The sequence below is a fragment of the Tursiops truncatus genome, chromosome 6, assembly GCF_011762595.2.
Source record: "Tursiops truncatus isolate mTurTru1 chromosome 6, mTurTru1.mat.Y, whole genome shotgun sequence".
Classification (NCBI taxonomy): Eukaryota; Metazoa; Chordata; class Mammalia; order Artiodactyla; family Delphinidae; genus Tursiops; species Tursiops truncatus.
In genome coordinates, this window is record NC_047039.1 from 31,974,464 (window position 1) to 32,262,821 (window position 288,358).

Consider the following 288,358-nt stretch of genomic DNA (forward strand, 5'->3'; position numbering starts at 1 on the left):
GTCCTTCAAGAGGTGAATAGTTAAACAAACTGTGATACATCTGTACTGCAGAATACAACTCAGCAATAAAAAGCAATGAACTATTGATACATGCAACAATGTGGACGAACCTCCAGAGAATTGTGTTGAATGGAAATAAGTCAAAATAGTTACATACCATATGACTCCATTTATATAAAATTTTTAATTTAATTAATTAATTTATTTTTTATTTTTGGCTGCGTTGGGTCTTCGTTGCTGCGTGTGGGCTTTCTCTAGTTGTGGTGAGCGGGGGCCACTCTTCGTTGCGGTGCACAGGTCTCTCATTGCGGTGGCCTCTCCTGCAGCAGAGCACGGGCTCTAGGCACACGTGCGGGCTTCAGTAGTCATGGCACGTGGGCTCTAGAGCACAGTCTCAGCAGCTGCGGTGCACAGGCTCAGTTGCTCCAAGGCATGTGGGATCTTCCCAGATCAGGGCTTGAACCCGTGTCCCCTGATTTGGCAGGCAGACTCCCAACCACTAAGCCACCAGGGAAGCCCTATATAACATGTTTGAAATGACAAAATTATAGGAAAGGAGGACAGAATAGTGGTTGCCCAGGGTCGAGAATGGGGTGAGGGCTGGAGGGAAGCGGCTGTGACTTTCAAAGTGCAACATGGTGCTGGAACTGTTCTGTATCTTGACTACATCAATGTCAATATCCCAATTGGGATATTGCATTGATATTTGCAAGATGTTTCCATTAGGGTAAAGGGTTCATGAGACCTCTATTTTTTCCTACAACTGCATGTGAATCTACAGTTATCTAAAAAAGTTCATTAAAACACACACAACAGACATAATTTATCTTCTCTGTCCCTTAAAATGTTACCTTTAGAAAATTTCCTGGCAACCTAAGAATCCTCACTATTTACTTCAATTTACTGTTATTCCAAGATCTCAAAGCCAGTTAGAACGTATAATCTAAGTTGACATTAAATCATTCAATCACTGCTAATATTAAGAACATATCAGAAAAATAAAACACCTTAAAACATCACCCGGATAGTGTAAATGGAAAATCTCTGTAGGTCCACATAATTCAGCAGTGTTGGAAATTTACCAGAGCCAGTTGTATAACAATGGTTTTAAAAATTCGGTTTAATTGAATCCATGTTTTCTTTTATATAGTACTTTTAAATAATGGTGTAAAGAATAAATGTAACAAATTTAGGAAGTTACAGTTAATTAGACTTTTGCCAAAAACAAATTCAAACTTTGCATAAACTACAATGTTATGTTTGCATTTCATTTTTGCACTGTGATAAAAGTCAGGGTGAAGATGTCTATCCATCCTTTTACTCAAATTCATAAAAATAAATTTGTTTAGGAGCTTTTCAGTATTAGAAGATATAAGTAAATTTCACTAATGCTCAAAACAAAATTCTTCAAACTAATTTTATGGTCTAGTATTAAAGCCCTGTAAATTATAGTACAAGATCCTAGTACAAGGAAAAGTTCTTTAAAGAATTTTTACAGCTACTGATTGTCCAATGCCAAGGGCGCCAATTTGTATCTCTTTGGTCCTAATCTTATAATTCTGTAGCAGGGGTACTGAGGAATAATTTAATAAACCAAAGTTACATTTTTATTTGGTAAAGACAATATTTACCTTTAAGCAAAGGTTTCATAACTCAACTGGGTAATTGATTTTCACTTGGAAAAGAAAAGGAATATATTCCAAGTATAAAACAATTATAAAATTTAGGTCTCTAAAGACCCATCTCTTTAATCTATTTCAAAGTATTTGGGCAGGTTATAGCATATAATTTATTGCTTGGTTGTTTCATGAAGTCCACACTTTTATTTCTATCATCCTGAAAAGTTTTTCTCAAACTTACGCTCATATAAAGCATACATATTTTGACTTCATTTGTTTTATTTACTTTTGTTTTCTGGGAGTCTTTGACACCTCTTATTTTAGATTTAGTGTGTACTTGGTAGTGTCTAGAACCAATCAAAATAAGAACTCCACTGAATTTGAGACTATACAACTTTACTTGCTAATTCTCTGTTAAGGTGGGCCATCCTATCTTATTCAAAGATAGCTTTCAAGGGAAACATATTTCCTTTACCAAAAGTGTGACATAGCCCTTCCAACCCTGGAGGAACAGATTCCTTACCAAAGTGGGGAAAAACATTTACATAGCAGAGGCATCCTATCAAACTCTGACTTTAAAGAGGCCTTCCTTTGAGGCCAGGAGTCTCTTCCCCTAAGTCTGGGAGAATGATCCTTGAGTGGGGATCTTAGCAAGGGTGATATTAAAAATGTTTGACTATGTAAATGGCAGATGCCTGAACATTCAGGTACATGCCAAACCAGCATACAACAGCTGCACATCAGAGCTGGATCCTTGCCTGGTACAGGTCTCTGACTCAGGGAATTCTTAAGTGAGCAGTTTATAATGGAACTTATTGCTCTCTATTTCATTATGCACTTAAAAAAAGAAGATGAATTTGACCAATTAGATAGTGGGAGAGCCAGGTCCTAATGTGAAGATTTCAAAGCCCCACAGCAAAGCCTTGGAGCTAGCACTCAAAGCTCTTCCCTCACAGTTTGACTTGGCTCATTATTATATTTCCGTTTTAATCCTGGTTGCTTGGGTAGAGTTTAGGAAGGAAAAGGCTTTGTGCCTATGCACCATTTCACCTGAAATTTTAAAACGTAAGAGCATGCATTCACACAGCTGTCTGAGCTTCCCGGGAATTGGATTTGCACTCTGGTGTTCATCCTCCAGGTGGCAGCAGTCCCTCTCACCAAAGAATGGCAATTTTGTTAGCTCTGGTTTTGCGTCTGTCTGCGTGTCTCTCCATGGTATGCATCCTAGTTTCAGCAGTGGAAGCAAACTCACAGTCCCAGACTCAAATCTTACAAAGTGAAAGGCTCACCTAAATCCTAATATGAATAACTCTCAAACCTAGAAAATAGTCTCCCAAATCACTGTAATTGTCTGACGTGATGGAACTACTAGGTATTCAGAGAGAATGCATTTCCCGTCCTAAATGGCACGGTTAGACTACATTTCCCAGCCTGCCTCGGGCTAGATGTGATTACGTGACTGAATTTAGCTGGTGGCTTAGGAGTGGAATTAACTCTACAGAAACAAGTGTATGTATGCCTTCTGTCCCCTTTTCCCACTTCCACTCTCTGGTTACAGACACTGAGCGCAGTCTCGATAGACTGGGAGCTAGAAGAGGGCGGTTGTCGAGGGCCGAAGCCCATGGAACTGCCGGGAGAAAGCCGGTGCTCTCAGTGGAGAAGTTACAAAAGGTTCCGATTATCTTGATCCCACGTGGGTGAGAGACCAGCCCGTAGTTCGGGTCAGGAGCCAACTCTACTGTTTTCACCAGCCTAATGGGATAATAATCCCTTAGGTGTTTCCAAACAGTCCGGTTCCATATCCACTCGGAACGCCTTCCGCCTTGGTGAGGTGCGTCCCGGTCCAGGAATAACCATACCAAGTAGAGAACAGAGAAACACCAGAGCGGCGTGAAGAGGAGGAAGAGGAGGAGAAGGGAAAAGAAAGGGCCCATGAAGGGGAAAGTGAGCACGTACTGGTAGACGCTCAGTACTTCTAGCCGCTGTGTCTGCAGGGTTTTCATGCTGCGGGAGGGCGGCGGGGCTGTGGAGACTCCCAGTCGCTCCCCTTCTGCCAGCAGGGCTCCAGGGCCCGGAGAACAAACGACCAAGGTTTCGATATGAGCCCGGGAATCCTTTCTTGTCTGAGCGGCCAAGGCCTTGGGGCCCCCCGGGATTGCTTCTAGGGGGCTTTGTGAATGAGGAGACCCGTGGATCCGGAGCCCCAGAGGTCGCTCCTTCTCACCAACAGTTTCTCATTTCAACACCTTCCGGTTCTCAGAGGTATCGCTTTGACTACACTGTGTCAGTCATACTCCTGCGTGCACTTGAAAGTGAATTGAAACTGGTTAAAGACAAATACTGTATGATATTACTTATATGTGGAACCTAAAAAATACAACAAGCTAGCGAATAAAACAAAAAAGAAGCAGACTCACGGATACAGAGAACAAATTAGTGGTTGGGGGGGACAATATAGGGGTGGAAGAGTGGGAGGTACAAACTATTAGATGTAAGATAGGCTCAAGGATGTATTGTACAACACAGGGAATAGAGCCAATATTTTGTAATAACTGTAAATGGAAAATAACCCTTAAAATGGTATTAACATTTTTAAATTTTAAAAAATTTACATAGAAATAAAAGATCCCAATATCGCAAAGGCACTAGAAGAATAGGTAGGAAGGACTTGCTCTATCAGCTATGACGATACTGCTATTTCTACTGCAATTAAGACACTGATATTGTCACAAGAATTAGAAAATAGATCAAAAGAAATAAAAGTCCAGGGGAAAAAAACCAAACAAACTGGTTTTACTAACCGTCAGGGCTAACCATGGATGGCTCTCTCCAGCTATTAGATTATGGTCTAGTAGGTGCAGCTGTTCAGTAACAATTTCAGAAAAGCTCCCTGGTGGACAGCAGGAAATCCTAAAAGCAGAGTTAAATTTCACTCTTGACTTTGGTAAGGCTAGTAAACCATTTAAATGAATATTTTATCTTTTTTATAAGGACTGTGATCATTATGGCAGGATTTCATGGTCAACAAAACAGGTTCTATATTTTCAATGATCATTTCATAGCTCATGTCTTCCCATCCTATGTGAGCACATGAATTTGTATACAATTTATTGCTCAGATCCTTTGAGGCCTACCTAATTCATGCCCCAATGCACATAATCTTAATGTCAGGGAATGGAGGAATATATTTTTCTAACCAAGAAGAGCTTTTCTTCTTTGTTGTCCATGCTAGATTTACTTGCCAAATGACTAACAGCTCTTTGCTGTTCTGAACAAAAACAGAACAGATTATAAATAGATATTAATGAGATACATTTTTAACATTCTTATTTTCCCAATGCTACACAGTGGAGATCTAGCTTACTGCGTGAATCTAAATTATATGAATTCAACTACATGTACTTGACAAAATAAGAAAATTGATTACAACGATATACATATAATATATCTTACTGATGTTTTAAAGGATTTTAAAGAGGAATTTGCATTAACCTCAGTTTTGGTCTTGTATATTAGAACTTAACTTTCATGTATGGAACAATTCTACTATACCTAATTTTTTGAAATACGATTGCTGAAAGAAAACTGAAGCTTGACAGCTTTCTGTAAGGTATAAACTAACTTGGATAATATATATATTTTTAAGTTTGCATGTGATAACTGTCGTTAGCTTTACAGTCTTTACAAGATAATTTTAGATTTACTGAAAATAAAGTCTTTTAGCTGTCTTAAAGGTTAAATACTTATTACCTAAACAACTATGGACTTATTTCAGCTGAATCATCCTTTTTCCCCAAACTGTGAGAACATTTTCCTTTGTTGCGTAGAGAAATTTCCAGCCAACAGTCACTGTTTTCATTTTTGTCTTTTCAAATGTTTTTTGATTAATGCTTGATTTCATGACACAGTACTTAATTTTTGAGATACTATTCTCATTCTATCGCTAGTATATTTTAAACCGATATTTTCAATTCAAGGAGCAATCACCAACTACTTTTCTGTGAATCACTTTGCTTGGGGAAAAAGATCGGAGATAACCCCATCTCTGCCATTATACTAAATAACTGTTGCAGGGGAACAAAATTTGTTGTTGCCCTACAACAATTAATAATAATTAATTGTCATTAAGTCATTAATTAATAACAATTAATTATTTCAAACTGAAAACAGTCAAGGTCCAAAAGAACCTTTGACTTTCCCCCTAACTGCCTAGAAGAATGTAGATACGGGACCAGAAGGGTGGTATCACCATAGATATAACTACAGTGTGAATTAGGTGTGTAGACAAGGCGGAACCTAGCACACAGTCTGTTTGTTAAAATTCCTTTCTGTGTCCCATTGTCTCTGCATTGCCTGCAAACATTTGTTTACCAAACGTTTGCTTTTTCATTTCCATTGAATTGCCTTCCTCCCCTTGAAGTCCCAAACCACTACCCCCAACATCCTCTTTTGTTTTTAGCTGAAGATGGTATTTAAAGTGAGGGTTTCAGCCAGTTGGAAGAGTTACTTCAGTTTCCCTGGGTCCCTCCCTTGTATATATGTTATTAAATGATTGTTTGATTTCCTCGTATTAATCTGTCTCATGTCAACTTAATTCTTAGACCAGCCAGAAGATCCTAGAGGGGTAGAGGAAAATTCTTCCTCCCTAACACAGATGCATGAAATGTGTGGAATATATACTAAAATGAGTTTTACAAGAAACATGATGTCTTAGTCAGCTTGGGCTGCTATAACAAAATACCATCAATTCGATGATGTTTCAACAACAGAAATTTGTTTCTCATAGTACTTGAGGTTGGAAGCCCCAGATTATGGTGCCAGCTTGGTCAAGTTCTGGTGAGGATCCTCTTCTGGGTTGCAGGTGGCTGACTTCTCATTTTATCCTCACATGGCTGAAAAAGGGGCAAGCTGCGTTCTCTGGCCTCTTCTTATAAGGACACTAATCCCATTCATGTGGGCCTCACCCTCATAACTTAATTACCTCCAAATACCATCACATTGGGGGTTAGATTTCAACATATGGATTTGGGGGGGGACACAAACATTCAGTCCCTAACATATGAGAGATGAGTTTTCAAGAATAGTTAATCCCAACCATGGAAATATGTGGAAAGACTTTGGGGAGGAGGGCGTGTTTGAATCGGACAGTAAAGAGTAAAAGTGAGTGTGGATTTCTCAAGTCATAACATCTGGTGTATAAAAATGGAACGTTTTTTCCCCCAAAACTGAACTTTTATCTCAAGCCCCCCTTTCTGCCTGATTTCAGAAAATTTAATCTAGACACTTCCAGATAAACTCAGACAAATGTAGAGAGTTCTTATGAATTTCCATTGCAATTCAGTCAAACACAGCTTGTCAAGGTGTAGTCCATGGACTTTTTTTTCTGTGGGAAATGCAGACTCTTGGCCCCAACCCCAGATCTTCTGAATCAGAATCAAGATTTTATCAGTAGTCCCTAATTCAGAATCAGCAGTTTAAAAGATTCTCAGGTGATTTGTATGCACATTAAAATTTGAGAAATCCTGAAATACAGTGTTTGTTTCTCCCTTCCTATCATGTGCATTGTCAAAGTCAGCTGCTGAATGTTCTGCAGGCGGCCAACCAGCCTGCCTCCTCAGATGGTTGAGCCCCCCCATTGTGGTCAACCTCAGTTGAGATGAACGCTGATCTCCATCTGAGCTCTGGCCTAACTTTCCTCTTCTCTCATGGTTTTCCCTTGTCCTAGTGGCAAGGCCTTTAAGGATCTTCTACATTCTCTCTTTCTACTAATCTCACCTTTCTCTGGCTTTTGGAAAATTCCTCCATTTTCCAAGAGTCTTTCTGGCTAGCGTGATCTTTGTGGAATCCCATTAGCCCAGACATCTGATGTTCAGGTAGTCAATTACCACAGGTGCAGTGGCTTTCTTGTGGTTGGGGGGTATGCTGTACAGGTTGTGTTTGACTATACATTGCTGAGTTCATAACATAATAAATACTGAGTAGAAGTAAAATGTAAAAGGTGCTGAGTGTAGAGTCACAAATTCTTCAAGTTTCTTTATTGATTCAGACTCTACTGATTTAGAATACATGATAGTCCAGGAAAGGTTTGGGATGATGATTATTTATCTGAAAGATGCCCTGACTCATAAAGTTCTTTCTAACATCAAGATCATCCATCCAACCTCCTAATGAACATTTATTGAGTAGCCAATATATGTCAGATTGGACTAAGAATTAGGATTGAAAAGATTATAGTCCCCACTTCAAGGAAATTAGGAGGAGATATATAACATTAATTATGCATAAGGGAAATAATGGGAGCAGGCTGTAGGCCATATTTTAACCCATCGGTGGTCGGGGAGAGAAACAGAGGCAAACTTGTTATCCTAATACAAAGAATGTTAGGCATATATTAGTAAGAATATTGCTTTCATACAGTTTTCAAATTACACATATTGTACTATGTTTGATAATTCATATCTATTAGTGAAAAGCAATTCCTTTATTAGTCAATGAGAACTTTATTAGTCAGTGCAAACTTGACCATTAATTTCATAACTCTACATATGTGAAAGTAATGAAACTATTTTAAATACCTAATTCAGAGTTTTTCTTATTTCAAATTGGATCTTGCAAATGGGCAAGATTTTATTGCTTATGCAGTAAAATGACATGGAGAATAAAAAGGCATAGAGAAGACAATCAGATGCTAAAACAGCACCTGAATCCTCTTACTTAAAAGAGTAAGGCTATCAATGAAATGCTTTTCTTTTCTAGAATAAGAATATCCATAAAAATAATATCCTCAAACTAAATATAATCTTACTATATGATCCTGCAATGACACTAGTAGATATTTACCTACTTGTGTTGAAGACCTATGAGCACACAAAAACAACTATGCTACATCCATACAATAAAATATTATTTAGCTACAAAAAGATATGAATTACTTAGCCACAACAAGACATGGAGGAATCTTTTTTTTTATATATAAATTTATTTATTTTTGGCTGCGTTAGGTCTTCATTGTGGTGCGCGGGCTTCTCATTGCCGTGGCTTCTCTTGTTGCAGATCATGGGCTCTAGGCACGCGGGCTTCGGTAGCTGTGGCACACGGGCTTAGTTGCTCCGCGGCATGTGGGATCTTCCCAGACCAGGGCTCGAACCCGTGTCCCCTGCATTGGCAGGCGGATTCTTAACCACTGTGCCACCAGGGAAGCCCGACATGGAGGAATCTTAAATGCATATTGCTAAGTGAAAGAAGCCAATTTGAAAAGATTATATACTGTAGGATTCCAACTATATGACATTCTGGAGAAGGCAAAACTATAGAGATAGCAGTAAAAAAATCAGTGGTTTCCAGGGGTTTGGGGAGGGAAGGGATTTTTAGAGCAATGAAACTATTCTCATAATACTGTAATGGTGCATACATGACATCGTATATTTATCAAAACCTACAGAATCTTACAACACAAAGAATAAACTGTAATATATGCACATTTTTTTTTTTTTAATTTGGGAGGTCAGGGTATATCATGAAATGCAGACTAATGCAGATTCAAGAGAATCTGACTGTATTACAAATGTATGAAACAACCTCACTGAAGGAATTGGGGGGAAAGTTGCTGACTTAAAGAACTTTGGAAATGAATGCAGTCTGTAAGATGAAGGGCAAAAGGAACTGCACATGGTACCGTATTCTGGTTGATAAAGCTGTTCCCTTTGGGAGAATCAGAATTGTGATACTGTTCTACGTGTATACTGGACTTGAACAGTTTAATGAGTTGATGACAGATGAGAGAGCCAGGTTTCTTACCATTGAAGTGGGAATTTACAAATCAGCAGGGGTAGGAGGCTAGAATGACCCATGTAATGGATTAGAGTTGGAGACATCAGTAAGAACTCATGTTTAGCTTAATGTAGATACACGTGATAGAAATATACACCTATGTATATACATAGGTGTTTTAGTTTGCTGTGGCTGTGTAACAATGACCACAACCGGGTTGCTTAAAGCAAGCAAAATTCTGGGCTCCAGAAGTCTAAAATCAACATGTCAGCAGGGCTGCCCTCTTTCTGGAGGCTCTAGGGGAGAGTCTGTTCCTTGCATCTTCCAGCTTCTGGTGGCTTCCCGTGTTCCTTGGCTTGTGGCTGCATCAGTCCAATCTCACCTCCATGATCACATCGCCTCCTCCTCTTTGTATGTCTCTCCTCTTTGTGTCTCTTACATAAGGATACACGTGATGACATTTAGGGCCCACGCAGATAATCCAGGATTATCTCCACATCACAAGACCCTTAATCACAATTGCAAAGATCATTTTCCCAAATAATGTACATTAACAGGTTCAAGGGATTTAAGGCAAATATCTTTTTATGGGAAGGGGGAACAATTTTGGCCTACCACACACAGATTAGTATTTACACACATATAATATTTCTTGTCTCTGTCAGCTGAGAGGGCCTAAGCAAACAACACCTGGTAGCAACAAGTATATTCATTGCCCAAACTTCGGTTTCTAATACCCTTATCCAGTAGAATTAACGGGCTCTTTGGAACCATGGCTGATTCTAGGACTGGGGTAGGATATCTAAAAGCCTGGGACATATTGTAGCACCATAAAGTAAGGAGGTTCTTAAAAACAATAACAACAAGACATTTATGGGAGTATTTAAAAGTGGCAAAGGAGACAACTGAAAGAGTTCTCAATGGCCAAAGCTGGAAAAATTTGAGTAAGAAAATAAAGTAATATTGAATTATAACCCAAAGTATAAAATAACTATCCATGAGTTCATATTGATATAAATAAATGATTGAGTAAATTCATAAGCAGGGACAAATCTCCTATGAAGAAAAATTACAAATAATTTGTGTAGATACTACACCCTAAAGGAGGAGAATGTGACGACTCATCCCTTACGTGTGGGCTGTGCAGAGTGACTTCTTTCCAAAGAGTGCAGTAGCAGTATGGAAAAGGGGAAAAAGAGGGTCGTTCTACGCTGGAGAAACCTGACAAATACTGCTTCGACTAGGTGATGAGGCCAGCACCAATGATTACAACTCATGATGATCGTCCAGACTGCTGAGATGATGTGATGAAAATGACACTTCCCCTCTGTAGTATTCTTCCCAGAACCCAGAACCCTCGTTATCATGATAAAAACATCAGGCAAATTCAAATTGAGGGGCGTTCTACAAAAACACTTCACCAGTACTCCTCAAAACGTCAAGGTCTCCGAAAACAAGGAAAGTCTGAGAAGCTGTCACAGCCAGGAGGCGCCTAAGGAGGCATGACAATTAGATGTAGTGTCTTAGATGAGATCCTGGAACAGAAAATGAACGTTAGGGAAAAACTAAAGAAATCTGAATAGAATATGGGCTTAAGTTAATAATAATGCATCAATATTGGCTCATTAATTGTCACAAATGTACCACACCAATGTAAAATGTCACTAAATAGAAGTCGTGTGTGCAGAGGTCGGGGGTAATATATTGGTACTCTTCATACTATATGCTCAATTTTTTCTGTAAATCTAAAACTGTCTCAAAATAAAGCCTGTTGATAATAATAATATCGCCATAGCTATTTTACTATCTTCAGAGTCAGATTTGTTTTGTTTCTGTTTTACAGTGTAAAGAGCTGAGCTTCCTAAGCAGCCCACCCCAATGAGCAGAAGTATTATACTTGTAGGTGGGTTTTGGAGCGAGGTGCAGATCCCACCTCCCTCAGTGATCTTTGAAGATGTGATGAGTTTCACTTTAGTTGCCTTGTGGGCATAATAACAACATGTCTCGTAATTTCATGGAGGTAATAATAATATTGTACCTTTTCCCCTAGAATTGTTGTGAGGTTTAAATGAGATAGTAAGATAGTATCTTGGCGGTAAAGTCCATGAGGCAAGGGATCTTCTCTTTTATGACACATCAGTGTATCCTTCACCCTTATTCTGCCCGGTACAGGGCTTGGTTAAGCTTTCTGTAAAGATCCAGGTACAAAACATCTTAAGCTTTGAGACCTATAGCGTCTCTGCTGTTGCAGCATATAAGCAGACTTAGGCAATATGTAAATGAATTGGTGTGGTAAAGTTCCAATTAAACTTTATTTATGGATGCTGAGATTTAAATTTCATATATAGTTTTCATGTGCCACAAAATATTACTCTTCCCAATCATTTCAAAATATATAGCCATTCTTAGGCAGGAACTGAAGCTCACTCCAGACCCCGTGCATGTCTACTTCTACACATCAAAGTCAGCTAGCCAGAAAGTTAAGCTCTTTAAACTGCCACAGAAGAAAAAGAACTGAACAGATTATGAAGAAACTGAAATAGTAATGAGGATAGTATTTTTTAAGATTCTAAATCCAGACAGTGATCTGGACTTAGCCTACAGGCCATAGCTTGTTGATTCCTGGTCTAGTACAAGGTTAGTATTCACTAAAAGTGAATGTTTATAAAATCATGCAATCTAGATTGATAATTTCAATTGTATATTTGCATTGAATCTGCCTGCCAAGACAGGGGACACGGGTTCGAGCCCTGGTCCGGGAAGATCCCACATGCTGCGGAGTGACTAAACCTGTGCGCCACAAGTACTGAGCCTGTGCTCTAGAGCACGCGAGCCACAACTGCTGAGCCCACGTGCCTAGAGCCCGTGCTCCACAACAAGAGAAGCCACCGCAGTGAGAAGCCCGCGCACTGCAATGAAGAGTAGCCCCCACTTGCCGCAACTAGAGAAAGCTCGGGCGCAGCAACAAAGACCTAACGCAGCCAAACATAAATAAAGTTAAATTTTAAAAAAAATCCACTTGATTCCTAGCTTCTGGAGTCAGGCACTGGGCCTTCCTTGTCTTTTTGGTTGTATCTCCACTGTACCTAGCGACCACCTTCCAAATTGTATGTGCTGCATTGTGGAAGTGAATTACAATTTCTTATTCATCTGATATAGCTGTTGGAGTGGAACCAAGAGAGGAGCCTGAGTCAAATAACACTTGGAAAAAAGGTTTGTTAACCTATGGTACATCATTTTTCAGAGGGCTCATTTTGATATGCTGGCATGCATACCTCTATGTGATGACTTGGATCCAAAAAGTACAAATTGCCTAAGTCTATAATTCTCAGGAGAGGAGAATGTGTGTCTTTTAGGAGCACATCGCACTAGAGAGTAGGTCCATAAAGAGACTTAATGGTACATTGTCTTCTGGAAGCCCTGTACACATGCAATCATGGATCAAAGAAGACTTCTGTAAACTGAAGTTCTAGGCAAATGTAATTAACAAAATTACTCTAATTACCCAATGAAATAATTTATTTAAAATTGCTTAGTGAAGTGATTTAGAAGTAACAATGAAATGGCAGGACAAATCATTAAATTAAAAAAATAGTTTACCTGTAAGCTGAGGTCAGAGAAACAAGTTAGATTTTTTCAAATACATTTTGTTCATATATTTGATTTTGGAACCATGTAAATGTTTCCACATAATCATAATATAAAATTAAGTGTAAAAATTAAAATATAAACAAATCAACTAAAAAAGAGATCCAGTTATTAGTATTAACTACAGACAGAGACATTATTCCAAATGTCTTTAAAATATAGTAATTTGCACATACCTAAAGTATATACCCTAGGGACAAAAAGAACTATTAACATAATCCTAAACTGTTTTCAATAGTCATATTGTTGGAGGTTGTTGTAGACATGCAGAAGTGCTGCCCAGATTCTCCTTGAGAGCAGGGAGTATGGTCAGTGGCCAGCCTTGGGCTATCAACTCTTTCGGGGTTAACCTCAAGTTCAGAGCCGCCCTGCCTGGTGCATGCCCTTCCTGGTGCAGCCCACATCTGGTGACCAAGCAGGACAGGAATATAAAGTTCTGGCAAGTTCAGTCCAATATGAGACATATGTGATGGGCATTATCCATCCCATATTTCCTGTGGATTAGCCAAGGTTTGGAGGGACTTGATCACATCATGTCACATTGATCTGGCTTCTGACCAATTCTGTTTCCTCCCCCTTCCTTTCTCATGTTGTATCCTAAACTCCATCTCAGTATCTGCTTCCAGAAAACCCAACCTGTGACAGAGGTAGCATTAGTACAGTTGGTCCTTAGTATCTACAGGTTTTGCATTCGTGGATTCAACTGCAGTTAGTTGAATCTGCAGATGCAAACCCTGCGGTTATGGAGGACCAACTGTATTCATTGTACTACGTCATTTTATATAAGGGATATAAGTATCTGTGGATTTTGGCATCCATGGGGGCTCCTGGAACCAATCCAATCCCTCAGGGATACCAAGGGATGACTGTACTATTGTTCTGAGACCTTTCATCAGAAAATCTACAAACAACAAATGCTGGAGAGGGTGTGGAGAAAAGGGAACCCTCTTGCACTGTTGGTAGGAATGTAAATTGATACAGCCACTATGGAGAACAGTATGGAGCTTCCTTAAAAAACTAAATATAGAATTACCATATGATCCAGCAATCGCACTACTGGGCATATACCCAGTGAAAACCATAATTCAAAAAGACACATGCACCCCAATGTTCATTGAAGCACTGTTTACAATAGCCATGTCACAGAAGCAACCTAAATGCCCATCGACAGATGAATGGTTAAAGAAGATGTGGTACATATATACAATGGAGTATTACCCAGCCATAAAAAGGAACGAAATTGGGTCATTTTTTGAGACGTGGAGGGATCTAGAGACTGTCATACAGAGTGAAGTAAGTCAGAAAGAAAAAAACAAATATCGTATATTAACGCATATATGTGGAATCTAGAAAAATGGTACAGATGAACCAGTTTGCAGGGCAGAAATAGAGACATAGATGTAGAGAACAAACATATGGACACCAAGGGGGGAAAGCAGCGGGGTGGTGGTGGTGGTGGTGGGATGAATTGGGCGATTGGGATTGACATGTATACACTGATGTGTATAAAATGGATGACTAATAAGGGCCTGCTGTATAAAATAATAAATAAAATTCAAAAATTCAAAAAAACCATAATTTTCTTTGATGAAGAATTTTTAAATTTTATTGTAATCTAATTTGTCTATTTTCACTTTTTTTTTTGCTTTTAGTGTAAAACTGTTATTTTTTAAAATTGATCGATTTATTTTGTTAATCTTCTGTTAAGGAATACTCTGCACCTGTATTCATGTGTGAAACTGGCCTGTTATTTGCCTTTCTTGTATTTTCCCTTCCTGGTTTTGTATCAAAATTATACCAGCCTCATAGAATGAGTTGAATAGTGAAAAAAGAATAAAGAAAGGAAAACACTAACTTGAAAAGATATATGCAACCCTATGCATATATCTTTGCAGTATTATTTACAATAGCCAAGATATAGAAACCTAATTGTCTGTTGATAGATGAAAGGATAAAGAAGATATTGGTGTATATATACAATAGAATATTATTCAGCCATAAGAAAAGAAACCTTGCCATTTGCAAGAACGTGGATGGACCTGGAGTTTATTATGCTAAGTGAAATAAGTCAGATAGAGAAAGACAATTACCATATGATTTCACATATATGTGGAATCCAAAAAACAAAACAAACAATACAAAACCAGACTCATAGAGAACAAACATCTGGCTCAGTGGTTGCCAGATGGGAGGGTGTTGGGGGGCAGCCGAAACAGATGAAAAGGATTAAGAGGTACAAACTTTGAGTTATAAAAATATTAAATCACAGAGACGCAATGTACGGCACAGGGAATATATTCAATAACACTGTATTAAGTTTGTATGGTCTCAGATGGTAATTAGACATCGATTTGACCATTTCAAACTGTATGTAAATATCAAATCACTATGATGTACACTTGAAACTAATATGATATTGTATGTCAATTACACTTCAATAAAAAATACTCATACATAAAGACAACGTTAGGAAGATGAGGGCAGTAATAAGTGTCAACTGGGAAAAATGAAGAGGGATATATACCTATTACAAGGAGAAAAAACATAAGAAGGAAGTGCAGCAGTACTGACACTTGATTTGAAGGTTTCTGTCATATTTGACTTCCTTCCCCTTTTCTGTGGTCTATTTTCTTTATTCTCTCAAGAGAATCTTCTCTTATATTTGTCCTAGTTGTTCTCCATTTGACCATACAGATCAATTCTCTTGCCTTTCTCCATGTTCCTGGAGGCTGCCTCTAGGGATCGTGTCACCCAGGCTCCTTTATAGACTGACTTCTGGTTAGGTTTTGCCAGGGTTGCAAGGAGGAAGTAGAGGTCAGGGTATTAATTCCACCATTTCTTCCCTCCTGGGGCACTGTTGTTTTGACAGTGGCAACTTTCCTCCACAGTTCTAGCTCTTGTACCACAGCCCTTCCTCCCTAGTTCTGCTCTCCCTAAGCTTTAATGACAGTATTTCCTTCCCTTGTCCCCTTCAGCCCTAGGCATGGTAATGGATTCTCACTGTTGCAAGCTCTAGATGCCCCCAATTTCTCTTGCGTGGTCCTTTCATGAAGGGACTCTTTAAATAATCCCATCATTAAAGCCTCCTCAGTTAAAATATCTGGACCTAATTTCCTGCCAGTACCTGAATGAATACAGCTTACCCTAGTTACATACTATTTTCAATACTATAATTTTCTTCGGTAGTGTAATTTACACTACTCAGAGTTGGAGCTGAATAAATTATTTAAGTCAACAAATAATTTTTGAGCACTTACTATGTGCCAGGCACTGTGCCAATATCAGCTTATACAGTGGTGACTGAGACAGATAAGGTCTCCGCCCGCATGGAACGTACAGTCTACTGGGGGAGTTAGACAATACAAGATCCTTTAAGTTGCAAATGATAGAAAAGCTGAACCCAAACTGACTCATGCAAAAAGGGGAATTTATTGGCTCATTAAAAAAAAAAAAATCCAGAAATTGGGCTTGCTACTGCGAATTAAAAAAAAATATCACCTGCGGTGTCAGTGAACAAAGGATGTTGCAGCTATCAAGCCATTACATTACAGCCGCCCCAACGGTGAGCCCTGAGGGAACTCAGGATATGAATGGAATGGCATCTAGCAGTCAGCCGCTGCCGCCATCCCCCCACCCCACCCGACAGCGCACCCTGAGGAGACTCAGGATGAGAAACCACAGGGAGTTTGAAAAACAATAGATACGTGTATAACTGAATCTCTTACCTGTACACCTGAAATAACACAACGTTGTTAATCAACTATACTCCAATATAAAAAAAAATTAAAAAGAAACCCAACCAACTCAAGTAGGCCATTAGTAAAACAAAAAAATAAAAGAAAAAGGAAAAGAAAGCACAGGATACTGGTGCCAGATCGCTGAGGTTCATGTCAAAGGAATGATTTCAGTGAGCCCAGACTCTTGCATCTTCCCATACACAGAAAAGCGCTAAATTCCTTAACTTGAGATGTCTGGTTTTCTTTAATTAACAGTAATCTTTTATTTATTTATTTTGATGTGGACCATTTTTAAAGTCTTTATTGAATTTGATATTGCTTCTGTTTTTTTTTTTTTTTTTTTATGTTTTGGTTTTTTGGCTGTGAGGCATGTGGGATCTTAGCTCCCTGACCAGGGATCAAACCTGAACCCCCTGCATTGGCAGGCGAAGTCTTAACCACTGCACCACCAGGGAAGTCCCCCAACAGTAAACTTTTGATGTTCTGACTACCTGGTCTTTGTTGCAAAAACTCCTGTGTATCCTTGCTCCTCCTTTACCTCTTCGGAAAAGTCTCTCAGAGTCTCTATGAGATGCTGTGTCCTGGGCTTAAGTCTTCAGTTTTGTCCACGGAATAAAACATAATTCTCAAATTTTAGATTGTGTATTTTTTCAGTTGACACTACCTATGAAGTTTTATCTAGGACCTCAAGCAATGTCACCAAAACCTATTTCTCTTACACCCCTGGTTCTGCTTTTTGTGTGTGGGCTCAGTCCTTAAACTAGTTCTCCCCTCAGTGCAGCAAATGTGTTACAACTGAGAGTCCTAGAATATATTTAATTGCTTCTCATTGGCTGATTGGGAAATGATGCTCTGATTGGCTCAGCAGGAGCCTCCTAGCCACTATTATTATTATTATTATTTGCTGCAAAAAGCTTTATTATTTCCATTTGGTCCAGGGCTTGGGTTAGGGCTCCAGGGTGGTTCAAAAGCAGCCTAGTGGCTGCAGAGAGAGAGGCTTCAGGCAGAAGCCCTGACACCAGAGGGGCTCCTCAAAGGCTGCTGGGCTCCAGAGGTTCCTAGTCGTGCTTGAGGGTGAACCTTTCGAAGAGATACACGTCCAGCCCAGACTCGGGGCCCCCAGCCTGTGGAGGTTAGTCAGGTAGTTGCCATCTTCTTGATGAGTTTCACGTGCTCCTGTAGGAAGTGGCTCTCCAGGAAGTCACAGAGATGGGGGTCTACTCAGGCAGAACCCAACACATGTAGATCCAAAAGGGCCTGGGTCAGGTTTTTCTCCATGAGCACGGTGGCTTCCGTAGCTGCCTGGGTTTTACCCCACTCATCTTGGGACGGCTTCTGCAGGTCCTGGAAGAGGGTGAGGCCACTGCTGGTGTTGCATCTTCAAGAGGCACTCAGCACCCTTGGGATTCTCCTCCACCAATTTGTGGGAAAAGTGGCCCACGACCTGCAGAGACACATCGTAGCCAAGGTCAAAATAGAAGCCCAGAGAGAGTTAGTATAAGCAGATAGGGTAGGGGGTCCCCAGAGAAAGAACCAATCATGGTTTTCTTGACATAAATAAGCCATTTCTGGCCTAAGCCATTTTGTGATCTAAGCCTGGCCACAATGCTAGCCCTTGAACAGATTTCAGTAATTAATGATCTTAAGAGAGCAAAAGAATGCAGAAACAAACGACTATTGTCAAGTAAGAGAAGTAACAATAGCAAATATACCAGTTGTAAAAACTCCCAGTTCTCTTTCAATGGTAAAGATTAACCTGAAGCTCTTAACCACCAGATCAACTGGAACCTAAGGGAGGATGATGTTAACGTTTTCTGGACCCCTGTGACTTCCATCAACTAAAGCTTGGAGTCTTTTGACCACCCAAGTCCCTTCATGAAAATGCATGTACCCTTAGCTTCCTCAATTTTACTGTTTAGGGAGACACTGCTCTGGGAAAGATCCCCAGTGTTCTCCTTACTTGCTGCAAGTAATAAATCCTTCCTTTTCTTGATCTTTGGTTTGGTTGTGTCAACTGAAAAAAATGGCACAATCTAAAAGTTGAGAATTTCAGCAGACTTTCTGAGGACTTAAGACCAGAAGACAGCCTCCCAGATAGCTCTGTGGGACTGCTCCAAAGAGGTAAGGGAGGAACCAGGATACAAAAGAGTTCTTGCAACAAAACCCAGGTAGTTGGAACATCAAAAGATTACTGTTAATTAAAAAAAAAAACAGACATCTTGGGTTACTTTACTACTTTTTTATGTATGGGAAGATGCAAGAGTCTGGGCTCTTTGAAATCATTCCTTAACTGTCTAGGGCCTCCATACTGAATCAGATGCACAGTCGGGGCAGCTGCAGTGGCTGAGGGATTGATGGCTGCAACATCCTTTGTTTACTGATACAGCGGGTGACGTTCTTCCACAGTTGTATCTTTTAACTCGACATCCACCAAGAGGCAAACCCAGTTTTTCGGGTAACAGTAGGTGTAGGAGGCCCGCAGATGCACGCAGACCGGGCGGTTGATGACAGCCTCTATCTCCGTGGAATAATTTTGACAAATCTGGGAGCTCATCGTTGATTGGCATTAAGGAGCTAAGCTCAGAAAATGATGTTGGCTGGTCCCCGAGACCAAGGAGAGCTGAGTGGTTGGTCCAAAGGTTGCAAGTGATAAATAGGTTGGAGGGTGGATGGGGGCTGGAAGAAGGGGCGTCTCTGGGTCTTTTCTGTCCAAACACTATTGAAGCAAGAGACACATCCACTAGACTGCGGAGCACACTGCTTCCTGGACATTATTAGAACGAGGAGTGGACTCTACTTTTGAAGCCTAATAGCTGTCAATAGAGAAGTGGCTTTCCTAGAGGAAAACTGCAGTACTGTTTCCAGAAGAAAGAAGCCCCCAAACATTAGATGCTCATGAACAAAGATAAACAATGATATATCCTGATAATTAAACTAAAGCTGATCAATATTGTTAGGCAAAATGCTTTAGTGGCAGCCTAATGAGCAAAGCCTCATGGGTGTTAACCTGCATTCGATTTGCACTGCACCTGTAGGGGTCAGTTCTCCTGCTTGTGGACAGCATCCCACGACTAATTCTGCCTCAGGGCTTTCTTGGCAGAATTTCTTTGGGAGCTTGCTCTGCCAGGTACAGGGTAAACTGGAAGTATTCACCAGGGGCAACCGTTAACCAAAAACGGAGAGAAGTTGGTGGATAAAGGCCCCAGACTCTGACCATTTTAGAGAACAATTCTGACGCACATTCTACATGATGTAGCAGAGGGCTCCTAGGGGGAGGGAGCCCCAGTAGTCCATAACCGTACCCAGTCAATAAGTGGGTCCTTTATTGGATTTTCCTCCTTCCTTGTCTCATTCTTCTCCACTCTCTCTCTAAGGAATCCCTTCCTAAATCCTAATCTCAGTCTCTGCCCAGGAGATATCAAAGTGAAACCCAGCTGAGACCCAAAGGCTGGACAGAGCTACCCATGCAGAGAGCAAGGGGAAAACTGTGGTTTTGAAAAGGAGAGTAGAACTCCCCCATCAAATAGGAAAAACAGGTTAATTTTAGGCCACAGGGGAGAGCAATGAAAGATAAAAATGAAAGTGCATTTAATGAAGGTAAAACTGAATTGTTTCTACAGTTTTATATTAAGAAGCATTCTTAGAATTATTTCCATATTAATAAGCATAATTAATTTTGTAATGTGTATAATTATTAAAGTTGATTAGCTTTGCTCCCCCCATGTACTGCAAATATTTTGAAAGCAGGGATTTCTTGAAGCTGGTATCTCTAAATTAAATTAAACTCAGCAAATTTGCATTGAGTATATACCATATCCAAAGTACTTTGCTAAGTGCTGTAAGACAAATTGTCCTTGCTTAAGGGGCCCTCAGAGTCTAGTAGAGGCAACAGATATACGTATCTGGCAAGCTTGAGACTAACCAAGGGAGCTATGGGATTACAGGTATAATCCTAGTACTGTACCTTGTGGCTTCTTAGTAAAGGTGATGTATTCATTCATCTTTTACCGAGCATATACCTTATACCAGATCTGTATGAAGGACCGCCTTTTAATTATCATTGTTATTATTAATCAGGTGCAAAAATATTAATGTGTCTCCAAAGGCCAACTCTTCTTACAACTACCGGCAAATTCTCTAGCTTTGCTGTGAGCATTTTCCTGTCTTTTTGAGACGCTCCAAAGAAAACCCTCATCTGATCTTTTTCATGGCCTCCCAGGCATATTCCCTGAGGGTTTTGGAAGCTCTCCCTCTGGGAAATGCAAATGCCACATTTACAGATTCACAGAATGTTAGCTCTGAAAGGGATCTTAATGTTTTCTAGTGTTTTCCATAGAAATCTATATATATACTGCATACCAAAAGGGATTGGGAGGTTTGCATCTGTAAGTGGCAGACTCAGGGGCTCCAGCTGTCCTAAAGGCCAAGGGGTTCAATACCTCTCCATGCTAGTGTAGCTAGACAGGGGCAAGCAGATGACTGTCAGCTTGCCCGTAAGCTGTTCCGGCCACATTTATGTTAGCTGGCACACTTGTTTGGAATAATACCTTAGAGATTGTTTAGTCCAGCCCTGCAGTTCGTGTGCTTTCCAGAACTTCAGTTTTAGAAAAGAGGGAACCAAGGCCCAGAGAGGTGGCATGGTTTACCCAAGGGCACACAGTGAATTGGAGTTTCTCCTCATAGCTCCATTTAGAGACGGCTCCTCTTCCGCAACTTAAGGTCCTTTCACAATGCTCTTATCCAATTTAGGGAGAAGGGAGCTTACGGTGGGAAGCCGGGGAGAGATGGGTGTAGGGAGCAGTAGTAAAGTTCAAGGAAAGCTACATGCAGAAACACAGGATGTGAGACAGAGCATTCCTTTGAGTTTCAGGGAGCGTATCCTGGATGCGTTTAGTGCTGAAGCAAGCGAATTATGATGATCTCCCAAAATAACTTTGCTTTAGAGCTAAAGATATCCAGCCAGGCTCAAGGTTGCACAAGCCTTTTCCCCACAGCTCTTCGCTAATTGAATTAAACCCTTCTTGGCAATAGGGGAGTCTCCCAAAAACTGAACAGAAGGATTGATTTTGCACATGTAATGACTTGGCTTTCCAGTTGCTTCAGGCTGCCTGCCTCAGCTCAAATTCCTCCTTTAGCTACTGTATGCTTTCATCTTCCTGTAGTCGTTAGTGATACCTGATCCCATTACACTCTGGGGGCCTTCCAGGCATACTCTGTTAACTAATACTCATGATTGCTGCTAATTCATAGAGGGAAGAGCTCTGTACCGGCTGGTACATCTTCATGGTGTTCTTATCCACTTTTCAATTTCAGATGCAATGCCAAGGGAACTGAAGGTACTTCCATTAGAAAAGGGAATACTGCATTTTGTTTTCCAGAATCACGTACGTGCTAGAATCAAAGCCAGCAAGAGAGGACAAGAAAAGTCACAGAATTATAGTCTGTCTTCGAGTCATTCACCTCCCATCACTGTGGACTTCTACTCACTTTCAAAGCTCATTGTGTTTTGCTCTGCCCAGAGCCCACACATAGCATTCTTCCAAGCTCTGAACCTTTTGCCCATTCCTTCATGGTAATCTGTCTTTCGTGGCCTATGTTCTTTTCATTAAACTCATATCTAAAAATTATATTTCTAAATGCTAAGGCATCTCCTTCCTAAATTAAATATTTCATAGCTCTAAGTTCCTTTGGAGAATTAGAATTTGCCTCAAAGGAGTGACTCCCAGACTGAGAATTTCAGGGAACTTGATGAACCTGTAGTCGGAAATATTTGGGGTAGGCATTTATTTTAAGTTTTCTTTATTTCACATCAGCCACTCAGGTTAGTGTGAATGACAAATGTTCCCTGCCATATCAGTAAACAAAGGATGTTGCAGCCGTCAAGCCATCACATTACAGCCTCCCTGACTGTGAGCCCTGCAGGAACTCGGGATGGAGACAAACAGGCTGCCCACTGCCAAGCCCTGAGCCACTGCAGTCACCCCCAACTGTGCACCCTGAGGTGATTCAGGATGGAGAAAAGCAGAACACTGACCCCAGACAGCTGAGGTGCATATCAAAGGAATGATTTCATTGAGCCCAGACCCTTGCATCTTCCTATACATAGAAAAGCACTACATTCCTTAACTTGAGATATCTGGTTTTCTTTAATTAACAGTAATCTTTTGATGTTCCCACTACCTGGTCTTTGTTACAAAAGCTCCTATACATCCTGGCATCCCCCCTTGCCTCTTCAGAGCAGTCCAGAGAGATCTGAGAGTCCTGTCTCCCAGGTTTAAGTCGAATGTCTGTCGAATAAAACATAACTCTCAACTTTTAGGTTGTGCTTTTTTTTTTTTTCCAGTCAACACTAGCTAACATTGCCTAGGAGGTGAATAGAAATATTTTACAGCGTTTATGGTTCTGTGCAAGATGGTAATCTGCAAGAAACTAAATCAGGAGCGACCTTATCCTGGAAAGCAGAACTGGTCATGCAGGCCCTCAGTAAGAAACCAGAACGTATGGATAATAACTAGTAAGAGAGACTAACTCAATTATTTGTTCAGGTCCAATTCTTCTGTGGCTGTATGAACACAGCATTTATTAAAAATTGTCCATTTCACTTCCAGGAATAAACAGAAGCATGATTCGTAAGGGAGGAAAAGGCCTGTAAGGTATGAAATCATCACCAGACCAAAGAGGTGGCTACAGTTTGTCAGAATCACTGCTGTCAATAAATAGTGAAACTTTCAGAATTTGGTTGCCCTCTGAATAAAACCAGAAAGAATGAACACATGACAAGTAGATTTACCTTTGGCAGAAACAATCCAGAGATGGTTTGTAGGTGTGTGACTATTAGAGATTCAGGAAACCTCTAAATTTTATATAGCTGACCTACATAAATCATCAAGACAAGGAATATTAGCAAAGAAAGCTGTAGCCTCCTAAACTGTGTTTTGCATGGAGCACACATATAGCAGTGTTCCACTGGAGTTGGCAGTACGGGTTTCACAGAATTGATTGTTAAATATTCAGGTAAATTCTGTTGGTCCCTTGAAATCAGCCACAGTGGGAATGTTTATACCATAGAAATTGGCAGTTGCTATAGACCATGGATTTTTGTTTGCTAGTTTTGTTTAGTTTTCAGAGAGTTGGTTTACCAGTCCACCACTGTCCAGCACTGCTAGAAGCAAAGAGAGCCTATCTGTCAGGAAAATGTACATTCCTATCTCTCAGAGAGGCATGTGTTGTATGGACCTGGGAGAACTCACCAGACATTTCCCAGAACCCCTGGATGGAGTAGTCCTCCAAGTCTCCTTCCTTCAGGTCTATGCTCAACTAAGCAACCTTCTGCTTATTTATTTGGTACCAGTAGATGAATTGGTGTCAGATGGTATTCCTTCAAGTCCTGGGGCTTCTAAGGAACTGTTCTGGAGGATGTCTGGGGAAAGAGGAGAAGATCACACCAGGCTGAGCAGCCCTTTCCTCTGTCTTCAACAGGAGCAGCTTCATTTTCTCTGTTTTACATATTGGTCTCACACACACACACACACACACACACACACACACACAACCCAAAACAAAACAGTTGCTTGGAGAAAGCATAACACCGCTAAAAAAAACTTTCAAAAATAGTAGGCCAGAGATTTTGTTTGCCAGAAAAGCACATCCCTTATTAAAGTTAACAGTTTATTTTTCTGGGTATAATTCGGCCACTTGTGAGTTTAGTTAACTTCAATCAGCTTCCTATTAACTGATAAAGTTGCGATGCACCGACTGAAAATTCAAATATCTTGACTTCCCATGTTGAAGACTAGACTCATCAGTGAGGAACTGCCCTTCTGAGATTTCGATCAGGGTGGTCAGTACACTTTCCTCTCTGATAGCTCTCTCTTACATGGAGCAACTGGGAAACTTTCTCTTTGCTACAAGGAAACTGGAAAATGTAGTCCGTCAGGTGAGCTGAGCTCAAGTCATGGGATGTTTCTGTCTATTAAAATGGTTCTTCTTCTAATTAGAAAAGTGACCTGATGTCTCTTAAAATTTTTAGAAAATTAGAAAAGCAAAAAGAAGAAAATGGAAATCACTTTATCCACCACCCAAAGACAGTCACTATTACTTCTGGCGTATAGTCTAGCCATTTATAGAAACACACATGTTCATCCACATACATATGACTTTTTTTTCCTTCCACATGACTTTTTTTTTTAAGAGGAGGTTCTAAAGTTTGAGTTTGCAATGTAATGACATTTGACTGGTTCTCATCACAGTTTCTGTATCTGTAATACCTGGGTACAGGTTGATCTCTACACGAAAGGCCTTTTCTCTATATAAAATTCTAAGTAAAAGGTAATGTAAAAGCTTCAAATTAAAAAAAAATCAATTAGTTATTTTACTAGATACTACATGCCTACAGTATAATCTAAAAGCATAATATGGTGTTCAATAAACGTAAGTCTCTCTGCCACAGTCTACCAGTTCTCCCCAGAGGCAACCACTGTTATCAGTTCCTTGTTTGTTTTTCAGAGACACTCTGAGCCTATGCAAGCATATGTGTAAAGTGTAACAGCTAATTTAAAGAGAAGATGTTTGGTTTATATATGGAATTAGAGCTCAAACATTTTCCTTCTATTAAAATATTCTTAAAAAGTCTTTCGTTGTTGTTTTGTTTTTATGCATTATTTTCCTTTATGGCTAGAGAAAGCTTCTCATCTATGGTCATTACTATTGTCATAATCATCAGCAAACATGAATTAAGTCCCAGTGTATGCAGGTTACTGTAAGAATACCTTCATTTAGAGAATGAACTATCCTGACTTTGGGGGTGAAGGTTGGGGGTTGGTAAGATGATAATTGCATAATAATGAGACTTCCTCCAATTCAGAAGTAAGAAACATATCTACATTTTCTGTCTGGAAAGTTCAAAAGAAAAAAACCCCAGCATAATCACATTTAGAATTGAGTAGGTTATGTGTGTTTAAGAAGTAGACAGAGTAGTTCCCATTACTTATGGATAATCAACATGGAGGTGGTATTAGTTTTCTATTGCTGCTGTAACAAATTACCATAATCACAGTGGCTTAGAATAACACACATTAATTATATTATAGTTCTATAGATTAGAAGTCCAATAGAGGTCTTACTGGGCTAAAATTAAAACTTTGACAGGCGTGCATTCCTTTCTAGTGTCTGGGGAGATTCCCTTTCCTTTCCTTTTTCAGCTTCTGGAGGCCACTACATTTCTTGGCTTATGGCCTCCTCTCTCCACCTTCAAAGCCAGCAATGTTGCACCTGTCTGATCTGTCCTCTATAGTCACATTTTCCTCTGACCACAGCCAGGAAAGACTTTCTGCTTTTAAGGTCTCATGTGATTAGATTGGGCCCAGATAATTCAGAATAATCCAGATAATCCAGAATAATCTTCCTATCTTAAGGTGCTTGATTTAATAAAATCTGAAAAGTCTCTTTGCCATGTAAAGTAATATATTCATAGATTCTGGGGATTAGGATGTGGGTATCTTTGGGGAGGGGGCATGATTCTGCCTTCTACAGGGATCAAGAGAAATGAATTTCCAGAAAAATAAAGCATTCCTTCTATGCTGTTCTGTGTTGTGGAAGATTCTTGGAAAAATCCCCAAATGGAGCCTGAAATGGCTGGCTCTAGCCAAGTAGCAATTTTTCATTTCTTATAGAACAATATACTAGCATATCGTGACCATTGTTCATAAGCAATGCAGGCCAGAGCCACTGAGTCTTTCCCTGTTTGATATTTTCATGTCTTTTTGAGCAATATCCACTAATCCTTTGGTTAAAATCCCTCTTATTTATGAATCCTGTTTTCTTACTTTTTTGACATGCATTTGTTTCTAAATAGTTAAGGCATAAGCCTGTCACTTTGAATTTTAAACAATGCAAAAGGAAGTAGTAAAAGTATTTTTACCAGTGTCCCAGAATTAAAGCTCATTAAGTCTCAGTTTCTCAGGGAGGAATCACAGGTCTAGAGTCCTTTGGCAAATCAAAGATTCCCACCTAGAAGGAAGACTGAAAGCACTACAGATAATACCTAGATATTTTGGGGGACACTGTATATATGACCAGCTGTCTGAGGAAGAAAAAAATCAAACTTGGTTTACTGATGGGTCTGTAAACATGCTGGCACCATACAAAAGTAGACGGCTGCAGCATTACAGCTCACACAGGGGTGACCCTGAAGGACAACAGTGAAGGAAAATCCTTCCAATGGGCAGAATTTTGATCAATAGGTATGGATCTACGCTGCTTCTTGGGCAGTTGCCAATTGTTGGGCTGGTGAGTTAGGGACTTGAAAGAAATGGGATTGAGAGATTGGTGACAAGGAAGTTTGCAAAGGAGGTTATGTGGATGGACCTCTCTGAATGGGCACAAACCGTGAAAATATTTGTGCTCCACATGGAAGCCCACCTAAGGGCATCTACTGCAGGGAAGCTTAATTGCCAGATGGACGAAATGATGCTCTCTGAGGTGTCAGTCACTTTCCCCAGCCACCGCAGTGTTTGCTCAGTGGACCCCTGAGCAAAGTGGCTGCAGTGCTTGGGATAGAGGCTATGCATGGGCTCAGCAACGTGGCTCATGCTTACTAAGGCTGACTTAGCTGACGCTACTTCTGAGTGCCTAACCTGCAAACAGTGAAGACCAACATTAAGTCCCAATCGGTGACTTCTCCAATGCATGGCACCAGTAGCCAGCAGCTGGCACCCCTTCAGGCAGTTTCATAGTGGAGTGTCTCGGTGGGATGCCTCCCCATGAATAGCTTTCCCCAGCATCCTAGATGATGGAGTTCTAGTAAGTTCCAAAGGACAGATTTCCAGCAAGTTCTGCCAGCACAGTACCACAGAGACTTTACCATCATCTCTGTGAGTCACTGCTGTGCTCTCTCCAAGATCTGGATCTTGAACCTGGGGACTGATACAGATAGAGAACAAAAAATTTGATTATTGTCCTGGAATTTCCATCTCATTGTGATGAGAGGAATCAAAGTCCGGTCTAGCCCTAAGAGTATAAAGGTATGCCCAAATTTCACATATCTAAAAATAGGAAATAATGTTTCTTCAGTAATTCATAAAAAATTATTTCTTATTTTGAAGCTGAAGATAATTCTGCATGACTTCTCTTTGTAGTTAAAAAAAAAAATCCAAATCTTTCATATTTGCATTAACCCTTGTTTTAAAAGGTGTTGTCCACAAAGTCGATTGTGATAGAAGAGAGTGATGTATAAATGAGACTTCCCAATGGTTGCCTTTGGTTTCAGGCTAATGCAGTCTATTGGTGCCCATGTTCCGTGGCTACTTTAAAGCCAGGAAAACAATAATTAACCTTTGTAGGGACCTTATGATTTACAACCTGCTTTTACATATACTATACCTTTTTTTAAAAAATTTATTTTTGGCTGCACTGGGTCTTCATTGCTGCATGCGAGCTTTCTCTAGTTGCGGCGAGCAGGGCTTACTCTTTGTTGCAGTGCACAAACTTCTCATTGCGGTGGCTTCTCTTGTTGCGGAGCATGAGTTCTAGGCACGTGGGCTCAGTAGTTGTGGTGCACGGGCTTAGTTGCTCTGCTGCATGTGGGATCTCACCCGACCAGGGCTCGAACCCATGTCCCCTGCATTGGCAGGCGGATTCTTAACCACTGCACCACCAGGGAAGCCTACATATACTATAACTTCTAATCTGCTCAACAACTTTCAAAATTAGTTATGATAACTTAAATAATGTAATCTTTTTGTTAAAATCTCATATCTGTTTGTTTGTTTTGTTTTGTTTTGTGGAACGCGGGCCTCTCACTGTTGTGGCCTCTTCCGTTGTGGAGCACAGGCTCCGGACGTGCAGGTTCAATGGCCATGGCTCATGGGCCTAGCCGCTCCGCGGCATGTGGGATCTTCCCGGACCGGGGCACGAACCCGTGTCCCCTGCATCGGCAGGCAGACTCTCAACCACTGCACCACCAGGGAAGCCCAAAATATCATATTTTTATTGCAGAAAGTTTAATAACCATTGAGAAATAAAAAGAATAATTTTTAAATGATCTATAATTCCATTATCAAGTGATAACTGTTGTTAAAACTTTAATGTTCCAGTCTTGTTTTTATACATATAAAGACATATGTTTTTATAAAAATGGAATCATGTTGCAGGTAATCTGCTAACTTACAAAACAATGTATCATGAATATGTTTATGTGTCATTAAGTGTATTCCTCTTAAACCATGATCTTAATCCTTTTGTAATTGGACCTCTTTAAGAATCTAATGAAAGCTATACTCCCTAAGCCCCAAAAGAAGCAACTATGCAATTACACAATTAAAATTTATCAGTTAATAAATAGAGGAGGATCCAGGATTTATGGGATTTGAAGTTTATATGATTTTGAAGACCCTATTTTATTTTTTTGTTTTCAACTTTATTTTTTCTTATGTTGCATGCTTACTTTTAAAACATTTAAACAATGCAAAATTTATAAAATGGCAGTGCCTATCCCAACCTGGCCCCAAGTAATTCTTGTAAGTAGAATGGTATTTTCCCTTCTAGAACCCTATTTATGAAACTATAAATGCATAATAATTTCTGTAGTATTGATTTTTAAAAAATACAAATTTCTTCGTACAATCCATACAGTTCAACAACTTGCTTTTCTCATTTAACAATATATCAGACACTGAAGAATTTCTTAAATATGAGAAAGTGAATTTAATTTTGACTCCCCATTTCTAAATTTCAATCTAATTAATGATTAGCTGGTATGAAACTATTTCTTTAATGTTTTCAAATCAGTTAATTATTAGTCGTTTGGAAATGCTAAACAGTTTTATTACATAGAAATAAAGAGTACTTTTAGTGTTTGTGATTTCTGTTAAAAATTTATTATTTTGGTTATTAAGAACAAAACAAAACAAAACACTTGTCTAGATTGTAGGATTGAGAAACTGACATGAAAATGATGGGAAATTCCCTCCTTCTCACACTGTGGGGAGCCCTCTAAAAGGAAAAACACAAAATTATATATAAATGTATTTATTTAGAATGAGAAATTACAATATCTTGCTGGAGGCTTGGAGATTCAGGTGTTTTTTATTTTATTTTATTTTTTTTTTGCAGTACGCGGGCCTCTTACTGTTGTGGCCTCTGCCGTTTCGGAGCACAGGCTCGGGACGCACAGGCTCAGCGGCCATGGCTCACGGGCCCAGCCGCTCCGCGGCATGTGGGATCTTCCCGGACCGGGGCACGAACCTGTGTCCCCTGCATCGGCAGGCAGACCCTCAACCACTGCGCCACCAGGGAAGCCCCGGAAGCCCCCTCAGGTGTTTTTTAAATGAGATCTGTTTAGGAATTTACCAGAAGTGCTACGTAGATATCCTTCTTGATTGCAACTTGGCTTCCCCTTCATGCCTAGAAAATTCTTTAACTCTCAGCAATTCAGCACTCACAGGCGCCTGCACAAGTGGGGGGCTATGAGAGCTCTCTTCACTGCTCACTCCATTAGCCCCAAGGTAAATCCACAGCTGTTCATGAATGAAACCTTTTGGGTCCCAGGTTCAAAACTCCTTCTCCTACAACATCATTTTTTTTTTTTTTTTTTTTTGCGGTACGCGGGCCTCTCACTGCTGTGGCCTCTGCCGTTTCGGAGCACAGGCTCCGGACGCGCAGGCCCAGCGGCCATGGCTCACGGGCCCAGCCGCTCGGCGGCACGTGGGATCCTCCCGGACCGGGGCACGAACCCGCATCCCCTGCATCGGCAGGTGGACCCTCAACCACTGCGCCACCAGGGAAGCCCTACCACATCATTTTTAATGGCTTCCTAGTCATCTACTGCATGGATGTACAATAATATGTTTATCCAGGAGCCTTCTCTTGAACACTTAAGATGGTTTATAATACCACTCTGGGATAATCATTCTTTTAGCTAAATCTCTGCCACTTCCCTGGTTATTTCCTTAGGATAAATTTCATTAAGTGGATCAAAGGGTATGTCAAATTTTCAAATGTTAGATTTGGCAGGAATATTTAAGTTCATTTCACAAATGAAGAAAGTGAGAGTATACTGGTTTACAGATAATGGATCGTTAAACTCAGTTTTTCTGACCCTGAATCATATATCATTTGATCTACCACCTGACCACTGGAAACCATTTGCCACTGTAAAAGGGTTTTGCCCCCAGAACCACACCATTGTGTGAAATGCTGGGGGTTGCTTCCCAGCCTTGTCATGTTTGTTTAGGTTCAGCTCAGGTTGTTCTTGCTGCACTTCTGCTCTGTTTTTTTATGGGAAACCTTTTAGTTTGACACATAACAGCTGTTAGGTATTTTGTTGAGCATTATCATTTGTTTAACTCCTCAGAAGATTTCGGAGGATTGTGTCCGGCACATAGGAGGTGCTCAATAAATTGATGATTGTTACAGCTCCAGAAGATTGGATATGTATCAGAAATTTCATGATTGAGCTTGTGCCTCTAACATTTATAGTTCCAGATGGAAATGACTGTAGACTTTGAGAGGACCACTATTATTCTAAACGTTATGGCTATAAAGTTTCGTGATAAAGTTTGTGGCATTTTGTATATTTCTCTAATAAAGGTATGGAGGTAAGGAAATCACCAAAAGAGGAGAAAGAGATAGTTGGGCTACAACGCTCACCTTTCTCTCCCAGTCTAGTCCAAAGTTAAAATAATCTAACATTTATTGAATACTTACAAGGTATGGGCTAGACTGATTTGAAGAATCCCAGTTAAATGAGTATCATTGTATGGTCAGACTCTGGTCTACATCATACAATTATTTACAATGATTTTTATGTATCATAAGAGGGTGTGCTGACAAAGCTGAGGGAACAACAGGGATTGGTTCTGCATTTTACTTAGTTGTGTAGGTTAATCTACTGGGTCTGTGTCTGGACCATTGAACCACACTAACAATGCTTATTGAACCACACTAACAATGGTTTGTTAAAGTTGAATGCAAATTGTGCAAAAACACACATTCACATTTTTATCTATATTTCTACATTGCAGGTTAATTCATTTAGGAAGATGCTCTTTGAATAAAGTTTCATGTATATTACCTACATTTAATTTCTGTAAATTGTTAAATATTTAGATAATTAGGTGTTCTCAGATAGTGCTTTTCAGCCTGGGTGGTTTGGGGTGGTAGTTGTTTTAAAATTATTTAAAATACTGTATCCTGCCTTTTGGTGCTCACAGTCAAGGAAACTGTGGCATTTACAAAATGGCAGTCTCTTGTTTATTGGAGTAAAGACATCTGCCAAGGGCAAACTGCAGCAAGCACACGTGCTGCACCTCAGGTTACCTTTTGAATGACCTTCACACCTGCTTAATTTCTTTTAAACTTGATAAGAAAACAAAACTAAAACCTCACAGCTCTCAATTTATTTCCCTAACTGGTTGTAATAATTTTACATTCCTTAACAGCTACTATAAACAGCAGCAAACATGATCCATGCTCTTGAAAAAAAGTAAATGGCAGTATTCATTAAGAATATATTTATAGTGCGTTTACATGCAGTCAAAACAGAAGGGGGTGTATCAGTATTTTACCTTTCTGACACATTACTTTGGCTCAGATAAAACATTCCGTCTCTGCCTTCAGTAGCCCGTTTAGCATTACCATTTTTGTGACTATATGTACGCACATTACAAAAAAAGCAAGAAATAAATTAGCATGCTATTTTGTTCGCTGCAGCACTAGGTATCTGATTTACTGAGGCAGGGCCACAAAGCGGAATTTCGTTGTGTTCTGGGAGCCCAGCTGTGATAGCTGCTTGTCTTCACCTTCTTATTATGGACTCTCCTTGAGGTGAGGAAAAGGCTTTTTACCGCGGTCCCCAGGGTCCAGTGCCACCCCGGTACCACGTGGGTCGGAGGTACCGGGGTGGCATGGTGCTGGTCCTGTGCTGCTGAAAGCCTCCTAAGAGGGGGGGCGTGGGCTCCGGCTTAGTTCTGGGAAAAGGTGTTGTCTCTAACTGGGAGCTTACAGGAAGGTGACCTGCGGGACATAGGCAGCCGCCCAAAGAACCATTTGGTTGGGTAGGCTGACAGCTGTAGGGGACCACAGCCGTCATCGCGCACAAGCCCTTCTCCAGACTCTGGGCCCGGCCTTCCCACCCCCAAACAACGGCGCGTGCGCCCCGCCCTCCCCCCTGCGCGCGCTCCCTCCTTCTCCACGCGCACTCCCCAACCCCGCTCCTGCCCGCGCGCGCCCCGCCCTCCCCGCGGCGCGCGCCCCGCCCTCCCCCGCGGCGCGCGCCCGGCCCGGCCCGCGCGCACGCGTGCCCCGCCCTCCCTCCCGCCCGGCGCGCGCGAGCCGGCTGGCCGAGGAGTGCGGTGGGCGGGGCGCCGCGCTGACGTTGCCCGGGATGCGGGCAGGGTCCGCCGCCGCCTCCTCTTCTGCCACCGGGGTTTGTATGAAAACACCCGGCGGCGGGCGGTGAGGCATCCGCCGGGCCCCCGGAGAGCATCGGCCCGCGCTGCCGACGCTGAGCCGGGTGCTGCACCTTTACCCAGTCCCTGCCAGCGCCCCATCCTGAGCCGGTGAGCGCCCTGCCGCCGTCAGCGCGACCGGGCCGGCAGCCCCTCGGCTGCGGTTAGCCCGCCCGCCCGCCACCCCTCCTATCTTCTCATCCGCGGCATCCTGGGGGCTGGGGAGGCCGGGGAGGAGCGACCCCGGGCCCGCCCCGGTCTGCGTCCTGCGATCCCTCCGCCCCTTACCTGTCAGGTTGTGTAACCCGTGTCTTTCGGGGGGTGGACCGGGTCTTGAGGGGAACCCCTGATGGGTGGGGCCTTTGGCCGGTTTCTGGAAAACGCCCCGCCCCCACCCATGGAGGCTCGGTCGTCCCTGCTCCAGTCCCCGCGGAGGGTGCCCGGCGCGGTCTCCGGGCAGAGACGGCCCCCTGCCCTGCTCTCCCTTTCCCTCGGCGGTGACCGCGCGGGTGGCTGCGGTACAGCGCGGAGCGGAGCCGAGGGGCGGCGGGCAGGGGCCGGGCGCGCACCCCGCCTCCCCAGCCGCCCCAGCTCCCAGCCCCTAGGTGCGCCGCGCTTCAGGGTGGGCTGTGGTGTGACGTCGGCGATGGCTGGGCTTGCTCCCTCTCAGTGGGTAGCTTGGCCTGAAGTGTGTTCTCTGCTTACAACTTGGCGCCCTGTGGGTTTGATTTGAACCTGAATCAGATCGCCCTAGATGACAGTGCAGAGTTTCCCTCCAGCCTTCCTTCCTGAGTTGGGGGTTCTTCATGCAAGTGTTCAGGGACTCCTACAACCCAACGCAAAGGCTTGCTGGGCTCAATGGTTGTTTCCCTCCTGTGCCTTTAAGCCTTTTAAAGTACCAGTGCAGTTTTGAATTGGTTCGTTTCCTTTCCTGGGCATTTACTCATCACAGAATAGAGTTTTACACATCGTTGTGAATGTTGATAACTTAAAGCCCATTTCTCATTTTAAGATAGCTTCCTCAAGTGCTTGCAGGTCTAGCACTGCCGATGACCTAATATGTTGTAAGACTCAGTCGAAATTTTCTTTGGCAATATTAATTCTGTGTGGTTTTTTTTTCAGGTATTCAAAATTGTAGCAGTGTTTATGATGTACGACAGTTTGTAGGTAGAAGGGACTTTAATAGTCTTCTGGATCACTCATTTTCACTTACCATTTATGTTCTTGTTGGAATCTTTTTTTTTTTTTTTTTTTTCGGTACGCGGGCCTCTCCCTGTTGTGGCCTCTCCTGCTGCGGAGCACGGGCTCCGGACGCACAGGCTCAGCGGCCATGGCTCACGGGCCCAGCCGCTCCGCGGCATGTGGGATCTTCCCGGACTGGGGCACGAACCCGTGTCCCCTGCATCGGCAGGTGGACTCTCAGCCACTGCGCCACCAGGGAAGCCCCCGTGTTGGAATCTTTATGTAAATCAGGTTATCTCTTTCTTTGTTAACCTCTGAATTCGTTCTATAAATTGTCTTTTTTTCCCCCTGAGAAAACCAGAAAGTGGTTTTTGTAATTGTATTGTGGAATGTTTTCAGTTCAGCAGGCCAAAAAAGTAGTAGTTTATTTAAGGCACTTTATATGGTACATATTTTAAAACGTGTGCCAAATGTTAAAATCAAACAAAACCCTGAAAGATCTGTAAGCATTTTCTTATGTAATTACTGTGAGATAGTTAGCAGTGCCTTATCCACTCCTTATTTCTCATCCTTAAGGATGAGTTGTAACATGACTTGTTCTGTTTCCCATTCCACTTTGCTTGAATTAATTTCTACAGTGAAGTTATAGGTTCATTTTTTAAAAAATTTATTTATTTTATTTATTTTATTTTTGGCTGCACTGTGTCTTTGTTGCTGTGCGAGGGCTTTCTCTAGTTGCGGTGAGCGGGGGCTACTCTTCGTTGCGGTGCGAGGGCTTCTCATTGCGGTGGCTTCTCTTGTTGCAGAGCACGGGCTCTAGGTGCGGGCTTCAGTAGTTGTGGCGGATTCTTAACCACTGTGCCACCAGGGAAGCCCTAGGTTCATTTTTAATGACCTCAAAACTCTGCCTTGAATTGCTTCAACACATACTTAGAACTGCAGTCTCACTCTGAACACTGAAATGAAAAGTATAGACATAGAGCTACCCTTGTAATTAGCCACATTGCAAAACATTTAAATGTATAGTGTAATCTGAACTTTTGTAAATGCAGTTTTTATAAAGCTTTTTTAGTTGACTTGAATTGAGGCATTATTCTCTTTGGAATAGTCTAGCTAGATTCTTATATAATAACGGTTTTATTTTCAATAGTTGAAGAAAAAGAGGTCCAAGACGTGTGAAATCATCTAATTTGTATCATATTCTATATCTTGGACAAAAAAAAAAATCTCTTCCACAGTTTCACCTTCCAAAATCTACTTTTCTTGCTTGAAGCCCCTTAATACCTGGAAGTTGAACAGTGCATGGGTAGTAATGGATGACCTGTCAGAGGGCTTTCTGCAAATTGGGAGCTTCTCTTAGGCAGTAGGTCTCAGTGTAAACAACAGAAATTGTCAACAGTGGACACTGAATTTAAACTTTATATATTATTGTTGGTTACTGTGCCTCTGTGTACTACAGTGTAGTGGCTAAGGGGCTGGCCCTCAGAGCCAGACAGGCTGGAATTGAATCCTGGCTTTGCTTTGAGCAAGTTATTTATCTTCTTTGTGCTTCAATTTTCTCAACTCCAAAAATGGAGCTAATTATGGTGTATACTCTTAAGATGATCTTGAATATTAAATGAGTTAACACATCTAAAGTGCTTAGCCCACAATGCCTGGCACATAGTAAATGCTCAGTAAATATTGCTAGTGTTTTTCCTCAGTGCAAGGGATCTAGTAAGCCGAAAAGGGGCTTTGGGCTGATCGAGCACTGTTATTCCAGATTAATTCCACGATGACCCATTTGCTCTGTTGGGGCTAAGTGAGAGCTTAGTGTTACTGTCCTGGCTTGGAAGCATGTAATTTATTTAGTTTAGAACAGCTAGACCCTGAGCTGGGTGCCCTGAGATGCTGCCGGAGAGTGGCTGTAGTATCCCTGTTTGTCCCTTCTGACAGAACCTTGGATTGTCTCCCTCATGGTGGTGGTGGCTGCTATTTTAATCACCTGTTTTTGAGTTTGTGATTGCATGTTTCTTTGGCTGTCATGTGCAGCTATCAAAAATATTATCTATCAAACTATTAATGGATATATTTATGTGTTTATCTGATCAACATATTGCATGTTTCCAGGATATACAAAATCACTTTCATCTAAGCATTCTTTTTTTTTTTAAATTCTGTATTGATGTTACTTAGAATGAGGGGTTAATTTTGATTTGCCATTGTGTTCCTTTTCAGTTTTCATGTAATTTTCCTAGGAAAACTAAAAAAAAGTTTTTTAAATGTACTTCTTGTTCTTTTTGGTTTGCAGGGATCTGATATTAATACTCTGTTCTTTACATCAGGTGCTTTCAAATGTTTGGTCTCAGGACCCTTTTATACTCTTAAAAAATTATTGAGCACCACAAAAAGCTTTTGTGGATTATATATTATAAATTAAAGCAAAGATGCAAAATTTTTATTAATTCACTTAAAATGATCATTATAAACCCATTACATGTTAATATAAACATTTTTTTTAGTGAAAGATGACTATTTTTCAAGAATAAATAAAGGAGTGAGAAGACTGGCATTCTAGATTTTGTAAATCTCTAATGTCTGGTTTAATAGAAACAGCGGGATTCTCATATCTGCTTCTGCATTCAGTCTATTGCAATATATTGTTTGGGTTGAAGTATATATACAGAGAGAAATCCAGCCTTACACAGTTAATGGCTGAAAAAGGAAGGGATATTTTGATAGCCTCCAGATAATTATGGATATACTTGTTTGGTACTACATCAAAACTCAGCATATGACAGTTTTTAGTGAGTTATATAAAGGTTTGGAATGAACCTCCCCAAAATGTGCCACTTTTGAGTGTGGATTATTTTGAGCTAAATGCAATTGGGAAACTGCCTGTTCAAGGGAAACTACTGCCCCTTCCTTAACTACCTAGAAGAATTTAAATTGGGGATTTTTCCCAGAAAAAGAGTTATTACCAGCGATAAATTTTATCCTAGTGGCCCCATCTATATGGCAGACAAACATCGTATTGTCAAACATCTGCTCTTCTTATTGTCCTGTGAATGACCTTAGTTCTTGGAAGCCCCAGTCCCCTATGCCATTCTGTAGCTCAGGATGACATACACACTTCATTTTACCTTTCTGTCTTTGAAACTCTGATGTATGTAGGGTCTGTCACCCTTCATGTGGTTGGGATTCCCATACATATGAATTAAATTTGCTTTTCTCCTGTTAATCTGTCTCATGCCAATTTAATTCTTAGAGCAGCCAGAATAACCTAGAAGAAGGGTAGAGGAAAGTTTTCTCCCTCCCTGACAGTTGCAGTATGGAATCTGAAATCATAACATTGGACTTTTTAATAATGTTATGTTAAAATCTGTTGGTCTGAACTTAGAGTGGACCTAACGCCCATGCCTGAATTTATAACATCATGCCCTGGTCATTTGTAAATATTGGTTCAGTGAGTTACTTTTCATTACAAAATATTAAAAAAACCATGTTTGTTAATATCAATATCACCACCTATTCCATCAGAAACAAGTTATTGGGAAGCTGTCCCAGTTGTGACATGATGGTGGTTATGAGTTTTCCAAAAATCTGATTTTTGCTTGAAAGCTCAAATTTTATCATTGGCAACAAATATGATTGTCAGCTGTTTCCTGTAAGTGACAAATAGACTTCAGTAATTTCTGAGCAAACCTCTGCCAAAATACCTAAGTCATTCTTTTAAGTAAAGGTGGTGTTTAACGAAAAAGGCTAATTCAAGCTCTCAATTCAGTTACAGAAGCACTTTTCCTTGAGACAGCTGTCAAGCATTATAATTTACTATATAGCAAGAAAGGCTTCATGCATACTTAACCACTTTTTCACATAGAACATTGAAAGAATATGTATGCAAGGGCCAAGATTTAATAAAATTAATATCTTTTTTACTATTTCAGGGACATTCTTAAGTGAAACAGACTTTTTTATAATTGCTGGTGCTTGATGGTGAAAATACAATCACTAATAACAGTACAGTTTGGTGCCACCATTATAATTTGTTCCAAGGTGCCAGAAATTTTACAAACCATTGCTTTTGCACTATTAGTGTAAATGCTAATATAGTTAAAAAGGCTAATAATGTTTTAGTATTATTATAAAAATAGCTTTGACCTCGTGGACCCCCTAAAAGGGTGTTGGGACCCCAGGGTTTCACAGAGCACACTTTGAGGACTTAGAGTATAAATCATAGGGGATTTCTACCAAACTTTGATTAGGAAGGAAAGTGGTAGTAACTATTTCTAGTCTATTTTTGCTTCAGACTTTTGGGTCCCTGTAAAGGCCTTCTTTAAAAAAAAACATTTAAGCAGAGTAAAGGTTATTCATAGAAAGTTGAGAGGTTTCTTAGGGTTTTAGTCAAGTGCTGATACAAGGGGGCTATATTATTAGTATTCTGAAATTACACTATCTTAAGATTTGGTTGTACATTTCCACATAAATGTTCAAATCTAATTTTTTTTGGATTTTACATATTAGACAAATATAGTGAAGGCACAGTATGGAAAACTCGCTTGACACCCAGCTCATAAGCTGGAAAAAAAAAAGACAAACTACTTAGCTCCCTTCATTTTTCATTTAATTCATGCTGAGGATGAACCATCCTAAGGAGAGGTGACCAGTACTTGCTGTCTTTGTGTCACATGTTTTCCCTATGGGGAAAATGATTTACGATTATGATTATAAGGGTATAGGTTACGTTGGGAATAATAATAATAATGTCAATGAAGGATTTATGGTAGAATAATAGTAATAAAAATGTTAACACTGTCCACATATAATAGAGTTTAATGAATTGAAAAGAATGCTATTTTTTTTTTTGCGGTACGCGGGCCTCTCACTGTTGTGGCCTCTCCCGTTGCGGAGCACAGGCTCCGGACGCGCAGGCTCAGCGGTCATGGCTCACGGGCCCAGCCACTCCGCGGCATGTGGGATCTTCCCGGACCGGGGCACGAACCCGTGTCCCCTGCATCGGCAGGCGGACTCTCAACCACTGCGCCACCAGGGAAGCCCCAAAAGAATGCTATTTTTGACAAAAACTCCAGATTTGTGGTAGGCACAGCTTCTTGTTGAATGTAGCAGAACTGACTGATGATAGTTGATGCAAGACAGCTAACTTCCCTGAGGAGCTTCTCTCCTAATTTAGAGTGAAAGAATTTGACTTCCACAAGGTCTTTGAAGCCTGCTACAATTCTGGGGTTCTGGGATTTTTTCTTTGTCTTGAAAATGTCTCTTTCATCTGTTAATTTCATCTCATCAGTTTTAATTTTTTTTAAATTAAATTAAATTTAATTTTTTTTCCTCTTTAACAGATTTATTTTTTGGTCCAGATTTTCTTTTATTTCTTTATACAGCAGGTTCTTATTAGTCTTCCATTTTTTTTTTTTTTTTCCCTTACGCGGGCCTCTCGCTGTTGTGGCCTCTCCCGTTGCGGAGCACAGGCTCTGGACACACAGGCTCAGCGGCCATGGCTCACGGGTCCGGCCGCTCCGCGGCATGTGGGATCTTCCCGGTCCGGGGCACGAACCCGTGTTCCCTGCATCAGCAGGCGGGCTCTCAACCACTGCGCCACCAGGGAAGCCCTAGTCTTCCATTTTATACACATCAGTGTATAAATGTCAATCCCAATCGCCCAATTCATCACACTACCACCCCCACCCCCTGCCGCTTTCCCCTCTTGGTATCCATACGTTTGTTCTCTACATCTGTGTCTCCACTTCTGTCCTGCAAATTGGTTCATCTGTACAGTTTTTCTAGGTTCCACATATATGCGTTAATACACGATATTTGTTTTTCTCCTTCTGACTTACTTCACTCTGTGACAGCCTCTAGATCCATCCATATTCTCTACAAATCACCCAATTTCGTTCCTTTTTATGGCTGAGTAATACTCCATTGTATATATGTACCACATCTTCTTTATCCATTCGTCTGTTGATGGGCATTTAGGTTGCTTCCATGACCTGGCTATTGTAAATAGTGCTGCAGTGAACATTGGGGTGCATGTGTCTTTGAATTATGGTTTTCTCTGGGTATATGCCCAGTAGTGGGATTGCTGGATCGTATGGTAATTCTATTTTTAGTTTCTTAAGGAAGCTCCATACTGTTCTCCATAGTGGCTGTATCAATTTACATTCCCACCAAGAGTGCAAGAGGGTTCCCTTTTCTCCACACCCTCTCCAGCATTTGTTGTTTGTAGGTTTTCTGATGATGCCCATTCTAACTGGTGTGAGGTGATACCTCATTGTAGTTTTGATTTGCATTTCTCTAATAATTACTGATGTTGAGCAGGTTTTCATGTGCTTCTTGGCCATCTGTATGTCTTCTTTGGAGAAATGTCTATTTAGGTCTTCTGCCCATTTTTGGATTGGGTTGTTTGTTTTTTTTTAATATTGAGCTGCATGAGCTGTTTATATATTTGGGAGATTAATCCTTTGTCCATTGACTCATTTGGAAATATTTTCTCCCATTCTGAGGGTTGTCTTTTCGTCTTGTTTATGGTTTCCTTTGCTGTGCAAAAGCTTTTAAGTTTCGTTAGGTCCCATTTGCTTATTTTTGTTTTTCTTTCCATTACTCTAGGAGGTGGATCAAAAAAGATCTTGCTTTGATTTATGTCAAAGAGTGTTCTTCCTATGTTTTCCTCTAAGAGTTTTATAGTGTCCGGTCTTACATTTAGGTCTATAATCCATTTTGAGTTTATTTTTGTGTATGGTGTTATGGAGTGTTCTAATTTCATTCTTTTACATGCAGCTGTCCAGTTTTCCCAGCACCACTTATTGAAGAGACTGTCTTTTCTCCATTGTATATCCTTGCCTCCTTTGTCATAGATTAGTTGACCATAGGTGCATGCGTTTATCTCTGGGCTTTCTATCTTGTTCCATTGATCTATATTTCTGTTTTTGTGCCAGTACCATATTATCTTGATTACTGTAGCTCTGTAGTATAGTCTGAAGTCAGGGAGTCTGATTCCTCCAGCTCCATTTATTCCTTCAAGACTCCTTTGGCTATTCGGGGTCTTTTGTGTCTCCATACAAATTTTAAGATTTTTTGTTCTAGTTCTGTAAAAAATGCCATTGGTAATTCGATAGGGATTGCATTGAATCTGTAGATTGCTTTGGGTAGTATAGTCATTTTCACAATATTGATTCTTCCAATCCAAGAACATGGTATATCTCTCCATCTGTTGGTATTGTCTTTAATTTGTTTCATCAGTGTCTTATAGTTTTCTGCATGCAGTTCTTTTGTCTCCCTAGGTAGGTTTATTCCTAGGTATTTGCAATGGTAAATGGGAATGTTTCCTTAATTTCTCTTTCAGATTTTTCCTCATTAGTGTATAGGAATGCAAGAGATTTCTGTCTATTAATTTTGTATCCTGCTACATTACCAAATTCATTGATTAGGTCTAGTAGTTTTCTGGTGGCATCTTTAGGATTCTCTATGTATAGTATCATGTCATCTGCAAACAGTGACAGTTTTACTTCTTTTCCAATTTGTATTCCTTTTATTTCTTTTTCTTCTCTGATTGCCATGGCTAGGACTTCCAAAATAATGTTGAATGATAGTGGTGACAGTGGACATCCTTGTCTTGTTCCTGATCTTAGAGGAAATGCTTTCAGTTTTTCACCATTGAGAATGATGTTTGCTGTGGGTTTGTCGTATATGGCCTTTGTTATGTTGAGGTAGGTTCCCTCTATGCCCATTTTCTGGAGAGTTTTTATCATAAATGGGTGTTGAATTTTGTCAAAAGCTTTTTCTGCATCTATTGAGATGATCATATGGTTTTTATTCAATTTGTTAGTATGGTGTATCACATTGATTGATTTGCATATATTGAAGAATCCTTGCATCTCTGGGATAAATCCCACTTGATCGTGGTGTATGATCATTTTAATGTGTTGTTGGATTCTGTTTGCTAGTATTTTGTTGAGGGTTTTTGCATCTATATTCATTAGTGATATTGGTCTTTAATTTTCTTTTCTTGTAGTTTCTTTGTCTGGTTTTGGTATCAGAGTGCTGGTGGTCTCATAGAATGTTTGGGAGTGTTCCTTCCTCTGTAATGTTTTGGAAGAGTTTGAGAAAGATGGGTGTTAGCTCTTCTTTAAATGTTTGATAGAATTCACCTGTGAGGCCATCTGGTACTGGACTTTTGTTTGTTGGAAGATTTTTAGTCACAGTTTAAATTTCATTACTTGTGATTGGTCTGTTCATATTTTCTATTTCTTCCTGGTTCAGTCTTGGAAGGTTATACCTTTCTAAGAATTTGTCCATTTCTTCCAGGTTGTCCATTTTATTGGCATAGATTTGCTTGTAGTAGTCTCTTAGGATGCTTTGTATTTTTGAGGTTTCTGTTGGAACTTCTCCTTTTTCATTTCTAATTTTATTGATTTGAGTCCTCTCCCTGTTTTTCTTGATGAGTCTGGCTAATGGTTTATCAATTTTATTTATCTTCTTGAAGAACCAGCTTTTAGTTTTATTGATCTTTGCTATTGTTTTCTTTGTTTCTATTTCATTTATTTCTGCTCTGATCTTTATGATTTCTTTCCTTCTGCTACCTTTGGGTTTTGTTTGTTCTTCTTTCTCTAGTTCCTTTAGGTGTAAGGTTAGATTGTTTATTTGAGATTTTTTTTGTTTTTTGAGATAGGCTTGTACTGCTATAAACTTCCCTCTTAGAACTGCTTTTGCTGCATCCCATATGTTTTGGATTGTCATGTTTTCATTGTCATTTGTCTCTTGGTATTTTTTAAAATTTCCTCCTTGATTTCTTCAGTGATCTCTTGGTTATTTAGTAACGTATTGTTTAGCCTGCATGTGTTTGTGTTTTTTACATTTTTTTCCCTGTAATTCACTTCTAATCTCATAGCACTGTGGTCAAAAAAGATGCTTGATATGATTTCAGTTTTCTTAAATTTACTGAGGCTTGATTTGTGGCCCAAGATGTGATCTATCCTGGAGAATGTTCCATGTGCACTTGAGAAGAAAGTGTAATCTGCTGTTTTTGGATGGAATGTCCTATAAATATCAATTAAATCTACCTGGTCTATTGTGTCATTTAAAGCTTGTGTTTCCTTATTAATTTTCTGTTTGGATGATCTGTCCATTGGTGTAAGTGAGATGTTAAAGTCCCCCAGTATTATTGTGTTACTGTCAATTTCCTCTTTTATAGCTGTTAGCAGTTGCCTTATGTATTGAGGTGCTCCTATGTTGGGTGCATATATATTTATAATTGTTATATCTTCTTTGGGGATTGATCCGTTGATCATTATGTAGTGTCCTTCCTAGTCTCTTGTAACATTCTTTATTTTAAAGTCTATTTTATCTGATATGAGTATTGGTACTCTAGCTTTCTTTTTGTGCGTGTGTGCGTGTGTGTGTGTGTGTGTGTGTGTGTGTGTGTGTGGTACGCGAGCCTCTCACTGTTGTGGCCTCTCCCGTTGCGGAGCACAGGCTCCGGACGCGCAGGCTCAGTGGCCATGGCTCACGGGCCCACTCGGGATCATCTCGGACCGGGGCACGAACCCGTGTCCCCTTCATCGGCAGGCAGACTCTCAACCACTGCGCCACCAGGGAAGCCCTCTAGCTTTCTTTTGATTTCCATTTGCATGGAATATCTTTTTCCGTCCCCTCATTTTCAGTCTGTATGTGTCCCTAGGTCTGAAGTGGGTCTCTTGTAGACAGCATATATATGGGTCTTGTTTTTGTATCCATTCAGCCAGTCTATGTCTTTTGGTTGGAGCATTTAATCCATTCACGTTTAAGGTAGTTATCGATATATATGTTCCTATTACCATTTTCTTAGTTGTTATGGGTTTGTTTTTGTAGGTCCTTTTCTTCTCTTGTGTTTCCTAATTAGAGAAGTTCCTTTAGCATTTGTTGTAGAGCTGGTTTGGTGGTGCTGAATTCTCTTAGCTTTTGCTTGTCTGTAAAGCTTTTGATTTCTTCATCAAATCTGAATGAGATCCTTGCCGGGTAGAGTAATCTTGGTTGTGGTTTATTCCCTTTCATCACTTTAAATATGTCCTGCCACTCCCTTCTGGTTTGTAGAGTTTCTGCTGAGAAATCAGCTGTTAAGCTTATGGGAGTTCCCTTGTATGTTGTCATTTTTCCCTTGCTGCTTTCAGTAATTTTTCTTTGTCTTTAATTTTTGCCAATTTGATTTTTATGTGTCTCGGCATGTTTCTCCTTGGGTTTATCCTGTATGGGACTCTCTGCACTTCTTGGACTTTGGTGGCTATTTCCTTTCCCACGTTAGGGAAGTTTTTGACTGTAATCTCTCAAATATATTCTGGGGTCCTTTCTCTCTGTCTCCTTCTGGGGCGGCTATAATGCGAATGTTGTTGTGTTTGATGTTGTCTCAGAGGTCTCTTAGGCTGTCTTCATTTCTTTTCATTCTTTTCTCTCTATTCTGTTCCACGGCAGTGAATTCCACCAGTCTGTCTTCCAGGTCACTTATTCGTTCTTCTGCCTCAGTTATTCTGCTATTGATTCCTTCTAGTGTAGTTTTCATTTCAGTTATTGTATTGTTATCTCTGTTTGTTCTTTAATTCTTCTAGATCTTTGTTAAACATTTCTTGCATTTTCTCGATCTTTGCCTCCATTCTTTTTCCGAGGTCCTGGATCATCTTCCCTATCATTTTTCTGAATTCTTTTTCTGGAAGGTTGCCTATCTCCACTTCATTTAGTTGTTTTTCTGGGGTTTTATCTTGTCCCTTCATCTGGTACATAGCCCTCTGCCTTTTCATCTCCTTTATCTTTCTGTGAATGTGGTTTTTGTTCCATAGCCTGCAGGATTGTAGTTTTTCTTGCTTCTGCTGTCTGCCCTCTGATGGATGAGCCTATCTAAGAGGCTTGTACAAGTTTCCTGATGGGAGAGACTGGTGGTGGGTAGAGCTGGGTGTTGCTCTGGTGGGCAGAACTGAGTAAAACTTTAATCTGCTTGTCTGCTGATGGGTGGGGCTGGGTTCCCTCTTTGTTAGTTGTTTGGCCTGGGGTGACCCAACATTGGAGCTTATCCGTGCTCTTTGGTGGTGCTAATGTCGGACTCTGGGAAGGCTCTCGCCCAGGAGTACTTCCCAGAACTTCTGCTGCCTGTGTCCTTGTCCTCACAGTGAGCCACAGCCACCCCCCACCTCTGCAGAAGACCCTCCAACACTAACAGGTAAGTCTGGTTCAATCTCCTATGGGGTCACTGCTCCTTCCCCTGGGTCCCAGTGCACACACTACTTTGTGTGTGCCCTCCAAGAGTGGAGTCTCTGTTTCCCCCAGTCCTGTCGAAGTCCTGCAGTCAAATCCCGCTGGCCTTCAAAGTTTGATTCTCTAGGAATTCCTCCTCCCCTTGCCGGACCCCCAGGTTGGGAAGCCTGACATGGGGCTCAGAACCTTCACTCCAGTGGGTGGACTTCTGTGGTATTAGTGTTCTCCAGTTTGTGAGTCACCCACCGAGCAGTTGTGGGATTTGATTTTATTGTGATTGCGCCCCTCTTACCATCTCATCGTGGCTTCTCCTTTGTGTTTGGATGTGGAGTATCTCTTTTGGTGAGTTCCAGTGTCTTCCTGTTGATGATTGTTCAGCAGTTAATTGTGATTCTGGTGTTCTCAGAAGAGGGAGTGAGAGCATGTCCTTCTACTCCACCATCTAACCAGTCCCCCCCAGTTTTAATTTTGTGTTTACATTTGAAACTTATTTTTTCCAATTTTTAACATATTGACTCATTCATATTTTTGGTCCATATTTTGATTTAAAAATTCATTTTTAGAAATTATGGTAAAATATATATAACATAAAATTTAGCATTTTAATCTCTTTTTAAAATAAATGATTTTATTATTTTTTGGCTGCGTTGGGCCTTCGTTGCTGCATGTGGGCTTTCCTCTGGTTGTGGTGAGCGGGGTCTATTCTTCATTGTGGTGCGCAGGCTTCTTATTGTGGTGGCTTTTCTTGTTTGGAACATGGGCTCTAGGCGCGCGGGCTTCAGTAGTTGTGGCACGCAGGCTCAGTAGTTGTGGCTTGTGGACTCTAGAGCACAGGCTCAGTAGTTGTGGTGCCCGGGTTTAGTTGCTCTGCGGCACGTGGGATCTTCCCGGACCAGGGCTCGAACCCATGTCCCCTGAATTGGCAGGCGGATTCTTAACCACTGCGCCACCAGGGAAGCCCTTAACCATTTTTAATATACAGTTCAGTGGCATTAAGTAATTCACATTGTTTTGCAACCATTATTACCACCCATCTCTAGAACTTTTCATCTTGCAAAACTAAAACTCTTGATCCATTAAACAATAGCTGCCCATTTCTTCCGCTTCCACCTGCCCCTGGCAACTACCATTTTGTTTTTTCTCTCTCTGAATTAGACTACTTTATCTACATTATATGAATGGAATCATACAGTATTTGTTCTTTTGTGATTGGCTTATTTCTTTTAGTATGGTATCTTCAAGTTTCATCTACACTGTAGCATGTGTCAGAATTTCCTTCCTTTTTAAGGCTAACATTCCATTGTATGTATATACCATGTTTGTTCTTTTTTTTTTTTTTTTTATCCATTGATAGTTACTTGGGTTGCTTCTACCTTTTGGCTGTTGTGAATAATGCTGCTGCTGTGTACATGGGTGTGCACATATTTCTTTGAGACCCTGCTTTTAGTTCTTTTGGGTACATACTCAGAGTGGAATTGCTGGGTCATATGGTAATTCTATTTTTAATTTTTTGAGGAATGACCATACTGTTTCCATCACGGCTGCATCATTTTACATTCATACCAGCACCAACATTGAACAAGCGTTCCAATTTCTTTACATCCTTGTCAACACTTGTTATTTCCTATGTGTGGGGTTTTTTTGTTTTTTTGTTTTTTTGGATACTAGCCATCCTGATGGGTGTTAGGTGATATCTCATTGTGCTTTTGATTTGCATTTATGCTGCTGAATTCAGTTTGCTGGTATTTTGTGGGGGATTTTTTGGATCTGTGTTCAAAGGGGTATTGGTCTGTAGTTTTCTTGTAATGTCTTTGTGTGGCTTTGGTATCAGGGCGATGCCTCACAGAATGAGTTAGGAAGTGTTCCCTCCACTTCAGTTTTTTGAAGAATTTGAGAAGCATTGATATTCTTTAAATGTTTGGTAGAGTTCACTAGTGAAGCCATCAGGTTTGGGGCTTTTCTTTGTTGGGAGCATTTTGATTACTGGCTCAATCTCCTTAATAATTATGGGTCTATTCAGATTTTCTATTTCTTTGTGACATAATAGGTTTCTAGAAATCTGTCAGTTTTACCTAGGTTATCCACTTTGTTGGTGCACAGTTGTTCACAGTACTCTCATAAAATCTTTTTTATTTTTGTGGAATCAGTAATGTCTGCACTTTCTGATTAGTAATTTGCTTCTTTTTTCTTAATCTTGCTAAAGTTTCATCAATTTTGTTAATTTTTTGAAGAATCAACTTTTGCTTTTGTTGATTTTTCTGTATTATTTTTCTATTCGCTGTTTCATTTATCTCTGCCCTAGTCTTTATTATTTTCTTCTTTCTGCTAGCTTTGGGTTTCAGCTTTTTCTAGTTCCTTAAATTGTAAAGTTAAGTTGTTGATTTGAGATCTTTCTTATTTTTTAATACGTGTTTATAGCTATAAATTTCCCCCTTAGCATTACTTTCACTGCATCTAATAAATTTTGGTATGTTGTATTTTTTGTTTTCATTTGTCTTTTAAGTATTTCTAATTTCCCTTAGGATTTCTACTTTGACCCAGTGGTTGTTTAAGAGCATATTGTTTAATTTCCACAAATTTGTGAATTTTCTAATTTTTCTTTTACTGATTTCAAAATTCATTCTGTTGTAGTTAGGAAAAATACTTTGTATGATTATCTGTCTTTAAAAATCTATTGAGACATAATTTGTGGCCTGATATATCGTGTATTCTGCAGAATGTCCCACTTGTACTTGAGAAGAATGTATAATCTGTTGTTAGGTAGAATGTTCTATATATGTCTGTTATCTCTAGTTGGTTAATTGTGTTGTTCAAGTCCTCTATCTCCTTAACTTATCTTCCGTCTGGTTGTTCTATCCATTATTGAGAGTAGGGTGTTGAAACTGCCAACTGTTATTATAGAACTGTCTATTTTCCCCTTTAATTCTGTCAGTTTTTGCTTCATATATTTTGATAGTCTGTTATTAGGTGAATGTTTATAATTGCTATATCTTCTTGCTCTCTTGAGCCTTTTATTAATATATAGTGTTCTTCTTTGTATTTTATAACCTCCTTTGATTTAAAGTCTATTTTGTCTGGAATTAGTACAGCCACCCGTGATCTCTTTTGGTTACTATTTGCATGTCATATCTTTTTCCATCCTTTCACTTTCTACCCATTTGTACCTTTGTATCTAAAGTAAGTCTCTTGTAGAGAACATATAGTTGGATCATGTTTTTAAAATCCATTTTTGGCAATGTCTATTGGAGAGTTTAATCCATTTACATCTAAAGTAATTATTCATAAGGAGGAACTTTTGTCATTTTGCTATTAGTTTCTTATATGCCTGATAGCTTTTTGAGTTCCTCATGTCCTGTATATTTTGATTCCTATTGTGATATTAGTGGCAGGTGACTTAGGGCTGTGGTACTTTCCTTAAAACAAACAAAGAAACAAATAAACAAAACTTAAACCATTTTAATGGGTTAGAGTCATAGGTTAGAGGCAAGGAAAATATGTGTTTCAAGGTAAGAATTTTAATTTCTTCCATCACCTATATGGATTTAGGAATTTTGGCATTTGTTTAAGTATAAAAATAGTCAGTTGGAATCAGTGTTGGGTGGAAGAGTTATTTTAAATAAACTAATTGAAGTGTAGTTGGATTCTGCTCCTCCAACAATAAGACCCTATTATTTGTAGTATAATTAAAACATCACATAGCAGAACAAATTAGACCTTTGTAAATGTCAGAGCATCTTTTGTGGAGTAGTGTGTGAACCATCCAAACTCTTGTGTTTTTAATGAGGCTGCATAATGAAGAAAGGTGAAAGGTATAACCTTCTTATAGGTTTACTGTTATCCACATTTTCTGATAAAATTAATGACAGTAATATAGTGAAATAAATTTGCCTGTTTGCAGATCAGCTTAAAACATTAGTAAACTAATCATAAAATGTCATATGTTTAAGGTAACTAGATGAAAATGTATACCTTAATATTGTAATTTAGAGTAAGTTAATAAACACAGATCATGTCCAGAGTATACATTTCTCTCTTAATTTAAATGATAATAATCTCTGTCTGCCTATTGCTGGGAATGTTACTCTTCTTTCCTTTAGATGATAGATATTACTTACCTCCTTCCTTTAAAGTTTCTTTTTCCTTTAATAAGGGAAAGGGGTATGAGCGTATTCTTTGGGATCTTCCTTATTAAATAATCAGGATTTACAATTTTCCATCACATTGACATAGCTGGTGTGGGGGAATAGTAGCTCACTTATATTCTTGAAAAGTGGTTTCTTCCTTTTAGATGATGAAACAATAAGGGAGAGCTGAAAAAAGCTCTTTTCAGCATACTTCCCCATGGTAGGACCAGCTACCCGGATTTTCTTTTCTTTCTTTCTTTTTTTTTTCCCTGTACGCGGGCCTCTCACTGTTGTGGCCTCTCCCGTTGCAGGGACATGCAGGCTCAGCGGCCATGTGGGATCTTCCTGGACCCGGGCACGTACCTGTGTCCCCTGCATCGGCAGGCAGACTCTCAACCACTGCGCCACCAGGGAAGCCCTCAAACGTTTTTAAATAGTGGAAGTTTTTTGTCTAATGATACCTTGTGGGGAGACCTGTTAGTAAACAGATGAGAGTAAATTAGTGAAGTTGTTCTGGCTGAATGGGAACTGGACCAAGTTGTTTAAGCAAGTCAAGTCAAAGGGAATCATTTCCTCAGATTGTTTTTAAAAGATTTAGATGGGGCTTTGGAGTGTGAACAGTATATGGTTCTTGGCGTTTTTTCTTTTTTAGCAGTTTGACTTGAAATAAATGTAAAACCACATGTGTTTGAAGTCTTTATCTATTTAGAATATACAGCTTTACCTTTGCTGTGTGTCAGAATTTCTTCTGTGGCTTGTTTGTGGAATGAAAGTTAGGACCGCTTACATGTATGAAATACTGATGCCTTATGTGTGTGCCTGTTTATTGACTTGGCCGATGAGCTTGATTCCAGGCTTAAGCCAGTGAGAACTGAGAGTTTCAGTTTTTAGGTTCTCTAGGCTCTGGAACTAGTTCTAGTTGAGAGCAAAAGATCAGGAAAATCTCGAAAATTCAGAAGATCCAAACCTTTGTACTTTTGAGCTAGAATATGCAAAACTGTTTACTTTTCCTTATGTGTGGGCTAGCTTGAGCAAGTTTATTTGCTTGTATGATTTTCTGCTAAGGCCAGATTTCCACATTTAATTCTAGTGTAAGCCACATTTAAATATATAAAAATCAATTTTTACAGACTCTTCCCCCAACTGAGGGAGGTGTATACTGTGGATTTTTATGTGACAGCATAGTGTAGCCTTTTTTCCCCCCCAAACCTCTTTTGGGTAAGTAACTCAGAATACATATTCCCAAGAGCCAGGTGGGTCTGTAGTTTTCTTGTTTTTTTTTTTTTTGCAGTACGCGGGCCTCTCACTGTTGTGGCCTCTCCCGTTGTGGACCACAGGCTCCAGACGCGCAGGCTCAGCGGCCATGGCTCACGGGCCCAGCCTTTCCGCGGCATGTGGGATCTTCCCGGACCGGGGCACGAACCCGTGTCCCCTGCATCGGCAGGCGGACTCTCAACCACTGCGCCACGAGGGAAGCCCTGTAGTTTTGCTTTTGTGTAAAGGATATTGTATTCCATCATGAGAAGCAGGCACTGAGGTACAGAGGGATTTAAGTCTCTAATCCTAATTTAGGAATTGTTGAATTATGAAAGTACCTGCAGAGATTAAGCTTTTTTTTCAAATAGTTGTATTGAGATATAACTCACATACCGTATAATTTCACCGGTTAAAGTATGCAATTCAGTGGATTTTAGTACATTCACAGAATTGTGCAGACATCACTACAGTCAGTTTTAGACCATTTTCATTACCCCTCGGAGAAGCCCCACACCCTTTTAGCCTCTTCCCGCACATCCATCCCCATCTCTCCTAGTCCTAGGTGACCACTAAATCTACTTTCTGTCTCTATAGATTTAACTATCCTGGATATTTCATATAAATGGAGTTATATAATTATGTGGTCCTTCTTGACTGGCTTCTTCCACTTAATATAATATTTTTAAGGTTTATCCAGGTAGCACATATAAGTACTTTGTTTCTTTTTGTCACCGAATAATATTACATTGTATGGATATACCACATTTTATCCATTCGTCAGTTGATGGGCATTTGGGTTGTTTCCAGTTCTTGGTTTTTATGAATGATGCTGCTATAAACATTTGTGTACAGGTTTTTGTATGGATATAACTTTTCATTTTTGGGGGTATGTACCAAGAGATGGAATAGCTGAGTCATTATGGCCACTTTATGTTTAGCCTTTTGAGGAACTGCTAGACTGTTTTCAAAGCAGCTGTATCATTTTACTTTCCCATCAGCAATGTATAAGTGTTCTAGTTTCTCCACATCCTTGTTAAGACTTGTCATTATCTGTGTTTTTTATTGTAGATATTTTAGTAGGTGTGAAGTGGTATCTCACTGTAGACTAATTTTTTAAAATGTGGTTAGGCATTACAGGAATGATAGTACTCTAAGATGAAGTTAATATTACAATTAAAGTATTTAATAGCCTGACCTGGGAATATAATCTTCAGTAGCCATTCTTAACCCTGGCCATGTATAATTAGTATCACTTCCTAATTTAAAAAAAATGGTGTTATGAATATTGTAAAATCCTTCCACCTCCCACCCCCCAAAATTCTTTATTCAAAGAGAAAACAGTGAATATTTAGTTATAGAGAACAGAATCCACTTGATGTAATTTAAGCAGAGAGGATTTATTTACCATGGGGTACTAAATAGCTTAAAAAATTGTTGGGATATATCAGTCTGGGTCTGATCAGGAGATAGAAGCCACACAGTAATTTAACAGGAAAAGAGTAGTATAAAGAATTATTGACTACACTTGATCGTAGCCAAAAGGCTGAGAAGTGGTGCTGGGAAAACTGGACAGCTACATTAAAAAAAAAATAAAATTAGAACATTCTCTAATACCATACACAAAAATAAACTCGAAATGGATCAAAGACATAAGTGTAAGGGCAGACACTAAAACTCTTCGAGGAAAACATAGGCAGAGCACTCTTTGACATAAATCACAGCGGTATCTTTTTTGATCTGATCAGGGTCAGCTAGTAGCTATCTTGTACAATTTAGGACAGGCAATTCCTCCTAGAGAAATGAAAAATAAAAACAAAAATAAACAAATGGGACCTAATTAAACTTAAAAGTGTCTGCACAGCAAAGGAAACCATAAACAAAATGAAAAGACAAGCCACAGAATGGGAGAAAATATTTGCAAATGAAGTGACCGATAAGAGATTAGTCTCCAAAATATACAAACAGCTCATGTAGCCCTATGTCAAAAAAAAACCCCGAAAGCAAAAAACAAAACAAAACAAAACAATCAAAAAATGGGAAGAAGATCTGAATAGATATTTCTCCAAAGAAAACATACAGATGGCCAAAAAGCACATGAAAAATGCTTAACATCACTAATTATCAGAGAAATGCAAATCAAAACTACAATGAGGTATCACCTCACACTGGTCAGAATGGCCATCATCAAAAAGTCTACAAACAGTAATTGCTGGAGAGGGTGTGGAGGAAAGGCAACTCTCCTGCACTGTTGGTGGGAATGTAAATTGGTTCAACCACTATGGAGAACAGTATGGAGGTTCATTAAAAAGCTAAAAATAGAACTACCATATGATCTAGCAATCCCACTTCTGGGCATATATCTGGAGAAAACCATAATCTGAAAGGATACATGCACCCCAATGTTCATTGCAGCACTATTTACAATAGCCAAGACATGGAAGCAACCTAAATGTCCATCGATAGAGGATTGGATAAAGAAGATGTGGTACATATATATAATGGAATATTACTCAGACATAAAAAAGAATGAAATAATGCCATTTACAGCAACATGGGTGGACCTAGAGATTATCATACTAGGTGAAGTAGGTCAGACAAAGACAAATATCATATGATATTGCTTATATGTGGAATCTAAAAAAAGTACAAATGAACTTATTTACAAAACAGAAATAGAGTCACAGATGTAGAAAACAAATTTATGGTTACTGGGGGGAAAAGGAGGGAGGGATAAATTGGGAGATTGGGATTGACATATGTACACTACTATATATAAAATAGATAACTAATAAGGACCTACTGTATAGCACAGGGAATTCTACTCAATACTCTGTAATGACCTATATGGGAAAAGAATCTAAAAAAGAATGGATATATTTATATGTATAACTGATTCACTTTGCCATACAGCAGAAAGTAACACAACATTGTAAATCAACTATACTCCAACAAAAATTAAAAAAAAAAAAGAATTATTGACTGTAACAGGGGATTGGAGCAATATGGGATTTACCAGTAAGAAGTCAAGGTAACGCTAAAGAATATAAGAATAGCTGATATAAAGAGCAGTTTCTAACCCCAGGGCTCACTGACATCTATCCTTGGTTAGGTAGGGCACGTTCAAGTCAAGTAGGTAAGGTGTGGCAGTAGGAGAATTTGCTGGATATGTGCCCTCTTGGGTACCAGGGAAAGTGTTCCTGGGGAGGTGACTCAGCAGCATCACTCTGCTACGAAACTGCCTAACCTCCTGTTGGAGAAGCTGCACTGCTGCAGGAATCTGGTGCTGGAGAAGCCATCCTTGTCGGGGTGCGTCCTGGAGCCTTGCCTGCTGCAGCCAAGTGAGCCCATTGGAACCATGAAACAGAATCCTTTTCCCCTACAGTGTCTTTCCAGTGCTCTCTTGACAAAGCTTAATATCATGTCAATTGGCAAAGAAATTGGTATTTTAAGTGCATAAATCCATTTTCACAGTACAGGCAAAAAGGGTGAATTTGGAGAGGAGGGGGAATGAATCAATATCTAGCACAGGTATTAAGTGGTTTCCAGAATTGTTTAGACATCTAAAGAAAGAGACTCTTGATTGAGCTTCAAAGGAACAACCTCCAAAACCTCTGCACAGAACTGAGAAACACAGGGAGTTATTGTCTTTTTTTGACTAAGAGGCCTCCTGTCTAATTGTGAAATTGCCTCTAGATCTTTACTGCTGTTTTAAAATCAGGAAAATGTTGTGGTCAGGAGGCCATGGTGATCAGGAATCTCCTGCTGTACTTAACCAGCTCTAGAACCGCACTGGACCTGTTCTGGTCTGTACCAGCCCTGCCTACAAGAGACTAGAATAGCCTTTCTCAATTTTTATACCCTGGAGGATCCGTGAAATAATTTTCAGGTCTCAGGTTACAGGTGTGATATTAGTGTAAACAGAAAGTTTAGATATAGTAATTGTCTGACCACCTCCTGTTCACCTTCCTTCATTTGATTGGTGAAAGAGAGAGCTCCTATCCTAAATTGTACAGGATGGGTACTACCTGCCCCTGATCAGATGAGACAGCAATTTTTTTTTTTTTTTTTTTTGCGGTATGCGGGCCTCTTACTGCTGTGGCCTCTCCCGTTGCGGAGCACGGGCTCCGGACGCGCAGGCTCAGCGGCCATGGCTCATGGGCCCAGCCACTCCGCGGCATGTGGGATCTTCCCGGACCGGGACACGAACTCGTGTCCCCTGCATCGGCAGGCGGACTCTCAACCACGGCGCCACCAGGGAAGCCCGAGACAGCAATTTTTTAGTTACATGTACTCACAACCTATGGGAATGGTACTTGGGAGTAGAGTAAACTAGCCAAATTGTCTATGGGAGATTGGCTTTGGAGTTACAAAAGGATGAAGTACTCCCTGCAACTCTCCACCCCCGTGGGAGGATGTGATTAGTTTGTTTGAATAATTCTGAGGACTGGCAGGGAACTGAAGCTAGTTCCGTTGAGGACTGAGTGGAGTGCAATTGGTTCAGCTGATAGTGGACCTAGCTGGGTGAGGAGTCTTTCCTGTTGGCTATGGTGAGGGTGGGAGAACTCTCATTAGGCCTCTGGGGCCCTGTGGGGCTCATAGTTGTCAGAACAGCACTTGAAATTTTAGGCCTTACAATACAGTACTCCAGTAATGATTGCTAATGCTTTTTTGATAGAGAATGATATTTTTCTGTGCCTCTATTTATTTTGGCCATCTAATTAGTCTATTCTTTTGTATGGATTTCCATCCCCACACAGGATATAAACCCTTATGTGAGTTAGTAATGTAGGTAGAAAAAATAGCTTTTCCTTTTCCTAAATTTCCCACTGTATTTTTGTACTTTATCCAAGTAGGCCTAGGAGTCTTACAGATTTTTACTATACAAGATATCAATAGTATGGCTTGTGGCATATGGCTTGTACAAGAGTAATTTTATTTTTCTTTATTTATGCAAATAAAGACTTTAACCAACCTTACTTGAAAAATAACCAGGTAGTTAAACTTAGATTGCTCTTCTGGAGACTAATCTCTTTCCTTTTTATGATTTTTAAAAACACATATGGTGAGGGCTTCCCTGGTGGCGTAGTGGTTGAGAGTCCGCCTGCCGATGCAGGGGACACGGGTTCGTGCCCTGGTCGGGGAAGATCCCACATGCCTCGGAGCGGCTGGGCCCGTGAGCCGTGGCCGCTGAGCCTGCACGTCTGGAGCCTGTGCTCCGCAACGGGAGAGGCCACAACAGTGAGAGGCCCATGTACCGCAAAAAAACAAAACAAAACACATATGGTGATAATAATAAATTTCTGTTAAATAACTGGCTTAAGCTAGAATGGGATTCAATTTTTTTGAAAAGTAGGCTTGGTAGACTTAGTTTAAAAAAATACTGTAAGCTGATTTTTAAAAAAATGATCTTTTTATTGTGGTAAAATATATTTAACCTACAATTTGCCATTTTCACCATTTTTAAGCTTATAATTCAGTAGCATTACTTACTTTCACGATGTTATACAACAGTCATCACTGTCTAATTTCCAAAATTTGTCATCACCCCAGATACTCTGCAACCATTAAGCAGTGACTCCCCATTCACCCTTGCCACTAGCCCCCAGTAAACTAATCTACTTTTTATCTCTATGAATTTGCCTGTTATAGATATTTTATATAAGTGGAAGTATAAAATATTTGTTGTTTTGTTTCTGACTTATTTCACTTAGCATAATGTTTTCAAGGTTAATTCACATACTGTAGCATGTGTTAGAACTTTATTCCTTTTAATGGCTAAATAACATTCCATTGTATGTATATACCACATTTTGTACATTCATCTTTCAGTAGACACTTAGGTTGTTTTTGTGTTTTTGTGTTGTGAAGAATGCTATGTACGTTGACGTACAATTATCTGTTTGAGTCTCTGTTTTCAATTCTTGTGGGTATATACCTATGAGTAGAATTGCAGGGTCATATGGTAATTCTTTTTGAGGATCCGCCGAACTATTTTCCATAGTGGTTGTGCCATTTTACATTCCCACCAGCAATGTATGAGGGTTTCAATTTATCCACATTCTTTTATTTTTAAAATTTATTTATTTATTTACTTACTTTTGGCTGCACTGGGTCTTCATTGCTGCACCCGGGCTTTCTCTAGTTGTGGCAAGCGGGGGCTACTCTTTGTTGCGGTGCACGGGCTTCTCATTGCAGTGGCTTCTCTTGTTGCGGAGCATGGGCTGTAGGTGTGCAGGCTTCAGTAGTTGTGGCTTGCTGGCTTCAGTAGTTGTGGCATGCGGGCTCAGTATTTGTGGTGCGCCAGCTTCAGTAGTTGTGGCACGTGGGGTCTAGAGCGCAGGCTCAGTAGTTGTGGCACACGGGCTTAGTTGCTCCGTGGCATGTGGGATCTTCCCGGACCAGGGATCGAACCCGTGTCCCCTGCATTGGCAGGTAGACTCTCAACCACTGCGCCACCAGGGAAGTCCCTGGATATTAAACCCTTATGAGATGTCTGATTTGCAAATATGTTCTCCCATTCTGTATGTTGTCTTTTCACCTTCTCGACGATGTCCTTACATGCACAGAAGTTTTTAATTTTGAAGTTCAATTTATTTATTTATTTTTTGTTCCTAATGCTTTTGTTGCCATAACTTAGAATCCATTGCCAAATTCAGGGTCGTACAGATTTACTCCCATGTTTTCTTTTAAGAGTTTTAGTGCTTATATTTAGGTCGTTGATTCATTTTGAGTTAATTTTTATCTATGGTGTGAGTGGGTGTTCAAATTCATTCCTTTGCGTGTGGAAATCCAGTTGTCCCAGCAATAGAAGAGACTGTGCTTTCATTATGGAATGGACTTGACACCCTTGTCAATAATCAATAGGCCATAAATGTGTGTGTTTATTTCTAGACTTGCAGTTCTATTCCATTTGTCTCTTTGTCTATCTTCTTGTCAGTACCACTGTAAACTGATTTTAACTAGCATTTACTACAAACGTGAAAATTATTGACAGTGCAGATATTTGCTATCTAAAAACTATAAGCCAAAGTAATATTAATAAAAATATAGCCCATTAGAATTTATACCAGAATTCGAAAAAAACAAACTCTTTTTTTCCTGACTGACATGATGAGGCTCAAATATAGGTCCAGGAATTACAAATGAGTATATATATGTGTGTTGATCACTTGATATTTTATGAAAAGGTTTTATACAATAAACTTATTAGTTTTTAAAACTAAAAATAAAGAGTAAAGTTTATGTTTTTCATATGAAACTTGTTTTTGTTTTCTTTGGTTGACCATTCACAGATTTCATTTTCAACTGACATAAGATGATTTCCTCCTTGCTCTTGATGCTTATTAAACAAAAAATTCCATACACATATAATGAAATTGAAAGCTGGCAGCAAAATGTTCATTACCCTCTTATGATTTGCAGGACACTACCCTTTGATAGAAATCCAGCACTTTTTAGGGGCAGATCAGTAAATACCATCTTGATTTCATAGTCAGACCGCAGTGCACAAAATTCTTTCTCTTCAAAGTCAAGTTCTCAGCCTGCACAGATGATTCAGAGAAAGGGTCTCTCATTTCAGCCTTACACTTGTTTGAAAACAAAGGGAAAATACTGTTCTATTTTATTTTTAAATTTTGTTCCCCTAGGTCAGCAAGACTTGAGATTTGCAGATATATCCTTTTTCACTCTTAAGTCCAAGCAGCAATAAGAGCATCTTTTGATATCCTTTTGTCACTTGATCTTTTCCCCAAGAATCTTGTCACTTGAAGTCAAAATGCTTTCTTTAAGGTCTTGCAGAGAGTGGTTCATTTGTTTCACGTGATAACAAATCTTTGCTATGTTGGCTAGTTTCAGCAGCCATTCTTCATCCTCTAAGCACTTAGCAGAATTTGGCCTACTGTGTTTGCGAACGTACCCCTGCAGCTCACCATTCGGCTCGGATGTCCTGTGAGAACTCTTCATCTGCTAAGCCCCTGGACTTCTGCATGGAGCAGGAGATTTATGTGCTCTTTGTCCAGGTTTTCACACAGCTCTTTAAACATTTTTGAGTAAACAGGTTTTTGTTTAATAAAGTCAATCATTTTTTGTAGCTTCAAATAGAACTTTTTCATTTCATCTTCCAGAGCTTTTGACACTAGCAATTCTCTGTGAAGAAAACACTGTGTTGAGAAGTCAGGCTTTTGTTTTTTGGGGTTTTTTTTGGCGTGTGGGGGGAGTTTAAACAATAGTGGCACATCTTCACATGGAGCCAGCTATTGGTGGGACATTTTCAGCACAGATGCCAACATAGTTCCTCCAAGATGGACCTTTTGTTTCGAGACAGAGGACAAAACATTAAATATCCTGTCCTCTGCTGGCTTTGGGCAGCACTCTGTAGCAAAAAAAAGTTTTCTTGATTTCACCATTTTCAAATCTTATAAAATCTATAAATATATAATGTAATCTTATAAATATTACAGATGATGATCTCTGTTGGCTCATCCATCTGGTTAGAGAAACTTGTTTTCCTGTTATCACGTAGGTCTTTAACATCACATGACATGTCAATACATTGACTTACCGTACTGTTATTGTACTGTAGAACTTTAAAAATTTCTCTTACTTCATCTCATGTAAACATTTCACTCAGCATAATTTTACATTCTGGCTGTATTAGGTTCTCAGCAATTGGGGTGGCTTTCCTTTTTCTGGTCAATAAGATCTGCTACTATATAACTTGCTACCTCAGCCTTTTCATTATATGTTATTTTTTAAAGCAAAAGCTTCATTATGCTTATTTTGAGGTCCCATTAATATCTTTAATGTGTCAAATGACTATAATTTGCAGCTATGTCTTTTGAATATTGCTGGAGCCATTGCTGCACTTGAAACGTTGTTTTCCACAGACAACACAAAATGGAATAGGATATTCCATTGTATAAATCCATTGATAAGTAGTTTTCATTAGAAGGATATGTTTTTTGTGTGTCTCTTGTTGCATTAACTTAGTGAAATGACTTGCAAGATACAACTCTTCATTACTAATCTTACCAGAATTGTCCACTGACCTTCCTTTCACACCTCAGCCTCAAAAATTGCCACATTGGATTATCAGGCATATTTGTAAATTACAAATGTTAATGTGTGAGACATGAGGGCATATCAAACAATTAACTGAGAAAATCACAAAAAGTCCAAACATTTCGCAGTAGAAGTCCCTGGTAATTTATTTAGTCCACATTTTGGAATGTTCAGACCAATAGCAAAGCGTTAGGAATGGGGGCAACTGGGTATAAAGTTTTTTTCATTAAAATTAGAATTTCCCTCCAGTTTTTCATTACACTTGTAGAGTTTGTTTGCTCCTATAAGGTAGTTAGCAGTGCACAAGGGGAGATTAGGGGACGCAATTTGAGAGGGAGAGGCTGATAGTCATTAGCCTATTATCTTCTCCCTGTGTCCTGCAGTCTTCAATTATCAAGGCCAACTCTAACCAAATGAACATGGTCCTACTGTGCACTATCACACACAGCTGATTTGTAACAAAATCATTAATTATGCTGCCACTGCTTGGTGCACAAAAGTAAAAGAGAAGGAAAAAAGAACCCCATGCCCCCCATCATGAGCTCTCAAAGAATTCAGTTTGTGGACCCCACTTTGAGAAACCCTGGACTAGACTTTGGGACCTCTCCATACACTGCTGTAGAAGAACTAAGCACGTTTAAGTTGGTACTTACCTGTGGGATCAAGTGGCCTTTTTCTGACTTTCAGTCTAATAAATTTCATAAATGATGAAATTGAGGAAAACATCTGGAACCCTAGCTGCAGGAGAGTCTAGGAAATACATTTTTTTTTGGGAAAGCTTTCACATTCCTGTAGTACAGGAAGGCACACTGGAGAGAAATTGGGCTAGATATTGCATGCCAATATATCTACCATATTGTTGGATTTTTAAAAATGAAGATTTCTTATTTGTGTAGTAAAATTTTCTCAAAATTTTGTTCATTCAGAAATTTATTTACCACCTGCAATGTGCTGGCACTGTTCTAGGTACTTGGGAGACTGAGCAAAACAAAGATTTCTGCCCTTATGGAACTTTAATTCCAGTGGAGAGAAATAGATAATAAATAGTACACAGAGTTAAATTGTCTAGTTTACAAGGTGATTAAAAAGAGTCAAGTAAGTGACCACCAAGATATTAGATATTAAACTACATGACTTATGTGATTATATCAAGAACCTTGGGTTGCTGCTGCTTTCCTCAAAACCTTCAGGAAATGAAGGAACCCATTGTGGTTCTTTTGTAGTCACCAGTGGTGATAAGCTGCTGAGAGTCTGGGATGAATTAGAGTACAGGATTGATGTATGTGGTGTGATAGGGCCATATATTGAGCATTTATAAGTACATGGAAATAAACTGTTCCCCTAAAAATTTGTTTTGACACCTGTTCAATTATAATCAGTTATTATTGAGTAGTACAGTTTTCAATGTGTTCTGATACTTTTGAACCATCCTGTCATAGAAGGCGGTAAGTGCTCTGGGAAAAGACAAAGTAAACTGAGGCAAGGGGCAGTGGGTATGCCAGGGTCTGGAAGTGATTTAAAGTATTAAATAGGATGGTTGGGATAGGCTTTATTGAAAAGGTGATACTTGGGCAAGGGAAGTTTGGGAGTTGGTTGGTCATTGGGATATCTGGTAGAACATTCTGGGCAAAGGAAACAGGTTGGGCCAAGGCGAGAGTGAGCCTGGCATGTTGGTGGAAAGCAAGGAAGCCCAGCCAGTGTGTCTAGAGCAGTGTGAGGGAGAAGAGTTGTAGGTAGGAGATGAGGTTAGTGAGGGAAGGGCTGGGGTATTCCCTTAGGGTCCCTAATGTCATTGAAATGGGCAGCATTGCTGGGCTTTGAGCAGAGTGCTGATAAGATTTATCTGCGGTTTTTTTTTTTTTTTTTCTCTTTTCTCCAAGTTTTTAGAAGAATCAGTCAGGATGTTGTGTTGAGAATAGAGTGAAAGGAGACTGATAAGGGCAGTGGCCCAATCATGGTAGTAGATGTGGAGAAGTGATCGGAGTCTGGATATATTTTGAAAGCAGAATTATCAGGACTTCCTCATGGGTTGGATGTGGGGTGTAAAATAAAACAGGAGTCAAGAAGGACGCTAAGGTTCTAGACTCAGCAACTGGAGGGAGAGAATTGTCTCTAACTACAGTTGGGGGAAAGCTGAGGTTAGAGCACATTGGGAAGGGAAGGGAAAGTCAGATTAGTTTTATATATGTTGAGTTTGTGATATTATTAGAGAGCCAAGTGGAGATGTGGAGTAGTCATGAGACTGGATGAGATCACCAAGGAAGACACTGGAGTTGAAAAGGACAAGAACTGAGCCCTGGGGCATTCTAGTAAAGGAAACTTAAGAAGGGGTGGCAGTGAGGTAGGCAGAAAACAAAATATGGCCATATAAATAAAGTATTTGCAAGAAGAGAGAGTGATCAGCTACATCAAATGCTCCTTCTTGGAAGTACTTTCTTTGGCCATACGCAGTGGAAACTATGTAGCCATTAATGTTTGTTAAACGAATGAATTTCGAGATTACAGTGATTTTCATCATCTTTTTAAAGTTAATTATTCAAGTAAATCCATGCTTTCTAATATTTTAAAAATATAGCAAAACATGGTAGTTACATAAATTACACATGCAATAAAATGACATAGAACTAGAGAAACATGTTGTATGAATATCAAATTCCTGGCTTTGATACTGTGCTAGAGTTAGCGGAAAATGTCATATAACTGTTGGGTGAAACGGAGAGGGAACACGGGACCTCTCTCTACTATCTTTGCAACTTCCTGTGACTTTATAGTAATTTCAAAATAAGAAGGTAAAACAGTATGGCGAAACATAAGAAATCAAAGATCTTTTTTCCACTATCACCTTGCTTTCCAGCCCCCTCTTCCAGTCACCCCCATGCCCAGAGGTAACGTTACCACTGTTAAGCTCTGTTAAAGTGTCCATTTTTCCTAACCTCCTGAAATATTTTAAAATAAATATGAGGTAGGTCAGATCATAAAAGTGATTCAGATAGTGCCACAGACTGAATGTTGTGTCCCTAAAAATTTGTTTTTTGAAAACTAATGCCCAGTGCAGTAGTGTTTGGAGGTGGGCCTTTGGTAGGTGATTAGGTCATGAGGGTGGAGCTCTCATGAATGGAATTAGTGTTCCTATAAGACACCTAAGAGGACCCCCGGCCCCTTCCCCCATGCCACAACACAGTGAGAAGATGGGGGTCTATGAACCACGTAGCCAGTTCTCACCAGTCACTATAACTGCCAGCACCTTGATCTTGGACTTTCCAGCCTCCCTTGCATACGGTCTCAGCTTCTTTGTCCCTTTCTTGCTTTGTCACGCTTGGTTGGCAAAGCCACAAAACTTTGTGGGATGCAACACTTCTGCTTCTAGGTTCCTGTTCTTTCTGTTACACCATACTGTAATGAACACAAACTGTCAAAGCAAAAAGAAGGCTTTTCTTTTTCTCTGAAGTACTGTGGCATCAGACTTCAGCAAGAAAAACTGACTGTAAGGGACATATTGGCTTAGTGAAATGCACTTTTTTTTCTTCTTTTGTATTTTCTTTGTATTTCTCTTCAGTAGTTGCTTGACCTAACATCCTTCTGTTGGCTCTATACAATGAAAATACAAACTAAATGACAATAGAAAAAAATAATTAAAGCATTAAATTGTACAAATTACGAATCTGTTCCAAATATACTCACATTAAATACAATGCACATTTCAGTAGAGATCTACAGTGAATGACTCTATACATTCTGGGAAGCTTCATGACATCTAGGAAAGGGCTAAGAATTTACATCCAATCACAGTTTGTAACAGATTTCTTATCACCAGTCTGCAAGCTACGCTGAGCACATCGTTAGCATCACTTGTACAGGGAACCGATTTTGTCTGGGAAAAAGGGAAGAAGCAAGCTCTAGGCTCAATTCTGAGTTCATTACAACTTCTCAGGAATCTCAGCAGAGGCCTATTTAGTACAGTTTCAAAAAAGTAAATATGTTAAGGTAAGGAGGCAACCCTTTAGAACTTCAAACACTTTTTCTTGCTGTATTTATGTAGAACTCTCCATATACAATGGGCAGTTGTGAAGAGGTTCTTCCTCAGGACAACATGGTCACAGGACTTGGCCAATCAGTGGGACTGAGAGGGAGCTTCATGACTGGGGAGGAGGGCTTCCTTTTAAATTGGAGACAGACGTGTAACACACAGCCTATGAGCCCTGCAGCCTTCTCCTCCTATCATCTGGCGTAACGCTTCGTGTAGTCTTCAACTTTATTCCCCAAGTCCTCCTTGTCCCACAGACGATGTTCTGCAGCTTCATGATTCAGTGGAACATCGGAATTGAGAGGATCAGTAAACAGAGTTTAATCCCGAAACAACATCCTTCCGTGTCCTCATGGGAGCCCAGCCGGTGCCATCAACCGAATGTTCTCTCAGTAAAAACTTCGACATATTTTACCAGTGATCCTGGTCAAGCATTTCACTTTGGGAGGTTGGAGTTACAGTTTGCTGAAAGCAGTGAAGCTTGTTTGGATCAGAAAAGTGCACTTTACATGTGCAACGTATTATAAATTAGCTTCATGGCCTGCAACCTCTTTAATAAGCAGCATGTCTCTCATAGAAGCCCTCTGAGCAGAGTTGGAGGCTATGGCTGATGTCCGGGACCCTTTGAGACCCATCATCTCGCTTCTTTATGCTTGCCAACGTCAGCATTACTGCTCTCTGTACCCTGGGCACCCGAGACAGGCGAGATGTGGCCCCTCACCTCCTGAGGTGGGCTTGCTGTTAATGTAGTTTTAGAGAAAGTCATACTGCTCAACGAGTAGAAGTAGCTTAATTAACTTCTGTTTATGGTAGCAACAGCACTTTTGAAGACACACAAGATCCCCCCCCTTAATTAATTTGGAAATTGGAAAAAGTTACTTTGACTTGGTAGTCATTAAAAAAGTCAACTAAAAGAAAAAACAGCATTTAAAAATTTCTTATCTACCTTAAAAACAGCCTATGTAATTTTTGTACATAACCCTGAATACATGTTTCCTCTTTCATAATTGAGTTAATTAGAAAAATGAAAAAAAGTCATGTTTATTTTGTTAATGTAAAAGTTCTTTGTTGTTGAAGAACTACATCCAGAATATCTATATCTTCTTTTTTTTTTTTGCGGTACGTGGGCCTCTCACTGCTGTGGCCCCTCCCGCTGTGGAGCACAGGCTCCGGACGCGCAGGCTCCGCGGCCATGGCTCACGGGCCCAGCCGCTCCGCGGCATGTGGGATCCTCCCGGACCGGGGCACGAACCCATGTCCCCTGCATCGGCAGGAGGACTCTCAACCACTGCGCCACCAGGGGAGCCCTATATCTTCTAAATCTATTATATTAAACAATTTGAAGTCTCTTTTTTTGCATGTTTGTTTTCTTTTAAATGTAGCATTACTAAATATTGCATAAGAATGTAACTTGTTGAATTGGCAGTAATTTTTAAACTTCTTGTGATGCCACAAAATTCTCCTTCATTAATAAGCACTGCTATGTAAAATTAAAAGATATCTAGGGTTTTTTTTTTGGGGGGGGTGAATAGTTGTAAAATAAATCTGAAAAATTATAAAAATTGTGTGAATTGAGATTTAGGGTTTTAAACCCCTTCTCCCTCTTGTCCTTGCAGCCCAGGGTGGTAACTGCTTCCTGCAACTCTTTATCTTGAGCCTCCCTAGGTTTCCTCTTTTGCTTGCTAGCCTTTGACCAATTCCTATATTAGGTTCCTTCTATTTAAAAAAAAAGATTTAAGGTTTTAAATGCGTAATATGCACTTTCTAAAGATGAAACCTGTATTGATTGAGGGAAAATATGCATAAGTATATTAAATGAGATGATGTTTTAGAAGGTTTTTGCTCTGTTGTCTAAACAATTTGTTTTTGATTAAGGTGTTTTCATATAGAAATAATCATACATATTTACCAGTATTGCACTGCTGTATGAATGGTGGACAATACACTAATCCCATGATGCTGTGATTGGTTTGAGTATTTTAAGGTGGAGTATTAGAACAGGAAGGATAATTTGAATTATCTAAAAAAGAAATCTTGGTACTATATCATAAATTGTGTTATGTTAAATTTTTGCATTTTTGTAGCACTAGGATTTTTGATAACATTTTACTGGCTGATTTTAGGTAATTTAATAGTCACACATTGCACATTGAAGTGACCTGCCAGAAGCACATAAAACTCAAACATTCTCCTGTGGTTTCCAGTCTTATGTTGCCCATGATAAAAACTTTCAGTTGTATGGCTTTTATGACATCTAATATATAGAAAACAGAATTGTGTGTTTAATATCATTAACTTTTTTTTTCTTTTCAGATTATCTGCAATGGTGAAATGAAGTAATTCAAGATGAGCAAGTTAAAAGTGATACCAGAGAAAAGGTACTGCAATTTTATTTTTATTTATTTATTTATGGCTGAGTTGGGTCTTTGTTGCTGCTTGTGGTCTTTCTCTGGTTGCAGCGAGTGGGGGTACTCTTCATTGCTGTGCGTGGGCCTCTCATTGTGGTGGCTTCTCTTGTTGCAGAGCATGGGCTCTAGGTGTGTGGGCTTCAGTATTTGTGGCGCACGGGCTTAGTTGTTTCGCAGCATGTGGGATATTCCGGACCAGGGCTCAAACCCGTGTCCCCTGCATTGGCAGGTGGATTCTTAACCACTGTGCCACCAGGGAAGCCCTGGTTCTGCAATTTTAAATACCAGTATGTATAAATTACAGAAATAATGCATGAAGTGATCATTTGAAACTTTTTACTTTAAGAAATATTTGTTTAAATATAGTGTGTTGTATTTATGTTATTTTATTAATATTTATTAATGTTTAACTTTTCAGTTAAAGCAGGAGTCAGCAAACTAGGACACATGGGTCAAATCTGGCCTACTTCTTATTTTTGTGTGGCCTATGAGCTAAGATTGGTTTTTACGTTTCTAAATGGTTGGGAATAAAAATAAAAAGAAGAATAATATTTTCTGACATATGAAGATTATATGAAATTCAAATTTCAGTGTACGTAAATAAGGTTTTACTGGAATACGGCTGTGCTCACTTATTTACATATTGTCTGGCCACTGAATTTTTTTCCTTACATAAGACTTGATCAAAGCACATCCATTTCCACAGAAAACTTATTATATTCTTTCTGTCTTTAAAGGCTTCTATAGATGCTCTTTTTAGTTTATTTTTTTGCCCCTTTTAGATTTACTTCTCAACTGTGAGATATCTATTAAACACTTTCATGTACCTAACCCAGCACTGAATCTTTGAGAGTAGAAAAGAAACATAAATATAACACTTAACACAGTGCTTTGCAGAAAATGGGTGTTGAGTATGTTCTGAAGAATTGAGCCCTATTCTCTTTTTACACGAAGCTTATAACTTCATGAAAACACCTGAACAAATGCAGTATAGTGGTTTAACCAGTATAGTGGTTTAACCAGTATAGTGGTTTAACCAGATCCTCATAAATAGGTGTTTATTGTGTGATATGGACTTGAAGAGGCAGGGCTGGCTTGAGACTTTCTTACTTTTTAGCATATCTGGAGGATTGAGTAGAATATTGATACTTGCTGAGTTTAGGCAAGGACTGTAATTGGATGGATTAGTTTGGCAGATTTAAAGACCATGTGAGTGGGTGGTGAGAAATCAAGTAATGAAAATTTTATAAGATACAAGAAGCAGAATTTTTCTCTACTCCCTACTCTACATCATCATGTTCATGCCCTAAATGTTATCACCAGCAAAACTCTCCTTTCAAAGCACTAATTCAGACTTTTCATTTTCCAAGAAAAATCTTTTACCTTTCTAGCTCACTTGTTCAAATGGCTGTAATGCAAAGAGTTCTGCCTTATCCAGAGCTCTGAGCTATTGACTTTTATCATCTCTTCCTCTCTTACCTAGTGTAGAATCCATTGTTCATCATTACACTCTTGTAATACCTGAAATGTTTTTACCTCACTTTGTATTATTTCATCACACATACCTGACAAAGTCCTTTCCCTGGGTAGACCTTTACTGAGCAGCTGAATGATATTGGAGGATGAACTAACTTGGAAGATATTGCTAAAAATTATGGATCATTATTGATCAGTAATCTTACTACCGTGGTTCTCTAGAAAGCTCATTTTCTCAATTTTTTTAATGACTGTTTTACACTTTCTTCCTATCTTTCAAATCTTTGAAATCTTCAGATGTATCATATACATACCCTCAGCAGTTGACCTTCTCTGTGATATCATAGAGATAAAACAGTTTATTATCCTTATATTCCTTACACAAAATTTACATACTCCCCTTTACTTGATTCTATCCTCTGTTTACCCTCCTGTTATTTACTGCAACAGAGGATGTGTCTGATTTTTTGTTAAAGACTAATACTGTCACCTGTGTTCTAGATTTCACCTCTCTCTTTCCTTCTCAGGGTCTTTTAATCATTAGTATTGTTCTGTATTGAATCTTTAACTCCTCCATTCCTTATCATTTAAACATGATCTAGGCTTTCCAATATTTAGACTCTGCTCTTCTGTTACTACTCAATTTATTTGATTTCCTCAAAAGACAAAAATTTTGAAATAGCCTATAAATGAAATCTACATCTCATTTCACACTCTCTAAGCACTCTTCTTTAGTTTCTGCCTTATCCACTACACCAACAGTACCTATCAATTTTTAAACAGCTTTATTGAGACATAATCATCTTACAACAAGCTGTACATAGAGAGTACAGTTTGGTAAGTGTGGCCTATGTATAACTGGAATTATCCTCTCAATCAAAATACTGAAAATATTTATCATGCTCAAATGTCTCCTGGTGCCCCTCTCCCACCCCATCCCTCACTCCAGACAACCATTGATCTGCTTTCTGTCACTACAGACGTGTTGGCTTTTTTAGAACTTAATATAAATGGGACCATACAGTATGTCTTTTTTGGGGGTGGGGGTGGAGGTAGAAGGTAGGGGTGTGGGTATGCCTTCTTTGATTCAGCGCAATTATTTTTGAGAATCATCTCTTGCAATCATACCTTTTTTGATTAGTAAGTAGTATTCCATTGTGTTGATATACCACAATTTGTTTATCCATTCAACTTTTGGACATTTGGGTTGTTTCCAGTTTTTGGTTGTTACATGAGCATTTTTGGACTTATACTTTATTTTCTATTAGCTAAATACGTAGGACTGGAATGGCTGAAGCATATGGTAGGTCTGTGTTTCTTTTTATGAAACTGCCGACAATCTGTTTTACAAAGACATTAATACCATCTTCTGTTCCCTGCAGCAGTGTATGAAAGTTCTAGTTCTACATTCTCACCAACACTTGGTATGGTCATTCTTTTTAAATTCTTAAGTTCTTATGATCATTCTCTTAAAATTGTAGCCATTGTAATAGGGGTGTATTGGTATCTCATTGTGATTTTAATTTGCGTTTCTCTAATGACATGATGTTGAGCATCTTTTCATGCACTTATTCGGTGAAATATCTTTCCAAATCTTCCAATTTTTGAAATTGCAGTGTTTCTTAATAGTTGAGTTTTAGAATTTTTTAATATATTATGGATACAAGTCCTTTATCAGATATTTGAATTGCAAACATTTTCTTCCAGTCTTGTCTTTTCATATTCTGTGCAGTATCTTTTAAGATCAGAAGTTTCAAATTTAGATGATTTCCATTTGCTTATTTGTTCTTTTATGGATTATGCTTTTAGAGTTGCATCTAAGAAATATTTGCATAACCCATATTACCAATGTTTTCTCTTATGTTTCTTCTAGAAGTTTTTATAGTTTTAGATTTTACATTTAGGACTATGGTCCTTTCTGAGTTAATTTTTATATATGGTGCAAGGTATGGATAGAAGTTCTTTTTTTTTGTGCGTATGGATATCTGGTTGTTCAGCACCATTTTTAGAAAGACTATCCTTTCTTCACTGAGTTTCCTTTGTACCTTTATCAAAAATCAGTTATTTGTGGATGTGTAGGTCTATTCTTATACTCTGTTTTGTTCCGTTGATCAACATGTCTATCTTAATGCCTATACCTCACTGCTTGGATAATTGTTGCTTTATAACTGGTCTCAAGATTTAGATAGTGTTGGTCTGCCAACCTTTTCTTTTTTCTAAAGTTTGGCCTATTTTAGGTTCTTTGCATTTCCATATGAATTTAGCATCAGTCTGACAATTTCTACATGACAGCCTGTTGGTATTTTGATTGGGATTGCCTTGATTCTGTAGATCATTTTGGGGAGAATTGATACCTTAACACTATTGTCTTCTTACTCTTGAACATGATATATCTCTCTTTTATTTATGATTTTCTTTAACTTCTCTCACTAGTATTTTGTAGTTTTCAGTGCACTGGTTTTTCAGGTTTATCCCTATTTCCCATACAAATAACAACTCTTTGAGGGGTGTCCCTAATAATTTTTAAGAGTATAAAGTGAGGCTGAGAAATGTGGTTTTAACAGAGTTGGAATAGGCCTGGCTAAAACTCTTGTTACTATAAAAGAGAGAACAAATATTGGGGGAAAGTTAAAGTTAGAAGTTAGCCATATGCACTTACCTAAAATCCCACTAGAACATGACTGGAGAAGTTTTTAAAAATAATGAATATAAAATAATTAGCATTTAGTTAACTTTGGTGAAGAAATTTAAGGTATAACTTTAATTATTGTTGACACTGGTATAAATTCAGGTTATTTAAATTTTTAACAAACTTTTATTGGTTTTCTTTAACAAATCCCTTGATACTATTGAGCTACATTTATTGTTAAAGAAGCCTTTATTGTGTTTAATTTTTATCTTAGAAGTAGTTAGAGAAGTATTGTTCTCTTCCATTTAGAATATTATTTTCCAAACTTATATATTTAAATATTTAACTATTTCTGTAAAGGAATGGTAGTGAAATTTCTATTTTTCATTGTCCTTTGCTGTACGATAAAGAAAAATAAAGATTTGTGATCAGTATTTGGAGAGAAACAATAAAAATATGATTAAAGCAAAAGTAATAGAAATAAAGAGTTATAAATGAGGAACAACCATTTCTGAAAGATAATGTGCATATTTTGGACATAAAACTATATTGTTTGAAATTAAATCTTAATCACTATGAGTCTTGGTTAAGTCTAAAACTTTGATATATTTTAATGAATTTTTTGCTGTCAGATGTTTATATCTTGTTTATGAAGACGTTTACTATCTGTATTCAATTTACATTTTAAGATGAAAAGGTAATAAAATTTATTTATAATGTGAAGATAGGTTCTTTAGCCCTTGCACTTCCTTGGGAAATTATTTGTTGCAAGGTAATATCTATACACCATTGAGACTTTTGTAACATACAAAAAAATTATGTTTTTAGGGAAATAGCTGTAAGGCTGAATGTAAACTCAGAGAATCAAAAGCAGTAGGAGACCACTACAGTGAAACAAATATTTGAGTGATAGTTTAAAATATACATTGGAAAGTTAACTCGATTTGATGTATTTCACATTGATCATATTTTCAATTCCATGATTTTTTTACTATAAAGTAATTAACATTAGCAGTTATAAATGGAACCTCCCGGGGTTGGTCTTGGTCTCATTTTGATTTATCTAAAAATAGGGCAAGGCAGGGAAGATAAATCCTTGTCTGAGCCTCTTTATTTAACAATTTTCTGCTCTGCTGTGTAGCTCAGATCGCTCATTGAATAAGCTGTATAGCTTTTGTTTTTACCTTTATCCTTGGATTTTCCAAAGTCTAAAAATCGTTCAGTAGGTAGAGGTGCCCTCTGGTGTTCACCCTGCAGTTCTCTCAACATTAGTGTCAGCAGCCTTAAATTTTTAGAGCTGAGTTGGGGGTGGCTTGGAATATTTCGTTCAGTTTTTATTCTGTCAATGAGAAAAGTAAAAATAGGGAAATAAACTTGCCTACGTTCTTAATTTCCATTTGTTTGCCGTCCTTCAAAAAATTCATGCATCTATCCATCTATAATTTGTAAGAGCATGATTCTTAGAAAGAAATCACTTAGTTGCAAGTTGTTTTACTTTGATAGTGGTGTAATTTAATTTAAAATTCAAACTCTTACTTTGGAATGGAACAGAGCATGTGTTATGATCAGTGTGTTTTGTATGTTTTTGAATATTTTTAATAGTAGATGTTTTATTAGCTACTGAAAAATGCTAACAGATGGCCTTTAAGAGAAAAATAACTGGAGAAAACTAAACAAAAAAATCCACTCAATTATTAAATTTCAGAATCCTGGTTTCCATAATGCAAATTTTTCTTAAATCTAGGTTACAGAATTGTTTTTAAAGATGTATTTGCTCTCTAGTATGCAGGCTGTGGTGTCTTAATACCATTTCTTACCAAAAAGAACCAGGGCTTTTTGGAGAAAGGGTCGATTCCAGATCAGAGCACAAAATGTGCAAGATAAGTTGAGAACAACAGTTCTCAAACTTTTTGTCTAAGAACCCCCTTGTGCTCTTAAATTAATGACTCGTAAAAGCTTTTGTTGAATGTGCATTATTTTTAATCTATTGATATTTACCATATTATAAATTAAAACTGAGAAATTAAAAAAATTTTATTAACTTCATTTAAAAATAACAGTAATAAACCCATTGCATAATAACAGTAATATTTTATATTAAAATAACTAAATTATCAAAAATATTTAGAAGGTGGCATGATTTATTAAATTTTTGCAAATCTCTTTAATGTCTGGTTTAATGGAAGACAGCTAGATTCTCTTATCTGCTTCTGAGTTCAAACTGTCATACATACATCAGTATACATATTGTTTATAGTACACACATATGTTATACGTACGTACATATATGTTTTTATGAGTATTCATGTTGTTAAAGTATATGGCTACAATATGGGCTCACATAGGTATATATTTAGAAAAGGAAGGAATAGTTGAATAAAAGGCCTTTTCAGATAATTGTGGCTAATTGTCCTTTGATTTATGATGGAGGAAAATAAAGTTGTGTGTTCAGTATTTGGAGAGAAACAGTAAAAATGTGATTAAAGCAAGAGTGATAATTATAGGTGAGGAATAAACATTTCTGAATGATAACAATGTACTTTAGAAAGAAAGCCATATTGTTTGAAATTCAAATTGAAGTGGATGTTCTTTGATATTACACTAAAACTTGATAAGTGGTAGTTTCTTAAAGGTTAGTTGCACTGTGGAATCAGAAACCACATATGTGAACTTTTTATTTTCTTTTACATTAAAATCCATTGGTCTCTATTGCATATTGACTGGTTCTTTTTCCCATGTCTGAATTTGTAACATCACACATTGGTCAGTATTTGGAACATAATGATTCAGTGAGTTATGCAGACCTTCTAAATATTGACAATGTTTATTACACAGTTTAAAAAAATTACATTTACTAATATCACCAGTGATTTTATCAGAAAATTCTTTAAGAAGGGGGAAGCTGTCAAAGTCATGATGGTAGATCTTTGTTTTCCAAGATTCTAATTTTTGCTTGAAAGTTCACATTTAATCATTGGTAACAAATCTATCAGTTGTTTCCTTGAAATGATAGACTCACTTTGTTTATTGCCAAGAAAATGTATTCCAGAATACCCCAGTGCAAATAATCATTGTCAGTTGTTTTTTTAAAGTAAAAATGATGTTCTATGGAAAAAGTAACTAGTTCAGCTTGCAGTTTAAACAACCACACAAGTGTTTTCCCTCAACCATCCTATTTCATTGTGCAGCTGAAATGTCTTATGTGCACACAGAATATTAAAAAATGTATACTCATAGGTGAAACTGGCATTTTTGTTTTTAACTATGAGTGCATGTTGGTGAAGAACATGGTGACTGCTAGTTATCACACAGTGACTACAATTTGGTGTCACTGTCTTGATTGTATCATGTGCCAGCACTTTATCCACCATTGCCTTCAGATCAACAGTGTAAATGTCAACACTGTGTCAAAGGTAAATAGTGTCTTAGTATTTTTATGAAAATAGTTTTTGACCTCACAGATTTTCTGAAAGAGCCTCAAGTACTCAGTTTTGTAGAGCATATACTGAGAACTGCTGGCCTAATAACAGTCTTGTTATATCAAAATCCAGGAAGCTATCAAAGACTAGGATCATAACAAAAGGACTTGGGAGCCCACACGAAGAGGCTCCCATTGATCAAAGGTGGGGCAATTTGAGCATTAATAACTACAGTGGATAAAATGTATCATATGCGTTTAAATCTGTGAGTACATATTGATATAGGAAATCAAAATACTTCATTGATTACTTGGGGAGGACTTTTGGAAATGAACTCATTCTTCTGAAAACTGGTAAATAAAGATAAATTAAAAATCCAGCATTTATTTTGCTTTTATTTGATGAATTATACCTCTGGATAATTAAATAAGGGATTTTTCTTTTTATGGAATTGTCCTAGGTAAGAAGTAGAAGGAATGGAAATGGTAGAGTATCAGTGCTTTTCAACCCCTACTAAAGTAATGGATCTAGGCAGTGGTAACCAGTGACTGCTTATATTACAAAAGTAAGATAACCAGACCCTGTTTGCTTCCTTATGGAAGATTACAGTACCACTTACAAAGAATTCATGTCAGCAAATCAGGCCTTGATCAGATTAGGCCTTTAAATTCGACTACCAGTTTACAGAAAATAAAGATAGACAAACATATTAATGATACCATTGTTGGGGAGGGGAAAATATATGTTGTATATTTTAAAACTTTATGTTAATCTCATACTGTATATATTTTGTTGTTTTTTCATTTAGAGATTTATACATAGTGATATATATTTTCATTTCCATATAATGCTGGCTATTTGCAAAATTGGGAAATACTGTATTATTTTATTTTAGTTACATTCTTAAATAGTATGCTCAATATGTTTTTTTCGTCCTCCAGATACCTTTTCAGATGAAGTACCTCCAAATTTAAAGCATTGAGTCTAGTTGTTAATCTAAAAAATGTATAAATATACTGTTTTCCATATGCTTCTTCATTTTTTTGTTCATTCTGAATATAGCTGGGTATTGCCTATTCTGTGCTAGCCACTGTTCGAAATACTACGTATATAGAATACGACATGCAAGGTCTTTACCTTTGTGAAGCTTACATCATTGGACACATTTTAATATTGGAAGCTGAGGGGCTGGTGGAGAAGTGGGGACATCTTCAGGTTGTAACCTGAAATGAGAAGGAGCCAGCCATATGAAGAACTGGCAGAAATTATCCTCTAGGTTGAGAGGACAGCAAATGTAAAGACCTTGAGATTGGGAAGAAACTTGCTATATTCAAGGAGCTGGTAGAAGTCCAGTGTGTTTGGATCCCAGTATGAGGGCAGCAAGAATGAAAGCAGATTATTTAGGACGCTGTAATTGCCAAGTGAGAAATGATGATTGCTTGGACTTGGGTAGTAATAATGATAAGAGATGGAGAGAAGTGGATGGATTTGAAGTGTTTTAGAGATGGAGCTAATATTGAGCTGGGCATGGGAAAGGGAGTCTAGATTTTTGTCTTGAGCAACTGATGGTTTCATGTGAGTTTGGGAAAGTTAAGATTTGGAAGAGGAGCAGGTTGAGGCTGGAGTTGAATGTAGGAGCCAGGCAGCATATCAGTTTTAATCTAACATCCAGCTGTGGGGTTAGATGAGATTGCTTGGGGCAGTGAAATGGAGAGAGTGAAGGGAAGAGGGCTGGGGATAGAGCTGTGGGGGGGTCCTCAGCATCTAGAGGTTTGTTGGAGGAGGAGCCAGTAGAGTCGATCTAAAAGAAGTGGCGATAGGAAGAAAATCAGGAGAATATGGAGCCATTGAAGCCCAAGGGAGAAAGTGAAGAAAAAAGGAGCTGATTGGGATAGGGCTGAGATTCTGAATCTGACAAGGAAAGAAGTGACCACAGGAGGTTTTGGGGAGACCTCAGAGTGCAGATGCCAAACTAGTAGTTTGAAAAAGTGAACAACATGAGAGGAAATGGAGAGGTCAAGTACAGACATTTCCTTCAAGGAGTAGCAGAGAAATGGGGTGGTAACTAGTGGGAGCTCCTGGATCATATTGTGTGCCAATGGGTATGATCCAGTTGAAAGGGAGAGCTAAATGATGAATCAGAGAAAGATTAATTGAAGGAACAAATACATTGGGAATGCAAGAAGCGCTGGGGTCAGGCATGCCAGTGGAGGGATTGTTCTTTGAGTCTCAACATACCGGCCAAAGAGAGCCTTTTAAAAGCAAGTCAGGGCTCCCCTGGTGGTGCAGTGGTTGAGAATCCATCTGCCAACGTAGGGGACATGGGTTCAAGCCCTGGTCCGGGAAGATCCCACATGCTGTGGAGCACCTAAGCCCGTGTGCCACAACTACTGAGCCTGTGCTCTAGAGCCCGTGAGCCACAACTACTGAAGCCCTCGTGCCTAGAGCCCATGCTCCGCAACAAGAGAAGCCACCACAACAAGAAGCCCGTGCACCGCAACAAAGAGTGGCCCCTGCTCGCTGCAACTAGAGGAAAGCCCGTGTGCAGCAACGAAGACCCAACGCAGCCAAAAATAAAATCAATCAATCAATCAATCAAGTCAGATCACATCACTCTTCTGCTCAAAAACTTCCTGGCTCACCTAGTTGCAAAAAGTCAACGTTTTTACAGTGGCCTATAAGGCTCTAAATGATTGTGCTCTATTCTACCCCACCCTCAACTCTTACCTCATCTTTTACCGTTATTCTCCTTTAAGTCTGCTGTGGCCATCTCACTCTTTTTTTTTTTTTTTTTTTTGCGGTATGCGGGCCTCTCACTGTTGTGGCCTCTCCCTTTGCGGAACACAGGCTCTGGACGCGCAGGCTCAGCGGCCACGGCTCACGGGCCCAGCCGCTCCGTGGCATGTGGGATCTTCCTGGACCGGGGCACGAACCCGTGTCCCCTGCATCAGCAGGCGGACTCTCAACCACTGCGCCACCAGGGAAGCCCCCATCTCACTCTTAATTGAATACAGCAGGCACGGTCCTGCCTTGATGTTTTGATGATTGTGACTCTGTCTTCTGGTCAGCTCTTTCTGTGGGTATCTGCACCGTTTACTCTCTTACTCCTTTCAGGCCTTTCCCTAAATGGTACCCTCTCAAAGTTTTCCCTGACCACCCTGTCTAAAATTGCAACCTTCTGCACCCTTGCATCTTTTATTCCCACAACCCGCTTTTCTCCATAGTGCTTCCTACCTCCTTTGTACTATATAATTATTTATGTATTTAATTTGTCCCATCAGAATGTTCACTCTGAGGGGCAGGAATTTTTGTTCATTTTGTTCACTGTTGGCAGTACCTAGAATAGCACCAAATGTGCAAATGTATAATGAATGGGAATAAAGAAGAAAGAATGTGGGTAGAGAATCAGAGAGGTTTAAGGAACTGTTTGTGGGAAATGAATGTATTCTTTTTTGATTTTATAATAGTTATGAAGCAGGGTACTAACTGAGAATGGAGTGGGTTAGAAGGGATGGTTAGAGTTTTGAGGAAAGCACAGGATGTATAAAAAGTCTGCTTGGAGAGTGGAAAGGTGAATTGTCAGAATGTGATAAAAGATTGCTGGATAGAGTTGAATGCACTTTTGTGGTTTCCTGAAATAGAATGTTTCTCATGTAAATCAACAGAACATAGCAATGTTAAGCTCTAACACAGAGTAAGGAAATGTGACGTGTAAATGCTTAAAGTTTTTAGAAGGGTAGAATTTTGTTTTGATTTGTTTTTAACACTGATCTTTATAGAATTTTATTTGCAATTGATGTAGAATGTGCCCTAATTTAAAGTAACATTCTTTTTTTAGCCTTACCAATAACTCTCGGATTGTGGGACTCCTGGCTCAGCTGGAGAAGATCAATACTGAATCTACAGAATCAGATACTGCCAGATATGTTACATCAAAAATTCTTCATCTGGCTCAGAGTCAAGGTAAACTTTAATCTCTTGTTTTTGGAATGCTTTCTTAATTCTTTAAAAGTAGATGCTAAGAATGTTCAGACTTTTGATAAATACATGGTTATGTAAAAATTGAACTTTCTCCCATAGACTCAAGAAGTAGAAAAGTGAATAACTGTGGAAGAAATTGATCTTCAAAGCATTGTTTCTAAAAAATTATTATGAGTTTACTTATGTATGAATGCCCCCCTTTCCCCAATTTTCAGACAACACCTAATTCCAGTACTACTTTTTCTAGAATGTTGACAAAAAGATGGCAGGTATTATGTTGGTTATTAGTGTTGTTCCCCACTTTGAAATGCAAGCCCTGTCATTCAGTGATTGGGTGACCTTAGGGAAGTTTTGAATCTCTAGGACTTAGCTGCACCATCTCTGAAATAGAGATAAGAGATATCATGTAATTATCATGTAATTTACATGAGAAACATGTAAAAATAATGTTAAAAATGTTCAATAAATGATGTCTGTAATTAGGCATAATTTATCTGTTTTATGAAGCTAGTACTACTTAGTTGGTATCAAAACCTTGACAGAGTACAAGAGAAGAAAAGTATTAACTTTGCACTTAGGAACCTAAATTTGAAAAATCCCAAATAAAACATTAATGAATTAAGTCCAATTATAATATCAAGAAATATATCAGTATAGCATTATTTGGACAGGTTGAATAAAACCCATGTGATTACCTCAATAGGAGCTAAAAAAGAAATTTAAGATTCCAAAATCTGTGCTTGATTAAAAAAAAACCTTGATTTTTCTTTTTCTAAATAAGGGTAAACCAGTAGCTACCTTTATATTTAACAGTGATACATTGAAGGCATTCTGTTAAAATTAAGATCCAGACAACTCATAATTATTTTAATTTATTTAGTTTTTTATTATTTCATTATTCTGGAGGTGTAGGTCATTGAAATATTGTGCTTATCAACTAAGGTAAATGTATAAGGATGGTCACTGTATTAGTGCAAAGATAGATAGGTGTACCGAGTATATTCACTGTATTCGCATATGAAATAACTCCTTAAAACAAAACAAAACACCCCAACAAAAACAAAGAAAACAAATTCTCCAAACCTATAGATACTACTTGCGTATAATTGCTCTCACCACTGTAGACTCTTCCCATCATAGTCTAGAAGTCCCGACTCCAACATCACTACTGAAAATGCCCCTAGTCATACCACTACCAGAGATTGTCCTTTTCCTCACCCTGCCACCCACAAATGGGAGAGCCAGCCCCTGAATACTGCCCCCTGGGGTTGTATAATACAATGACTCTGTTTATAGTTAACACAGTGTAAATTACTAGTGAAAGATTGTCCCATCATTATTTATAGCATAATCCAGTTGTCTATCCATTTGAGAGAGAAAGTTTAGGAATTTACAGCTCAAAGAAGAAGAAATGCAAATAACCAGTATGAAAAGCTTCTTTACTTTCTTAAAAGTCAGGAATTACTAATGAAAACAACTAAGATATTTCTCACTACCTAGATTGGCAGAAATTAGAGAATGACAATATCCAGTGCCATTGAAGGCATGGAAAATAGGATATTCTTATACACTGTAGGTGGTGCAATAATTATTATAAACTTTGGAGGAAAGAATCTGGCAATGTTTATTAAAATTTAAAGTGCACCTGCTATTTTACTTAACACTTTCACTCTCAGAAATCTGAGTGAAATAAAAATCTTATTATATAAAAGAATATTTGGAGGTGTTTATTTCACTGTTTGTAAAGTCAAAGATCAAGAAACAACCTTAAATATCCAACTATGGAGAATGGTTGAATTAATTTTGATGTAGCCAAACTCTGGGACATAATAACTACATTATACAACTATTATCAATAATAAATTATTTATGATATATGCTGTGGTTCATATGTGGAACTACAGACATACCTCAGAGACATTGTAGGTTCGATTTCAGACTACTGCACTAAAGCAAATATTGCAATAGGGTGAGTCACATGAAGTTTTTGGTTTCCCAGTGCATATTAAAGTTACGTTTACACTGTACTGTAATCTATTAAATGTGCAATAGCATATGTCTAAAAAAATGTACATACCTTAATTAAAAAATACTTTATTGCTTAAAATGTAAGCCCTCAGTGAGTCATAATCTTTTTGCTGTTGGAGTGTCTTGCCTCAATATTTAAGGCGGCTAACTGATTGAGGTGGTGTTTGTTGAAGGCTGGGGTGGCTGTAGCAATTTCTTAAAATAAGACAGTGAAGGTTGCCACGCATACTCTTTCACGAATGATTTCTCTATAACATGTGGTGCTGTTTGATAGCATTTTACCCACAGTAGAACTTCTTTTAAAACTGGAATGAATCCTCTCAAACCCTACTGCTGCTTTATCAACTGAGTTTTTGTAGTGTTCTAAATCCTTTGTTGTCACTTCAGCAATCTTCACAAGGAGTAGATTCCATCTCAAGACCACTTCCTTTGCTTATCCATAAGAAGCAGCTCCTCATCTGTTAGTATTTTATCATGAGATTACAGGAATTCAGTCATATCATCAGGATCCACTTCTAATTCTAGTTCTCTTGCTGTTTCCACCACATCTGCAGTTATTTCCTCCTCTGAAGTCTTGAATCCCTCAAAGTCATCCATGAGGGTTGGAATCAACTTCTTTGAAACTTCTGTTTATGTTGATGTTTTAACCTCTTCCCATGAATCACAGATGTTCTTAATGGCATCTAGAATGGTGAATTCTTTACAGGTTTTTAACTGACTTTGCTCGGATCCATCAGAGGAATCTCTACCTATGACAACTATAGCCTTATGAAATGTATTTCTTAAATAAGAAGACTTGAAAGGCAAAATTACTCCTTGATCCATGGATTGCAGAGTGGATGTTGTGTTAGCAGGCATGAGAACAACACTAATCTTGTATATCTTCATCAGAGTGACAAGGTGCATTGTTAGTGAACAGTCCCATTTTGAAAGAAATCTTTTTTTTTTCTGAGCAGTAGGTCCCAACAGTGGGCTTTAAAATATTCAACAAACCATGTTGGCCGACAGATGCGCTGTCATCCAGGCTTCATTGTTCCATTGATACAATACAGGCAGAGTAGATTAAGCATAATTCTTAAGGGCCCTAGAATTTTTGGAATTGTAAATGAGCATTGGCTTCAACTTCAAGTCACGAGATGCATTAGTCCCTAATGACAGAAGCTTTGAAGCCAGATATTGACTTCTCCCTAGCTATGAAAGTCCTGGATGGCATCTCTTCCGATATAAGGCTATTTTGTCTACATTGAAAATCTGCTGTTTCGTGTAACCAACTCACTGCAGCTTCTACATCAGCACTTGCTCCTTTACTTTGCACTTTTATGTTATAGAGGTGGCTTCTTTCATTGAGCCTCATGAATCAACCTCTGCTAGCTTTAAACATTTCCTCTGCAGAAAAAAGTATTCCATGCAAATGGAAATCAAAAGAAAGCCAGAGTAGCAATATTTGTATCAGACTTTAAAGGCCATTACAAGAGACAAAGAAGGACTTAACATGATGATCAAGGGATCAATTCAATTGTAAATAAATTTACACCCAATATAGGAGCACCTAAATACATACAGCAAGTATTAACAGGCATAAAGGGAGAAATGGACAGTAACACAATAATAGTAGGGGGCTTAACACTCCACTTACATCAAGGGACATATCATCCAGACAGAAAATCAATATGGAACCAGTGGCCTTAAATGACACATTTAACCAAATGGACTTGATAGATATATATAGAACATTCCATCTGAAAGCAGCAAAATACACATTCTTTTCAAGTGCACATGGAACATTCTCCAAGATAGTTCACATGCTAGACCACAAAATAAGCCTAGGTAAATTTAAGAAAATTGAAGTCATATCAAGTATCTTTTATAACCACAATGTTATGAGTCTAGAAATCAACTACAAGGGAAAAAAATCTGCGAAAACCACAAATATGTGGAGGTTAAACAGTACGTTACTAAACAATAAATGGATCACTAAAGAAATCAAAGAGGAAATCATAAAATACCTGGAGACAAATGAAATGAAAATAATGGTCTGAAATCTATAGGATGCAGTAAAAGCAGTTCTCAGAGGGAAGTTTATAGTGATACAAGCTTAGCCCAGGAAACAAAAATCTCAAATAACCTAACCTTACACCTAAACAAACTAGAAAAAGAAAGAACAAACAAAACCCAAAGTTAGTAAAAGGTAAGAAATCATAAAGATCAGAGCAGAAATAAATAAAATGACTTAAAAAAATTAGAAAGAATGAGTGAAAATAAGAGCTGGTTCTTTGAAAAGATAAAAAGATAAACAAAATTGATAAGCCTATAACCAGATACATCAAAAAAAAAAGAGAATGCTCAAATTGATAAAATCAGAAATGAAAAAGAAATTACAACTGAAACCACAGAAATGCAAAAACTCATAAGATACTACTATGAACAACTATATGCCAATAAAATGGACAACCTAGGAAAAATGGGTAAATTCTTAGAAATGTACAGTCTCCCAAGATTGAACCAGGAAGAAACAGAAAATATGAACAGACCAATTATCAGTGATGAAACTGAATCAGTAATTAAAACACTCCCAACAAACCAAGGTCCTGGACCAGATGGCTTCACAGGTGAATTCTGCCAAATATTTAGAGAAGAGTTAATACCTATCTTTGTGAAACTACTCCAAAAAATTGCAGAGGAAGGCATGCTTCTGAACTCATTCTACAAGGTCAGCATTACCCTGATAGCAAAACCAGACAAAGATATCACAAAAAAAGAAAATTACAGGCCCATCTCACTGATGAACATAGATGCAAAAATCCTCACCAAAATATTAGCAAATTGAATCCAACAATACATTAAGAGGATCATATACCATAATCAAGTAGGATTTATCTCAGGGATGCAAGGATGCTTCAATATCCACAAATGAAACAGTGCCACATTAACAAATTGAAGAATAAAAGCCATATAATCATCTCAATAGATGCAGAAAAGCTTTTGACAACTTCAACATCTACTTATGGTAAAAACTCTCCAGAAAGTGAGCGTAGAGGGAGCATACCTCAACATAATAAAGGCCATATGTGATAAGCCCACAGTTAACATCATACTCAGTGATGAAAACCTGAAAGTATTTTCTCTAAAATCAGGAACAAGACACGGATTCCTACTCTCACCACTTTTACTCAACATAGTTTTGGAAGTCCTAGCCACAGCAATCAGAGAAGAAAAAGAAATAAAAGGAATCTATATTGGAAAGGAAGAAGTAAAATAGTCACTGTTTGCAGATGACATGATACTATACATAGAAAACCCTAAAGATGCTACCAGAAACTACTAGAGTTCCTCAATGAATTTGGTAAAGTTGCAGGATACAAAATTAATATACAGAAATCTGCTGAATTTCCGTACACTAACAACAGAATATCAGAAACAGAAATTATGGAAACCATCCCATTTATCATCACATCAAAAAGAGTAAAACACCTGGGAATAAACCTACCTAAGAAGGCAAAAGACCTGTACTCTGAAAACTATAAGACACTGATGAAAGAAATTGAAGATGACAAAAATAGATGGAAAGATATACCATGTTCATGGATTGGATGAATCAGTATTGTTACAATAACCATACTACCCAAGGCAATGTACAGATTCAGTGCAATCCCTATCAAAATACCAATGGCATGTTTCACAGAACTAAAACAAATAATTTCAAAATTTGTATGGAAACACAAAAGACCCCAAATTGCCAAAACAATCTTGAGAAAGAAGATCAGAGCTGGAGGAATCACACGCCCAGATTTCAGACTATACTACAAAGCAACAGTAATCAAAAGAGTGTGGTATTGGCACAAAAAACAGACACATAGATCAATGGAACAAGATAGAGAGCCCAGAAATAAACCCAGGTACTTAATCTACGACAAAGGAGGCAAAAATATACGATGGAGAAAAGACAGCCTCTTCAGTAAGTGGTGCTGGGTAAACTGGACAGCTGCATGTGAAAGAATGAAATTAAAACATTCTTTAATGCCATATACAAAAATCAACTCAAATTGGATTAAAGATCTAAATGTAAGATTGGATACTATAAAACTCCTAGAGGAAAACATAGGCAGAACACTGACATAAATTGCAGCAATAATTTTTTGGATTCATGTCCTAAAGTAAATAAAAGCAAAAATAAATAAATAAATGGGACCTAATTCAATTTAAAAGCAAAAGACACCATTGACAAAACAAAAAGACAACCTTTTTTTTCTATTTATTGTGATGAAAAGGATCATCTAGTTTCCATTTCTACTGAATGGGAGAAAATATTTGCAAATGATTCGACTGATAAGGGATTAATATCTAATATATATAAACAGCTAATACAACTTCACATCAAAAAAAAACCAGATAGCCTAATTAAAAAATGGGAAGAAGAACTGAACAGACATTTTTCCAAAGAGAAAATGGAGGTGGCCAACGGGCATATGAAAAGATGCTCAATATTGCTAATCATCAGTGAAATGTAGCTCAAAACCACAATGAGCTATCACCGCACACCTGTCAAAATGGCTATTATCAAATAGAACACAAATAACAAATGTTGGTGAGGATGTGGAGAAAAAACCCTTGTACACTGTCGTTGGGAATGTAAATTGGTGCAACCACTGTGGAAAACAGTATGGAGCTTTCTCAAAAAACTAAAAATAGAACTACCATATGACCCAGCAATTCCACTCCTGGGTATATATCCAAAAAGCCACAAAAACACTAATTTGAAAAATATATGCACCCCAGTGTTCATATCAGCATTATTTATAATTGCCAAGATATGGAAGCAACTTAAGTGTCCATCAACAGATGAATGGATGAAGAAGATGTGATATACACACACAAACACACGGACACACACAATGGAATACTACTCAGCCATAAAAAAGAACAAATTTGCAGCAACATGGATGGACTTGGTGGGCATTATACTAAGTGAAATAAGTCAGACAAAGAAAAATACTGTATGATATCACTTAACTGTGGAATCTAAAATATATAACAAACTAGTGAATACAACAAAGAAGCAAATTCACAGATACAGAGAACAAACTAGTGTCACCAGTAGGGAGGGAGGGAGGGAAAATATAGTGGTGAGGAGTGAGAGGTACAAAGTATTTGATGTAAGATAGGCCATAAGGATATGTTGTATACCACGGGGAATATTATCTAATATAATATAATTATAACTAATATAATATCTAATATTAGTAAATGTTAACTGTGTGATAAAACTATATGTAATTTTTTTTCTTTCATGTTTTAGAAGAAAACTTTTTTTCCTACTTTTCAGAAAAAACAAGGAGAGAAATGACAGCCAAAGGGTCTACAGGAATGGAAGTTCTGCTGTCAACATTAGAGGTAAGTCACTGACATGCTTTAATTATGTAGCTGTTAATAGCAACCAATACTGAGAGAAAAAAAATTACAAAGTACAGAATTTTTATCCTAGAGGTAGAGCCAATGAATGGAAGTTTTTTTTCTTTTTTAAATTATTTGGAATGGGGATATAAACATTCTAACATATATTAGATAAACCTCTAAGTGTATTTCCCTAGGATTATAATGATAACCATATTTTAAATCTTAATATGCCATTCTAATTGGTAATAGAAAATAAAGCATTAGTTGGAAATAAATCTTTAGCTTAAAATAAATGATTGAGGGACTTCCCTGGCGGTCCAGTGGTTAAGACTCTGTGCTTCCACTGCAGGGGGCATGAGTTTGATCCCTGGTCATCAGGGAACTAAGATCCTGCATAATGTGTGGCATGGCCAAAAAAAAAAAAAAAAAAAGATTGAAACTGGAAATTCTCATTTATACTGTTAGTTATTCATTTATGATTAAGTTCACTTCATACATTGGTTGAATAACTATATTATATTGATATTAATTAAGTTTCAATGCTAGTATAACAGTTCGGGGTGGATCAGCAAGACAGAATCAAGATTTTATATTTTATTCAGTGCAATGTTAAAAATAAGGAGTGAGTGAGTACATTGTATACCTTAGACTTAAACAATGTTATATGTCAGATTATATCTTAGTAGAACTGGAAAAAAAATGATCAGGGAGTGAGTTCATGTGTGTGTGTGTTTTTTTTTTTTGACTGTGCTGCATGGCTTGTGGGATCTTAGTTCCCTGACCAGGGATGGAACCTGTGCCCTCAGCAGTGAAAGTGTGAAGTCCTAACCACTGGACTGCCAGGGAATTCTCTTTTTTTTTTTCCTTTAATTGAAGTATAGTATTGATTTACAATATTATATTTTTTATAGTTTCAGGCGTACGGCATAGTGATTCAGTGTTTTTACAGTTTATACTCCATTAAACGTTATTACAAGATAATGGCTATAAATTCCCTGTGCTATACAATATATTCTTGTTGCCTATTTGTTTTATACTTAGTATTTTTTAACTCAGTTCTGTACCCCTAATGTGCCCCTCCACCATTTTCTCTCCCCACTGGTAACCACTAGTTTGTTTTCTGTATCTGTGAGAATGTTCCAATTTTGCTTTATACATTCATTTGTATTATTTTTTAGAGTTCTCATATAAGTGATAGCATACAATATTTGTCTTTCTCTGTCTGACTTGTTTCACTAAGCATAAAATTCTCTAGGTCCATCCACATTACTGCAAATGGCAGAATTTCATTATTATGGCTGAGTAATACTCTATTGTGTGTGTATATATATATATATATATACCACATTTTCTTTATCCATTCATCTGTTTATGGATACTTGGGTTGCTTCCATATCTTGGTTACTGTAAACAGTACTGCTATGAACATTGGGGTGCATATATCTTTTCAAATTAGTGTTTTTGTTTTTTTCTGGATATATACTCAGGATGGGAATTGCTGGGTCATTCTGTAGTTCTATTTTTAGTTTTGAGAAACCTCCACACTCTTTTCCACAGTGGCTGCACCAATATACATTCCCACCAACAGTGTGCATGGGTTTTTTCCTCCACATCCTCGCCAACATTTGTTTTTTGTGTTCTTTTTGATGGTAGCCATTCTGACAGGTGTGAGGTGATAGCTAATTGTTGTTTTGATTTGCACTTCTATAATAATTATCCTCATTGTACATCTTTTCATGTGCCTTTTAATTTGTTGAGACTTGTTTTGTGGCCTGGCATGTGATCTATCCTGGAGAAGGTTCCATGTGCACTTGAAAAGATTATGTATTCTGCTGTTTTGGGATGTAATGTCCTGTAGATACCTATTAAGTCCAACTGGCCTCTGGTGTCATTTAACACTACTGTTGCCTTTTTGATTTTGTGTCTGATAAGCTGTCCAGTGATGTAAGTGGGGTGTTAAAGTCTTCTACTATTATGTATTATTGTCAGTTTCTCCTATATGTCTGTTAGTCATCACGAATTATTAGAGTAATGCAAATCAAAATCACAACGAGGTATCACCTCACATTGGTCAGAATGGCCATCATCAAAAAATCTACAAACAATAAATGCTGGACAGGGTGAGGAGAAAAGGGAACCCTCTTGCACTGTTGGTGGGAATGTAAATTGATATAGTCACTATGGCGAACAGTATGGAGGTTCCTTAAAAAACTAAAAATAGAACTACCATGTGACCCAGCAATCCCACTACTGGGCATATACCCAGAGAAAACCATAACTCAAAAAGACACATGCACCCCAATGCTCATTGCAGCACTATTTACAATAGCCAGGTCATGGAAGCAACCTAAATGCCCATCAACAGACGAATGGATAAAGAAGATGTGGTATATATACACAATGGAATATTACTCAGCCATAAATAGGAACGAAATTGGGTCATTTGTAGAGACGTGGATGGACCTAGAGACTGTCATTCAGAGTGAAGTAAGTCAGAAAGAGAAAAACAAATATATGTTAACGCATGTATGTGGAATCTAGAAAAATGGTACAGATGAACCTGTTTGCAAGGCAGAAATAGAGACACAAACGTAGAGAACAAACGTATGGACACCAAGGGGGGAAAGGGGTGGTGGGATGAATTGGGAGATTGGGATTGACATATATACACTAATATGTATAAAATAGATAACTAATGAGAACCTTCTGTATAGCACAGGGAACTCCACTGTACGGTAGAAACTAACACAACATTGTAAAACAACTATATCCCCTCCCCCCCAAAAAAACTATAGGGTGCAAGATAGTTTTGTACAAGGGTGTATTGTACAACATGGAGAATATAGCCAATATTTTGTAATAACTAAATGGAAAGTAACCTTTTAAAATTGTATAAAATTTTTTAAAAATTAAAAATAAAAAACTGTATTTAAAAAAATAATTATCCCACTTCCCTGGTAAATGAGATAGAAGTGCAACTTCCATTCAGATTCCAGTGGCCTGAACTCAGTCATATGGCCCAAATGTAATTGCAAAAGAGCTGGAAAATGTGGTTTGGCTGTGTACCCAGGAAGAAGATGAACACTTAGCAATACTGCTCCTGCCGCAGTCCATTCTTTTCTTTAACAAATGTTTGTCTCTCATTCTTCCAACTCCGTCCCCAGTAAGCCAGTGGTCCAGTTAACACCCACAGTGCTAAGACAAGGGTCTCTGGTTAATGTGTGGTCCTTTTTCTGGTCTGGATTTGACTTTCTGGTTCCATTAGTCTCTGCCCTTAAATGGTGACGTAGACAACACTTATTCCCTTTTGGGAAGGGGAAGAACAAGAGTCCCATTCCAGTCACTGATACATTGCAATTCCGAAATTCCTCTAAATAAGCACTGTAAAATCCTTCTACTCTGGGGATGAGGCAGTTCCTTGAATAGGCCACAGTTCTGCTGTCTATGTGGTTTTCTTCATCCAAGCATTGCTTTTAGTAAGAGAAATATAACCAAAGTACAGTATTTAAACATTTTCTCTTATTAGATTGGTTGTTCAGACTTTGGGAAATAGTTACTTTTCTGCATTGTGGGTTGGAGTGTAAATTGCTCAGTGAAGAGCAAGTTAGTAATATCTACTATCAAAATAAATGCCCATATCATTGACCCAGAAATTCTAGGAATTTATCCCATGTACAGTTGTACTTGCTTCCCTGTAAGTGTACGTACTTAGTTTTGGTTGCAATTTTTAATAGCAAAAGATTTAAAAAATTTAAATATCCCATTGATAGGTGACTGGTTGCATAAACAATGGTATTGCCATGCAGTGGAATATATCATGTGGCCCTTAAAAAAGGGTGAAGAAACTATTTATTGACATGTAAAAATATTAGTATAAAAATAGTTATCTATAGAGCAGTAATACCATTTGGAGAAATAAATCTATGTATACATGTGTATTTACATGGATTACTTTTATGTGTGTACAGTATCTTGCTGGATGCACAAGAAATTGATAATGCAGTTACTTTTTGAGAGGGGAGCTCACTGGATAGTCACCATATATACATTGTAGTGCCTTTTATATTTTAATACATTTATTTGTATTGTCTATTTGGTAGAAGTTGACGAGTTCAAATGACAAATTAATTCCTGTTGATAATAAGAAAATAATAGCTCAGATGATTTCCAAAAAATTTTAAGGACAATAAGAGACTGAAGTGATGTGTGAGAATAGTGAAAACCTGAATACGTTTATTCTTAGAGAAACCAAAAGGTCATCTGTAAAATATAGGTGGTTCCCGACAGACAGAAAAAGTTTGGGAATCACAAATTTACAATGTTTTAATAAAGCAAATAAACTATTTATTTCAGAAAACGAAAGATCTTCAAACTACACTTAATATCTTAAGCATTCTTGTTGAGCTGGTGTCAGCTGGTAAGTTTTTGTTTCCTTTGGTGTAATTTCTGTTTGTAAACAATGATCAGAAATGCATCATGTGTACTTTTTTTTGGAATTTTCTGATACTCATACAGAGGCTATTCTGAGTATTGGAATTTGGAAGCGAAAATGTCATACTCTTGTTCTTGCTTTGTTTTTGGTATCTTCTGGTGTCCCTCAAACCCATGTGTTTTAGAGCCTTGAATGTAGAGTTTTGCATCACTTTTATTTACTGTCTGCGCTATTTTTTAAACTAGCATAAATAAAATAAAATTTTATTTTGATGCTATTTGTTTGCTTTCTGAAGTCATCACTTTTAATACTTCTTTAAAGCTAACAGGTTGTGATATCTAATATGTTATAGAAGAATTTGCGATTTCAACATATTTCTTTCAAAAAACTTCTTAGGTGGAGGTCGAAGAGCGAGTTTCTTAGTCTCCAAAGGTGGTTCACAAATATTATTACAGATACTTATGAACGCCAACAAAGAATCTCCTCTGAATGAGGAGTTAATGGTGCAGATTCATTCCATTCTTGCAAAAATTGGACCGAAAGGTAAGGGTTTTGTTTGTATGACTCTCAGGTGGAACTGTTTTTGTTACATCAATTCTGTGTGCCTTGAAACTGGTAAATTTTACAATCTAAAATGCTACTGCTTTGTCTTGGTCTGAGTCATGGAATGCTTTTTACAGTCAACTAGTGACCTGCAAGAATTTAGGATCCTAAATTCCTGAGTAATTCTATTGCATATGGTGGAAAAAGGAAGAAAAAATGCGTTAAAGTCAGAAGTGTGTCTTGGTGTGTGTGTCCCTGCATATATATGTTACAAAAGATACACATAACATGGATATTGTTGAGGCCAGAAGGAGGGAGTGTGGATGGGAATGCTTTGAGGAGCATGCAGGTAGAATGTGTTTGCTTTTCATTAATAGTCATCTTATAGTCACGTCTCAGTGCCTAAAAAGCTTACAGTCTAGTTAAGCTTTTAATCATAATCATATAAGAAAGTGATTACAGCTTTAATTATCTCAGATCAACTTTTAGTTGATAATATGAATTTACAATATTAGTTTTAGAAATTTCATTGTTTTATGACATTTCATTTTATTCAGAAGTTATATATGAATAAATTGTGTTTGTTCATTTTTCTTAAACAGACAAAAAATTTGGAGCGAAAGCTAGAATTAATGGAGCTCTAAATATAACCCTGAATTTGGTCAAACAGAATTTGCAGAATCATCGCTTAGTTTTGCCTTGTCTTCAGCTTTTACGAGTATATTCTGCCAACTGTGAGTATTTCAGAGCAGCTTTTAGTTAGCTCAGTGTTGTGAAGTTAACACAAAATGAAAATTCTGTACTTTAACTTCATAAGTCTCTAAAATTTGTGGACAAGGAAAGAGAATATTTAATATGGCTCTTTGTAATTCTAACCCCCCACCACAGAAGTGAGGTAGGGTAAGAAGGTGAGTTGACAAAATCTTCAGAATTCTCATTAATTCCCCCAGTTTGTAAAGGCATGTAGTAAGGGGGATGAGTAGGTGGCCTGTGGAGAAGATTTGGAGGAATATGAGGACATTGGAAGCTGGAAAAACTGCTATGCGTATTTGGATTTTCACAGATGAGAGGAAAATTGAGAAGGAAGGAATGTGGTGGCATAGTCACCTGGAGCTAATTCTCTTCAGTAATGAATAGGGAAGTAGCAGAACCGAAAATAAATAGCACAGGAGCCTCTGAGGAAGCTGGAGAAAACAGTAATCACAGGGAGAGAGTCTCAGATGAAGTGTCTCCCAATGGGCGTACACACACACACACACACACACACACACACACACACACACACACACACACACACACACATTCACACACACACACACACATATTCTCTCCCTCTCTCACTAATGTAATATTAGGTCCCAAGCCCCTGAGGTATGGATTTTCTTCTATTCCCTGACTATGGGATTGGAATGATTAATAAAACACCTAGAATTGAGACTGTACATTACATATTATTGCAGAACATCATCACAAAATAACGATAATCAAAGTGGTAGATGCGTGTGTGTGTGTATTTATTTATCGGTATCTATACTTTGACAATATAGCTAAAGGTGTACTCACAGGAAAATAGTTTTGAATACTTAAATAATTAACACTTAAATAATTAAGAAGCACATAAGAAAATGAATTAATTGGCTGTTTAAACAAAGAATTTAGGAACAGAGCAATAAACATAAGGAAAGCAGAGGAATGAAATAGTAAAGAAAAAATACGTTATGAAATCTTCAAAAGTTGATTTAAAAAATAAAACAATTGGATTAAAAATAAAACAGATAAACCACTGAATGAAGGAAAAAGGAACACAAAACAGACTAAAATTAGAAGCGATAATGGAGTAATAAACAGATATAGAGGAAATTAAAATTGTCATACAAAACTTTAGGAACTACATTTTCGGTGGCATTTTATTTAATTAAGCACCAGGAGGTCAGTAAACAGTGTATCTATAATTTTTAAATAATATTTGTTCAGGATTGAAAATGTTAGGCACAATTTTCTGGTTAGGTAATTATTTGCATGTTCTGTCTAAAGTGTACCTGTTTTTCCCTACTGCTGTCGCTTTAGTTAAGGTCCTCATTACCTCTCGCCTAGACCACAGTCTCCTAATGTGTCTCTCAAATCCATCTTTCCTACAATGCTGTTAGATCTGACCTGTATCTAAAATGCAGATCTGATTTGTTGTTCCTTTTGGGTAATTCCCTGCAGTTGAAAGAATTAACAGCTTCTAGGACCTTTCATAATTTGTTTTAACTTCTTTTCCCACCTCATCTTCCCATTGGCACGCCTTTGTCTAACACTTTGTTTTAACAACATGTAACTGCAATTTCCCTGCAACATTAAAAAATAAAGCAAAAAAACCCCCCTTCCTTTGAAGTATTGACTAAGGTGGACTTTACGAGGGACTTGAGTTCACATTTACTAAACAATTTGTATATATTTTTGGCTATGTATCACATGTATATACATTTCTACTCACTGAGGTTTTTAAATCACTTTACATCTTTTTTTTCCCCTTCCCAGCTGTGAATTCTGTATCCTTAGGGAAAAATGGAGTTGTGGAACTGATGTTTAAAATCATTGGACCATTTAGTAAGAAGAATTCCAGTCTTATGAAGTGAGTAAATGTATTATGTGTAAATAGAGGTATACCCTTTGTTATTTTGGGCCTTACCATCTTGATCTGTACAATGAGCAGGTTGAGTTAAATTGTATCTAGGGTCCTTTCTCAGTTCTTAAATAGTGATTTAATTATGGTACAGATTTTCTTTAGTATAAAGTTTAATCTTCAAAAATATATCAAAATTAGATACATTCATTGAACATAGTGTTATGGAAATTTAGACTTTGAACATTCCTAGATACTATAATAGGAAAAAAGACCATTTATAGAGTATCATTCATTCAGAAACATTTATTGAGTGCCTACTATATTCCCTACCCAATTTTACAGTCTTTTAATGACTACTTCTTTCAGTCTTACAATTATCTGGATATATTTTAACTTTATACATTTCTTCTTTGTCAAAATCATGTTATTCTTTTTCTTACTTTGAGATATGTATATATATCTCAAAATATGTGTTATATATGTGTGTATTTGTGTGTGTGTGTATATATATATATATATACACACACACACACATCCATAAATAAATAATAAATAAATATATATACACACATATGCACATTCATTTGTAGGTCTCTCAACCTCAAAATGAAAGCAGTTTCAGTTATTTCATTATATTTAGTACTTTCTTAAGCCAAATTAATGGTCATTCTTTAAAAAAAATTTTTATTATGGAATTTTTCAAATACAGCACTTATATTAATTATTACTTATTATATTCAACAGTTATCAACATTCTGCCATGTTTGTTTCATTTATTCCCCCTCCAGACTTTTATTTATTTTTCCTGGGGTATTTTTAAGCAAATCCCAGATGTTTTCCACATATATATGAATTTCTGTAAGCAAATACCAGATATTTTCTCACTTTCCCCCTAAATATTTCATTATGTAACTCTGCTAAATAGGGACCTAAAAAATAACCATAATACTGTAATCATACTCAACAAAATGATTAATTCCCTAACACAATCTAAAATCCAGTGTGTTTAGTTTTCTCCAGTTGTCTCCAAATGCCCTTTAAAGCAAATATCAGCCATGACGTTTATACTGTAAATTCTTTAGTATGATCACTATCAGACATAGTTTTTTTCTTTTAGTGTTACCAAAGTATCATTTCTTTGTTCAACAATATTAATAATTCTTTAAGATCATCTAATATTTTCTGATTGTCTGAGGAATGTCTTTTTTTTTACAGTTGGCTTGTTCAAATCAGGATCCAAATAAGGGCTCTACATTCTACTTGATTGATAAGTCTTGTAATTTTTTGCAGTCAATAACAGTCCCCCTACTTTTCCGTTCTGTTTTATTTGTTGAAGGAACTGGGTGGCATCTTATAGAATGTCCCAACATAGGTTAAGATGACTGTATACTGGGATCACTTAATTTGTAGGTATATCCCTCAAATTTTCTGTAGACTGATGGAGCTTGAGGCTTGATTAGATTTGTTTTTTTTTTTTTTTTAATGGTCAAAATATTTCATAGGTGGTGCTGGGTCTCTGTTTTGCACCACTGAAAATCATTGTGTTGAAATGTTCCATCCCCTTTCACCTAAAAACTTAGCAATATTTCATAGCATTGCCTGATCCATTATTTCTTAAAAGGTTCCAAAATAGTGACTTTTTGGAACCTTTTTCTCAATAAAAAACCTTTTCTCAATAATAAACCTTTTTGGAATTATTTTCTCAATAATTTTCTCATTCTTTCTACTTTTATTAGCTGTGATTCTTTTATAAGGAAGAACTTGTCCACATCAACTGTTTGGTTAAATTTTACAAATGAATAATGTCCAGAACATGCTCAGTCTTTTCACCCTTACTTAATAAAGGCCAGATGTTTAGCTTTTACCCTGCTTGAAAATGGAAGCTTACTTGCACATATAATTATTTATTAAATATTATTTGGTGGGATGACAGCATATTTACTTATATAAAGATCATACACACAGTCTTAGAGCATCTGATGAAATGTGACAAGATAAAGAAAATGATTGTTCACAATTAGTAAAACCAACTTCCAGAATTGATGTAGTGTAGTGAGTGGGCTTTGGAGCTCGGCAGAACATGATTTGCATGTTAGCTCTTACTGGCCTCATGATATGAAGTAAGTTGCCTAACTTTTTATGCCCCAGTTTCCTGTCTATAAAATGGTAGTATTTGTGCCTACATCATAAGGTTGTTATGAGGATTTAATGAGTTAATTCTTGTAATTAGCACAATGGCTATATTAATGCAGTGTAATTAGTTTAGGTAAGTAATGTAGTAATGTGGATGTGCATGAATCCTAGTTAATATTAAAAATATATTCTTTATCTTTAAAATTTTTATGGCTTTTCTCTTCTTGATCTTTAAAGTACTTTAAAATTAATCTTGATCTTGGTTATGATCTCCTACTTAAGATCTACATTACTCTATTGTAACCAAGTTACCAAACCTAATATAAAAAGTTCCTATGAGAAAAGAACATTTCACAAGTATCTGTATAATATACAACATGGACTATTTCCAAAACCATGTAGAAATCAGTGGGTCTAAACTTCTGAGAAAGGAATGTAAATTATCTACATTATTCCTTCATTCTTTTTTCTATATTTTAAAAAGAAAAACTCTTTAAACTTTATTTTTACTTTAAAAAGGATAAACCATTCATTGACCAGACATCTATATCATGATTCCTTTATTATTTTGAATAATTGTAGGATCTCCCCCTTAATTAAACAGTCTCAACATCTAGAGCATTTGTATACCAATTTTTCCTCCGCTTAATGCCGTGCATTTAGTTAGTTGAAGAAGATTGAGGGTTATTATTTATGTTTGAAGAGCGGTGCTTTCCTTTAGAATTTCCTTTCCTTTCCAATTTTAGGTTTTGGATTTAAACACTGTTAATCTAGAAGGAAGCAACTCTAAAAGCTATTGTAACTCTTTCTGAGTTTCACTACAGGTTTGGAGGTTATTGCAAGGATTGACTCCCCCCCACAACTTAAATAACTTCATGAGTACCTGGGGCTTCAGTTTCTCCTCCCTCACTGCTCCCAAATGAATAAGCCACAGGCTGCTTTTAAAGCCATTGTTAGTTATGTTATTCTGTGTGGGACTTGTGAAGACTGAAAAATATATGAGGAAGTATAAAATATTGGTGCTGAGAAATTCTAATCAACATATAAAAATGTACTTTTCAATAAATACTATTCTGTAATTGTTGGGTAACTTTTATATTATAAATTCATACTGGCTTATAACTGATATAGAATTGCAGAAATTCCTTAGTACTGAAGTTTTTAAAAATACCTTTTAAAAAACATCTTGGTAAAACTGTCAAGACGACTTTGCACCAAACTTCATAATTTCTTTTCATCTAATGGGGCTGTGGAACAAGCATGATGGGCAGAAGGAATTGGGTGCATATCCAGTTTTGGCAGCATTGAAGAATAAACATCAAGAGAAAAACATGTAGTTTAAGGCTTAGAAAATGTCAGAGCACTTCTGTTTGGTTCAAATGTGTTGTAAACAGCTGCCAGCAGGCAGAAAGACTGTTTCTGAAAGTGCTGTTAAGATTTTTAAAATTTTGAATTAAGACTTAGCTGTAGATGGGAAAATTCTGAGTTCATTGCAAATGATTGCCTCTAAGCAATTGTATTAGTTTCCTAGGACTGTTGTAACAAAGTACCTAGTACAAAGTTGGTAGTTTACAATAACAAATTTATTGTCCCTGGAGGCTGGAAGTTCAGAATCAACTTGTCAGCAGGACCAGTGTTCCCTTTGTAACCTGCAGGGGAGAATCCTTCCTTGCTTATTCCTAGCTTTTGGTGGTTTGCTGGCAATCTTTAGTGTTCTTTGGTTGTAGGTGCAACATTTCAGTCTCTGCCTCTATCATCATATGGTGTTCTCTCCTTGTGTGTCTGTCTTCAAATAGTCTTCCCTCTTTTTATAAGAGCATCTGTGTTGATGGATTAAGGGCAGTCTACTACAGCATGACTTCATTTTAACTAATTACATCTGCAAAGACCCTGTTTCCAGATAAGGCCACGTTCTGAGGTGCTAGAGGTTTGGACTTCAACATATCTTTTTGGAGGAGACTGACATTTCTGATTTCATAATTTTCTTTCTCAACAAGAATCTTGTATGATTTATTTTTCATATCACTTAGTTTTTATGTGACCCTAGGCATATTATATTCTGAAATCCTTAGTTTCCTTATTCATAAAATGTGTCAATTCTATGGACTAGGAATTTTTTTTTTTTAACAATTAAACTAGAAAACACATATACAAGGCATATGTAACAATTTTTGGCATTTGTCAGGCCTTGCTGAATGAAGTCTTTTTTCCCCAAAATTGCCATTGTACTTAGAAGATCCATTTAATTCTGATTTTGACCAATTTAAAAGTCATCCTTATTCTGATAGTTTTACAGTCTTAAGTGCATTTTATTGAATAATTATAAGATTATGAAAAGTTTCTTACTGATGATTCAGTGCTGTGAAAATTCTGTTATAATTTTATAGTTTTCATTTACTTTTAACTTGCCATTACCAAAACTGCACATTGTTTTGAGAAAGTTACATGCAGGAGTTTATATTTTTTAGAGCATATACTGTTGTTTTTATTTTACAAATGTTATCATAAATAAATGTTTATATGGTTGCTTTATTTGTGTCAATAAACCAAAATGTAACTGTTAACAACTTGCTCTAGAGGGTAGCAGTAATGAGCATTTATTATAAATGAGCACTTAGTCTGTACCTAGTCCTGGATTATTGTTTCAGGTTTTATTTTGAACCAATATCCATCTTAAATCAGTATCCGTTTTAAATCTTCTAAGTCATCTTAGAAGTCATCATCTGGTCACGCTATGTGTACCACTAGTGTGTATGTAGCTTTTTTAACTTTATTATCTTGTTTTCAGTTTTAATTTCTTGAGTAGTTTTTCCATAGATATGTACATTTTATTACATTATCTAGATTGTAAAATTATCTGTGAAAGAGATAACTTTGTTTTCTAATTTTATACCCATGAAGAACCTGCTACTGTGGGTATCTAGTAGGCATTCAACAAATGCTTAGTGATGAGTGAATTGCTTAAATTTGACAGTGTACATATTTTTATGCAAATTAATTATCCTTGTTGAAATCTTACTAAGAGGTACTGGCTTATATTTTTAAAGTTCCTGAAAGTTCCATTTCTTCAATAACTCATTTTTAAAAAAATATTTGAATTACAGGTTTTCCACAGTGATGTTATATATATTTTCAAAGTTGCTTAATGGCCACTGATTTCACTGTGTGTAACTGCACATTTATATTCAAAGAATATATAAGTCCTCTAATGGGCAGTGAGAATTTTTGAGATGTTAATTAGGTCATTATTCTCTTTGGTGCCGTATGGCTGAAAAATGTTAAGGGTTCATACTTCCTCTCCCCAAACCTCCTAGTTCCAAAATATTTTACATTTGTTATCACATTAAGTGTTAGGATTATTGCTTGATAGAACTAAAATACTTTGAAGTCAGATAGCTACGAATATCTATAGAATTTTGTAGTTGCAAACTTTGTGTTAAAACTTGTTTTTGTTTTAATTTTTTTGTGAATCAGAATCTATGATTCTTAGTATTATTCCTTTGTGAACTCTGTCCCAGTCAGACACAGGTACAATGATTCCATTCACCTAACCTCTGATATGAAGACTTAGACATTGTTAATTTTCTTCTTTTTCTTTCTTAAACATTTTTTTTTGGTGCTTTTTTGTTGATATTTCAATCTTCCTCATATCCAATTTTAACCTGAAGGAAGTGAGGCATATAGAGAAACAGCATATGCAATTGATTATAACAGGAATGACATTTGGAGTAGATACTAATTACTTATCTGAAAAGATTGTATGAATTTACTATTGTAGATTAATTTTACTAGTTTTGTTGTTGTTTGTGTTTTCTCATGTTGACAGGGTTGCTTTAGACACCCTTGCTGCATTGCTAAAATCAAGTAAGTTTTTAAATACTAGAAATACTAGATACTATTTTTCTGAGTATTCTGTCTACTATGTTAAAGAAACTGGAAATGTAGATTTAGTTTATGTTTATAAAGCTTGTTCATAATAATTTAATGTCAAAGTTGATTTTATCTTTTAGTACAGTCGATTGATATATATCTAAGATCATTTATGTTTATTGAGCTCTAATTTATCAGTACATTCATATAATTTATTCAAGTATATTGACTTCCTTTTTCTAAGTTACTTTCATAAACATAAAGCCTTGTTAGTAGGGGAAAGTAATATGTAAATATTATATACTATCATTTTGAAAAAGTGATGCTAACATGGCCTTGAGAACATCTACCATGAAGAGTATCTTTGACAACTACTGTCTCTATGTAACATATGATTTTCAGTTAGGACCTCTTTATTAGAAGTTTTATTTCTACCATAAAATTCAAATTTATAACATTAAAAATGACTTAATGTAAATTTACATTTTACTAAATGCATTTACAGACTAAAGCACAATTTTTTTAATCTTCAAAATTGAAGTATTGGAGGAAATGTGTCTTAACGCAATATGGTGCTTTTTTTTTGGAGAGTAACCATCTGCATTATGTGCTTTTTTTCTCTCCATGATACTCAGTGTCTGTATTTTAAATATTAATTTTTGTTAGCACTCCCATTCCCCCATTCCATTGGTTGATTAAATTAACATCTTATTTAACCACAATAACATTTAGTCCTAAAGATCTATGTTGATGGCTTTCAATGTTATTTTTCCCCAAAACTGTCTATTGATGGTGAGACCAACTTGCCCTTAAGTTTGATGAGAAGGACAGTAGCAAATGATTAATTGATTGAGAATCTGATATTTGGTAATGATTTATTAAATTTAAAGAATCACCTTAGGTATTACTATTATATACTAGAGTGCATAAAATTCAGTTAACAGTTTTATCCTTGAAATGAAATATGTATTATTCAATTAGATTAGCTATGTAGCTTTGTTTTCATATATGATGTGATAAACTTTAGACCAAGATTAGAATATTTGGATTAATTTCAAAGATATTTGTAGCCTTGCTTTGATGTGCCTTCCCTGCCTTTGTGGTTCAAATTGTTTAAAGATTAATTTTTAAATTAATGTAGGCATATTTTTTTTGATTTAGAGTAGATTAAAATAGCCATTAAAACTAAACTCTTATTAAAGCTTACTAATTTTCAGAATCACTGATGACAAAGTCACTAATTCAAAGTCAGTAAAAACTAAAACTCTAAGTTTCAAGTATTTTTAGAAATCAGTTAACCTAAAATGACTGAAATGCTGATATCTTCAGTTTTAAATAATAAGCTTCCTTTTACTCCCTCACTTCTTCTCCTTCAAAGGAGGATGGTGGGCAAACATATCTGTTTGCTCCATCAGGTAAAAAAGTAACTGACAAGTAAATGATCCTGGATTGCAGATAGATCTGCTCACTTCTCTTAAGAGTCACTCAGCACCTGTGTTTGAGTTATGCACAAGTTTTTAATTTGATCTTCAATAAAGAATTTAAATATTTCTCATAAATACCATTTAGGCTTTTGGGAATTCCAGTGGAAACACAGTTTGTAATAGGAGTTACAGTGATTCTTAAAAGACATTATGATAGTAATATCTTTTAAGTACTACTGGTAATACTAAGAAGCTAGTAAACTAAAGGCTTATATATTCCAATTGGTGTAAACAAAATATGTATATTTGTTTAAAATACATGAAACTATTGTTAGTCAGACCTATTGAACTGTTCTATAGATAGCCACAGCCTTAACAAACTATCTCTTCCAGACACAACAGAGGTATTAAACCTTTTACATAAGAAAGTGCCCCCTTCCTGCCCCTGTGAGTTTCTTCCAGCTCTCAAATATCAGAACATAATTTCCAAGAGGGCATTAATAAGTTTGTTGATCTCAGTGTCTTTATGTTTTAGGTGGGTATTAGCACATTTAAAACTGTAGTAATTCTTTCAGGCAACTAAAAGCAGCACAGCCTTACTGTTGCATTATCTTAGTGTCCATGCCATGAGCCAGGTGGTCATTTTATATGTAAATGTAGATGAGGAAGAGATTGGTATTTCTTTCTAAGTAAACAACCTCAGATGGGTTGGTATTCCACATTATCTTGCACTCTTATCATTGGCCCACCCATGTGGTGCTGGGTGGCTCAGGATGTTGCTAAGATACGATCCCCTTGCTCTCATCTTAGTGAAATGCACCCTTTTGGTTAAAAATCTTAAATATTAACATTAAAAAAATGAAGTACATCAAATTTATGAATTTATTTCTGTTAATTTTACCCCAATAAAATTGACTGTTTACAAAAAAAAATTTTGATGCAGTTTTTTCATACATTAAAAAATTAATGACAATAAAGCACTATCTTCTAATCATATAATGCTTCTTACATTTCACTTACTAAAAAGTTGTTTAAGTACTTTTCACTTAGCTTTGTTGTGGCATGGATATTTATATATAATTGTGGGGGTAATTAAAATTTAAAATAATTTCAATAGAAACACATACAATTTGTAGTAGGAGCTGCAATCCAATGGAGTTTATTTCACACAAAGATTGTAATAGAAGTTGCGATAATGATAATGGCTTTTAACAAAATCATAGTCACAGCTAGTGAGTTAAAGGCTTATATATTCCTTTTGGTGTAATGAAAGTCAGTATATTCATAAGTTTTAAAATATATGAAAGTTTTGTTAGTATTAACATTTAAAAATATACAACCTTAATTGTGTTAAAGATATTTTGATATTTATTAACCACAAAACAATATATGGGCAGGTTTCTGGAAAATTACCTGGAACTTGTCATATTTATGTTGTTAGCTAAAAAATATTTAAATATGTGGTTGCCATTTATTTTTGGAAAAGTATTGTAAGACTTCATTCCAGTATTGTGGTTATGTTTTTAATTTGATTTATTCTACCAGTGACTCTTATTATTTAAAAAATATTTTCTCAATTTTCTTTTGTTAAAGAAACAAATGCCAGGAGAGCTGTAGACAGAGGATATGTCCAAGTCCTTTTAACAATTTATGTAGATTGGCACCGCCATGATAATCGGCATAGAAACATGCTCATTCGAAAAGGAATTTTACAGAGTTTAAAAAGTGTTACAAGCATCAAGTTGGGAAGAAAAGCATTTATCGATGCCAATGGGATGAAAATTCTTTATAACACTTCACAAGTGAGTTTTTAATTTTCTTCCTGTTATTATGATTACCTATTAATGATAGGATTTGGTTCTTTGGTTCTTAAGAATACTTAGTATTTCTAAAAATACTCAAAAAGTATGATAAATATATTAAAAAAATCTGAAAGCCAAAAGGCACAATCGTTTCTCAACTATGACATCAGACTGAGTTCGAGAAAGTGCTCAGTGCATATCTCTGCAATATGAGGTTTTTCCCCCATACGTAAAAGGAAGATGTATATAAGTCTCTCCACTGGGCAGGAAGGAATTCCATATAGCCACGTTTTCTAAGGTGTGCAGTTGGCTATACTCAGTTTTGTATGTTCCCCTCATAAGTATTCACAAATCCTTTATGGCTGGTAAGGCAGATATGTTGTTTGTGAGTGTTCTCGGTCTTTCTTCTGGAGAGAATATTTTTAAATAGTGCAGGTACAGAAGTGAAACCTGGAGTTAGGAATCCTGGTTCTGCCAGCCATCTTATGCATAAACCTTCTCAACAATATCTTTAGCAAGATTCTAGCATCTGTAGAGTGAGGATATTGCAAAGTAACCTTTTATTTTTACAAGGCTATAATTATTAGAACAAAATCTGTCTTGAAAATTCCAACCAGTCACCTTGGTTGTGCCCTCTTGGTCTCACACACAACAAATAATCTTTTTCTGTGTGAGAGTAGTTAAGAACACATATTTTATGTTAACTCTTAGCTTTTTCTTTTCTAGATCAATCACATGCACTTATTTTTACTATTCCTAATATAGACAGTGATGGATATTTGATATATGAGGAAGAATTGGGTGACTTTGTTTATGCCACTTCACATTTATGAGCCTTAGTTTTTCATCTGTTTTGACAGGTCAGGTGTGAAGATTTCTACTGAAAACTTCACAGGTTATCAAAGTGCCATCTAAAGCCATCTAGATGTCAATTGTCAATAATAATAACAGTGTTATATGAAATAGTTTCAAATTCCCTGTTCACTAGTCCTTCTCAAGATTAGATACCAGGATAGCAAATTAAACTCTTAAAACTTAAAATTGTGATATTCAGGCTATTCTTTTATAAGTTGAACAGCTAACTTATTAGGGGTGCTATTGCATGATAACTGATAGAATTTTGAGAAAGGCTCAGCCAAATGCACATTCCTTTTTATTTTTTACACCTGTCTTAATTTCTTAATCTTCTTTTTTTTCTTCCCTTAAATTTTCATTTTTATTTTATACCCTAGGCTTGCTAAATGCTCCCTAAGTCACTCATAGATATTACTTAGTGCTTTGGAGACTTCTGGTACCGGAGATGGTACTGATTTCTGCTTAGTTAAAATATTTAAGGAAAATTACTGCTAAATTTGCCATATGAGGTTCTTACTTAAAAAGAGATATTTCTGATTAGTCAAAGCTGTTTTATAATTATGTTAAATTTTTTTGTGGTATTTGCCTTCTGAAAATTATTAATGTATTACTTTCCGAAGTCATGTAAAATTGTTTCACTTATTCACCAAAGGCACATTATCTTTTTTTTCTTTTCTTATAAAACAGGAATGTTTGGCAGTCAGGACCCTTGATCCTCTTGTCAACACCTCCAGTCTGATAATGAGGAAGTGTTTCCCTAAAAATCGCCTGCCACTCCCAACGATTAAAAGTTCTTTCCATTTCCAGTTACCAGTTATTCCTGTGACTGGACCTGTGGCCCAGCTCTACAGTTTACCCCCTGAAGGTAGGACCACATGCTTCTTGCTGGCTTTCAGTGGTTATTGGAATTGTGTGACTTTATCTATTTTTGCTTTTGTTCATCTCCCTAGCAAAAGAAGGTTTTAATGAACACGATAAACCTTCATATTATTTTTTAGTTAATAAATATTTCTTCAAATATAAGAAATTGAGATTGATTAATTAAGGGAAGGAATGTGGGGTGTATTACATATGTGGAAATGTGAATTGTGAAAAACTTTAAGTACCACACAGGAACAGTATTTGATAGTTTATATAAATTTTCAAAGTCTAAGAATGTAAACATTAACTGTTTAGGTAATTCTATTTGAGCTTACATTTGTAGCTTTTTAATGAACTTCATTTTTTAAAGTTAAAGGTGTCTAATCATCAAACATGTTACAGTTTATGTTTAACAAAACTTGCACAGTTACCTGATAGAAAATATGAAAATATCATAAATTGGCTCTTTGTCATTTTTGATGCAATATTGTGTACATAGCAAAGGAAGTAAGAGTTTCCACTTCTTAATGTGGGGAAAAAGCAGAATTTTTTTTATAAGACACAGCAAAATTCAAAAGAGAAAGTAGTCTAGGCTATTAATAGAATTTCTAAAGTATTTTCTTGTTAGGTGATCACTTTTTAAAAAAGTAAGAGGTTTTTAATTATATTTAAAAGCAATGCTTTGAAGTGATTTAAGAAAATTTTTAAGTAATTATAATTAGTTTATTATCCTTGATATAGATTTACCTATGGTATATATCACAGAGTTCACTGTTATGATTGCATTTCTAAAGTATTTAATTATTAAAGTAGAAGTTTAGTCTATACAAAATATCAAAATGGATTATTCAGAAACTTCCTTTAAAAGGTTTAAAAGTCTAAGTCTGGGACTTGATTAAACATCGCTAAGTGAAAACAGTGATCTAATTGCTTCTTCTCATTCCATTTAAAATTGCCAACAGACTTCAAAAATAGGAGAAAAATCTGTACAGAATCTGAAAACTAGATAAAAGGAGCATTCTCATGGAATAAACATAGGGTGTGCAACAAACATGTTGGAGAAAAGAATAGATTAAGGAAGAGTGTCAACTCTATTCACCCTTCTATGAAATGCAGTATCTGGCTCCAGGTTGAGGGCCACTAGTACCTAATTTGGAGGGAGAGTCAAGGAGCTTTTGGAATTTCTTTCTCTCAGTGTAGGATTATGGAGGTTTAAGTGGTGTTCTAACTGGTAGAAAGCTTGTGAGACTTCACTATATGTGGCAGGTAGTAACACTGGGAGAGAGATAGGATATACCCCAGAGTGTTCTTTGTTCAGTGTCCAGAATAATCACATGGATAGAGAAAGCTGACTTGTAGTGCAGGGAATATATCAAACATGGGGAAAAAAAAGACAGAGATAATATTTTTCTGAGGGCTCCTTTTCTGCATCATTTCAGACTGATGGTTCACTGAACTAGAAATGGAGACTTTAATTGACTAAGAAGGCTTCATGGATGAGATGTGAGAGCAATTGCATAGACACAAGGAAAACACCCTGCTCTCCATCATTTTCTCACATATCAGGCTTCATTAAATTTATCACAATTTTCATTATTTTTTACCATCCTCAGTTAGACTGTAAATTCCACGAAGCTAAGACTGTTGTTTTTACCTTCATTTTATCCTCAGCATGCGTTAGATGGCATGAGTTATAATAAATGTGCATTTAACACTTGTTAATGGATGAATTGAGCTGGCCTCCAGACTTATTCTCTTAAACATTTAATGCCAAAAGACAGTGAAGCAGACTCTGGAGATTTGAAGGAAAAGAGTTCTGACTCAAGATTTCTGAACCCTTATTAGAAGCCACCCATATGTGAAGGTGACATATTCTTAGATATGCAAGGGTACAGAAGCATATTGCCCAGGAACCCTTCTGAAGTAATTGTATGAAATAATACTTCAGCCAGGCCAGTGATGAATTAAGTCAAGAACACAGAAGACATGGTAGTAGAGTAATTGTATTTAACATTACAAATTGTTAATTATGTAATACTAAGTAGTTGCTCTACTATTATTTTGAAATATATCAACTAATTTTTGGTGAAAGATACATAATATACGGCTATAGTAAACTGGGTCTTTTGCAATTTATATTCATAGATTTCTTAAATTATAATATTGTTGCATTTCTAAGATGGTAATTATAGAAATAGTGGCCCAAATATGTGTTTCAAAATGTAAAAGTAACATCTAGAGCAGAGATCCTTGGACTAGAATCTACTGAACCATAGGAATCCATGGATGGACCTCAGAGACTAAGAACCCTTTGAAATTCTGTATAAAATAATGTATATTCCTTCTTGGAAAAAATTCTTGAAGAGGTCCATCCATCACTGCCATAGAAAAGTAAGAAAATTTCCAAGATGCACAAAATCCGGAAAATGCTGAATACAAAGCGAGAACAAGCAAATCAGTTTCAGTAATAAGATATCTAAAAGGATAAAATACCCCCATTAAAAAAAAAGAGACTCTCAGGTTGGGTTAAAAACAAAATCTAAGTAGCTGATACATCCTGGAAACTCTTAAAACAGCAAGACTGAAAGCTTAAAATAAACAGATTGGCAACTGTGTATCTGTTTTTCTCAGCTCAAGAAAGGTGAGGAAGACATTATTACTACCCCACAAAATATAAATACAGAACAAAATGTTTAAAGCAAGATATCAAAGATGATTTTATATAAGCTAGATAGTAACAAGTGTGCCAAGCACTAGAACAAAGGTAGATAAAGCTATAATTATTTGGATAATATGGAGAAATTGATAGAAACACAGCATTAGTGGGTGATTTTAATATACCTCTAAGTTCTTGGCAAGTTAAATAGAGGAGATCCAGTCAATCTAAGTGGATGCTGAAGATAGCTCATGTTAATACATTTGAAAATATGATTGAGATGGACAATATTTTAGGGAAATATAAATAACTAAAATTGACTTAAATAGTAGCAAACCCACAACTGAATATGCAATCAAGTTGCCTTCAGTGAAGACACCAAACAACGATGACTTTATAGATTAGTTCTCTCAACTTTCAAGAAATTTTCCTATGCTTTATTTTCCAGAGCATAGAAAAAAAAGAAAAGTTTAGAAGCTAGTATGTTGCTGAAATCAAAACCTGGTAAGAATAACCTGAAACAACTTACAGATCATTGTCACTCATGAAAATAAATACAAAAATCTAAAATACTAGAATATTGAATTGAGCGGCATTTTCAGATATAGGACACTTTGACAAAGTAAGGATTATTTTAGAAAGTAAGTTTATTGTAATATTAAGACTTTAATTAAAATTTATCAGTAGGTCAAAGCAAGAAAACCAATGATTATCTTAATAAATGCTGTGAAGAGTTTTGATAAAAATCATTATTAATTCCAGATAAAATTTCTTAAGGAATATTTTCCATGCTAGCTGAGTATTATCTAACTCAGATCAGCGACCAACATCACAAATAGTTATGAAGTGTTAGAGGAAGCCTTTCTCAACCATTATTAAACATTGTTTTGAAAACTCTGGCCAAATCAGTGAGACAGGGAAAGGAAAGGTATTAATCATTAAAAGAGTGAGATAAAATTATATCATTGTCTGCAGAGGATGTTATTGCTCATGTGGAAAATCCAAGCAAATCAATTATAAAATGTATCTTAGACCAGATAAAAGTTCAGTGAAGTCCTGTTTACAAGATAGATGAATAAAATTCACTAGTTTTCTTTTGTGTGCGTACACGCGCACATGTGTGTATATATATGTATGTATCAACAAAAAACAGTAACAGAAAACACAAAGGGAAAGATCACATTTATAGGAGCAATAGGACGAACAAAATAAACCCCTTGAAATATACTTTCCAAAACCTTATGGAAAGTGCTGACTTGTACCTTTTAATTGTTATATCATACAGATACAGTATAATTTATCTAACTAGTTTCCTATTGATAGCCATTTAAGTTTTTTCCTATGTTTTTGTCTTCACTATAAATGAGCCAAGGACATTTTGAAAACTAACAACAAGGATGATTTATATTCCCTGATTTTAATTGTGAGATTAAGTTACAATAATTGATATATATTGGTGATGGTACAAGAATAGATCATTGGAATAGAAAAGAAGGTCTCAGACACCCTAAGCTATGTGACCTTTCACATCTGGAGTATGAAACCAAAGGAAAAATACCTACAAAGGAAAATATTTGACAGGTTTGCCTAAAAATTGAAAACATATTTTCTCTTTGATACTGAACTGCATTTTCCCTTCTCCCTATCCAAGGAGTTGTCTTTCTTATTTGCAACAGGCTTTTCTGAATTCAGTGCCTTCTTTTTTCCTAACAGTTCTTTTACCAAATGTCAGTTTTTCCTATGTTTATCCACGACTAACTGGCATTAGTACGTTGACATAAATAGACCCAGTTACTCTATGCAATATAAATACTTACTTTGTGTGGTCTATTTCTGAAAGAATTTAGGGCAATTTTGTAACTCTGTTAGGATAGACTGAGCTACTGTTACACAGTGACCCAGTACAGTACCACAGTCCCTCAAGCAACAATAGTAATAACAGACGTTTTTATAGCACATACTCTCTTTTTTTTAGAAATAAATAAATTTATTTATTTTTTGGCTGTGCTGGGTCTTTGTTGCCGCGTGCGGGCTACTCCTTGTTGCGGTGCATGGGCTTCTCATTGTGGTAGCTTCTCTTATTGCGGAGCATGGGCTCTAGGCGCATGGGCTCAGTAGTTGTGGTGCACGGGCTTCGTTGCCCCATGGCATGTGGGATCTTCCTAGACCAGGGATTGAACCCATGTCCCCTGCATTGGCAGGCGGATTCTTAACTACTGCACCACCAGGGAAGTCCCATATAGCACATACTCTTTGCCTGGCACGTTATATATATTAACTCCTTTAAGTCTCCCAAGAACAGTATGTGTGGGTATTTCCATTTTATAGATGAGGAAACTGAGACACAAATAACTTATGTAACTTGCTCAAAGTCAAGTAGTTAGTAACTCAAGGAGCCAAGATTTGAATTAGGTATTCTGTCTCCAGAGCCTATTTGCTACACTGCCATGAGATAGATTTTTTTTTTTTTCTCTCACATACCCTTACAGAAGATGGGTAGGTGATCCTGGACAGTAGGCCTCTGTCCACCAGGTCATCAAAGGAAAAAGATTCTTTTTGTTTTCATCATCTCCTATGGTGGTTTCCTCATGTGCATGTGGAAAATGGTAATGGAAGAAAATGGAGAGGACAATTTTCTTTTTAAAGAATGTGACCTGGAGTTTGTATTTACAACTTTGTCTCACATACTGTTGGCCAAAAATTAGTCATATGGCTGTAACTACTGTGAGGGAGGCTGGAATCTATAACCTCTAGCTAAAACTCAGAGGTTCTGTTACTGAAATGAAGGAGAGGAGAACAGATACTTGGGTGGGAGGAATTTATAATCTTTGCTATGATAAATCACATTGGAAATGGAAGTGTAAAATAGTTTAAAGAAGGCTACATCAGCAAGATGGAGGGGTAGGAGGTCCCAACACTTGTCTCCCCTGCAAGTGCAGCAAAAACAATAAATAACCAACTACAAACTGATGAAAATATCTCAGGGATAGCTCTGAACTTCAATGAAGAAGCATCAGAAACCATGCAGAACTCAAAACCTGAGGATGGCCACATAGAAAAGTACAGGAAGCATTTTATCTCCATCACCCCATTCCCCAGTCTAGAGCAGCTTGGTACCAGAGGGTTCCCCTCAGTAGAATTTTACCCCATGGAGAAAAGGACAGCAGAAGAATCCCAGTGAGCCTTGCTGCTGTGGATGTTTATAGCCTTTGTTTCCGAGGCTTTGCAAGTCTTCACCAAAGTTTATTTCAGCTGACGGAGCTGCCTGGAGTCCTGCCTCTTGCATTTGTTCCTTGGGGTTGGAGCTCTTGCTGTGGGCTCATATAGCTGCTGCATCTCCCCTCAGCTGGACTCACTACAGTGAGCCCCAGAGCTCCAGACCTCATTTTCATGACAGATCTGCACATTCTCGCACCTTAGACACCAATGCCACTGCCACAGCAAGTGCACCAGTGCCCAAGGACCCAGGCTTTGTGGTGGTTCCACATGCACCTGATTGTAGGACTCTGGCTGGCTCTGTTACTGCTGTGAGATCCAGCATACCAGATCAGGTGCCAAGGGGGATCCCGTTAGCTAGAACTTCCTCATATAGGCAGAAAAGAGGAGTACAAAAAGACCCTAGCAGCCTTTGCCCCTGAGGATCCCAATAGCCCTAGCCACCACTGCTACCTGAGGACCTCCATAGTATAGGCCACAGAAGACCCCTACAGTCAGTGCTGATGTTGACCTCAACTGATGGAGCTGCATAAAGACGCCACCACTGTGCCTTCCCAGGAAGCAAAGACGCTGCGTGCTACTCAGCTGGTGCTCTTACAGTCACCTTCAGGTGAAAGTCTTTCCCTACCCAAGCCAGTCCAAAAAGGCTGGAAGAGTTGACTGCATCCTCAGATGTACAGACATCAATACAAAACCTTCAGAAACCTGGAAAAGCAAGGAAACATGACACTGCCAAAGGAACACAGTAACTTTTCAGTAACTGAACTTAAAGAAGTGGAGATCTGTGAGTTATCTGAAAAAGAATTCAAAATAAAGAAGCTCAGATACTTCAAGAGAAGACAGAAGCAATTCAGTGAACTTAGGAAAACAATACATGAACAAAATGAGAAGTTCAATGAAGAGTAAGAAATCATAAAAAGAACCAAATTCTGGACCTGAAGAATACAATGAATAATGCAATAGAGAACTTCAGTATCAGGCTCAATCAAGCAAGAGAAAGAATCTGTGAACTTGAAGACAGATCTCATGATATTATAAGGTCAGAGGAGAAAAAGAAATCAGAAAGAAAAAGTGAAGGAGGCCTATGTGAATAGTGGAACACGATTAAGTGAAACAACATCTGTGTAATGGGAGTCTCAGAAGAAGAGAGAAAGGGACAGAAAACTTATTTAAAGACATAGTGGCTGAAACCTTACCAAATCTGGTGAAGATATGGCTATGTAGGTGCACAAGCTCAAAGATCTGCAAATAGATTCATCCCTCAGAGATCTTCACCAAGACATTTTCATCAGGCTCTTAAGGCAAAGGATTTTGAAAGCAACTAGAGAAAAAACTTGTTACCTATGTGGTAATACTGATAAGCCTATTAGTAGATTTCTCGGCAGAAGCCTTGCAGGCCAGGAGAGAGTGGGATGATATATTCAAATTGCTTGAAGAAAAAAACTGTCAATCAAAAACACTTGACCCGGGACTTCCCTGGTGGTGCAGTGGTTAAGAATCCGCCTGGTAATGCGGGGGACGTGGGTTCAAGCCCTGGTCTGGGAAGGTCCCACATGCCGTGGACCAACTAAGCCCGTGAGCCACAGCTACTGAAGCCCATGTGCCTAGAGCCCATGCTCTGCAACAAGAGAAGCCACCGCAATGAGAAGCCCGCGCACCGCGATGAAGAGTAGTCCCTGCTTGCTGCAACTAGAGAAAGCCCACGTGCAGCAATGGAGACCCAACACAGCCAAAAAAAAAAAAAAAAAACTTTACCCATCAAAATTGTCCTTCAGAAATGAAAGAGAGATAAAGAGTTCAACAGAAAAACAAAAGCTGAATGCCCACTCTCACCATTTTTACTCAGCATAGTGCTAGATATCCTAATTATAGCAATTAGGCTAGAAAAAAGAAAGGAAATGCATCCAAGTCAGAAAGGAAGAAATGAAATCATCTCTGTTTGCAGATGACATTATCTCATATATAGAAAACTGTAACATCTCCACCAAAAAACTGTTAGAACTAATAAATGAATTCAGTAAAGGTACAGGACACAAAGTTAATATACAAACCATCAGTTGCGTTTCTCCACACTAATGATGAACTATCTGAAAGAGAAATTAAGAAAGCAATCCCATTTACAATAGCATCAAAAACAATAAAGTACTTACGAATAAGTTTTACCAAGGAATTGAAAGACCTGTTCACTGATCAATAAGACACTGTTAGAAGTTATTGAAGAAGACACACAAAACAATTGAAAGATATCCTGTATTCTTGAGTTGGAAGAATTAATATGAAAATGTTCATGCTGACCAAAGTGATCTTCAGAATCAATGCAATCCCTATCAAAATTCCAGTGTCATTTTTCACAGAAATACAAAAACTATCCTAAAATTTGTATGGAACCACAAAAGACCCCAGATAGCCAAAGCAATCTTGAGAAAGAAGGACAAAGCTGGAGGCATCACACTTCCTGATTTCAAGCTATTATGAAGCTATGGTAATCAAAATAGTATGGTACTCAAATAAAGCAGGGCACATAGACCAGTGAAACAGATTAGAGATCCCAGTCATAAACCCAAACATATTATGGTCAACTAGTTTTTGATAAGGGTGTCAAGAACACACAATGGGGAAAGGACAGTCTCTAATAAATGGTATTGGGAAAAACTAGGTATCCACAAAAGAATGAAACTGGACCCCTGTCTTACGCCATTCACAAAAATTGACTCGAAATGGATAAAAGACTTTACATATAAGGCCTGAAACTATAAAACTCCTAGAAGAAAACTTAAGGGAAAAGATCCTTGACATTCGTCTTAGCAGTGATTTCTCGGGTAAGATAACAAAAGCACAGGCAACAGAAACTAAACGAGTGGGACTACAACAAACTAAAAAGATTCTGCAGAGCAAAGGAGACAATATATTGAAAAGGGGCTTCCCTGGTGGCGCAGTGGTTGAGAGTCCGCCTGCCGATGCAGGGGACACGGGTTCGTGCCCCGGTCCGGGAAGATCCCACATGCCGCGGAGCGGCTGGGCCCGTGAGCCATGGCCGCTGAGCCTGCGCGTCCCGAGCCTGTGCTCCGCAACGGGAGAGGCCACAACAGTGAGAGGCCCGCGTACCGAAAAAAAAAAAAAAAAAAAAAAATATTGAAAAGGCAGCCTACAGAATGGGAAAAGATAATTGCAAACCATATATCTAATAAGGGTTTAATATCAAAAAAATACAAAGAACTCACATAGCCGAACGGTACAAAAGAAGACAGTCCAATTAAAAATGGGCAAAGGACTTGAATAGACATAAGAATTATGTACAAATGGCCAGTAGATAATGAAAAGGTGCCTTACATCAATAATCATCAGGGAAATGCAAACCAAAACCACAAAGAGATATTACCTCGCACTTCTTAGAATGGCTATTATCAAAAAGAGAGAGCAAGTAGCGAGGATTTGGAAAAAACAGAACCCTTATACACTGTTGGTGGGAACGTAACATGGTACAGCTAATATGGAAAAGGACATGGAGGTTCCTCAAAAAATTAAAAATAGAACTATCATACCAGCAAACCCACTCCTGGGTATATATCCAAAGGAATCAAAATCATTATCTTAAAGAGATATCTGTATACCCATGTTCATTCCAGCATTATTTACAATAGCCAACATTTGTAAACAACCTTAATGTCTTTCCATGAATGAATGAAGAAAAGTGATTCATATATATGATGTACATATATCATATATAAATATTATTCAGCCAATTAAAAAAAGGAAATGCTGCCATTTGCAACAACATGGATACATGGATGAATCTGGTGAGCATTTATGCTAAGTGAAATGTGCAAGGCAGAGGAAGACAAATACTGTATGGCATCACTTACATGTGGAATCGTTGAATAAAAAAAAAAAAACGATTTCATAGAAACGGAATAGAAAGTTGGATTCCAAGGGCTGGGAGAATGGTAAATGGGGTGATAAGATCAAAGGGTATACATTTTCAGTTTTAAGAAGATTAAGTTCTGAGGATCTAATGTACAACATGGTGACTATAATTAATACGGCATTGAGTTTCTGAGAGTAAATCTTAAGCATTCGCACCACATGCACATGCACACACACGTACACAAAATGTTCACAGTGTTAACCATGTGAGGTGATGGACGTATTAATTATCTTCATCTTGATAATCATTTTACCATGATTTACCATTTTACCATATATCATCACATTTTACACTTTCAATATATACAGTTATATTGTCAATTATTCCTCAATAGAGGCAAAAAATAAAAGCAAAGTTTAGAAAAATGTCCTTTAAAAATATTCTCTACTTTGTTTTAATGTACTCATTTGCTTACATGAGTACTGTCAGAGTACTCCTTTACTCTTCTTTCCTTGTGTCCCCCACCTCTATGGTCCTCATGTCCTTTTACATTCTGTTTCCTGGGTTTTTCTCTAATGCATATTCATTCTTCATCCGCATTACTGCTGTATTGGTCCAGACAGTTATTGTCTTTTCCTCTGTTAATTGGTCCCCCTTCATATATATGCTCCCTTTCTCATACCTGCCAGAGTGATCTTTTGAAAAATGTAAGTTAAATCACTCTCCTCTTTAAAATCCCCAGTGCTTATCTTCCATCGGATGAAAATCTAAACTAATTGGCCTATCATACCCTTCATTTTCTCATTCTTATTTGCTTCTCCTAGTACTTTCTCAAGCATACAAGTTAAGTCACGATTAACTTATTTTCCAAAGATATAATTTAAATTCTTTATTTTCACATTATTATTTCTTCTTCTTAAAAGCCACACTCACACACTCTTATGTTCACCCAGAAAGCTGCTATATTTTTCTCCAAGATACTGCTTAATTATTACCTGTTTTGTGAAGTGATCACTAATAACCTTGGCCCCAGGCAGCTTGCATTTATTATTCCATTCCCATGGCATTTTTAAGTATATGCCTTCATTAGGTGTATACCTTTTGTATTATAATTATTTTTTGTTCTTTCTCTCTTTAACTTCATAAGCTCCCTGAGGCAGGGACTATATTTACACATCTTTTAAAAAATTCCCAGCACACAACACAGTGCATGGTACATGGCAGTCAGTGAAAGAAATAAATGGGGAGTGAATTGTAAATGGATGAAAAGAGTTATTGAAATTTATCATAAACAGGAAACGAGGTGTTTCATTCAGGCTGTTGCAACGTAAGACATTATTAATTTTTTAGAACTTGACAACATTAGTAAAAAAGCTCATATATTTTTAGAGTGCTTTTCCAAATTTTGAAGTACTTTCACTTCATCTCATAGGTTTTTCAACACCTGGAACAACCTTAGAGACATTTTTATAAGGAAATTTCATTTACTTTTCCATTGGTGATTGAAATACCAGTGTTTTATATATATATAACATTCTACTTTTGGATGTGCATGTTATAGAATGCTTACCTCTGACCTACTTATAGCACATTTTGTATCACAGTGGATGACGTAGTAGATGAAAGTGATGACAACGATGATATTGATTTAGAAGCTGAAAATGAAACCGAAAATGAAGATGACCTAGATAAAAATTTTAAGGTTGGTATAAATTTCTGTGTTTAGTCAACTTTATAAATTGTATTCACAGGTGTAGAACAAAGATTGGGTAGTTATGTATAGCTAACAGTAGATTAATTTGTTTTGTCCACATCTTTTTATCATGGATGACTATGGACACTAAGCTATTGAAAGGAAAATAATGTGGCTTTGAATACATTAGTCTGAAAAGGGCCTTAAAAAAAGTTATTTTCACTGTCTCTGACAAGGAAGATTTTATCTAACCTTTCTGACTTAGATTTTAAAGTCTAAGGGAATCTAAGGGTGAAGGAAAGTGTTTTTTGAGACTCTTAGGTGGCAACCCGTTTTGCTTTGTTAAGTGGTAGAGGGGACCATTTTAGTATCTGCAGAAAAACATCTTAACTCCTTTATTTTTCAACTGTTTGGCTTAATGCCTTTTGGGGCACAGGGGGTTCATTTGACTCTTGTCTGCTTGGGCCTTTTTGTCTTGAAATGCTACATCAAAATTGGGGTACACTGAGTATTTGACTCTCTCTGGAAATAGAATCTAAGATACTGGAAGGAGATTTCTATCTTAATAGCAGATGTAGAACCAGTTTTATTATCACCAGATGTGATCACCAAGGCAAGCTTTGGCGAAATTGTCATGGTAGCCAGTCTAGACAACGTGATGGCATGCATCCTGGCCTCAAGAAGCTACAAAGATGAAAAACAGTGCAGGCTCTGGTGTTCAAGGCAAAAAATCTGGGGTAACTGTGTTGGTGGTTCTGGACTTGATATGGTGAAAGAACTGGTAGGATCCAAGTTAGAAGAGTTTATTCTGCATGTAAAGTGTTCCTTAGATAACAGGTGGTATATTAAAATCAACTGTTTGGATTCTTTGGGAAGTGAGTGTTTAGAGATAGTAAATTTCCTAGATTAATATTAAGTTTATAATTTAAAGTTTTGTATTTCGATGGAAACCTTTCTTTTATGTATGTTTCCATGTGTATTAAAAACAAAGTATGTTGGGCTTCCCTGGTGGCGCAGTGGTTGACAGTCCGCCTGCCGATGCAGGGGACACGGGTTCGTGCCCCGGTCCGGGAAGATCCCACATGCCGCGGAGCGGCTGGGCCCATAAGCCATGGCCGCTGAGCCAGCACGTCCGGAGCCTGTGCTCTGCAACGAGAGAGGCCACGACAGTGAGAGGCCCACATAACCCAAAAAAAAAAAAAAAAAAAAAAAACAAAGTATGTTGAGTGTAATTTATTCTTCATGGCTCAGGGTCCTCATTAAAAATATCTGTTGTGGGCTCCCCTGGTGGCGCAGTGGTTGAGAGTCCGCCTGCTCATGCAGGGGACACGGGTTCATGCCCCGGTCCGGGAAGATCCCACATGCCGTGGAGCGGCTGCGCCCGTGAGCCATGGCTGCTGAGCCTGCGCGTCCGGAGCCTGTGCTCCGCAACGGGAGAGGCCACAACAGTGAGAGGCCCGCGTACCGCGAAAAAAAAAAAAATCTATTGTGACCACTACAGATGTAAAGATGGAGATTGGCAGGGAAATAGAACTCAATAGGAATTTATAACAGTGATTCTAATTTTTCTGCTTGAAAATTGTCAGTGTGTATGCATGAATACATATTTAAAAATTTTTAAAAAATCGTATGGGAATAAGTTTCATATATTATGTATCATGGTCATTTACCCATAAATACATTAGCGTATATTTCCTCTAAGGACAGTGATATAGTAATCTTTCAGTGTCCTGGGGGAATTGGTTCCAGGACCCACCTCAGATACCAAAATCCACAGATGCTCAAGTTCCTTATATGAAATGACATAGTATTTGCATGTAACCTGCACACATCCTCCCATATGTTACATAACCACAATACAATTACCAACTTAATACATTTATAGTGATATATCATTTTTATCTAATCTACCATCCACATTCCATTTTGTCAGCTGATCTAATAATCCCCTTTAAAAGATTTTTCTTTCTTTCTCCAGTATAGGATCTAGCATCAGGTATTGCATTTAATTGTCATGTCTATTAAGTCTCCTTTAATTTAGAACATTTCCACATATTTCTTTGCCTTTTTTGACAGTCACATCTATAAAATATACAGTTATTGGCAGCATTATTCACTGGGGTATTCAAGATTGCTCACATTTTCCCCATTTTACCTTAACACAGCAGTTATAATAATAAGAAAAAATAATAGATTGAATTTATTGAACAGTTAATCCTGTGCTAGTCCATGCACTTTACACATACAGGCATACCTCGTTTTATTGCACTTCCCTTTATTGAGCTTAGCAGATACTGCGTTTTTAACAAATTGAAGAAGGTTTGTGGCAACCCTGTGTGGAGCAAGTCTGTTGGTGCCATTTTCCCAACAGCATTGGCTCACTTCATGTCTTTGTGTCACATTGGTAATTCTCACGATATTTCAAACTTTTTCATTATTAATATATTTGTTATGGTGATCTGTGATCAGTGACCTTTGATGTTACTATTGTAATTGTTTAGTAATGAAGTATTTTTTAATTAAGGTATTTACATTGTTTTTTTAGACATAATGTATTGAACACTTAATAGACCACAGTATAGTATAAACATAACTTTTGCATGTATTGGGAAACCAAAAATTCGTCTGACTCTCTTTATTGCGACATTTGCTTTATTGTGGTGGCCTGGAACTGAAGCTGAGCTATTTCCGAGGTATGCCTGTAGTAACCATTAAGTCCTGATAGTAATCCTATAAGGTATGTGGTATTATTACCTCTGCTTTACAGGGCTGATAATTAGAAACCAGAGGTACAGAAAGGTTATCGGTGTAGCTGATAAGAGGTGGGACCAAGATGCAGAATAAAGCATTCCATCGTGAATGTTTGCTTTCTTTACCACTCTGCTCTGCTAAATATTACTTTTTTTCAAGGGCTACAGAATTGTTGGCTCTTTGACACTGCTGAGCTGTGTTATCTTATTTTTCTTCTTTACCACTGTCTGCTTCTTACTCATGTTGTCTGTTACATTTGGACTTTGCTTAGTTTTTCCTTTTTATCTAAATCACATCACTTTTTTCATGGTTTAGGTGAACCTGCTACATTGTAGTGGGTATAATATCTGTGTTCTAATGTGACTGTAGTCATAGAGACTGTTTTTTCCTCACCATAGTGATTCAATTCTCTGCCCCAGATTTTTCAGAGTTTGGAGCATTTATAGAAACCTGGAGGTTCTGTTGTAGAAGAGTCGTCTCCAGATTGCCAGGACTTGTCAGTGTATAAGCTTCAACGTATTCTTTTTTTTTCTCCTTAATTTTAGAAGAACTTTAAAGGAGTAGTAGGTTTATTTCTTCTGAGTGTGTCAGGAGCTCTTTATCTTTGTTTTTCCCCAAACCAAAACACAAAATTTCTTGCTATTGACCTCTCAAAGTATAGTTTTCTTTCCTCACTGTGCCTGTTTTACAGGAAAATTTTTTTTTAATTTTTAAAATAGCTACTTTGTAATGCTGTATCTTCATAAAATAGTAATGAACATTGAACTACTAGTATGTTTAGACTAAGGAATACCTTTTAAAAATTTTTTATTATTTTGAAAGTATTAGCTACTTTATAGATAATATATAGATAATATACTATTATCTACTTTAATAGATGCTAATCAAGAAAGTTACATATTTTTGGTTCATCAATGCATAATTTAAGGATATATGAAATTATATATTCATGTAATAATTACACAATTATGATACAGTAATTAATATGATACTCTTTAAATAAAACCAGTCTTTATTATTTATGGCAATGGAGAAAATCTTTTTATTGGTTAAAGAAATAATAGCTAAATTCCTGAATATGAAATATGAGAAATATATAGTATATTGTTCTTTTTTAAATTATGTGTTAATATGACAATATATAAATATAATCAGGTACATGTATATAAAGCATTTTAAGGATTGACACATAGTAGAATGAATTTAAGTCTGAAAAATAAGTACTTTACTCTGATAGTAAGATAAATGTAAAATTGAAGATGAATACCAATTGAAAATTAATAAGTGGTCTTATTAACTCTCTTTAGCCATCAGTGAAGGTAATGATGGATTTGTATTTGTGTAAGGCCAGAGTTGTTGAGGGTCCTAGAAAATAGCTCAGATAGTAGGTAACTCACACTTGTCCTTCCATCATGATGTACATTAGCTCTTTGTACACACACAGATCAAATTGATCCTGGATACATATCCTATTCCTCCGAGGTCATATTTCTTTACATTTACCGTCTTTTTTTCCCGAAGGGACATGGAAATCATTTTTGGCTGTTGTTCCACTCCTCATTGTTTTTTTCCCCTGAAAAACAGAGTGAATGGTGGTAATGAGCTTTTCTAAGGGTGCGTGATAACCATTAGTCGCTCTTGAGGCAGTGCGTTATATTGACTAACAGTGTATTCTTTGAAATCACTGATTAGTGATTTCACATGCTGGCTCCTCTCTTTGCAAGCCACTTAACCTCTCTGTACCTCAGTTTCCTCTTTAATTAAATGGAGGTTATGATACTATCTGCTTCATAGTATTCTTATGCAGATTAAATTAGATCATTATGTAAAATCCTTAGCATAGTCCGTCACATATTTCCATTGCTCTATAAAAGTTAGTTATTTTGATTATCACCACCACCATCATATACTTACGTTTTTCAATTTAGTTTTCTTAAGTTTTACTGCCCTTTAATCTGAGCAAAACGATGGCAGTTGGGGAGATTGGTGGGGGGGAACATAGTTTAGTTTCGATCTTGATGTTAGTTTTTCTATCTTGAGGAGCCCAAATACCATGCTATGTTAGTATAATCTTTGATAAAAAGAAAACACAACATAACAACCAAAATAACAATAACACAACAACCAAAAAATATAAGCAAATTTTAATTTACAATGAAATGAATACAGCCTTTCTGCAGTGATTATTCTCTATGTACATGTAATTAATAATTTGGAAAGCTTTAAATCTGAAATGTGTTTTGTAATTTTTCGTTTTTCTTAATTGGTGACATACCATTTTTATTATTTCAGAATGACGATATTGAAACGGATATTAACAAACTAAAACCCCAGCAAGAACCAGGACGAACAATAGAAGAACTTAAAATATATGAACACCTTTTCCCTGAGCTTGTTGATGATTTTCAGGTATACAGAAAATTCAGCATCTTAACTAATTTTAAGAAAAAGTTCTTTTTTTCTTAGACCTATAATCACTGTTTTCACTTCTGAAAAATGAAAGTAGTGTTGCTTTTCTGAGTGACATTGGACAATTATTTCAGCATTCTGAGCTACAAATTGCTGTCGGTAAAATGAGGGAACTAGGCCATTTAATTTTTGGACTAGCTTTTAAATTTTTTGATCATTTTTGTTTATCAAGTTAATTGACATAGTTTTTTATTCTTTTTAAAAATAATCTTTAAAATGGCATTTCAGAATCTTATGTTAAAGCCTTATTTTTATCAGTTGCTTTCAACTGAGGGGAGATGAGAGCTGAGAAAATGCTTAATTAAAAATATAGTCTATGCTCGTTGAATTGTTTTTCCTGATAGTCACCATATAAGCATGGAAGGTCGGGGAAAGAGGACAACTGGAAGTCTTTGAATCTAAGTTGCTTCATAAGGACAGTGACTTCTTGTTAACATTTCTTACCCTCATTTATTTACTAGAATATAGTATTCAGCTTGGATTGCACAGCAAGTAAAGCTGATTGAATTGATGGCTAGTAGTAAATATAGTTTCTAACGCTCACTCTGCTGCTCACTTGTGGTGGGTTCTTGAGTAAGTCCCTGAAACTGCCCAGAATATTAAACTGTAAAATAAAGGGTTTGAACTGATAATCGTAGATTTATTTAGCCCTTGCTGCAAACCCCCGCTCCCTCTCCCCCCCCACCCCCCGCCCCGCCAAGTTTCACACACCAACAGTGTATTCTGGTTATAATTCCTGGTTGCAATAATTCCTGGTTGCTCAAAGAAAAAGACTTAAATGTGAAGCTGTATGTGAGAAACAAAAACAGAGAAATGCTTACTAGCTAATGTTTACATTTCACAGTTCTAATTATTCAGGTTTCTCTTTGGGAACTAATGAGCTTTTGGATGCAATAGAAGAAGCAGCAAGTTGCTCCCTCTCCCCCTCCCCCAGTGTCTTGGTACTCCCCATAGATTTGGGGTATGTTGGAAGGTACGTTGAAATCAGGGGTAGTAGAAAGAGGGCAGGAATGAAGGAGAGGTTATTTGTCAAAGAAAAAGAAGAAGACAAGAAGAGGCATTTGGGAAAAGATACAGGGTGATTTTCTTTCAGACCACCTACAGGAAGTATCCGGCTGCTCTTTGCACACTTTTGTGCCCAACTAAGAACCACTTTAAAATAAAACTCCAGAGATAACAAATACTGCCAATCTAAAGCAGAAAAAATATATTGTGGAAGGGGTTTGGGGAAGGAATTGATTATTCTGTGAAGAAATGACCTATTTTCTTCTCTATTTGTATACATATAAGAATTATATAATGTGAGTAAAAACTGTAGGAGTTTTGATGTGGGAATAGAGATGACTAGTTTTTTAATAGGTGTTAAGGTCAGGATTTTGATCCTCATTATTTCACAAGCCAGTTCTTTTCTTGTAGACTATGTTGATGAGTACTGGTATGTTTGCCTATTAGTTCAACAACCAGAATAGGCCACCCGTGATGGTTTCCTGCTTGGCACCTTTGAAGAGCTGGCCAACTTGTGCTTTAGTTTGGCTGCTCCTAGAACAGACTCCTACTTTTGGCCTGACTTGGTGTGACCAGGGTCAGATGGTAAAGACAGGTGTGTCTGATTGTTAAGAGCTCTGAGGATTCTTCCCAAGTGAGTTACCCCTTTTTACTGTGTTTAAGCAAAAGAAGTTACTTCCAGTATTTCAGATAGTACATATTTATTAATGCCATATTTTTAAAGCTTAAAGTAGAATAGTTAGCTCTATGTATATAGTATATGTTGCGGGAAATAGCACATTTTCTTCTATGTGCGTAATTGGAAAATAATTCTAAAGTAATTGTGTTGGCACTCTTTCTCATTTTTCAGTTTCAGAGGAATGCACTGTTCATACACTTTAGTCTCTAATTTTTTAAGTGTGTGTTGGAACTGTGTATGGGCAGTGATATTTAAGTGATGTATTTTTGAGAATTAAAAATATTTGGTTGGCTCTAAATAGGAAGTGTTTGAAAGAATGTTTTTCAGCTATCATTGTATCAAATGATACAATGATATGAGATGGCAGATCATGAGATATTAAACAGAAATGGAATTAATTTTGATTATGACTTTTTCCACTTGGATTTGCATGTCACTTTCAACATCAACCACTGAAGCTTAAAATTACTTGATGTGTTTGTTTTTACCTGAACACCACCCACTTTGTTTCCAGATGTGTTAAAGCTACTATTCAATGGCCTGACGGAGGCAGAATGAGTGCATTTGAAGTCCACATAAAGAATTATTAAAGTAGTTAGCAACAGACTTTTTTAAGGGGACCTTACGCATGCTTTTAAAGCTATGATTATTTATTTGTAGTGACAAGTATAGTTTTATTTTCTTGTTTCTTGATAGCAGAATATTAGAAGTGTCAAAATCCTGCATTTTCACAGCTCTGTTTTCATACATCTGTGGTAGCATGATGACATTTACCATATGGACTTTTGTTATGTTTATTTCTTTCCCCTCTTTTTTTTTTTTTTTTTTGGTGGTACGCGGGCCTCTCACTGTTGTGGCCTCTCCCGTTGCGGAGCACAGGCTCCGGATGCGCAGGCTCAGCGGCCATGGCTCATGGGCCCAGCCGCTCTTCGGCATGTGGGATCCTCCCAGACTGGGGCACGAACCCATGTCCCCTGCATCGGCAGGCGGACTCTCAGCCACTGCGCCACCAGGGAAGCCCTCTAGTTACTCTTGATAAAATAGTAAATATATGTATTTACTAAATTCTGAAGTTAATTAGGATCTTTCTTTTCTCTTAATTATAAAACGAAACTTAGGATACTTTATATACACCTCCCAAACCTTCAAAACTTACATGCTTTGAATTTATATTTTAACTCTAGCTTTAAAAAAGAACCTCATATGATGCTACTGCTTTGTGTTTAGATCCAGTGTTTAAGATTTACGTACATTTTCACTACCTTGTAATTTTTTATTTCTTCTTGTTTCTCAGACTTTCTGTCTGAATTGCTTTCCTTCTGCTTGAAATGTTTTATAGTATCTGTCTGTCTGTCTCTTTTTTGGTCCAAATATATATTTATTTTGTAATTCTTCTTGAAAGTCAGTCACTGTTTTCCTCTAGCTGCTTTTTTAAAATCAACTTTATTTAAGTGTAATTTACATGCAATAAATTACAAATACTTAGGTTCAATGAGTTTTAACAGATATATACAATTGTGTAGCTACCAAGCCTGTCAAGATATAGAATTGTTTCTGTCACCCCAGAAATTCTGCCTGGGTTTCTTTTTAGACAATATCCTCATCTCTTGCCCAGGTAACTACTGATCTGCTGTCACTCCAGGTTAATTTTGCCTGTTTTGGAATTTCTCAAAACTGCACTCATATAGTATGTCCTTTTTTGTGTAAGGCTTCTTTTGCTCAGTATGTTTTTGAGATTCACCTGTGTTTTGCATTTATCAGTGGTTTTTCCCCCTTATTGCTGAGTAGTATTTCATTGTATGAATATACCACGATTTCTTTATTCATTCACTTCTTGATGAGTATTGTAATGTTGGCAGTTTTGGGCTATCATGAATACAGTTGATACTACCATGTGTGTACAAAGCTTTTTTGTAGGAAAGCTTGTAGGCAATATGCCTTCATTTCTCTTGGATAAATACCTACAAGTGAAATTGCTGGGTTGAGTGTATGTTTTCACTTTATAAGAAATTGTTTCTGGTGACTTGTAAGATTGTTTCTTTAGCTTCAATGCTCTACATTTCCCAGAAATGTTTGTTAAGTGTACGTATTTGTTAAGTCTTGGGATTCATTGTGTTTTGGAATCTGTGAGTGTTGTTTTCTCATAGGATTTGGAAAAATTCTTTATTCTCTTCTTCAGATACTGCCTCTTTCTCTTTCCCTCTCTCTTCTCTTTTGGCATTTCTAATTGAATGTAGATTTTCTATCTCTCTTCCATATCTTTTAACTCTTTTTTTAAAAATGTTTTCCTTCTCTTTGTTTCTCTGTGCTGCATTTAGGTAATTTCATCAGAACAGTCTACCAGTTCCCTAGTTCTAATTTTTGCTCCATCTAATCTATCATTAGAAACATACATTAGGCATTTAAATTTGTTTTTGAATTTTAGAAGGTTTAAAAAAATGTTTCATCAGTCTTTAACTTCTTGTTTCTTGTCTTTCATTTCTTTGAACATATTAGATATAGGCATTCCTTAGTCTTATAGTTTTAGTGTCTGAATTTCTTGCAGTTTTTTTTTTTTTTTTTTTTTTTTGCGGTACGCGGGCCTCCCACCATTGTGGCCTCTCCCGTTGTGGAGCACAGGCTCCGGACGCGCAGGCCCAGCAGCCATGGGTCATGGGCCCAGCCGCTCTGCAGCTTGTGGGATCCTCCCGTACCAGGGCACGAACCCACGTCGCCTGCATCGGCAGGCGGACTCTCAACCACTGTGCCACCAGGGAAACACTTGCAACTTAAAAAAAAAAATTTTTTTTTACCATAAGCTGCTCGTTTTCTTTATAATTTTGTGGAAATTCCAGAAGTTTTTGTTGTTGTTGCTGCTTTTGACAAGCACTGTAATAGATTAAATTCCTCATTGAGGATTTTTGGACCACCCAGATAATGTGAATTCGGGCTGCAAATTCATGTGGTGTGATAGCAGGCTTGTGGTACCATTTTTTGAGTAGTGCTATTCTTCACCCTCTTAAGTGCTAAGGTTTGAGACAGTTGACTTTCCTTGCTATTATTTGTTTTGTGGTAGGATATTTCTAGGCCCTCTATATTGACGGTTTAGTTTTCTGGGGTTCCTCTTTATGGGAGGGGTATCTTCTGTTGGACTCCCCACTTTATGCAAGCTCTGGGTTACTCTCCTGTTCTTTATACTTTTTGAGATGGGAAAACCTATACCCTAGGTCACCTGTTTTAACAAACATTTTTCAAGTGAAAGCCAGCTTCAGTCTTACAGCTTTGGGATCCCGTCTTCACTTACTATTTGGTTTTTAATCCTTGCTTTCTTATTCACTTGCTGTCATACTTAAAATGTTTTAATATCTTTTTTTTTTTGGCCGTGCCGTATGGCTTGCAGGATCTCAGTTTCCTGGCCAGGGACTGAACCCTGGGTCAAGGCAGTGAAAGCTCTGAATCCTAACCACTAGACCATCAGGGAACTCCCAAAATATTTTAATATCTTTTCTAACAGTGTAAATGTTTCTGTGGGGTAGATAACTAGCCCACCAGGTTTCCTACAACAGATTTTTAAATGCAGATTTCTTCCCTTATCTACCACTTTAGAAAAAATTTTTGAAAACTATAGTACCTAATGTTGTCAAGGAAGAGAAAAGTTGAAATAGATCCTCTCATATACAGTTACTGGGAATAGTATTAATATTTTTGGAAGGCATTTAGACAATTTGTATTAAACATTAAAATTGATTATAGTATCTGGCTCTGTAATGCCATTTCAGTGCTTGGGAAATTATCCTAAACAAAAAATTTATGCAAAAGGATGTTCATTGCAGAGTTCTTTATAATAGCAAAATTTTGGAAATGGCTTAAATATACATCTTATTTGTTTGTTTAAATCCTTCCATATTCTGTGAAGGATTTAATGCCCAGCAATAGAATGAAGGTTAAATCCATTGAGTTTTTTCTTTTTTTTTTGATAAAGTCTTACATAGACCAAAAAAATGTCTAAAAGTATAAAAAGAGAAAAGCCTACTTGATCTGTCAGCAGCATCCTTTTTTTTACTTGTCTTCCAGGACACTTTTCTTTCCTGGTTTTCATGTTTCCAACCCAGCTTTTTCTTCTCCATCTCCTAGTGTTTCATTTTCATCTCCTCAACTTCTTAAGATTGTAGTATCCCGAGGTGTACAGTCTTTTGTCTTCTCTTATCTGTCTGTTTCTTTCCACTGATGATTTCCAGTCTCATGGCTTGGAGTAGTATCTGTATGTGAACGACTCTCAAAGTAACATCTTCTGCATACACCTTTCTTCTGAATTCTCAATGCATACATTCAGCTGCCTGCTTTACATCCTTGTCTATATGTGACTAGCTCACACTTAACATTCCAAAGCTAAACTCCTGATGCTTTTCAGTTGTTCAGGCAAATACTTTGGTACCATCTGTGACCTCTCTTTGTACCTTTTACCCTGTATCTGGTCTATCAGGATATCATGTCTTTTTGGCCTCACAATACATTTAGAATCCAACCACTTCTTACCAACTTCCGTAGATTACTGCAGAGGACTCTTAATTGGTCTTCCTGCTTCTATTACCCCCGCCCGCTTCTCCCCAGAAAGACAGAATCAAACTAAACAAAAAAGAATTACGTAGCCCCAAATGCCTAAATGCTGTGGTTAAGAAGCCTGCACTACAGCTTTGGTTTTTGTCTTTTCCCCCCACCCCCTTCCCCAAATACGTCATGTCATGGCACTCATCTTCTCAGAACCCTCCATTGGCTCCCAGTCTCATTCAGAGTAAAAAGCAAAATTCTTACAATAGTCTGCAAGGCCCTACAGTGTCTGGTCCTCTTTACCTCTTGGACTTTATCTTGGTCCATCTGTTCCAGCCATCCTAACCTCCTTGCTGTTCTCTGACCACACCAGGCCTTCTCCCACTCAGGGGTCTGGGAACCGGCAGCCCTCTCTGTCTTTGCTTATATCTGCTCAGTGAGCCTTCCCTAATCAATGCCATTAATATTGCCACCCACCTCTCCTCCCCCTGGGACTTCCAGTCCACATTACCCCTTTCCCCCTCTTCTTTTGCTTTAACACTTTACCCTCTAACATCCCATAAAATATATTTGTATCATGTTTATTACTTTTTCTATTGACAGTCCTCTCCCCTCCTTCTGTAGAAGAATATAAGCTGCAAAAGGAAAGAGTTGTTTTTTTTTTTTTTTAACTGATGGGTTCTAAGTGCCTGAAACTGCTTGGCACAAAACAAACACTCTAAATATCTGTTGAATTAGTGAATAGCAATTTAGCTGTTCTGTTTCCTTTAATAGATTTTGGATGATTTTAATGTCTCTATACTTTTCTAAAATTTCTCATATTTGTTATATATAGGCACTATTTTTATAATAGAAAAAGTAAAATTAAGTGTAATGAATTTTGTGCTGGTTAAACATTTTGTCTTTTATTAGCAAAATTAAAATATACCCTGTTTTATCCATCTTTAAAATTTTCAAATGTTAGTTTTCTGAATCAGCATATAAAATGAATATGATCTTAGTTTTGGTAATATGTATAAATATTCACATATAAAAGATTAAACTTATTTTTTATTTTCAAAGGACTATGATTTAATCTCCAGAGAACCAAAAGCTTTTGTATTTGAGGGAAAAGTGCGTGGCCCTATTGTTGTTCCCACGGCAGGAGAGGAAGCGTCTGGGAATTCCAGCAATTTAAGAAAAGGAGTTGTAATGAAGGCGACTGTGTCTCCTAAAGGAGATGAAGATAATAAGAAACCAGCCTGTGCGGATCTGGCAAAAGAAGACATTAAAGATAATGACAGCACATTACAACAGCAGCTAGGTGATCAAAATAGAACTATTTCATCGGGCCATGGCTTAAACAATGATATTGTGAAGGCCTTGGACCGAATTACATTGCAGAATATTCCTTCTCGAACAGCCCCGGGTTTTACTGCAGGAATGAAGAAGGACTGCAGTCTCCCTGTCACTGCCCTTACATGCGCTAATGCATGTTCACACGTGGCTACTTGTGGGAATGTTCTGTTTGAGGGAAGAACTGTTCAGCTAGGCAAGCTTTGCTGTACTGGAGTCGAAACTGAGGATGATGAAGACACTGAGTCTACTGCATCAGTGGAACAAGCATTAGTTGAAGTTCCTGATGGACCAACACTCCACGACTCAGATCTTTATATTGAGATTGTGAAAAGTACAAAGTCTGTCCCAGATTATTCAGAGGTGGCTTACCCTGATTATTTTGGTCACGTTCCTCCTCCATTCAAAGAGCCTATTTTGGAAAGGCCTTATGGTGTACAAAGGTGAGTTGTAGATTTCCTCTTCCTCATAAACAAGATCATTGTCAAAATATGGAGCATGCTGAAAAAAACTGCTTTGGGTATTTAGGAAGAAAATTACTCTTAATTAAAGTTAGTGTCATCAGAGCCCCCTCACCTCCCGCTTGTATCCCTCACAAGCAACCTGTAGTAATAAATCTACTTCTTGCCTATCAAAAGAAAAAAAATGAAGTTAGTGTCATTTTTTATCCTGCTTTGGAAATTTTGCATTGTTTTGAAATTGTCTGTATGGGTTTACTTTATTTTCTAAGTTCATTACCTATTCAAATGAAGCCAGCATAATAAACCTGACCATTGTACAATTTAGAAATTTTCTATTTAGAATGATTCTGAAAATATAAGAAGATTGTTTAGTAATCTTTGAAAAAAATAGTATATTAGTTATATATTAATTTAGTAATTTGATTATTATTTGAACTTGATTTAGGTATATAATCTAAAAATACCAATATGGGCAGCATTATTTTGTTGTAAAATTTGGGATTGGAAATATACAATATAAAAATTTGGGATTCATAGGACCGAACTTATTAAATATTGCCAATTAATTTTAAAAATTATGGTTAGTATTAACTGTTGTCAACTAGTGAATATTGGGCACGTAAATACATTTTTGGTGCAAGTTGACTATTTTCAGAGATTATGATTAAGGGTTTGTGACGGTGGCTTACCAGTACTTAAGAACATGTATATGTTCTTGCTATGGGTATGGTATGTGATGATGAAGGAAGACATTACTGTGCATATTTGATCCTCTTTAGACTATGAGCTCCTTTAAGGCAACACCTGTGTCTTATTTATTTTTTATATTTAGTATATAATTAATCATTTTTACTTGGCAACTTAGTATATGTTTAATGCTACCAGTTGACTCCTTGATCCATAGGTGTGGAATCACATACAACATAGCATCAGAACAAGTGACTGACTTTGCTGGGACGTGGGGTGGTGGGGGTGGGAGGGTGGGCCTTTGCCTTGTCATCCACCGGTTGTATTACAGACTGCATCATCCAGAGGCGACGGGCCTCTTGGAGTGCTGGAGTGGCCTTCAGAAGGCACAGATGAAGCTCCAACTCAGAGGAAATACTCTGCAAGGATGGGCTGCAGTCTTACAGGATGCAGTATAGGCACTAAGTTAGAAACTTCCATTTGGTTCTGTATCCCCAGTAGAAAGACTAATGGGTCTGGGAAGCAGGAGGTGGAAACAGAAATAGTCCTACTTACTGTAGCTCACAGTGTCCCGCTGGGGAACTTTGTGCAGGCGTGTGTCCCTGCACCTCTGAGCTCTGCAGCGTTAGTAGTCCTAGCCCCAAAGTGGGTGTAGTCTTTCCACAGGGGACATAGCAAGGGTACAGTTTGACTGCAAGCTGTGGTTGCCAGTGATTTACTTTAGTCTCTTGTGTGTAGGACCAGCAGACAGGACCCAGATCAGCTAAAGGAGGTAGGATTGCTTCTACACAATGGCAGCAGGTTGACCATGGGTGGCACTCAAGTGATCCACTAACTTTAAGTGTGAGTGGACACATGACGGCCACCCTGGAATGAGGATGATATGATTGCCAGGGTCTCAGACACCTAAGGAATGTTTGGGTCACTTAATCACAGCAGCTACCAAGACCTGCAGAGGTGTGATAGGTGAGGCAGAGGGGAATTTTGATAGATATCGGAGGATGGAGATGAGTTGCAGCCCTGAGAATAATTGCAGTGATGGATGGGGACAGCGTTTGTCCTGCTCATGTTTTTCTTCTAAGTGTCTCCTTAGTAGAGGCCCACAGGAACTGTGGAGCAGCTGCTCTCCAAAGATGGATGGAGAAGTGGATCCATGCAGCACAAGGGTGGGCTGTGGCAGCCATGGCAATGAGTTTCTCATCTCTCCCTTCCTGAGAGAACCTGCTGTGAGGCTTTTAGTTGCCCCCAGCCTTCAGCCACTGTATTTTGGAGATCCCTTGCAGTATTATTGCTGAGACCATGTCCTCTCTGCATTGCTTCAGCCATTGGCTGACCATGATGATGGTACTAGAGCTGAGCCATTCCTGACCAATGCGGGGATCTGATCATAGGCAGTCTTTGCTCTGTGGCTTCTTGTTGGCATGGTCGAGACTTTTGCAGAGCTGCACTGCAGTGTGAGGCTCTCCTACTCAGTGTTCTCTCTCTTCCCAGAGGTAAAATCTGCTTTTTGGACAGACCTGAAGGCCTGTCACGCCTAACTGCTGCTCCCTTTCCCCTTTGTTTTTCACACGTGTTTCCCCTAATAGATCTCTTGCACAGTTGGCTGCAAGAGATTGTGATTGTGTCTGGCATTTGCTTTTCAAAGGACCTGAACTGACATGCCTGGCATGAGTCAGAATCAGTCAGCAGCCAGATTTTTCTCCTTTTCAGCATCACCGCTTAGCCTCTCTATCTCCTGGAAGTCAAAGATGTCATCTTGGCTACAGAAAGCACTTCCTGAACTTTAAGTGTTCTTTAAATGCTGAGAGCAAGTTTCCTCATTAAATTGCCTCAGTCTGAAAGTTTTAGTTTTCCTTATTAGCCTATAATATCTGAAGTAAGATTAGAAGGAAGGAAGGTTGTGGAATTGGGCTATAACTATTATATAGGTCTCTGATTCTCAGCCTTAATTTAACTACCAAGGATCCTTCTTATTTCCCCTCATGGACTTTGTTATGAAAGCTTTTCTCAGTCAAGACTCTTATTTAAGTATTTTACCCATTTGTGCTAATAAAAGACATAAATTCCTGCTAAGCAGAGCCTCTGATTGACATTAGATCACCTTTTCAGTTGATACATTTATTGATATTGATAAGTAAAGAAACTTGTTTTAATTAAGTGTAGCTGTACTGCAAATAAATGTATCATGGCTTCGAATAGTTGTTATACCTACTCTGTGGGTTTTCAAAATGTCTGTGCTGCAGGTGGGGAGCTACACCCTCAACTCTGGTGGCCTCTGTCTCTTTGAGCAGCTTTTTCTAGTGTTGGGCTTTGTCATTGCCTGGCTGGGTCTTTAAGAGAGGATTATTCCACCCACAGTCCCATAGTCTACTTGCTGTCTCCCCAGGACTGTGCCTTTCCTGGTAGAGGAGAAGTTTATACCAACTGGAATTACTGTGGCTCTTCTCAATCCTCCTCTCTTTCTTCATATTTATGGTGAATTCTTTCACCTCATTCCTGAAACACAGACCTTGCAATTGCTTTACTCATCTAATCAACAGATTAGAAGTTCGACCTCTTGAGTATATTAGGCCACCTTCGATTTTTTTCCTGAAGTAATTGACTTTTTCTGTTGCCTCTCTACACAGGGTTATGTACCACGGAGTTTGTTATGTTATTCAAACCAAAGCTTTAAAATATAATTTTGAAACTAAACAGCATGATAAATGATTAAAAATGTCACTCAGAGTTGGGATATGTGTTTTAAAGTTGGGTGAGTTGGTGCAAGTTAAAGTGCATAGGAGATTGAGCTCAAGGAAATGAAAACACAGAACACTCAATGATTTACAACCTGGTTTCCTGCATCCACTCTGGAAAATTTACAATGAGAAAAGTAAGACCCTAAAACACCTTGGAGGGTTAGATGATCTTTTTATCTTGGAATTTTCAAAGATTTCTTACCCCACTGATTTTCATCACCTTGATAAAAATATTTTTTTGTCTTCTGATTTGTTACAACAGAAATAAGTCAGAAATTATGAAGTAATCTAACCTTTGCTAGTCTCTTTTGCTGCATCATTATATATTTTGTGTGACTGTGAGTTGCAACGAACACCTTTCATCTTATTTGTCATAATTTCCATTTTCATATCATTTGTCAAAATTTCCATGGGTGTCAGATATTTGATGTGAGGCAGGAATATAACTCTATGTCAGTGAAACCAAACATTATGATTCTGTTTATTTAGATGTGTAGGACTTTCCCCAGTAATGTTAATTGCTTTAGATATAACTAATGCAAAAAATATATACTTAAAATGTTTCTGAATTATCAGTACATACTAGGCAGCAATACTCTCATATTTGAGGGTTGTTACTCTTTTTCTCCTTATTTTATGTACTCTGCCAATATTTGTCAAGTATTTATGTGGAATTTGTGGTGGGCAGTGTCATCCCGATGCAGAGAGATGCAATGTGTCAAAGCTTCTTTTCTCCCATCATTTTTGAATAACGGGTAGAAAACTTCAGAATTATTTGTTCCTTCAGGTGACATTAATTTGAGACTGGAAGAACAAATGCCTGTAGCGGCAATACTTGGACAATTGGACTTGAGAGTGCTGAGGCCATGTGGCATGGTGAGGCGTTTTGGCAGGTCAGGATACTCTGAAAAGCAAGTCGAAACACATGGATTCTAGACTGGGCTCTCCCACTGACTTTGTGTGTGTATATTTGAACAAATAACTTTATTTCTCCAGATACCAATTTTCTTAACTAAAAGCAGACCACTGTTTTTGAAACTGTGGGTTGATGTCCATTAGTAGCCAGTATTGAAAGAGAAAATAGCAGTGTGTCACATCTAGTGCAGCCAGGTATTGTTTTATAAACTTTTTGTTTCAGCTGTGTGTGTGTGTATGTGTGTGTGCGCTTGCGTGCATGTGTGTGTATGTAGGGCTGTGATTTTTTTAATGTATTTCTTGAAGGTCACGGTCAAGAAAGTTTGATAATTCATCTAGACCAGGGATAGCAAACTATGGCCCACAAGTCAAATACAGCTTACTGCCTATTTATGTTCAGCCCACCAGCGAAGAATGGTTTTTATATATTTAAATGGCTCAAAAAAATCCAAAGAAAAATAATATTTTGTAACACATTAAAATTATATGAAATTCATATTTGTGTCCATAAATAAAGTTTTATTGGAATACAGCCAGTCCTGTTTGTTTATGTACCATCTATGGCTGTTCTTTCACCACAGTGGCAAGGTTAAATAGTAGTGACAGAGACCATGTGCCTTGCAAAGCCTAAACTATTTACTGTCTGACCCTATACAGGAAAACTTTGCTGACCGCTGTAGCTAGGTAGTCTGAAGGCTTTATGGTTCTGTATTTGTAATAAAATATCAAATATGGGCCAGGTAATAGGTGTTACTAAAATACTCAGAAGTGCTTCCTTTTTTTTTGAAATACATTGAGGATATGGATTCTAGTTTGTTTATCTTATTTGCCTCATCTTCTGAAACTTATTTTTTGAGCAAATGATAAACATTTTGTAAATGTCAACTTTTAGCTCAGTCACTATCTGAGTGCAGTAACATTGTAAATGACTGATGTCAGAATTAATGAGGATTTACTATTTTATCATTTTCAGAAAAGGAAGCATTAGATCCCTTAAAATTATTCAGTGAAAATATCTTCTTGTCATTTTGAATTTCTACTTTATGATAATCTTTCTTGTATGTAATCACTGATCTTTTTAAAAGAAAGTACAATAAATGAATAAAATTTCATTAAAAATCTCTTCACCTCATTTGGAAGGGGAAAAATCCATTATAAGATTCATATCTCAATGTGGATAATGCAGTGACATTTTTAAAAAAATTATTGTAAATACATAATGATGATTACTTGAAATCCATATTTTTGGTTTAAGTTGGATCAAAAATTAAAATGAAGCATCTGAGTTTAAAGTGTGCTTAGCATTTTTTGGTGTATTTTCCTTGTATTCATATTACATAAAATTAGCATTTTGATTTTCTTCACATTGTTTTTCTGTATGTTTTAGAAAAATTGCCTAGCTGTATTTTATAAGAATAGATATTTTATTATAAAATATAATTCGTTACCTTGTTTTAAAAAAGCATTTAAGGTATTTTACAAAAATACTTTCAGCAAAATAAAATGAAAAAAATGGCAAAGAAACGTGGTGACTCTTAACCTCAGAAATATGTTCAGCATTTTTCAAAGTAAGAGACTTTTTTTTTTTTTTTTAAACTGGAGTATAATTACTTTACAATGTTATGTTAGTTTCTGCTGTACAACGAAGTGAATCAGCTCTATGTACATATATATCCCCTCCCTCGTGGACCTCCCTCCCCCCGTCCCACCATGCAAATTAAAATGTACTGAGATATCATTTCCCACATATCAAAAATTGGCTAAAATGTGGAAGCTTGACAGTATATTCTATTGATGAGGCTGTGGAGAAACAGGCTCTCACATACATTGATAGTGGGATTTTCAATTGACAATACCTCTTGTGGAGGGCAGTCTGACAGAGTCTATCAAAATTAGATTCCTTTGACACATTAATCCCACATCTGAAAATTTATGATATATATATATACATATATATATACGATATATATGTACATATACACATGTAATTTGCACCTCTAAGTTCAAAGTTTTTCATTTTAGCATTGTTTTGAGATTGGAAGCAACTCAAATGCCCATCAATCAGAGACTAGTTAAATAAATTATGGTATATCCATTCAATGAATACTTTGCAATGATTAAAAAACAAAAAGATCTCTGTACACTGATAGAAAGAGCTACAAGATGTATTATTAAATAAAATAATCAAGGTGCTTGCGGAAGGAAAGTAATAAAAGTAGTTAACTGGATACATGAACAGTGTGGGTTGTGTTGAAAGTGAGAGTCTTCATTTTATACTTTTATGTAATATTTGATTTTTGTACCAGGTCAATATATTACCTGTTGAGAAATTTAAAATTAAAAACGTAGGTGAAGGAATTGTGGCAAAAGCAAAATAAGGAAAGCAAAACCTTGGATTTCTTTATATCACGTTTAGAATGGTTCATGTACTTCTGGAATGGAAATAATAGAAGTATTAGTAGGAGCAACACTAGCAGAAAACTTTTATATTGGGTGGTTTTTATGGGCCAGACACAGAAATAAGTAAAAAGCACTTTGTATGCAGTGTGTATATGCTTATAAATTATGTCATTTAATGGTATAACAGCTCTATGAGGAAATTGCTATTATCTCTCCTGTTTTATGGAAGACTATGCTGAAACTTAGGATTCTTGAGGAACTTATCCAAGGTAACACTGCTAGCAAATGACAGAGCCAAGAGTCAGCCTGGTCTGCGTCATGAGCCTGTCCTGTTAGGCATTCATACATAGTGATCATATATATGTGTTTATACCATACGCATGAAGAATATCTTCTACTGGTCCTCAGAGAATACTTATGTAATGAACAACATATCCCATAATATCCTGATGGTTGAGTAAATATAGCAATGAGGTGTACTAAATTGTTTCTCATAATGTTGTTCTGTATTGGTTGAAACCTAACAAAAGTACAGTTTTGGTGTTGGCCACATATCATGTGAACTTTTGAGTATTTACTAGACTGAATGGGCTGCAAATTTTTCAGACCACCTTACACAAATTATTTTCTTCTGAGCCAAGCCTTTGATGATGAATGTCAATAAGTTTGAGGTTATAGTCCCCAAGGGTACCTAGAAAATATTTATTGTTTTGTTTTGACTAGAGAGCCATATATTTTAATAGGCAGCTGAGGTAAAGTAACAAAGGATTGATATCTTTTATGAAAGCTGTGCTGCTTAACACAAATGTATGAATAAAAGACTAATTGTCCTCTTTATTAATGAGGTCTGAGGGCAGGGCAAGATTTCCCTCAGGTATTAGTTTTAGGTCTAATCTAAATTTAATATAAATGGGGAGTTATATCTCCTAAAATGCAGTGTCAGAGGTTGAAAACCAGTGGCCTGTAGGCCATATTCAACTTGCTCGTGATTTTAGCTTCACTTGCAGAGGTTTTTGTTTTTTAACTGAATGCTAACATTTAACATTTGAGAGATCCCACATAGAGATCCAAGTTTCTGCTGTTTCTCGGAAAATTGGTATGACATCCTTAACCTCTGTTTCCTACCTGGCAACATTCAGTTGTTTTTAGACAGAGCCTGCAGTTCCCCAGTTTTCCACAGGTCTCCTCAGGTACATCACCTGCTGGCCCTGTAGGTGTCGAGCTTTTTTACCTTGTTTTACATTACAGAACATTGCTGTGGAACTGAGCTATTATATCAGCCTTTTAATACCATTTTCCTTAAGTAAAGCCCCAAACTTTTGTATGTATTAAGTGTTTGCACATTTGTGGTAGATATCAACCTTAAGATTTAATAAATTATTTTGACAAATGGATGTATTTAGTCATTCACCATACTTGAACACTTGTATTTTTTGGTATGGTGTGTACGTAAGTGCCATCTCTTTCATTGTTGGGGATCTGGTTGATATAAATTTTGGATTTGTTATTATTATAATTAATAGCTTTTTAAAAGTTTGTTTCTTTAGAAAGAATTTGACTTTTGAAAGCTACAACATTGACTCTAAATCAAGGATTTATATCACAAGCCTTTGGTACTGGGTTTATTTCTTGATATACTGCTTTGCGAATAATGAGTTATTTTTTGTAAAATAAAAATTAATAAATTATGCTTAACTGCGTAACTGCTAGATTAAGAATTTCTATGTAGAAAAGCATAATAGACATTCAAGATTTTTTTTTTCGAAAACTATTGGCCTTGTAGCTAGTTATTTTCTGTAACTCAGACTTTTAAAATACTGTTTTTTGTCTTGTTATGAATTGATTCTTTTTTTGTACACAAAATATGTAGAGGAGTGATCATTTTTATTTTAAGAAATATTTTTATCATTTTATACTTTTTAATCCAAAACTTACTTGGGAGATAATAATGAATTTTGGTCAAACTTCTTTTTTATGATTTCAGGACAAAAATTGCCCAAGATATTGAGAGGCTAATACATCAGAGTGATATAATAGATCGAGTGGTATATGACTTAGATAACCCAAAGTAAGTATTCTTTTTGTTTGTTTGTTTTACTTTTATTGGTTTTATTCCTACTGTAAAATTTCAGTGTTCTTTTAAAAGACAAAAAAATATAGTTAACTTCCACCTAGTTAACCCTCACTACGTTTTGATCTTCTAGCAGAGATGTAATGGTAATGTAAATCATGTTTATTTACTTAAATTGAATATACGGCAAGCTTTTATTTGATCTTAGGTGGGCTTTTAATGGGTTTAATAAGGGAAAGGTCACAAACTGATGCTTTGTTTTTAAAAACTGAAACTACCTCCACTTAAGAGAGTGGAGATACCACATGAATGCTGCAATTTTGTCCTGTAATACTGAGCCTTCATTTCCTTAGGACAACAAATTGCCATCCCCTTTAGAAGGAACATATGCTTCCTACCTCTCCACAGTCCCCACTTCTCTCTTTTGTCTCTTACTGCTTACAGTCTGCTTCAGTCCTTTAAGTTACTTGCCTGACCTTTGAAGCCATTTGTTTGTGATTCTTGATGTTTTAACATCACTTCCAATTTAGGATTATCACTGGTACCATTGTATTTTATGGTTTAAATATAAGTAAATAAGTGAAAATGAAAAATGATGAAGGTGACTACTGTTTATCAAATAAGAAACTTAATCAGCCTGCACGTGGGTTTTCCCTCTCCCTCAACATTCTAATATTTTGGGGAAGTTTCATATTTCAGTAGTCTCATTTGGAAGAAATAAAACATTTTAAAAAGATTTTTGTTAGAGAGTTAGGGTAAAGTTATGTCAGAGCTAATGACTGAGTTTGAAATAATATTCTCAAAAATGAAAAACAAATCTACCTTATTCATAACTTCTTAGTTATTTCTAAAATTTTTGTAATTAACACTGACTATAAATGTGGGAACAAATCTCTACTCGTAATTATAATTTTTTTGTCTATAAATATTAGCCAAAGTTTGTATTTTGCTTGTGTTGGTTTTGTTCTTTGGTTTAAAAATAATGAGGAGGGTGAGGCAGCAATAATGGTGTATTTTTAATCTGTAGTGTAGTTTTATTTTTTGCTCAGTTGTTTAAATGCAACGTATTTTATTATTCTTACTTTAAAATTTCATTTAGTTATACCACTCCAGAAGAAGGAGATATTTTGAAGTTTAACTCCAAATTTGAATCTGGGAATCTGCGCAAAGTAATTCAAATTAGAAAGTAAGTCATTAAAAATTTTCCCATTTTGTATGTGCACAGATTATTTTCCTAATTTTCATCAAATTTGTTTATTTTCTGTTTTCAGAAATGAATATGACCTTATTCTGAACTCAGATATAAATAGTAATCATTATCATCAGTGGTTTTACTTTGAAGTCAGTGGAATGCGACCAAGCATTGCTTATAGGTTCAACATCATTAACTGTGAAAAGTCCAACAGTCAATTTAATTATGGTAAGACAAAGTTTTCTTTCCTAATTTAGAGGGCATGCAGGCATTGTAACTGTAGGATAGAAGTTTTTAAAAAATTACTAATGTTTTTTTAAAGTTTCAGTGTTCTTTTGTTTTTTCTAGTTTTCAAAATTCAGATATTTATGCAAGATTTGACATAAACTAAGCTTTGCTTTGTTGGTGAAAAGAGTTACCCTTATAAAAGCAAGCCCTTTAAAATGTAATAAGTGGGGCTCCCCTGGTGGCGCAGTGGTTGAGAGTCTGCCTGCTGATGCAGGGGACACGGGTTCGTGCCCCAGCCTGGGAAGATCCCACATGCCACGGAGTGGCTGGGCCTGTGAGCCATGGCCGCTGAGCCTGCGCGTCCAGAGCCTGTGCTCTGCAACAGGAGTGGCCACAGCAGTGAGAGGTCCGCGTACCGCAAAAAACAAAGCAAAACAAAACGAACAAACAAATGTAATAAGTGAGGTTGATTTCATCCAACTTGAATACAGCTATAAAGATTTATTATGTATGCTGCTTAAAATCAAGTTTTTAATAAAGTCTGTTCATCCAGAAGAGAATTACATAAAGCAGTCTCTTTTTAACTGTTTATTTTGAATAGATTCCTAAAAAGTTAAAGTATTACAGAAGTTGCAGAAAGATTCCATGTTCTCTTCACCAGATTTCCTCTCATGGTTACATCTTACATAGCTGTACTGGAATACCAAAGCCAGGGTTTCAAATACCAGTGCTATAGGTAGATGGCATTTTTGCTAACTGTATTTATTTATTCACTTTTATAAAATAGTACTTACTACTTTAAGCTTCATTAAAATATTTTAATTTTTACACTTAAAAGCACACATTTTGGAGCGCTGCTTCTCTATTAAAATAAAACTATACTTCTGTGTGATAATTTTTTCCTTTAGTGTCATTTTAAATTTAAAATGAATAAAATTCTGTAAAACTAAGTCAAAACAGTGAGACAGATGGCTGCTTTAGTTTTTAAGTTTCTCCAGCCCTTTGGGTATTTTTGTATGTGTATCATCCTTTCCAAACCCACTTTGTGGAGAATTTGGAAAACACAGTGTTGTTAAGAAAATTAAAACCATCAACAGTACATCATCCAGAGAAACTTATTTTATTTGTTTATTTTTTATAAATTTTATTTATTTATTTATGGCTGCATTGGGTCTTGTTGCAGTGAGCAGGGGCTACTCTTCGTTGTGGTGCACGGGCTTCTTATTGTGTGGGCTCTAGAGTGCAGGCTCAGTAGTTGTGACACACAGGCTTAGTTGCTCTGCGGCATGTGGGATCTTCCTGGATCAGGGCTGGATCCCATGTCCCCTGCGTTGGCAGGCGGATTCTTAACCACTGTGCCACGAGGGAAGCCCGAGAAACTTATTTTAATGTTTGTTGTTTCTTTCCAGCTTTTAAAATAATGCAGTATGTGATTTTTCCATACATATAGTTATGTATTTATTTAAAAAAATAATGCTCACAACCTATGCAGTTTCATAGTGTGTATTTTAACCAACCATTATATTTATATTGTCAGTATTTTTCTGGTTATTAAATATCCATCTGAAGCAGAGTTTAATGGACATCCTATGGAAGTTCTGTAACTCATTTATCCAAACATTCTTTTGTTGGACTTGTTTTATTTTCCTTACAGTTTTATTGAGATATAACCGACCCTACAGCACTGTATAACTTTAAAGTGTACAGCATTATGGTTTGACTTATATCATGAAATGATTACAATGTTTAGTGGACCTGTTACAATTTAAGTTGTTTCTAATTATTTTCTATTTTAAATACTACTGAGATAAACATTGTACTAAATATTTGTGTGTATAATAATTTAGTTACACATTCACAGAAGTGGAATTTCTTTGTCTGCCAGCTGTAAATGTGTTTTTTTTTTTTTTTTTTTTCTGATTAGGAACGGTGGATCTTATGGGATCCACTGTCCAAATTAGGGAATTTGGTAAAGGAAATACATAAAATACATAAAATACTTAAGAATGAAGGTATACTTAAGAAATATATGGAACTTACAAAAAGAAAACTAAAAAATTTAGGTGAGAACATAAAAAACTTGAGTAAACAAATACACCATGTTCGTAGAGAAGAATCTCTAAGAAGGAAAGAGAAGAAAAAAACCTGCTGTTTAGCATTTTGTTAGCCATCCTTAAACTTATTCACATTCACATAATTTTAAAATTAAATTTTACCCTTTTATAGATTTGGGATCACAATATGAAAACTCATTTGTAAACTATATTTTTAAACTACACAACATATTGTAAAAACATTTCCCTGTGCCTTTACATATTTTCAGCAACATCATTACTAATGTTTGTATAGTATTCTGTTGAGTAATGTACAATAATTATTTAAATGATAACAGATTGACGAGAATTTGTCTTTTTCAACATTTCAAAATTAGGAGCTGTGTTGCAATAGATATCCTTAATTATTTTTTTGTATGTATGTTTCTGATTATTGCTTTGCCATAAATTCCTCCAAGTAGAATTTCTCAAAGGAAATGAACTTATGTTGGTGAAGACTAGGGAAAATGGGTCCTTACAGTGTTGGTGGGAGTGTTGAATTAGTTCAGCTTCTTTGAAGTGCATTTGATAGTATGATTTTAGTGTTTATATTTAACTTCATCCATGCAGGATTTATTTTGGTATATTCTGTGAATTGGGATCTAACGTAATCCTATCGTTTGTAGTTAAGCAGCTTTAGCTGAACTAATTCTTTCTCAAAAGAGTTTTAAACTGTTGTTGATGAATTCATTGAGTTGTCAGACGTTGACATTTGTAACTCATTTGCAACTGTATTCCTGACCCACTAGTAAAAACAGGATTGGGAACATCACTCAGAAGACATTGTACATTGTTGCCCTATTATAATTGTTATAGAAAACGGTCAGTTTAGAAAAAAACAGATTAGAAACTGGTTTAAGGTATCACACTATTGCTTATTCATAATTTCTGACTTTCTGAATTTGGGTGGAATTTTTCTGACCTGTTAGTCATACTGTGTATCCCTTTTGGTTTGAAACACCACAACTCTCACAAGCTGTGGCCTTCACAATATACCAGCATTCGTTTGGGGGCTGTGTGTTGCTCTAGCACCACTTGATTTTAATTATTCTGACCTTTCAGTCTTGTGTAACATCATTGTTGTTCTAGAACCATTTTGTTTTTAAAATTATTTTGACTTTATAATATAGTTTAACATCCTGTAGTCTTTTTCAGAAACAGTTTAACAACTTTTTATAACTTTATTTTTCCTGAATAGTTTATTCTGAATATCATTCTGAGTAATTTTATCAAGTGCCCCAAATTTCCATTGCATTAAACTTATAATGTGGGAGAAATTGGATTTCTTATATTGTATTCGATCTTGCCACTTACGAACATGGTGTATTTGTTTACTCAAGTTTTTTATGTTCTCACCTAAATTTTTTAGTTTTCTTTTTGTAAGTTCCATATATTTCTTAAGTATACCTTCATTATTAAGTATTTTATGTATTTCTTTTTTCTGTTGTGAAAGAGTACTTCTCCCTATTTTCAAGCTTGTTATTATTTATAATTAAGAAAGCTAAGGATTTTTATATGTTTACTTGAAAATCAGACTCCTTAGTTTCTTATTAGTTCTCATAGTTTCTCAGTTGATATTTTGAATTTTCTTGGTAGGTCCCTAGAATTTCTCCTTATCCCTAGTTATATCATATATGTTTCATTGCTTGGCTGGAACTTTGAGATTGTTTAAACTAAAAGGAGACTTTGGGCATCCTTGTTTGATTTTGAATTTAATGTGAGTGCTGTTTGTGTGTGTGTGTGTGTGTGTGTGTGTATCTTTTTTTTTGTGGAGGTGCCCCGTGGCATGCGGGATCCTAGTTCCCCGACCAGGGATCGCACCCGCGCCTCCTGCATTGGGAGCGTGAAGTCTTAACCTGCTGGACTGCCAGGGAAATCCTGCTAGTATTTATGTTATGTATGTCAGCTTGTTTTGGGATACATATTCTTTCTTATACTAAAGAATTGCTATTTTTACCGAATTTTTAAAATTAGAAATATTTTATTTCACTTTTTGCATTTATCAGTGTGACCATATAATGCTGTGAGCTGTTAATGTGCTGTGTTATAATTATTTAGTAATGTTTCTAATAGTAAACCGTCCTTGAGTTTCAGAAATTAGTCTGTTTTGCCCTGTGAGTTAATCTTTAATACAAATATTTTGCATTTGTTAGTATTTTGTTTAAAGGTTTTTACATCATTGGTCATAAGTTAGACAAGACAATTTCCTGAGTGGAGGACTATCTTTTTATAGTTTTGGAAGCAGGCTAATGCTAACATTGAACACTTAAATGAACAGCTTTTATTTCCCTACCCAGTGTTCTGGAGCAGTTTAAATAGCATTTATATGTTTTCATGAAACTTGGAAATAATGCACCTGTAAAGTAGTCTGATTCTGTGCCCCTTTTTGGGGGGAGAGGGAGCATCTGGATAACTTCTTCAGTTTTATATGACTCCATATAGTCTAGTTTTCTATTTTTTACTGAGGCAGTCCTGATTATTTATTTTTTCTTACACAGGTGACATTTAGATTTTCAGAATTCACTAGCAGAGAGTTGTATGCGATATCTGTAGTATGTGTACTTGCATGTCCCCTTGTTTGCTTTCCTTTTTGTGTGTGTGTGCGTAAAACGTAATTTGTTTTATTTTACTATTTTGAAAACCTGGCTCTTAGTTTTATTCATTATTTCCTTTAAAAGTTTTTTTTTTTTAATTTATTAATTTCTCCCTTGTCCTCCCTGCAGGTTGATATTTTTTCTCTTTCTAACTTCTAGTTTATTTGCTTAAATTTATTTAAGTTTATTTTTGTTTGATGATCAAGCATTTAGGGTATTTTTTTAATTGAGGTATAGTTGATTTACAATATTAATTTTAGGTGTACAGCATAGTGATTCAAAATTTTTATAAATTATAATCCCTTTATAGTTATTAAAAATATTGGCTCTATTCCCTGTGTTGTACAATATCCTTGATGCTTAATTGTTTTATACATAGTACTTTGTACCTCTTAATCCCCTGCCCCTATCTTGCCCCTCCCACCTCCCCTCTCCCCACTGGTAACCTAGTTTGTTTGTTCACAATATCTGTGATTCTGTTTCTTTTTATGTTCATTAGTTTGTTTTATTTTTTATATTCCACATATACATGATAAAATACAGTATTTGTCTTTCTCTGTCTGGCTTATTTCACTGAGCATAATACCCTCCTAGTCCACCCATATTGTTGTAAATGGCAAATTTTATTCTTTTTTATGGTTGAGTAGTATTCCGTGTGTGTGTGTGTGTGTGTGTGTGTGTGTGTGTGTGTGTGTGTGTGTATACACCACATCTTCTTTTTCCATTCATCTGTGCATGGGCAGTTAGGTTGCTTCCATATCTTGGCTATTGTAATAATATGAACATTGGGGTGCATGCTTATTTCGGGGCTCCTTGTCTGTTCCATTGATCTGTGTATCCATGTTTGTGCCAGTACCATACTGTTTTGATTACTGAAGCTTTGTAGTGTAGTGTGAAGTCAGGGAGCATGGTACCTCCAGCTTGTTCTTCTCTTTCAAGATTGTTTTGGCTATTCAGGGTCTTTTATGTTTCCATACAAATTTTAAATTTATTTGTCCTGGTTCTGTGAACAATGCCATTGGTATTTTGATAGGAATTGCATTAAATCTGTAGATTGCCTTGGGTAGTATGGTTATTTTAACAATACTGATTCTTCCAATCCATGAACATGATGTGTCTCTCCATCTGTGTCTTCTTCAGTTTCATCAGTGTCCTTTTGTTTTTTGAGTACAGGTCTTTTACCTCCTTAGGTAGGTTTATTCCTAGGTATTTTATTCTTTTTTGATGCATTGGTACATGGAATTGTTTCCTTAATTTCTCTTTCTGATAGTTCGTTGTTAGTGTATAGAAATGCAACAGACTTCTATATATTAATTTTGAATCCTGCAACTTTACTGAATTCATTGAAGAGTTCTAGTGGTTTTTTGGTGGTGTCTTTAGGATTTTCTATATATAATGTCATGTCATTTGCAAACAATGACAGTTTTACTTTCTGTTTTCCAATTTGGATTCCTTTTATTACTCTTTGTTATCTGAAAGCTGTGGCTAGGACTTCTAATATTATATTGAATAAAAGTAAGGAGAATGGGCATCCTTGTCTTGTTTCTGATCTTAGAGGAAATGCTTTCAGCTTTTCATCATTGGGTATGATGTTAGCTGTGGGCTAATAATATATGGCCTTTATTATGTTGAGATATGTTCCCTCTGTACCCACTTCCTGTAGAGATTTTATCATAAGTGGATGTTGAAATTTGTCAAAAGCTTTTTCTGCATCTTTTGAGATGATCATATTGTTTTTATTCTTCAATTTGTCAATGTCGTGTATCACATTGATTGATTTGTGGATATTGAACCATCCTTGCATCCCTGCAATAAATCCCACTTGATAATGGTATACGGTCTCCTTTTAACATATTGTTGGATTCAGTTTGCTAATATTTTGTTGAGGATTATTGAGTCTATATTCATCAGTGATATTAGCTTGTAATTTTCTTTTTTTGTGATCTCTTTGTCTGATTTTGGTGTCAGGGTGATGCTAGCCTCATAGAATGATTTCAGAAGTATTCCTTCCTCAGCAACTTTTTAGAATAGTTTGAGAAGGATAGGTGTTAGCTCTTCTCTAAATGTTTGGTGGAATTCATCTGTGAAGCTGTCTGGTCCAGGACTTTTGTTTTTTGGGAGTTTTTAAATTACTGATTCACTTTCATTATGGGTAATTGCTCTGTTTATGTTTTCTATTCCTTCTTGGTTCAATCTTGGGAGATTGTACATTTCTAGGAATTTGTCCATTTCTTCTAGTTTGTACATTTTACTGGCATATCTCTTATGATTCTTTTTATATCTGTGGTGTTGCTTATAAATTCTCCCTTTTTATTTCTGATTTTTACTGATTTGAGCCCTCTTTTTTTTCGATGAGTCTGGCTAAAAGTTTATCAATTTTGTTTATTTTTTCAAAGAACCAGCTTTTAGTTTCACTGATATTTTCTGTTGTTCTTTTTAGTCTCTATTTTATTAATTCTTGATCTTTATGATTTCTTTCCTTCTACTAACTTTGGGTTTTGTTTGTTCTTTTTCCTTTAGGTGTAAGGTTAGGTTTCTGGTTTTTGGGTTTTTTTTGGTTTAAAATTAGGTTGTTTATTTGAGATTTTTCTTGTTTCCTTAGGTAAGCTGTATCACTTTAAAATTCCCTCTTAGAACTGCTTTTGTTGCATTGTATAGATTTTGGATTTATTGTGTTTTTGTTTTCATTTGTCTCCAGGTTTTTTTTTTTCTTCAGTGATCCATTGGTTGTTTAGGAGCATATTGTGTAACCTCCATGTGTTTGTGTTTTTTGGCAGGTTTTTTTTTTTTTTTTTTTTTAGTCTCATGGCATTGTGGTCAAAAAAGTTGCTTGATATTATTTCAATTTTCTTAAATTTACCGAGGCCTGTTTTGTGGCCTAGCATGTGATCTATCCTGTAGAACGTTCCATATGCACTTGAAAAGAGTGTGTTATCTGCTGCTTTTGGACAGAGTGTTCTATATATATCTATTAAGTCCATCTGCTCTAATGTGTCATTTAAGGGCAGTGTTACCTTATTGATTTTCTGTCTGGATGATCTGTCCATTGATGTAAGTGGGTGTTAATATCCACTACTAATATTGTGTTATAGTTGATTTCTCCCTTTATGTCTGTTAATATTTGCTCTTTGTGTTTAGGTGCTCCTATGTTGGGTGCATATATATTTGTAATTGTTATATTTTCTTCTTGGATTGATCCCCTGATCATTATATGATATCCTTCTTTGTCTCTTGTCACAGTCTTTGTTTTAAAATCTATTTTGTCTCATATAGGTATTGCTACCCTGGCTTTCTTTTGATTTCCATTTGCGTGGAATACCTTTTTCCATCCCCTCACTTTCAATCTGTTTGTGTCTTTGGATATGAAGTGAGTCTCTTGTAGACAGCATATATTATAGGTCTTGTTTTTGCATCCATTCAGCTGCTCTCTGTCTTTTGATTAGAGCATTTATTCTATTTATATTTAAAGTAATCATTGATACTTATGTACTTACTGCCACTGTGTTAATTGTTTTGGAGTTGTTTTTGTAGGTCTTTTTTGTTTCTTTTTTTTTTTGTTGTTCTCTTCCCCTATGATTTGATGACTATCTCTAGTGTTATGTTTGGATTCCTTTTTCTTTTGTGTCTGTATCTATTATAGATTTTTGTTTTGTTGTTACCATGAGGTTTATATGTAGCAATCTATATTTATATACATGATTATTTTAGGTTGTTGATCTCTTAATTTCAAATGCATTGTAACAACCATGTATTTGTACTCTTCTCTCCTCACAGTTACCATTTTCGATATCATATATATTTTACATCTGTTTGTTTTGTGTATTCCTTAACTGCCTATTGTGGGTATAGCTTATTTTACTGCTTTTGTCTTTTAACCTTCCTACTAGCTCTGTACATGTTGTTTTACTACCTTTACTGTATGTTTGCCTTTACTGATGAGCTTTTTCCTTTCATAATTTTCTTGTTCCTAGTTGTAGCCTTTTCTTTTTCACTTAGAGAAGTCCTTTTAACGTTTCTTGTAAAGCTGGTTTGTTGGTGCTGAACTCTTTTAGCTTTTGCTTGTCTGCAAAACATTTGATCTCTCCATCAAATCAGAATGAGAGCCTTGCCAGGTAGAATATTCTTGATTGTAGTTTTTCCCTTTCATCATTTTAAATATATCATGCCACTCCCTTCTGGCCTGCAGAGTTTCTGCTGAAAAGTCAGCTGATAGTCTTATGGGAGTTCCCTTTTATGTAACTTAGTGCTTTTTCCTTGTTCCTTTTAATATTCTCTCCTTTTAAAATGTTTTTGCCATTTTAATAACATTGTGTCTTGGTGTGGCCCTCTTTTGGTTGATCCTGTTTGGGACTCTCTGTGCTTTCTGTATTCTTTCGCAGGTTAGGGAAATTTTCAGCTGTTATTTCTTCAAATGTGTTATTTTCTCCTTTGTCTCTTCCTTTTTGGACCCCTATAATGTGAATCCTAGTGTGCTTGATGTTGCCCCAGAGGTCTCTGTCCTTATTTCTTTTTATTCGTTTTTCTGTTCAGCGTCAGTGATTTCCACTATTCTTGTCTTCCAGGTTGCTGATGGTTTTCCTGTGTATCATTTAGTCTCCTATTGATTCCTTATAGTGTAATTTTTGTTTCATTTATTGTGTTCTTCATCTCAGTTTGGTTGTTCTTTATATTTTCCAACTCTTTCTTAAAAACTTATAATTTCCTGCCCTGTGCATCTTTACTTCTCCTGAGTTCTTTCATCATCCTTATGGTCATTACCTTGAACTCTTTCTTGGGTAGATTGCCTATACTTACTTCATTTTGTTCTTCTTTTAGGGTTTTACCTTATTCCTTCGTTTGAAACGTGTTCCTCTGTCAACTTATTTTGCCTAAGTTGCTATTTTTGTTTTTATGTATCTGGTATGTTGGTTGTGTTTCCTGACCTTAGAAAAGTACCTTTTAGTAGGAGATGTTCTGTGCACCCCAGCTGTGTACTTCTCTCTGGTCACTAGAACTGTGTGCTCTAGTGGTGCCTCCTACATGGGCTTTTTGGGTCCTTCTATTGTGGTGGGCTGACCACTGTGGGTGGACTGGTAGGTGTGGCTGGCCCCTGGTCTGGTTGGTTGCCAAGCCCTGCCTTGTGTGGAGGCTACCAGCCACTGGTTGGTAGGGCTGGGTTGTGAGGTGGCTGGCTGTGGAACCCCAGGGGGCCTTAGGGCTAGTGCTGGCTCACTGGTGGGCAGAGTTGGGGTCCAGGAGATCCTGGGGCCAGTGCTCACTTACTGGTGGCTGAAGCCAGGTCTTGGAGCTGGTTTTGGCCTTACTGTCAAACAGAGCTGGGGTCTGGCTAGAGGGCCCAGGGATCCCAGAACTGGTGTCAGACCACTGGAGGGTGGGGCTGGTTCCTGATACAGCTGGCTGCAGGGTTTGAGGTGTCCTGAAACTTGTCTTGGCTTGCTGGGACTAGGGCCCAACTGTCCCAGGTCTGGTGCTGGCCTGCTAGTGGTTGGGTTGGGTCCTGCCCTGGCAGGTTTCAGGGCTGAGGTTGTCCTGGGGCTGGTGAATGCCCACTGGTGGGTGAGACTGGTCTTGAGGCTGGAGCAGGCTTGTTTTTGGGCAGGGGCTGGGCCCAGTGGGTCCTGGGGCTGGTGCCTGTCCAGTGGTATGTGAGGCTGGTCCTGAGGCCAGCGTCAGCTTCCTGCTGGTAGGTGGAGTTGGGTCTTGGAATCTCTGCGTGTAGGGCCCTGGGGGTCCCAGATCTAGTGCCTGCACACTGGTGTGTGGGGCCAGGTCCTGGGCCCTCTGGTGGGCACAGCCGTGTTCAGGGGTTCTTAAGGCAGCCTGCCTATTGGTGGGTGGGGGTATGTCTTGGCCCAGTTAGTTGCTTGGCCTCAGGTGTCACAGAACTGGTGACTACAGGCTGTTGAGTCCTGGGGTCCTGGGGCTAATAAACTAGAGGGAGGATTCCACACTGGTGATACTTGCCAGCACCAGTGTCTGATAGCACGAGCACCCAAAGATGGCAGCCCCCAGTGTCTGTGTCCTTAGGGTGAGCTCCAGTTGCCTCTTTCCTCTCTGGGAGACTTCTCAAGATCAGCAGTTAGGTCTGACCCAGGCTCCTTTCAAATGACTTCTTTTTCCCTGGGCCCTGGTACGTGTGAGATTTTGTGTGTGTCCTTTAGGGTCTGTTTCCCACAGCCCTCCAGCCCCCCTGAATTTAAGCCCTGCTAGCCTTCAAAGCCAAACATTCTCAAGGCTTGTTTCCTGGCACAGGACTCCTGGGCTAGGGAGCCTCATGTGGGGCTTCGACCCCTTGCTCCCTGGGGAGAACCTCTGCAATTGTGTTCTCCTGTTTGTGGATTGCCCACTGAGGGGCATGCGTCTTGACTATACCATGACTCTCCCCCTCCTACCCGTCTCGTTGTGGTTCTTCTTTATATCTTTAGTTGTAGAAGATCTTTTCTGGTAGGTTCTAGGCTTTTTCATAGGTGGTTCTGCAGATAGTTGTGATTTTGGTGTGCCCCTGAGAGGAGGTGAGCTCAGGGTCCTTCTACTCTGCCATGTTGGGAAGTCTCCTGCAAGGGTTTAGGTTTTGGATTTGTTCTCGATTACAACTTAATTTTGTATCCCCTCCCCTCCAGATTTTGATACTAAGACCTCCTTGTAATTTTCTAGATGGCTTCTAATTGTGTTTGGTTTTGGTATCCCTTTTGGCCCAAGAATTATTTAGAAAAGGGTTTGTTATATTTTTAGTTGGTTAAATTATTTTGGCTGTAATTTTTCTCATTGCATTCAAATTTTAATCAGTTTTGTTCATAGATGTGAAATTTATGATTTGAAATAATTTTTATGGCTTAATATCTGATCAGTTTTAGTGTTCACAGGTTCTTGGAAAATATGTATTCTTTGTTGGCAACATAATTTAACATACATTGTTAAGTTTATTGTTATAAATTTGTTTATTCAGTTTTCTGTATCCTTTTTTATTTTTTATCTTGTCTACTTGCCCAAGGCTTAAGAAAACCCAACAGTCTTTCACTTCTATTATGTTTCTGTCAATACCTCATTTAAAATGAGGTATTTAAAATATATACATATTTTTTTTCAATTTTAATGCCGTATCATTTGGCACATAGACATTTATAACTTTTCCTGTTCCTTTTGTGTATACCCATTAACAGTATAAAATAGTCACATTCATTCCATTCAGTATCTTTTGCCCAGAATTGTATTTTTTTTTTTGCGGTACGCGGGCCTCTCACTGTTGTGGCCTCTCCCGCTGCGGAGCACAGGCTCCAGACGCGCAGGCTCAGCGGCCATGGCTCACGGGCCCAGCCGCTGCGCAGCATGTGGGATCTTCCCGGACCAGGGCACGAACGCGTGTCTCCTGCATCGGCAGGCGGACTCTCAACCACTGCACCACCAGGGAAGCCCCAGAATTGTATTTTTATATTATATTGATTTGAATTTGTTTGATACATCTTTGCTGACTGTTTTTGTAAATAGAGGTTGCATTTTGTTCGACCCTTGCCTTTTAAAATGTGATTTTAACCTATTTAAAATTCTTTTTATAATTGATACTTTTTTAATGTTTTCTATTTTTGCTGTTCTTTATTTTCTTTATGTGTTATTCTTGAAGGGCCTACAAGGTGTAGTACAACACTTCTTTTAGCTATGGGGAACCAAAATATGTATATATAAAAATAGATTGTGAGGCATATTCTGTACTGGATTTCTTTCAGTCCTGCTCCATCTGTCTTAAGTTTAGTAGAGATTCCTCCCAGATTCTGACAAGAAATTGTCTGTTGTGAGTCTTTTATTTTCCTATACTTGTAAGTATTTAACTAGGAGGCTGGTAGAAGCTGTAGAAAGAGTTGTTAGGTAGATGTAATTTTCAAATGAACTCTACTATTAGATTTGTTAGGGTAATACAACATACAGCAAATCTTGGTTTGTCTGAACATCAATAGAGTTAGAAGAAGGGAGAGACCAATATTTTAGTAAATTAGAATTCAACATTTTAAGAAATGATAACCAACTATGTAGTTAATGTTAATTGTCATGAGATTCATATTGAATTCACTTCAGGGATGTAATGATGACTGAAGATATTTGCAGTGGAAGCATCTTCAGCTGGAAGAATTTATTTAATTGCCATGCATGATTGAAGTCAGGAAATAATATTAATTAGGAAATTGTAAAAAAAAAATGTTTCCCCATTGGGACATGCTGCTTGGGGAAGTATTTAAATGTTGGTTCTTCTAGCAGATGTGCCCAATAGAGGTCTTGTTCTTTGTCAGTGTCCCTCAAAAAAGAGCAGAATTATAGTTTCTTTTGTTTCACAAGTTGCCCTTTTCTTGGAGAATTTTTAGGTGATTCTATTAAATATTAGTTTTCTTAGTTTTCTCACAATGAATGATCTTACTTGTAAATTTGTATATGAGAATTTATATCACTATATACTACTGATATATCTGTTGTAATCCGTCACTCCCTCCCCCTTCTTGGCCCCCCCCCTTACCTGAAAGGGGTTTGCTCAAATTACCACTAGATGGCAGTCTTGCGTTTTAGTAACTTAGAGCTTTAGTCACAAGCTCCCTCTTTCTCCCCCTGCCCTTCCTCCCCCATATCTTCCAGATATATGAAGATTTTTAACCACTCTCTTATATAAATTGAACATATGTGGAACCAGGCAACAAAATAGCATTTTGGAGTCAATTCTGTAGCATTCCCACCTTGCTCACATTAGTTAATTCCATACTTGGAAGTTGAGCTATTTCTTGACTAAAGAAATCTTCCCTGACTCCCCAGACTGTCTTAGTCCCCTTGATAAATGTTGCTTGTAAGTTTTTCCTTTTAGGGCACTCTTCACAGTTTTATGTTGTTTTTGTATGGGACTGATTAATACCTTTCCTCTCTATGTGCCCCTCCCCGCAAACTGTTTGTATATTCCACAAGATCAGGGACAGTATCTGTTGCTGACCACTGTTATTTACAGTAAGGCATTTAGTAGATGTTCAGTAAATAGTTATTAAATAAATGAGGCAATGGACGAATGAACTATGAAGATCCTATTAGGAACATAAAATGCCACGCACAAAATATATGTCAAGAAGACGGTAGTTCAGTTTATGATCATCGTTTTCTAAATATTTTTTTTGAAATAATTTCAAACTTACAGAAAAGTTATACCCTTTATCTACATGTTGGGCTTCGAAAGTGATGCCCCATCACCCTAGAACACTTTCAGTGTATTTTGTGCAAACATGGCATTTTTCTATGTAACTATGGGATAGCTATCAACATCAGGAAATTATCATTGATATATGAATCCCATCTAATCCTTAGAGCCCCCCCCATTTAAGTTTCACCTATTTTCTCATTAATGACCTTAATAGCACAAGGATTCAGCTCAAACCACATGTTGTAAATTAGTTGTCAAGTCTCTTTAGACTATTTTAGTCAGGAACAGTTTTGCAGTCTTTAATGTTCATGACCTTGACACTTTTGAAAATTATAGCACTTATTTTGTAGAATGGTTCTCAGTTTGGAGTTGTCTCATGTTCCTCATGATTTGATTTAAGTTAGGCATCTTCGGGAGGAACATCACAGAAGTGACATTGTGTTTTGGTGACCCAGGATTTTGTTTTATTACTGATAGTAATAATTTATTCACTTGATTAAGTTGGTGTCTGCCAGACATTTCCATTGTAAAGTTACCTTTTTTCTCTGTAGTTAGTAAGTATTTTACATGTTAGTATCAGTGTAGAATTGTTTACTGTTTTACTCAGTGGGTTGTAATTTGTTGCTATCATTATTTATTTTGATGTTTAAGTTGCCCGGGATTTGGCCATTGGGATCTCTGCATGCTGCATTTTGTGTTCTTTTGACGTGTCCCCATCATCCTTTATAGGTGTCCTTGCTTTTTGGCACAGGATGCTCAGGGCTCATCTTGCCTTTCAACAGTCATTTCTTCAAAGAGCCCTGGTTTGGAGAATGGTATTTTAAAAATAAGATCTGTATGCATAGTGTGTACATTGTTATTGGACCTGTCCATGGATAGAGCCAGGGAATATGTATTTGTATATACAAGCGTTTATGTAGAAATTTTCATTGGTAGTAAGTTATACGTATGTGTATGTTTATTTTTGTGTGTGCATGTTATACACAAACACACACACAAGCACACACACAGTATCTCCATGAAGTTACACTGATACCTTCACTTGCACAGGATTTATTCTAGTTTTCTTTCCATATTTACAACTTCCTTCTCCAACATGGAGAATTTTGGCTTCTACTATTCTTAATATATTTATTTATTTGATCAGTTCCAGTGTACATAACAGTCTGTCCTTTGCACTTTCGGGCAGATGCCCTCCTCACACCTTTCAAGATCTGACACCCAAGTCAACCTGTCTCCCTTGCCTCTGCATGGGTATCCTCCCTTTTTGTTTTGTTTTTCATTTTGATTTTAATTTTTAGTTTTATTACATGGTGATCAGAGAGTTTTGTTTGTAATATTTCTCTTTTATGGAACTGACATTTCCTTTTGACCTAATATATAGTCAATTTTTGTGAATATTCCACATGCTCTTAGAAGAAGGTATATTCTCTACTATCAGGATACAGTGTTCAACATATCTGTATAAGATTTGCCTTATTATGTTATTTAGATCTATATAAATATTCTTAATTTTTGTTTAATCAGTTTGACTTGTACTGAGAGTGGAGTGTTAGCATCTGCTATCAGTAGTATGTTTCTAACACTTCTCCTGTATTTCCTCTAGTTTCTGCCTTATATTAAGAGGTTGGTCTTATCTGGTGCATAGATATTGCATCTTGCTATATTTTCACTGTGAATTGTGACTTCATAAAATTCCTTCTTCATGTCACTTAGTATTTTTTAGCCTGCAATCTACTTTGAGCTCATGATTTCAATCCCTCCTTTATTGTTTCCACTTCTGTGGTATATCTTTGCCCATTTTTCTACATAAAGGCAACTTGAAGTCTGTTACATTCTGTCTTCCAGTAATGCTGAAGGCCTGGGCGTGTGTAGTTTTTATTTGTGCTACTTGTTGAATTTATTTATTTGTTCTTGGTGAGGATGTGTGGAGCGATTCTGATTAAAGTGGCTACCATTACCCTCCAGGCCAAGAATCTCATCTTCCTGTTTTTAGTATGACTCTGCTATGATACCAGCCATATTAGAAGCATGTGTTTTTTTCTCTGTACAGTTACTGATAACATATGCAGCTTGTGATAGGTACCTTCAGGTTATTCAAGCTCCCCCTCATCTGTTAAATGATGGTGTTAGCTTCAACTTGAAAATTTTGAGTCTGTGATTCACAATACATTTGATGATTAGGGCCTAAAACACCTTGTCTTTCATTGTATCTGCACTTGTTACTGAGCATGTACTCAGTACAACTTAAGCCTTTACATAGATATTATTAGAGGCTATTGCCATTCGATGTTGGGTTCACTCCGGCAGTTTAATATTTTGATTGTCTGTATTCAAGTGACAAGCTTGACAGTTCTTAATGTATTTATTTTATACACATAAAAGTTTATCCTTTGGCTAATGATTAAATCAGTTACTCAAATATGGCCTTTCTGTATCAGGTTGAGTAGACTGTGATTTATTCAATCTGAGTTACCTCATTTGATTTATTCTTACTGGGGCAACCTATTTTGTTAAGATGGTTTTCATTATAGTCAGAATTTCCAAATATAGCTCCCTTCACTATGACCAGAATTAACCATCATCTTAAAAGTAATAAGAGAATACATTGTCTTTTATAAAATTAGAACACTTCAGATAAATCTTTTATGCCCTTTGACTTCAGCCTGAACCTTGTTCCACCTTACTATAATTAACCATTATTATGAGTTTTGTGTGCCTGGAAGAGGTTGAAGTTTCGGATTGAAATGCCTCACTGACTCCTAGGAAGAAATAAGGAAGACAGGAATCTTTTATATGTACCAGTGAAATACCTGAGTTTCAGATATAAAGAGAAAATCTTAACATACTTCCACTTTAAAAGAACTGGTTACAGTACTTAAATAATATTGATAATAACAGCAGCTAATGTTTATTGAAAATTTATCATGTTCCAGGCCTTCTTTAAGTGCTAACACATGTGATACTCTTAATCCACACAACAAACCAACCTAGCATGGTTGTTATCCACAGAAGAGAAAAAGGGGGCATGAGTGGTTTAGTAATCTGACCAGGATCATGCATGTGGCATGTGGTAAAGTGGGAATTCAAACCCAGGTAGTCTGGTTACAGACTGCATGCTCTTGATCACTATGTTGTTCTGCGTGTGAAAAAATTAGGTTAGTATTGGACTCTCATCTGTGGTGCTAGAAGCTAGAGGAGCGCCAAATGTCTTTTGCAAAATCTGTCATTTGTTTGTCACGGCCAACAAACTGCATGTTTGTGTATATGTAGAATTCAGAAAATCTGCTACCCTGAACCCTCTCTGAGAAAAATAAATGAGGAAAAAGACCTCAAGATAGAAGACTTGAAATTTATAAAATGTGTTAAGTGAAAATGTTCTAAAAGGGGTGATATGGGAGAAGTGAAAGCTAATGTGTCTTGATGGGATTGCTTAGTTATTTAATATGATAATAGTATACTAGAGAAATATCAGTTAATCATAACTATTAGGATGGGAAATAGAATTGAGAAACACAAAAGAAAGCTTTCAAATGATAGAAGAAGAAAAGGAAATGTGGGAAAATGTAACCAAGCAAGTGAAATAAGTTGTAAAGAAGGAAAAAAAAATTAATGAATAGTAGAAAGAAAGTAAGATGGAAGGAATGAAATGAAATGTTTGTCTGTCATTACTGACTATGAATGAGCCAAAATGTCCTCAAAAATCAGATATCAAAAATTATACAATTTGTAGGGTCAGAGAATATGTGTGTGTGTGTTTATTAATTAAATGATAAAGTAAAGTTGAAAGAAACGATTGGGCAGAGATCAACTAGGTAAATGCAAATAAAGGAAAAGTGGTAATATTAATGTCAGACAAAGAATAATTCAGGGTTAAAAGCGCTGACTGGATATTGTGTATTTACAAGTTGCAGTCCTTGCAGATGCTATAATAATTGCAAATCTCCCCCCCATTGAGATATAATTGACATACAGCATTGTATTAGTTTCAGGTGTGCAACATAATGATTCAATGTTTGTATATATTGTGAAGTGATCACTACAGTAAGTCTAGTTAACATCCATCACTACACTTTATTTTTCTTGTGATGAGGACTCTTAAGATCTATTCTCTGAGCCACTTACAAATACACACTGTAGTATTATGAACTATAGTTACCATGCTGTACATTATATCACCATGACTTAGTTGTTTTATAACCTGAAGTTCATACCTTTTGTCCACTTGACCAACCCCTCCAGCCTCTGCCTCTGGCAGCCACCATTCTGTTCTCTGTATCTATGAGTTTGGGTTTTTGTTTTTTTTAAGATTCCACATATATGCAAGATCATACAGTATTTGTCTTTCTCTGTCCTACTTATTAGCATAATGCCCTCAAGGTCTGTCCATGTTGTTGCAAATAGCAAGGATTCCTTCTTTTTTATGGCTAAATAATATTCCACTATGTACACACACATATACACACACACTCATACATACATTATATACATACCACATCTTCTTTATCCATTCACTTATCAGTGGACATTTAAGTTGCTTCCATGTGTTGGCTGTTGTAAGTAATGGTGCAATGAGCATATGGGGAGTGGTGCATATCCTTTTGAATTAGTTTTTTAGGATAAATACCCAGGAGTAGAACTGCTGGATCAAACAGTAGTTCCATTTTTAATTTTTTGAGGAACCTTCATACTGTTTTCCATAGTGACTCCACCAATTTACATTCCCAGCAACGGTGCACAAGGGTTCTCTTTTCTCTACAGTCTCACCAGTGCTTATTATTTTCTGTCTTTTTGATAATAGCCATTCTAGCAGGTATGAGGTGATATCTCATGGTGGTTTTGATTTGCATTTTCCTGATGACTAGTGATGTTGAGTACCTTTTCATGTACATGTTGGCCGTCTGTATATCTTCTTTGGAAAATGTTCAGATCCTCTGTCCACTTTTCAATTAGATTGTGTGATTTTTTGCTATTGAGTTGTATGAGTTTTTCATATATTTTGGTTATTAACCCTTTATCAGATATATGATTTGCAAATATTTTCTCCCATTTGTTAGGTTGCTGTTTCATTTTGTTGATGGTTTCATTTGCTATACAGAACACTAACCTCTTATACAATACAACAGCCATAACCACATGGCACCCACATAGGTAGAGCAAAAGCTCCGAGAATTACAACCTGATTAGAAGACAGTTATTGTGAGAATTTAAAATTCCGTTCTTTAGTGGCACTAGGCTTATTTCCTGTGCTTAATAGCCACACGTGGCTAGTGGCTGCCACATTGGACAGTGCCGATACTGAACATTTCCATTCTGGCAGAAAGTTTAGTTGGATGGCTCTGATCTAGAAAGTATAGCAAAGGAGAACACTTTATAGACTTAGGGGACATAGCTAAACTGGTATTTGGAGGAAAATTGAATGCCTTTAATAACTGCATTATTTAAAATAAAAAGACTGAAAATAAGTTATTGCTCAAGTACTCAGTTTTTAAGTACTCAAAAAATAAGTACTCAAGATATTAGAAAAACAAAAAATAAAACCAAAAGGATAGAGAAGAGAATTTTTTAAAATGCCGAAAATAATGAGATAGAAATAGACAAAACATAGAAATACTGAAATTGATTGAAAAAAGTAAAGATTCTGAACAGACTATAACTGTTGAAAAGGAAATAAAAAATGTATTTATTAGTCACCATATCAGGATGATATTCCAGCTAAATTATATTTACTTCTAAAAAAATAGATTTTACTTTTATTCTAATAAGTGATGGGCAGCGTTTTAATATGTTTTTCTGAAGCTAGTATAATATTATACCAATGCTTGGTAAAGGTAATTTTTTTTTAAAGACAATTTTTAAATACAGAAATTCTAAATGAGATTTAGCTAATTTAATCATACAGCAGTAAAAGAATAGCATTTTCTTGGAATGCAAGGATAGTTCACAATAGGAAATCTATCTATTTATTGCATCAAGAGGCCAAAGGAGAAAAGCCATGTGATTCTGTTACTGGATGCTGAAAAGGCATTTAATGAAATGATTAAAAACACTTAAATGTAATAAGAATTGTGGGAGAAACTGCTCCAGTTATAGGAATAATCATAGCACCTACCACAGAGGGTTGTTGTGAGGATTTAATGACTTAACGTATGTAAAAATGCTTAGAGCAGTCTTTGGCACATAGAAATTATTCAGTGTTAGCTCTTTCTATTATTTAAATAAGATAAAGTTGATTTGTTAAAAAACAATAGGCAAATAATTGCATTGAATGGCAAAGTATTTTGATTGAAATTATCAAGACAGAGTTTTGTTCTTACCACTATATTCAGAATCATTTTTGAGGTGGTTTCATTTCTCTGAATATAATAACAGTAGAAAATAAAGTAACTCTTATAAATACTAAAAGAGGAGATAAAATATTTTAAGTTACAAATGATATGATTTGTATGCCTAGAAAACCCAAGAGACTATTAAAGACTAATAAAAATACTCAGGGATAAGTTTAACATAATGGTTCTGTAGCAAGAAAATGAAGAAATGAAAGTTGAACGAGATCTCAATAAAAATTGTCAACCTTTCCAAAATTAACATATGAATTTCATTAATTCCGGTTAGAAACCTAGAAACCTTTAAAATGACTTTAAAGTGCATGTGGAAAGTATATTTCTAAAACTACCTAAGAAAATATACTATATATTTAATTCTGTTTTTGTTAACAGTCCCTCTTCCTCCTCATCCCCTCTCTCCTTCTCCATGCTATAAACACCCATTTGTATGGAGAAGGCTGAGGAAGAAAACAGTCATGCCATTTTAGTGGCATTGTTTTCCTTACCTTGGTGTAGATGGGAATCTATGGAGAGTTAGAGGGGTGATCATACTTAATTTAATATATATTTTTGTCTCTTTCACTTGTTATAAGGAATATATGTATAATTTTTAGTGTAATATGTATTACATGTATATAATTTTAATATATTATATATAATTATGCATTATAATTATAATGTATATAATTGATCTAATACAGAAAAGATAATAGAAAAATGTTTAATGACTTTTCACTCATTGAAGTTGTAACTCCATTTTAGTTAAAACTAGAAATAAAACATATCATTGATTGATTTAGGAGATTTTAAAGAAAGATCTCAGATTTTTTAAGTGCATACTGAAAAACCAAAATGTATTTTCTTTTAGCTTTCCTGAATGTTTGGTGCTTTCTACAATGGCAAGATTAATTTTTAACTCAAAAATTCTGAAAAGAATTTTCTCTTTTTTTTCTCTCTGTCAAAGGTATGCAACCACTCATGTATTCGGTTCAGGAAGCGTTAAATGCTAGACCATGGTGGATTCGTGTGGGGACTGACATTTGTTACTATAAGTAAGTATTCTGACAGTAATAGGACATCAGTTTACAGAAGGAAATATTAATTCATCTTATTTCAGTTCAAAGATAAAAAGTTATTGTGTTCTTTGAGTTTGGTGATATGGTTTAGTATTACTTCCAACAGAGTTTTAAAAAACTTGAGATCCATTATGGGGGTATATTTAGTGGAAATAAAACATGTTTTGTAGACAGACGACAGACTTAGGTCCAAATCTTGCCTCTCTCACTTAGACGTGTTCTCAACTTTTTTAGCTTTAAAACTCTGGAAACTTCATTGAGTAAGACTGAAATTAGAAACTCTAGGAAATAATTTACAGTGGTTTTTTTTTTTATTATTCTGGCGATATTGAGTGTAATTCTTTTCTCTTCTGCACACAAATGTTTACCTCATTTTAACTTCCAAAATATTTTACTTGGAGATGTATTCCACAATTACATTACTTCTGCTTTCACAGTTCAACTTTGACTTCAAATAGGTGATCTATTTATCAAGTTAAAATAAGTGCTAGAAATCATTTATCGCTTCAGTGGAATAATTGGATTATTCTTCAATTCATGACTAAGTGATCTAGGATTATCATATGCCTTGCTTCCCATTTTTACTGTTTCTGCATGTAATACATTTCAAGATAACTTCTATCCACTATTGAATGCACTTGACATCCCTGTTTTTCTCCGTTATTAATCTTAATCCTGGCATTTCTGTTTAGTGGATTTTGACTTTTTATATTTTATATTGTGCTTAACTAGCACTAATGTTCCTTTTCTTTTAGTTTTATCCGTTAGAAGAAGAAGAATTCTAAAATTAAACTGTTTTTAATGGTTTAGATAGGGTTTTGGAAAAACCTAGATCTTAAGTGCTATTGCTTTCTAAGAAAGAAATCGTTCCTTGGAATTAATCTCAGTAGGGTTTTCCCCATTTTATTAGCAAAATAAATAGTAAATAAATGAGGGAAAGAAGCATAAGGTTATATGTAATTCTTCTTCACCTGAATGAATTTCATATTTCTTTTAATGGTAGGCTAATATAAATATACTTTATCATTTATCTCTTTCTCATAAGTTGGAGTAGAGCAGTGATTATCTGGGAAGTGCTTGGTTAGATTTTGGCAGAATGATTTAAATTGTTAAAGGGTGAAACAATGTTTTTCAGAAAGTATTTCTTTCATGCTTTTTCTTTTGCACAATAGAAATCATCAATCAATGAATGCTTTTCTTTTTCACACTGTAAAGTGAATCGTCATAGCATCTCAGGTGGTTTTTCTTTTTTTATGTAAGGGGTGATGGCAAGGATTTTTGTTTGTTTAGTTTTTATTTTTTCTTTTGGCTACTTCCAGATCTGGAATTGGAATTCAGGCCAGTTCAACAGATATTTATTAACCACTTTCTATGTAACAAGCGCTGTTCTAGTTGCTTTCCTCAAGCTTGAAATCCAGATAGTGGGGATTAAAAACTATTTTTGCACTGTCCTTTGATACTTGTTTGTCTCATCTGTAAAATGAGAATAAAACTACTTTCCACGAGTATGTGAGTGAATATAACCTATAAAATGCCATGTAGCTGTAATGTGGTGACATAAATACCTCCACAATTAGATGTTAAGCTTTTGGAGTGAAAGAGTTGGCAGGATCTACTTCCGGACCTTATTTTGCATTTTCCTCAACTCTTAGCACCTTGTCATTGAGTATCTATTCAAGATGTAGTGGCTAAGTTAATGAAGACTCTACCATTCTTTTACATCAGGGTTCTTTTATTTTCATTAATAGCAAGCTTGATTTTTATAAGATTATATTAGAAGATCTGATCCCAGGGTAGTTCTAAGGTTGTGATCTACCTTGAATGTCTGTGTGCATGAATAAGTAATCTGTAGGCCATGGCTTTTCTTCAGTTCATGGCTTAAATAATACAAGGTGATTTGGAATTTTAGAAATGAAGTTGATAGACCAAAGCATCTTTAGGTCATCATATCTCAATGATATTTAAAGTCTGGAAAGTAATATGTAGTTTTAAAAACTTTTTATTATGGAAATCTCCAAACATTTACAAAAGCGGATAATAGAATAATGAGGCCCCATGTATTCATCACTGAGTTTCAACAATTATCAACACATGGTTTCATTTTAGCTATACTTTCACTCCTACCACCACACTGAATTTTTTAAGGCATATTTTATCCTTATTTTTTTCCAGATATATTTTATCCATAAATACTTCAAAGGTCTTTGTCTTTTTGAGATACATATTTAAGACAATCTAACCACAAGGCCATTGTCACACCTAAGAAAATTCCTTAATATGATAAAATATCCAGTCAATGTTCGGACTTACTTGTCTCATAAATGTTACTTTATAGTTGGTTTGTTTAAATCAGACCAACCAAGGGATCACACGTATGTCCTTTAAGTCTCTTAATTTGTAGGCTTCCTTCTTCTCTATTTTTAAATTTCTCCTTTATTTATTGAAGAAATTAGATCATTTGTCATGCAGGATTTTCCGCATTTTGGATTTTGCTGATTTCATCCCTGTGGTGTTAATGAATTCTTCTATCTCACCAATCTCCTATTAACTCATAGTTAGATGTAGAAGCTTTATCAGTTTCAGGTTTCATTTTTGACAAGAGTACTTCATAGATGGTGCAGGGAATTCCTGTTGCATCATATTAGGAAATATATCATCTCTGGTTATTTCTTCTTTTGTAATTTTAAAATTGATCAGTGAATTCAGGTATTGTCGTCTGATCCGTCAGCCTTTCATCCAATGGTTGTAGCAGCCATTGGTGATCACTGCCTGGATCTAGTAATGTGTATGGCTATCAAAGAATGGGGGTCTAAAACTTCTATTGATGTATAGAGTAGTAGCTCTATTTAATTAGTAAATCCAGAAGTGGAAAGTCATGATGTTGGCTGATAGCAATTAACTGCTTTTTTAGTACCAAGTCTAATTTTTGTTTTAAACAACATACTGATTTTTTTTAGAGATTTATTTATTATTTATTTAATTTATTTTTGGCTGCATCAGGTCTTAGTTGCAGCACGCGGGATCTTTCATTGTGGCACTCAGGCTTCTTTCTAGTTGTGGTAAGCGGGCTCCAGAGCACGTGGGCTCTGTAGTTTGCGGTACTCAGGCTCTCTAGTTGAAGCACGTGAGATCAGTAGTTATGACACGCGGGCTTAGTTGCCCCACGGCATTTGGGATCTTAGTTCCATGACCAGGGATCAAACCTGTGTCCCCTGCATTGTAAGGCAGATTCTGTACCACTAGCCCACCAGGGAAGTCCCCCAAGTCTAATTTTTAAAAGTATTTAAGTTAAACTTTTTTACAAACCATGGGTTTTCTTTTTTTTTTTCTGAAGTTCTGTTTACTAAAATAGCAAGAAAAATCAGAATTTTGGTGTGGATGAAATAAACATGCATTTCTGTTGCAGAAATCACTTCTCAAGAAGTTCAATTGCTGCAGGTGGGCAAAAGGGAAAATCCTACTATACCATTACATTCACTGTCATTTTTCCACATAAAGATGATGTGTGCTATTTTGCTTATCACTATCCATATACGTATTCAACTTTACAGGTGAGAACTCATTAAGTTGTACTGTGACCATTATTGTGTTGTATGTGTATGTGTCAGATAATTGAAGAAAAATTGCTTTAATTAAATATCTAAATAAGATAAAAAAAAGATTCAGGGTTGATGACTTCAGAAAATAATACAACATTTGTTGAAATCATTAAAGTAAAATGGGAATGTAGTCTTCATTTTTATTTAGTAGAAATACTATGGAAATATGACATGATTTTTACTTTCCACTTTGGGTAGAAATCTACAAATCACAATTTATAAATTTTAACTAGGTGAGATTTCTACTTGTTTAATGAAAAGCATTGAATCTCACAGAAAATGTAACAGTAGAAAATGTATATGCAATTTAAGTTTTCTGTTGTGAATTCCTTTCTTCTAATGGTTTCATATGGAGTCCTAGATCCAGATTGCTTAGAATATGGGGTATAAGAGTTGTTTTGTGGGTTCTTTTGAGATGTTTTGATTATTTGCGTTGTAAAACAAAAAATTCAAGTAATTAGCATGGCAGATTTATACTCAGAACAGAATGTCTGTCCTAATGATCAAGGATCATGAAGCTTCGTATGATCAATTTACTCAGAAAGGAATTGGAACACTATGATTAGAAACAAGCTTCCAAATTATGAGAGAGGAGAAAATGAGAGAAAAACATAGTCCATAGAGCAGAAGAAATGTCAAGGCCGAGAACATTAAATGAGGCTCACTTTATTTTAGTAAGGTTCCAACCTACAGTAAAGGTATAAACCGATATGTTTCTGTGCTGAATAACATAGCATCGGAAATATAGTGTTGTTATTTACATGGTATTTGTTACTGTCCTTTACTGATGTTACCTTTTTAGTATATTTTAAATGCCCCTACTTTCTTCCAGTCCCACTACCACGACCTTTTCCACACATTACCATTGTTTCTCACCTGGACTTATGCCAACCTCTTTCTAACTGGTGTCCCCAAATTCACTTGTATCCCCTTTCCTCTTCATCACTGTTTTATCACACTGTAGCAAGAGGGCTCTTTGATGGCAAATCTAATCATATAAATCTGCTCCTTAAAATTCCTTAGTGATTTCTCTTGCCATTTGTATGAAGTCTAAAATTCTTACCGTAGCTCATTCAGTCATTTCTCCACTATTTTGCACAGTTTGGGCCATTTCTTCATACTGTTTGAACTGTTATTTACTTAATATTTATTTTTAAATAGACTTTAAAGTAATTCACTGTTTAAAGATTATCCTCATCCTAAGTTAATATCTGTGGAATTACAGGTTTAATGTGCTAAACTTTTTTCTGATTCACAGTAAAATACATATCTATTAAAATTTTTTTCAAGGTTATCCACATACCACTTAGTTATCTTAATTACCAAATACTGTGCTTTGGGAAGGACTGGTCTACCGGGCCCTTCCTTCTGTGTTAAATTCTCGATTTCTTACCCTTTCTGGTCTAGCTATAATGAATCTTCTTCAGTTCTTTGAAATGTCCTTCTTTTTTCTTATTTCATGGTCTTCCTGTATGCTTTCCTTCTGCCTACAGTGCGCTTTATATCCATTTCACTCATCCTTTGGATCTCACTTTAAATGTAATTTTTTTCTAGAAGACCTTTCCTCCCTGCCCAGACTCTGCGAGGCTCCCTTCCCTTTATTTCAAGCTCTCATAGCACTGTATATTTTCTCTAGGATAGGGACCATTTATTCATTGTTATATCCCCAATGCCTGGCACAGTTTCTAGCCCAGAAATAGTGACCACATGGTAAATCATGATTATGTGAATGAACATAGGCAAAAGTTTGGAAAGCAGCTAAGTATCTTTAAAATAAGGGATTGAACAATTTATATTTGGTGTGACCATATACTAAAACCATTAGAACTTGTGTTTTCAAAAGACATATATTCAACATGTTTAATGATATGGCATAATATTTATAATTTTGAATATCAATGTGAATGTATAAATTATTAACTGATAAAATCAGATTATAAAAAGTCTTACATGTAATTACAGTTTTGTTTATATATATTGGCATTTGTTAGTAGTAATCTAGGTGATTCAATTATGGGTGTTTAAAATTTTTTCTTGTACTTTCTGTGTCTTCCAGACATTTTACAATGAGCCTTTATTAATCTTGAAATCAGGAAAGATTGTTAAAAAATTTGTGCTGCATAATATTCATTCTCCATATTTTAGGTTGCCGTTAACAGATCTATAGTCACAAAATTTCAACATTCAGAAGGCTTTGAAAACCAAAAGCATTTTCATAACCCATTTGGCAGCAAAGCCTGGCCTGAATTGATGTGAGCTTATTTAGAATATTGATTCTGCTTAGCGTGACTCTTCATATGCTTTGCTACAGAAATACTAATGTGCTTATTTACAGGCTGCTGCCGCTGACCCCACTGGTTATATCGCACTATTAAGGGTATCCAAACTGTATCCATCCCCTTTCTCAAGTTCCCAAATACTGATATTTAACTGCATCTGGACCCTAATCCCCAGAGAAGGGATTAGGAATCTGATTCACTTTTAGTTATGTTCAAGATCTGGATGCATTTATTTCTGTTCATCATAGGGAGTTTTTAAATGATTATATACTTTGCTTTTAAATTTTTATTAAGATGCATCTTCAAAAATTGGAATCAGCACACAATCCTCAGCAAATCTATTTTCGAAAAGATGTGTTATGTGAAACCCTGTCTGGAAACAGCTGTCCCTTGGTGACTATAACAGCAATGCCAGAGTCTAATTATTATGAACATATCTGTCAATTCAGTAAGTTTGTCTTCTTCACTCACAATACCAATCATTCTTACTTATTTTTCTTTGCTTCATGACTATTTTGTAAGGGCATTAGTGCTAGGAATAGGCATCAGAAGTCTTGGGTTCTAGTCTGGGTCCTGTTACTGCCTAGCTCGGGCCCACTTCTGGGCCTCAGTTTCCTCATATGAGGGAGCTGCCTGAGATGACCTCTGAGGTGTCTTGATACTAATATTCTGTAGTTCTTATTCTTAGAAGTCATACCCAAAGTATAGTATAACAAATTATACCATCAGTTTAAGACTTTACAATTAATTGTATTTATAAATAAAACTACCATAAACCTATCAAGTATTTTGATGCTAGTACTGAATAGCTACTTGTTTTTCCTTGCCATTTATGTTTTTAAAGTTGCCTCAAATGTACAGCTATGGTAAAAAAATATATATACATATAAGAAAACTGTTCTAATTTTGTTAAGAAGGTAAAATATTTTCAGGAAAGAGAAAGAGCTTGCTATTTATGAAAATATGAGCAGGTGAATTGAATGGTTATTTTGTAGCCCTGTATATCTAAATGTATAGTGAAAAATATTTTTCTTTGTAAATCTCTGAGCAGACATACCTATTGTTCTGTGCTTATCATAGCGACTATAAAACAAGAATAAGATTATATTTTCCTTCTTTTTTCCATGACTTTATAAAAAATAAATTTATATTTCATCTATTTTCCCCAGACGCTTGTTCTTTATGAAACCAAGATAATATTAAACAATTAATTTTATATGTTAGATTAATTGTTGTGAAATAAATGACTCAAATACTGTTTAATGTGTTATATTCATGTAAGACATGACTTATATGGGTTTTATATCTGTTTTCTCTAGCGGGCCTAGTATAGTGCTGGTATATAGTAGGTGCACAGTGAGTTCTACTTTGACTTTATATCAGTATTCACAATTGAGTAGAAATATTTCTAAAGCCCCAAAGTCAAACATCATACAGACTTTTAGTAGACGTTCATTTTAATTTGAGGTTTTATGTCTACTTTAGGAAATCGCCCTTACGTTTTCTTATCTGCTCGGGTGCATCCTGGAGAGACTAATGCAAGTTGGGTAATGAAAGGAACATTGGAGTATCTCATGAGTAATAACCCTACTGCTCAGAGCTTACGGGAATCCTATATTTTTAAAATTGTCCCTATGCTAAATCCAGATGGTGTCATCAATGGAAAGTAAGTTAAGCAATAGTTATAGAAATATTATAGATTGTTGTGGCTGTCCTGTATAAACTTGTTGAAATAATAGCATCCACGTTAATTTCAAAAACAAATCTAGTGATTTTTCTAGAACAAAACAAATTTAGTGAAGAATTAATCTGATAAATTTTTAAATGAAAGTATAATTTGTATATTAGTACTATGATATTTTGAGAAATTCTGTATCTATTCATGAGAATACAATTTTATAAAATGTATGTCTGCTTGAATTGTTTTAGAAAAATTACAGTATTGGGATATGAAAAAGATTTTTAGCACATTGTCTTATAGTCCTTTTTATTTGACATGGCGTGATCTTAGGTTGTTTTGAGATTTAGAATCTTCTGGGATCTCTTTCCACTAATATGGAATATTGGCTCCATCTGCTAACCTCTTCTTGATATGAGTAGGAATTCTTTAGAGTGGAAATACTGGAATGTTACTTTTTAAGTGGAGGTGGCTTATAGTTGGTACAGTTCATTTATTGTGTAAATTAGACCAAGGTCTCTTTAATGCTTCTGAAAGGGGGGAGTTAGTCTAACTGTCATGAGCATCTCCAAAGTCGAGGACACCATATTTATTTATTCAATAAAAGAACCATGAATATTTCTCATATTTAGGAAATTTTTGAATTAAAAAAATAGAATAATTTCTGTTTAGGTAGTATGATTATGGAACTAAAATGAGATTTTATGTCTAGTTTTAATTCAGAAACATATTGACTAGCTAGAATTCTGTTTATATTTCTGTTATCACCTTATGACCATTTGCTTAAATTTTTGCTCAGTGGCTTTAATACTTAATACCTATGATTAATGAAAATGTATTTGAATTTTTGCAAGAATGTGTGCTTTTCATACACAATACTTATCTTTCTTAGAAGGAGGGCCAGATAGCACTTTTAATAATAACTGATACAATCAAAATACAGAATGTTAGCATAAGAAATGATTATTATGTAGTCAGAATGGAAAATATGACCATGAATAAATTTTATGGTGTATGGAACAAAACCCCAGAATGGAGAATTTTTCCTATAGCTTGAAAATTTTGACATAAATCTGCAAGCTTACCACAGTTAAATGCATGTAACACAAGATCTTGCACATAGCAAATGCTAAGTAAATGTTTACTTACTGACTATAATATGCATTCTGGTGAGCACACCATTTATACCTGTTTGAAATGAAATATTTAGTGGAATAGAATCATAAAATTAAATCAAGTGTATGTAAGAGTTGATTGGTACCAGTGTTTGTCATTGTGTTTACATATGTGTAGTCACCGCTGTTCTTTAAGTGGAGAGGATTTGAATAGACAGTGGCAAAGTCCAAATCCAGATTTACATCCTACAATTTATCATGCCAAGGGTCTGCTGCAATATCTGGCTGCAGTGAAGCATTTACCACTGGTAAGTGCAATATTTGTTTGTATAGTCAAAGAGGTGATTTTGTTGTAAGTTAGTATTTTGTAGATTATTTTCTGGTTATAAAAGCTGGGTGTTAATTTCAAAAGCAATTTCTTTAAAACATCTTTGTTATCTATCACTTGTGTATTAATTATGTTGTCAAATTAATACAATGTATCCATATTCTTATTTCGTTAGATTTAATTTTTATAATTCTCATGAGCCCTTTACTTTTCTGTTTTGTTTATGAATAGTGGTAACTCCTGGCTGTAAGTTTTAGCTATTTAACTTCACTGTTTGAACAATATCAAGGTAAAAGTACAATAGGTATCTTCCAAATTCTCAAACTAGTAGAAACTTATTTCTGAGCTCGTTAGCTAATTCTAAAGCAGGTAAGTCTCGACTATACACATAGGGAAGGTAATATAGGCATGGTGGGAGGCTCTCCTGAACTGTGTATGTGTGTTTCTTCTGTTTTCAGCAACTTTTGTTTAGAATGTTTCCATTATTTTAATCTTTAAATGAGTTAATCTTCCTTTGGGAAAGATAGAACACTTTGCAGAGGGGCAAAATTGGCATGCAAATCTGTCCATTTTCTATTTTTAAAATGATGCTCTTAAAAATTAAAGGGAAACCATACCCCTTTTAAAATGTTTTTCATGAAAGCATTTTTTATGTTCTCTTAAATTAGGTAAATATTTTAACAACCCTTGGGGCAGTGATGAGTGCAGCTGTAGATTTGACCTATAATTGAATTTATTATTTTTTAAGTGATGAATAGTAGATACAAAAGAAAGAGTGGAACTCGTGGCTTGATGCAGGACCTACCTGCAAAGGATTTAGCCATTCTAGGATTAATCATAGATCCTTTCCAGAAGTAGATATGTATTATTACTTTTATTGATTCTACTTGTTAAATGGTGGCTCAGTTACAATAAAAGGACAAAGGAACACAGAACTGTTTATTGGCTTCATATTAGCTAGCTTTACTTGGCAATATATGAATTTGAAGGATTTTATTTTTAAAATATATTATCTTTTCAAGGTTTATTGTGATTATCATGGCCACTCCCGAAAGAAGAATGTATTTATGTATGGCTGCAGCATCAAAGAAACAGTGTGGCACACGAATGACAATGCAGCTTCATGTGATGTTGTGGAAGATGTGGGATACAGGGTAATTATTACAGATAAGGCAGGAATTTTTGAATTTCAAACACGCATAAAACTGCAGAAAATAATTTAACATATAGGAACTACTCAGATTCAGTAAATGGTACCATTTTGCCATTTTGTTTCAGATTTTTCGTTTTAAATGTTTCTTCTAATTTTTTTTGCTTTTCACATTTTTTTAATTAAAGTAGACTTGATTTACAATATTACGTTAGTTACAGGTGTACAGTGTAGTTATTCACTATTTTTATAGATTATACTCCATTTAAAGTTATCATAGAATGTTGGCTGTATTTTCTGTGCTGTACAGTATATCCTTGTATTGTTCATGCATTATTTATTTTATACATAGTATGTATCTCTTAATCGCCTACTGTTATCTTGCCACTACCCCATCCCTCTCCCTACTGGTAATGGCTAGTTTGTTCCTTATACCTGTGAGTCTGTTTCTCTTTTGTTATATACATTTGTTTTATTTTTTAGGTTCCACATATAAATGATAATATACAGTATTTGTCTTTCTCTGTCTGACTTATTTCACTAAGCATAATACCCTCCAGGTCTATTCATGATGTTTCAAATGGCAAAATTTCATTCTTTTTTATGGCTGAGAGTATTCCATTGTATAATATACATCACATCTTCTTTATCCATTCACCTGTTGGTGGATACCTAGGTTGCTTCCATGTCTTGGCTATTGTAAATAGTGCTGCTGTGGACATTGAGGTGCATGTATCATCTTGAATTAGAGTTTTTTGTCTTTTCTGGATATGTGCCCAGGAGTGGGATTGCTGGATCATACGATAGCTTTATTTTTAGTTTTGTAAGGAACCTCTATACTATTCTCCATAATGGTTGTACCGATTTACATTCCCACCAACAGTGTAGGAGGGTTCCCTTTTCTCCACACCCTCTCCAGCATTTATTATTTGTAGACTTTTTGATGGTGGCCATTATGACCAATGTGAAGTGATACCTCATTGTGGTTTTGATTTGCATTTCTCTAATAATTAGAGATGTTGAGCATCTTTTCATGTGCCTGTTGGCCATCTGTATGTCTCCTTTGGAAAAATATCTATTCAGTTCTTCTGACCATTTTTTAATTGGGTTGTTTGGGGTTTTTTTTGATGTTGAGTTGTATGAGCTGTTTATATATTTTGGATATTAACCTCTTTCAGTCATATCATTTGCAGATAGTTTCTCCCTTTACATAGGCTGTCTTTTCATTTTTTCAGTTGTTTCCTTTGCTGTGCAAAAGCTTTTAAATTTAATTAGGTCCTAGCTATTTATTTTTGTTTCCTTTACCTGAGGAGACAGATCAAAGAAATATTGCTGTGACTTACATGAAAGAGTGTTCTGCCTATGTTTTCTTCTGTGAGTTTTATGGTTTCTAGCCTTACATTTAGGTCTTTAATTGATTTTGAGTTTACTTTTGCATATGGTATGGAAAATGTTTCTAATTTCACTCTCTTACATGTAGCTGTCCAGTTTTCCCACCACCACTTATTGAAGAGACTGTCTTTTCCCTATTGTATATTTTTGCCTCCTTTGTCATAGATTAATTGACCATATGTTAGTGCGTTTATTTCTGGGCTCTCTATTCCTTTGCTTGATATGTCAGGGTTTTTTTTTGTATGTGTGCTGGTACATTCCTGTTTTGATTACTGTAGCTTTGTAGTGTAGTCTGAAGTCAGGTAGTCAGTGATACCTCCAGCTTTGTTTTTCTTTTTTTTCCTCCAGATTGCTTTATAGTCTTTTGTGGTTCCATATAAATTTTAGGATTATTTGTTGTACTCCTCTGAGAAATGTCCTGGGTATTCTAGATATTTTGATAGCGATTGCATTAAATCTGTAGATTGCTTTGAGTAGTACGGACATTTCAACAATATTAATTCTTCCAGTTCATGAACAGGGATATCTTTCCATTTCTTTGTGTCATCTTCAGTTTCCTTCCTCAATGTTATATAATTGTCAGAGTATAGGTCTTTCAGTTTATTCCTATGTATTTTGTTCTTTTTGATGCAGTTTTAAATGGAATTAGTTTTGGATTCCTGAACTAATGATAGTTCATTATCAGTGTATAAAAAAGCAGCAGATTTCTGTACTTTAATCTTGTATCCTGTACAAGAAAAATCCCAAGTAAACAACCTAACCTATCATCCAAAGTAATTAGAAAAGGAAGAACAAACAAAGCTCAAAGTCAGCAAAAGGAAGGAAATAATAAAGATCAGAGTGGAAATAAAATTGAGACAGCGCCCCCCCCAAAAAATAGAAAAAATCAATGAAACCAAGAGCTGTTTTTTTTGAAAAGATAAACAAAATTAATAAGCCTTTAGCCAGGCTCATTAAGAAAAGGAGAGAGGTCCCAAATAAACAAAATAAATGAAAGAGGAGCAATTACAACCAATATCACAGAGACACAAAAAACATAAGAGAATACTATGAACAGTTTTACGCCAACAAATTGGATGACGTGGAAGGAATGGATAAATTCCTAGAAATATACAGTCTTCCAAAACTGAATCAGGAAGATATATTGGGTAGGCCAAAAAGTTTGTTTTTTTTCCATAAGATGGCTCTAGTAGTATTTAGTTGTCTTTAACTTCATTCAGAATAATTTTGTTAGATTGTATTATGACAGCTGTCATGTCAGCATGCATTTAAAAAACGTATCAAAATGGGTGAATTTTTGTGTAGCCATTTTAATATTGAAAATGGAAGAAAAAAGCAACATTTTTGTCATACTAGTTTTTATTATTTCAAGAAAAGTAAAAACGCAACTGAAATGCAAAAAAAGATTTGTGCAGTGTATGGAGAAGGTGTGTGATTGATCGAACGTGTCAAAAGTGGTTTGTGAAGTTTCATGCTGGAGATATCTTGCTGGGTGATGCTCCACGGTCAGGTAGACCAGTTGAAGTTGATAGCGATCAAATTGAGAAAAATCAGCGTTATACCACATGGGAGATAGCCGGCATACTCAAAATATCCCAATCAAGCATTGAAAATCATTTGCACCAGCTTGGTTATGTGTATTGCTTTGATGTTTGGGTTCCACATAAGTTAAGCGAAAAAAACCTTCTTGACCTTATTTCTGCATGAGATTCTCTACTGAAACATAATGAAAACGTTCCATTTTTAAAACAAATTTTGATGGGCGATGAAAAGTGGATACTGTACAACAATGTGGAATGGAAAAGATTGTGGGGCAAGCGAAATGAACCACCACCAACCACACCAAAGGCCGATCTTCATCCAAAGAAGGTGATGTTGTATATATGGTGGGATTGGAAGGGAGTCCTCTATTATGAGCTCCTTCCGGAAAACCAAACAATTGATTCCAACAAGTACTGTGCCCAGTTAGACCAACTGAAAGCAGCACTCGATGAAAAGTGTCCGGAATTAGTCAACAGAAAACACATAATCTTCCATCAGGATAATGCAAGACCGCATGTTTCTTTGATGACCAGGCAAAAACTGTTTCAGCTTGGCTGGGACGTTCTGATTCATCCGCCATATTCACCAGACATTGCACCTTCGGATTTCCATTTATTTCGGTCTTTACAAAATTCTCTTAATGGAAAAAATATCAATTCCCTGGAAGACTGTAAAAGGCACCTGGAACAGTTCTTTGCTCAAAAAGATAAAAAGCTTTGGGAAGATGGAATTATGAAGTTGCCTGAAAAATGGCAGACGGTAGTGGAAGAAAAGGGTGAATACGTTGTTCAATAAAGTTCTTGGTGAAAATGAAAAATGTGTCTTTTATTTTTACTTAAAAACCAAAGGAACTTTTTGGCCAAAGCAATAGATAACCTGAACAGACTGATGACTAGTAGTGAAATTGAATCAGTAATAAAATAACTCTTAGCAAACAAAAGTCCAGGATCCAACAGCTTCAAAGGGAAATTCTACCAAACGTGTAAAGAAGAGCTAATACCTATCCTTCTCAAACTACTCCAAAAAATTGAAAATGAGGGAACACTCCCAAATTCATTCTACAAGGCCAACATTACCCTGATAACCAAAACCAAAGACACTACAAAAAAGATTACAGGCCAGTATCTATGATGAATATAGATGCAAAAATCCTCAACAAAATATTAGCAAACCGAATCCAACAATATATAAAAAGGATCATGCACCATGATCAAGTTGGATTTATTCTAAGGATGCAAGAATGGTTCATATTCACAAATCAGTCATTGTAATATGCCGCATTAACAAAAGGAAGGATAAAAATCACATGATCATCTCAATAAGATGCAGAAAAAACATTTGACAGAATTCATCCATTCATGTTAAAAGCTCTCATCAAAGTTGGTATAGAGGGAACATATCTCAACATAATAAAGGCCGTTTATGACAAACCCACAGTTAATATCATACTCAAGTTTGAAAAACTGAAAGCTTTTCCTCTAAAAATGCTTCTCACATTTAGATTTTTCATCGATTTGGAATTTATTTTTGTATGAAGTGTGAGGGTGTAATTTTAGTTTCCCCACGTATAACCAGTTGTCTCAGCACCATTTATTAAACAGCACCTCCTTCCTCTGCCGATTTTATAAAGCCATCTGTTACAGACCTTGTTTCCACATGTATGGGTGTGTTTTGAGGTCTGCCTAGGACTGAAGGGAGATCTATTGTTTTACGTACTGTGTGCTTTTCATTTTGTCACAGTGTCTCTCTTACTATATTTACACCTAAACAAGCACCCCAGGTTATTTTCCAAAAAATAGTTTCAGTAACATACCACTCCCCTTAGCAAAATTTCAAAGCACATTTTCTTTTTGGTGTCCTCTCTCTTCTTCCCCTTTCCCAAATAAATAAAATGATTAGAGTTATGTTAAAAAATGGAAACACTCCAGAAATGTAGAGTAGTGAGTGAAAGTCATCTTCTCTCAATTAATCACTAATTAATCACTTTCACCATGTGCTTTGTGAGATTTACCTCTAAGCACATTCATTCATAGATGTATATAAACATAGTATATCAAGTTTTTTTGTGTTTTTTTTTTTAACGCTCCACAGCAACCTTTTTTTCACATGTTTGTTGGCCATCTTTCTAGGTCCTCATATCTGGATCTGTCTTCATCTTTTTGATAGCCACACAAGATTTTCATTGTGTATTTTTGTTATTATTGTACGGCTATACCAAAATGTATTTATTCACTGTCCCTTGATGGTGGTCACTTCATTAATATTGCCAAATTGTTTTTCGTAAGGATTGTACAAATTGATACTCCCCAGTGAATGGTAGTGCTGTTTTCTCCAAACATCTTGGTATCATATTTGCCAGGTGAAAAAAAATCTGATGGTTTTAGTTTGTGTATCTGTAATTATAATATATGAGGTCAAGTATCTTTTTCTATGTTTGGCCAATTATGATCTCTCTCTTTTTTAAAAATAGCCTTTTCTCATATTCTCTGCTTACTTTTGTACAAGTATCTAATTATTGTTTTTAAAATAACTTTATAAGTATACTCTTTATATTAAAATTTTTGTTTATGATGTGTAGTGATTTAAAACTCTTATCATATTTGTTGATTTTTTTTTTTAAGGTGCTTCTGGGTTTTGAGGCTTAGAAAGACTTCTCATTCTAAGATTTTAAGAGTAAAGTTCTATGTTTACTGTTTGTAGTTTCATTTAAAAATTTAACTTATTAATTTAAAATCTAAATTCACAATCTAATTAGAGTTAATTCAATGGAGAGTGACTTCAGCTGGTTTTTCTCAGTGGCTGACCAGTTGTGTCAGCTTTTCATGAATGATCAATGTTCCTCACTAATGATAATACTAATTTTAACAAATACCTTTGGTTCTAATTCTGAACTCTCTTTCTAAAGATGCATCTATTCCTATACCCGTATCATCATTTAACTAATGTTAGATATGTAATTATCTGTCAGATTATTTCTCCAGTCACAGCCTTTTCTTTCAGAATTCCCCAGGGTATACTGCTATATTTCATTTTCACGTGAACCTGAGAATAATTTTAAGTTGCAAAAATGTTGTGGGCATTTAGACTGTGACTGTCTTAGCTTTATTGTTTCATTCAGGGGTGATTGACATTTACAGTGTTAAATCTCTTAGTCAAGCCATCTTCATGACTAAAGTTTCTTCATTTTTTGAAATATGTTTTCGTATTTTAAAACATGTCTTTTTTACATGGTTTTATTCCATTTATTGGTCGGTACTATGAATATTATCCTTTCGTTCATTCTATTTTCTGATTAATATTTGTCTAGGAAAGCAGAAAAGTCTAATTTAGTAAGGATTCTTTCAGTGTTTTGAATAGCAAGGGATATAGGAAGAAGATCCATGTGACTGCTCTAATGACTATGCTTTCATCAAAATTTTTCAAAATTTAGAAGTTAAAATAATTTTAAATGACAAAAAAAGAAAGCTCTTGAAATATTTTATCATTCTTATCTTTGCAGACTTTGCCTAAGATTCTGAGCCATATTGCCCCAGCATTTTGCATGAGCAGCTGTAGCTTCGTAGTAGAAAAATCTAAAGAATCTACAGCACGTGTTGTAGTTTGGAGAGAGATAGGAGTACAAAGAAGCTATACCATGGAGAGTACTTTGTGTGGCTGTGATCAGGGAAAATATAAGGTAAAACATCTCAGGACTTCCAGCCATAAAAATCTTTCAAGTCTTCCATATATGCTCTAGTAGTTTTCAAGTATGTATTAAATGATATGTTTGTTATACTGAGCTAAATGTAACTTGCAATAATGGAATTGAATTATATGCGATCTTAAGAACAGTTTTTTGTTTTGTTTTTTCTTAACTTCTCTGAACTAAATAACTTGCTTTGGATCCTTATGAAATCTTGGTTGAGTCTATTTACAGTCATAATTTTTAAGAAAGCATGCTGTAATACACATTTAGATAACGGTTAGTAATTTTTAATGAGCTGTGCAAGTAGTACATTATTAATAAAATGTTCTATCATTTTAATTTATTGGATGTAAATATATATTTATGCATTTAGAAATAAACACATTACACTCAGTTTTTTTAATTTAGGCTTTGTGTGTGTGTGACTTTTAAATGCATATTCCTTCACTAATTTTTTTTTTCTTTACTAAGACTCCTCTTCTCCTCCTCCTATGGTACCATAGCCTTTTATGGGAAACAATGAGTTTAGACTTTACTTTTGAAATTTAAGAGTAATTAAATGTTAGGTGACTTTGAATTTTTTAATTTTAAAGTTTGAGAACTTAAAAAAATTTTTTTTTATTGGAATGTAGTTGATTTACAATGTTTTGTTAGTTTCAGGTGTACAGCAAAGTGAATCAGTTATACATATACATATATCAACTCTTTTTTAGATTCTTTTCCCATATAGGTCATTATAGAGTACTGTGTAGAATTCCCTGTGCTATACAGTAGTTCCTTATTAGTTAATCTATTTTATATATAGTAATGTGTATATGTCAATCCCAATCTCCCAATTTATCCCTCCTCGTGTTTCCCTGCTGGTAACCATAAGATTGTTTTCTACATCTGTGACTCCATTTCTGTTTTGTAGATAAGTTCATTTGTACCATTTTTTTAGATTCCACATATAAGCGATATCATACAATATTTGTTCTTCTCAGTCTGACTTACTTCACTCAGTATGACAATCTCTAGGTCCATCCACGTTGCTACACATGGTATTATTTTGTTCTTTTTTATTGCTGAGTAATATTCCATTGTATGTATGTACCACAAAAGATTGAGAACTTAAAAGGCAATGAATTGGACCTTAGGTGAGCAACTGTAAACCCAGATATTTATTTTTCTTGCCTTGGCCACAAAAAGCTTTTCAGGTGTCATGCTAATTATTCCACTCATTCTGTTTTGTTGTGTTTTGTTTTTTTTGACATGGACAAGAGGAATCTGAATCTCATAGTGATTTTCATATATGTCACATAAAAGTGATTATAACTTCATGTTTAGAAAGAGTTAAAAATCTTCCAATTGGTTAGTATTAAAAATGTAAACATATTATGATTGATGCCAAAATGTTCAAGTGGAGAGCTTAAATGATTTTTCCAGTCTGTAACAAACTGGAAGAAAATTGTATAGATTTTGCAACTGGCATTCAAACTTTGGGGGCCTAGATGGGTAGAACTTAGTGAAATTTCAGTTCTTTCTGTAGAGTGACTCTTCCCTAAGATTTAGGTTGACCACAGTATACTATTCTTCCAAAATGTGCTATCTTTTGAAATCTCTTCAAATATTGTAAAACAGTGTCTTTTAGACTACCAAAGGCGCGATTGTGGTAAGAGAGGAGCATGAGTACTCCAGCCCACAGACCCTGCCTCCTAATCATTGCTTTAGTGGACTGTAAGTGTGTGGGATGGAAAAAAGCTTGACAGTCATTTTTGTAAAGGACCATAGGTAGTTCCTATGATTTAGGGAAATAGACTATAAATTATTTGTTCTTAAAGAGATGCAGTCCGGCTGGAGAAGGTAAATTAAAGTATCAGTGTCTGTGAAACTAGTCTCTGGGAGTAGGGAGAGAAGAAGTCAGGGAAGCTGAGACTTGCATGCCCCTTGAAATCATCTGTTGCATAATAATAGTAGCACTTTCTTACTATATTTGGATTCTACTGATAGACTTTCATTGGATTTTTTTAAATGTTCTTTTTGTGTTTTGATAAATTTATTTAGTCATTGAAAAAACTACGTTTTAAAAATTGCTAAAATATATTTTGAAACAAAACATTAGACAAGTTTTCTAAAAATTACTTTATAAAATTTTAAAAATAAAATAGATACCTAACATATAGTCATTTCTCTTTTATATGATTTACATTGACACATATATATACTTTACGTGATTTCCATTGACAGACTTACATTGATTTAAAACTCCTATTGAGAGAAGTATGTCTTACTACTAATAATAAGCTAAGTTTTTTACATCTAAAATTCAGTGCTTTGATCATAACATGTACTTTTCTAAAGTTTTTTTAAATTAATATTATTTATTTATTTTTGGCTGCGTTGGGTCTTCGTTGCTGCACCCGGGCTTTCTCTAGCTGCGGCGAGCGGGAGCTACTCTTCATAGCGGTGCACGGGCTTCTCATTGCGGTGGCTTCTCTTGCTGTGGAACACGAGCTGTAGGCCTGTGGGCTTCAGTAGTTGTGGCATGGGGGCTTCAGTAGTTGTGGCGCACGGGCTTAGTTGCTCCACGGCATGTGGGGTCCTCCCGGACCAGGGCTCGAACCCGTGTCCCCTGCGTTGACAGGCGGATTCTTAACCACTGCGCCACCAGGGAAGTCCCAATAAACTTTTTAAAGAGCAGTTTTAGATTCACAGAAAAATTGAGTGGAAACTACAGAATTCCCATATACCCCCATCCTCCCCCCTACACATAACGTATACTTTTCAAACTTGTTAATATTAGCTAATAAGTTGTGTAAGTCTAATAATATTTTAAGAAACAAATTTCTTCACCCTCAAGAATGTTCTTACATTACTGAATTTTAGGCATCAAATATTCTTTAGTTTTATTTTTGATGAGCTAATTCAGAAATAGGCATAGCCTTTCTAAAGCTTTTAGATTAAGAAGACAAATGCATTTTCTAAGTCAGTTAGGTCACATTTCTTAGAATATTTGGAGATGGCCAAACTATTTAAACAATCAGTCAATCATTATTATGAAGGCATGTGTTATGTAGAGTAAATAACAGTTTTTATAATTTATCTCTTCAGTTACTGTGTGCTTTTAGTCTGGTCATTGAAAGTCTAGTCTGCTCTCATCTACGCCTGCAACCTTTGTTGGTGTAAGGATTGCATTTATTTTAGAGATTCATTTTTATCTGAGAATTAAATGATAAGCAACGTCTTGATTTACAGTCCATTTTTATCCTTTTATTTGGTAATGTTTAACTTTTGGTAAACCGTATATATTGTTTATTGAGAAACTATTGGTTAAAACAGGGTTGTGGTAAAATTTTGTTTTTGTGTTAGTAGACCAACTTTGAAATGGGCGTTCTTAACTGACATGGAACATAAGAACTTATTTTACTGCTGCCTCATTAGCTTCGATTCGTCTGATTATTTTTTGACATAGTTACCTTTCTTTTGTTTGTTTTTTACTCAGCAGTTTCTTTTTATCATTCAGGAAAAGTATGTATAAAGTAATGTTCAAGTATACAAATTGGAGCCTTGATGGTAGCACTATAATATTTCAACATCGGCATACAAGTAGTAGATTACAAGAAGTACTAGCAAGATCTTGTAAAAATATGATTTCACTCATGAGCTCCAAGAATAACTAAACCACAAGATGTTTATCTGTTTTTTGCTCCCCAGTGTGTTGGTGAAAATAGTTTGCACGCAGTGAATGAGCATAGACATTTTAGAAATGGTTTTTTAAGACAGTTTCCTTTGTGACTTAAAATAATCTTATGTTATTAAGACACTGTGCTTATCAGTCCTAGGTTCATACAAAGTGCCAGCCTTTTATTTTATTAATATAGTTACAAATTCCTTTTATGTAATTTAAATGAGATATAGCCAGAGGATAGCAAATGTCCTAGTTACCTGTTTATTTATTTATTTTCTTTATTTTTAGGGTTTACAGATTGGTACTCGAGAATTGGAAGAGATGGGAGCAAAATTTTGTGTTGGTCTATTGCGTTTGAAAAGACTGACATCCCCACTGGAATATAATCTGCCTTCTAGCCTGCTTGACTTTGAAAATGACTTGATTGAATCGAGCTGCAAAGTAACTAGGTAAGACATACTTGTTTTATTCTTTTGTTATATGGTAGTATATTGTTGAACTTCATTAAATTAGTTACGCAGAGGAAAGGCACAGAGATTTTGACAGCCAGGAGCATTTTTAGAATTAATATACATAAGTCTTGCTTCTTTTAACATTGGTATTTGGATAAAATTTTAATGAAATATCCTTATATTTGGAATGCTGTTTTAGTGATCTTAATGATTTACTTTTAACTTAAAAATAAGCAGTGTGGAAAACAGTTACTTATATCAGATAAGTATGTAAATTAAGAAGGCTTGGAGCCAAGATTCATAGTTCAAAAGAAATTTTATTTTGTTGATAATCTACAAATATCAGATGGCTTTCCAGTCACCTTCTGGTTACATCTACTAGAAACAGCTAATTTAATATCCCTCTGGAAATATAACTACATCTGCCAAGTAGTATCCTTCTGAGTAGGTAAACTTTTGCTCCTAAAATTCAGTGTATGTAAAATTTGATCGGTTATTGGCTCAGAGATAATTTAGTATCACAATTTTTAATCATAGTAGCAGCGTTTAGCATTTTATAGTTTGATACATATGGGTAGGAATAGTCCCATTTTATAGAACCTACATGATTTTTATTGTTGGACATTGACATCAGATTTGTTAATTTATTGCCAAGCTATGTTATATATATATATCAATTTAGTAGTTTTAAGTGTAGTAAAACATTAATTAGAACTCGATTCTTATATAATGTGATAATTGAGGCAGTGATCCTCTGCATTCTCTATATTTCAAAACACTTGCTAAACGATAATGGAAATAAATATATTTATTTATAAATAAGTATAAATAAAGTTGTTCTCATTGATGTTTAGAAGCCTACTTTTAAGTTATTTTATGTATTCTTCCCCCGCCCCATCTTTTTGAGATAAAATTCACAAATAAAATTGTAAGATATTTAAAGTGTACACTGTGATGATTTGGTATATGTATACATTGTGAAAGGATTTACCCCATTGAGTTATTCACATACCCATCCATCACATCACATGTTTACCTTTGTGTCTGTGTGTGAGGGAATATTTTTCAGTTTTGCTCTCCTAGCAAATTTCAATTATACAATCTAGTGTTATCTAGTATAACCATGTTATACATTATTTCCTCAGACCTTATTCATCTCAACACCTGAAAGTTTGTATCACTCTTACTAACCTCTCCCTATTGCGTCCTCTGTCTGCCCCATATCCCCTGGCAACCACTTTCTTACTCTGTTTCTGAGTTGTTCCAATTCTTTTTTTTATTTTTTTAACATTTCATGTGTAAGTGACACCATGCAGTATTTGTCTTTGTCTGGCTTATTTCACTTAGCATAATGCCCTCCAGTTTCATCCATGCTGTAGCAAATGAAAGGATTTCCTTTTTTTTTTTTAAGGCTGAATATTCCATTGTATATCTATATACCACATTTTCTTTATCCATTCATCCATCAATGGACAGTTAGATTGTTTTCATACTTTGACTATGTGAATAATACTGCTTTGAACATAAGAGTAGAGTGTCTTAACAGTTTTCAGTGTACAGATCTTCCACCTTCTTGGTTAATTTATTCCTAACTATTATTTTTGATGCTATAGTAAGTTTGTTTTCTTGATTTCTGTTTCTGATGTTTCATTGTTAGTGTATAGAAATGAAGCTGGTTTTTGTATATTGATTTTGTATCCTGCAGCTTTACTGAAATCATTTATTACTTCTAACATTGTGCTGTTTTTAGGGATTCTATATGGTATCTTGTCTACTGCAAATAGAGAAAATTTACTTTTTCCTTGCTGTTTTGGGTGCATTTTATTTCTGTTTCTTGCCTAATTGCTCAAGCCAGTACTGTGTTGAATAAGAGTGGTGAGAGTGGGCATCCTTGTTTTGTTCCTTATCTTAGAGGAAAAGCTTTTGGTATTTCATCGTTGAGTATGACATTAGCTGTGGGCTTGTCATATATTGCCTTTATTATGCTGGTTTGCTGAGTTTTATCATGAATGGATGGTGAATTTTGTCAAATGCTTTTCTGCATCTATTGAGATGATTATATGATTTTTGTCCTTCATTTTGTTAATGTGGTGTATCACATTGATTGATTTGCATATGTTGAACCATCCTTGCATCTCAGGGTGCAAGGTGATCATGGTTTAGATATGATTCTTTTAATGTATTGTCGAATATGATTTCCTAATACATTTTATTGAGGATTTTTGCATCTAAGTTCATCAGGGATATTGGCCAATAATTTTCTTGTTTTTAAAATTTCTTCTCTGACTTTGGTATCAGGGTAATGCTGACCTTGTAAAATGAATTTGGAGTTGTTCCCTCCTCTTTTAATTTGGGAAGAGTTTGAAAATAATTTCTATTATTTCTTGCTTAAATGTTTGGTAGAATTCATCATTGAAGCCGTCTAGTCTTGGGGTTATCTTGGAAGGTTTTTGAGTATTGATTCAGTTTCCTCACAGGTAATTGGTCTGTTTGGATTTTCTGTTAATTTCTTCATGATTCAGTCTTGGTAGCTTGTATGTTTCTAGGAATTTTTTCCATTTCTTCTAGGTTGTCCAGTTTGTTGGTGTATATTTGTTCATAGTGGTCTCTTATGATCCTTTGTATTTTTGAGGTATCTGATGTGATGTCTCCTGTTTCATTTATAATTTCTCTCTCTTTTTTTTTGGAAGGTCTCACTGTTTGTCTATTCTATCTTTAAAAAAAATTAGCTCTTAATTTTATTGATCTTTTTTTTCTTTTTAGTCTCTATTTCATTTATGTCTGTTTGATCTTTGTTATTTTCTACCTTCTGCTAACTCTAGGCTTAGTTTGTTCTTATTTTCCTAGTTCCTTGAGGTGTAAAATTAGGTTGTTTATTTGAGATCTTGCTTTTTTCAGGCATTTATTGTTATAAACTTCCCTCTTAGAAAACTGCTTTTGCTGCATCTCATCAGTTTTGGTATGTTGTGTTTCCATTTTTAGTTCTCTCAAAATATTTGATTTCTCTTTCACTCATTGGTTGTTCGGGAACATGTTGTGTAATCTCCATGTACTTGTGAATTTTCCAGTTTTCCTAATTGATTTCTAGTTTTCTTTTCTTTCTTTCTTTCTTTTTTTTTTGCCACACCACACGGCTTGTGGAATCTTAGTTCCCTGACCAGGGATTGAACCCAGGCCCTCAGCAGTGAGGGCACAGAGTCCTAATCACTGGACCACCAGGGAATTCCCAATCGATTTCTAGTTTTATATTGTGGTTGGGCTTAATATGATTTCAGTCTTCTTAACTTTATTAAGACTTGTTTGTAGCCTAAGATATGATTTACCCTGGATAATGTTCCATGTGTGTTTATGTATTCTTTTGCTGTTGGATAGAATGTTCTATATATCTGTTAGGTCCGTCTGGTCTAATGTGTAGTTTAATTCCAGTGGTTTTTTTTAGACTGATTTTCTGTCTTGGATGATCTATCCATTGTTGAAAGTGGGTGTTTGAAGTTCATTGCTATTCTTATATTGCTGTCTGTTCCCTCCTTCAGATCTGTTAATGTTTGCTTTATATATTTAGGTGCTCCTATGTTGGGTGCATAAATATTTACAATTGTTATATCCTCCTGATGAATCGATCCTTTTCTTATTATTATTTTTAAAATTTATTTATTTGTTTATTTATTTTTGGCTGCATTGGGTCTTCGTTGTTGCATGCGGGCTGCCTTTCTAGTTGTGGCGAGCAGGGGCTACTCTTCGTAAAGTGCACTGGCTTCTTATTGCGGTGGCTTCTCTTTGTTGTGGAGCATGGGCTCTAGGCATGCGGGCTTCCGTAGTTGTGGCACATGGGCTCAGTAGTTGTTGCTCGCAGGCTCTAGAGCACAGACTCAGTAGTTGTGGTGCATGGGCTTAGTGGCTCCGTGGCATGTGGGGTCTTCCCGGACCAGGGCTCAAACCTGTGTCCCCTGCGTTGGCAGGCGGATTCTGAACCACTGTGCCACCAGGGAAGTCCAATCCTTTTATTATTATGTAATGACCTTATTATTTTCTCTTGTTGGTCTTTGGCTTAAAGTCTTTTATTTCTGGCATAAGTATAGCTACCCCTGCTTTCTTCTGGTTTCTATTTGCATTGAATTTATTTTTTCATCACTTCATTTTCAGTTGATTTGTGTCCTTAAAACTGAGAAACTGAGGTGTGTTTTGTAGGCAACATATAGTTGGGTCTCTTTTATTATTTATTCAGCCACTCTGTTTTTTGATTGGAGAATTTAGTCCATTTACATTTAAAGTAATTATTGATAGGTGTGGACCTACTGTTGTCATTTTAATTGTTTTCTGGTTATTTTGTAATTCCTTTGTTTCTTTCTTCCTCTCTTGCGCTCTTCCTTTGTGATTTGATAATTTTCTGTACAGTAAGTCCCCTACACACGAACCTTCAAGTTGCAAACTTTCAAAGATGGAAACGTGTGTTCACATGTCCAATCATGTAAGTTAGTTCATGTGTCTGGTGTACATTGTCATCTGCGTGCATCCTTTACAAGTGGTTGTGCTTTTGTGTACTTTACTGTATAGTACTGTATAGAGTACAGTAGTACAGTATCTTTATTTCAAGCTAGATCTGCAAGGGAACGACTTCATTGAACTCCTTGCTGTGCAACATGAGGAGCTTACTAATGAAGACCTGATGGAATTGGAGACCCAGAGAAAGGATGAAGAGAGACAAGAAGAAGAAGTAACTGAAGAACCAAAGAGATTCACAACACAGGAAATGGCAAGGGGATTTTCTTTATTTGAGGAGGCACTGTTAGTTTTGAGGCACAGGAGCCGAATGTAGAATAGTACACGAAGTTTGCAGCAGCCGTTCAGAATGCAATCCAGTGCTGCTGTGTCATCTATGATGAGAAAAAAAGAGCTACTACCCAGACATCCCTGGATCATTTTTTCAAGAGGGTAGATAGAATTGAATCCAGCAAGGAACCAGAACCTATGTCATCAGCGTCAGGCATGAGTGAAGTTGCAGCTTGCCCTCCGTCTCCCATTGCTGATGATCCTTCAGTTCTATAATCTCTCATCTCTCCTCTCCCTCCTCCAGTCAGTAACTCTTCTTGCCTGTTCACTCGATGCCAGCCCCTGTATGCCAGCTGTTTTACTGTACTACTGTACTTTTCAAGGTACTGTACTGTAAGATTAAAAATATTTTATTTTTTGTGTTTGTTTGTTTTTTATGTATTATTTGTGTGAAAAATATTATAAACCTATTACAGTACAGTACAATATAGCTGATTGTGCTAGTTAGGTACCTAGGCTAATTTTGTTGGACTTACAAACGTGCTCTCAGAATGGAACTTGTTTGTATGTAGGGGACTTACGGTAGTGGTATGCTTTGAATTTTTTATCTTTTGTGTATCTACTATAGGTTTTGGCAGTGCATTGAGGCTTACATAAAACATTTTTTTTTCTTTTTTGCCAAGGCCACCACCCTTACGTAAAACATTTTAAATATAAACAGTCTGTTTTAATCTGATAATTACTTAACTTTAAATGCATACCAAAACTTCCCCTTCCTTCACATTTTGTTTAATGTTATAATTTGTATCTTTTCACATTGTATATCCATTAACAAATTATTGTAATTACATTTATTTTTAATACTTTTGTCTTTTAACCTGCAAACTAGATTTATAAGTGATGTACCCATCACCATTGCAATATTAGAATATTTTGAATTTAACTATATATTTACCTTTACCTGTGAGTTTTATACTTTCATGTTTTCCTGTTACTAATTAGTATCCTTTTGTTTCAGCTTGAAGAACTCCCTTTAGCATTTCTTTTAAGACTGGTCTAGTGTTGATGAACTCCTTCATCATTTGTTTATCTGGAAAACTTATATCTCTTTTTCAGTTCTGAAGGACAACTTTGCCAGGTAGAGTATTCTTGATTGGCAAGTTTTTCCTTTCAGAACTCTGAGTATATCATCTTACTTCCTTCTAGCCTGCAAGGTTTCTGCTGAAAAATCTGTTTATATGGTCTTATCTGGGTTCCTGTGTATGTAATGAGTTTCTTTTTCTCTTGCTACTTTGAAGATTCTCCTTGTCTTTAACTTTTGATGATTTAATTATAATGTGTTTTGGTGTGGGTCCTTTTGGATTTATCTGTTTTAATACTTTCTAGGCTTCCTAGATCCAGCTGTCTGATGTCTCTTTCTTTTCCCAAGTTAGGGAAGTTTTCAGCCATTAATTCTTGAATAACCTTTCTGCCTCCTTTTCTCTGCTCTCTTTCTGGAACCCCTATAATGCATATCTTAAGCTATTTTCACTCTTTCATTATTTCTGTTTGCACCTTTGTTTGAAAAACTTCCACTGCTGTTTTCAGGTTTGCTGATGCTTTCTTCCACTTGATCTAGTCTGCTGTTGAAACCATCGTATTGCATTTTTCAGTGCAGTTATTGTAGTCTTCAGCTCTATCATTTCTGTTTGGGAATTTTTAATATTTTCTCTCTCTTCTTTGAAGTTCTTACTTTGTTCACGCATTACTCTCCTAACTTTGGTGTGCATCTTTATGACCATTATTTTGAACTCTGTATCAGGTAAATCACTTACCTTTATTTCATTAAGATCTGCTTCTGGATATTTTTATTGTTCTTTGTTTGGAACATATTCCCCTAATTCTTCATTTTTATTGACTCTGTTCATTTCTGCACATTAGTGAGAACAGCCACCTCTCCCAGCCTGACAGAATGGTCTCATGGCATGAGCTCTTCATTGTGTTTCATACCTTTTGTTATTCCCCAGAAGATAGTGTTCTGAAAGGAGCTGACAGTATAATAGAAAAAGCACAATTTACATTTGTGAAGGGGCATGATGGTAATTATAAAAAATACAGAAAATACATTAATATATTTAAAAAAACAAAATTTAAAAATTGCCTAGACATATTGAGAAAAAAGTTACTGAGTAAATAATTTAAAATCACCTGGATTTATGTGCAATAAATTTCTTAAATTAGTAAGTTTTAAGCTAGGGCTTGAAAGATAGTAAATGAGTCTTGGTAAAGAAATAGGAGCTAACATGAAGAAAACAAAGTTGGCAATAAGAAGTAGACTAATTTAGGTAAGGTGGAAAGGATTGCTTGGAGCTTAGAAAAGCTAATGTTGAAGAAGGCATTACGGGAGCAAGGTGTTCAATTTCATGGGAAGGTTAGTGTGGATTTTATAGAAGAGAAGTAGTAACTGTATATGTTCTTAAGCAAGGAATGATAACTGATATATCCTATGCAGGATATTAAAATTCAAAATGTTTAGAAGCTTATGCTAGTGTAATACTTCTGTATTGTAAGCACCAGGTATTATGGTAAGTTGAGGGAAAATGTGACTGCAAGAGTTTTCTGGAGTTGTTCTTTGAGGTTGATACTTCTAATGTATACTACTGGTGTCCAGTTATTCAAAGTACTGCTTCTTGAATGTAGATTTCTGTTATTCTTATTTTCTTTTGTTTTAGTTGGTTTCTAATATGGGTAGAGTGAATAAGGAGGAATGAGAGAGGTTCTGATTGTTGGCTGAAGATGAAACTAGCTAGCTCCAAAGTTTCCGATGGAATTATCGGTATATACTTATTGCTTTTAAGACTGCTCCCCCACCACCAAGACTGACAAAGCTCTTTTCCTCATAGCTACTGTCATTTATGATTTTAAAATCTTATTTTAAAATGCTTGCTTACTCATTTGGCTGTCCTTTTTATTGCTTCTTGGAAACTTTTCAAGAATCATTGTAAATTCTTGTCATTATTTGCATTATTGGTAAAATGGGTGGGAGGGAAGTTGTACATATTTCTCACCTTTTCCTCTTTCTCCTAGCTTTTGATAATCATCCTTTAGTTTTGCTGTGCATTGGCAATCACTGATAACAATTACCTTGGAAATAAAAGCTATAGTAAATGTAACACAGATCACTTGGGTTTATTTGTTGAGGCCAAAAACGGGGGTTGTGGTGTGCAAAAACTTTCCTTTGAGTGTTTCTTCTCTATCTTCTTCGCTTTTTCTCCTCTTTCAACTTTTCTTTTCCCCCTACACACTTTCCATAAGTGATATTCATTCCAGTGATTTTAAATTACATCTGTGTCTTGATAACTCCAAAATACATATAATCTTCCAGACCTCTCTTCTGAGCTCTAGACTTACGTATCCAGCTTCCGACTTGATTTTGTACACTTGGACACAAAATTAACTTGTCTAAACCTCAACTCATGACTTCTGTTCCCCTACCTCTCCCCAAACAAACCCATTCATCTGTATCCACCTCCCTCTACCCAATTGCTCTTGTAAGAAATCTTATTCTTGGCATCTCCTCCTCTCTCCCTTACCCTTAATCCAATCCACCACGTGGGGCTTTTTGATTTCACCTCCAAAATATTTCTCAGGTCTTTCTATTTCTCTCCACCACTTCTGCCATTACACTGGTCCAGGCTGCCATCATCTCTTGCCTGCTCTACTCAAATAGCCTCTGACTGGTCTTTCCTTACTTTTTTGTATCCTCCAGTTTCTTTGTACGAAGTGGTCACTGTCCTGTTTAAAGTCCTTCAGTTATTTTCCACATATATGGCCTATATCCATTATCAGAGTCTCTGAGGTCCAGAATGAGCCATCTATACCTTTCTTTCCCCCTTTAGCTTGTCCTGCTCTCTCTGTATTCTTACCATTCCAACCGCACTGACCATTTTTTAGTTTTTATGACAGTGCTCCTAAACTAGCAAAGGTCTAGTTTTTATTTTCCAATTTGTTATGGATTGATAATTGACTAAAATACAGTAAGAATGAAGTACTATACAAATGGAAGAGGGCACCCCAAGGAATGCAAATATAAGCTCCAATTTCCTGTTATTAGAGTCACCAGACACATAATTTTATGTAAAATTGTTGTAAAAGTTTCTGAACACTTCATTTTAATTCCTAGGCTTTTGTTGCCATGGACCAATAACAAAGAATTTGTGGACCATACCTTGAGTAGTGCTATTCTAGAACATGAAAATCTTTTTATCATCCCAGTGTCTTTGCATTTGCTTTTTCCTGTACCAAAATGTCTGTGCCTCCACTTGTTTAAGGTTTTATCCTTATCCTCAGTGCTATTCAGTTTCAGTGCATTGTGTTTAGGAGTGGTATATTAAAAAGAATATACCTTGGTTGACAATATGTACTTTTAATTTGAGGACTCTTCAATTTTGAAAAAATCTCAACCCTTTTTTTTTTTTTTTTTTGAAAATTGCTTCTTTGACAATTCCTTTATTCTGTTCTCCCAGAATTCCTACACTGGAGCTTCTCTGTCTGTTCTCCACACATGTCTCTTAACAACGTTTTCACATTTTCTATCTCTACTTCAGTCTAGGTAAATTATTCAGTAGCATTTTATAATTCACTAAACTTAGTTGTTTCTGGTCTAAAGTTTATCTCATGGGAGTATTTTATTTTAAAGATTATATATTTCACGTCTAATTGGTTCTTTTTTGTTTCTGCATTTTTAAATTTCATGATTCCTTGTTTATTCTTATGGCTACTATTCTTCCCTTCTTTGAAGACCCTAAACACTTTCTTAGTCATTTGTAGATCATGCCATTATTTTTGTGTTGGTAAGCTCATCACAGTTTCTCAAGAGTTTTGTAACTTGCAAGCTCATATTAAATGAGAGCTTCCCCCAAACCCCCAGCTCTTTCAAGTCTCTGCCCTTAATGATTTTGTGTTGCTTCTGCCTGGCCCGCTCTAGGCTCCAGTCCAAGCTTATATTAGCTTACGCTAGCATTTTATTAGTCTTGTATTTCCTAGTTCCCATCCTTCAACGATACTGGGGATTTTGCTGGACAAGTGACTGTGTTCATGAGGGTTCTGACTTTGCTGCTTTGTCTCCTTTTTTCTGACTTAATAATTGCAACTTTATAAAATCTTAGCCTTAGGCAGAAGTCTCAGCCTTATATTTTCAGCCTCCTTTCTAAAGTGGGAAGCCTCACTCCAGCTGCTTGGTTGCCATGAGTCTGGGTTTAATTCCCTGGCTCTAGGACATTTAAGCCTCCCTGTTATTTTGAAGGAGCTACTGCTGCCTGCTCTTGGACCTGGAATTCAGGAGACCCATGACCTATTTTTGTGCCTCTATGCTTTTTCTGGTCCAAGGAGATGTTTATCTTGTTTCTGTATGCATCTGTGTCTTCTTTGTTTTCCTGTTTTATATTTTATCTATCATTGCTCTGTGGTTAGAGCAAGGATAATAAGGATCTCAAAGCATGTACTTGTCTAAACCAGCTTCTGAGAGAAGTCTGTGAGTCACACCTACCTAGCTAACTCCTAGTTAACCTCAGGGACCATATTTATGCCTTTCAACCCTGTCTAATGGTGCCTTGCATAGTGCCAGTCACATATTGAGTTGAGGAAGTGGTAGGTTGCTACGTAAGATTTTCAGATTCAATTGGGTTGGATTGCTTGTTGGTTGGGGGAAGGGTCTTACAGTACCCTAAATATCAGTGTAAGGATGTTAGACTTTATCCTTTAGGCAGTAGGCAGTTTGGAAGCCACTGGGTGGAGTATGCTAATTGGTAGTTTTTGCCTGAAAGTAGTGTAAAGATTTGATTGAAGCTGGGAATGTAGAGGCAAGAAAACCCTTGAGGAAACTGTTTGGAATCATTCATGTTTGAGAGGACGATGAGAGCTTAAATAAGGAGGTAACTGGCAGTGATTGTTTGAGGAGACAGTATCAAGCGGCAGTGGAGAGGTCTTGATGATTGAATATGGAATCAGTAGCAGGTGAAGCCACATTTCCATATTGGAGTGAAAAAGGCAAATTATGGTGTTAGAGATGGAACTAGGAAACCACCTACTTTTACTAAGATTACCTTCCTGTCCTTTTCTCTTTATTGTCTGTACTCTTCTTTTGTATCCTTTCTTTGTCCTTGGTAACTTTCTGTTTCCTGGTCTTAATGTGAACCTGAGGTATCATCTGAATGAATATAAATTCTTCCCATTTTTTTTAGTGAGTTGACCCTTAAAAACTTTTGAACCCATCTTCCCCTGTCAAATTTATGCTTTTGTTTCTGTGTACAATGTGGATGGTTTTATTCCACATAGTAGCCCTCAATTTAATTTTGTCTTCCTCAGGTTTAACTGTTTCTCAAGGTAGAATATCTATTTGTTGTGAGCTAATTTATTTTCTATAGGCAATTTATATCAAGTAAGCTTGGAATAATTGCAGCAGCAAGAATAGTAAACATTAAATGCCTTTGTCAAGGTAATCAGTGACTCATTTATAAATGACAAATAATTAGTCTTCACAACACCATAAACCCGAAGGTATTTGGCACATAGCATTTGAGTTTGTTTAAATAAACTTAAGAAAAAGGTAAGAGACTTATTCAAAGTGAATCTTTGATAATTACAAAAAATAATTTCCCAGTTGTTCCATTTAGTATATATACCATTGCTTCATTTAATAGAAGATACTTTAGTTTTAGAAACAATAATTGGAATCTAAAAATCAATTAGTTGAACAAAGCTTAAAAACACTGATCTGTAAAATTATTTTACTTGGAATGCTTAAAACTTCTGAATATAAGACTTTATATTAAAAAGCAGACAGATTCTTTAACCATGTTGGTATTACATGTATATAAGCTATAACTAGCTTTCTTTTCATTTAGTGTTTGTTTTTAACCTTCTGTCTCTTTGTATGTAAACGTATTGTAAGCAGAATATAGTTGTTTTTGTAAAATTTTAGTCTGACAGTTACCTTTTAATTGGAACATTAGTTCATTTACATTTACTGTAATTATTGACATATTTAGATTTAAATCTACCTGCTTATTATTTGCTTTGTTTGTTCCACTTGCCCTGTGTTTTTGAAAAGATTTCTTTTTGATATATTTAAACTAAACTTTTTACATTTATATTATATAAAATATATTCATATTTATATTCAAACTCAATATAAATGTGAATTTTTATCTCTTGGGACAATATAGGATCCTTCATATGTTAACTCCATTTAACCCCCTCTCAATATATGTACTGCTGTTGTCAGATAGAGTATACTATGAGCACTGTACACGTTGTAGCCGTTATTACTGTTTTATGCAGTCATTGGATCTCACCACACATTTACTGCCTCACCACTACCCGCCCCTTTTCTCATTTCTTTCTTCGTATCAGTTTTTGTCTGGGGTCATTTTTCTTCTACTCAAAGAATACCCTTATGTCTTCACCTTCATTTTTGAGGGGTGTTTTTTTGGATAGAGAAACGTTTTTCAGCATGTTGAGGGATCATTCTATTGTCTTCAATCTTCCACCACTGAGTTGTCAAGTCAGCCATTAGTCTGATTGTTGCCCCTTTGAACATGATCTATCTTTTAAGGTTAAGTTGCTTTTATGAATTTCTCTTAATCTTTAGTTATTTAGGGGTTTAACTTAGATGTGATTTTATTTATTTTGCTTGGGATTCACAAGGTTTCTTAAATTTGTGGCTTGATGTCTTCTATCAGTTTGGGAAAATTCTTAGCCATTTTCTCTTCAAACATTGATTCTGCTCCATTATCTCCCTCTTTCTGGGACTCCATTTACTTTTTTTTAAAATTAATTAATTTTATTTTTGGCTGCGCTGGGTCTTTGTTGCTGTGCGTGGGCTTTTCTCTAGTTGCAGTGAGCGGGAGCTACTCTTCATTGCGCTGTGTGGGCTTCTCATTGCGGTGGCTTCTCTTGTTGCAGAGCGTGGGCTCTAGACTTGCAGGCTCAGTAGTTGTGGCGCGTGGGCTTAGTTACTCCATGGCATGTAGGGTCTTCTTGGACCAGGGCTCGAACCCATGTCCCCTGCATTGGCAGGTGGATTCTTAACCACTGTGCCACCAGGGAAGCCCCTCCATTTACTTTTTTTTTTTTTTTTACAGTACGCAGGCCTCTCACTGTTGTGGCCTCTCCCATTGCGGAGCACAGGCTCTGGACGCACAGGCTCAGCGGCCATGGCTCACGGGCGCAGCCGCTCCACGGCATGTGGGATCTTCCCGGACCGGGGCACGAACCCGTGTCCCCTGCATCAGCAGGCGGACTCTCAACCACTGCGCCACCAGGGAAGCCCTCCATTTACTTTTAAGTTTGACCTTTTTACTATATCCTCTGTGTCTTTTACTGTCATGAATAAGTTTCTATTCTTTTGTCCATCTGCTTTTTTCTGGATGTTTTTCCTAACCAACCTTTGATTCACCCATGCTTCCTTTAGCTGGGTCTAATCTGATGTGAAATTTATCTTTTTAATTCTTAATTGTAGTTAATTAAGGGGGGATTAGGGGGGAAAAAACCCCAAAAAACTAGGGAGGATGATTTTTAAAAATTGAGAAATATTGCCCAGGGGCATAAGCCAGCATTCTGGGAGCCTAGTAGGACTTATTTTGAGCAGACTTTCACTTACTCTCTTCACCTTTACCCCATTTCTGCCTTTTGCCCTAAGTGAGTAGCCTCTCTGATAAAAAGTCTTTAGAAAGTCAACTTTCCATCTCTTTGAACTAGGGCATGGCCCAAGCAAGGGGATCTAAAGATCTAATTGCTCTTTATAATACCTTTTAACCAATTCTGTTTTCAGTTCCCCCATATAACCATTATCTTCAATTCCTGAACTGTTTTAGGGCTTTGTAATACAAATCGGCATTTTTTTCCTTGGCTTCCCCTACTGTAGATGCTCAGCAAATTGGAGGAGGTTGGAACTCAAGCCTACTAATTTCATCCATCTTCCTCCATCCTCCAACATTTTATTGATATCTCTTCTTTGCTATTATCTCCCCTCCAGTTTTCTTTTTTTATGGGTTTATTCTTTTTAAAAAAGTTATTTTTTTTTTCCCATCATCTTAGTGGCTTTTGAGGTCCACTATGTTTACCATAAATTATAGAACTTGCTTCTCAGTGAAGCCTGTGGTTGAAAATTAATTATGTTTTATATTCTTAGGGCATTTGTTGGAAATGGCCACGCACAAATCATTTTAACTTTACCCAATTGTATTTGTTGTGTAATAAAAATTCCATTTCATACAACACTTAAGTCTGCATTATGTCTTTCCTAGGGGGTGTGTTTCTTTTAGGTCAAAGCTGGGAATGTTGGTAGAACTCATTTAAAAACTTAAAGCTTGTTAGGCTACACCCTACAGACCTGCACGCCTTGTAATTGCCCAGCCTTAAAACCGAAGAGCGAGCCCAGAGACAGCTAGAGACATCCTTGGTTTATTGGATAGTGACTCTTACATGTCTGATGCAAGGTCCTGGAAAGAGACAGCAGGCAGGACATGGCCGCAGTCTTCACTACCGGTGGTGGGGGTGGGTGTTACCAGTTACACAGAGACTTGGCATCAGGTTGCCTCACCAGTTACCAGGGAAACCAGCAGAAGAGCCTGTCCCTCACAGCCCTTTTGATAAACTAGCAGGTGGAGCCATTCTGATCTGAAGAGTAGAAGATCACTAAGCTGGGGGTAGGGGTGGGAGGATGGGGCGTGGGGCAAGTTACTTACTAGGCTCTGTGATTAAGAGGGAAGGTCAGTCATGCCAGTAGGGTGTGGGTGAGGCAGGCACTCCTTGAGTGGGGGATGTACAGGGAGCAAGAGAACAGCGATCTTGAGTGAGTGGCCTGACCATACACAGCTATATAGTGTTTTTGAACTTAGCAAAAGTGTTTTTATTTTACCTGTTACCTGAACTAAGCAGTATTCTCAGTGACCCTCATTTAAAGGATTTGAGAACTGATAAAGCGTTTAACAATACTTCTCATTAGGAAATTGTGATGGTGACTAAATTTCAGGATAATAGGCATAGGCATATGGTTTTAAGTTTAAGTATGTTTGAAACATTATGGGAAAGTGAAGTTGAAAAATACCAAACTCTATACACTGTTTTATTGTAATAAAAAAATAGCCGTATTTAAATGAAGCCTACTTATTATCTTATAATCAAACTGTATTTGGACCTTTTTTTTTTAATTGAGGTGAAATTCACACAGCATGAAATGTACCATTTTTAAAGTGAACAATTTAATAGTATTTAGTTTGTCTACAATATTTTGCAACCATCAGTCACCTCTGTCTAGTACCAAAACATTTTTTAATCACCCATGAAGGAGACCCTCATACTCATTAAGCAGCATTTTCAGCCCCTGAACCACTGATCTGACTTCTGCCTCTATGAATTAACCTATTGTAGATGTTTCAAATAAATGGAATCATACAATATGTGACCTTCTGTGTCTGGCTTCTTTCAGTTACCTTTGTTGTTGAGATTCATCCATGTATCACTACTTAATTCCTTTTTGTGCATATACAAAGACATAAGAAAAGTTGATGAGAAATTTTTCCTAATGCAACTAGTAAAATAAATAGGTCTTAAGCTGAAGAAAGCCTTTAAAACATGCTTAACATTAGTTCTATTTTGTGTGAATGCTTCTTTAAAAATCTAATTTAGGGGCTTCCCTGGTGGCGCAGTGGTTGGGAGTCCGCCTGCCGATGCAGGGGACACGGGTTCGTGCCCCGGTCCAGGAGGATCCCACATACCGTGGAGCGGCTGGGCCCGTGGGCCATGGCCACTGAGCCTGCGCGTCCGGAGCCTGTGCTCCACAACGGGAGAGGCCACAACAGTGAGAGGCCCGCGTACCGCAAAAAAAAAAAAAAAAAAAAAACTAATTTGATGTGTTTTGATGAATGTAGAGTACATTTCTACTAAGGTACAGGAAATGAGTACAGGTCTATGGACCAGTTAACTTCATAATGTTCTTGGTTGAAGGCTCTACCCTGTCCCTAGAAGTATAAGAGAGGATAGCTGGAAGTTATTGGTAACGTAATACAAAGATATTGATTGCTGCACACTATTAACATTAGAATGAAATAGTAACCTCCATATTGTCCACTTTCTTTATGTGAAGCTAGTGTTTATTTGTAAGTATATAAGAACTTTTTCTTCCCAGAAAATTAAATTAATATTGTTAAAGAAAAAAAAATGATTCATGATACTTGTTAAAGAACAGCAAGGCAGACTTAATTCAGGAGGACTTGCTACGGTGGGGTTTTGCAGTAGGGGTGAGTTGAGTTCAACTCTGAATACAGTATGGAAGAGTGGAGATTTATAGCTGAGGTATAGAGTGGGGATTTGTGGATGGAAAATTGCTAAGAGGAAACATCAGGGGTAAGGGAGATCCTGGCTAAACGGACATGACAGAATTTTTGCTGAAAGCAGGCCAGGGTGATCAGATACCGAGAGTAAGGGATTAACAGACTCAGCAAGATTCTTGCTAAACCTGGAGTAAGCAGGCAGAGCCACTGAACTAAGGACAGAGACCCAGGTCAGGGCCAAGTCAGAAAGAGGACTCAGAGGACCCTGCCTCAAGTTTGGTCAAGGAGAGTCTCTGGCAGTATAGATCATTTGTGGACAAATGTTCACAGCAGTATCTAGTATAGTAAAGCTTACTAATATTAATGTGCACCATTTTTAATGTACAGTTTACCATTTAATCAAGCTAATCTTAAAAATGGATCTTCCTTTTTAGTGACTGTGATGCACATATTTGAGTCTGGTTTGCATATGAGAGTCATTTATTACTACCACGTAGAAAATTCTTATAGCTACAATTGCTATTGGAATATTTTCTAGGCAGATAAATCATGCCATGTAATTGAAGATAATATCACAACTTCCAAGTCCCCTGGAAATCATAGCTGCTTATAACTAAAAGTGAACCATTTGTGCGTTTGTACTAAGTCAGTGAAATGCTGTTGTACCCACAAATACAGAGGAAATTGAAATCATCTAGAAAAATAACTGGGACTTAAGTGAGCACTTAGGACCACAGTCCAGGTTTGACTATAATGAAAGCTTTGAGGCTTATCATAAGAGGAGGCAATGATCATCCTTATCATTGAGATTCAAGTAGGTGTCAAGTTAGTCCTTGTTAGTCTCTAAGACTTGCCTGGACAAGACATTTGATGACCAGATACATTTATAGATATTTATGTGTTAAATTCTTGGCAGCCTCTTCGAAGAATGAAGTTATTCTTCTCACATAGGTGTCTATTTGAGACTTCAAAATAAGAATATAATATATCAGAATAAGAAGAGCACATATTCATTCAAAGAGGATTCATCTCTCCTCTGGCATGCCGTAGAATAGGGCAGATCACCCCAAATGAGTGAGGAACTGAGCTGACTTGAGAAGGGTTTGCAAAACTTATGAAGCTTGTGTAATTCTCGGTTCACCCCTCCCCCTTTTCTAAGTTGTAGCCCTCCAGAGGTCACAATTGAAGGCCCAGTGTTTCTCCTTTCCTTAGCACCACAAGACTGCCAAAAATTGTGTTATTTTCTGTTTTATTTGTTTTGCTGCTTTCTGCTTTGCTTTTCCGCTTCTTGCATTGTGTATTTTAAGAATTTGTCAAATACCTCTAGGTCAGAACTGTTGGGGGTCACATCTCTGTAACTCCCTTCCTTCAGGAAACTTTGCAGCTCTGAACTCCAACTTTTGCCTGCATTCTTTTGAAATTGCTGAAAGCTCTGATGACTACCCTGCCTCTTAGCCACTGCCCTTGCCTGCCCTTGGTTTTCTCTCGACTTTGCCCCATGCACCTTTTCTCTTGATTTTTCTTTGTATCCTTTCACTATAATAAGTCATAGTTTTGAATACAACTCCGTGCTGAATCCTGTAAATCGTCCTAGCAAATCACTAAACCTGGGGTGGTCTTGGGACCCCCAACACGCGTGCCCATTCCGAATTTCTGTTAAGTTGGATTGTTATCTCAGAAATGTTCTACTGAGAATGACCAGAGACAGATGGAATTGGAACCCCTCTACATATGTGTGTAAATCGAGGCTCAGAGATGAATTTATCAAGGTCATCCATCTAGTAATTCCTGACAGAACCAGGAATTGCATCCACGTCTAACTCCAAAATTCCCCTGTACTTTCCTTATGTCTTGCATCTTCCAAATGACTAAGCAAAATTACTGAAAGGGAATGGTTTCAGTTTTTGGAGCTGCCCTGTATTATTTGAGAATTAACCATTTAACGCTCTCATTATGCACAAGGAGAGTTTTTAGATCAATAGCAAACTAAGTTGGAGTTTAGTGACTTACTGTTAACCGAAGGCAACTGTTACATTTTTTTTTCAACAAAGTATCAGTAAATTAGCAACTTAATTTCCTTTTTTTCCCCAAATAGATAAATAATCTCTTTTTATACATTCTGTACACTCTGTGTGTGTGTGTGTGTGCGCGTGTGTGTTGCGTGTGAATGTGTGTGCAAGTACTTATATGTATGCCGTGGGCACTTAAGACTGACAGAAGTTGTTATTTGTGTTTTAGTGGATAATTTTGTTAACTTTGTGATATTTAGTAGAGGCTATAGGGTAGGGATCAGATTATATAAGTAAAATGCTCTCCAATATTTGTGCAGATAGAGATTTTCTTTCACCTTAGACTTAACATTTCAACACAAGAAAGACACAGTCAGCGAGTCACAAATTTCTGACAATGTAGGCAATGGAATATTTTTCTGTTTGTAAATAAGTTTCAGAAATTCTTCCCCAGGGTATCTTTATTTATTTATTTTTAAATTTACTGTCTGAAAACAGGTAGGTTGGTCTCAGAATTGTAAAAGAGTGCAGGGTTAAGGGAGGATCCGGAGTTACAAAGGTAAGGCAGCATTTTTAGTCTGCTGGGCTTGGGGCAGCCCATCACCTGGACTCTTTAGGAATTGAGAAAGATTGATTTACTTTTTTCTTTAACAAGGTAGATTTTATTAATGTCATAATAACATTTTATATTTGTGCAGCTTAGGGGTTTCAAATGCTTTCCCATTTACTATCTAATTTGAGCCAGTCCACTTTGTGAGGTGGTGGGGCCGCTATACCCTTGAGAAAAACCAGTGCTTGGAGAAAGTAAGTGACTTGTTCAAGATCACACAGCTGGTTAACAGAGGGGTAGAGGCACAAACCCAGACTTGCCGACTCCATGTTTCCTCCGTGCTTGTACAGGTAGCAGAGCTGAGGGTCTACACCCTGGTGTCTTGGATGTCAGAACAGCTGTAATGGCAGCAGATGAGTGTACGTTTGAGGGAGACACTTAATTTTTTGGTTTAATTTTGTGCAGTGCTTAATAGTTTACCATAAGGATAGCCAGAAAACTTTCTGAATCTGAATGAAGCAGAATTATAAACCTTTTCCACATCATAACGATACCATACAACAGAGAATTTCAATGATTTGTCCTGTGAGAATGCCCTTTGGGGGAAAATTTTGACATTTTCCCTGAAGCAGCATGAGGAAGATTTGTTCTTGAATTAAAATGCTCTTCTCTTTTAGAATGAAATGTTTCTAAAATCCAGAATAGAAGGATATTAAGGCAGGTATATATGGAACAGCTATTAGAGTGAAACAAAAACAGGGCAAAAGGAGTAAACATATGTGAAGAAAATGAGGGGAACAAGGAAGTAGTGGTGGGAAAAGCAACGTAGTAGTGATGGGAAATAATTAAACGTTGGTTAGACACCAAGGAGGGAAAGGTGAGGTGGGATGAATTGGGAGATTGGGATTAACACGTATACATTATGTATAAAATAGATAACTAATGAGAACATGCTGTATAGCACAGGGAACTCCACTTTGCTGTACAGTAGAAACTAACACAACATTGTAAAACAACTATACCCCAATAAAAAAATTAGACTCTCTTTTTTTATGATTAAAATAATATTTGAATTCCTTTCTGCTGATATAAAGGGATTGTTTTATAACACTAGGGCAAATTACCTTAGTCTTTCTCTGAAGTGAAGGTTATTGTGAGATCACGTGTGTGCAGGAACTTCCTAAATTGTAAGGCGCTCAAAACATATGCTGGAATTATTAATAAAAGTAAAGCTGAGTTGTTAGGATTGATCTTGTGCCTTAAGTTTTTTCACTAAGGTAAAATCACTGGGATTGGGTGATATGAAAATGGGTGATCTTGTCAACCTTGTGGCTTCTCATAGAGTTCAGCAAACATTTGTTCAGGGCTACAGTATATCAGGTAGTCTGGGAGCCGACCGACAGGAGGTGCCAAGAGACACCTATGATTTAGTACTGAGAAGACAGGCCCTCAACAGATGGTTTCAAATGCATATGAGAAGCATCGGATAGAACGTGCAGGGTACAAAGGGCGACTATAGAGAAAGGGCAGGGTGGGCTTTAATAAAAGAGCATCTAAAGTGCCAGTAAGAAGGCTGCTTTCAGTGAGTGATGGGGGTTGTATTCTTCCTTCTCTTTCCTCATCTCAGTATCCCCCTAGCTCCTTAAACCCAGATCTACTGACCTCTCCTGTCCCCTCTGCCCCGCTCCCCACCATAAGTTAGCACTGATGGCCCCGTTACCATTGCAGGATGTACCGAATATTTCAGCTGTGGCTAGGGGTTAATGAAGCTGGGCTAGGAACATGATTTTGTTAGGATCCACAGAAACAGGAGTCGAATATCAGGGCCAGTGTGAGTTACAGCAGTGGGCTAAGTATATGAAACCAGTCCACTCCTGGCTCTTAGAATGGGTGATGCCAGAACGTGAATGGCATTCATGTCACAGGTGGCATGTGAATAAGCCAAAATCAAGAACGTACAGTCTTAAATTATCTTCTGTATCCAGAGCCCTGAACGTTCCTTATTGTGGGATTTCTTCTAAATTTCCAGGAGCTTGCCTTCCAGGTTGTGCTTCTCTGTCTGAAAGTTCTTGCCAGCATCTGTTACCAGCTCCAAGTCTCCTTGTTTTCTGGAAGCTTCTGTGGCTTGATCCTGGGCATCCTTATTGTCCCTAAATTAACTTCTCTCCTTCAGTTTCCTTATTGACTTACAGTTTCTAAGACTAGGCTTTTTCTTTAAACTCTTTCCCTTTGTTCAAATTGATTAACTTTTTAGTATTTAGCTTCCCTGGGACACCCTGAGAATTTGAAACACCAAGGTCAAGATGGAATGAATTAACAGTTTTTCAAAAGAAAGAGAATAATTGTCATTTTAAAGTCAAATAATTTTTTAATCCAACTTTTTTTTCTCTAAAAACCTAACAGAGTGATGATATTTTAGTTGCATAATGGTGAAATTGTTCTTGTGAATGTTAGATGTATTGTAAAGTCTTACACAATCTTCCAAACCACTCAGCTTGATTTATCAGGACTACTGTATCATGGTGCAAGCTCTCAGTGTTTAAGAGGAAGTTTACTATACAAGATCAAGGTGGTTTTGCAATGTGTTACTCTCTTTTCCTTAATTAGCAAGATTGAAACAATTCTAGGAGAAAAGATACTCTCACCAGATGAGTTTTGCCTTCTTGTCTCAGAAAATTAGAACAATATAATCCATTAACTTGTCTTTCCTGTTTAAACTTCCAGATATCTGAACTGAATTTAATATTCAGTTGCAGGAATTCTTTCATTTTAGGTGCCTAATAACATCTCTTTCTCTGCTCATTTGACAAGATTATTGTTCCCCTTTTATTGTCTAATTTTATAGCTTTTAATTGTATCAGCAATGGGAAGTAGGTGGGATATAAACAAACATATATCTATATGAAGCTGAGATCGTTTTGGTCACAAAATGGGGACGTTGAAACGTTTCTGTAGTGTTTCTTTGATATGGGTGTGTGTGTGTGTGTGTGTGTGTGTGTGTGTGTGTGTGTGTGTGTGTGTGTGTGTAAAATCTCCCAAATGGGGAGAAATCAGAATACTGTGATTTTTTTTGAAGAGGAAAGAATATGTTACCCTAGTGGAAGGGCTGTCTTAATCCCAAACAACCTGCCTAATGAAATATTTAGAAGCACTTAGTGCTTTTAGCAAATATCTTCTTCTGTGTCCCAAGGGAAAGTAAGTAATCTGGGTATGGAGTGTTCACTTGTTTTTCATTTTTTTTCTTGACCAGTGGAAACTGTGAGGATGGGTATATGGGCCGTTTTTATGGCAAATAATTACTTTACAGACTTAGAATAAGTGGTTTCAGGGCATTACTGGAGGAACCAATTAGATACCACAGTTCCTTATAAAGCCTGTTGAAATTATCTGTTACTTGATTTATAGTGATTAAAATACACTTTTAGAGTCTACAAATTGATGGCATCCTTCAAAGAAGTAACCTAATGAGCGAGTCCATTGTTTTTTGTAGCTATCTAATTGTAGCATATATATTGACACTCTTGTCAGATAATTAGAAATCAGCATTTCACCCTTTATTATCAATGCAATAGATTTCTGCTATTGTAAGTTTCTTAATTTGTTCATTTGGGTAACATTTAAAAAATTAACCCAAATTACTTGTATTATATTGAAATCAAAGTTAATCCAGTATGGCCAAATAATTTTATATCAGAGCCTTGAAAACTAACGAAATCTTGTGTGTTCCATGTGCTTTGGCTACAGCCCCACCACTTATGTTTTGGATGAAGATGAACCTCGATTCCTTGAAGAAGTTGATTACAGTGCAGAAAGTAATGATGAGTTAGATATTGAATTGGCTGAAAATGCAGGAGACTATGAACCTTCTGCACAAGAAGACGTACTTTCTGACTCTGAATTATCAAGAACATACCTACCTTGAGCCCTTTGCCATCTCTTGTGAACTGCATAGAAGAAATGAAATATCTTGGTTTTCATTACATAGGAAGTTTGAGAGCAGTGAGTGTATAGAGAGGTGACTCAGAAAGTCAGAAAGCAGCTTGGGCCTGTTTGGTTTCAAGACAATAAATATGTTATTATTAATTAATGATGAAATTGGCACTTGTTTTATTTTAGATATTCAATGCACTTTACATAGCATTGAAGTATCAAATATTGGGTTTACTTTTTCAAAACCTGAGTATCATTGCATGAATTTTTATCTCCTTATGGTTATATCCTGCATCAAATGGATAATTTTGAAGTGTGTGAGAAAATAAAATCTAAATTCTAGAGTTGTTGAGAATCCTGGGTTGTTGAAAACTAATATGTATGTACATGGATTCCTGTAGATGTGTCTGTGTAAGGGTGGGTAGATATTGAAGATAAGACTGTTCTTCAGAATCATGTTAACTGTTGAGTTGTGACTGAAATACTCCAGAGTTTTCCTTGAAACCATTACATTCTACATTTACCAAGTTAAACAAATAAAAGCTCTATTAAATGTTGCATTCATTTTTTCATCCTTTTTAACCAGCTCAGATTATTTGGTCTGTAGAATCTTTGGGGGAATATTATGATAATCTGACATCTGAAAACATTGATAAAAATTTGTAAAAAAAAAATGCTTAATTTACTAGTGTTAAGTTTTTTTTGTTTTTTTTTTAAATTTATTTTTGGCTGCATTGGGTCTTTGTTGCTGCACGTGGGCTTTCTCTAGTTGCAGTGAGCCGCGACTACTCTTCATTGTGGTGCCTGGGCTTCTCATTGCAGTGGCTTCTCTTGTTGCAGAGCACAGGCTCTAGGCACGCGGGCTTCAGGAGTTGCGGCGCTCAGGCTCTAGGGCACACGGGCTTCAGTAGTTGTGGCTCGCAGGCTTAGTTGCTCCAAGGCATGTGGGATCTTCCCGGACCAGGGTTCGAACCCATGTCCCCTGCATTAGGCAGGCAGATTCTTAACCACTGCACCACCAGGGAAGCCCTAGTGTTAAGTTTTTTTATAGTATAAGTATACCTATCTATCATAAAAAATATACGTGAACAGCTCTTTTCTCTAAAATTGTGTCTCATGGCTGCACCTAAAGTCTATCACTGCAGTCAGTTTGTTAAAAAGCTTTAAAAATTCAGTGAGGCTATGAGCCAGTATTAAATGTATATGAAGCTGATATAGCACCTCCTGAGCTGTGCTGTTATTAGATGTGCTAAAGTGAATTCAGGGCATGCTGACACTGGTAACCGAGTCCTAGAAGATGGCAGTGAATTTCAGCCTTTTCTTGTAGTGACATCTTCCCGAGTTTAAGCTGTCCTGCTGCAGGAATGTCTTTGTCCTCAAGTAAAATAGAACAAGTCCAGGGTCTTTGGATAAGTGCTTTAAGAACTAAGTTTCTGTTGTAACAAAACAAATCCAAAAAGATAACTTATGAATAGACTCTTGCCAGGACTCGGGTGCTTTGGTTTTGGCACATTATCTTCACTTATTCCAGAAGAGAATTTTTTAAAATCTTTTTTGAAAAACCTGTAATTATGGAAAAGAAATCATAAAAGAGTATTTTTCAGAGTTTTGCATTTTCCAAATCAATGATTTTCATTGTTTTATTTGAGGCATTTCATCCACAGTGTAGCTTCTTTTTGGTGTCAGAGGAACCATGTTTAAAAACATAGCAAGGGGCCTTGATAATGAGGCCTTTTCTCTAAATAGCCTAATTCTTATTAATGTCAGAAAATCAAGACTAAATAGATTGTGAAACTGAACCAGCCCTCTTAATGTGTGGTGACCTGAAAGATGAGGATACCTTAGCAAGGTAAAGTATTATTTATTTAATAATGTATCTAATAATTCATAAAGTTATTTTATTATTTCTACATATAGAAATTAATTACATATATAATTATAATTTTTTCAGAGGGTGGATTATGGAACCACAGTGTCTGTATGTGCACTTCTCTTGGATCTTATAAAACTAGACATTAAAAACCAAGGTAGTCTTGTATGGAAGGCATCTGCAGCTACTAGAAAGTGCAGAATAACTCAGAACGTGTGTTTCTTATGTTAGCAGTGTAATAACCCCTTACCATGTACTGCTATAATATTTTCTATAGATCAGGCATATCTTTTAGTATATTTACAAACCTGAATATGCCTTTTATTAAATAATTATTCACAAGATTGAAGAGAAGGTCTTTATAGTTAGGAAATGACTTTTTTCTTTAACAATAAATAGCTTTGGAAAAGTAAGAAATACTTTAAAATCCTAACTTTCCTAATTAGGGGTAAAACTAAGTTTCATAGGCTATTTGTAGCTAAAAAGGCCCTAAATTATACCTTTGTGGCTATGTTTTTTTAGATTTTCAAAGAATGATTGAGGAGCCTTCAGTGCCATAATCCTGAAAATTAATGTGGCCGATAAACTGAGTCTATTATGGAATTTAGATTTATTTAATTTACGTTGAATTCGGAACTGTGAATTTCTTAGCTGTAGTTTTGATCTAATGCAGTGGTTCTCAAACTGTATACAGCAGCGGTCCCCGATCTTTTTGACACCAGGGATCGGTTTCATGGAAGACGGTTTTTCCCCGGGCCAGGGGTGGGGGTGGGGTGGGGGTATGGTTCAGGCATTAATGCGAGTGATGGGGAGCGACGGGGAGCGACAGGGAGTGGCAGGTGAAGCTTTGCTGGCCCGCCCGCCCGCCCGCCTGCCCGCCGCTCATCTCCTGCTGTGCGGCCCGGTTCCTAACAGGCCGAGGACCAGTACCAGTCTTCGGCCTGGGGGTTGGGGATCCCTGGTATACGGTATATATTGTGTGCATCAGAATCACCTGGACTTGCTTCTCAAAACACAGATTTCTGGGTGGGGCCCCCAAATTTGCATTTCTTAAAAGTTCTCAGGTGGTGATGCTGCAGGAGCCACACTGTGAGAGTCACTGGTATGACCTGATGCTCTTTCAGCATCGCAGTTTCTCAGCACCAGGGATGAGTGACATCAAGCTAATTTGCAGAATCGAGAAAATAGGCAGAGATCAGGTGAGGTCACAGGGTCACTGAGGGACAGAGCCAGGGCTTTAGCCCAGGTCTCCTGACAACTAGCCTCATATTCTTACCGAAGAAAGAGATGCTGTTCTTTGCCTTTCCCCCCAAAATGAGGAATATTAAAAGCTCGAGGGTCGGTCTTTCTTGAGCTTATAAAATTTGCCTGGCAAAAACCTATGGTTCACAATGGCTTTTCCTTTATTGCAGTCATAGTGTTGTTTGAATACAGGATTTTGTTCTGCATTTAAGTATCTTTCTTAATCAGTCTCTGCCACTTTTGCCAGTTTTTGTGTGATGTTTAGAAACATGGACATTTGTCTGAATCCTAATTCTAAATAAGTAAGCTGGAGTTCCACTTTGGAGAGCATATGAACCGCTATGGATATGATACTTCTGAATTTCAAGTATGCAAATTAAGATGATCATATTAATATAAGCACTGAAATGGTTAATACAATAAGTGTACTAATGGAATTGTTTTTGTGCATGATCCAGAAATAAATTACTGTAATGAAACTATAAATGTATCTTTATAAATCTTTTCATTTTCCCATATTTTAATCATTACAAAATAGTAATTTTATTTTAATGTATTTTAATCATTACAAAATAGTAATTGAAAATCAGTGAAGTTTTCTCTTATTTTGGTGAAAGTTTAGTAGCTGTATGTAAACCCTAGTTCTCTCCATTAGCAAAAAACCTGTTGAAGCAATATTTTAATTGAAAGGCTATTTTACTTTGCATGACAATATTGTCATTAATTATTAAGTAAATATTTCTCTGGTTAAAGCATATTCAAATTCCTGCATAGAAAAAAGGAAACTAAGAAGAAAGTCTCATTTTCTTTATGAGCCTTAGTGTTTTGAAGATTTAGTCCTTGAAATGTTACAATTCAGTTGTTTTCCGCTATTAATGATACTTACAAAGCACTTCTACCTACCTATACTGGTCTGCCTTTGTGGTGGCCTCCTCTTTCTAGACCCTGAACAGTCACTTAGGCCCATGGCCATTTATTCTGCCCATTCTACCTCATAGGCCTTCTTTATACTCAGGCTCTTGGACCTGCTGGCACCCTCTGTCAAATCCGATCAAGTCTCCAGAGCATGGCTGGTTATTGGGGGTATTGAGTCATTCAACCTGTTTTTCAATTTGAGTTTGCTAAACATGCAGTACCTAAATCTAAGTGAATGGCCCTGTTATGGTGGCATCTGAGGCATCACGCAGGCCAGTCAGAGCGGTATTTGGGAGTCTGGGACATGGTTGACATTGGTGAGTACTAAAGGGGTCTCTGTGGATGTGCATCTGCGCACAACATACTCAGCCCTGTGACGTGGAAATGGATCTGTAGTGCCCTCCTACCCGTAAACCCAGACAGCTTTAAAGGGCTGAAGAGATATGGCTCCAAATATTTAGGAAGGTTCATTTTTATAATATCAACTGGATTCTACTCTCCATCTCAAAGACACCATTGATAGAGTGCCCAGCGAAGACGAGGTGAGCAGCCAGAAAAATCCGGTCGGGGTAATTATGATGCTGATCTTCCAAATATTTTTAGTGTACTTTTAGGCCACATAAAGATCTGTGATAAATGTGAAGAAATTATAAAAGGCAAAGATGCTCATTACTGGAAATTAAAGTGGAAAGGCTAGTGTTTAATAAATAAATGTGAAGTCTACACCTTTGAGAATAGGTTGACTTCTCTGTAAGCTTTTTTTCTCTAGCTGAAGGTGTAATTAAGTAGAGAATTTTAAGACTGAAAATGTATTTTCATGTTCAGTGCTCATAGTAAAATAGTGAAGTCAAGTTGTGTACTCTACTTACAGTGTCATTATTTTTTAAAATTACTTATGCTTTCCTATTCTTCGTATTATCTATGATTATTTTCTCTCCTGTTTTCCTCCTTTTAATTCTTAGAAATGTTTGACATTTCATCTGTTTTCTTTTTCTTTCAAAATGTGGGCACTTGAAACAGTGCACGAATTGGATAGGATACATTTCGGAATCTAAAAATTTTGCTGTTAAAGGATTATAATTTGTATTTAATATAGAGGAGTGTCCAATGATAGCTACCTTTGCCAACCTTTATTTCCCCCTCCTGAAGAGCTACACAAGATGAAAAAATATCAAAAACGACACCACTGTTTAACCCAGATCACTTACAGGATGCTGTGGGCACACATCCAGTCTCCCCATTGCCCTAACCAGCCTTCAAGATCTGTGTGTTCTGAGGTACCTACTTCAAGAGTGGAGCCCGTGACCTGAGCCGAGCCAGCCAGCTTGTTCTTTCTGCTGAGCGTCTGGGGCGGGCACACTATCTAAGCCAATCCAAACAGAATGACTGTTGGGACTTGCGAAGGTAGTGCTGGAGCAAAGACCCTGTCTTGGTAAGGAACGATATACAGCTGGCGGCCACCATACAGCCCTGAGAGAAGAGTGTGCCCAAGACAGCCAGTGTTGAAGGAACAGAGGCAAGACATTGAGGGGAACTGGGTCTTTCTCTCACTTGAGCCCTGTGTCAAGCTGTATGTGAAATCTCAATTGCATCAGTTATAAATCACCTTCAAAGTGTAGGCTGTTTAAAATTGAATTTTCTGTTATTGGAAAAGATATGTCTGTTACACAGGTGTATGTCTGAAACCTACCTGAAAACCCAGTAACCTTCTGGGTCCACCCAAAGCATATGTCCTGAGAGATGTTAAAAGGAAGAGACACTCTGGGAAGGCAAGACCAGCAGATATCCACTCAAACATGTCAGACAAACTCATTTTTATTTTGTGTCTGCCAGAAAAGTTTACTGGGCCAGAAACAAGACATATTTTTGTCATTGCCTACCTGAAACTCAGGAATTATTTCCTCCAGTGATGAGACCTGTTATTGGTTTGTTCAGAAAGAATATTATCCCAAGAGCTGACTTTTCAGCATCTTGAAAGTTCTCTGTAGTAGTAATGGAGGACCCAAATGTTGTGAAATATTAATGTTGAAAGTGAATACCTCCTCAATGGTGCATCATATAACAAGATGGACCCAGGGAGCAAGCTGAGAGGGAACAGAGATCCCTTTGTTGAGTTACATCAGTTAGACCAATGAGCAAATATAAAGGGATGAAGTTTTAATATTACTCAGTTACCAGTTTCCATCCACCCACTGATTGGAACTACAGATCCCTGCCTTTCATCCACACAAGATTCATAGATTAAAGAGCATTTCAACAGCTCTTTAAAGTTTAAGAAGTGCTTTCCTAAAGGTTACCTCATTTGAACATCACGCAAACACTATTAATAAACAGATACATTAGCATTGCCATTTAATATGTGAGGAACGTGGGGCTTAGAGAGGCCATATGACTTACCTGGACTTCTAGTATATAGCAGAGTTGGGGCTCAGACCCACCCTCGGCCCCTTTGCCGACCACCCTGTGCTTCTCTCACAGGGAGTAATCGGTGGCCTGTGCCACCTCTGCAAACGAGCCATCCCCGCCAGCCTTGTGTAGATAGTTTGATGACACTGGAAAAATATTCAGCTGTTTTATCACTACGCACCACAGGGTCCCCAAGGTATGTGGGCAGAGCGAAACCTGACAGTATCGGGTGTGTGTGAAGCACTCTCTTGGGTGCTTCATGAAAACGATCTCAATGGAAACATTTTCTTTTTTCGCCCATGGAATGATTCTCCTATTTTCCAAATCAGTATTTTTATGGGTGGTTAGGAGGAAGGTAGTCCATCCAGTTTTTGTTTCTAACCATTTTATCTATCTACCTATCTATGTATCTATCTACCTATCTATCTATCTATATCTATATAGATATCTATACATAGATATCTATAGATATCTATTTTTTTTAAAGGAAAAAGACCCTGGAGTCTTTTTATGTTTAACAAAATAGGTAATGGTTTAGTACAAGCCTTTCTCTGTCTTTTCTGCTTTCCCTCAAGGCTGCTTTTATACCTGTGATGGTGAGGGAAAAGTATTTTGTCTAACACACTTACCTAGAGTACATTTTGTCTCATAGACTTAGCCTAAAGTTCATTTTTGTTTTGCTTTCTTTAAAGAATTTATGTTTTTACTGGGAAGATAGTTTATTCTGTAGCTTCATTATCACTTTAACTGACAGGGCCAAGAAATAAGCTTTAGAAATAAGCCCACAATTACCTGTTTTTCTAGATTGAATTTTAGTTAGAGGAATATAGCCTTTTTATAATACAAAACAAGAATAAGATAACCTAAACACTCCAGCTTTATATTTGTATTAGTTTATGATTGAGTTCTTGGCCAAATTTTTTTTAAGTATAGTTCATAGCATGTTTTTTTAAAAAATAAATTTATTTCTTTTATTTATTTACTTTTGGCTACATTGTTGCTGTTGCTGTTCACGGGCTTTCTCTAGTTGCAGTGAGCGGGGGCTACTCATCGTTGCGGTGCATGGGCTTCTCATTGCGGTGGCTTCTCGTTGCAGAGCTTGGGCTCTAGATGTGCAGGCTTCAGTAGTTATAGCATGCGGGCTCAGTAGTTGTGGCTCATGGACTCTAGAGCGCAGGCTCAGTAGTTGTGGCGCATGGGCTTAGTTGCTCTGCGGCATGTGAGATCTTCCTGGACCAGGGCTCAAACCCGTGTCCCCTTCATTGGCAGATGGATTCTTAACCACTGTGCCACCAGGGAAGCCCCTTGGCCAAATTTTTATAGAGACTTTTTTATTCATTGGCTGGTTAAATTTGGCTTGCATCATCCTCAAGTTTTGGTAATTCTAAAGGTATGAGTGCTATAGTATCAACTGGAAAGCTGGGTAACTGCCGCTGTACCATTTTGACAAGGTGCGCTCTTGCCTGCATTGTAGAAGACATCCACCATGGGTCATTCTTAGGGTTTGTATACCAAACCCCAAAGCATAAGCATCCTGAACAGGAAGAGAGCTCTAGGACTCTTCTACATTGCTTTACTTCTAGTTAATGTGACGTGGGAAGTTTCACATATCTTTACAGGTAAGCCCATCAAATTTACAAAACCTTTTAGTCAGACCACTCCAAAGCATGTCGATCTGTCCTATACTTGGGGTGAATAAAATAATGCTTTTCGCTTTGATGATAATAAAGGCTAGCATTTGCAGAGTACCTACGATGCTACAGGCACCAATCTATGTACTATGTGTATGTCTATTTAATCTTCACAACAACCCTATGACAGGTACTATTATCCCCATTTCACAGATGCGGAAACGAACTTGCTAAAGATCACGCAACTAATAAATGTTGGAAAATCGGTTGATTGTTATTCAAGTCAAGCAGGAAAGTGACCACTAAGAACTGGCATTAGGGGTTTTACAACGTTGTCATCCCAGATTCCACAGTATCTCACCAGGGAGTACATTTCATGGCCAGTATGGTTCAAGCATGGCTTATTGACATGGGCCTGCCATTTTGCTGATACCCTCAAGGAACAGGTATAGTGCAATACTTCTGAGTCCAATCTCAGGACCCTCACTAACTCAGGAACTGTGGCAGGATGGCTGTCACATTTAACTTCCCAGGAGCAGCTCTGTTTATGGGCTGTCCCCTGTCATATGCCTCCTTGTGGGTAAGCGTGATGGAATTCAGATAGCAATTCAGCCACTACATGGTCCAGTTCCCCAATTATACCCATCATAAACCTTTTGTTGTTGTTAAAAGGAAAGAAAAAAGCAGGTCCTGAGAAAAATTATATATATATAATTATTATATAGTTATATATATAATTATTATATATATATGTCTAAAATATCTCCTATGCTACTTGTTTATAAATCTAGAGGATCAACATGATGAGAAACCACTGATTAATATAGATGGGTTGTGGGAGTTCCCTCTTGAGGGAAATGCCATACTTTACAGCGTGTCCGTTACCCCTTAGGCACCTGCCTGGGATCCCCTGTACAGGTAGTGCAAGGGGGGCTGTGTATGGACACAGTCGTGGACTCCAATGAGTAAAATCAATGGGCCAAAAAATGCAGAATCAGGGGCAGTGACAGGGCTGTGACTCACAGGGCAGTTTTGCATCGTATGCAAGTGTCAACTTGCGCAGCAACAACGAAACTTACTTTTGCAGACTTAGAGAAGTGGAAAGTTGTTTCAAAAATTGTGTTATTTTACAAGTCCACACAGGATGACAAAGGGGTAGAAGCTGGGCATAGCAGAGCAAGACTTTACCTTTCATTTTCGGTATGTTAATATTCAAATAGCCCCCAGCCCAAGTCAAAGCCACCTGCCTAGGAACTTACTAGGGACATATGTAATAACACCCAAGGTGCGAGTTCTCCATAGATCTTTCAAATGATTGTTTTCATCTTTAGCCTCCCTGCTCATCAGCACCACCCCTGTGTTCGCCAGCTGTCCACAGTACGTTTGCTTTTGTGTCCCAGTTTCAGAGGCCTGGGATCTTATTAATTGTGGATTCTTTCAAATTATCTGACTTCGTTCAAAGGAACCAAGGGTGCCTTTTCATAGGTCTACTTTTCTAACTTGGGATTAGTTTGCATTGGGTGGAGGATTTAATGTCCATTTAATTAATTCACCAAGTTCTACTATCACAGCTGGTGAGGTTATAGAGACCCGAAGTAAGAGCGGCAACATACTGGCTGAAAGAAAATGATGCAACTCAGGAATTTTCCACACTATTCCCACAAGATAATAATGCACATTTATAACAGAGGAAAGGAAAGCAAGAGATATTCTATCGTCTTTGTATCTTGCTTAAAACTGTCTGGAAATTGCCTCTTCCTTTGGGGTCAAAAATATCACTAGACTTTGTGGAAATTGGAGACACTTTCGTCAGTGAACCACTAGCAGGGCAAACCCAACAGCTTTTAGTACCTGGCTAATTCAGCCTTTGCATCTTTGTCAGACCCATGTCTCTATTTTGTTGTCCTTATTGATGAAACTAGATGGTAATATTCCTGGGAAAATGAGTGTTTCCCTTTATGAGGGTTATCGACGGGAGGGGCACAGGGCCTGGTGTGGACTTGAGGGGTCACTCACATCGTTGTTTGAGTAGAGTCTGATTTAAGTAACTTATGGGGCTGAGGATGCCTTTTCATAGGTCTACTTTACTAATTTGGAATAGTTTGCGCTGGGTGGAGAATTTACTGTCTATTTAGTTAATTCACCAAATACTGTTACAACTTGTGAGGTTATAGAAACCCAGATTTGTAGAGTGTCATGTATAAAGCCCGGGACAAAATAACAGCTCAGTAAATAGTGTAACTCTGTGGGTGGTGGGCCATTTGACTCTCATTTATTCTACTTAGTATTTCAGAAATTTTCTGTCCTTCCGTAAAATCTTGAGTGCTGAAAAGACCCTCAGAGGTCATTGAGTCCCCCACTCTTTTTAAGCTGAATTCAGTCCAAGAGAGCTTAAGTGGCTTGCCTGCGGCCACTCCGCTTTCTGACTCTGCCCCTCAAACCACCCTCTCATCAGATCTTTTCTGATGTGTACACTCTGCTGGCACATCATTTTAGGCTGAGCAGAACTGACTCAATTTCAGACTTGTTTCATATTCTGTTGACAATTGCATTAACCATCTTGCCATTTATAGCTCTGACTTTATAGCTCTGGGAAGCACCTTAAAGGATAATTGCAAATACTCTGCCATCCAAATCTGCACTCCCCATGCCTAATAATGAGGCTTTTAAGTGGTGGCATAGGAGAGCAGCAAGATGATAGCGCGTGTGAAATGAGAAATTTGGGCAGATGGGATTTGGTAATGGACTTTTCAGTGACTCTAGTTGTCTGATCATTGGTCCGCAGTTGTGCTGGTACATTTTGTCTTTTGAAAGGCACAGAATGTCAAGTCATTGCCCAAATACTGGTTAAGATTTTGATTATTTTTCAGAATTGTAGCAAAGCACCTCAGGACTGATTTTTCTGTTTTTTCAAAGCTTTATGTTTATGTTCCTATCCTTTGTTTAGAAGTTGTACTTTCTATTGTTGGTAGGTCTATCCAAAAAAAAAGAAAAAGTTTTTCTTTCCTATTGCCTCAGTGATTTAATTGTTCTATTCTCGGAGGAGAAATTCCACCTGCCTTTGGATTTGAGACACATAGAAAATCTGCCTATGAGCTCGACGGCTCTTAATCAAGAGCATTCATTCACTCATTCGTTTGTCAACATTTTATTCAGTACTGATGTGTACGGCACTGTGGTAAGTGAAAGGAACGTGAAAGGGAGTAAGGCGTGGTTCTTATCTGCAAGGAACTGGGAGCCCATGGAGGAGATAAGCATGGTTTCAATAAACAACAGCGATGCAAGACAGAACATGGCGCCAGGAGAAGGGACAAAATTGCCGAGGGGGCACACGGGAACAACCAATCCCGAAGCGGGCCTCTGGGAAACGTGCAGGGATGTGAGACCCAGCTGGATCTTAAAGAATGCTGGGGCTTGAAAAGTGGAGAAGGGAGCTGGCAGCGGGGGAGTGCAGGCAGAGCAGGTGGGGGAAGGTGCAGGTATCCCAGGCAGAGGGAACAAGACACACAGAGGCTGGAGGTGGGAAGGTAGGAGAGGTGGAGAGGTGCTCTGGTCATGAAGGGATTTGGAAGCTATGCTTCCAAAGAGGCCTGACCCAGTTGGGCTTGAATAGCTCAGCCAGTTTTTTGTCCATATTTGTGGGGAGTCATTTTCAAGATGCAGAGAGAGAATTGCACACCTCCACAGTGCTCTCAGCCATGTAGTCTTATTTTCCTTGCGTTTTGAATCTACTACAATGTTACATTCTGTTGGAGTGACCTTGGCCATTTTAACTTTCTAATATCAGAAAGGTGGAATTTTCTGGCTGTTTTCACTAAGCATGGTCGTACCTGTGCCTTCGATACATATGAGATTACCAGTGAACAGAGTTCTCGGAGCCAGTGGACGGGATAGGCAAGGTGAGACAGGGATGCTTCGGAGTTGGTGCACCAGGGAGGGGGAACTGTGGGAGCAGCCGTGGAGATGCTTCTCCAGCGTCCTCCTCGAGGGTGCCACCCAGAAGATGGCCTACCCTACTCCAGGGCTGCGGGCTGGATGCTGGTGACGTGAGCCTGAGACAGGCCTGGGACCCGGGACCCTTTGCTGCAGTGCTGCAGTGCTTGCACCTGGACACACCTCTCCTCGAGCTACAAAATACAAAGAAACTATATGGGACTAAAACTAACAGTGTGCATGCACAGTTGGGGCAAATTCTGGACCAAAAGATACAAAAGGCTAAAACAAACAAAAACAAAAACAAACTGAACTGCCATTTCCGAAGAGCCGGGAGCAAAAAACAGGGTGTTGGGAGCAAAAGCACGGTACTGAGCATGCCCCCAGCCCTCAACACCGCCTAAGGGGTGGGCAAAACACCGAAGCCTCCCCTCCGGTCTGCCCCCTGGACACACCCCTACGCCTCAGAGAGCCAGCAAGCAAGGGAACCTGTTGTTTGTTCTCTCTCCCCCCACCCCCGACGGCTGCTGCAGGGACCGCAGTAAAGCGTTGTCCGAATTTCTTGTCTGGCTTCTAGTCAATTTCTATTGCTTGGGGAAGGCCAAGAACCCTGGTGGGTATCAAGCTGAGGGCACTAGGAGATTGCAGGGAACTGTGCCATGAGGAGGAACCTGCAGACACAGGCCTCCTGAAACACCTGCCCCCAGAGGGCACCAGCAGCCCCTTGACGTGAGCCAGAAAAGCGGGACCACCCAACCAGGAGGTTTACAGCTGGACCAAATCTTGTCGCTAACTCTCAGTCCGAGAAGCAGAGGCAACCAACACAAAGAAGGCTACAGTGGGACCCAGCGAACTAAAGAAACACTTGCTCATTTTCCTCTCCCCGCTTTTCACCCCCACATGCTGGAGGGGCGTGGCCCCGAAGACCGGGGGTGATGCGCATCTCAACCACGACCTCTTCCCTGCATGTGCTCAGGGTCTCCCTCAAGTCAGCACTGGAGGAGGGAGAAGATGAGGCTTGGATCAAAGTTAAATATATGTATGAACTCAAAATGTCATCGAGGGAAGGAAATGGGAGATTTGACACCGTATGATTGAAAATAATTATTGACCATTATGTTTCGTGAAATTGTTACGGAACGCAAGTTCATGTGCCCGATACACAGTGAGGCCAAACAAACCGAAACGTCTGAGTTTGGAGCAGAGAAAGGTTTATTGCAGGGCCATGCAAGGAGATGGCCGGCTCATGCCCAGAAAACCCCGAACTCTCTGAAGGGTTTCAGCAAGGCACTTTCAAAGGCCAGGTGAGGGAGGGGCGTGCAAACTTAGTTGTTGCAAACTTCTTGAAGTCGGACTCCTTTGTTCTTGCAGCTGTCCACATATGTCAGGTCACGATATTCCGGTAAACCTCCAACATGACAAATGTTATTCTCTGTTCTACAACTTTTTATCTCTATATGAATGGACTCAAAGGTCGGAGCCCTGAGAATAGGCTATCCTGTATATTTCAGGCTATAGGCAACATTCTTTTACAAAACGTGTGAAGCCAGCATGACTAAACACAGGGAAAGGAACAGATCTGATATGGAGTCAGACTTGTTCTTCCCTATTACAAATAAGTCAGACAGAGAAAGACAAATGCTGTGTGGTCTCACTTATATGTGGAATCTAAAAAAACAAAGAACAACCAAGCTCACAGATACAGAGAACAGATTGGTAGTTGCAAGAGGCGGGGATGGAGGGTGGGCAAAATGGGTGAAGGGGATCCAAAGGTACAAACTTCCAGTTATAAGATGAGTAAGTCCTGGGGATGTAAGTACAGCATGGTGACTATAGTTAATAATACTGTATTGCATATTTGAAAGTTGCTAAGAGAGTAGATCTTACAAGTTCTCGTCACAAGAAAAAAATGTTTTTGTAATTATGTGTGGCGACAGATGTTAACTAGGCTTACTGTGGTGATCATTTTGCAGTATATACAAATACTGAATCATGTTGTACAACTGAAACTAATATGTTATATGTCAGTTATACCTCAATAAAAAAATCTTTGGCGAAAAACGAAACTGTTTCATGCTTGTACCCCCAAAGAGCTGAGAACTGCTCAATAAACTGGTACAGGTTTCGTACAGTAGAAGGACTGCAGGGCTCTAGATGGGCCCCTGTGGGGTCTGGGTGGAACTGTGAGCACTGATGGGTTTGGACTCAATGTAAGGAGATGAATGGGGTGTTGGGGGGTGGGATATGCTGACTGTGGAGGAGTGAGTTCCCCGTCTCTGCAGGGATGCAGGCAGGGATGAGGACAGAGATGGGAAGTGGGAGGAGATAGACGTTCCTTAAAGCCCCTTCAAAACTGGGGCTTCTCCTCCTGTCCTGGGACCCTTGGGAGAGATGGGTAGGTGGGGGTGGCTCAGGAGGGGAACAGGCTGGCGATGGCTTGCACTGCGAAGGTCCCTGGGGCCAGCCTGGGTCTGGAGGTCACTGTTATATGAGGCTGGCCTCCCCAGGCTGGGGTCTCCAGTTGCCTTTGCACAGACTCAAGCAGGCTTTTCTGCTGGGCACTATTTCTTGCTGGCCCTGGGCATGATGATGCTCAAAAACAGTCGTACCAGCTGGTGCATTGGGTCTGGCCCAAGGACGCAAAGGGAGGTGCGGCCAGGAGAGCTTCCCACAGGGTGCGCGCCCTTCAGACCTTCAGGCCACCCCACCTCTGCTCTCACAGGAGGGCCAGCCACTCCTCCTCCCAGCTGGTCATCTCTGATGTGGATGTGGGATGGACAGGGACATTTGTGTGGGTGTGAAGCCCTCACCAGGGGCAGTTAGCAGGTGACTGAACAGCTTGGTTATGGGACTTTGGGCCCTGCTTACTGTTGATTTAAGTTCTGGGGGGAAAAAAGATTCAAAAAGAAAAACATAACAGATGGGATCGTTAAGTTGCCCCAGGGCTTAGCAGGGCACAAAGAATGGTAGGAATTCAAGTCCACGGCTTCCGTGGGCCTCCTGGGTCTTCAACCCTATTTTCCTAAGGCATCAGTTCTTTTATATCCTCCTCCCCTCCTGACTAAATTAAAAAAGCACACCCATGAGGGTAGGGACCCTCATCCTCGCTCAGCCCAATCACTTCCTCTGATTCACGGGAAGAAGGCAGAGGGCTGTGTTCGGTGCATGGGAGGAATACAACGAAAACAGGCCCACAGCAGATTCTGCAGTGAGACCGGGGACGCCAGGTTTAGCAGACAAAAAGATACGATGCCCGGTTAAACCTGAATTTCAGATAAACAGCAGTGTGATATTTGGGGCATTCTTGCACTAAGAACTTATTCCTTGTTTATCTGAAGCTCAAATCTGACTGGGCGTCTTGTGCGCTCCCTGGTGACCCTCAACAGGGCTCGTTTCTGCAGTCGACACCCCTTGCCCCAGAAGCAGGCAAGGCGCTCAGTCTTTGGAGCGGAAAGAAGTCCAGCAGGGGACACCGAATCTTTCTCTACTACAGGCTGAGTGTGAGGCACGGGGTGTAACCTGAATGACCTCCTTGACCAGCTTGGGGCACAGACCCAGGAGTGGTGTGATGGGCACGATGTCTTCCTGTAACGTTCAAGGTGAGCCACGATCACCCTCCTGCCCACCTCACAGGACGTCCAGAACCACCTTTCTTGGGGTCTCCCTGCCACCTGGGGTTTGTTCAGTTTAAAGGGATCAGCCCTGTTTCCACATGTCAGGCCTCTCCCCCAGGCCCTTCTCTCAGATCCCTGGCAGCCTCTGTGGTTCTCTGAGGGAAACCACTTACCGTGCTTGCTGAAGGTTCGGACAGTTTTGTTCAGGGCGACTGCTTCAGGAGAGCTGCCCAGCCAGCCGGTCCCGGTGTTGAGCTGGGCTTGTCAGTGAAACGCCTGTTTTCTGACTAGCTCTTGATCCTATCCTGCCAGCTGACCGTGGCCAGAATGTTCCAGTCCAACCGAGAAGCTCTAGAATCATGAACCTCAAAGATTCAGGTCAGTTCCCTATCCCTGTGCTCCCAGGAGGTGTCCTCGCTCTCCAGCAAATGTCCTCACGTCTCTCCAGCAGCCTGCTCTGCATGGGAAGTGGTTCTAGAAGGAGTGGCCTTTGTTAAGGCCCAGGGCAGGCCTATGCCCTCACCTTTAAAGAGCCAGGAAGGTCACCTAGCGACTCTTCCTTGAACAAACTCTGCTGGTGCCATCCAGGCAGAAAAGCAGTTAGAAATTTTAAGACGGCACCTTCTTAAAATTCCTCCTGATAAGGCACTTTTGCCTGATCTACCTGAATGGGAGAGAGAAAATGTGGCTTCCTGCTGAGTTTCGTCAATGTGATCACCTCATAGCGTTGTTTAAAACTAGCAGCTGGTTTGGAATGATTGTACCACGTAAGAGTGGCCTGTGTGTGTGTGTGTGTGTGTGCAGCTGTGTGTGTCTGTTCAGCGTAAGTTCAACAAGTCTATGGATCCCCTTAGCCACTGGAACAGGCTGTCAGCATGTCTTGTCTCACAGAGCGTTTCTTCCTAGTGGTAAACACACATACACACCACATTGTGTTTGAAGGAGACAATAGTTCAAAGGGTTTGCCGGCTATTTTTAACATTGAAGTCTGGAAGGAAAATGCTGTCACATGCTGGGAAAAGTGTCCAGATATTCCAACTGCAGCCAAAGAATTCTGGTTTGCATTTGTTTCTCTCAGAATTGGGATCATTCAAAAACAGGTGGGTTTTATACCCCTCATTCCAAAAAGCTTTGCAGCTTGACCTGTGCCTGGACCAGCTTTCTCTCCTGTGGTTTGTCAAACAGACGCAAAGGCTCCTGCAAGCCAGGGGCCTGGGTGGGGGTGGGTGAGCCGTTGGCAGGGGAAGAGGGGTCTTCTGAAGGTAGATGGACTTCACATTGCAGAGGAGCAGAAGGCCAGCCACCTTAAAGTCAGGAGAAAAAGAGAAAAAAAAGGTGATCATTTTAGGATTTCCTGCCTCTCCTGTGTGATCTTGGACAAATGACTGAACCTCTCTGATTTTCAATCATCTCATTTGTAATATGGTAATACCTACCTCTGAAGATTGTTGTGGGTATTAAGATAACGAATGAGAAAAACTATCACCGCGCAGGGCACGTACTGGGTTAAACGAATGTTTGTTCTTGCCTCTCCTTTCCTTTGACGTTGTTTTTTCCATTATCAGGTTTTACTTTTCGCCATTGTTTACTAGGGAACACATGCTACAAAGATCTCCCCAAGCTACTCTGGCCTACAGCCTTTAAGTGAGGAAGAGCAACAGGAAGAAATAAAGTTGTAGGAGGGGTGGGAAAGCAGGGGGGAGAACATGACTGTGATTGTTCTGTTCCCTTGGGAATAGGGGTTCATGTCTCTGTGGGAAATGGTGGTTTTATCTGCAGACAAGTGAGGGCCCGACCTAGTCCATGTGCTGACTGGGGAGAGAGGAAGATCAACCCCTCTCTGGGCCAGTACTCCCAGAACAGCCCAGGCCTACTTTGGCGTTAGGTGCGAGCTTCCTGGGAGGCTCTGGCGGTCCACTGGCCTCTTGGTGAGAACTGTATTCTTTAAGGCCTATGTCACGTTTGCCGCATGTCGCCTGGGGTTCTTCGTTTGTTTATAACAGCGAGCCTGGAGACAGTTGATCATCACTCTTGGCCACACAAGAGGCTTTCGTAGGAAACCCCCAGGCAGAAGGAAGGGAAGCAGGCACCAGTGGGAGAGATGAGGCCCTGCTTTCAGAGCCTGGCCTGGGAGTCAAGCTGCCCATTGCTCTCAGGGGGAGAATATGGGTCACCTTTGGTAGGGGTGGGTGGTGATTTCTGGACTCTCATGCAAAATCTAGAGACTGACTCAGCTTCCTCCCATCTTCCTTCAGCTCACTGCTCATTTAGCAACTACGGCCCAATGACTTCTTTTTACGAAAGAAGGAGTCTCAAAAAAATAGCCCATCTGGTGATCCTGGTGCTGGGGGACAGTTAGTTCAGTTACCCTTATGAGAAGGGTGCCCTATTCTTATGAGAACGAGGCTCCTGCCTACTGCTGGCATTTGTATTCAGACCTGCTTGCCTCATCTACTGGTCCAGCTTTAGTCTTGGGTCATTGGTCTACGGGATGTGGGGAAGAGCACCAATGCCCGATAGCCAAGCAGGCTGGGGTGGCCCAGAGGAGCTCAGAGGATGGGCATCTCACGCGGGCTTGTGTGGTCAGGTCAGTCTTCCTGGAGGAAGTTATGTCTGAGCTGGGACCTGTGGGATGAACTTCAGACTCTGAAGCCAGGGAAGAGAGTTCAAAGCAGCAGGGATAGAGTATGCAGAAGCCTGGAGAGAGACAGGCACAAGGTATTGGAGAAGATACAGGTGCTCCGTGTGGTCAGATTAGAAGGTGGAAAGAGGGAAGGAGAAGGCCGGTAAGGTCAGCAGTGGCGGGGCCGGCTGGTCCTCGGCTCAGACACGGCTGTGCGGGCTGAGTAAAGATGCCCTCCCTGCGGGCATCACACACAGAGCTCCTGCTAAGAACAGAGACCACGATCTGCCAGCATGTAGCTCGTATGGAAAGGGCTCTGGTGAGGAAAGGTGAGGACATCTTTCTAACGTCAGGAGTGGGCTGCCACCAAAGGGAGTATTATCCTAAGATGAGAAAAGAGAGAGTACAGAGAGGGGGTTACCTTCTCCTGCCCTTACACGGAAGGTGATCAGGGATGAAGTGGATTCACCCCGCAGGAAAGCCCACGACTCGAGCACCCTCCAGTCTGCCAGTGTAGACGGTGGACCATTCTCCGTGGTTCGTTCGCTATCAGAGGCCGAGAGAGGGAGGATGAAGAAGAGACACAAAAGGCAGCAGGCTCCCCCCACCTCACCTCTCAGCCGCCTTCTCTCCCTTTTTCCTCACTGACTGAAGCCTGGATTATTGGGGATGTGTGTGTGCGTGTGTTTGTGCCCCAACTAAACGGGCCCAATGAAAAAGCGACGTTACCCAGCCTTCCTTGCAGGGAGCAGTGTCCATAGGACACAGTGCTGGCCAAAGAGGCGTCCGTAGAAACTGCCGGGTGAGCCTTCTGGACAGTTTGTAAGTGGGTGCAGATTCCCGGGCCCACGCTCTTGGTCTCTGCCTTTGCCCATCCCCCCTCCAGTAGGTCAGGGCGGGGCCTACACCTTTGAATTTCTCCCAAGCTCCCTGCCATGTGGATGCTACTGGTCCAGGACGGCACTTTGAGAACCACTGCTCAGTGGTCCTAAGGAATGGGCTGGAAACTCATGTGTGAGCTCATGTCGATCCCTTCCAGTCCCTAGAGCAGCCGGAGGAGGTGGGGGAAGGGTTGGGGGGAAGGGGCGAACCTGAATGATGGGAGTCGTGACTGGGTGCCCAGAGGGAATTGGACGCCGCCACTGACTGTCGCCACTGGAATAAACAACACGTGCCTTTTGTTCTTCAGGAGCGGTGGGGACACGACCAGATAGGTGTGTCCTCCCGATGGCACGTGCACACGCAGCCTCCAATGCCCCTCGCCCCCAGGCCTGTGCCCCCTCACTACCAGGCCGGTCCCTACCTGCCTGGAGTCCGCGGCCCGGGCTGTGCCCGTGCTTCTGGATGGCAGCATGTTTTCTCCATCAGGACTCCGTTGTTACCATACACAGTGTTTATTTTTCTTCATAAAAGCATGCAAGCTGTGTGCCTCCAAATGCTGGAAGCTCAGAATATTCCATTTGTTTGTAGAGAGACAGACGGGACGGCACACTTTCAGTCAAACTATGAAATGCAGCCTGGCAGCCTGGAGGGAGGAGGGGAAGAATGGTACCCTGTGCCCTTCTTCGCAGGAGCCTGAGAGCTGGCTTGCTGGCTCCACCCTCTCGTCCCTGGGAGGCGTCCAGGTGCACGTGTTCCCTCAGGACGGGTGACAGGAAACTGTCCAAAAAAAAAGGAAACTGTCAAGAGCGATCCTTCGTCTCCCTGGGGACTGGCAGGGCCATGTGGCACATGCTGTGCCCCACTGATCTACTCTGGGTCACAAGGCATGAGTCCTTTTGGTTCCCAAATGGAAATGGCCTTTTTTCCCCCACTAATTACAAAAGTAAAAAAAAAAAAAAAGGTATAATGTCTCCCTGTCTGTATGTGTCTGCCTGTCTGTACCTAACCTGCCTTTTTCAACTGTGGACATCCTCCCCCAGGTTAACACACATAGATACGTAACCTACATTGTGATGACTGAGTCTTACCCCACCCTGGGGCTATGTCAGCCCCCAATCGAGGGGTGTTTTTGCTTTTATAACTGTGCTGCATTGAATATCCTTCTTCATACGTCTGAGCTCCCTTTGTTTTCTTACTTGTGTAGGCTAAACTCTTAGCAGTGGAATTACTTTTGAGGAACATTCCTGAACTGCCTTCCCTGAAGTCTGTGCAGAGGACACTTTTTTTGGTCACTTTCTCTTAGATTTCTGAATGATTAGTGTATCTTGAAATGGGAAATCTGTATGTAATAAAAATTAAAATTCTTTCTTATTATAAATTGTAGTTATAGGGACTTCCCTGGTGGTCCAGTGGGTAAGACACCATGCTCCCAATGCTGGGGGCCTGGTTTCGATCCCTGGTCTGGGGACTAGATCCCGCATGCATACCGCAAATAAGACCTGGTACAGCCAAAATAAATAAATAAATAAATAAATAATATTTAAAACAAATTGTAGTTATAATAAGTATTTTATGATAATATGTATTTGACTTTTTCCCTATTTCAACGTTTTCTTATGAAAATGTTCAAAGCGTGAGACAAGTTGAAATAATAGTAAAATGAACACCTGCATATGCTCCATCTAGATTCAGTGATTCACATTTTGCTGTGTATGATTTCTCTATCTCTATGAGTGTGTACTTAAATCTTCCTAATAACCATAGTGTTGTTATCACACCTAAGAAAATTACCGATAAGTTCATAATATCATCAATTGTCTAGTCCATATTCAAACTAATCCTGTGTATGCAAAGTATTATTTCAGTATAATTACGTCTATATAATAAGTAGAGATAATATTCAGGGCTCTCAATCCTGGCGTATGCATTACAATCACCTGGAACTATGTTTTTAACAGGTGCTGGGGCTGGAATTAAAAATTCTTCAAGGAATTTTGAGGGGTCGGGGTGGGGAGTAGGATATATATATTTTTTTAATTGGAAGTTTTCCTGCAAGTTAGCAAATTTACCCAGAGACAAGATACCTAGGGGTCCTGGTGCAGGGGCAGTGGCAGGGCAGAAAGAGAAAAACATGGTCACCTTGGTGAAGACAGCGACTGCCCCAGTGGGGCTGCTGCGATTAGCCCAGCAGAGAGAAAACAGCGGTGAACTAACAAAGCTGGGGGAGATGTGATTTTGGTGTTGGAGGCTGGAGAGACATGGTGGCAGCACAAGCGCCCCCAGGCCCCTGACGATGCCTTATTGTTTGAGCAGGGTTGCTGTATGTCCCCGGATTGAGGAGCTGGGCGTGCTGACTGCTTGGTCTCTGTTCCCTGTGCTCTGTCACCTGTGGGAAAAAAACTAAACAGGTTTAGTCTGCAGTTACCCAAATCTCTCATTGCCAAGAGCATCCGCTTCATTTGGAACTTGGATCAACCATGGTTTTCAACAGCAATGCTTAATGAACTGGGGCCTGAGAAACGGGCAATAAACTGTGTGGCTTGCTTAACCAGATACCGTCTCATTTGTCCTGACTGCAGTAATGTGTTTTATTTTCCCACTTTTTATTAGCTCCCAGCTAAAGGCCACGCTACATGAGCCCCTGTGCCTTTCTTTTGGGAGACGTGGATATCTCAGCTTCACATTTGCCTCTGAGCATCTCAGATGGTCTTCAATGCTATTCTGAGTGTGGGCCAAAGCCATTGAAAATGAGATTTCAGTAATGGCGATGGTTTGCTCTCTTCTAACTTATAAATACAATCTTTCTTCCTTTTCTATTTGTTTGGATTTATATTAACTTGGATTATGTACGCTGGCAGGATGTTTTGTTTTTTTTTAATGAGATTGGTAATGGCATTGTAAAAAAGTTTAAATCCCCTTATAATCACAGAAAACAGATTAAAGTGGGGGACGCACAGCAGGGGTATTTCTGGGATGCGTCTGAGAGTTGGATTTCTGACTCTGTGTCCAGAGTGTGGCTTCCTTTTGAAACATCTTTGCACTAGGTTTGAAATCATCAGTAATTTGTTAATTGGTGGCAAACATTTGTATCTGCAGCTGCAGAGAGACAGAGAGAGACTTGGGCATCAGGCATAGGGGACTTGAGGTGTCAGTCTCAGCGCAGTCATTTCTGAGGCCACTGAACCATTCTGAGGCTCAGTTTCCTAAAGTCCGCTCCCATCTGACCTTGAACATCCCACTCTGGTCTGGGACTCTATCAGCGCAAATGAGCTCTTCAAAACCAGGATATTGCAGGGGTTTTTTGTTGTTGTTTTTTGTTTGTTTTTGTTTTTTTGCGGTACGCGGGCCTCTCACTGTTGTGGTCTCTCCCACTGTGGAGCACAGGCTCCGGATGCGCAGGCTCAGCGGCCATGGCTCACGGGCCCAGCCGCTCCGCGGCACGTGGGATCTTCCCGGACCGGGGCACGAACCCATGTCCCCTGCATCGGCAGGCGGACTCTCAACCACTGCGCCACCAGGGAAGCCCAGGATATTGCAGTTTTATTGCATTTATTGGGATGGTGAATATAGATTCCACACTCCCCCTCCCCACCCCACTCCTCTTCCCCAATTTAGAACTACAGTGAGTTTTATGTTTAACTATAATTAGAAGGAAAAAGTTGTGAATAAATGGTATCTGTAAAATATATATACCATAGCCAGGCTATGAAACAAAACTGTTGTTATTTCTCAAGTTTTTCTGAAAATTGTTTTACAGACAAACCATAATTCTCCTATATCTGAAATATGCAAAAAACTAAAGGATGGAAAATCAAAATGCTTTAGTGATCTCTCTAGACTGTCTGAAACTACTAGCACGTGAGCCCTTTATCCATCCATCCATCCATTCACCAGCCACGTTTCTACCATCTTGTAAACTTGATGCTTTAACATCTGCCCTGCGTGCATATGTCAGACACACCTTGTTCTGGACAAACTGAAGATATGCCTGAATCGCCTGCCCTTGCTGTGTCTTGTCTCCCTCACTGCCTCCCATGTCCTCCTCCCAGGGGTGCCTTTCCAATTCCAAAGCGATTAATCCAGAGTCTACCCCCCAACTACCTCCCTTACTGGATTTTCACACTTACGGCCACTATCCATTTCCCCTATCACCCAAGGGCCAGATGCCAGGCAATTAGGAAAAACCCTTCCCCCACCTGAGCGCTCTGAAACTATTGAAACGAGCCAATTTTAAGCCTGTTTGCCTTGCCTCACCCGTTACTTTCTGTGGAAACCACAATAAAGTCTCTCATCCATATTTTCCCTTCACTCCCTCTGCCTCCTGATGGATCCTGGTGCTTCTCCACGAGGCCCCTGAGGGGTGGTGGGCCCTCTTCTCCTAGGAACTGGGAGTAACCAACTATTTTTTCAATGGCCATTCTCTCCCGATCTGTTGGCTTTACCATAACTGAATAACATTAAAACCTATTAAGATGCCTACTATGTGCCAGGCATTACATGAGGCACTGCAGTGTGAAGGTGAGCAAATTGGAGTCCCTGCTTTAAGGATCCTTACAGTTTGGATGGGGACACAGACAGGCAGACACAGATCGACCACTCAGGCAGGGCAGGAAGTGCTAGATTTGCGACTGCGCTGTGAGCGCCAAGGAAAGGGAGCTGGATCTCGAAAGACGAGAAGGGGAAAAAACCACTTGTAGAGACACAGAGCAGGGTGGGCATGGTGGGGTAAGAAAGGCAAGTCATTTGGTGAGGCTGGAAGGAAGGGTCGGGGGTGGCAGGAATGTTCAGAGTGAGGGCTTTAGAAGGTCTCGAAGGCCACACCGAGGTTGGGGACAGTAATTTCTGAGTGATGAGCAGGTGACGTGACCAAATGTCACCTGAAGGTGAGGCTGGAGTCAGTTCTCTAAGGTTGCCTGTCGGGGACTCGGAGAACCAAGAAAGTAGTGGCAGGAGAGAAGGATTCAAGAATCAGTCTGGAGACTTAGCGACTGGGCCCTGGTGCCTGATGGCGGGGCCCCCTGAGCGGCCGTGCGTGGCCCACAGGCAGGTGGTGGGGTGCTGTTAAGTGAGATGGGCATGGAGGGTGGACGGATGGAAAGGGCGGGGAGGGAAGGGTAAAGTTTACATGCTTGGTGACCCTTCCGGGGAAGACAAAGACAGGAGTGGCCTGTGGGTCGTGCTGCTCCTAATGGAAACTTAGAGGGGGAATGAGATTGCCTGGAGAGAAGGCTGATGGCAGAAGCCCAGGGCCGCCAATGTGTCGCAGTGTTCGTGCCAGTGTCCCCTCCCGGATCCTCCCTCTTTGGTTTCCTCTTCTCAGCCTCCCTTCCTGCATCATTTCCCCTGTCGCTGAGTGCCACGTGTGCATGCTGGTGAGAGGGAGGCCAGGGCAAAGTTGACTGGAGTTTGCTGAGAGTTTAAGACGTGAAGGAGGGGGAGAGCATCAGGCGGATATTTGAAGCAACAGAGAAACGGAAAAGGATGGAATGGAAGGCATGGCTTTGCAGAGGAGGAAGGGTGTCTCTTCTTCTGGACGGGGAGGAACCCGGTGAAAACTAGCTCAAACAGTTTAGAGGCGGAGCAAATATTAGGTCCGAATGTTTTCTCTTCTTGGTGACTCTATAGGCGAGTGAGGCTGGTTACGTAAGGCAGCGGGGCGTGTGGTGGGCCCTTCCAGGAGGGCAAGAGACACCGTCACTGTCGAGTCAGTGGTGTGTGTCTGAGTGAGCCTTTCTGTGCACAGGCTGGGTACCCGCACGCTGTGGGCGGTCAAAAGGCCAAGGAGGTGAGTGCCACTGGCTTTGCCCTCATGGGGCCTAGGTCCTGGGGCGGAGTCAGCAGCCTCATCTCTGGTCATAGAGCAAAGCAGTAGGAGGTGCTCCAACAGCTGTGAGCCTGAGCCCCGAGGAACCAGGACCAGCTTCCCAGAGGACGTGGCATTTAAGGTTGTCTTAAAGGATGTACAAGAGGCCAACGGGCTGAGAAAGAAGGGGACTGATCCTTTGGTTGCAAATATGGCAAGAAAAAATGTCAGCCCCTCAGTAGAAAAAGAGAACTAAACCCAAGGGATGGGGTTAGGGAGTGAAGACAGTTTTAACACACTGCCTGTGGCCTCATCTCCATCTTTGAGAGTGGAGACCCTCAGTGGCTACCGAACAGCGATGAGCACGTTTCTAATTATTACATTGAGTCTTCGATCTGTTTTAATTATCTGTTTCCCCTGCAAACACAAATTTGACTCACTGTTGCTGTGTTTAGCCAGCTGCTGGCTTGGAGGTGCTTGGGCGGTGGACCACGTATGTTTCCCAAATGAAATACAAACGCCCTGCCTTTCTATTCAGCACATAACTATGGAGCTTCTATTATGTGCTAGGTGAAGGGGAGTGCAGGAATGAATAGGTCCCCTATTGCAGGTTGTCTCAAACACTTCAGACTGTCTAGCTGTCTCTTTTTCCCCAGGAGGAGGCTCTAGAGGAAGAGAGAAGAAAGTATGATAAAAATCCTGATCAATTATACCCCATCCTACAGAGATATGAACACCTTGCAGGTGTATCAAAGCTGGAGACTAGTTCATTAAAGAAAAAACTTTCTGCGTAGGGCTTGTGGGATTCAAAGTGTTAGCTCCGTATTTGAAGCTTCTGCATTTTTAGTGTAAAACCTTTGGCAATAAGCAGGTGAAAATGCAGTATGGTTCACCCAGCTGATTTAGTGAGGCTCAGAGGCAGAGTCATGCAAAAAGGATTTTAAAATACAAACTTGTGAATTTTAGAATTAAAACAATACGTTATGAGGTATAGTATATATATCATATAGTTCATCTATTTCAAGTGTTCAATTAGATGATTTTATTTTTGGGTAAACTTACCAAGTGATGCAATCATTACCATAACTCACATTTCCCTAATAAGTTCACGCATGTACCTTTACTGTTAATCCCTGTCCCTCCCAGTTCCCCTGTCCTGCACCCCCAACCACTAATCTACTTGTCTCTGTATATTAGCTTTTTCTGGACATTTCAGACAATATGCAGTCTCCTGTGTTTAGCTTCATTCACTTAGAAATGTTCTTGAGGTCCATCCATGTCTCATCGTGTACCTGTTGTCTATTTCCTTTCATTGTAGAGTATTATTCTATTGCATGGACACACCACATGTTTTCCTCATTCACCAGTTGATGGACATTTTAATTTTTTTTCCAGTTTTGGTCTCTTATACATAATGCTGCTATGACCATTCTTGTTCAGGTCTTTGTATGGGAGAAATACTTAAAATTTGGAATAAAAAGATCTGCTCCAACTTTCAGTTACCCAGAATGCTATGTCAGCTCACAAAAAAGGTTTAATGTGCAGGCCAGGATATTATATGCAAAGCTCAGTGGTAGTTTCCCATTAGGTGAGTACAACAGAAAGAAGTCTGAGCTTTAGTCTGTCAAGATATTCAACTCAGTCCTAGAGGCAGGGTCCAGCTGTTAAGAAGTTGAGTTGACAGGCATTTCTGGATGTTCAGGCACTTGGTTCCCGGGCATTTTAATCAGTCTGGACCTTTAGTTGATAAAAACCCAACTCAACCAGTTTTCAACAAAAGAACAATAATAACAAGGGAATGTATTGGCTCAAAACTATGGTGTAGGGCTAGCTGCAGGTGTGGCTTGATCCAGAAGCTCAAATGATATTGTCAGTTCTTGGTTTCCTCCCAATGTGTGTGTGTGTTAATTCACAGGCGCCACCTGATGGTGAGATGGCTACCAGTCCCTCTTCTTCTCGGGTTCAAGTTCATATGAGAAATATCCACTTCTAACAAGTTCAGAAAAGTATCAGTATGTTTTATTGATTTTGATTGAGTCATATTCCTACTCCTGAGTCAATCCTGTGGCCAGGGGAATTTGACCCCCTGATTTCTGGTGTTAGTCACATGCCTCAGCCCTGAAGTTGGAAGGTGCAGCACAAGTGGAGGAGAGGTGGATCCTCAGGAAAGTTGTGTGCTGTTGTCAGCAGGAGAATACATTGCTACTGAGAGACAAAATCAACATCCATTCCCTAGATAACTTCTGGGCTCCAAGACTGGGTGTACAGTTCAAGTATTTTAGCATCCTGCTGCTTCTCTCTACCCAGGATCCTGGATCTAGTGCAAAAGATAGAGGACTAAAGCCCATTGAGTTATCGCATCTTCACTTCCCCACAGCATCTGCCTTGTTCTGGGCAGGAGGAAATCTCTGGAGGCAGGAAGACAATGTTGCAGTTTCCTAGCTTCTCATTTGGGTACTTTCAAAATAGTGAGAGTTTTAAGAGTGAGGGGAAAGGTGGCCTCCTTTGTTAACAGGGGCTGCTTTGCAGAAGTTGTAGAAAGTGTGTCGTGTAGAATCTCTTCCAGAAAGCTGTAAGGAAAACTATAGATTACAATAAGTATAATCTGAGGTATGATTTTTAAAAATTACTTTGAAGAGCCCCAGGAAAAAAGAGGAGGCACCTCAGGGGCCAGGGATGTGACAGGGAGGACAAGAACCCTTCAGTCATATGCACCTACTTTTGTTTGTCTTATCTCTTGGATTTTTCACAAAAGATTCTATTTGAAGCAAGATTCCAAGGCTACAAACAGAAAATCATTGATATGGTTAAGAAACCTGTAATTTGGAAGAGTCAGGCATATGCTAATTATACACATAATTTTATGTCCTCAAAATAAAAGGTTTAGAGAGGGAGATCCAAACTTATCATTTCCAAACTACAGCAATGTGGGATTTGCACAGTGGATTTTATTCCATGTGATAAGAGTAGATTTTCTCCCCTCTTGTGCTCAGTGGTTTCCTCTTCCGTATCATTTCATATTTTATCTGTTCCTTTGAGTCTGCCCTTCTATTGACTATGGGAGTCAAAATCTTCTCGTTGGAGGAGCTACTCCTTATCTACCTATTCCAAGTTACTGTTATTCCATAATTGCCTCATACTATTCACGTTTGGGAAAGCCCCATTGCTCAAGATTAATAACCTCATTAGAGACTTCTGGTTTCCAGTCTGGCATGTAAGAAGTTTAGAAGCTGCCACTCCATCCTAACGATAAATTAAAAACCTGAACAAACTGAAAAATCAACAATTCTTAGATCCATCAGAGAAGTGAGGTCACAGGGAAAACCACTGCCCCCACAGACTGGTGAATACAGAGAATCAAAACTTACCAGGGCAGAAAACCACGAGTAGCAAAGCAACCTCCATGGGAAGCAGTACCAGAGTTAAGGAAACCTAGCTGTAATTGATGAACTGCTGGAGGCTCCGTGTGGACAAGGCTGGAGTTAAAAAAACTCCAGGTGGGCCCAGTCACAGAGAGGCCACATGCCTTTGTGAGTTTTATCCCCAGGAGCTCTACCAGGTCCTCACAATGACTATCAAAGAGAAATCTGATTGTTCTGTTCTTAACAAAGTTGTTTCTGCAGGAGAAGCTATTTAACCAGAGCCTAACTGGCTAGGGTTTCATCAGAGCCTAACTGACCTGAGAGAAAGAAAATACCCAACTCTAGCCTCCTCTAGCCTTCCTATTCCACCTAATGCAGGGGCAGGGTGGAGGGTGAGAGGAAGACAGCGACGCACATATGAAGTTTACAATCCAGAGGCACAGGCTCGCTAAAAGACTGAGACCTGATCACGTGACTATAGAATGCTTCCCCTCCCCCATTCCTTACCAACACATTACTAAACACCCATTTATAGCAGTTTAGAAGCTGTAAGAAGTCGCTTGTCAGCTTTGTAACCTCGAGCAAAGTACACACACACACACACACACACACACACACACACACACACACACACACACACATTTGGCTCCATGGCAGACAGCTGATCACTTCTGAGAGTCCCAGTCCCTGGCGTATGTTCTGAAAATGCCCGACACGCACAGAATGATGATGTGGGACTCGAGGGACATTGTTCCAGCTAATGATTAAGAACTCTCCAGACAATAGGGGCTTCTTAGATAATGGGTGAATTTCCAGGATGTCCGGCCCCCTTCCGAGAAGGAGGGAGATAACAAAATGTAAAAAAGGTGTCTGCCAAAGACCAATCAGGCAGCTGGGGAGAAGGAGGGAGATAACAAAATGTAAAAAAGGTGTCTGTCAAAGACCAATCAGGCAGCTGGGGACAAGTTCCCTCTCTGGTCCGAGCCTAAGCCGGGACCAATCAGCAGGAGAACACAACCAAATCTATAATTTACATACGGGGAAGTGGGAAACTATAAAACTGACATATTCGCGCCCAAAAGGGTTCCTTCTTCGACCTCCTGCGTGAGGACCAAGGAACCCCGGTGCACCGGCCTTCAATAAACCTCTTGCGTTTTGCATCGACTTCCGACTCTTGTTGTTTCCTGGGCGAGTCGAAACTCCTAGGAGACCGCGCAGGTCTAACATTTGGGGGCTCGTCCGGGATTCCACTCGCCCCGGACCACAAGAACATCGGGAGTTGGAGGTACCAGGTAAGCTCGAGCTTGATTGTCTGTTTGTCCCTTGTTCTTTGTGGGCCATTATCGGAGGAAAGCCGTAAGAATCGGCTTATTATGGAATCTGTATCGGACCTCTGGCTAGGCAGACGTGCTAATAGCCGGCGTCCATGAGCCCTAGGGGACGCCCTGGTGGCTCATCTGGAAGGAGAGGCAAACTCTGTCTCCCCTTCACTCGGTTTCGGCAGTTCCCTTGGTGGTAACTGCCATCTGAAGAAGTTTCGGTTTTGAAGCGAGCTCGCGGTGGCCCATACGTATATGTGTTTCGTGGAGTTTTAACTGTTTCTGTATTGTGGTCTATTCTTCTTCTCTGACGGACGACAATGGGACAAACTATGACGACTCCTCTTTCCCTTACCCTAAGCTATTGGACCGAAGTTCGGGCCAGAGCCCATAATTTTTCGGTAGAGGTAAAGAAAGGAAAGTGGCAGACTTTGTGTGCCTCTGAATGGCCAACATTTCAGATAGGATGGCCCCCCGAAGGATCCTTTTTATTAGACAAGATTAAGCTGCTGAAGTCTAAGATATTTAATATAGATCCCCACGGACATCCAGACCAAGTACCATATGTCTTGGTCTGGGAAGATTTAATTCTCTCCCCACCTCCGTGGGTCCGGCCCTTTGTTTCCTCAACAGGTACGTCCGCGCATACATCAGCAGCGTCGGAGATATTAGCCTTAAAGAAAAACCCCAACACGGAGAAGCTACCCGACGCCCCGGATCTGCCGAAGGCGATTTATCCTGACCCGCAGTCCGATTTGCTTCTTTTGGATTCCCCACCCCCTTATCCTCCAGCCCCGAATCCCCTACCACCTAGAGGACCCCCAGCTCCACTGCCCTCGGCACCAAGGGAACCATCCATGATGGAAGAAGAAAGGGGTCCCTCAGTGGGCACTAGGAGCTGGAGGGCTATCTCCCCGGACTCCACTGCCCTACCTCTTAGAGAATATGGCCCCCCCGATGGCCAAGGGAATAGACCTCTCCAATATTGGCCCTTTTCCTCTGCAGATCTTTATAATTGGAAAATGCATAACCCAACTTTTTCCGAAAATCCACAGGCCCTTACCGCTTTAATAGAATCTCTTGTTTTCTCCCACCAGCCCACATGGGATGATTGTCAGCAGCTGCTCCAGACTCTCCTAACGACTGAGGAGAGGCAACGGGTTCTTTTAGAAGCCAGAAAAAAATGTATTAGGCGCCAATGGGCAACCTACCCAGCTGCCTAACGAGATTGATGCTGGTTTCCCACTCGTCAGGCCAAACTGGGATTTCAATGCCCCGGAAGGTAGGGAGCGCCTGAAAATGTATCGCCAGGCTCTGGTGGCGGGTCTCCATGGAGCGGCCAGACGGCCCACTAATTTGGCTAAGGTAAGGGAAGTAACTCAGGGGCCCCAGGAATCGCCAACTGTGTTCCTGGAACGTTTAATGGAAGCCTTTAGACGCTTTACCCCTTATGATCCAACTTCAGAGGGACATAGGGCTACTATAGCAATGGCTTTCATAGATCAAGCGGCCCCTGATATTAGGAAGAAATTACAGAGGCTAGATGGCTTGCAGGGATTTTCGCTTCAGGAGTTAGTAAAAGAGGCAGATAAAGTATGTAACAAAAGAGAAACAGAGGAAGAGAAGGAAGAAAGAAAGCAGAAAGAGCAGGAAGCCCATGAAATAAGACGGGATAAGAGACAGGAGAGGAATTTAAGTAAGATACTGGCCACTGTGGTTGGAGGAAGAAATATAGGGGATAGAAATAGGCAGGAAGGGCGAACGGCAGACAGAAGGCGGCCATTAGACAAGGACCAATGTGCCTACTGTAAAGAAAAAGGACATTGGGCGAGAGAATGCCCTAAGAAAAAGAATGGAGGAAGGCCAACCAAAAACAAAATCTTAACATTGGAAGAAGAAGACTAGGAAAGTCAGGGCTCGAACCCTCTCCCCGAGCCCCGGGTAACTCTTAAAGTGGAGGGGGAACCTGTTCAATTTTTGGTAGATACCGGAGCCCAGCACTCCGTCCTTCTCCACTCAAAAGGTCCTATCTCAGCTAAAAGGTCATGGGTACAAGGAGCCACTGGGAATAAACAACATTCATGGACCACACGAAGGACAGTAGATCTTGGGATTGGACGAGTAACCCATTCATTTTTGATTATTCCGGAATGCCCCTATCCTTTGCTGGGAAGAGATTTACTCTCCAAAGTAGGGGCTCAAATCCACTTTCAGCCAGAAGGTCCCACCATAACTGATAATAAGGGAAGGTTACTTCAAATATTGACTATGAAATTAGAAGATGAATATAAATTATACGAGCAGCCTTTATCCTCACGAGTTAATGTTACTGATTGGGTAACTCGGTTCCCTCAAGCCTGGGCAGAAACTGCCGGAATGGGGATGGCCAAAAATCGGCCCCCGGTGCTAGTGGAACTCAAGGCAACTGCCACCCCAATAACGGTCCGTCAATACCCCATGAGTAGAGAAGCCAAAGACGGTATCCGTCCCCATATACAGAGGCTACTAGACTTGGGCATCTTAATAAGATGTCAATCAGCATGGAACACCCCTCTCCTGCCGGTAAAGAAACCAGGAACAAATGATTATCGGCCGGTGCAGGATCTACGAGAGGTAAACAAACGGGTGGCAGACCTCCACCCCACAGTTCCAAACCCTTACAACCTCCTGAGCACTCTTCCACCTCAACATACGTGGTATACTGTTTTGGACCTTAAAGATGCTTTTTTCTGTTTAAGACTCTCTCCCCTGAGCCAACCCTACTTTGCCTTCGAATGGAAAGATCCAACATCGGGAATGTCTGGTCAGCTGACATGGACACGGCTACCTCAGGGATTTAAGAACTCCCCGACAATCTTTGATGAAGCACTCCATCAGGATTTGGCATTATATAGAGAATCAAATCTCCAGGTAACATTACTCCAATACGTTGATGATATTTTATTAGCTGCTGAGACCCAAGAAGATTGTATCAAGGGTACTGAAAAACTGTTAACGGAACTTGGAACCCTGGGATATAGAGCCTCAGCCAAGAAAGCACAAATATGCCAACAACAGGTCAGTTACCTGGGGTATCTATTAAAAGGGGGGCAAAGATGGCTCACGGAGAGCAGAAAGGATACGGTGGCCCAAATTCCGGCTCCCAAAAACGCCAGGCAGGTTAGAGAATTTTTGGGGACGGCTGGATTCTGTAGACTATGGATTCCAGGGTTTGCTGAGCTGGCAGCCCCATTGTACCCCCTAACCAAAAACAGCACTCCTTTCGTTTGGGGCGATAAGGAACAACGGGCTTTTGACCAAATCAAACGAGCTTTACTTTCAGCTCCAGCCCTAGGACTGCCAGATGTAACCAAACCTTTTCATTTATATGTGGCCGAAAATAAGGGCATTGCAAAAGGAGTATTGACTCAGAAATTGGGTCCCTGGAATCGCCCAGTTGCTTATTTGTCAAAAAAATTGGACCCTGTGGCATCAGGATGGCCCACCTGTTTAAAGATAATCGCTGCAGTGGCCGTTCTAGTCAAAGATGCTGACAAACTAACTTTAGGACAAAATTTAACGATAACAGCTCCTCATGCCCTGGAAAATGTAGTCCGTCAACCACCGGATAGGTGGCTAACTAATGCCAGGATGACCCATTACCAAACCCTGTTGCTAAACTCAGATCGCATCAAGTTTGCTCCAGCCACAGGACTCAATCCAGCCACCTTGCTACCTGATCCTGACTTGGAAGGCTCCACCATCATACATGATTGTCAGGAAGTACTAGCCGCAGCACACGGCAGTAGGCCAGATCTGATGGACCTGCCCCTCCCTGATGCTGATTTCACCTGGTTCACGGATGGGAGCAGTTTCCTGGAGGAAGGTAAGCGTCGAACTGGGGCAGCCGTGGTAGACGGAAAACAAGTCATATGGGCAGCGGCGCTACCACAAGGGACCTCAGCCCAACGAGCTGAATTAATTGCCCTGACGAGGGCATTAGAGATGGCAGAGAATAAAAAAGTAAACATCTACGCAGACAGTAGATATGCGTTTGCTACTGCTCATATCCACGGTGCCATTTACCAACAGAGAGGGCTACTAACTTCAGGTGGCAAAGAAATTAAAAACAAAGACGAAATCGTGGCTTTGTTGACTGCACTCATGCTTCCTACTAAAGTCAGTATCATCCACTGCCCTGGACATCAAAAAGGAAATATCCCAATAATTAGGGGAAATAATATGGCTGACCAAGTGGCCCGAGAAATAGCATCGGGAGAAGTCATTTTAGGACTGTCAGATAAAGTTCCTGAAAAACCAGGCCGCGATGAAGAAATCATCCCGGCCACAACAAAAGGAACTTTGTCCCCTCAACAAGCAGAATCCATGTTACAACAGATGCACAGATGGACACATTTGGGGACTAAAAAGATGGTAGCCTTGTTACAAAAAGCCGGGTACGAAACCCCTGGAATGACAAAATTAGCTGAACAAATTGTGCAGGAATGCGTCCCATGTCAACAGGTAAACGCTCACAAAGGGAAACTTGAAACTGGAAAGAGACTCGGGGGGGACCGCCCAGGAACTTACTGGGAAGTGGACTTTACCGAAGTGCGTCCTGGAAGGTACGGTAATAAATACCTTTTAGTTTTTGTAGACACTTTTTCAGGATGGATAGAGGCTTTCCCAACAAAGAAAGAAACAGCTGCTATAGTAGCCAAGAAGATTTTAGAAAAAATTTTTCCTCGATTTGGAGCATCAAAGGTAATAGGGTCTGATAATGGTCCAGCCTTCGTCGCCCAGGTAAGTCAGGATGTGGCCAGATATTTGGGGACTGATTGGAAATTACATTGTGCCTATAGACCCCAGAGTTCAGGTCAGGTAGAAAGAATGAATAGGACTCTAAAAGAGACCCTAACTAAATTGTCCTTGGAGACTGGCGGTACCGATTGGACGGTGCTCCTTCCATTGGCCCTATTCCGGGTTAGAAATACACCTTCCCGATACCATCTTACTCCTTTTGAAATATTATATGGTGCCCCGCCTCCCCTCCTCACTTTAGGAAAAGAAATAAAACCTGATTGCCAAAATAACACTGACTTATATGCTAGGCTACTGGGACTCCAATTGGTCCAGAAAGAAATATGGTCCCAACTCGCCAAGGCCTACCAACCGGGAACACCGGGAGAAACTCATCCTTTCCAAGTCGGAGACTCCGTATACGTCCGTCGGCATCGAACCCAGACGTTGGAACCTCGATGGAAAGGACCATACACCGTCCTCCTAACCACCCCAACGGCCATAAAAGTGGACGGCATCGCTGCCTGGATCCATGCTTCACACGTGAAAGCTGCACCAGCGGCGGCATCATGAGGATGGCGGGCCCAAAGAACCGACAACCCGCTCAAACTCAAGCTTCTACGAACCTAAGACTTATAATTTTGGTTTTACTGCCTTTACTGACTGTAAGTGATTTTAGCCCTCACCTCCCCCAACGTTTAACTTGGCAGGTAATTTCTCAGACTGGAGATGTAACCTGGTCCATTAGTCATACTGCACCCCCCTGGACCTGGTGGCCAGATCTTTTTCCTGATGTTTGTAAATTGGCTATAGGAGCACCTTATTGGGATACAGAAGATTCTCATGATATGAACACTGCCCCTTCCAAAGTTTCGGAAACTGATTGGTTTGGGCCGGGTTGCAAAAATGCAGGCAAAAGAATGATGCTTGGTATCCTCACTTTCTACGTATGCCCCGGGTTCCACCGCCCTTGATCTCTGAATTATAAATGTGGTGGAACTGAAAACTTTTATTGCAAAAGCTGGGGATGTGAAACTACCGGGGATACTAATTGGAAACCCATCTCAACTTGGGATTTTATTACTGTAACGGCTAATTATTCTCATAATGAGGATACCGGACACCGGAGTAAATGTTCAGGATGGTGTCATCCCCTCAAAATTTCCTTTAGTAATCCCGGAAAAAGAGATAAAAAATGGATAAATGGTCATTCTTGGGGCGTTAGATTTTACATGAGGGGATATGATTTAGGAATATTAATGACCCTTAAGCTAAAGATTGAGACTCCTGCTCCTATATCAATAGGCCCAAATCCCATACTTGGCCCCCCTTTGCTTCCCCCGGCCCCTTCAACTACGTCAACAAAGAATGAGACTAATGAAACCTCTGGATCCAAAGAACCCACAGTTAAGCCTGGGACTCCTCAGGATAGGATGCTTTCTTTGGTGCAGGCAGCCTTTACGGTTCTCAATGCTACAAACCCAGAGGCTACAAAATCATGTTGGCTTTGCTATGCTGCCCCTCCCCCTTATGATGATGCTATAGGATATAGCTCCACCTATACTAATTCTACCTCCTCAGACCAATATCGATGGAAGCAAGAAGGGAACAGTAAATTAACCCTGTCCTCGGTTTTTGGAAATGGTACTTGTATAGGAACACCTCCCCAGTCCCATAGACACCTTTGTCATGATTTTAGCCTCCCTTCAGGCTCAGGATATCTTGTACCTCCTCAAGATGGATGGTGGACATGTAACACGGGGCTCACCCCTTGTGTCTCTTTAGAGGTTCTTAATACTTCAGCTGACTTTTGTGTGTTAGTGCAATAAGTCCCCCTGGTTTACCACCTTAATCTCTACTCTGTTGGGACCTCTTATTGTTTTATTGTTGATTTTAACTTTTGGACCATGTGTTCTAAATCGCTTGATAGCATTTATTAGAGAACGTATCAGTACTGTACAAGTTCTAATGTTAAGACAACAGTACCAAAGTTTACGGACAGAAGGTTGAGATTCCATGATTGGAATCAATAGTCACAAGAAAAAGGGGGGAATGTGGGACTCGAGGGACATTGTTCCAGCTAATGATTAAGAACTCTCCAGACAATAGGGGCTTCTTAGACAATGGGTGAATTTCCAGGATGTCCGGCCCCCTTCCGAGAAGGAGGGAGATAACAAAATGTAAAAAAGGTGTCTGCCAAAGACCAATCAGGCAGCTGGGGAGAAGGAGGGAGATAACAAAATGTAAAAAAGGTGTCTGTCAAAGACCAATCAGGCAGCTGGGGACAAGTTCCCTCTCTGGTCCGAGCCTAAGCCGGGACCAATCAGCAGGAGAACACAACCAAATCTATAATTTACATACGGGGAAGTGGGAAACTATAAAACTGACATATTCGCGCCCAAAAGGGTTCCTTCTTCGACCTCCTGCGTGAGGACCAAGGAACCCCGGTGCACCGGCCTTCAATAAACCTCTTGCGTTTTGCATCGACTTCCGACTCTTGTTTCCTGGGCGAGTCGAAACTCCTAGGAGACCGCGCAGGTCTAACAATGAGTTCAGATAATCAGGGATTTTGCAGATTCTTTTAGACTTTCTTTTCTTTGAAGGGTGACTGAGGGCAAATTTGTAGGGGAAGTTTACATGATTAGGGGAGAGAGCAAAAATGAGGAGGACTGACGTAAGAAGAAATCAAATTAAAAACTGGTTTCTAAAATGATACAGGTGAACTTACATACAAAAGAGAAATAGACCCACAGACATAGGAAACAAATCTATGGTTACCAAAGGGGAGAGGGAGGGGGAGGGATAAATTAGGAGTGTGGGATTAACAGATGCACACTCCTATATATAAAATAGATAAACAACAAGGACCTAGTGTACAGCACAGGGAACTCTACTCAATATTTTGTAATAACCTATAAGGGAAAAGAATCTGAAAAAAAAATATGTATGTATAAATGAATCACTTTACTGTACACCTGAACTTAATACAACACTGTAAATCAACTATAAAAATTAATTATTTTTAATTAATTAAATTATTAAAATTAAACAATTTAATTATTTTATAATTCATTAATTATACATCAATTAAAAATAAAATAAATTCTATCATTGGCAAAAAAAAAAAATTTTTTTTCTAATTTCCGGGAGCCTGCCAGCTTTGACTCAGCAATGACTCCAAATCAGAAGAGCCTTCAGATCCTTTTGTCCAAACCCCTTTCTCACATTGTATATCCTATAATACAGCAAGGACATAATAAAATCTAGTCTAAATCCCTTATGCTGCAGATGGGGAAACTGAGGCCCATAGAGGTCAAGTGACTCTCCAAAGGTTATACAAAATCTTCGTGGTAAAGCAGGGACTTGAATCCTGGTCTTTTGACATTCAGTCCTAATATTTTAAAAGTTTTATTTAGTTACATCTTTATGCAAACCAGGTCCACACAAACACACACATATATATATGTATTCATAAATAAATTTGGCTTCACATACGGGGGCTAATTTTGGTCTGGAGTAAGAAAGAAAGGAAGCAGGAGTATAGGACTGTCCTGCCAAATTTTAATATGGTCTGATTTCAGTTTAGTATAATAATTTCAATATAGTATAATTAATCAAATAGAAATTTAACAGATGTATCTCCTATTCTTTATTGCCTTAAGAATGGAATAAAAAGAGAAAGGAATTTCTGTGGGCAAAAATAAGGACAAATTGGGTGAAATGGGCTACAAGGGAGAAAACAGGGATATTCCCAAGGGGTGCTGTGAGAGAAGGAAACTTCCCCTGTCACATACGTGCCACTGTTTCCATCTGTTTAAAGCCTTCATTTATCCTGTGCGCCAAGGGCCTCATATATATCATTTAACCATCCCGGGTGGTATTATTATCCCATTTCCAGAAAAAGAAAATGAAGCTCAGGAGATTTAAGTACTTTGCTCGAGGTTACAAAGCTGGCAAGTGACAGATTCTCTCTTGGAACTCATTATTTGGAACGCCTTATGGACTAGGATTCAGCAGGCTTCCTTCCTTAAAGAAAAGTCTACAAGTTGCTCCCCTGAGAAGGAAAGCATCTGAGCATTCCCTGGGCTCAGGGGAGGGTCTCCATCTGTCTCCTGCAGGTAGGCAAGAATAGAGCGTCCATCTGTAGAGACTCGTCTGGCGATGGTTCACCGTGGTGACAAAGAATGGGTCTACTGGTCCTAGAAGAGGGGTCCTGGGACAGTGGTGACAGCTGTGATTTGGGATGAGAGAGGACCCCAGAGAACCAGAACCTTGTATGGTGGACCTGAATCTTATGTGAGGACCCAGCTTTCATGACCAGCCAGCCACTGCGCCCCAGCCTGGTGGAGAGGGGCTGCAGACTCTGAGTCTGGGGGTAGTTCTCGCTTGGCTGACTGGAGCTAGACTTTCCTTCCCTCAGCATCATGCTCCTTCGTTTGTACACAAGTTCACTCCTGAGACTTCGATGTACCCCAACCCTCTTTTCTTGTTCTTTTTCTGGGCTTTCCCTTAGTACAATACCAATCCCAGCTCTTACTAAAGTGGGGGAAGGGAACTTGCCCACCTCTGTAGGGGGAGATGGGAGAAGCAGAGGCTGGGTGGCCTGGTGGTCCCAGGGGTCTCTTTCTTGTTATGCCTTTGATCCATTATGTGGGACTCTCTCTCGTGGGCTTTCTGGAGTCTTCTCCTCCCCGTTTGAACTCCTGGGTTATGTTTTTGGTTGAGTGGCGTGAAAGGTGGGACATGCCAGCTGGTCCTTTTCCTCCCTGACACCTATCTCTAGACTGGGCGGCGGTGAGGGCATCCAGGAGCATCTAGAGCAGAGCTGGGCGAACCTTTTCCTTTAAAGGGCCAGATAAGAAATATTCTAGGCTTTGCCGGCGGCATGATCTCTGTCACACCACTCAACTCTGCCACTGTAGTGGGAACGTAGCCATAGACAAAATGCAATGAATGGGATGGCCGTGTTCCAGTAAAACTTTACCAACGCAGGCGATGGGCTGGATCTGACCCCTGGGTATAAATCACAGAACTTGATCAAGAAGATGGAGGAAATTAACTGAATGGAAGGAATCCTTTCACAACGTATACATATATCAAATCATCATGATGTACACTTTAAATGTCTTACAATTTATTTGTCAATTATACCTCAATAAAGCTGGAAAGAAAAAGAAGATGTAGCCACAGTCTTTCACGTGAGTGCCGTTGACCAGATGGAAAAGGTGTCTCAGATTGACCCGAGGCTCCGTAGGACCCGAGAGTTTGTATAGCCAAGCGCGTTGTGTGCCAGCCTGCCCCACGCAGCCCCGGGGGCGATGTCTGTCTAGTGTTGGGGAAGCTCTTTTCAGAGCATCATATTAAAGGAGCCACGGGCGAGAATGTGGGCCTGGATAGTACAAGTGACCATGTCCAGCTTGTCCTCCAGAGCTTGCCAGCTGGGGCTGGGCCAGGCTTGGGCTGCTTTCAAAGGCTGCTAAACTTTCCAGAGACATATTTCATCCACAGACACATGTCCGGCACACGTTGTTCCCATTACTCTGGCCCCTCACGGTGCACAGTGCGCTCTTGGAAAACGTATGGGGTTGGAACCTGCTACGGGTCAGTCCAATGCTCAGACACAGAAGGGCCAGACGGAGATTGGGGCATGAGCCAGGGCAGGCCCAGACACCTAGGCTGCAGGGTAGGAGAGGGTAGACACCCAAGAAGAACAGCTACAGCATGGGCCATGGAGAGGAGGAGTTCACTTTCGGCAGGGGCACTGGCTTCATGGAAGAGGTGGTATTTGTGGTGGGCCTTGAGGGGTGTGTCGGACTTAGGCAGCTGGGGCTAAGGGACAAGGGGTGGGAGAGTGGGCATGCTTGGCCAACAGCCAGTGTGTCCTCTGGCTCTGAGGTAAGCGTCTGATCGTATGTTCCAAGGATGAGCCCATATTTTTCTCCCCATCAGGAGGTGTAGTCGAATTTCCTTCCTTTTGAATCCTGTGGCCATGCCCTGTATGTATTCATCAGAATGCAGTGGAAGTGACATCACAGGTCTTCTGAGGCCGGGCCATAAAAGGAGTTGCGTTCCTGCCCTGTGGGTGAGAACACCCACCAATGGCATCTGAGCCCTCGTGTATGAAGCCTGACCCTGCTGAGCCTGCCAGGGCAGGAGGAAGCTGCTCTACCTGGAGTGGCTGCACGGAGGCGCCCTGGCGAGCACTCCTGTCCTCCCGGCCCAGGCCTGGGCGTTCAGATGACTCCAATCTCCTGACACTGGCTCCCCCCAGCCTCCAGGTCTTCTCAGGCCCCAGACACGTGGGAGCAGAGGTGAGCTGTCCTTCCGTGCCTTTCTGGCTCTTGACCCACAGCATACATGGGCATGTTAAGGGGCTGTTGTTTTACCCACTGAGGCTGGGATGGTCTGTTCCCTGGACTCTGGAACTGGGAGAAGAGAGTGCAGGAAAGCTGCAGGGCACCAGTTGTTTTTATTACCTTGAGTCCAGGTTCAATGCTTGGAACTTCTGAATAGGCAGCAGGAACCCAGGGGAGGGTCAGCTGTGGGGGGAATGGCTCACCTCAAGCTGTGTTTTCAAATGAAAAATCTGCAGCAAAATCCAGGACAGGGTGTTGGGTGGTGGCTGGAAATCAGGGTGGAGAACTTGCCCGGGTTTGGGGGACTGATTGAGATGACATGCAGTCTCGGGTGAGTTGTAGCTGTGGGAACAGTAAGGGGGGACCAGATGCTGCTGTGGAAGATTAGATAGGAGTTCTTCCTGACCCTTCCGCAGCTCCAGCCCTAATCCAAGATAACCAAGAGCACACGCGTGGTGTTCTTTGGAACCTGGCTGGCACCGTCTTGTACTTGGCACAAGACTTTCTGTTTAAAATAGGCCTGGGGGGACTTCCCTGGTGGCGCAGTGGTTAAGAATCTGCCTGCTGATGCAGGGGACACAGGTTCGAGCCCTGGTCCGGGAAGATCCCACATGCCGCCGAGCAACTAATCCTGTGCGCCACAACTGCTGAGCCTGCACTCTAGAGCCCGCGAGCCACAACTACTGAGCCAGCGAGCCACAACTACTGAAGCCCTTGCGCCTAGAGCCCATGCTCTGCAACAATGAGAAGCCCGTGCACCTCAATGAAGAGTAGTCCCCCCCCCCCCCCGCTGCAACTAGAGAAAGCCTGTGTGCAGCAACAAAGACCTAATGCAACCAAAAAAAAAAAAAAAAAAAAAAGGCCTGAGGCTTCTCACTGCCCGGTGGAATAATAAATCACAGAGCTGGTTTCTGGTGAGACTGTTATGTGTGGGTAGGTCAGTAAGAAAGAGCTGAGTTGGTAACCTAGGTGGTCATCAGACTTTGACATGTGAGGGACAGAAGACCCAATAGCTGTGACGGGTCTGGGAAGGCAGCAATATCCCTAAAAACACTGAAGTAAGATTGTCCTACTTAATAGGCTACCCCTGTGGGCTGTCACCATGGGGTTGTTTCAGGGCAAATTCCCCTGTTGTGGATGTGTCTTTCACGGAGATTCTGCCTTTTCTTCCACAGTCAAGATGAAGCTCACTGTTCAGATGCTTTAGTGTCTTAAATTCAGACTATAGTGTAAATGACTGATAAACGAGACTTTCCTGAGTGAGAATTCTGAAGCAAAGAGCACTGGGCCACATGAAGGTATTGGGTTGCTGAGAGACAATGTGGAGGAGAGAAAGGATGCAAGAAGTGGAGGCTGGGAACTGATACTCAGAGCTCACTGACCTCAAGCCTGTGTTTAGGTCTAGGTTTCCCTACAGCTAGAGCTATTCTACCCATTCAACCCATTGTTAATGACCATTGTTGGTTCTGACTGGTTGAATGTCAGTTCTAACTTGTTGGACATCTATTCTGATTGGTTGAGTGTCCTTTAAGATTCGTCGGATGTCTCTTCTGATTGGTAGTTCTGAAGTACACTCTAGGAGGCTAAACCCCAGTGGTAGGAACAATTCCTGGGTCCCAAAAATGTGGAAGACAAACACAGGATGGCCAGTCCAGTCCTGTTGCCTCTCTGGGGCCCATAACCTTAGGTCTTGACCAACCTATGTGTGAAACCTGCCAGTCTTTGTGACACCCGTCCCCTTCATTCCTGGGAACTCTCTTCCTCTCTCTCATGGTCTTCAAAGGCACTCACCTCTCTCTCTTCCCTCAGGATAACCCTTGGGGCAGAGACTGTGGTGTCCCACCCGAGTACTCCCAGCCCTCATCATTCCCAAGCCCCTTCTAACTGCAAGTGCGGTAGACTCTGCCTTCCTCTGGCCTCTGCGGCCTCCTGGCCTGCTCACAGGGCAGGTTGAAGTACTGGGCTGTTAATGACCCCCAGGAACAGCCCTCAACCAATGACGGATGGGATTTGGTGGATAAATAACCCTCTCGACTGGGCTATCTCACAGGCGTTGTCTACACCATCTCACAGAGCTTCCCGGTGGGCGTGAGCTCCAGTCAACCTCGCTGGTAACCTGCCCATTTCCTGCCCTCCTTCACTTCCCCTCACTCCTACCGTGCTGCTGACAACGCCTTCCAGACAGCTATGGGCACTGAAGTTCTTATCTCAGGGTGTGTTTCAGAGGCTCCCACACGCAGGCACCCTCCCAAGGACACCATGTTTCAGGGAAACAAAAGGTGAGTGCGGTACAGGCAACTCCTGCTGTTTTCCCTAGAACACGACTCTCTGAAGTCTGGAAACAAGGAAGGCCTGACTGCTTTTCTGGTACTCAGAGGGGAAAAACACAGTGAAAGCCAAACACAAATGAATAACACGATAAATGACCTTGTCCCAAGTTCAGCCATGTTTGAAGCCAGCCACTCCTCGACTTTCTTATTAGGCAAGTCAATACGTTCTTTCAGGGTGTGTGTGCCTGTGACTCTGAGTTGCGTTTCTAAGACCTGTAGCCACAGAAGTCCCACTTCACCGACGATTTCAGCTTAAACACCTCACAGGGGCCTTCCCTGTTCCCCCTGTGCTGTGGTCTGTTTGTGTCCGCCTCTTCCCCAGTTCATATGCTGAAATCCTAAACCCACCCAGTGTGTTAGTATTAGGAGGTGGGCTTTGGGAGGTGATTAGGTCGCAAGTGTGGAGCCCTCATGATGGGGCCTAGCGCTCTTATAAAAGAGACCCCCGAGAGCTCCGTCACCCCTTCCACCACGTCAGGGCACAGTGAGAAGTTGGTCATCTACAACCCCGAAAAATGTTCTTGCCATATCCTAGCCATACTGGCTCCCTGATCGTGCACTTCTAGCCTTAGAACTGTGAGAAATAAATTCCTGTTGTTCATAAGCCGAAACAAAAAAACAAACAAACAACCGCAAACTGTCCTATTTTCTTGGAATCTCTAATACAAAGTAAAAAAAAAAAAAGAATCCTCTCTCCCCAGCACTAACAATACTTCCCCGTGGTCATGAGTTTATCACATCTTTGAAGACCCTACTTTCTCAGCTACTAGTGTGAGGTGCTCAGCCCTTTGCGTCCTCAGACAGAATCTCTTTTAAGCTCTGCTTCCTCTAATGATTAGATGACATTAAAGCAAGATCGAAGCATCTGCTGTGAAGACACCTCGGCAGGTGCCTTGGCCCTACCAGGGAGGACCCCCTCCCCAGCTGACAGGCTGTTAACTGTGAACGTGGAGCAATCAACACGCTCTGTGTGCAGGGCTGCTGCTGCTTTGTGGAATCCGCTTTTGATGGAGACGAAGCTGCTTGTCTTCAATTCGCTTCTTTAAACCTCCCTGGACCTTTGAAGTCAGAACCAGTAGCAGTGAGGATGGGGAAAACACAGGGCTGCAAATTTGGGAAAAACACAGATGTGAACCATCCCTCCATGATGAATTTTAAAACCCATTTGCAAAACAGAATCTGACTGTTTAGTCGGACTTCTGTAAGATTTCCTCTTGATGCCTCCATCTGGGGCATCCGGTCATGTCAAGTGCAGGAGGCGGGGAAGCAGAGGTCATCCCTTGTTGGGGGCCAGCAGACGCTCAGGAGGGATGGGGACACGTGTGGAGAGCTCGTGTCCATGTGCAGCTCGTTCTAGGGGCCTCCCTGTCAGTGGTTAAAGGAGGCTTCCTCCAAGTTTTGTTCGCTGCTCTTCCACAGATTCATGATGTGCAAGCCCCTCCCCCAAATCCCAAGTTCAACCAAGAATGAACGCTTTCTCCTTACTTGTTCTGCTTCCCTTTCTTTTATTTTCCCTTCCCTTCTCTTCTTCCTCCTTGTGTTTTCCATTTTCCCTCTGTATTCATTTGCCAGGGCTGCCATAACAAAATACCACAGATGGGCTGGCTTAAACAGCAGACGTTTATTTTCTCACAGCTCTGGAAGCTGGAAGTCCGAGGTCAAGGTGCTGCGGGTTTGGATGCTCCTGAGGCCCCTCTCCTTGGCCTGAAGATGCCATCTTCTCCCTGTGTCCTCACGGTTCTTCCCTCTGTACTGCTGCATACCTGGTGTATCTTCCTCTTCCTACGAGGACACCAGTCCTACTGGGTTGGGGTCCACCCTTATGACCTCATTTAACCTTAATTATCTTTTAAAATGTCCTATTTCAAAGTACAGTCACAAACTGAGGTACTGGGGGTTAGGGCTTCAATATATGAAATTTGAGGGGACCCAATTCAACCCATCACACCATCTTCTCCATTCTGTAGCCGGAAATGGTCTTCTTAGTCAAGTTACATGGGTTTGAATCTTGGTTTTTCCATTTATAAGCTAAATGACCTGAATAATTTGCCTCTTTGAGCTTCAGTTTTATTATCTGTGAAATGGGGATATTAATACTTCCTGGCAGTGTTGTGAGGATGAAAGGGGACAAAACATGTGGAGAGCCTGGCCCGGCGCTAGGTGGGGGTGAGGTACACACTACGTGTCTTCCCCTCTCTCACCCCTCCTCCTCCCGCTTCAGTGCCTGTGGCTTTAGCCGGGACAACCGACCGCCTCTACAGAGGTGGTCCGGAAGTGCTCTTGTGAGGCCCTGGGCTGCAGTGGCTCCAGAAGGATCAGAAACCTGGCATTCCTGATGAAAAGCCTGATTCCCCAGCCCTCCTCCCAGAGGCCAGAAGTGGGGCTGGGAAATCAGGCTCTCCAGTGCTTGGGATGTGTTATCAGGTTTGGAAACGTCTGCCCTCAAGGTTACTGTTCTTTCAGATTTTAGGTTTAATTCACTTTACGGGATAGACACATTGGTTTGAAAATTATCATTGACGTTAGCTCCTATCTTCGTAATAGATTGTCATATAAAAGATGGTTTCTCTGCTGCGCACGGTTGTGCGTTTCTGGCATAGTCGACCACTTCAGTTTCCCCATGAAACTGAAAACAGAACAGATCTAGAGACCTGGTCGGAATCAACTGCTATTTCAACTGCCTTACAGGGGGACCTGCACAGCAGTGGTCATGACTTCTTACACGTGTCTCCATGTTCTTAGGTCCTCTGGGCAAGCTCTGCTGGTGGTTCAAGACAGTGGTTCTCAGGGACAGAGTCAAGAGATGAACGTTAATATTTCTGGATCAGGAAATAGAAGTTTAAGTACATCTAAAAGTATAAAGGCAAACGTAGAAGAACGAATAAGATTATACAACAAAAATCCAGCAGTACGGAGAGTGGGGAGAAAGCAGGCAATTCAAGGGCAGTGATTTACCATCTTTCACAGTGGGAATGTCAGTGGATATTGCCCAAAGTTGGTAAATTAAGAAATGGAGGGCTTCCCTGGTGGTGCAGTGGTTGGGAGTCCGCCTGCCGATGCAGGGGACACGGGTTCGTGCCCCGGTCCAGGAAGATCCCACATGCCGCGGAGCGGCTGGGCCCGTGAGCCATGGCCGCTGAGCCTGTGCATCCGGAGCCTGTGCTCTGCAACGGGAGAGGCCACAACAGTGAGAGGCCCGCGTACCAGAAAAAAAAAGAAAAAAAAAAAAAGAAATGGAGGTACAGTGCTCCCTGCTATCTGAATATTTATTATGCTGATCTCTGTACTTATGAGGTTGTGTAGGGAATCAAAAGTTGTCAAAGTATGCATATATTAAAAAACTATATAAATATTGGTAAAATTAGTTCCTACTAAAGCATCTTCCCTTCTTGACACTTGCAGTTATCTGCACCTATTACATTAATTCAGTCAATTGCAAACCTTAGATAAGATGTAGGAGTTTATGTAAACTCTAAAGTGATACAGGACAGCTTCGTGAATGACACTCAAAGTCAAGGACAAACAAGGACTGGGTGGAGTGAGACCAGTTGACAACTGAGAAGAGAAAAGCTGAGCGGTGCAGTCATTCATAGGAAATGCATTTGAATATCACACAATAAAGAGAAGTGCTTGGAATTTATGAAGTTTTCAAATGCTCTTTGCAAAAATGACCATTCTATGATTACACAGTGAAAGTCAAATATGAAACGAACCATGTCTTATCCTGCTATTATGCAATTTTGTCTGCAGAATTACTCCCCAAACCCTATAAATGCTTGATTTATTCTTTATTCTTTCTAAGAATTAGTGCACAGTTGCCATTATAGTGAAAGTTTAATTAAATAAAATACATTTATTTTTATCATTTTAGTTTCAGTTTCCAAGATAATCTCCTAATCACCATTTACTGTGAAATTTTGATCTCCATTTTAAATGGGTTCACTTTAAGTGCCTTTTTTCCCGGTGCCAATTGTCCCTGGATAATGCGGACCTCCTGCCTAAGTATATGATTTAGAAGGATGATTATAACCAAGCATTTAAAACAGAAAATAGTTGAGAGAGTGGATACGTCTGTGGAATGGGGTACGGAGACGAAGATGAGACTGACTTTTATTTTTGGTTCCTTACTTTTCTGTACTGTTTTAACTTCTCTCATTATATTTTATTTTGCTGAAGATACATACTACATTCAAAATTTGATTTTCTTCTTATTTGATAAAAACGTCTCAGTGATGTAATTGGTAAAAAAGGCCATGATGTGAGGTCTAATGTGGGTCCTTGGGTACGTGTTGCTGGCAGACATGGTTGGTGCCCCATCTTTATCCCTTCAGCACTTACTGTTCCTGCCCTGCACATGCTGGCAGCTTCCAACAGGAGCATCCGTGGCTCTGCCTGATTGCTGTCTCTGGCTGCTAGGCCCGTTCCTGGGGCAGGTGCAACGTGCAGGGGAGTTGGCGCCTGAGAGTAGACGTCAGCCAGGATGGGTGGGGCTGGAAGTCAATATCCTGGCTTCTACCCCATATGCGTGGGCCAACTCTGAGGTACCCTCTACGGCATCCCCAGAGGTCAGCAAGGGTGAGCCCTGGCTGCCCATCGTGACTATCTGCTGGTTAACACGTCCTCTCCTGTGTTCCTTCCCTTTCCCACTCCATACTGGTGCTTCTTGGCATTACCTCCCAAGTTAAGTTCTTGCCCTTGAGACCTCGTCTCAGAGTCCGCTTTGGGGGAGCCCAATCCCAGACATAAGTTCTAGCGTGCATAGTGGGAAGATGAACTGCCTTTCTCTTTTGAGCAGGGGAGGTGGGTTGAAGAGATTCTGAGAAAGTGAGAACTTTTGAGAGGAGCGAGTGGAAAGAAAAAGCCTTCCAGGAACTCAGCCCCACCTCCAGGCTCTCGTGAGGCAGAGGGGCTGGAACGATGCTTTCCCGGGCCCCTCACTCCTTTGTTGGAGGGGGCTAGTAGAATAACGCCAAGAGGAAATGGCCAGAAGGTCGTCCTTCATTCTTTCCACCGCTTTTCAGTGGGTATGGAGCCCACCGCTGCTGGTAGCACCAAGGAACACAGGAGCCCAGGCTGGGAGACCCTGGGTCTGGATGCCATGCATAGGTGTGCGGGTTAGTTCTCCAGGATGGAGAAGAGGTCACAAACCTGCCTTCCAGGTCACGTGCTGTTTGTTCCACATAGGTTTGAAACGTTGCTCACATTCTTGTCAAGCCCTTCTCAAACAGGTGCAAAAAGGACAACATGTCAAGCCAGCTATTCAGGCCCCGTTTTCCTGAGGAAGCAACAGGATTTTAGAAATGAATAGAGGGATCTTGTTTGTGACTCTTTTGACCAATAGAGTGCAGGGGAGCGTTCTCTGTGCCCATTTCCAGGCCCATCCTTAAAAGACTGCAATCCTCTACTTTCTCTCTCTTGGAAGTTCTCTCTCGGGGCTTTGCAGTACCTAGCTAGTCCAGCCCAAGTTCCTGATCCATAAAATTATGAAATCTAATAACTGGCTGTGTAAGCCACTAAGGTTTGGGCTACTTTGCCATAGATAACTGAAATCAGTATGTTGGATCAAAGCCATGACATTTAGAACCCACTTTTATTAGTATTCTGTAAATCAATGTTCTGTTTAGCAAGAAATATATTTGGAACTATAATTTCCTTAAATGCAATTTATTATTATTATACTCCCCAGGTAAAACTCCTCAGACTTCCAGTCATGTAATGAATCTCAATCAAAATTCTCAATTCCTTGCGTGGTAGATTGATTACATTAGTGGTCCCAAATTTTCATGCTTTCCAGGGTCCACACCCTTTGGTACCCCCCTCTCACACTGATTCTGGATGAAGCCATGTGTTCTGGGCTGAACTGTGTCCCCCCGCAAATTCGTATGTTGAAGTCTTAACCCCCGGACCAGTACTTCAGAATGTAATTGTATTTGGAGATAGGACCTTTAAACAGGTAAGTTAAAATGAGGTCATTAGGGTGGCCCTAATCCAATATGACTGGTATCCTTATAAGAAGAGGAAATTAGGACCCAGACACGCACTGAGGGAAGACCATGTGAAGACACAGGGAGAAGATGGCCATCTACAAGCCAAGGACAGAGGACTCAGAAAAAAACAACCATGCCAACACCTTGATCTTGGGCTTCTAGCCTCCAGAATTGTGAGGAAATAAATTTCTGTTGTGTTAAGATATCTAGTCTGTGGTACTTTGTTATGGCAGCCCTAGCAAATGATTACACCTTGTGACTTGCTTTTGTCAATGGTCAGTAGTAATCTGTTTTCTTTTTTTAATTTTTACTTTAAAAAATTAAATTACAGTTAACATAAAATATTATATTGATTTCAGGTATACAACATAGTGATTTGATATTTTTATACATTATGAAGTTTTTACAATATTATTGACTATATTCCTTATTCTGTACATTATATCCCCATGACTTATTTATTTAAAAACTGGAAGTTGTAACCTCTTATTCCCCTTTACTTATTTCTTTTTTCTTAAATTAATTTTCATTGGAGTATAGTTGCTTTACAATGTTGTGTTAGTTTCTACTGTAGAGCAAAGTGAATCAGCTATATGTATACATATGTCCCCTCTTTTTTGGATTTCCTTCCCATTTAGGTCACCAGGGATGGTAATAATCTTTATGCCAAGAAGAAGGTTGAAAAGTGCTTGTAAATTTCTGCTTCTTCTCTTTTGACCCTGCTACTACTGAGAGAACATACCCAAGATACCCCCCTGGAAGGATGTGAGAGACACATGGAGAGCCAAGACCTCCCAGCTGAGGTCAACCTGGACCAGCCATCCCACGGCCCACCTGCTGTCTGACCGCAGATGCGTGAGAAGCCCAACTAGATCAGCTGAGTCTGCTCACATCAGCACAGCCTCCCAGATGACCCAGTGATTTGTGAGAAATTAGAAATGGGTGGTGTCTAAAGCTACAGTCTTGGCATCGTGTAGTGACCAGCATTATTGTGGCCGTAGATAACTGATGTTCCCCATGCAAGGCCTTCACAGACTGCTTAGTGTCACCTCTCCCTCCTCTCCACTACCCTCTGCCATCAGAACAGAACAAAAAACTAAAGCAAAGCCTCTGTAGCACACCTGCTTCTACACTCTCACCCACTGCTGAGATGCTCCCCTGTCTGGCTGCCCCAACCTGTTGCCCTGTATTGGCTTCCTGAAACATTCTACTGAGCTTTCAAACCGAAATCTGACCTCTTCCGGGAATCCCTTCTTAGCCTTCTAGCAATACAATAGTTCCCTGTCGCCCTCATAACCAATGACCACAAATTTAGAGGCTTAAAACAGCATGCATTTATTCTCTCTCAGTTCTGGAGGTCGGAAGTCTAAACTCAGGATATTAACAGGGCTGATACCTTTTTGGGGGCTCCAGAGGGAGCCATCCATTCCTTGCCTTTTCCAGCTTCTAGAGGTCACCCACATTCCTCAGCTTGTGGCCCCTTCCTTCATCTTCAAACATATCCGTCTAACTTCTGCTTCTGTTGTCACATCTCTTTATTCTGAATCTGATCCTCCTGCAGCCCTCATATAAGGAGGCTTGTGATTACATTGGGCCCACATGGATAATCACATCTGCAAAGTCCCTTTGCCTTTAAGGTAACACATTCGCAGGCTTCAGGGGTAAGGACGTGGGTATCTTTGGGGGCCATTCAGCCTCTATCTTCTGCAAGATAGTGGTGCTCTGAATCTCCCCTGAATGTTCTCTATTTCTGAACAAAATGCTTAATTTTGCACTTGATAAGCAGGCTGAGATTGTTTAGAACTCTGTATCCACTATTAGACAGTGAACTCCATGAGAAAAGATATTTTGCGCATTATTCATGTTTGAAACCATGGCACTTAACATAGACCCTGGCACAGGGTAGGAGTTCAGAAAAGATTTCTAGATGTTTAATATACATGCAACCTACAGTGTCCTTGTGTATAATTGCATATGAGAAGTATGTGTGTCTCTACATAGATAGATGTACGTAGACATTTATAATATTATTTGTATATAGTGTTTTTGAGGGAATGAGTGGGAAACATACGTATTGGGTGAATAATACTGATTTATTTAATCACCAAGTGAGATCAAAAAGACTTTCTCCTTAAAGCATGTCTTTTACTTTCATACTTCCGTTCCTACATTTTCCATCTTAGAGTGACCCAGACCACACAGCACACACAGTGGATTCTCACACGCCATTTCCATGGCATCCTTGGGGAGAGAATGAATGCTTTCATCCTTTTTGTTGGAAGGGTGGGAGATGAAGCCCAGGGTGGCTGAGCGGCTGGACAAGATGTGGAGGGGTGAACATAGTGTGGGGGCGGCCTTCCCAGGCCAGTGTTTGCCCCCCTGGATGCCACAATGAGTGGTCAGCCTAGTATCCAGGTGTACATCATTACCACCCCCTCCTCATTTGCATCACAGCTTTGGGAAGAATTATTCCTTCGACTGGAAATTTTCCATGCTTGATCTGTATTCAAAGGGAGAGGAAAGATAAAGATCAAAGAAAAAAATATTCTCTGCCTTGTAGCTAGATGGGAGGACGGTTGTGTGTGTGTGTGTGTGTTTAATATGCAAACAGAGAATATAAATGGTATTTGTCTTCCTCATATATAACAGCAGAACATCTGGAAATTACAAAATGAAAACTTCCATGTGTTAAAGTCTCCATGGAGAAACATGTGCCTATAAAGTTTGAGAAAAGGAAGCACTGGCGTTACTCACATCTCTCAGGTCAACTGCCCCAAAGTTTCATGAGCATCTCAACAACATGATGGGCTCCGTCGTGTTACGTATTTCTGTGCAATGGTGATGGGCTTCACAGAAACAAGGACAGGATGGAGAAGAAGACCAACTTATTTTTAGTTGTCCCAGCCTCTTTGAAATGAGGCGAGGACTCAGAGAAACCAGCTGGTGCTGGAGGGGGTAGTGGTGGTCACTCCAGCACCCCTTCCAACCCTTCACCGTAGGAGAGCTTCTCCACAAAGCCATCTTTCTTCTTCAGCCATCTTATCTCTGAGAAGAAGGAATGGTGGTGTGGTATTTGCAACTTAGTGACGATCCCTGACTTTGGAACAGAAGTCTTCACTCACCTCATTCAATCTTAGTGAAGACCATCTTTAAGGCAGAGCAGGCAGCATCATTGCTCCAACTTTCTAAACAAGGACCCAGACTCACTCTCCTCTATACTCACTTGCTAGTTGATACAACCCAACTCTGATCACTCCATAGGGCAAAAGGTCAGTTCGGCTGACTACCTGTATTCATCTGGGTATCTAACCAGCACCTCTACCTTGCCACAGCCAAAATAGAGTTCTTCATCTCCAGCATCCTATCTGTTAATGGCCTCACCACCCACCTTATTCAAGTTCTTTCTTTTCCCTACCCCTACCCTTATTCCCAATCATCACAGACTCAACTCATTAGCAAGTTGGCTCAGTGATACCTCAAAAATAGCAAAATGGTCCACGTTGCTGCATTTTCCTGATTCTGCCCATGGCCAGGCGCCACCAGCTCACTCTGGAAGTACAGTAACAGCCCCCAAACTGGTGGTACTACTCTCACTCCACTCCCCACACATAAGCCAGGGAAGTCTCTAAAACTATGAATCAGATGGTGTCATTTCCCTGCTAAAAACATTTTAAAGGTTTCCCTCCACACTTCAGAGTACAAACCAACCTGGTCCACGTGGCCCTGGCTGATCAAGACCTTGGTCACCCCCTGCCTCTCTCACACTCTCCATTCTTCCTTCTGCTCCAGCCACACTGGCCTTCTTTTTCCTGCATCCCCTCCCTGTTCACTCCCCACCCACCCCAAGGCCTTTGCTCTTCTGCTAGGGCTTCCCCACCCAGAGATCTTTACAGGGTTGATACTTCCAGGTCTCATTTCAAGTACAGTCTCCTTGGATCTTCTGACCATCCAACCCCAGGGGCTCCCCTCAGTGCATTTCCTTGTTCCCCACAAATCGACTCCCCAGTGGAAACCCAAGTTTGTGTGCTGAGCTGGGGCTTTGACTCAGTGCCCTCTGCCGTCCCAGAACCAGCATGATGCCTGCACGCAGAAGTGCTGACTGCGTCATAAGTGGAATCAGAAGTCCTCCTGGGGTGGCGACCCTGGGTGGGTCTCAGAGTCAGAAGACCTGGGTTAAACCCCAGATCTACTTCTGACTGCCATGTGGGAGCCACTCATTTCCTCTGAGCTGCGGGGCCTCATCCACCATGTTACATTACGGTAACACCCATTACAATGGAGTTAATAATGTTTTATTCCATCTGGTTGCTGTAGGGATTAAATAAGATCACATATGTGACAGTCCTAGGTACACCACAGATAGTCATGGTGCATTTTCTATCTCCTTCTAGGCTTATTTGATCAGAACACAAAGCTAACAGGGTGAGGACATCATGGATATAACATCTCATGACCTGCTTGCAACTGGCTTCTTGGCCTCGGACTTACCTTGCTTATCATCCCCGTTGAAAAGCCATCTCAGAGCGCATGCCACAAGTCACCAGGTCTAACTAATAACACAAGTAGTCATGGTATCCACCAAGTTGTCGTACATATGCAGGACCTCAGCAAAGGGACACGGTGGCAAACAAGATGGGGTTTGACCACAGGTAAGAGAGAAATAGAAGTGGCATTTACTGAGCAGCTATTCATTTCAGCTGATCTGAACACAGAATTTCAGTTGTCCCATGGCAATCTGAGGAGGGGACATCATTGTTCTCATTTTACAGATGAGGAAACCAAGGCCAAAGATGATTGTGCAAAGAATATGCATGTTGTGAGGCCTTTTGGTATATGCTCCATAACTTTCAGAACATTTGTTCTGATTTACATTGCCACCAGCAGTGAATCTCCCCTTGCTCTTGCAGAATTCACTTTTGAGGGGCCAGGGGAGGTAAGCTTAACATCTACTTTTAATTAATTCTATCAGTGTATGGGGAATTTAGCAGCTGGTTAATAGTAAGTAGTCAGAAAATATATTTTTCCAAGTTTAAAATAAGTTGTCTTGAGCAATCTCTAGCAACCTAAAACCATGAGAACATGTGTGAATGGCCGGAGCACTTTCCTGTAAAGCTTATGTCAAGGTTATAGGGGATTTCCTAACAAAATCTTCTCTTGCAAAGTGCATCTAATCTGGGACCTCCATGATGATATCTGGCCACTTGTACTCCTCTATAAATAATTGTGACTAAATACAATTTGATACAAGTAAAACTGAGCAAGTATACCCCGAAGTCTTCCCAAGTGGCCTTACTGCTTTGAGGGTCTCTGCCTGTCTAGACAACACTTGTGTCTGTCCCAGCTGGGTTCCAGCCACAGCCTGCCATCAAGCCCATCAGTGGCTGTCCTTTAACCCCCCTTATGCAGGTCATGCTGCTTGGGAGATAACTAGTTTCACTTTGAAATGGATGCAAGCAGATGTAGGACTCAGCATGTTAACAGGCTCAGCATAGCTCCACCCTTTCCCCTCCCATCCTTTCATCTTATCACTAGAAAGAGCAGCCTGTCATTGTACTGGTCAGCATGGGAGAAAACTATACACTTTCTGGTTCTACACAGAGCATTGGATTTCATAGTGCCTTTGTTTGCTATTCCTTGGCTCAAAATCACAATGGGTTTCTCTACTTCTTCCTTGAGCCCAATTGGAAAGAGTTTGCAAGATGTGGGGGCTGAAGAGAACATGTCCAAATAGGCCATTTTACCTTCTTTCTGGTCAAAAGAACTACATTTTCACAAGCAGAGCGCTGGTTTTCCTCTTAAACCAAAGTGTTATGACACCAGATCCACTTCCCCTGGGTTGGTAACTTCTCTATTGTCCTCGAATGGAGCAATTGCTCTTCTTTCCATCTGCTGTGTTTTCTTCATCAGTTCTTGAGTTGTGTTTCCACTCTTAAAGAATTTCCAGCATGTTGGTAGATCTTGCCCGAGAAAGCATGTTTCCTGCTAACCACTGGTCATCTAACAGTTCCTCAAGGAGGATTCTAGTTGCAAGATCCACTTTTGTAGGTTGTTTCAAAATGCTTTTGGCACAGTCACTTATCGAATCTCCAAGTGGATTTCAAAACATAGTTCTCTCTTTTTTTATTAATTCAAAAATTTCTCTTCTGAGCTTTTGCTAAAAAGTGTGATTCCCACATAATAACATGTCCTTACGCGTCTTTGACCCAGTGTCACACTGCTGGCTTTGGCCATGGGCATTGATGGCTGCAGGGGTCCCACGTGTGCCTCACAGCATGGCTTCTGCACAGCTAAGCCACAATTGCCTTTATGTTGAAGTTGGTAGCATCAATAAAGCTGCTTTAAACCATCGTGCTTTACAGCTTCAGATCTCTGTGTATCCTGTTGTGAAAATATGCTCTAGCTGATGTGAGTGAGGCTTTGGATGAGCAACCTGGACTCATTCTCAGAATTTCTTCAAGTTCTCCCTCCCCACAAAGCTCCGTCACAAGGTACATTCACTTAGGCATCTCAAACACTTGCTCATGACATATGATGTGTTCTTGTTTCACACTTTTTACGAAGCTCGACTTTCGTCCACGTAACTTGATAGTGGAGGTTCCAGTCTGCCATCTTTTGCCCATTTAGTGGTCCCCTGCAACCTCAGGGACCACTTCAAAGTCCCCTTGTCCCAGTATTCTTCCAGAGTCACAGATTTCCTGAAGAGCTCCATCCCCCATCTTTAGTTGAGCAGATTTTCCTTCTGAAAATTTCCCCTGAAACCATTGTTGCTGAGATGATTTTCTCTTTGCATTTGAGGTTCTTAAGGGCTCTTCTGTGAGAAAGAAGTGTTCCTTTGATGGTTGGGAGGGCAATGAATTTGCTGACAAGGCCCCACAGGGATGGGATTGGGGGATGAGACTTGAATCTTCAGTATTTACCAAATCTTTCCCAGAGGACATGTCTCTGCTGGTAATTTTTTCTTCTTTTTTTTCTCTGTTGAAACTATAAATTTGGAACTCTCCATGCTTGGTGTATCTGGCATTTCTTCCACCAATGGGAGGAAACTTTGTTTACAAGAACATACACAAAACCCATCTTTCTGAGCATTAGCAATGCATGGGACATTTGGTGGATTTTCTCACCAAGCTCTAGCAGCCATTTCCTTAATTCTGTAACAAAAGCAATTTGAAAAGAAAGGTGTTTCTGTTTGAGGAAGAAGGATAAGGTGAGTTGATGGCCAACTGGTGAGGTCCATAGCTGAATGTTGCGCTACACCCATTTTCTCACAGCAGCAACTTCACTTTCAACTTTCAAAATGGTTCATGTCCCAAGATAGAGTGGAGGTAAGAAGGTGTAGGTGAAGGAGAGCTATCAGAGACCACCTCAAACATGGGACCCTGGGGAAAAGGTATCTCAACAGCTCTGTCCCAGGAGACACCAGGAGATGAATTAGATTAGATTAGAGAGACTCAGCCTGGTCCCTCTGCAGTGTCACCCTGATCCCGAGGGTCCTGCCCTTCCTAGCCCAGTCTGCAAAGACGAGGGTGTAAAGGGGCCAAGTGCTTTAAGGTTAGGTGGCTGCGGCTGTTGGTAGAGTGATTTTCCTTAGAAGGGGCTCTGGGTAGGCAGATACCAAATAACATGGCATGATGGGTTTAATCAAGAGCATGGGTCAACCAGGGAAGGAAAAAGCTTAGAAAATTATGTATATATTTATAAAGATAAAAGCTAAATTAAGGTTTAAGAAATGAAAGAAAACATGAAAGTCATACATTAACTGTAGCCTTCAGGCACATGATTGGAAGAATTATATAATTTCTAATCTTAGGTCTGGAGCAAACATTTCAAGAACCAGAACAGTTTCACTTGACAGAGAGCAGGGCTAAGAAAGAGTATGTGTTGTAAACAATACTTTGTTTTGTTTTATTGCTTCACTAAAGACCAGTCCCTTCTTTACCACTGGAAACAGTCATTAATGCCTTTAAATCTAATTAGACCAGAGAACCAAACATCAGAGAACTCAGAACGCTTGATATTAGTCTTAACAATGATTTTTTTGGCTTTGACACCAAGAGCAAAAGCAACAAAGGCAAAAATGAAACAAACAAACAAAAAACAAAAATAAGTGAGACTATATCAAACTAAAAGCTTCTGTATAGCAAAGGGAATCAACAAAATGAAAAGGCAACCTATGGAATGGGAGGAAATATTGACAAGGGGTTAATATCATAAAGAACTCATAAAACTCAGAAAAAAAATCCAATCGAAAATGGGCAGAGGATCTGAATAGACATTTTTCCAAAGAAGACATGCAAACGGCCAACAGGCACATGAAAATGTGCTGAACATCACTAATCATCAGGGAAATGCAAATCAAAACCACAGTGAGCTATCACCTCACACCTCTTAGAACAGTTATTACCAAAAGACAAGAAATGAAAGTGTTGGAGAGGACAGGAGAAAAGGGAATGCTTGTGCCTTATTGGTAGGAATGTAAATTGGTGCAGCCACTATGGAAAACAGTATGAAGTTTCCTTAAGAAACTAAAAATAGAACTACCATATGATCCAACAATTCCACTACTGAATATTTATCTGAAGGAAATTATATCACCATCATAACTGCAGTTATGTTCATTGCAGCATTGTTTACAATAGCCAAGACACAGAAACACCTAAGTATCCATCAACGAATGAATGGATAAAGAAAATGTGAGATATATACACACAATGGAATATTATTCACCATTAAAGAAGAAAAGAATCCTACCATTGTGACAACATGGATGGACTTTGATGGCATGCATTATACTAAGTGAAATAAATCAGACAGAGAAAGACAAATACCCTATGCTCTTATGTATAGAATATAAAACAAACAAAAAAGCACCCAACAAGCTAAGCCCCTAGATACAGAGAACATACTGGTAGTTGCCAGAGGTGTGGGGGGGAGGGATGGGCAAAACGGGAAGGTGATCAAAAAGTGCAAACTTCCACTTATAAGATGAGTAAACCCTGGGGATGTAGTGTACACCATGGTGACTATAGTTAATAATACTGTACTATATATTTGAAAATTGCAAAGAGAGTAGAGTTTTAAGGTTCTTATCATAAAAAAATTTGTGACTGTGGTGATGGAGGTTAACTAGACTTATTGTGGTAGTAATCTTACAATGTACACATGTATCAAACCACTATGTTGTGTACCTAAAGCTAATACAATGTTATATGTCAATTATATTTCAAGTTTTAAAAAATAATAAGAAAAGAAAACCCAGAAGCAATACAGGGAACCTACCCTTAAGGTTCTGCTCCTCTAGAACCAGACTCAGGTACCAAATGCTGTGTCAGTCAGGGTTCAGTTAGAGCAGTTGGACCACCAGGATAAGTACACGTATATGATTTTTGCAGTACTTGACTATGCACGCGTGGCTGCCATTTAAGCAGGTTCTGTGGGATTGCAGCCTTTGCATCTGATGCTGGAGCCAAGTCCCACAGGTGCTGAAGAAGAGAGGATGGTTGTAGCATGGGGAAGAGCAAGGACAAGCCAGACCACTGCAGAGACAGGAGCCTCGGAGGACAGACTGAAAACCATGTCCGTTCTCATCACCTTTGATCTTGGTGGCGTGGGCTCTTCATCATGTAGCTCAACACACACACCTGGCCCAGGAGTCAGAGAAGCTGAAGAGGGTCCAGAGGAAGGAGGGGCAGCTGCAGGCCTGGCTGTGGCCTCATGCTGTTGAGGTGCACCAGCAGGTAAACCAGGAAGTGTGTGAGCTTCAACATGGCTGCTGCTTCCCCTCCAGCCTCCAAATCTCCCACAAGGTCTCTTTTGTCTCCCACTCTGACGGGAAACCTGGGGTGAAGGGAATTTGGGGATGTGTGGTCACCCCAGCCAAGGGGACGCATTGCAAAGTCCCTCCCAGCCAGGGTGGATTTCTTCTCAGCTTCTTGTGTGAACAGGCCTATGTTTGCAGAATCTCCAGGGAAACTACAGGATTATTGATTTTTCTACTGGGAGCTGGTAGAGACAGGTAAGTTTCCTTGTGGGTCCCCTCTGATTCTGGCTGGTTTCCCCCTGCCCACCCTTTCACTGAGTTTGTAGCCACTTCAGGGGTCCTGGCTTTCTGCAAGAGTCTCATTTTCAGTGGACTCAAGGGCCAGTATCTTATTCCCATGCCCGTGGCTGTGAGTTCCTGAGGCTCTGGGTCCCTGACATCAGCATTGGCTCTCACTCCAGTGTAACCCCAGCTACTGAATTTGTTCTATTTTAAGCTTTCAGGTTTGGGGTTTTTGGCGGGGTGATGTGGGGTGGAGATGTCTTTTCTTTTCTTGTGAGTACAACAGTGTGGTTTAAATTGTGTTTGATGAATTCTTCCACCATTTGAGTGTTTTGTGATGGGCAGCTATTTCAGAATATCTAGTCCAACTGCAGGAAGTCCCTAAAATGAGATGCTGTAGATACAGTGCCCAGTGTATGAAATGCCACATGGTAGACACTCAGGACATGTATTTATTTATTTTATTTTAAAATTTATTTTATTCAAGTATAGTTGATTTACAATGTTGTGTTAATTTCTGCTATACAGCAAACTCTTTCAGTTATACATATATATATATATATATATATACATTCTTTTTTAAACATTCTTTTCCATTATGGTTTATCACAGGATATTGAATATAGTTCCCTGTACTATACTGTAGGATCTTGTTGTTTATCCAGCCTACATATAATAGTTTGCATCTGCTAATCCCAAACTCCTAATCCATCCCTCCCCCACTCCCCTCCCCCTTGGCAACCACAAGTCTGTTCTCTAAGGACATTTTTTTATTAATTACATAGACATTGGACTGTGCTGGGCAGTGGAAATATTGTGATAAACAAAATAGGTATTCTTTTTGCCCTCCTAGAGATTATATTCCAGTGTGAGATAGAGGGAGAAGAAAGCAATTGTCAGATAAATGGAATAATTGCTACTGGAATATGTGTTATAAAGCAGTTGATTAAAAGACTGAGTTAGCAAATCAGAGATACATAAATATATAAAGATATATAGCAATATATATACAGATACAAAAATATAAAAATAAATGGCAATCCTTCCTTCCTTTCTTCCTTCTAATGAGGGAACAGAGTTGAAAAGAAGGGTAACACCTGAGAGCAATAATGGATGAGAACAGCGTGGAAGAATATATTAGGCCCCTCTTGTCTTGATGTCCGCTTATAAAGAGTCTCAGTTCTAACCCATTAGGTTGGCAGGAAGTTCAGTCTTTTCCCGATTTTCTTAGAACCCCCCATCACATCCCTTGTCCCCTAATTTTCTAAGAAGTACATTTGCTGGTGAGTCAGGCACCCAACGTTCCTCTGGGAACCTGGGGGTCTGTTGCTGGTTGTTAAGGCTGGTTGCTGCAGCTGGTGTGACCGAGGTTTCACAGGCCCACAAGTAGAGGAATTAAGAAGTTGTGCTTCTGTCCCAGTTCTGCTCTGACACAGTAAGGAGGATACGTCACCTTTTGTGGTCCATTCAATCTTTACAGGTGTGTGTTTTAAAAAGTACAAAAAGAGGGCTTCCCTGGTGGCGCAGTGGTTGGGAGTCCGCCTGCCGATGCAGGGGACACAGGTTCGTGCCCCGGTCCGGGAAGATCCCACATGCCGCGGAGCGGCTGGGCCCATGAGCCATGGCCGCTGAGCCTGCGTGTCCGGAGCCTGTGCTCTGCAATGGAAGAGGCCACAACAGTGAGAGGCCCGTGTACCGCAAAAAAAAAAAAAAAAAAAAAAAAAAAGTACAAAAAGAAGGTTACAAACCACACTAAATCTAATTATCCCCCAAAACCTGTGTTAATATTTTCTGAACATTAAAATCGATACCTGTCTATGCATCTAGGTGTGTGTGCACACACATACGTACAGAAATAATTTCCGAAGGGTGGGATTATACTACGCATATGTTTTTAAAAACAAAATTTATTAAATTTAATACTGATTGAAATCATTAGGAAAGGCATCAGCTGGTTTGTGGGCCTGGAGCCCATGTCCCCCTCCGAAGTGCTGTTAAAGAGAAAAATGTGGTTGTTCTCTTTAACAGCCCAAGATGGTGTCACTTGTGCTAAAGTTCATGATGCCAAACCTAGATTCAATACCAAACTTAATTGCAGTTACGACCTTCCCCAGAAATGTAATTTTAATCAACCAGTTTTCTGTTCAGCACCAATGAGGTCATTGGTCAGGTAGGTCCTCTCAACCCCCCACCCCACCTCCAGAGGAAGAAGAGGCAATCTGCACGATAAACCCCGTGCTGTTCCCTACCCTCCAAAAAGAAGGTGTCCTGGCCCAAAATAACGTTTTTTTTGTTTCTTTTGCTAATGGCTTCCTTGCCCCACCTTCCTCTCTATAAAAGCCTTCCGTTTTGTACCACTCCCAGGAGCTGAGCGTCCTTCAAGTTGCTAGACTGGATGCTGCCCAGTTCAGGAATTGTTGAATAAAGCCAGTTAGAGCTGCAAATTTACTCGCTGTATTTTGTTCTTGACCGTGTCCAGTGTGGGTTCCAGCGCCTCAGCCTGCACAGTGAGCTCCTCCTCTTGCCAGGTACAAGGCAGGTGTGCTAGTAGCTTGTGTTCTGGGTTACAAGGGCATCATCTGTCCCTTATAACAATCAGCTTTGGTGGCTCCCAGCAACCACCCAGGGTCGCAGCCTCATCAGAATTGCACTTTCAGAAAGCTAGAGCCAATGGTCAGATTTTAGCCCCCTAAAGGCTCCTTCTCAAGGCCTTTGTTGCTGACTTGGGATTATTCAGAAGTTCTGAATGGCAAACCTCACTACTTTTGGACGTCCTTCCCTGTTAATTTTGGGTTTATGAGTTCCTCAGGCCTATTAATTTTGCCATCAATTGCTTCCCTTCTGCTTTATCTCTAAATTTATCACTATCTGATCTTCTGGTGGCACTGCTCTCTGGTTTACAGGAATTGCTATGGATTTATTTATTTATTTATTTTTGCTATGGATTTATTTTAATTATTTATATTTATTTTATTATTTCAGTGGGGGTTTTACAGAGAGAAAAGGTAAATATTTGTATTCAGTTGGGTATTTTGAATGGCAAGTGTCATTCTATTTTTATAGAATCTGTATCTATCTATAATATAGATAGAACAATATAGAATACATAGAACAATGAGAAGAAAAGCAAGAATTATTTTTAAAAATTGTGAAAGGTTTTGAACTTTCATGGGTGCTCCTCCATTTATTAATCATGCTTCTGACTCTTTATCCTAAATACATTTACTAAATTGTTACCAGTATCTTTATTTTTTCAGGTGACATTATTTTTCTCTCTTTTAAAAATTATTTTATAATTTTTTCAGCTTTATTGAGTCATAATTGACAAACAAAATTGTAAGATATTTATTTATTTCTAACATCTTTATTGGAGTATAATTATTGTAAGATATTTGAAGTGTACCAGATGATGGTTTGACAGACGTATGCCTTGTGAAATGTTTCCACCCACTGAGTTCATTAACACATTCCGGTGACTTATTAAGGATGTCCGTTGGCACTTGATGACACAAGGCTGGAAAAAAGTGCATGGGGGGCAGAAAGTTGGGTGGAGAGGTTGGTCAAATTGGGACTGAGAATTTGCTACATCTGTTTCTTAATCACCCTGGGTTGACTGTGATCATTTTAAAGTTGTTTGGGGGACTCTAGGAACTGTCATTTTCAGACCTCGGGTTCTGGCCTGGATGCTTTCTTTGCCCATCCACATCTACTCTCTCCGGCTCTCTTACTAATGGCAATGAACCTGATGGAAAAAATGGGCTTCCTTGCCCTCCAGCTCCCTCTTGGATTCAGCTGATGGAGTTGGAGGGAGGAGAGTGAGGCTGGGATATTTGTTCTCCTGGATCCCTGCTCCTGTGGGCTGGCTTTGGATGGCTGTGCCCTTTGACAGAAGATTGCAGCTTCTCTCAAGACGGCATCGTCTACAGGATTTTCACCTTCTGCTTGGTATCATGCCTTCCTCTCCTCCCTTGAGTCCTGTGTGTCTAGTTACAGTTACACTAGTTCCGGGGGACTGCATTATTCCTTGTGGTTTCCCTGCAAAATTTTAAATAGTTCTTTGATTTAATATTTCTTGAATTATCCTAATTTGAGCATGTCATCTCTTTCCTACTGGAACCTTGACTGTTACACATTTATGAAAAATTGTCGTTAATTAAGCATGCTATTAATGACCTAGTTCTAAGAGGACTAAGGGAAATATATGACACATTTTCACATTTCAGTGTGTGCAGTCTTGATATTACCCTCGCTTTGATTTTTTTACAAAACTTGCGATCCTGGACAGGCAAGCAAAGCCTCGACTACAGCTGCAGAAGAGACAGATCAGCATTGAAATTTCCAATTTGGGGTAGGAATTCCTTCCTTTCATTACTACTCAGTCATCCATAATGTATAATACATGTAAAGGTACTTCTAGGATGCTTAAGAAACCCTCTTTCCTCCTATGCTGGCTGGCTTACAGAGAGCCAAGGGGTCTTCTCAGGGAAGGCATAGATTCCTGGTGTTCAGTGATTTAGGCTAAATTACAGCTGCACTTATATTGGCGGGTAAGTCTGAGAGATGCTCAGATCAGCAGGAATTTATCTTAAGGGAGTGACTTCCCCTTACCTGGTGGACAAACAGTGTTCTCACAGGATTGTACAAACTGGATTCCACTGGCATGTCATGGGCTCCTTAGGGCAAGGATTTTATTCACTCTGTACTCCTAATCTCACAAGTATCTGGCAAATAGAGATGCCCAATCAATGCCTGTTGAGTGAGTAGGGTGGACTCAGGGCTCCAGGGAGCTCGGGAAGCCATCTCTTCATTCCTCTGCCTCCGGTGAGCTGCCAATAAAGCAATAAATCTCTCCAGTGTGAGTGAGGATGGCCTTCCAAAGCTTATTTATCCACACATTCAAGATCTTTCTCTAACTGAAAGCTACATAATTGCAGGTTAAGCTGATTTTATTGGACATAAATGAAAATGAATGGTAAGACCCTTATAACAGCTGTTTTTATATCTCAAGGCATTCAAACCTTCTCTGGCTTCTTTCTCTTTCTTTTTCTTTGTGGACTAAATTATCCCAATTTCTCATAAATTTCCCAGGACTCAAACTCAGAAGAGTATGATGAAATTGGCTAAAGACATTTGAATTTATACTGTACCTGGTCTGGGGACTACGTTTCCTAGAATTATTCTGTTTTACAACAGGTCAGCATGTTTTAAGAATCAAAATGATTCAGAAGCTAGTCATTGAGATTGGGTTGCCTCCTTGTACTCCCTCATTTCCCTTCAGTGGTGTTAGGGCAGATGGATGGCAAGAAAGGGACTCATTGAAGGTACATCTTTTAATCCCATCTGGTATTATGGGTTTTAGGAAGTAATCCAGAGAAGTGGTGGCATCAAGTTATGCATGTAGGTAAAGGGGTTGGGGTCACTTTATATTCTCAAATCATAGGCAGGTTCATTCAGTTTCCCACAAAGGGAAAGAGAGGAGTCAGACCTGGAAAGAGTGAAGTATTATTCTTTCTTTCGTCAAATGTGTATCAGCCAATCTCTTAAGTAAACTGGAACAGAAAAAACAGAGGAAAAATAAGTGAGGCTTCCCTTTTAATCAGCTGAGCTGAATGAGGGGCTCTGAGCAACCATCAGCAAAACCAGCCCAGATTCCTAAGAGAAGTGGTGAAGAAAGCTCGCACTGATTTTCTGGCCCCTGAGTGGAGGGTTTGGAAACAATCTGAGTGGGTGTGGCAAGTACTCACCTCCAAGCCCGCACCTGTGTTCATAGTTCTAATGGTGGAACGAGAGAGCCTCAGGGCAGGAGTCTTCAGCAGCTGCCTTAGGATCCCATTCACTCAGTGCACAGAACTTAATTAAAAGATAGACTGAATTATGACCTGCCTCTAGATTGAGGTGGAAAATAATTTATTTTATAAGCAGTAGGCTCTGGATTTACATCGTAGTTTTGGATAGAGCTTGGGATAGAAGGAGAAGCTCTAAAAGTCTAGGTGTCTGCTGAAACCAAGGCTTTTGCTCTGCAAAAGAAGGGGATGATTCTTTGGAGGGGACAGGCACTCTTAAACAGGAGGACCAGAGAGAAAGGAGAAGGGGAAAGAGAGGGACTGGCAAGGTAGGATCAAGGTCCAAGGGCCTGGAGCTGTCAACAGATATTTTGGTAATGATGCCCAAAGTCTGAGTACAGGTTGTGTATGGACCACAGCACACATCTAAGGAGAGCAATTCACTTTGCAGGTATGAATATTTGAACTTGAATATTTATTATGATGATTATCCACCAGATGTCAGTAAAGCATCTAATTCTAACAACATAGGAGGGTAAAGGCAATTTTCCAACAGACAAAATTGTCTCAAGGAAGGGGTGCTTTAAAAAAATTTGCACAAAGGAATAGTATGTGCTAGCAGAGCCCTGATTCTTGGCCTTCTTCCACTTACTATTTAAAATATCTCCCTCTTACACTTCTCCCAAAAGAGAAAGACAAGAAAAAAGAAAGAAAACACTCCCAAGTTTTCTACCCTCCAAGAAGCCATCATATGCAAAGCCTGCAAAACAGCCCAACCAAACGGAACACAACTTTTATTGTACTCAAGGGCATTAGATCCATTTTAAGAGCTTTTCCTATGTTTCACTCATAATACATCATGCGTCACTTTGGGTATTTACAGTATGTATTCTATAATTATCTGTGTTTTCATGTCTGCTTCTCCTCGAAAGTTGTAAACCTCTTTTAAATCAGTAATTTATATTTTTATTTAAATTATGCATATTTGTAGTTAAATTTAAGTATTATCAAGAGTATTTGGCTTATAATAAAAACCAGCAGTCACCTACCCTTCCCCAACCTAGTCCTACTAGGACTACTCCTTGGATGTACCACTTCCACTTTCACCTCTTTTTCCTGTTTCTTTGGCTATCTACATCCATACGTCTAAATACTTTGCTTCAATGTCTTTTTCTTGATTAATCAGATTTTTCATTGCCTTCTTATTGCAGTGGTTGAACATATGAGTCAGGCTAAGCAACGCTAACCGATATAATAACCTCTCCATCATGCTAGCTTAACACAATAAAGGTTTCTTTCCAATGTAGGTCATCAAAGGAGATGAGAAGATGTTCTCCACATCTTCAGGAACTCAGGGTCCTTTCATCCTTTGATGCCACCATCTTCAATATGTGGCCTCAAGTTCCCCTGGAACAGGAAGAGAGAACAAAGGATTAAATGTGAGGGATGTGGGGGCAGTCGGGAAAGAGTGGTGTTTGGAGAAGCAAAGGGAAGAAAGTGTATCAAGTTGGGAAGGGTGATAAATTGTACCAAGTAAGGAAAGAGAGAACTGACAATTGGATTTAGCAAGAAGGATGTCATTGGTAACCACGCTAAGATGGTGGGATGAAAACGTGAGTGGAGTGAGCCTACAAAAGGGAGAGGTGTTGGGATAAATGCAGAAGCATTGTAAAATGGTTTTGCAGCCCTTTCATGTGGAGAAATAGGGAGGGAGATGAAAGAGCAAGGAGAGTTCAGCTAGTTTGTATGCTGACGGGGGATGACCCTGTAGAAAGGATAAATGATAGGGTAGGATGGGGGGGAGAACTTCGGAGTGGTTCTCTGAACTAGCTCACAGCATGGGGAGTTTTACAGCTGGAAGGTGGCCTTCAGTCACAGGAAGGAAGGGCACATGGTGTGGACGCTACAGCAGGTGAAGGGGGAGACGTGGTGATGGGAGTTTGGGGGAGTTTTTCTTGGAACATGAGGCGAGGTCATTAGCTGAGAGTGAGGATGGGGGTGGGCTGAGAGGGTGGGTTTAAACTTTATTTCTTCTTTTTGAAAAATTAGTTTTCAGTCATTTTAGAGCGATTTGGGGGAGGGAACACAGGTGTTCAACCTGCCATATTTAATAGGAAGCTCAATTATAAACTACTTAAAATTCCAATCCTACTCCTTTGCGTCTGTCAGGGTCTGAACCAGTAAACTCTCAATAAATATTTGTGCAGCTGAAGTGAATTTTCTTCGTGGTCACAGTCAGCTTTTCCATTTTTAAAAAAATGTTTCTTCCTTATCACTTCCACAGACTTGAGAAAATTAAAGATTAACCTGTTAAAGACACAGCTTCTCCACCCTTTCTTGCTGGGTGTTTTTGTGTTTGTGTTGCCCGTGTTTTCAGGTGTGCACGCTGTTGATACACATCTTTGCAGAACGTGGAGGGTCTGAAGTGACCCTGTAGCCAGCGGTTTGGGAACCTTGTTAGTTGCAGGTTGTCTCAGGGTGTGTCCAGCAGCATCCTGCCTGAGGGTCAGAGCCAGGCCTCTGTGCTTCTGGGATGGGATGCCAGATATGGGCGCTTGTTCTATGATCTGGAGAAAGTAGATTGAAGTGCCACTCATGTTACTGGTTTTGAATTGAGATTTAAAGCATTTACAGGACAGCAAATTCAGAGGGTGAGGGAGCTGGTTATTGCCATGAGAGAGGACAAGTCTCCACTCTGTGAGCTTCAGACATTTACTTAAAAACAAGAAGAACCTACATTTATGGAGGCTTATTTAATCCTGATGACTTCTGTTTGAGTATTATTATCCTTATTTTACACATAAAGACACTGAAGCAGAGAAGCTCAGTGACTTGCTGAGGTCAGACAGTTAGAAGTGAGAGGTGGGTTTTAAACCAAGGTGCATTGGCTCTGGAGCCCAAGTTCCTCTTAACCTCTGTGCTGACTCCCAGAGCCTCTATTTTCCCACCTTTCAAATGGGAATATGAGCATGTACCTTGCAGGGTCATGCTGAGAATTAAATGAGATAATGTATATAAAGTATCCGGTATATCACGGAAACTCTGTAAGAGTTTGTTAGTCCTTAAAATTGTTTTTCTTTTCTTTCTTCTTTTTTTTTTTAACAAGAAATATATACAAAGATGATAATATTATTTGGTAAGAAATACACAGAAAAGCCCAGTGATCTGCATAGTGATTGTTCTTATAGTTCTTTCCGTTGTGTATAGTTTCAGGAATTGGTTTTTGGAGAATAAATTACAACTACAATTTATCTTGTATATTTTATTATTCCAATAAAAGCTCACAGTTCAATGTTTTTTTTGAAGGAAAGAAAACCTAATAATATTCAGAATAAAGTACTCCCTGATATTTTTCTCAGTTTTCATAAAGCATTTATTTTTCCACTACAAGTTCCTCATTTTTTCATTAGTAATCTGGAGTATTGGCAAGACCAGAACTATTTTCAGCTGAAAAGTCATAAAATAATATCACCAAACAAGGGGAACATATTTTAAATGAGGACTTATAGGTTTCTTCTTTACTCAGCTCTTTTTTTAAAATTTTTTTAAATTAAATTAAATTAATTTATTTATTTTTGGCTTCATTGCTACGTGGGCTTTTTCTAGTTGCGGCGAGCGGGGGCTACTCTTCATTGCAGTGTGCAGGTCTCTCATCACGGTGGCTTCTCTTTGCTGCGAAGCACAGGCTCCAGGCGCACAGGCTTCAGTAGTTGTAGCACGTGGGCTCAGTATTTGTGGCCCACAGGCTCTAGAGCGCAGGCTCAGCAGCTGTAGCACATGGGCTTAGTTGCTCCATGGCATGTGGGATCTTCCCCGACCAGGGCTCAAACCCGTGTCCCCTGCATTGGCAAGCGGACCCTCAACCACTGCGCCACCAGGGAAGCCCTACTCAGCTTTTTTATTATTAATAGTAAAGTGAGTGAGAGACAAGTTGTCAGGTAAAGACCATGGATGTGGGTCAGAAGACTGGAACCTATCCCAGCGCTGCCTCTTACTGGTCGTGAAATCTTGGGTAGGGCACCCAACTTCTCCATGGTCAATTTCCTTATTTGGAGTTGGAGATAAAGCTTTCCTAAATACAGTTCCAGGAACATTGGTTCCATGAGATATTAGTAGGTGACAAAGAAGAAAGGGTTTCATGGTCAAATACATTTGGGAAATTCTACATTAGGCAATCCTAGATTAGACAAAGTATCTTTATCATGGGCCTTCTCAGGGCCTTTGATATGTTAATAACACTGTTAATTTCCAAGAAAAGGGTGTGGTATTTTCTAAACTTAATTCATCACAGAATTGCTTTGTCAAAGAATATCTCTCACACTAGGATTATATATACATATATATATAATATATCTATTATATATAATAAATATATATATAAATGTAAATATATGTATATATAATGTAAAACTTTTTATAAATGTTAGTAAATGGTAATCATTAACTATTCAGCCATTCATGTAATAAAGAACCAAGTAAATATCTCTTAACTAGAAGACTTTTCCCCATAATTTCTCTATACATTGTACTTCTGGGAAACACTACTGTTAAGTTATTGGTGCAATTCTTATTGATCACTAAGCTTCACTCATAATCCCTGCTAAGTTTAAATGTTCTTACTATGGAATATAGGACTCATATATTAGCATAACTCACTACATGCACACCTATATGTGTATATATATGTGTGTGTATATATATATATATATGATAATGATCACAAAATTGCTTTCCTTTGTCTCAAATCTGAGATGCTTATATCAAGAAAGATTTGTGACTATAGAAGACATGAGCAGACACAAGTAAAGGCCCCTAAAGTGTAGGGTAGGTATGAGGAAGATGACCTATTGTGCTTTTATTGTTCTTGAGAGACTGAGAATCTATCAGGTAAAGGAATGGTTCATTATGTATCAAAATGTTACCGAACTTAATCATCCAGTAGTTTTGAACTAGCGATATGGTCTGTCCTTCTGCTCTCTTGTAAGATGGCCAGAAGAATCACGAGGTGACAGATAAACTACTGGCCAGGATTTTTTATTGCTGCTTTCCTTCACCTCCTTTTTAGTAAGGGAAGTTTTGAGTCAAAATGTGAATAAAAAAATAAAACCATAGACATTAATTTGCTGAATTCTGAACCAAATCAATGTACAAGATGATCCATTTTGGGTGTAAAACAAGGATTTCAAACTTTGATCCTTTAAAAATTATATTTTTGTGTGTATGTTTCTCTTTGTATATAAATATATATGGTAGCATAACATTAATCTATGAAAATAAATATTTGTTGTGCAATCAAAAGAATTTTAAAACTCTTTGGTCTGACTTTTGTAACTTTGTTCATTTCCATGAAATTTTATAACTTGAAGGTTTTTAATAGAAGAGTGCTGCATGTAAAAGTATTTAATGTCTTGAATCACATTCTGGATATGGATATAGATTGTTTTAATTTACTGTTGCCCTCAGGTCTATAGGTTCCCATGCCCTGACACTAAACACACATTATTATATGCCTATTATTATTATTTTTCTCTCTTCTCCCTCACTTTTACATTAATCCTTATGTCTCTTGACAATTGCATTCCTCTGTCTGCCTCCATCAGTATTTCTAATTTATTTTGGGCAAGGAAACTAGATGAGCAGGTGTAATAGAACTGCATTTAAATGAACCCGATAGGCTCTAAGTAACAGGCCATCCTTCAATTATGTGAGTACAAGAGCTGAGAAGCAGAACCTGAGGCACCTTCTGTGTTTCTTCCTAGAATAAGAATTTTGTTTCGGTGTGGATGTTTGCTCTTTGGATAAGTACATGTGACTGCAGTGATTAAAAAATGACTTTCTAAAAGTTACAGAACACATACTCCTCGTTTTAGAGAATTTGGAAAATACAGAAAGGTACAAAAAAGAAAATTAAAAACTTATAATTTCAGTTTGGAATAACCAGTATAAACATTTACATGTATTTCTTCCTTTCTTATTTGCATATACATATCATATATTCATTTTGTGCATGTTTTACAAAATTTGGTTTATACTGCATTGCGAGTTTTGTATTACAGTTTTTCGTGTGACAGTGTTAATAAGCATCTCCTATGTCATCACATTTTTTTCAAAATCCACATCCATGTTAGTGTCTAAGTTCCTCAAGTGAATGTACAATACAGTAACTTATCTAACTATCCCCAGTTATTGGAAGTGTTTGATATTTTACAAAACACTATGATAACAAAACTTGTAAATAAATATGTCTACATCGTAAATCATTTTTTAGGCTAAATTCTCAAATGAAAATACTGGATAGGAGATATGAAATGTGATGAGCATTCTTACAGCTAAATTGTTGTGCACGTCCTTAGTTATTTCTGTACACGAATTCTGTGAAGTGGAATTGCTGTTTAACGAATACGCAGGTTTTCTTTAAGTATGTGTGTTTTAAAAATGGGACTAGGTCTTTCTGTCTTTTTCTTCTCATTGTGAAAGAAATACATGCTCACTGTAAAAAATATTCAGACACAGAAAAGCATGAAGAAGAAAGTAAAAGTCACCTGTCTTTCCATAATTCCTGTTGACATTTGGATTCTGTGCCAACATACAGAAATATGTGCACCAATGTGAGAAGTCACGTATACCTCCATCATGACAAAAATGGGATCCATGCTCTGCAAACTCTGTTATATACTGATATTTTAAGAAAACACATTAAAGCATGGCACACTTAGAAAAATATGCACAAAACAGAAATGTACAGATGGATGAATGTTCACAAATAAACACCCAGATTAAGAAAAAGAAAAAATGTGGAACACTTCACCAGGTTGTATGTTATCCTTACCCAGGTGCCATGCTAACTCTGTATGATTCTAGTCTTAGTTTATGTGCTCCTAAAATGAACACTTAAAGTGTATCAGAGATACATTTTCTTGTTAACAAAGAACTACATTTCATTTGACTATAAGACATCATTGATTGTTAGTGTCCCATTGTTTTAGGTACTACAGAGAAAGAGAGAGAGAGAGAGAGAGAGGAGAGAGAGAGAGAGAAAGGAAGGAAGGAAGGAAGGGAGGGAGAAAGAAGGAAGAAGAGGGGGCGAGAAAAAGGAAGAAAGCAAGCAAGAGCTGCGAACTAAACTATAGCCTAACACTGTTGATAGGATAGTCCTGTGTCATAAGCAGCTTCTTTTTTTAAAAATTGAGATATAATTGACCTAAACATTATATTAGTTTTGGGTGTACAACATAATGATTCAGTATTTGTATACTGCAAAATAATCACCACAATAAGTCTAGTTAGCATCCATCACCACACATAGCACATTTTTTTCTTGTGATGAGAACTTTTAAGATCTACTCTCTCAGCAACTTTCAAGTGTACAATACGATATTATTAACTATAGTCACCATTCTGTGCATTACATCCCAGGACTTACTCATCTTATAACTGGAAGATCGTACCTTTGGACCCCCTTCCCTCATTTTACCCACCCTCCATCCCCATCTCTGGCAACCATCAATTTGTTTTCTGAATCCATGAGTCTGTTCTGTGTTTGTTTGTTTTAGATTCCACCTATAAATGAGAGCATAGAGTATTTGTCTTTGTCTGTCTGATACAACCAGCTTCTTGATGCTTTGAAATTTCCTTCATCTATTCTGAAGTTTGCCAGTTTCTCCACCCTTCAAGCTGGATTGTACGGTGTGTGAAGGCAATCTCTTTGCATTTTCTTATCTTTAGTCACTTTGGGTATCTTCTTTCTTGGGTCCCATCAAGCACTGGTTGTTTCTTCCCCAGAAAATATGAAATTATGGTCATTCTTCTAATGAAGATTATTTGCTTCAGTAATATTACATTTGTACTCTGCTTTTCTGTTTCCATATCTTTCTGCATACATTATATGATTTTGTTTCAATGCTGGTTATGGTGAAATCTTTTGAAAGACATTTTAAATAACTAAACTCAACATGCGTAGTACCAATGAAGTGCATAACTCAATTTGAAATGACAACTATATAAAATCTTTGCTGGAGTTCATGCATGACCAAGCAGTTAGGAGGATAGCAGAACCTATGTGAAAAATGTAGGTCTAAGAGTCAATGAAATATAATAGATACACACCATTGCTTTTCTTATAATTGAGATTTTATTGGTTTAGCGTCTGGTCTGTTCACAGACATGAATAATCTATACACAATTTTTATGCAAGTCCTAAAAAATCTTAAAAAAGTGGTTGCGGTCCTTTTCTAAAAAGTTACCCAATCACTTCAGTTAAAATTTGGAGGCAAATTGTCCTTTGAAAGAGGATATAAAGTACTCATATGATAAAATATTGATAAATTGTTAGGTTAAAATCCCACTAATTCGTGATTTAATAACATACTTACAACATAGTAAAAAAAGTCCAGGGCTTCCCTGGTGGCTCAGTGGTTAAGAATCCGCCTGCCAATGAAGGGGACACGGGTTTGAGCCCTGGTCTGGGAAGATCCCACATGCCGCGGAGCAACTAAGCCCGTGTGCCACAATTACTCAGCCTGCGCTCTAGAATCCGCGAGCCACAACTACTGAGCCCATGTGCCACAACTACTGAAGTCCGCATGCCTAGAGCCCGTGCTCCACAACAAGAGAAGCCACTGCAATGAGAAGCCAGCACACCACAACCAAGAGTAGCCCCCGCTCACTGAAACTAGGGAAAGCCCACGTGCAGCAACGAAGACCCAATGCAGCCAAAAATAAATATAAATAAATAAATTTATATTAAAAAAAAAGTCCAATCTTTCACAGTGTATGATTAAAGTTGCAGGATAAACTGGGCTACTGCTACCAAAGATGTCATAGATGGCACTCAAGTCTGACCAAGAGCACCGAGATCAGGGAGCAGTTTGCTTAGAAAACTATTCTACCAAAGAGCAGCATGAAGTATCGAAGATCAGCAATGAAATGTTTGAGACACGCTAAATGCGTGATTACGACTGTGAATTGCATTTAATTATGCTTCCTGTTAAAGGATATAATCCTCCCTACCCCCAGCCTATGGAATGGTAAGTTGGAGCACAAGATGTCAAAGATTTCCTTAATTCAATATTCCTTGAATTCCACGTTGTGCAGAAAAATAAACAACAGCACCTGATTTTACCTTTTAAGAAAAAGCATTTACACTTATCTAAATAGGTAAAAAAAAATCGTAATTATTTTTAGGGTGTCTAAAAAACATGCCTTTACAAGACAGCTGAACAGTAAGGGGAGAATGGAGACCACGGACAAGATTTGGAATAGGATATTCATCATCAAACCTGGCTTCTTTTGCTTCTGCTTCACCACAGGGTGGACTCTCCTCTTTGTTCCGTTTTCTGCAGTTACATCTTCTTTAGTGTCTTCCTGACCCACTTCGGCCTGTTCCTTTTGCTCCTTTTTCACATTTTTTGGTTTCCACTATGAAGACTGATTCTTCCCTGTTGCCTTTTTGTAGCTTAGTGTCAACGTTTGCAGATACAGTTTGGTGTACCATTTCACTCATCCCTCGGATTTTCTTTGCTGCCCCTTGGGATGAATTGCTCTGCCTCCTGGGCATCTTGGAGGACTGCTGCCACTCCTGTTGCTGCATTGCTGGAAACTGCATCATCGTTTTTCATGGCTGCACAACAGTCCATCGCATGGGTGTGCCATACTTTATTTATTAATCCTAAAAATGATGGAAATTCAAGTCTTCTCTAATTTTTCACTGTTTGTAAAAGTCAATACAGTAATTCTTTTGCTCGGATAATTATACTATTTTGTATAACTATTACTTTGGACTAACTACATTGGTCCCAATAGGCCACTGGTCCTGAAAGAAGGACCAATAACCCAAATGTTATTGTGCATTTTATGTGTTTTTTTTTTGTTTTTTTGCGGTACGCGGGCCTCTCACTGTTTTGGCCTCTCCCGTTGCTGAGCACAGGCTCCGGACGCGCAGGCTCAGTGGCCATGGCTTACGGGCCCAGCTGCTCCGCGGCATGTGGGATCTTCCCGGACCAGGGCACGAACCCGCGTCCCCTGCATCGGCAGGCGGACTCTCAGCCACTGCGCCACCAGGGAAGCTCTATGTGTACTTTTAAAAAGTTATTCAGATTTACACCTACTGATGGTGTCTGAGAATGTGTAATTCCTGAATCCTCGAGAACACTTTCCTGGATAATACTTCATGTTTTACTGGCCTTATTTTATTAAAAACACCTCTTCCAATATATCAACTTTTTTTCTGATTTGTATGTTGTAAATTTATTTTAGATTATCATTTATCTTTTCACTTAAAAAATTCTTTTCATAGCCTTTTTTTTTTGCCATTCAGAAATTCTCAATTTTTCTGAGTTCATTCTATTGATATTTTCCTAGATGGTTTTTGGATTTTATTCTCTTCTTCTGGAGCCTTCTTCTCTATGAGATAATATAAGTACTTTATTATTCTATTTATTTTTATTGTTTCAAATTTAAAATCCAGTTGTGAATTTGATTAGAGTTTCATTCCGTTAGATGTTAATTTCTGGATAATTGTCATATTTACAATATAAAATCTTTTAATCTGGGCTACAGTATATCTTTCCACTTTTTGTACCTTTCAGGTACCTCAGTAAAGTTTTGTAATTCTTTTCGTATGAATCCTGTGCACTTAGTTTTGATTTTACTTTCAGTTATTTTGTCTTGGTTGCTGTGTGAAAGGAAAATATTTCCTTAATATTTCTAACAAATTAATGCTGATATGTAGAAAAAATGTAAATGAGGTGAAGAATATTCTAGCGTCTCAGCAGTTGATATTAACTTTTGTTTGTATGAAGGGCTTGGTTTTACTGCAAAAAGACTGTAATAGTTGTGAAGGATAGAAATGATCATGTGGCTGACATTTCGGTTTCATGAAAATGAAAAAGAAGCTTTTAAAAGAGAGTAGGTGAGGGACAAAAGGAAAGTCTAGAATGTGGGCTCTGGAGAGCACAGTTCCTTGACCTCACTGACCCCAAATCATAGGTGTGTATTCAGCTGGAAGAAGTCAGAATTGGGCCTTTTAATTCTGGGGCCAAGAGCTGGGGTCCTGACTGCCCATGTTGGTACAATTGGCAAGAACTTCTTAGGGAGGAATTGTCTGATGGAAATAACGTGTGCTATGTGGTGTCAACTTTTCAATTTGGCTACATGGTTAGCAAATTCTATTCTCTTAATTCATAAAATTTAGTTTTAGGATCACAGAAAAATTGAGTGCAAAGTACAGAGGGTTCCCATATACCTCTGTCTTTCAACTTCTCCCAATGTCAACATCCTAGCAAATTCTAGTTTTTTTCAATAATATTTGTGGTGCTAGAGGATTATTTGCTGGGAAGTGGGATTTGTAGCGGTTTGAATTTTACATCAAGCTTGGCATGAAGCAAAAGCAGAATCTGCAAACGGGTATAATTGGATATCAAGGTTTTATTTATAATGGTGTTAGAATACATATGCATTTGATGTACATGAATTCAGCTGTCTGCTCTGACAGGAAAAAAAATAAGAGAGAAAAGCAAAGAGATAATGATATGAATGTTAGAAAATTCCATCCCCTATTCCATCTAATAAAGTTATATACAAGAGTGAGCATCACAAAGGGGATATTGGACAAATTGTCTTTGCTGTACACATGGACAAGTGGTATGTATATCTGTCTCCTTTTTGTTGAAATTTTTCAATGGTAATTTTACAATACTAGATTTTTAGTCTTTTGTTATCTAGGTGAAAAATCATCTCCAAATCATATCATCTCCAAATAATTTTTCTCCTTTCTAATTTTTGTCTCTTTTATAATATTTATAACTCACTTTCTCTTTCTTTATACATAGATTAGAAATTCCAGTTTGAATAATGGATGTGAAAGCAAGTAATCTATTCTTGTTCCTAATTTAGCTACTGTGGATATTTTTCATCATGTTAAGAATCTATTTTTCTAGTGTTGATTCATAAGGGCGTTTGTTAAAAAGAAAAACAGATTCTGAATATTATCAAGTATCTTTTCAATACTGATTGAAATGATCATATACTTTCATGCTTTGACTAATTTTATAAATTATATGCATTTTTTTCTTAACATTTAATCATGCTTGCATTCATGGAGTAAAGTCAACTTGGTAATGATATATTATTACTTTGGACTTTTAGATTTGAATTGCTTATATTTTATTTATAATTTTCACATCTATATTCCTAAGTGAGATTGGTCTGTGTTTTTTTTTCTCTATCTTTGTCAGATTTTGGATTAACTGATTTTTATCTCATCTTTTCTGTCTTGTTTCAAGTCTGTGATTTCGATATCTAAAAAGTTCCTTTTAATACTATTATTATTATTTAAAAAATATAATTTTCATAAAGTTGAACATAAACATACCCTATAATTCAGCAATTCTTCTATTAGGTAGAAACTCTGTTTCAAGTCTAAGCCTATTCCAATTCAGGTCACTATATTCCCTAACAGTGCACATGTGTATTAGGAGACATATAAAGAATGCTCATGGTACTATTGTTTATAATGGAAAAATATTGGGCAATAGTGTGATTAGTTGTAAAATGAAAAAATATATTGTACAGGCAATATTACACATCATCATGAATTACTTTCAAAACAAAATACTGTGTAAAAAACACATAAAGAACAATATGTAAAGTATAACTCAATTTACATAAAAGCTCAAAACAAGCAAAACTAAACAATATATTGTTTGGGGATTTATCCATATGTATGTATAAATAAATTACAATTAAAAGGAAAAAAGCTTAATACAAAATCCAGATAGTAGAGACAAGGAGTGGGGGCTGTGAGTTGGGAGGGGAGCTCTAGGGGTTTCAAAATTACCAGTAACTTTTCTTTCTTAAGTTAGATTGTGGATAAATGGGTGTTTATTTTATTGTTATTGATTATGAACTGTCCATTTACATATATATACACCCTTTTGTATATCTCACAGTATTAGTTTCCCAGGGCTACTATAACAAATTGCCACAAAGGAGGCATCTTAAAACAACAGAAGTTTATTCTCTGTTGTCTGAAATTTAGTTCTGGCAACTAAATCAAGGTGTCAACAGGGCCAGGTTTCTTCTGATGGCTCTAGGGAAGAAGCCTTCCTTGCCTCGTCTTAGCTTCTAGTGGCTCCCAGCTATCCTTGGCTTGTAGGTGTATCCCTCCAATCTCTGCCCTCATCTTCATATGGCCTTCTTCCCTGTGTGGGTCTCTATGTGTCTCTTTTTCCTTTAAGGACACCACGCTATAAGGCCTTCCTATAAGGCCCACCCTAATCCAGTATGATTTCATCTTAATTTAACTAATTACATCTGCCAAGATCCTATTTCCAAAGTGACCAGTTCTGAAGTCCTGGGGGGACGTGAGTTTTGGGGGAACACTATTTAACATACCACCCTTATGTATTTCATTTTTTAAGGAAATAAAAAAATTTTTTAAAAGCAGAGTAGTATAGGGCTACGAGTTTTGGGAATAACTTTGCAGCTTAATTTGAGTGTTTCTCATTCTTTTTAAAAAATAAATATAATGGATTTTAGCTCTTAAAAAAAGTGTGTTTCTCTTCTGCAACCTGAGTTTACTGTTTCCATTTTCTCCAGTCACGCTACGTTGCTTCCTAGGCTCCGTGCTGCTTTTTCCTATTTATTGACATTGAAGCAGTGGAGGGCTAGTCAAGCTTGGTTCACCTGGCTAGGGACAGGGGTTGGTCTCAGTCCCCCTCATTGTCACCAGAATGCTGTCAGTGTCCTCTCAGATCTTGAGGGATGAGGGTGAGTGCTTGTGCATCACACTTGGCTAACTGTGCAGGAATTTTCTCTCCTTGTAAGGACTGTTGAATAACTGGATGCAAATGTAGTTCTTTTGAAATAATCTATTATTGTTTCTGCATCAGAAACAGTCAAGAAAAAATTGCAGTCTCTTCGGGACACTTCTCCAATGGCCATTCCTGACTCTGTCCCTCCTCCAAACCTCACACCTTGGAAGTGATCATTTTCTGCCTTGTCTATTTCAGCTCCTAGCCAGATTGCTTTCCATGTAGTTACAACCTCAGAATGGTGCAGGAAGCCAACTGACAATGCAGTTTAGGGAAGGGATGCCAGGGCCCAGTATGAAAAAAATAGTCTGATATTTTTCCTTCTTGTTTATTAAATTTTAAAAAATATTAGAAGAAAATTTATAAAAACATCTGCCTTGATCATTTGAAATTTTCTTGGCTTCAGTTTTCAGAAAGCTTCATGGTTAAAGCTGGAACATAATGCAATTCTAAAACTGCTAGAAATGTGTTCTCTAAAGTCCTAAGGATGTAAAATTGTCCCTTTGCATTTATTTTTTCATTGTTTACTTTATATACATATTCAAATACACACATGTACATTTTAAGCTATTGGATAACAAAAATTTTAAATCTGTGTATTGTGCAGCAGTAGTTTCTTCATTTTCATTGTTATATATTATTACATTATATAGAATATATCCAATTTATCCATTTTACTCTTAAAATTTTGTTTATATTTATTTTTTCTTGTGGGATTGCTTTCTTTCTCCCTTCCTTCTTTCATTCCTTCATTCTTCCCTTCCTTCCTCCCTCCCTCCCTCTCTCCCTCTTTCCCTCCCTCCTTCCCTCCCCTCTCCTTCCCTCCTTCCCTCCCCCTCCCTCTCTCTCTTTCTTTTCAGTTTTACTGAAATATAATTGACATACAGCACTGTTTGTTTAAGGTGTACAGCATAAGGATTTGATTTACATACATTAGGAAATGATTATCACAATAAGTTCGGTGAACATGCATCATCTTGTACAGACACAAAATTAAAGAAATAGAAAACAAATTTTTTCTTGTGAGCAGAACTCTTAGGTTTTATTCTCTTTCATATATAACATACAGAAGTGTTAAATATATTTATGATGTTGTATATTACTTTTTTTTTTTTTTGGTGATACGCAGGCCTCTCACTGGTGTGGCCTCTCCCGTTGCGGAGCACAGGCTCCGGACGCACAGGCTCAGCGGCCATGGCTCATGGGCCCAGCCGCTCCGTGGCATGTGGGATCTTCCCGGACCGGGGCACGAACCCGTGTCCACTGCATCGGCAGGCGGACTCTCAACCACTGCGCCACCAGGGAAGCCAGTATATTACATCTTTAATACTTATTTACCTGATAACAGGAAATTTGTACCTTTGACTGCCTTCATCCAATTCCCTCTCCCCCACCCCCTGCCTCTGGTAACCGCAAATCTGATCTTTTTCTATGAGTTTGTTTTTGAAGTATAATTGACCTACAACCCTATGTTAGTTCCTGTTACACAACATAGTAGTTGGATATTTCTATATATTTCAAAATGATCACCATGATAAGTCTAGCTACGGTATGTCTCCATACTAGGATATTACTTAGTTATTGACTATATTTCCCACACTGTACATTTCATACCCATGACCCACTTATTTTGCAACTGGAACTTTGTACCTATTAGTCTCCCACAACTATTTCTTTCCTCCCCTCACCCCTCTCCCCTCTGACAACCACCTGTTTGTTTTCTGTATCTGTAACTCTGTTTCTGTTTTTTTACCTTTGTTCATTTGTTTTTTAGATTCCGCATATAAGTGAAATCATACAGTATTTGTTTTTCTCTGTCTGACTTACTCATTTAGCATAATATCTTCTAGGTCCATCCATGTTATCACAATGGCAAGATTTCATTCTTTTTTATGGCTGAGTAATATTCCATTGTATACATATACCACATCTTCTTTAGCCATTCACCTATTGATGGGCACTTAAGTAGCTTCCATACCTTGGCTATTGTAAATAATGCTGCAATGAACTTAGGGGTGCACGTATCTTTTTTAATTAATGTTTTTGATTTCTTTGGGTAAATACCTAGAAGTGGAATTGCTGGATCATATAGTAGTTATATTTTTAATTATTTGAGCGATCTCCATACTGTTTTCCTTAGTGGCTGTACCAATTTAATTTCCACCAACAGTGCACGACGTTTCCCTTTTCTCCACATCCTTGCCAACATTTGTTATTTGTTGTCTTTTTGATGATAGCCATTCTGACAGGTGTGAGATGATAGCTCATTGTCGTTTTGATTTGCATTTCCCTGATGATTAGTGATGTTGAGCATCTTTTCCTGTGCCTGTTAGCCATCTGTATGTCTTCTTTGAAAAAATGTCTCTTCAGATCCACTGCCCATTTTTAATTGGGTTGTTTGTTTTTTTGATGTTGAGTTGAATGAGTTCTTTGTATATTTTGGATGTTAACCCTTTATTGGATATATTGTTTGCAAATATCTTCTCCCATTCAGTAGGGGGCCTTGTTGTTGTTGATAGCTTCCTTCACTGTGCAAAAGCTTTTTAGTTTGATGTAGTCCCATTTGTTTACTTTGCTTTTGTTTTCCTTGATTGAGGAGACATAGTCAAAAAAATATTACTAAGACTGATGTCAAAGAGCATACTCCCTATGGTTTCTTCTAGAAGTTTTATGGTTCAGGTCTTACAATTAAGTCTTTGATCCATTTTGAATTTATTTTTGTGTATGGTGTGAGAGAGTAATCCAGTTTGATTCTTTTGCATGTAGCTGTTCAGTTTTCCCAACACCATTTATTGAAGAGGCTGTCTTTCACTCTACGAATATATCACTATTTATCAATTTTACTCTTAAAATTTTTTATTGTGGTAAAATATACATAGCATAAAATTTACCATTTAAACCATTTTAAAGTATACAGTTCAGTGGCATTAAGCACATTTATACTGTTGTGCAACCATCACCACCATCTATCTCCAGAAATTTTCATCATCCCAAACTGAAACTCCATACCCATTAAACAATAATTCCCCAGTCCCCCTTTCCCCAGCCCCTGCCAACCACCGTTCTACTTTCTGCCTCTGTGAGTTTGACTACTATAGGGACTTCATATAAGTGGAATCATATAATAGTTGTCCTTTTGTGTCTGGCTTATTTCACTTAGCATAATGTTTTCAAGGTTCATATATGTTGTAGTATGTATCAGACTTTCCTTCCTTTTAAGGCTGAATAATATTCTATTGTATAGATATACAGCATCTTGTTTATCCATTCATCTATTAACGGACCCTTGGCTTGCTTCCACACTTTGGCTATTGTGAATATTGTTCATGGGAACATGGGTGTACCTATATCCACTCAAATTTTTGCTTTCTATTCTTTTGAGTATATATCCAGAAGTGGAATTGCTGGACCTTGAGATAATTCTATGTTTAATTTTTTGAGGAATCACCATACCATTTTCCACAGTGGCTGCATCATTTTACATTTCTACCCCTCCATTCTACTCTTGATGGACATTTGGGGGGTTGTTTCTAGTCTGGGCTACTATGAATGATACCAAAAGCATGCTTATACATGTCTGTTGGTACACTTATGTACACATTTTCATCAAGTATATGCCAGGAATATGTATGTATGCATATGTTCACCTCTCACAGAGAATCCCAGACTTTTCCCAAAGTACCAGTACCAACTGACACTACTGCCAGCACTGTGAGAGTTCCATTTGTTTCCATTCTTGCCAACTTAGCATTGTCAGTTATTAAAAAGATAGCCATTCTGATGAGTACGTAGTGTATCTCATCGGGACTAATGATGCTGAGTATCTTTCATATGCTTATTGATTTGGGATAGCCTCTTTCATGAAGTGTCTGGTTTAAATCTTTTGCTTTAAAAAAAACTGGATTGTCTGTCTTTTTCTTATTGATTTGAAAGAATTTTTTATATATTCTGGATATAAGGTTTTCTCTTTTGTTGGATATTTGCTTTGTAAATAGCTTTTCCTACTCGGTGGCTTGCCTTTTCACTTACATACTATAGCTTAAAGAAACATACTTGTTCCTGGAACTTCCCTGGTGGTGCAGTGGTTAAGAATCCGCCTGCCAGTGAAGGTGACAAGGGTTTGAGTCCTGGTCTGGGAAGATCCCACATGCCGTGGAGCAACTAAGCCTGTGCACCACAACTACTGAGGCCTGCACTCTAGAGACCACGAGCCACAACTACTGAGCCCATGTGCCACAACTACAGAAGCCCACGTGCCACAGCTACTGAAGCCCGTGCGCCTAGAGCCCAGGCTCCGCAACAAGAGAAGCCACAGCAATGAGAAGCCCGCGCACCACAACGAAGAGTAGCCCCTGCTCACCTCAGCTAGAGAAAGCCCGCGTGCAGCAACAAAGACCCAACACAGCCAAAAATAACTAACTAAATAAATTTATATTTAAAAAAATACTTCTTCCTATATATTATACAGTTCTGATCACAACTTAGAATTTTTTTCACTTACATTTCTGATTGGTTATCGTGAATCTGGATAAAAGATGTTATTTTATATATATTTATTTTATAATTAGCCTCTTTACCAAACTAATTCTGTGTTTTATTAAATCTTAAGTTCTCCAGGAATATAATAATGTCATCTATAAGGAAAGACAGATATTTATCTTCTTTTTCATATTCTGTTTATTTTGCTTTTGTGCATTAGCTAAATGTTTCTAAACTTTATTGAGAAGTAGTGGTCATAGTATACATTCCTATCTTGGTCCTGATTTTAATGGAAATGACTTCAGTAATTCACTGTTTAGCATATAATTTGCTGTGGTCTTTTTCATTTTTAAATAATGTCTATTTTACATTATGTGTAGTTATGGTCTCAGAATGATGCAGAAAGTAAAGTGCTAATTACAATTTGTAGAAGGGTCCAGTATTGAACTAGAGCCAAATATTTGATTCCTCTGTTTCTATTAAAATAAACTTCCTTTAAGGCAGTGGCTCTCAAAAATTTTTAATAATTTCTTTTTTTTTAACATCTTTATTGGAGTATAATTGCTCTACAATGGTGTGTTAGTTTCTGCTTTATAACAAATTTAATCAGCCATACATATACAATTTTTAATAATTTTGACATCACATTTCAGTTTCTGTTTTTCCCATATATAATTGTGACACAATGTTTACCTTTTTATGTATGAGACAATCTGATGTTTTCTATTCTATGTTTTGTTTAAAATATATTGGTTGACACCTACTTAATTGATTTTGTGATCCATTAATGGCTTGCAATCCATTATTGGAAACATTCCTTCGTAAGATAATAGGTGTCTCTTTTCTAGCCCTTGGGCTGAGAAAAGGTCCTAGGGGTAATAATTCAGTGAAACACAGGGAATAGTTGAGGACACATTTGTTAGTACTTCAAAATGCTAACCTTTCATGTGTTTGTTCACAATCTGTATATCTTCTTTGGAGAAATGTCTATTTAGTTCTGCCCATTTTGGATTGGGTTGTTTGTTTTTTTGATATTGAGCTGCATGAGCTCCTTGTATATTTTGGAGATTGAGCCTTTTTATTGTTATTATTTTTTACATCTTTATTGGAGTATAATTGCTTTACAATGGTGTGTTAGTTTCTGTTTTATAACAAAGTGAATCAGTTATACATACACATGTGTTCCCATATCTCTTCCCTCTTGCATCTCCCTCCCTCCCACCCTCCCTATCCCACCCCTCCAGGCGGTCACAAAGCACAGAGCTGATCTCCCTGTGCTATGCGGCTGCTTCCCACTAGCTATCTACCTTACATTTGATAGTGTATATATGTCCATGCCTCTCTCTCGCTTTGCCACAGCTTACCCTTCCCCCTCCCCATATCCTCAAGTCCATTCTCTAGTAGGTCTGTGTCTTTATTCCTGTTTTAACGGTAGGTTCTTCATGACATTTTTTTCCCCTTAAATTCCATAAATATGTGTTAGCATATGGTATTTGTCTCTCTCTTCCTGACTTACTTCACTCTGTATGACAGACTCTAGGTCTACCCACCTCATTACAAATAGCTCAATTTCACTTCTTTTTATGGCTGAGTAATATTCCATTGTATATGTGTGCCACATCTTCTTTATCCATTCATCCGATGATG

General features: G+C 38.5%; 1 protein-coding gene, 2 long non-coding RNA genes, 1 other non-coding gene and 1 pseudogene across 14 annotated transcripts; 1 reads left to right on the forward strand and 4 right to left on the reverse strand.

The window, feature by feature from the left end:
• Positions 1 to 18,041: 18,041 nt before the first annotated feature.
• LOC141278864 (uncharacterized) lies at positions 18,042 to 27,570 on the reverse strand. Its single transcript, XR_012332259.1, has 3 exons — positions 27,409 to 27,570; positions 24,025 to 24,194; positions 18,042 to 18,218 (listed from the first exon to the last, which is right to left on the reverse strand). It is a non-coding gene; the product is annotated as an uncharacterized lncRNA (long non-coding RNA).
• A 5,614-nt stretch (positions 27,571 to 33,184) lies between these two features.
• Positions 33,185 to 204,117, forward strand: AGTPBP1 (ATP/GTP binding carboxypeptidase 1). Of its 11 annotated transcripts, XR_012332465.1 has the most exons (28): positions 33,185 to 33,330; positions 66,394 to 66,458; positions 77,851 to 77,975; positions 85,318 to 85,412; positions 89,769 to 89,832; positions 90,244 to 90,390; positions 90,993 to 91,124; positions 92,914 to 93,007; positions 98,961 to 98,998; positions 102,022 to 102,230; positions 103,773 to 103,950; positions 115,288 to 115,385; positions 120,420 to 120,536; positions 127,870 to 128,585; positions 137,328 to 137,411; positions 138,514 to 138,600; positions 138,686 to 138,834; positions 159,975 to 160,062; positions 163,493 to 163,637; positions 166,259 to 166,412; positions 167,450 to 167,630; positions 168,936 to 169,065; positions 170,108 to 170,239; positions 176,669 to 176,845; positions 180,810 to 180,970; positions 185,572 to 186,126; positions 186,762 to 186,881; positions 193,867 to 193,955. XR_012332465.1 is itself a non-coding variant. In XM_019940383.3 (26 exons), exons 2-26 carry the CDS (start codon positions 66,427 to 66,429, stop codon positions 203,537 to 203,539), a joined length of 3,711 nt encoding a protein of 1,236 aa, XP_019795942.2. In that variant the 5' UTR covers positions 33,185 to 33,330; positions 66,394 to 66,426; the 3' UTR covers positions 203,540 to 204,117. The 11 variants fall into 11 exon arrangements, 9 of the variants coding, with proteins under 9 accessions (XP_019795942.2, XP_019795945.2, XP_073662103.1 ...); XR_002177387.3 differs by lacking the exon at positions 185,572 to 186,126; XM_019940383.3 differs by lacking the exons at positions 185,572 to 186,126; positions 186,762 to 186,881; positions 193,867 to 193,955 and adding an exon at positions 203,362 to 204,117.
• LOC117312578 (NEDD8-conjugating enzyme UBE2F pseudogene) lies at positions 64,275 to 64,749 on the reverse strand (annotated as a pseudogene).
• Positions 204,118 to 230,484: 26,367 nt separating the features above from the next.
• Positions 230,485 to 233,031, reverse strand: LOC141278960 (uncharacterized). The gene is made up of 3 exons (XR_012332466.1): positions 232,894 to 233,031; positions 231,186 to 231,247; positions 230,485 to 231,036 (listed from the first exon to the last, which is right to left on the reverse strand). It is a non-coding gene; the product is annotated as an uncharacterized lncRNA (long non-coding RNA).
• Positions 233,032 to 275,209: 42,178 nt separating this feature from the next.
• On the reverse strand, positions 275,210 to 275,312 carry LOC117312828 (U6 spliceosomal RNA). Its single transcript, XR_004527239.1, has one exon. It is a non-coding gene; the product is annotated as a U6 spliceosomal RNA (small nuclear RNA).
• Between the last annotated feature and the right edge of the window lie 13,046 nt (positions 275,313 to 288,358).

What these genes read in the sequence shown, in the direction of transcription:
- AGTPBP1 (XM_073806002.1), top strand. Translation starts at nt 66,427, where the DNA reads ATGAGCAAGTTAAAAGTGATACCAGAGAAAAG. An exon ending in ACGAGTATATTCTGCCAACT is followed by an intron (nt 91,125 to 92,913) that starts GTGAGTATTTCA and finishes TCCCCTTCCCAG; the next exon opens with CTGTGAATTCTGTATCCTTA. An exon ending in GTGATCAGGGAAAATATAAG is followed by an intron (nt 176,846 to 180,809) that starts GTAAAACATCTC and finishes CTTTATTTTTAG; the next exon opens with GGTTTACAGATTGGTACTCG.